Below are 288358 nucleotides of genomic sequence, written 5' to 3'. Positions count from 1 at the left end.
TGGCACTATAGAGTTGGTCCTAGAGAGCCCATAATTGGTCCAGATACTATTCATGGTTATATTTATAAGTGTGCCAAATTTCATTATTTTCCTACTTACGGTTCATAGGGCTGCCATAGATTAATAATAATAATAATAATAATAATAATAATAATAATAATAATAATAATAATAATAATTAATCCATTCCAAAATATCCTGAATTAAGACCAAATGTACCATCCCAGAGAAACCTTAGGACTTTAGAATAGATTAAACTAATGTAAGCATTTCCACAGCCATAACATTTTCATGGTGTTTTTATATAGATTTTCATTATGATCTGTGAAGCTCAGAATCTGTAAGCATTATAAATCCAGATGTTTCTGGGTGGTGGGGGTAGTAATTTGGAAATCATTTTTAATTATGAAAATGCATTTCACAAAACCATGGAAATGTTTGACATTTATGAGGGAAGTTTTCTCCTTTTATACTCAGTGTATATATTATTTAGATGAAGGCTTTTTTGAAAAATCGCATGTGTTACAGGAACTGAAATAATTCAATAAATGTCCTGTTCTCTTCTTTAGCTGTCTGTGTTAGATTTAATTTTGTGTTATGATGCTACTTCAGGATACAGTTGCCATAATGTTAATACATATACAGACACCGTGGACCATTTTTGAAGGTTTTTGTTTTATGCACATGTCATATCCAAACAATACCAGAACAACCAACTAATAAATTTAATTAAATATGATTTTGGGACAGGGACAACTATCTTTTTTTAAATTTCACATCATTGTGGGGCGACTGTAACAGTCACACAATAAATGTTAATATGACATTTCAATTTAAAACATAATATGGTATAGCAGGTGATCTGAAGGCCAACTAAAACATGTGTTAAGGTACATATGGTATTTCACAGGTAATAACTTTCTCAAACATTATGAGTTGGAAGATGAGTTGGATGAAATGTATCCTCATGTAAAAACCTTTAATTTAACAAATCCAGCATGATTATAGTGGGCACCATTTTGCTACATATTTAAGCACATGACACTGAATCCCTAAAACATGCAGCATCTTAGAGGGCTTGTTTTGGGAGAAAAAAAAATCAATACCATGTCTCCTCGGGTTAAGACGATGCTGTAAAAAATCTGTGATCAATGTGTACAAAATTAGAGTGATTCTGGGTTTTAACCAAGAAGCTATGACAGACAAATAAATCTGAAAACTCCAGCATGGTGTTCCTGGTGGAAAAGTAATGGGGATTGGAATGCTCCTTCAGAGTAGAAATAAAGAATATATGCACTGTAATGGATCTGTACATTTACATATTTCCTGCTCAGTTGATTTATTGAAAACACATTCAGTCAGATCCGACTAAAAGGTGCTTGATAATAGTGGATACGGTATATTATACAGTATGTCTAACTTGTTTGCTGTGCTTCAAACCAACAAACAGTTGAATCTCTAATGCTGCAAACATCTATGATTTCATTAAATGTCCTTATGCATAGATGATGGCAGTATTTTTAGGTACAGCTACTGGCTTGGGTTCGAGGCTACATGCTTGTTTCTGGTTCTTTTAAAACACTATTTATCGTAAGTAAAAGTCAACCATGGCACATGATAGTTAGCGAGATGGATGCATGGATGGACTTCATTGATCCCTGATAGGAAATTTTGAAAAAAAAAATTATATATTTTTATGAAATGTAGCATAGAGCATTTAATAATACATTGTTTTATATTATACCACAGGGCTGCTGAATGCTCAAATCTGATTGGTCAGAAGGTGTTGATTCATTTTCTGTAAGAGCACTGATGATAGTGAATCCGCAAGGAATATATTAATGCCCTCCTTGTAATACATGATCATTTCTATAGTAACTGCTTATACAGGGACGTATCATGGATGCTCCTCTTAATATGATTAAAATGTATGTAACATTGATATGGCAAAGTTTTCTGAGAGGACATGTTTTTAGCATTTTAGCAATTTAGATTTTAGCATTCAAGCTTTTTGCTTTTTTCAGTAGCATGACAAGCATAATTTTTTTTGTATGTGTTATTAACTTCGGGATAATTAACACTGATGGGTGTTATAATGGATAATTTATTGGAAAAGAATCATCTTCAACAGAAGACAGAAATCACACTACAACACAGTTGATTATTATTTTTCCTATAAAAGCATGGAACATTGTGTTTTATTCTGTACATATGTACTGTTAAGCTTTTAAACCTTGGTGGTTTGGAGCTTGCCATTGTATTTCAGGAAATGTTAAGTGCGCCCTTTTTAGTACCAGCATGACCATATGATTAGTGTCATGAAAAGTGAAAACTAAATGCAATCCTAAGCAATCTTTAGCCTGTAGGCTAAAAATTGGGAATTTTTAGCCCATATCCAGTTGAATAATAAGGGTTCTTTTATTACATTTATCACATCAGCGTTGGCTTGCCCTGGGCAACATTATTCCACAGTGCTGAAATAGGATGTGTTCAAATTATGTGAAGTAATTGAGAGACAGAACTCTATGAGTTTGTGGGAGACCTTAGAGACAGTTATATACACACATTAATGAACATCACAGTGCTATTTGGTGAAAAGATTCAAAATCTCAAGTCACATGACATTTTAATTTAGCTGAATCAATAAAATACAGACAATAAATTTGTCATTTCCTAGTAATAGAAACAATGCCACAACAATACCAAACTAACATTCTTATAGTATGAAGCTTGCTGGATTTCCTGTTTGAAATCATTACAACCTTATGGACTGAATGATCCATTTGATTCTGCCTGTTTTAATGAACACATTATTTATCTATTTTGATGTGTATTACACTCGTCCTATAATCTCAACTGATTGAGTTGTGGATAGTAATAATGAAGGTTGTGGGGTTTTTTTTATTAGATTGTGTCCTTTTGATTAATTATACCAACTATGGAGCGATTATCATCAGTCAAGCTAACTGGTCATGTGATGGTGCCTTAGTACTTAAGATTATGGTTTGTAGGATTTTTTTCTCTTCATGCATTGATGATGGTCTAACCAACTGAAAATGTTTTATATTTTTGTAACTTTATATCCTATTAAATTTAGTTCTGCTCCGTTATTTTAGAGTTTTCAAGTCACACTGTGCCCAGTTGCTCAGAGCCGGAGAGAGTTTCTGTAGATAGACAGAAGCACAGCAGGGGCATTTAATAGGACTATAATTAACGTTGTTTGCAACATTTCACTGTGACTTTCTCATCTGGTTTAAACACCAGCTTCTATCTGAATCTTCCCTGAAATCCGTGGAGCAATCTCTATACTGGTAAAATAAATGTAATGTAGTGTGAAAGCAACATAAATGAGCCTTTGGTACAAAAAAAAGGCTTGTCTACTATCCGCTGTTTGGTTTTGGGCTGTTACAAATGTAATATATTAGCCATAATTCTGCTAAACTTAAACACACAAAAAAGCAAGAAATTTGAGAACGTTTAATGACACATTAGCATTCAAACCTTTAATGAGTCCCTTGAACAAATATTTTTTCAATAAACATGTCTCATTCACAACCTCAAAAATCCGTTACATATAGGTCCAAGCCCATTATAGTACAAGAACATCCCATAATTTACTCTTTGGTTAATCCATTCCATGTTTAGACTACAAGGCTTTCATTAAAAAGTTATATATTTACAGTGTTTACTCTCTTTTTGCTTGTCGTCTTGTGGCTTTCGGAGAAATGTTCTTTTTTCCACTTGTCCCTCTAAAGCTATAATTTTGTAAGATCAACTCTGTCCTCTTCTAACAGAATGAAGAATCCCCCAACGGCAGGCTCACTTATGCCAGATGTTCATCCCCTCCACGGCTGGATGCTCGCCTTCTCTCCCACAGACCAGCCCTGAGAAAACAACGAAGAAATAATTCTGAGTGAAGACTAGGGTATAAATCAGAGATCTAGTTTAACAGGTGTTTAAATAAAATATAGTATGAAACATGAGCAAGCGAAAAGTGTTTTGGTTACATTTTATATTTTCCCAAGAGAAGCCAAACTTTGTGAACAGAAGAAAGTATCAGTCTGTCCTCATTGTTAGCTGTAGGTAGTTGGACACCAAAAAACATGATGTAATTCAACATAAAATATGATACAGTAAGATTATTTTTCTTTCATTATTTTGTTTTATTTTTTACAAACATATAATAGCACTGAATGGCATTTTCTCTGACATTTTCGTCCAATGACATTTCATCAAGCATTATTTACGGTCTTTGGGCTGTATTCACATTCAGAGTTAAGTGAAACAGAGTGAGAAATTTAAACAGGAATTGCGAAATTCAGAACTGAGACACAACTACAGACTTTGGAAGTTAAATGAAAGTTATGCATGAAAAATAGTCTAATTCTACCCACACATTCCTGGTCTGTGCAGTCACTTGCTACACCAAACAGCAGATGTAGTGTTTATCAGCCCTGCCTAACCTTCTCACTGTTCCACTGTACCTCTAGTTCATTGTGCAAAAATTATGATGTGCTGAATCAAGTACTATTTTATAAGCTGCTAGATAATGAGGGTGCTTAATGGGGTGATTTGTAGTGATTAATGTGTTCATTACAACAAGAATTATTCATGCAGCAAACTATAGTAGCAATAAACTGTACATCCTATTACATGTTTATTTAAGTGCTTGCCAAGTTTTCATCTATATGCAGTGCCCTCCAATAATATTGGCACCCTTGGTAAATACGAGCAAAGAGGATCTTTTGTTTAAAAAAAAAATTCACAAAAATACTGTGCTCTCATGGATATCAAACTATTGCAAACACAACACAAGTTTATAACAAATCTTATTGGTATGCAACAATTACTGGCACCCTTTTAGTCAGTACTTTGTGCTACCTTCCTTTGCCAAGATACAGTAACAGCTTTGAGTCTTCTCCTATAATGCCTGATGAGGTTGGAGAATACAAGGGATCTGAGACCATTCCTCCATATAGAATCTCTCCAGATCCTTCAAATTAAGAGGTCCACGCTGGTAGACTCTCCTCTTCAGTTCATCCCACAGGTTTTCTATGGGTTTCAAGTCAGGGGACTGGGATGGCCATAGCAGAACCTTGATTTTGTGGTCAGTAAACCATTTTTGTGTTGATTTTGATGTATGTTTTGGATCATTGTCCTGATGGAAGATCCAACCACAGCCCATTTTAAGCTTTCTGCCAGAGGCAATCAGGTTTTCATTTAATATCTGTTGATATTTGATAGAGTGCATGATGCCATGTATCCTAACAAAATGTCCTCTGTTTAACCGTGGGCATGAGGTACTTTTCCATATGGCTACCTCTCTGTGTGTGCCAAAACTACCTCTGGTATTTATTGCCAAAAAGCTCTATTTTGGTTTCATCTGACCATAGAACACGATCCCATTTGAAGTTCTAGTAGTGTCTGGCAAACTGAAGACGGCTGAGTTTGTTTTTGGATGAAAGTAGAGGCTTTTTTCTTGAAACCCTTCCAAACAACTTGTGGGGATGTAGCTGACTTCGGATTGTAGTTTTGGAGACTTTCTGGCCCCAAGACGCAACTAACTTCTGCAATTCTCCAGCTGTGATCCTTGGAGATTTTTTTGGCCACTCACACCATCCTCCTCACAGTGTGTTGAGACAATATAGACACGTGTCCAATTCCAGGTTGATTCATAACATTTCCAGTTGACTGGAACTTCTTAATTAATGCCTTGATGGTGGAAATGGGCAATTTCAATGCTTGTGCTATTCAATGACCAAGGGAATTTGACCTACGTGTTACCTCATATTTATACCCCTGTGAAACAGGTTGACCAATTTCCTATTCCAAGTCAGGTGTACTAAAAATGTAAAATATCAATGGGAATATACTTCAAATATATTTTTCTCATATGAATTTATACGGGTGGCAATAATTGTTGCACACCTATATTTAACAAAGATCTTTTTTTATAAACCTGTGAGGTGTTTGCAATTGTTTGATATCCATGAGAGCAGACATTTTTTGTGATTTTTTTTAACAAAAGATCAAAAGGTTAAACAATAAAGACAATTTTTCACAGTGTTTGTTGCTTATATTTCCAAGGGTGCCAATATTAGTGGAGGGCACTGTATTATCTAATTTTTGTATCCTTCTTTTTATTTGTTATATTGTTTTGAATACATTTGACAGCAAAGAAAAAAAATGCAGCCTGACTCTTATTTCATATTTTTTTATTGACGTATTTTCTATCCCCATTTTTTTTTTTTTTACAGGTAAGAGCTTGTGTTTAGACTATTGAACATCCCCATCTCAGATACCTCTACTCAAGAAAAATCTCACTAATCTGGCATTTCAGAGGTGTGAACTGCATGCGGGTATTTTTTTAAATAATATCCAATTCAGTTCAGTTTTATTTGTATAGCACTTTTAACAATGGACATTGTCCCAAAGCAGCTTTACAGAAATATATCAAATACGAACACGTATATGTTCAATAATATGAACACGTTTATAACATCCACCATATACAGTTCAACACTAAGCCACAAGAGGCTATCTTATAATATATTTTCGAAAATGTTATTCTGAAATTTAAATTTTTCTTCCACTCATTACCTGTGTTTATGCACACCTGTTGTGTGTTCCAGCTGATTCATCTCCCTATATAAGTTCTGTGTTTTGTCCCCTTTCTGTTGTTGTTGTGAATAGTCTGTTGTTACCGGTAATTGTATGCATGGTCCTAGTTCTTCATTTCCTCAGTTTATGACTCTTGCTATGGCTTTGTTTGATTTGGTTTCTATTTTGTTTGATAGCAGGCATTTGCATTCACCTCCAAATAGTTTTGTCAGGTTGTCAGTCTTTGCCGCCTGACAAACTGCGTAAACCAACTCTGAATACGCGGAACTTTACAAACTCTATTGACAAACTCTAAATATGGCCCACTGTAAATTAATTCAATGATCAACAGCAAACTTTACACTAATCAGAACCTCATGGTTTTTAAAATCATTTTACAGCCATTCCATACATTTACTTTCATTTTATATTTAATCATGATTACAGACCCAACACAAAAAGGTTTGTTTTTTTGATACAGAGAAATTAAACTCTGATTGGTAAAAAGATAATAGATATAATCAGCACTCTTTTGTCGTGATAGAAATTGTATTTTTCTGTCTGGATATCAACGTCTCTGATCTTCCTGAAAGGTACTGCAGGCATGCAATGGTTTGGATTGGTTTCATGGAGAGGTTGAGAGAGTCATTGAGAGTGAAGTAAAATCACAGCCAGCTTGTGAGAATGTGAAGATTGGAACAGATGGAGCGAGGCTTCATTACACATCTCACCTACTGAGTTAATATCACTTAACTGAGTTTAGAGAACCTCCTGCCTTGTAAATGTCAATTGAAGGACAAGAGCCATCCTCACACCTACACGTCTCGTCGATTTGCTGCATGTTCGCGAGCTGATGATGGCTTTTATAAGGAAAGAAATCCTAGTGGAAGGGTGAACTATTTTAAGAAAGCCAGATTTAAGCATTTTCAGCATAAAGATAATACTAACGTGCAGTCATTCTTACTTCTAAACAGAACCCATACTCAGCTGAAAGACTGCAGGTAGACTTATCTAATTAAATATTTTTCTCAGATCTTTATAGCTCTTCACGTAAAAAAAAAAAAATAAAATTAGCAGATTGTGGGTGTTATTGAAATGTGTGGTATGTCTATAATTGCTGAGGATTTGCAAAACATGTTATAATCATTTGTTTAATCTTCAACCTTGCAATACCAGACTTTCTCTCTCACACACACACTCTCTCTCTCTCTCTCTCTCTCTCTCTCTCTCTCTCACACACACACACACACACACACACACACACACACACACACACACACAAACACACACACACACACACACACACACACACACACACACACACACACACACACACATACAACAACAAAAAAACAAATAGTAGAGTAAAGTAATAGTGTAGCAAAAGTCAAATGGGATGGCCTGTGCATGATTGTAGTGTATAATGTGCTTGTAAGTATTTTAATAATTATCATTTTCCCCTCAAGGCCATAATATTACCATATAAAATAGCGAGTATACATTCCGCTATTTCTTTCATTTTACCATGTTTAAATTTTGGACCTTCTTCAAATGTCAGCAAATGATTGCTATGAGTTAGCTATATAAGGTTCAGGGCATTCATGCTGGCTGACAGGATATTTATTACAAGGTTCAGTTCTCATCAATCCAGGACATATGAATAAGCAAGAATTTAATGCGAAATTATTCATTTTTGAAGGGTAAATGATTCACTTTTTTGTCAGTTTGTTTTAACAGAGAAAGAAAAACATCTTGTGCACTTAACATCTTGGAACATTCTTTCTTTCTTCCTTCCTTGCTTTTTTTTTTTAATTTATTTTAGCCTCAATGCAATTAGCCTGGGAACACTCAGACCTGGGATCAGTCATGCATGTATCCATTAAACTCTGTAGACCTTACAATAAACTCATGAAATGCTCCGGAGTCTGCCTTTTACAGATGATGGAAGTCTGATTTAGCGAGCAAAGGAGTGGCAATGGTATAAAATTAAGCTTGCATCTTCCTATAGCTTCGACTATTCCGAGTTATTTCCTTTGGAAGAAAATGCATACTATAGCATGTATACACTACAAAAACCCTAATTATTCTCATACTCAGTTTATTCCTATAACATCAATTGTATGCATCTATTACACTAATATGAAACATCTGCAGGTCTGTTAGATGATTCCATCATTAATAAGATACACAAAGTCTGTCTGAGATCACTTTTCACCACTGAAGAACATTCTACGAGGACCACTCTTGCTCTGTAATCTGCAATTATGAGCCTTTAATCCTCAAATATGTGTTGCTCACCACACTGGTGATATGTGAGGCCGCAGAGCTCCAGTGATCTAGGTTGCGGCGAATGCTCTTGTTTTTGCTCTACACAGAAGGCTTCCATTATATCATAATCTATAGCACTATCATCTCCAGACAGCTGTGCTGACAATGGAAAAAGCTTTTTGCTGGTTTTAAGAATGTGTAAATGTCACCCCTATAAAGTTGTGGCACGGTCTGGCTTCAATAATGCAGTACTCTCAGGGTAGCTCTGAGTAGTGTTTTTCAAGGTTTAGCTCAAACTCAAGGTTTAGGTCAAAAACAGTAAAGGAACACTCCACATGTACAAGACTAAATACTAAATATTGTGCAAATAGTAAATAAGTTAAATGAAATAAATGAGGTTATTGTGTGATAAGTTAAGAAGACAGTGTACAGGTAAAGCTAAACAGAATGATGCATACCAGTGATGCAAATGGCAATTAGGTTAAATGCTATAAATAGGAATTGTGGTGCTTGAGATAATCAGTACACAGACAGAGGTAAATAGCATGATGCATGCCATATGATAGAGTAGGTACATACAGTGGACTACAGTAGGTACATACAGTGGACTACAATAAATGTAGATGTGCAAATAGCAATAATATGCAAATGACCGTCTGATATAAATAACTGTAATATGACAGAGAATTGCACTTATAACTAATTGCAGATACTAGTGGTAATGTATGATACAGTGTAGTATGGGGTATGCTGTTATAAGAAAACAATCATTGTATGGTATGATGCAGGTTCACAAACATTTCACAACATTAAATGCAGCTATAAACGGATAAAAAAAAATGCTATTCTTTAATTAATTAAAAAAAACACTTTGTACATATGTTTATCCATTTATAGCTAGGTTTAAGGTTGTGGAATCGCTATAAGCTACAGACAGTTCTTTCTCTTGAAGTTAATAAGAAAAAAACACAACTTCTCATGTTACCCAGAAACCATCTATGTCCTAAGGACTTTCTTGTGGTGGAAAATTACTGACAGTTACAAATTGCTAACACCTGACACTCCTTACAGAAATTTTCACAATACCAATTATTAGACTTTTTCCTCTGTTAAATACATTTATTATTCAATTTATTATTTGTCTAAAATTACACAGTGTGTCCACCATGGAATTTCCTGTGAATTAGCTGTCACTATTGAATTGATAACGTATTAGAATGAGTGCATTAATATAAACCTGTGACTTGCTCTACAGCTGGTACTACTGCCAGAGCTGCTGTTATAGAAAACTAGTCAACACCTTGTTACCAATCAGATTTGAGAACTTAACATCGCTGTGGTATAACGGTTGTTAATATGTTCATATTTGTTATTTTTAAAAAGCTGGATTGGCTTCAAGTTCCAGTGTAGGTGTATGGTCCCTTCAGCCATCAAATCAACAAACTAATTTGGTATTGTGGCATTTAACTTGTGGAATACTATACTAAACCACTGTATACTGACAACTCTTGTCTTGCTTACTGGCATGATCATGATACTTGAAAATATACAATTGAGCATTTAAACATCAAAATGAATAGTTAAAACCAAAAAACATTTTTCATATATTGCGTATTTTTCAGCTATTTACTTTGGAATATACAGTAATTATAGAGGAAAATAGTAGGAAAGGTAGGTGTAGTTACGAGAATAAGGAATATGAGTCTGGACCCATCAATGAATAAGTTCATGGCTAAGAACTGGTACGTTAGTTGTTCTGCTTGTTAGAATTCATAAAAAATTCGAGATGAGTTTCTTTCAATGTTGTTGAAGTGCCTACAGATTTGCAAGATGAATGACTGCCCTGAGTCTATTTACAATTCAGAGAAGTGAAGGACTACCTAGCCATTGTCTCTGCAAGCAATGTTAGTGCTTGGCCCAAATCTCTATGCTTTTGTATTCAGTTCAGACTTCTCACAAAAGATTCTAAATTGCTTTTACTTACAATGAAAATGGTAAAACAGTTTTTTTTTAATCCCATATGTTATATATATATAAAAAAAAAATTAAAAACCAAGTAGATTTTTTTGTCTTATGCCTGTTTCATTTGACAAGCAAAATCATACACTCGTCTCATGAGAAATTTACACATATTCAAACAAACTAAGCTGATGGGGTTGAATTTCGAAGGAATGAACTCATAACAAAAGGTTGTACCTTTTCATTCGGCTTGAGTTATATGAATTGTTATGAGCTGTGAGACCATGTTGGCATGAAGACAGGACAGTTTTTTGCATGTAATATTCCTCAAACGATATTACGGTTCCCATTCACAAGCTCCACTGAAACCTTCAGTGTTGCAGTGAAGTATATGGGGCACAGAAAGGATGAATGTACGTTTCAGATCAATCAGCCAAGCTGCAGTTCAGTCCAAGTTTCCCATCCAATCCTTGCTTTTTTCTCTTTGACGTACGAATCATTTGGCAGAGGAGGTTTCTGGCAGGAGCATATCTGGCTATAATCCCAATATGGTGTTCTGCTCTCTGCCCCAGTCCCCGCTGGGTGGGCAGCACTGCAAGATGTGGCTTACATGATTTATTTTCCTTCTTTCCTACTGAGTCAGCAGGGCAGACCACAGTGTGACCTATATCAGCTATAAACCTAAATCAATGCTAAACTGTTGATGGAAATATAAGCAGGCCAAGAGTGAATGAGTCCACTCAACTTGACTCACAAAACAAATTATTTTTGTTTTTAAACAAAGTCCATAGAACATCAGACAGTAGTGTGTCTTGCACTGTAGAAGTTAGAAATATCTACAGTCACACATCTGTTAAAATGTGCTTATGCAATCAAAATATAAATTTTCCATAGCAGGCATTTCTCTATGATGCTGTTCCTTTTTATGCAACCCTTATTTGACTGTTTTTCCGCAAAGTAAAAATTTCAATTTTTCACCACCACAGAATGTAGGACATTTAAAGTGGGTAAAAATAGTACAAATATGCCATGTCCATGCCCTTACCATAGCCATAATCATTCTTGTTAGTACCAAAATGAAGGTTTGGCCAGCTTTACAAAGTCCAGCTCAGAGACTGTGGTCAACAATAAGCCCCAGTTCTGTTACGGGAAAGGCATTGACTCAGCCAGTGAGGAACATTTTCCAAATTATTTACCCACAGCTTTCATTCTCAGTACAATACTTGCATTATCTACCCATCACACCTGCCAGGTTTGTTCCCCAAATCATTTGGTTCTTCAAAATCATTCAAAATATGTAGTCACTTGGTACTTTGTGCTTCTCTTCTTGACACATGGTTGAAAAATCTGTCGGTCCTAATGCAGTATGATTGTGAACATGGTTCTGTAGCTCATAACTGTAATTGCTTTGCTTTTTTTTAAGTGAAATTTGAGAAAATAGTCTTCCAGTGCTGATTACAGCTTCAGTTAATTATGCATACTCAAGTGTTTTTCTCCCCAATCTAACATTAACATCTATGCATCAATCATCATTAGGAGCAAAAGCCAGAGTTTCTTTTAGATGTTAATTGCACTGAAAACACAACCAGGTCATGTGTTACTATAGTAGAAGAGACATAATTTAGGTTATATTACTTAAATCATTTATCATTCATCCTCATGGTGGTGCAGCAGGTATTGTTGCCGTCTAAAACTCGGGTTACCTTCTGTGCGGAGATTTGCATATGGGGTTCCCCTTATTGTCATGGATTACCTTCCGGTTCTGTGGTTTCCTCCCACCTCCCAAAAACATGCAAAGTGAGTAGATTGGCTGCTCCTTTAAATTGCCCCTAGGAGCGCATTATTATGTGAATGAGCTCACTGCATATCATCCAATGTGTGTCCCTACCTCATGCCCAGTGTACCTGGGATAAGCTCTGGATCCATCACAATGAAGATAGAGGTTACTGAAGATAAAGCTAATCAGTCAGAGGAAGGCACTGACTTGAAATAACCTAAAATAATGATATAAGGTTTTCAGCCATTCATCCATCTGTTTTCCATATCACTTATCCTACACAGGGTCATGGGGGAGCCTGGACCCTATCACAGGGAACTTTGGGCACAAGTCAGGGGACACCCTGGATGGGGTACCAACCCATCACAAGGAACATTACAGACAATTTGGTAATGTCAGCCTACAGCACATCTCAAAGTTTCACCCCAATTTGGTCACCTCTCAATTCCCAACCACAAACCAGCTCTCTCCTATCACACAGCAGCTACAAAATGGGGAGGGTGAAGGTTAACACAAGCTTCCTCCGAGACACATGAAGCCATCCAACCACCTCTTTTGAACTGCTGCTCTTGTTGCAACACAGGGCAGCATACCACACTTGAAGGAAAGTGCTATCTGCTCTGTTCCACATACATGAGCTCACAGCTGCCTACGATTGGCTACTGTCACTCAGACAGGGCGCATAGTTAATTTTGCTCCCTTGGCTCCAATTTTCCAGCATTTTTAAGATGGGTACTCAAATTATTTTCTATATGACACACAACAGCTGTCACCTACCAATAACATTCAACTCATCTAATTGAACAAAGTTTGTGTTCCCCAATATCATCTGAGAAAATCATGTGATATATTATAAGATATTATATCAACGAGGTCAGGGCTCTGTGCAGGCCAATCGAGTTTGTCTGCACACTGTTTTCATGGACCTCGCTTTGTGCTCAGGAGCATTGCCACGTTGGAACATGTTTGGGAGTCATTTTGGTTTCCATAGGAGGAAGGCTGTAGCAAAAATTTGTTACATTAGTCTTCTGCTGGATTTATTTTTGAACAGAAATGTTCTGCATTGTCGTAAATGACATATCGAGATGCATTCATGTTCACACTACACGTCATGTAGCCATATGCATCCCAAATCTCCTTCAAATATGGTTTCAGTTATAGGATCACAACTTAACACCTGTACCGTACTTAGCACTTACCACTTAAGATCCAGTCGCTCAATATGCATGTTAATGCCGGGTGTAAATATAGGGCCTATGTTCAGAGAATGCTACAGCATACATCTTACAACTTTGGGGAGAGAAGAAAGACATTTGTTTTGGGGAGAGAAGAAAGACAGGTGTTTTGATTAGATGTCCATTAAAACCTTTAGCCATATAGTGCATTTCAACAGTTTTCTTTAAAGCAACTTTCTAAGTGAAAAAAATATTTATAAATGATCACTTTAGAAAATACAAGATGAGATTGGTCGAATGTTTTTTTCACCTTTTATCTTCTCACTTTATCTCAGGTAAAATTGTGTGGACTATTTGAGTTAGCATCCTTGAAGAGGGGAAATTTCATAGTTAATGGACTTGTAGTTCCATAGTCAGTGAATCTATACTTTTGGACCAGTTAAATTGGTTCACACAAAGAGAAAGGCAGCTGACATTTCCAAATGGTGCAAATTATTATGCAAAAAATGGTAACAAGGCTTTCTGACACATGCAAAACAGTGATAACCAATTACCTTTACTAGCTATCCTTACAATCCTTACCATCACAGTAAGATTAGACAAAATTAAGGAGCAATAATGAGTTCTCATAACATCTAGACAAATGCTAATGATTTCTAGGTATGCATTTACAACAGCTAGCTAGTTGATCATGCTTGGATGTGATCTGTCTGCAAGTAGCTAATTACCTGCAATTAACTGAACCATAAGAGAACAGGATAGCTAGTTAGATATTCAGATATTAGAATATTGATCCAGCAGTGTTCTTGTTTCTCTATTCTTAAATATACTGAAATTACTGTGTTGATTGGGTTGAGTAATTACACCATGAATGTTCCATAATATCTGAGTCCTACTTCATCCCATTTTTTATTTATCTACTCACTGTAATCATCACTGTGGTACATCTTTTCCATAAAAAAAACATTAACAGATATTTCACAAAATAAGCAAGATAAACAAAATGTTTATGTGTTTCGCAGCAGGCCATTTACAATTAAACCAGATGGACAGATGAAGGTGGTAAGAATCCTCCAGCAGGGTTAGCAGAGCAAAGTTACACCTGTCACTCAGAAATCTTTTTCAACAACTTTGGAAAAGCAAACAGAGGACTGTAATACTTTTGGTTTAATATTACTTGCTGCCATATTATCTTTAAAAGAACTAATCCTGTTTGAATCATGAATACATTCATTCATTAATTCATCTTCATTAAGTGTTTTGTCCTGGGCACACACAGACATAGCATAGCCAATCCACCTATCATTATGTATTTGGCAGGTGGGAGGAAACCAAAGAAATGGCAGAAACCCCACACAGACAGTAACCCAAACTCAGGATTGACCCATGGATTGTGTAGCTGTGAGGCTGTAACATTACCCAATGCACCGCCATGAACCATACAGCCCATGAAATAATGCAATATAGAACTTTAAGATAAACATGCATTGACTTTTGGCTTTCTGGGAACTTAGACTTGAGGTAATGGGACTTTCTCGAAATTACAGCCATGAGCTGAGCTGTTGATATAAAGTTAACCAAATAATGATTAACCTCAGACCAAGTGAGAGCCAAAGCCAGAGATAATTATACTGAATATAAGAGAACAAGGTTATATGTCACATGGAATATTCTGAAATCTTTGATGTACACATGGTGCATATAAAGGTTCTGTAACTCTTATCTCCTGTTATCTCCTGTTGTCCATGCTACTTTTCTTCTTTAGAGTGGTCTTGGATATTTCTCAGAAATGTTCGAACCATGATGAATTGCCTAAACTCCCTTGCTTCACTGCACATGTTCATGTGGTCATTAAATCTATGGACCTGCGAGCATTTGTATAAGTTCAGGAGTTTTTATCTTCACTGTTCTTCAATCAGATATAAGCTATACTATTAACAAAAACTATAAATACAGCAGTAATAATTTTAATAGTATAGTCAGTACTGTAAATCCAAGTATGTTAATCCTACTTGACAAAGAAAACATTTGAACACAGAAGACCTCTCTGGAAGGAGGTATTTGGAAAACATTAAGAAATACAGTATAAGGTTCTATGTTCTAATATGCAGAGAAACTGTTAATCAGGTAAGTGGTTCTGCAAAACATGGAATTGAAACACAAGTCATAGTTTTTTACTGCATCCTCCAAGCCACACTGACTTCAGTGGTCATTTAAAAAGTGAAGGCCAGAGTCTCGCAACCGCAGAAAGAAAAGTCTCAACACTAGGGCCTTAAATGTGACACTAATAGAAAAGAGTAAATGTTGCCAAGGAGCAGTAGTAATGGAGCTCAGTGGGAATGTAAAAACTGAGAAAAGATATGATGTGGATACATGATAATGATTTTATCATAATACTACTACTCATAAATGCAGTACTACCATGTTCTTAAACTTTGTAGGTTTCATTTATTTTTGTTGGAGGCGAAAGCTGGCACAATTGTAATGTTTGTTTTCTTAAAATACAATTATGTCACTTCTTGGAGGGAAAAAACTGTGGGATTCATCCACTCTGGCTGAAGATATTTGTGAAAAACCCATTTTGTGCCAGGTAAATAATAAATTGTATTTTTCTAACATTATATTTTCCTTACATGTTCAAAAATGAAAAACTGTACTGTTTTGTACACTAATCTCTCCAATAACTGGTAGCATCGTTTTCAGAGTTTGTGCTGCTTCTGTTTTCAAGATTGTGAGAAGGCTGTGTAACTGTAACAACAATTATAATTCTTATAACTGTACAGCATCTTGTTTCCAAGGTCTCATTCTTCGTGCTTGTAAGGATTAATTTAAATTGATGCAGAGCATATAAAGTCTCTAACCTTTAATTATAGAATAATGGTTAAACTACTGTATAGTATCCATATACACCTATCAGCCATAACATTAAAACCACCTGGCTATTATTGTGTAGGTCCCCCTTGTGCCACCAAAACAACACTGACCCGTCGAGGCATGGACTCCACTAGACCTCTGAAGGTGTTCTGTGGTATCTGGCACCAAGACGTTAGCAGCAGATCCTTTAAATCCTGTAACTTGCGAGGTGGGACCTCCATGTATCGGATTTCTGAGCAAATCCCACAGATGCTTGATTAGATTGAGATCTGAATATTTTGAAGGTCAAAACCTTGAAGTCTTTGTCATGTCCATCAAACCATTCCTGAACAATTTTTGCAGTGTGGCGGGGTGCATTATCCTGCTGAAAGAGGCCACTGCCATTAGGGAATACCGTTGCCATGAAGGGGTGTACTCGGTCTGCAACAATGTTTAGGTAGGTGGTACGTGTCAAAATAACATCCACAAGAATTCCAGGACCCAAGGTTTCCCAGCAGAACATTGCCCAGAGCATCACACTGCCTCCGCTGGCTTGTCTTTTTTCCATAGTGTATCCTGGTGCCATCTCTTCCCCAGGTAAGCAACAAACACACACGATTTTAATGTTATGGCTAATCAGTGTATACTGTACCACAGTAATCATAGTTACTATGATATAATACAAAAAATAGGCGGGGGGGACACAAACAATGCAATAAAAAGGCAAGAATTATGAACTGTGCAACATCAATAAATTGCAGCACCTCTTTAAATATGTGATTATTCTGCATGTGTGTACATCCAATGATGTTTTGTACTAACTTAAAATTAATTCAAATTAATTAAAAATGCAGGGTTTTTCAAATTAAAATGAGCACATGACCCCAAATGGATAAGTCTTGGCATTTTGTTTTCTCCTCATTGTTTACGATTAAGCACTTAGAACAATATTCAGTAAAAGTTTCAGCATATTTTCATGTACATTTGACTTCTGACTGAGTTAGTCACTCAATGTTACCAAGCAACTAGCAGAGGTACACAGATGGAGAAATTTGCCTATTTTTGTTGCTGAACTCCTACACTAGCAGATCATAATCAAGGGTAGCAAAAAGGAAAAAATAGACTATACTTAAATTTTTTTATTTAAACATGGCTTGTTTGAATGTGACTCTCAGTAACATTTGCAAATAGTCGTAATAGTAGAAAATAGCTGTAACAAAATCTGTCTAAAAAATTATATTTCTCATATGAAGTTGTAAAATAAATAAAAAATAGAAACGAGGACACTGAGTTTCTTTCACAACTCCATTTTTAAATCGAACAGGGTTCTGACTCCTAGTTTGGGAACCCCTGCTGAAAGGAATAACACACTGACAAATAAATGTATGATAGTTTAACACTGATTTTTCCTTATGTACTTGTAAGTCAAGTAAGAATACAGAATTTTTGAGTGGTGTTGCATGTACAGTATTCTCTGATGATGTAGGTACACATGTACTTTACAAAAGAAGCACATGTATGCATTATACATACAGGCATATGCAAGTTGGAAGTATGATATCTGCCATTTAAATCATCATGAATAATTTAGCTCAAACCAAAAAAGTGTTACATTGGTATCAGGTTTCGCCTTCTACTGTACTATAAATCACTCTCTCCCCATTTTGTATGTATAATCACTCAGCCGTACAACCGGATAATGCTTCATTCCTCCTGTGCCATTGAACTCTTCCTCTAATCTCTGTCAGTGTTTTGCTTCACAACTGGACAGTTCCCAACTGAGCAGTGGACAAAAACAACTAAGAGATAAGAGGATTATAAGCCAACATCATGACTCTGTGTCCTCCATTTGCAGAATCCTGCAGCTGGCTCATCTAACACTCTGGAGAGAGGAGCTAGAGAGCGGAACAAGTTGACCAGGATGTGCAACAGACCTTATTCGAGTCATTGTCTCCAGAGGAACCATATTCACAAACCCCAGAAGCAATCAGATAGTATAAGAGTACTGTATATGGATTTCTCATGGCCTCCTCTGCAAAATGTCACATTTGTTTCCGTGGAAAGTGAAGCGGAAACCATAGTGAAGTTACTGCATGAACATTTGATGGAGTGAACTGGTTATAATCAAGGTTTGAACATCAGGTGGCTTGGCTTTATCCCCATCACTCTGTGCAACTTCAGTAATTTAGCTGTCTTCAAAATGACAGATGGATGATAACAGGGAGCTGATGTTGACAATATTAACTCTTACAATATCTCTTTAGACCTCTATGGACCGGATTGGGGGTGGGGGTGGGGGGGGTATGACTGTTCAATAAATAAATAATATATGTGTTTTTATAGTTTTTCTGACAAAAAATAATAAATTTGTTAATAAAAATAAGTTTGTTTGTAATGTACATTGACCTTTGACCTAGGAAAATATCATTTATACTCAATAATGGAACATAACATAGTGTTTTTTAATCAAAAGCAGCATCAGCAGCATCTAACATGAAATTCACTGTCTACTTTTTTAACTCTAAAATTGAGGGGAAAAAAGTTTCTTGAGAGTCAACCAATTCATAGTAAAACAAAACTAAGTTGAAAGAACCCTAAACACTTATAGTAATTCATTGTGAGATTTTAGCCACTTTAACAAAACAAACTGTCATCACTCTAGACTAGAATGTCTAATCTATTCATTTACAATTTTCATTCTAGTATTGACACCAGCATGCCACATCATTCCTCCTTCTGTCAAACTTTTTGACATCTACTTAAAAATACATAAAATGCCTAGATATACTGTATCATATTCGCTGTAAATGAGGTAATGCTAACCTGCACTTATACATATATACACTATTTCTTAATTTTCATTTATGCAAGACACGTTGTTTTTAATCAATTTGGAAGCCAAGGTTTAATTATTACATATGTATTACACATGGAATCAACAGCAATAACATGAATCTGGGCCGCTAACATTTAATCTGTTTTTAAAACAGCTGACAATTTTCTAAGAACCTTACCAATTATCATATATGTATGAGTATTGGATGATGATAGTTAATTTAGATAGTTACAAACTTGCCAGCTAATTATAATTATTGATTGTCTTTTGAGGATTTTGGAATAAATAGCTGTATTAGTTAAGTGTAGAGTGGGAAAAAACAGGTCATATATCAGAATAATTGTTCTCAGTGTAGTAGACCAACTTAAGTTTATATATAGTAGATATTTAACGTCTACACAGCTCTGTTAAAATGGCAGGTTTTGTGATGTAAAAAAAATTAAACAAAGTTAAATCATGTCAGAACCTTTTTCACCTTTATTGTAAAATTGCAACATATAAATATCAAGTGACAAACACCCACATATGTTTTTTGGGGAACAATAAAAATAAAATCTTCCAATACCCAGCTTTCATAAGTGTGCACAACCTTTTATAGTTTGGAATGTGGCAGTGTTCAGAATCAACCCAGCACATTCAAACTCATATTAAACACTAATTAGTATACACCTGTCATCAAATTAAAGTGACTGATCACTCCAAATAATGTACAGCTGTTCCTATAGGATTTTCCTGACATCTTCTTGGTAACATCCAACAGGAAAAGCCATGGGCCACAGAGAGCTTACAAAGCAGGTATAGGATGTCATTGTTAAAAAATGTCAAACAGGAGAACAATCTTTTTTTTAAAAAAAAAAAAAACATGCAATCTCCCAAAACTATGATGAATAATGTGTTATGGTCTGATGAGACCAAAGTATAACTTTTTGGGAATACCAATAGATATGTATGGCACAAAACAGCACATCACCAAAAGAGCATTATCCCCACGGGCAAGCATGGTGATGGCAGCATCATACTTTGGGGCTGTTTTCCTTCAGCTGGAACTAGGGCTTTAATCGGGGTGGAGGGAATAATGAATAGCTCCAAATACCAGTCAATTTTAGCACAAAACCTTAAGGCTTCTGCTAAAACACTTCAGCTGAAAAGGAATTTCACCTTTCAGCATGACAAGGACCCAAAGCAAACCTCCAGATCAACAAAGGAATGGCTTCACCAAAACAAGTTCAAGGTTTTGGAATGGTCTAGCCAGAGTCCAGACCTAAATCCAATCAAAAATCTTTGTGGTGACCTGAACAGGGCTGTGCACAGGAGATGCCCAGCCAATTTGAAAGAGTTAGAATACTTTTACAAGAAATAATGGCAAAATATTGCTAAGTTAAGATGTGCCAAACTGACTGACTCTTACCCAAAAAGATTGAATGCTGTGATAAAATCTAAAGTTGCTTCAACTAAGTTTTAGTTTAGGGGGGTGCACACTTATGCAACCAGATCATTGTACATTTTTCCCCCTAAAATTATTCTTTTTTTTTCACTTTAATTAATAGGTTAAAATTTCACAATAAAGGTGAAAAAAGGTTCTACCTTTGTTTAATTTTTTTTTAATTTACATTACATTTACATTTTAACCAGGGGGTAGAGACTTTTTATATCCACTGTAGTTGGTGCCAGAAAGTTTTTTTGGTTTAATTACAGTGATCAGCTTCTACAACCCCAATTCCAAAAAAGTTGGGATGCTGTGTAAAATGTAAATAAAAACAGAATGCAGTGATTTTGCATATCTCATAAACCCATATGTTAATTAGTTACAGTTACATTTATATAGCGCTTTTCAAGACACTCAAATAGTATGGGGCGATGGCAGCCATAGTACGCCAGAACGCCCACCACACACCAGCTATTATATGTTATTCACAATAGAACATAGAATACATATAAAATGTTTAAAATGTACCATTTTAAGAAAGAAAATAAGGTAATTTTGAATTTGATGGCCGTAACATGTCTCAAAAAAGAGACGAGGGCAAAGTACTGTAAGTGTTACTAAACAAAAACAGCTGGAGGAACATTTTGTAACTAATTAGGTTAATTGGCAGCAGGTCAGTAACATGATTGGGTATAACAAACGTATATTAGAGAGGCAGAGTTTCTCAGAAGTAAAGATGGGATGGAATCTGGATGGAAGTATTTGTTTCTCTAAAAACTGTATATACCTTTCAGCATTGATGGCGTCTTTCCAGATGTGCAAGCTGCCCATTCCATAGGCACTAATGCACTCAAATACCAGGGTATTTGCAGGCTTTTGAACTGAGTGCTGATAAAAAGACAGATGGTCCCTCTCCGCTTTAGTCTTCTTTAGTTTAGAGGACGCAGCATCCATGGTTACCAAAAAGAATGTCAAATTTTGATTCATCTGACCGCAGAACAATTTTCCACTTTGCCTCAGTCCATTTTAAATGAGCTTTGGCCCAGAGAAGACGGCAGCGTTTCAGGATCATTTTCACATATGGCTTCTTCTTTGCGTGATAGAGCTTTAAGCAGCATTTGTGGATGGCACGGTGAACTGTGTTCACAGCAATGAGTTCTGGAGGTGTTTCTGAGCTCACGCAGTGATTTCCATTACAGAATCATTCCTGTTTTTAATGCAGTGCCGCCTGAGGGCCCAAAGATCACGGCCATGCAATATTGATTTTCACCCTTGTCCTTTGCGCACAGAGATTTCTCCAGATTCTCTGATTCTCTTTATGATATTATGTACTGTAGATGATGAGATATTCATAGTCTTCACAATTTTATGGTGAGGAGCATTATTCTGGAATTGTTCCACAAATTGCAGATGCAGTTTTTTCACAGATTGGTGAACCTCTGCCCATCTTTACTTCTGAAAAACTCTGCTTCTCTAAGATACTCATATTATACCCAGTCATGTTACTGACCTGTTGCCAATTAACCTCCAGCTGTTTCTTTTTAGTAACACTTACTTTTCCAGTTGCCCCTATCCCAACTTTTTTTGAGACGTGTTGCAGCCATCAAATTCAAAATGACCTTATTTTTTCCTTAAAATTATACATTTACTCAGTTTAAACATTTGATATGTTTTCTATGTTGTGAATAACACTTGAGTTTATGAGATTTGCAAATCATTGCATTCTGTTTTTATTTACATTTTACGAAGCGTCCCAACTTTTTTGGGATTTAGGTTGTATATGAAGAACAGATGGATGATGGTTTTGTTGTTATCTGGTAACGTGTAATGGCCTATAGGGGAAAAATGAGCTCTCAAGTCTGATTCAATGAGTCTTGTGAAGTGATTTAAGTATAGGGGGAATTCAAAATGAGGCTTGACGATGGAGAGATACTGTAACAGTGGATGGCCTCCAAGATTCTGTGGAAACTGATATGTGGGTGCCAAAAGTTGTGCACTCATCAGTAGGATGTAGGATGGAAAGAAAGAGCAGCAATGAGGTCAGATCTTCTACGGAGTATTTTCTTCCATAGTTCCTTGTTGGTACCCAGTAGTAATGGCACTGGCATTCATGGTAAGATATGAAATCACATATTAAAATATAAGTAAAAGGCTGAGAAAGCCACATATATTTATATAATTCTATCCTACTTTACCTGGCCTAGTGCAATTCTAAATAATTTTCTTCTATAACTGTGTACTATGTAGTCAAAAAGTGCAATTGTTTAACCAGGAAATTCATTATAGTTTTAACATGAAGTCTATTTTGTTGAAGTTATTAACTGTTCACTGATGAAGATGGCAATTGTAGTACTAAAGCTATCACAGCAATTGATAATTCTAAGTGGTACCATCCACAGGGTGATAGCATCCAAACATCCCAGTTCACCAAAACACTCGTGAGCCCATGAACCCTCTAGATCTGCCCATTACCTAAGAAAAAACTATTCACAAAAGGCTTGACTAAACAAATATGTTTTCAACCTAGACTTTAACACTAAGACTGTGTCTGAGTCCCGAACACTAACTTGGAATATGACAAGCTGCAAATTTTTTGTCTAATTGACTTTAAGACAATAAAGAAGAGATGCTAGTGAGGGAAAACTGTTCTTATTAATTTATAAAAGGAACTAACTTGTTGTTTGGATATTCCACAACATTTAATGTTACTTTAAATGGATTTTTAAAACAGTATGGCATGTTGTTCTTTGATTTAAAAAAAAAATAAATTAACTGCCTTGAAAGCATTGCTGTGGTATAAGAGGAATTAAACACCTCTCTTATAAGATTATAACTTTCGGGTCGTAACAGGAACTAATTTTCCTATAAGAGCAAATATTATTATGTTTTATTCATTACTTCAGGTGCTTGTGTGCAAATAGGTCTCCAATAATAAACCAATTTGTTAGAAAAATTCATGCCCAAATTACATTCATACAGTTTGTTCATCTTATTAAATTGCAAATCCTTATTAAATGTCATGGGAGGATTAAAACTGAATTTGAAATACTACAAAGGCAGAAATAATGCAATTTACATTTGTTCAATATGCTGTACTCATTCTAGACTAATCGTTGCTATAAATTCTCCTTGTCGACAGTGAAACATCATTCAGTCATTTGGACAATTTGAAAGTTTCAATTACTGATAATGCTCCTAGTGTGTAATAAAATGTAAACCCTCAGGACCATTTGGCCAGTCCAGCTTTTTTCACTATACACAACTTTCCTATTGTTCTCATTGTAATTACTGTTAGTCAAAGTTGCAGAATATTTAGCTTTAAGATAATGAGTGAATATTCATTTAAGTAGTCAAGGAAAAATAGAATAATCCTTTTTTCTATTGAAAACCTCACTCTTTCAAATTGTGGAGAAATGGATGATGGAGAAAGGGATTTTTATTGTTTTTACATTTTTGATTAACAATAGTGTGGGCAATTTTTTTACACATGATCTTTCTGTAGAACATCTGGAACAATACAAAATTATTTATTTATTAGCATTTAAGAATGCATTGCTAATATATCCTGTACAATATTTCATGGATTCTTAAACTAGACAATCAGGAATTTTCATGCACTTGCATATAATATAATTTATTGCATGTGATATATAGTACTCTGAGGAGACCTACCGCAGTTTTTCTACTGCTTTCTGCTCTTTTCCCTCCAGCTGTACACACTCCTGAACCATGTTTCATAGTCTATTTTTACTCTCACATGGGGTGAACACTTGTACAAGGAATGCCCACAGGAATGCACAACAGCCTCTTATGAAATTACAGGTCAAGTTGAGACCAATTTATCTATCCAGCTGGTGTTATAAGCTTTTCCATCAACTATGCACCTTGGAGGCATTCCAGGACAATAATGTTTATCAGAAATGTAACAGGTGCACTGTTATATGTTCACCTCTAAGTCTTCTGGCTAGGTGTTTTATCCTAGGATTTTTTTTAACCTAGGGACCATGCTCAATCTTTTTTTTTTAGTCACAATATTGTACAGTTGAAGAAGTTCTGAATATAAATTGGTTTCAAGCCCCAAATCAACCTTTTCTGAATGCCAGATATTCTGTAGTTAACTAGAGACATCTAGTGGAACTTTGAACCAAATGCAAATGCTTTGTGACTAAATTCACTTTAAAGACAAGAGTCATTTTAAACTCTTTAAACAATCTAAAACAATTGCATAGACAAACAAACCACAATGTATGCTTCATATTCAATCTAGTTCAAAACTACTACTTTATGAAAATGAACAGATTAGCATACAATTTATTAATTTAACAAGATGGATATGTATGGATTTAGTGTTAAATCATTAATAGGAGTGTTTAAACAAGAAATGTGGTACTTATTAAAATCCTGTAAATTCAGAACAACTTTCATAACCTACTCATGCTTCTGAGTGTGTGTATTTATGCATTAGAAGACTATTACTAATGTAAACCTCATCAGATCAACTTCATATTAATTATATGTTTAACATTATATGTTAAATCATTAACATATAATGTTAATGATTTACTGCACTCCCTATGGTGGTGGGCTACACTTTTGTATATGGATTACCCTGTTAAATTTAAATAGATTTAATGTATTTCAATTACACATACAAGTATAGTAAAAAAGTTTGCAAAACCTAGTGATTTTATATTAATTAAAGAAATATTAGAAATAAAAATGCAAGCCAAGTTAAATCCACAAATTAAGACAAATAAGCATTCAATTAAAAAGAAATGCTGCCATATAAAATTAGGACGAGCTGCATTGGCTCAGCATATACAGTACAGTTCCATTTGTCCTGACATCTTTTAATGCTGTGCAACATTTTATTAAAGCCAGGATTCAGTGTATGATAAGTAACCAATCTGGTATGTATCAAGCTCAGATGCACTGCATACTTCCTAGTGCGCTGTGTGCCAACATCAGGCTTCCTGTAACAGATACACTCCTGCTTTTCCAACATAGCACTGGGAAGGGCATGAGAGATGTCTGGCTGACAGTCGCTGAAAGACTTCGAATTAAAAAAGAAAAAGTTTCCCTGCACAATGTGCTTGGTGTCCACGATCACCTGGGTACAGGAGAGATATTTTTTTCTGTTTTCATGTCAAACCATATTCTTTTCATATCACTTAATTGAACTCTAATTCACCTTTTCTGTAATTCAGCTCCAAATTTTGGCCTTTTCAGCTGCTGTTAAATATTTTTATTGGCATTGACATGTCTCAAAATACCTTTCATATTCTCCTTTTACTTGTCATTTCAGCTCTGTGAGCTTTGTCTTTTATGGAGTCACCAAATGAAAATCATTTACAGGTGATTGGCATTCATCAACATAAGCAATTTCAAAAAGCTTTTGTAAATCCTGGAGAAATGTTCTATTCGGTTTAGCTTACGCACAATTTAACTAAAGGACTGATAAACGAGGCCCAATATGAGTATCACAAGCAATTATTGGTGTTTTGAGCTGAGCTTAATATTTGAAGAAAATATTTTCCTGTAATGTATAACACTAGGGTCTTGAACTTCTTGGCACTCCTCCATAGAAACAAACCATAGGTTGCACAACCATAGGTTGCACATGTGCGTTGAACTCTTCAAGACACCAGGCTCACTGTTGATTTGGATGTGTGTTTGGAGTCAATGTCTTGCTGAAATATAATCTTGATTTCCTAGTGTTGCTGTGATTGACAAGGGAGAGAGTGTATGCTATCCCTTCAACCCTGAGAGCACATCCAGTTTTACTTTCTAGACCTCTGGCCACAGATGACTGCATCATTGTTAGGATTTGAACTTGTTAAAGGGAATTTTATCATTATAAATTTGACTAACAATGAGACATTCAGTAAAATTTTTTCCATGTCTACAAGTCTGTACAGTTGCTACGAGACATCTGGAATAAAGCATAGTTTACACTTGAAAAGTTCTTAATTCCTTAAAATTCAAGAAAGTGCAGACATTATTCTTGTATATATCAACCAGGGATTTTCATGACATATGTATAAATAATGAATGCAATATATTAAACACAGTACGAAGACCCACCACAGTTTTGCCATTATTTTGTTGTCTGCTGCATTTGTCTCCATTACTAAATCATCCGAACACGTCCAAAACACCTGAAGTGAACACTTGTACAAGGAATGTCAACAGTAAAACAAAATAACCTCTATGGAAATAACAGATCTATTGATTAGTTTTCCATACGGTGTAACAGAATTATGCACCGAATTATGCACCTTTATAAGAAATCCAGTTAGTGAGGTGATGTGAAGATAATTGGTAATCATAAACTGGGTTAGATTTAGAGGTCCAGTGCAAAACTACAGAATCAAGATTTGGACAACAAAAATGTTTTAATATAAATTAGTTTCAAATGAGTTGAGGAAAAGTTGAGGAAATGCCTACTCAAAAAAACTAAAACCAATATAGTGTACTGATAAAGTAATTAATAAACTGCCAACTCAAGTATGTGTTTGTTCAATGAATGCAAATAAATGCAAGCAGATTTCCCCTCTATTAAATTCAATTATTAAAAACAATTCTGTAACATGAAATGTGTATTCACACTTTAATTGCATTAAAATCAAGTAAGAGAATGTAATGTTGGTTTCTCATTGCATTTTTATCTGAGTCTGCCCTCTAGTGGCACTACATGATTGACTAGGATTAGTGTTTCCCACTCAATTCCTCACAAACGTCAACCAGTCCATATTTTGCTTCTCTCTCAGATCCAGTAATGATTCATTAATACATCTGCCTTAGGACCTGCAATAGTACCAAAGTAGACCTATGTATTCATAAGCATTAACAAAGATCTGTTGTAAAAATATTGTCCAAATTGATAGACGGATGTGAAAAAAAAGTATTTGGACACCACAAATGACCAACATTAACAATATCATAATATTGGTCATTTGTGGTGTCCAAATACTTTTCCATTCTCTCTATCAATTTGGTCAATTTTTTTTCAACAGATCTTTGTTTATGCTTATGAATACATAGGCCTACTTTTTTGTTCTATTTATACGTGCCATGTCAAAAAACATTATATGTGTAAATTTTTAAGTGGATATAGGACTTAGTGGTTAGCACATTTGCCTTGCACCTCCAGGCTTGGTGGGTTCGATTCCCGCCTCTGTTCTGTGTGTGTGGAGTTTGCATATTCTCCCTGTGCTTCTGGGGTTTCTTCCCCCAGTCCAAAGAGATGCATTGTAGGCTGATTGGCATTTCCAAAGTTGTCTGTAGTGTGTTAGAAGTCATCTTTGAGGACATTATTTCCAAGACGGTGCCTGAGGTGCGTCAACTGACCTTTGCTCTGGGCCAAGACATGGGTGTTCTTAGGAGGGAATACTTTGAGCGATCAGTGCTGACGTTGGTGTACATGGCCAATAAAATAGCTCAGGCCAACACAACACACCAGAAAGATGTCTAGGAAGAGTGCTTTAACAGCCTCTACAAAGCCATAAAACATGAATTAACCATCAGATAGGTTAATCATCATTCCTCACACGTCAGCTCGGCAGAAAAACAGCGTAAACTCTGGTGGCTTATATTAGTGTTTTGCCAATACCAAATACTAAAAATACATTAGTGTGGATTTGAATTATTTATAAATAAATATTAATGAAAAAGCATTATACTTAAACATTTTAATAGTATCATTTCAGGTTGAGAAAATCACATACATACATACATACATACATACAAACAGAACGTTCATATATGTCAAATTTGTTGAAACTAGTATGGATTTAGAACCATGCAATTAGAAATTTGAATTGAAATTCAGTTACAGGTTTTAGTTTCAGATTTTCATGCTTAAGGGTGTACAAATGAATGTTTAAAATGCAAAATGAAATTTTTAAAGCAAATCTAAAATGTGAATTAACAGATGGATTGAATGCTTTTTAGAAATTAAATATATGCATACTTTATTTTGAATTCAGATTTATTAGATTTTAGATTTGAACATGAAATTCTATTTCAGTTCAAAATTCAATTCCAAAATAATAACATTCAAATTCAAATAACATTAAATATTTTCCCATTTTTTTACCATTTAATCGTGGCTAGTATTCTGAATTGTATCAGTGATTGTTGTTTAGTGGATTTGTTGTTTTATTTGTTGTTTTATCTGTACAGCACTTTGGAACAACATGTGTTGTAATTAAATGTGCTTAATAAATAAAGTGAATTGAATTTAAATGAAATTAAAATTTCAAATGTCATGATTCTAACTCTATATTTTACAAGAAATGGTTTGTCTTTTGAATGTGGTTATTTTGCTTTATTAACGCACAATGAATGCAGAAATGCAGTTCATCCTAGCAAAGTTATATTCATATCAATATAATAAAATATAATCATATAAAAATGAAGACCATTGTCACGTTTCGTGACGTAGAGGAAGATAGGACGGATGCAAGCGCAGTTGGAACGGTTTTCTTTATTGAGAAACACAGGCAGGTAAATCCAAAATATGATCCAGAAACATAATCCAAATCATGCAAGAGGTCAGGTGATCGGGAAACAGGCATACACAGGGCTAGGCAGGAATCAAGGTCGTGGTCACGGAAAACAGGGTCGATGAACAAAACGAGAAACATAAACAACAGCGGGGGACTGGTAGCGGAGAAACCAGCGTGAACTAAACTAACGAACCTAAACATGAACTAAGACCAGCTACAGCTACAGCTACAGCTACAGCTACAGCTACAGCTACAGCTACAGCTACAGCTACAGCTACAGCTACAGCTACAGCTACAGCATCTAATCTCTCTATTCTAATATTCCGCATTGAGTGTTGGGAGGCACGCGGTATATATGCCGACATGATCAGCCTTGTAACTGCTAACAGCTGAGGGCAATACATACAAACGTGACACCACAACCAATGACAGGATGGGGAGGAGACATTACAGAAACATAAACAGATGCACGTGTCGAAATGTCACAACTGTCCACATGGGAGAAGCAGGTAAACGCACGCTCACATGCTCCACAGCACGCTGCACAAAGTGGGACTCATGACAACCATCAGGAAAATTGATTCAGTACAAAAGGAATATATCCAAGTCCTAAATAGCTGCCTCAGCTCATTATTGAGATCATTTATCATTTTATAGTGTGACCTCAGATTTCACAGGTTAGCATCCACACAAGTAGATTACAATAATTTATGAAAAATGAAGGCCCAAAAATGGGAGTCCTTATGAATGACTATATTTGGACTGCTACTATGATATGTGTATCATCTTTCCGTATCGTCTCCTTCATTCCAAGTGAAACAGAGCAGCTGGATGTGTCATTCTGTGGTCTGGCTTTATGTGAGGGGCAAAAAGGTATGTATCTAACCCAGGAGTAGGATGCAAGACGAGAACTAATGCCACAGGGAAGGCCATAGACCTCCTCGCTTTCCACAATGTTCTCAGACTCATCTTCATGGACCTTGTTCCACACAGTCATGCCCCGCTCATGCTTTGTTCCTATGAGAGAAATAAAGAAATGATAAGACTGTGACAAGATCAGTATATTTCACTTGATTCTTTATATTCATTTACTACTTTTATTTCTGGAACTTAGAATTCATTAAGCCTGAGGTTTAGCATAAATTAATTCCAGTCAAGCTTAAGAAAATGCTACACATACAATGCGAAACTCACCAGGGATGGTGTTATCAAGAATGAATCCAAAAAATCCTCCAACAAACATGGAAGTTGTTAGAAGAACCTGTAGCACCTGATCCAACTCCACAATACCTGAAACATGGACATTATCATATGGATACAATATTCTAGGACTGTGAATGATTATATTTGTTTTTGTTTTGTTTTATAAAAAAAATATATCTGTTTATATACAGGGTGTGCCAAAATCTCCATACACAGAGGAAATTAACACTTTTTAGAAAAATGTCTTCTTTTTTTCCTTTCAGATAGCCTTTAAGAACGTGGCTGGTTCAGAAAGCTGTCACAAGGTTGTGATGGACTTAATAAGGAAATATGGCAAGCACATCATACAAGATACTGATGCCAAACTTATTAACAAATTCTAAAAGACTCCAAGAAGATCCACTGATGAAAGCACAACCGACGTGGTGCTGGTGTACATAGTCCCCTATGTATGGAGACTTGTGGTACACCCTGTAATTTTGTAAAGAACTCTGACTTTATCTGCCTTCATCATCAGAAAATATGAGGTAATATAATGTCTTCTTTATGTTTTTCTTATGTAATTGCAACAGTGATGAACACACCTGTCTTTACGATATCAGGATTTTTTATTATCCAGTTTGGAATGACAAGCCCCGTAAACATTGAGAAGCCAAAGATAAAGATGTTTCGTGAAGAGTTCATATCCACATACTATAAAGTGATCAACAAAGTTGTTAGTTTTTGTCATTTTCTCAAGTGACTTCTCAAGTGAAATATTGTCCCACCTGTAGATTTGAGACACCGACTGCAGTTATGATTCCAAACATGACTAAAAACATCCCTCCAGTGACAGGTGTCGGGATCGTACTAAAAACAGCTCCAATTTTCCCAAACAATCCCATTATGATCATAATGACCCCACCGGCAACAATTACCATGCGGCTGCCGACCTGCAGGAGAAAAATAAAACATTTTACTCAATCGTTGTCCTCTTTTGCTACATGGCTCAAATGCTGTAGTGGTGTATTTTAAATAATGGAGTGGTCTGAAAAAATGTTAACAGTCTCTCACCTTAGTGATGCCCAGTGCACCTACATTCTCACTATAAGAAGTGGTTCCATTGCCTGTCCCACAGGCCCCAGCCAACAGGCTGCCCAGGCCTTCAATCCCAATCCCCCTGTTGATTGCATGTCTGGGTGGAGGTGGAGCACCACTTAACCTGGCACAAGCATGGTAGTCACCTACTGACTCAATCATGGAGGATATGATTCCTGCCAGGATTCCTAACACCCCTCCCAGACTCACAGTTGGTAAGCCCCACTGGCCTGGAAGTTGAAAGGCACCGGATTAAGAAAAAATACGCTACCTGAAAACATCATAGTGATTGACTTACATAATAAGTATAGTACACTGTAATTCAATTAAATTTGAATGCATTTACCCATTTACTAACTTATCATTGATTAAGAAGTGATCATTAAATAAACATTATATATTTACAGCCCCTATTCTCATTCAATTAGCTTCCCCCTGTTAACATCCATAGCTTCTGTGGTGAATTTATCACCGACTAGTGATTGGCTAGTGTTACTATGACTGACAGTCAATTCATCCTGAGAACATGGCCAAGTTTGCCTCTTAGCAACATGTTGCTAAGCTCATTGTTCCACTCAGGATTGGGAACCCAGAAATTATTCTGATCTTACAAATGTCACAAACAAAACTCACAACAATAAATAGTTAATACTGTATGTCACTTGCTGCCATGTGATAGTCAGCAGTTAATTCTAGTTAGTTAATTCTACTTTAATAAATGAGAGTGTGCTGTTTCTGCTCTGTTGATCAGTGTAGCATTTTAAAAACTAGCTGAAATGGTGGAAGTAACAGAATTCACACTAACATCAAACCTTACTGGTTTTAGCTGTTCTGTGAGCATCATGCCACAAAAAATGGCACTAGAAAAAAGAAAAAAATACACCAATACACCATGTAACATTCATGACTCGTATAAAAAAGCACTGATGAAGCATTGCTCTCTCATTTGTGTGCTCTTTTATAGTACTAGTTTCTATTTATTGTCATGAGTTTTGTTGGTGAAGCTCGGAAAGATCAGCATCATTTTTGGGTTCCCACTCCTAAGTGGACCAACTGAAAAGCATTGACAGAAGTTTAATGTCCCAGGGAGACACCAAGTAAATCATTATCTAACATGTCCATAGACAGAAAAGTAAACAGGTGAAATCATGTTGTAAGGGGTTTTAAAGGTTTTCAACATACTGGTTGAGTACCTGGATATGGAAACCTGAACCAAGGCGCATTCCCCATTACATCTCCTTTAATGTCTGTGCGAGCAAGATACCCATACTGCTTTGGATCAGACGGGAGGACATTATAGATAGTCAAAAGGTAACAGATGAGCCATGAAACAGTGATTCCCAGGAGGACCTGTGGAACAAATCAAGAAAGTCAGTGCTTTATTTACAAGCTTTACTTTAAACACACCATGATGTTCTGGATGAAAGCATTTAGAGGCTTACAGGAAGAATCTGAAAGATGTTTATCTTGGAGATGTGAAACTTTTTGGCCTTGCTGTATGCAGGGAGAGGGATGGCAACGTGGCGGAGATACTGGGAAAACAGAACGATTAAGCATGTCGTCCTGTGGAAGGAAGATTAATGTTATGTCTCTGTGTTACATCACTTCTAGCTATTGCATGTAATCCATTATATATACAGTGAGGGAAAAAAGTATTTGATCCCCTGCTGATTTTGTATGTTTGCCCACTGACAAAGAAATGATCAGTCTATAATTTTAATGGTAGATTTATTTGAACAGTGAGAGACAGAATAACAACAAGAAAATCCAGAAAAACGCATGTCAAAAATTTTATAAATTAATTTGCATTTTAATGAGGGAAATAAGTATTTGACCCCTCTGCAAAACATGACTTAGTACTTGGTTTAAAAACCCTTGTTGGCAATCACAGAGGTCAGACGTTTCTTGTAGTTGGCCACCAGGTTTGCACACATCTCAGGAGGGATTTTGTCCCACTCCTCTTTGCAGATCTTCTCCAAGTCATTAAGGTTTCGAGGCTGACGTTTGGCAACTCGAACCTTCAGCTCTCTCCACAGATTTTTTTATGGGATTTAGGTCTGGAGACTGCCTAGGTCACTCCAGGACCTTAATGTGCTTCTTCTTGAGCCACTCCTTTGTTGCCTTGGCCGTGTGTTTTGGGTCATTGTCATGCTGGAATACCCATCCACGACCCATTTTCAATGCCCTGTCTGAGGGAAGGAGGTTTTCACCCAAGATTTGACGGTACATGGCCCCGTCCATCGTCCCTTTGATGCGGTGAAGTTGTCCTGTCCCCTTAGCAGAAAAAAAACCCCAAAGCATAATGTTTCTACCTCCATGTTTGACGGTGAGGATGGTGTTCCAGGGGTCATAGGCAGCATTCCTCCTCCTCCAAACACGGCGAGTTGAGTTGATGCCAAAGAGCTCCATTTTGGTCTCATCTGACCTCAACACTTTCACCCAGTTGTCCTCTGAATCATTCAGATGTTCACTGGCAAACTTCAGACGGGCATGTATATGTGCTTTCTTGAGCAGCGGACCTTGCGCGCGCTGCAGGATTTCAGTCCTTCACGGCGTAGTGTGTTACCAATTGTTTTCTTGGTGACTATGGTCCCAGCTGCCTTGAGATCATTGACAAGATCCTCCCGTGTAGTTCTGGGCTGATTCCTCACTGTTCTCATGATCAATGCAACTCCACGAGGTGAGATCTTGCATGGAGCCCCAGGCCGAGGGAGATTGACAGTTCTTTTGTGCTTCTTCCATTTGTGAATAATCACACCAACTGTTGTCCCCTTCTCACCAAGCTGCTTGGCAATGGTCTTGTAGCCCATTCCAGACTTGTGTAGGTCTACAATCTTGTCCCTGACATCCTTGGAGAGCTCTTTGGTCTTGGCCATGGTGGAGAGTTTGGAATCTGATTGATTGATTGCTTCTGTGGACAGGTGTCTTTTATATAGGTAACAAGCTGATATTAGGAGCACTCCCTTTAAGAGTGTGCTCCTAATCTCAGCTCGTTACCTGTATAAAAGACACCTGGGAGCCAGAAATCTTTCTGATTGAGAGGGGGTCAAATACTTATTTCCCTCATTAAAATGCAAATTAATTTATAAAATTTTTGACATGCGTTTTTCTGGATTTTTTTGTTGTTATTCTGTCTCTCACTGTTCAAATACAACTACCGTTAAAATTATAGACTGATCATTTCTTTGTCAGTGGGCAAACGTACAAAATCAGCAGGGGATCAAATACTTTTTCCCTCACTGTATATATATATATATATATTTATATATATATATATATATATATATATATATATATATATATATATATATATATATATATAAACCAAAGGTTTGTGGACACCTGACCATCACACCCATATGTGGGTCTTCTCCAATCTATTTTCACAAAGTTGGAAGCACACAATTGTATAGGATGTCTTTGTGTGCTGTAGCATTGCAATTTCCCTTCACTGGAACTAAGGGGTCCAAACCGTACCATGACTATGCACCTGTGTGCAAAGAGAGCTCATGAAGACATAGTTTGCCAAGGTTGGTGTGGAAGAACTTACATGGCCTGAACAAAGCCCTAACTCAACCCCACTGAACACCTTTGAGATTAATTTAAATGCCAACTGCATCCCAGACCTTTTCAACCAACTCCGGTGCCTGACCTCACTAATGCTCTTGTGGCTGAATGAGCACAGATCCCCACAGCCACGCTCCAAAACCTAGTGGAAAGCCTTCCTTGAAGAGTAGAGCAATAATAACATGATAACAACAAAGGTGGACTAAATCTGGAATGGGATGTACTGTACATATGGGTGTGATGGTCAGGTGTACAGAACTAACACAAACCTTTGATCATATAATGTACTGTATATTACATAAATGATCCTGTGTGTTTAAAAATTATATTGATACTCAATACAGTATATAAAAGTAAACTGAACATTGTATTCATGACTCAGTGAAGTGAAGGTGAATAACTTCACTCATTTGCACCCACATGGCTGAGATTCCCCAGTGGCTTCCTGCGTTCATGCCAGCAGAGTCAAACAAAGAAAGGCCAATGAGAGAGATGGTGGGTGCAATTGTCAGAGGACCAATGAACCGCATGAACAGACCAATAAGACCAGAGAATCCCACCAGCACCTGAAACAGGGAGCCCACCATAATGGAACCCTGAATCTGTTAAGACAGGAAAAGAATAAATGCCAGTTGTTCCTATTTCTTTACCAAATATATCAGTTTTAATTAATCTCTCCAATTCATCTGTAACACTCACCACCCGTATGCGACTTTGCCAGACTTCTATGAACTCAGGGGAGGATGTGTTGACCAGGGTGGCATTCTGTGTCCAAGCAGGACAGACCCAATCTGGCATGGACAGCAAGGATGTTGTAGGTGCAAGAAGACTGAATGTCCCACCTTGAAGAATAGGTAACCTATCATTGAGACATGAGAGTTCCACAAAAAAAAAAAAAACACTTTACATTTAAACTCATGTGCATTATTAATACTCATGAGAATTCAAAGATGATTCAAAGATCATTACACATGGTTTTATTGCATGATTTAAAAATAATAAAAAAAAAAAAGTAAGTGCTTTTAATCTCCTACCACAGTCCAAAGTGCAGATCATTATCTAACCAGATACAATGCCTTGCATAAGTATTCCCCCACCTCGTTTTTAGCCTTACATCCTGGAACTGAAATGGACTTAAGTGGATTATATGTCATGAATCTACACAAAATAACCTATAATATTAAAGTGGGGGTAAAAATGAATATAGTTTGCCAAATTATTTACAAATTTAAAAAAAACATAGAAAAACTTTTCAGTTTTCACCCCATTTGTGTGAAACCCCTTTTTAGTTCTGAAACAACCAGTTATCATCAGAAGTCACCTAATTAGTTGAATGGAGTTGTCCTCTGGGCATCTAAATAAATAATAATAAATAATAAAATAACAATAAACCCACATCAATATTATGGGATTATTTTGTATATGTTCATGACAGAAAATCTAATTAAGTCCATTTCAGATCCAAGTTGGAAGATTTTTAGGGCCTGTGGGCACAAATCGGATGTGTATTATGCAGCAGATAGAATTTAAAAGGGTCTTTTAAACCTCAAATTTTCTGAACCTCAGATTTTCTGAGCTAACACAAAAATGTTCCCAAATGAACTGGAACATTTTTACAGCCCAGAATATTTCAATCTAAACTCAGTTCATGCTTTTCTGACTCCCCAACAGAAAAATGCCTGTTACCATAAAAAAGCACACTGGACACTTATACTGATCTTCCCAGTTCAGAAGACTTGACAGACTTGCAGGTGGCGCTAAAAAGATTCTCAAAAGCCTGGCCTTCTCAGGGTAGAAACAAAGGATCACCTATTTTGTCATGCTGTTCTTGACTGAGGCACCCCATAGAAATTCTTGTTCAGTGGTCAGTGTTCAGCAATCAGATCCTCATTCCTCTTATATGGAGATAAGTCCCAACATGAACCAGCCTGTGGAATGTGGATTTAAAGTGTGCTGAACCTAGACATACAATTCTAAATTCCTATGTAATCCTATTAAGTCTTCAGTTTCTGAGCTGATCAGTGTTCCACCACACACATATTTTTACTGCTTGGATTTACTGTAAACCCTAATGTTCCCAAAAACTTATATGTAGAATATGCAAGGAGGATTGACTGTCTAATGGTCTCACTAATTAGCTAATCGAGTACGCAGAAAAATTCAGTTGAGATCACGAGAACAAATTTTTTGTTATGTCGAGATCACAAGAAAATTAAGTCAAGATCACAAGAAAACAACTTGTTATGTCAAGATCACAAGAAAATTAAGTCGTGATCATGAGAAAACAGCAAAGAAAAAAAATGAATAATGCATGGCGCCTTAGGGCTCCTGTAAGAACCAGCTGTGCTAAATGATTGTTCATATTAGTTTATAATGGCTCATGCATCATACAATAATTCGCAATCAGATTTTATGTCATAAACTATTGTGTATGCCACACTGTAAAATCTTTTCATCTTCGCTGTTTATAAACTATTTACACAATGTAATTTGTCATTTCAAAGTTCAAGTTACACACACATCAGATCAAATCCTCAAACCCTAATTAAGCCAAAGACAGCAAAGCCAGAATTTTGACCATTTATATGAAAAAAAATAGATCTTAGTAAAAGGTAAAAGATATTCTCACAGTAAACAAGCTTGCAATCAGAAATCCACCATCTGCTGTAGAAGTAAAAAGAAGAAAGCCTACATCTGATTCATAATGCAGTGAAATTATTATTATTTTTTATCCCAGCTTGTTAAGAGATTTGGGTCAGAGCACAGGGTCACCTATGATTTGGCACCTCGGGAACAGATAGAATTCAGGGCCTTGCTTAAGGGACCAACAGTGGCAGACTGGCAGTACTGGGGTTTGATCCCCAGCCTTCAGGAACCCAGCCTTAACCAATGAGTAACCCCTTAACAAGGTTAACACATTAGTATAGTGGACAGTATACCTACTCATATTTCATTTACAGAAAATAGCTTCTGATTATATGTGTGGCAGCCTTGGAAAGTTTTTATCTGTTAAAATACAGATTTATAAGTTTACAGTGAATAGGAAATGTTTAATCACTTTGATCATCCACATCAATCTATGAAACATTCCTGTGTCATTTTGGTTAAATATATTGATGGTTTCTTTAATTATATATACATGTCCAAATATATTATTGGTTGAAAAACTACATTTTTGAGCCACAGCAACATCTGACAGGGTTTTCACAGACCACCACCTAGGTTCTTTTAAAGATGTTGGTTACCTGACACCCAAGGTGACCTGCAATAAGGTGCATATTCCTGAAACAAAGAAGATGGTGCTGATCAGGTGGCTCTGAGTGAGTCCATCATGCTGCAGACACAGACCCTGAGACAGGATCAGCGGGATGGCAATGATTCCTCCAAATGCAGTCAGAAAGTGCTGTGAGACATAGAGGATCTATTCATCTAGTTTAAAGTTAGCTGTGAGGAATTTACTTTGTTTTAGGACGAAGGACAAATATAACAAATGGACCTAGAGGAAATTGCTTGTGTTGGAGAAAATGGTGTGAACTTAACTTACCTGAATTCCCAGGATTATGCATAAGTACCAAGGTGGTATGTCAGTTACGCAATAAATTAGCTTGTCTCTACTCTCCTCTTCTGATACATCTGCGTCCTGCTCATTAGTCAATCCACAGAAGTTATTTACCATGCCATCACCCTGGAGAGTAAAGATCCCCAGAGAGAGAGAGAGAGAGAGAGAGAGAGAGATTTGTAATTGGAAGTTCAATAACATATTATTGCATGGCTATAGATAGAAAGTGTTTTATAAATGCTCATTAATTTTTGGTAGACTGCTGCAACATTGCTGTAGCTTGATGGCTCCAGAGACTGGTCCAATTTACAATTATTTTATTTATTACATTTTTTGGCTAAGTTATTTTTTTTTTACTATATGGCTATAGTGCAGCCTGGTATGCAGAGTCAATGCACAATTAGCTATTGACAGATTTTGACCACTTTTAACAAATATTGATGATTGTAAGTCAGGCACAGGATCATTAATTCAAATTGCATTTAAGTTTACTCGAAGTAAGGAAAGAAAATCAAGACCAAAAATGGTGCACAGGCATCAGTAAAAAAACAAAGTGAGCAAAGGGAACATTACTGAGTGTTTACCAGAAAGTATGACCACATCACCCCATCTTATCCACATTGCATAGGCTCCCAGTAAAATTTCGCATTGATTATAAAACACTAGCCTACTATTCACATATAAAGCACTGAATGTTCTCGCACCACAGTACCTGAGAGAACTTTTTTGATCTTTTATGATCCGCCACGCCTACTTCGATCAAAAGGTGCAGGCTCTTTGTTGGTACTTTTACACTATCCGTTATCACAAAAGAGAATCCGATGTCACACTTATCGCATCTCTCCAACTTTCCATGTGTCTTTGCTCAAGCCCGGTAATAGTCCAAGAGGGGAAGTGGAGGAGGCCAGTGACCAGTACCCAGCCCATCATCGTGGACAGTGAGGAAGTCTATCAGGTGCGAGATCTCCTGGACTCAAGGCCCCGGGGGAGGTCACTGCAGTATATCATGGACTGAGAGGAGTATGGTCCGGAGGAACGATCCTGGGTCAGTGCTGATGACATCTTTGACTCCATACTCATTGCAGAGTTTCACAGGACCTATCTGCATAGACCGGCCCCTCGACCTCGCGCTGGGCGCTGCCTCGTGTCATGAGCCGCTTGCAGGAGGGGCTCCGTCACAAATCAGGCCTCGGTAGTCCCTTCCGCTCACCTCCAGAGGACACCATTGAGTATTGACTTTTCCTATGGACTCCATTTCCCATAACCACGCACCCGGAACTAATCACCACCACACCTGTTTCTCATCGGACTCTCTATTTAAGACTCATGCACATACAGACTCACTGCGAAGTCTTGTTTTGCCTTATCGAATATTACTGAGCATTTGCCATTTATTTTTGTCCTGCTGCGTTTGTACCTTGAACTGTTTATTCCGCTTGTTGATCCTTCGTTGCCTGCCCTGACCTTTTTCCTGTTTATTTACCACGATTTTGGAATTACCTTTGATGCGCTGTTTACTGGCTACTGAGCTCTGCTTGTTTGCACACTTTTGCTACATTGTTGAATAAAGCCGCACATGGATCCACACTCCGTGGATACTTTATTACAACATACTTCATGAATTTAGATCAACTCTGTGAAGCTCTCCGATACGTTTACATTTATTAATTTATCCAAATCAACTTACAAATGAGGAAATACAAGCAAAAACAATGTCTGTCAGACAGACTTTCCAAACTGTATTCAGAATATCCCTGAAATATATGCATGAGTACATTTTAAGTGTATTTTAAGTCTGTTTAAAATATACAAGAACTTGCAATGTAGAGAAATGTAAAGAAATGTGTTTGAAATTGTGGTGAGTAAAAGGTATAGATAAAGATAAATAACCTGATCTATGTACAGAAATGAAGTAATTGTATTTTGGTACTTCCTTTTCCTTAAAGCTGAGGTGGTTTTAACATACTAGCCATATAATTATTACTTTATTTAAAAGTATATTTGACAGTCTACTTTTTTAAATTTTGCATTGTTTTTGCAAATAGGTGTCACCAAAATGTGTCATTTTCCTACATAGTCTTCTTTTGGTTCAATGCAAGTGTTCCAGTGCTTAACAAGTGTCCAGATTCCTCAATGTTGTTAAATTGCACTTTTAAGGTTTTCATTTAACACACGCTCGTTGTTATCGTCCCATCACATGAAGGCTATTGATCGTGGTCTGTGTGATGGTACTTTCTCCACAACACATTAAGTGTCTTTTAGTACTGAGAGAGAAAGATTATCCAGAATATGTCTTCACTGGGAGTCATGCTCAAGTTCCACCAGTCAAGAGCTGGTTTTAAAGTAAATTATTTCTTATTCTTTTGTTTACTGATCAGTTTTACAAATTAACTCATTGTTATTTTTGTAGCACATTTAAAGACAAAGTGTTGGCCAAAGAGATGCACACTAAAATCCAGGTAATAGGAATCTGGGTAAAGGGGATTGATGTCTCCTCTAGGTATACTCAGTATTTACTATATTCTAAAAAGTTTCAGAACCACATTTTACTGTTACATCTATGAGTAAACAAACCTAGTGTATTTCCTTATGAGTACACTTGGACTTTTATCAAAAGTAAACTGTAAATATACTTTATCTGTTCTTAGTGTATACCTAGTGTGTTCTTCTTTACTTGACACTGTGTGTAACTCTCTCTAAGTATGCTTAGACATGCTAGTATCAAAAGTAACCTGTAAGTATACCTGACACCTAGTGTATTTTTCTCAAAGTATACTAAGACGTGGTTCATGAAAGAAAAACTGCGAATATACTTCACACTAGGTGTATAGTTTCTCGGTATATAGTTTCTAGAATCTAAAGAAACCTGTACATTTACTTGACATCAAGAGTACATCTCTTTATAGTATACTAAAAGTAAGATGTTAATACTTGACAGCTCTATGTTTACTTTGAAATGCTAGAATAAAAAGTTAATTGTAAGTATACTCAATACCAGGTGTATTTCTCTCTAAGTATACTTAGACATGCTAGTATGAAAAGTAAACGGAAGTGTACTTGACACCAGGTGTACTTTTTTCCAGGTATACTTAGACATAGTATACTAAAAGTAAGCTGTTAATACTTGGCAGCAGGTGTGCTTTTCTCTGTGTATACTTTAACATGCTATTACCACAAGTCAACTGTAAGTATACATAACATCAGGCGTATTTCTCTCTAAGTACACTTAGATATGCTAGTATGAAATGGTAACTGTAAGTATACTAAAGAATTTATGTAATTGTTAACATTACTATACTTGGAATTAACCTGCAGATACTGTACTGGTAGTAAGAGAACATCTTACTTATATATATATATATATATGATGTTATATATATGAACATCTTTTATATATATATATATATATATATATATATATATATATATATATATATATATATATATATATATATGTGTGTGTGTGTGTGTGTGTGTGTGTGTGTGTGTGTGTGTGTGTGTGTGTTACAGAGAGCATCTCTGGAAAAGTACAGTATGTTCATCAACTCAGACTACATAAATCACATATACACAACAGTGTGAGATGAATGCAAGACAATAAGTACACAGGACAGAATACACAGGATAACAGATACACGGTGCAGTGACAACAGAACAGTGTTGAGTTGGGAAAGCTATTAAGTCAAACAAAAGCACTTAAGTCAAACAAAAAATATCAGTAGTGTACTTTTTTCTTTATGATTATTCCATTTCTATGTCCAAAGTTCATGTTAGCAGTTGTTGCTCTTGATGCCTGCAGTAGATTCTATGACAATTCCTGTTCTCATAAACTAACTTAAGCATGAGTAAGACAGCAAGAACGTGGAACAGAATTCTTACTATAGTAATGACTCATGCCAATATAGATTGCAACGCTGTTTTTCCTGGCCAAGCAACAAGTCATGAATTCTCAGTCATAAATTCTATCATCTACCAAGCATTCAGAACTAGAAAAATGTGATAGCAACTTGTTCTGACCAAATAAATGTCAATAGGCAAGAATGAGAACTGCCAAGGAATAGCTGATACCCCGTATAAGAGATTTTGGTGATTTATTGGCTTTGTATTGTATAAAGCCCTTTAAAACAGCTTATATATCAGCTCTTAAAGAAGCATTAACGTTAATAACAACTTTACTACTTGTGTTATTGTCAGAAACACATAAGCACTAAATTATACCTACAATTCTGAAGTTTATGCAAAGAGAAATTGCTAATAATAATAATCATCATCGTAATAATAAATCATAATCATAAACAGTACACAGTTCACTATATTACATAAGTTTTTCATAGACCCATACACATGGTGACATTTCATGTAAATTCTTTTGGCATGCACTGTAGAGCAATTACACTTGTTCTCATTAACCAAACATATTAAGCATACTTACATCAAACGAATCGTTGTTCCGGCTCTCCTTTTTTGGACCCATGAGTCTAGTATCCCTAGAACATAGGTCTCAGTAACAAAAGTCCAAAAAATGTGTGATGAGAAAAAGAACAACTGTGAATATGATGAGAAAGAATGAGGAGTGAAAGCAAGAAGGAGAGCAGGAAAGTGTAACAAAGACGTCGTGTCTGCTGCACAGACTGATTAGAAATGAGACCTATCAGATGATCATGTGAACTTATTTGACCAGAGGAAAAAATAAGCAGCTGACTAGAAAACTCATGCCAAACGAGTATATTAGAGTGAGTGAGTGTGTGTGTGTGTGTGTGTGTGTGTGTGTGTGTGTGTGTGTGTGTGTGTGTGTGTGTGTGTGTGTGTGTACCTCTCTCTCTCTCTCTCTCTCTCTCTCTCTCTCTCTCTCTCACACACACACACACACACACACTTTGTGTATTATGATTAACTTTTACTTTAACCACTACCTATACTAAGGTACACTCCTGGGCAAATAAATAAATAAATAAACGTGCCAAGCCGAAAATGGCAATATAAAGCTTTTAATGGTCTTACCAACAAAACATTGGTCAGGAAATTAGCAAGAATTAAACAAATAGTTAAAGTAACTTAGTAGGGGATATGCGTTTTCTTTTGATTTCTTTAAATGTTTAAAAGCCTTGTGGGTAAACTTGTGAACAGCTTTTTATTTATTTATTTATTTTATATATTTTAAAAAATGTTTACTTTATTTTAATTTTGTACACCCAGACATGTGTTAGTTTGAATTTTACAGCAAACATTTGAATCATTATCATGATTTTTACCTTTGCATACAAGCAGACTATATAAGTGAATTTCCCTGTTTCTAGTTTTTCCCCAAAACTGTTCACTACAGCTAAAGTAAACAAGGAAATGGTGGCACAGGAGGTCTCAGGAGTGCATTGGTTTAATTATTGCTAATTTTCTGACCAATGATTTGTTGAATACTGAAAAAAGACCAGGTGATGTTTTTCAAATCTGTCCAAGACTAAGACCAAGACCAAGTACTTGTACTAGGACCACATACAGCAAGAAGTAAGCTTTCTGATTACACAGTACAACTCATGTTCAGCAGTAAAAGACCTGGGTGTGATTATTGACTCCAGTCTTTCATTTTACACTCATGTAGATAATATTACTAGGATAGCCTTCTTTCATCTCAGAAATATTGCTTAGATAAGAAATATAATGTCACTACACGATGCAGAAAAATGAGTTAATGCCTTACTGTCTGGATGTTCCATTAGGAGCATAAACAAGCTCCAGTTAGTCCAGAATGCAGCTGCAAGAGTCCTTACTAGAACCAGAAAGTATGACCTCATCACCCCTATCTTATCCACACTGCATTGGTTCCCAGTAAAAATTCACATTGATTATAAATCTCTACTATTGACCTATAAAGGACTGAATGGTCTTGCGATACACTACCTGAGTAAACTTTTGGTCTTTTATAATCTGCCACACCTACTTCGATCAAAAGGTCCAGGCTATTTGTTGGTACCTTGAATAGTGAAGGCTACAGCAGAGGGAAGAGCTTTCTCTTACAAAGCCCCACAGTTATGGAATATCTTGCAATTAGTGTTCGGGACTGTTTAAGTCCAGGCTGAAAACATATTTGTTTACTCAAGCTCACACAGAATAGAATTCCTTTTATGCAAAGTACAGTACACAGTCTTATCCATTACGGGACAGTAAACATTTATAACAATCTCTCCCTCTCTTAACCTCCCTCTCCCACTCTCCTTCTGTTGCGCCACACATGATTTTATGGAGATGCCAGTGATCCTGACCCTTTCTGCTTTCTGGACCTGCCTGATCCCCATCCTGATGCCCTACCTCTGGTTGGAGCTCTCATCGTCTGGAGGCTACATTCTGCTACTGAGGACGACCCCGAGCAGTGCAGCCTGGAGATTGCTGAGGATGGTGCCACTTGAAATAATGTGAATGGTCATATTATGATCCTTTAAATGTCTATATGCATGTATACGATGATGTATACTTACCTGTTTGTAGAAGGTTGATGTGCTGATACTTACCCGTACCTGATACCTACCTTTTTTAATGGTATGTTCCAAGTGGGCGGAGCCTTTGCTTTATAGGACTGTCTCTCCCAATGATTGCTGAGAGTTCCATTCTGAGATGTGAAAGTGTAATGCTATTTCGAGTTTATTATCGTGAACCACTGAGTAGGAGGAAAACCAGCCAAGAGCTGTGTCTACTTTCATGTGAAAAAATAAGCACACCCATGGAAATTGTTGGCTTTTTTGACATATGTGGACAATCAAACATTTGATCATCTTTGAAATAGTGCCTATTAATAAAGTTGATATACTTAAACAAAACCACAAGGTAAATTAGCTTTTGTAATCATTTATTTAACAGAAATATCAATAGATGTCATATTCTTCTGTGGAAAAAGTATGTAAACCCTTGGCCTCAAAAGATAGTATTGCCTCCTTTAGCAGAAATAACTTCTTGTAGGTGTTTTGCATAATTGTCCATCAGTCTCTGACATTGGCTTGCTGGAATTTTTGACCTCTCTTCCGTGCAATATTCTTTCAGTTGCAAGATGTTTGAGCATTTTCTTGCATGTACTGCCCGTTTCAAATCCCCCCAGAACATTTCAAGGGGACTCAAATCCAGGCTTTGACTAGGCCCTTCCATAACCCTCCAGTTCTTGTTTTTGCGCCATTCCTTAATGGATTTGCTAGTGTGCTTAGGATCATTATCCTGGTGAAAGATCCACTTTCAGTTCAGCTGCAATTGCGGCTGAACCATCATTCTTGTGAAGAGAGCCTTCACCAACACACCTCACCACATAGTGTTTTAAAACAGATTGGATAATGAAATATGCAAATTACGCAACAAACAACATGGAGAACAATATTCAGATAGAAAAAACAAAGACTGAAAGCAATCAGGTGTTTATTGTCTGTTTGCTAAAAAGCTAAAGGTAACTAACTAGTTCGCTTTGGTGTTGCCCAAAAGGATAGCGAGTAAGAGCGTGAGTAAACAACACAACACACTGATAGATAAGAGCAGATCAGAGATTTTTGCTCCGTAATGAGCTCTGATTTTGCAGAATGAGTACAGTTAAAATGTCATTTCACCTATCAAGTCAAAAGATCAGAGTGAAATGCATATAATAGTAAACAAAGCAAGCTAGCTGGCTAATGTTATAATTCTAGTTAAAGGCAAGATGTTTTCGTCTTCCAAAACAGTCTAGTGCACAGTAATCGTAACAGTCATGCTGATAACTTCAAGCAATAAAGGTTATATTCTCAATACTTGTAATACTGAGGAGATGACAATAACTTATTTCAGATAATTCCATCTTCTGAGTGTCAAATCACCAAGCTGCATCACAAGCCGTATACAAGCACAGTAGTACGTCAGAATACCAATGGTGTTCTGGGACACAACCTTGAATTCTTCTAAAATGTGTATTGACTTCCTGGTCTATTAGATTAATTAATGTTGGAGAAGGACCTAGAATAACCCACTTTACCAAAACATTGAAAAACACAAGTAGCTTGAAATACCTCAGTTACCTATGCCTGAGCAGAGGTTCTCCAGGAGCATATATAAAGAATCATACTGTAACATGATAGGCATTTATTATATAGGCTGTTTAAGTATTGTAGGTTTAATATCAATTTAAGCGCCAACACATCAGTCTTATGAAATGCCTATTGGTCTTAGTTTTCAGTATGGTATGCTGTTGCTCGGACTGTAGTATTTCTCAATGCATATTATGTTGACAAATGAAATGTCTGTTTGCTTGCTCTGGTTTAGTCAGACCCCAGCATGAGCTCTAATCACATGACAGTCATCCAGCAACCTGATTCAAACTTAAATCGAAGCATCCAGTTTTGTGCTACTTTTAGAACACTTATGTGCTGTTCTCCATCCACATTTGTGCACTTCAGCTACAAGGGCTTCCACATAACAAAGAATGAATCAATGCTGATATAATATAAATATGGCCAAGCAGAAATTCCCCTGTTTTTTCTACTCCTGTTCTCTATAAAACATCTCAGTACTCCTCATTACCAGACACAGTGAATGAATGCAGTGGTGAATTTCTATTTACTAAGATTTGAACACACACACACACACACACACACACACACACACACACACACACACACACACACACACACACACATACATACACACACAGCATTTCTTCAGCTTCGAAAGAAACAGATACAGAAGTAAAAGTTACGTATCCCAGAAACAGAATATAATCGAACATGAATACTTGTTCAGATTGAACAGATTATGTGTTCTGAACAGTTACAAATGCAGACACAAATAGGGAATGCACTATAAGTTGCGACCAAATGTGTGCATTGGGACTGGAATCCCATTAGACACATCAAAAGAGGTGTGGGTGTTAGCAGGCATTCAGATATGAAGCACAAAATAGTAAGTTTAATAAAAATAGTAATAGTTTATTAACAGTAGCTATGTTCTTTAGAACTGCCTGGTCAGTGTCAAGGTGGTATAAATTAGACTGCTAGTTTGCTTACATTTTGGATAGACATGGATAGACAAATAGACATGTACAAAAATAAAACAGTAATAGCAAAAATAATAATAATAAGAAGTGTGTGTGAGATTTAAGTGTAAGTGTAAGTGTAAGTACTGTTAGTGTGCGCACTTGTCTGCCCTTTTCTAGTGTTTCCAGTGTCATATTAGTGGGGTTCATACTTAATTTAAAATACTTCATCCATGTCCGGTTTAAACCTGAATACATAGTGGCATTGTGTTATACACCTATACAACAGTATCTCAATTCCCCTTTTTCTCTTTTCCCAGGTAAAAGATCAGTAAAAATGGCTTGAGGGTACCACTCCAGTGTCAAGGACAGATCAAGTTTAGTACCCTGTTTAATGAAAGTGTATTATACCAGGAACCACCACTAGATGGACACCCATACCAACTATAAAATATAATATAACATAATCTAATGTAATACCAATAATTGGGCCAGTTCTTTACATTTTTCCAACTTAGTTAAGTCTAAGCTTTCTTGCCATGAATAAAACAAAAATACCAAACCATGATACATTTCTTAAATCCCAACTTACTTAAAACCACTTATAATGACCATTTATAATGATTTATAATAATAAAGTTTGGTAGTTGGTAATTTGGGACATCTAGTGGTTTAGACCGTTACATTCATCCTCAGTGACATTTAAAACTTTATACTTGTACTTCATACTTGTGCATGAAATCAACTGCAGAAATTTCAATAGCAGGACTTCTCCAACTTTATCAACATATTCTAATATTGTATGAACACAGCAGATTAAGTAAATAGGACTATATTTTAAGATGGTGGCCTAATTAACATTCTGTAATCCATTTCGTACAGCAATAACAACAATTGCAATGTTTAGGGAAAAAAGCAATATTCTCATAACCAATATTTTCTAAAATTCAGTCTGAACAGATTGATTAAAAATCACAGTCAAAACATAAATATAATCCTCAGAGCCAAAAGTACATTGATATAACATTGTTATATCAGCCATAACATTAAAACCACCTGCCTAATATTGTGTAGGTCCCCTTTGTGCCACCAAAACAGTTCTGACCTGTCGAGGCATGGACTCCACAAGACCTCTAAAGGTGTGCTGTGGTATACGGCACCAAGACATTAGCAGGAGATCCTTTAAGTCCTGTAAGTTGCGAGGTGGCACCTCTATGGATCAGATTTGTTTGCTCAGCACATCCCACAGATGTTCGATCGGACTAAGATCTGGGGAATTTGGAGGCCAATGCAACTCCTTGAACTCTTTGACAAGTTCCTCAAACCATTCCTTAACAATTTTTGCAACATTTCTGCTGAAAGAGGCCACTGACATTAGGGAATACCATTGCCATGAAGGGGTGTACTTGGTCTGCACTAATGTTTAGGTAGATGGTATGTGTCAAAGTAACATCCACATGAATGCCAGAACCCAAGATTTCCCAGCTGAACATTGCCGAGAGCATCAGACTACCTCCGCTGGCTTGCCTTCTTTCCATAGTGCATCCTGGTGCCATCTCTTCCCTAGGTTCGCCCAGCCATCCACATGTTGTAAAACAAAATCTAATTCATCAGATCAGGCCACCTTCTTCCACTGCTCCATGGTCCAGTTCTGATGCTCAAGTGTCCAATGTAGGCGTTTTCAGTGGTGGACCGGGGTCAGCATGGGCACTCTGACCCAAACGCAGCAAGCTGCGATGCATTGAATTCAGACACCTTTCTTTCATAGCCAGAATTAACTTGTTCAGCAATTTGTAGTACAGTAGCTCTTCTGTGGGATCAGACCAGACCGGCTAGTCTTCACTCCCCACATGCATCAATGAGTCTTGTGTGCCCATGACCCTGTCCCTGATTCACCGGTTGTCCTTTCTCTGGACAACTTTTGGTGGGTATTAACCACTGCATACAGGGAACACTCCACAAGACCTGCCATTTTGGAGATACTCTGACCCGTTAGTCTAGCCATCACAATTTGTCCCTTGTCAAAGTCGCTCAGATCCTTACGCTTGCCCATTTTACCTGCTTCCAACACATCAACGTTGAGGACTGACTGTTCACTTGCTGCTTAATATATCCCACCCCTTAACAGGTGTCAGTATCATGAGATAATCAGTGTTATTCACTTCACCTCTCAGTTGTTTTAATGTTATGGCTGGTCGGTGTATACTGTTTTTTTTTCACTTGCTACCTATCCAACAGCCTTCTGATAACTGAGAAATAATTAGATGGTCTAGCTATAGTTGTTTTTTTTTTTTTTGTTTTTTTTTTTGTTTTTTTTATAATGGTTCTTTTGCTTTTGTTTTTTGTCTGTTTGTTTGATTGATCGATCTACAATGCCTGTGTGCAACGAAGCTGATAAAGTGACACACGTCAAGCTGATGATGACGTCACGTGTCGGGGGTTAAACGCTCCCTTCCTCTTGTACGTTGCATAGAAACACAGTGTACATCCCTGTTCATATTAGAGTGGGCAACAACCCAGTAGACAAGCATTAGATATAATTTTTGAACAAATAAAAAACGTCAAGGACAAATCGAGTCCAAACGTTACCAGTGTTTCTTTAGCACTGGGAGGTAGGGGCGCGTGCGCGGCGCGAGCCGCAGTGGCGTTCTCCACCCGGTGCGGCTCGTGGTGCACTGAGAGGAGGAAGAGGAGGAGGAGCAGGAGGAGGAGGAGGAGGAGCAGGAGGAGTGGTTCACTTCCCAGCTGAACTGGCTGTCTGGATTTTGCACAACAAGGAGGCTGACAGAGTACGATGGCGGCTGGAGGAGGATGTGCGGACAGCGTGGATGAGTACCGGGCCGAGGTGGAGCGGCTGAGCCGCGAGCTCGCTGAAGCGAACCGGGAGAAGATCCGCGCGGCGGAGTGCGGCCTCGCTGTGCTCGAGGAGAACCAGAGTCTGAAACAGCAGTGCACCGAGCTGGAGACTGAGCAGGAGACGCTCAGAAGAGAGCTGGAGCAGCTGCAGGAGGTAATGCACCAACACACATCACATCACAGCACTGTTTCTGATCATGCAGGTATGAAGAGATTCTCTCCCTGTGTCTCTCTCTCTGTGTGTGTCTCGCTCTCTCCAAGTATCAATTTCAAATACTTTATTGGCATGATTGTTTACATACAATATGAGGAGAAAAAATATCCTAATAATTACACACACATACATGTGTATATATATATGTATATGTGTGTGTATATATATATATATATATATATATATATATATATATATATATATATATATATTAGTCTGTGATTTAAAAGTTTTGAAATAATGTTTAGTAAAGAGGTTATTGAAGTATGAGTATTATACTGTATTTTGCTATATATAGTTTAGGTGGCTTCCACTTTGGCTCCATGTCATTGATTTAAGCTGTCAAGGTAAGCATTTTCTTCAGAAGTCTTAGGTCTGATTGGATGCACTCCAGCACACCGAGTTACTGCTCCATCTGTCTGGAATTGTATCTTCTCTTAATGCTTCTATATAAGAAACTTTTAGTTGGATTTGATCTAAATATTAGTATTATTACTGGTCTCTTTTTCTTGTCTTATTCTGATATTTGATCTTACTGCAGTTTATAGAATTCATGTCAAGTAAGTGTTTGGTGATGCGTTTTGAGTTCTATTTGGCTTTATGTCTTAAGTCTTCTGTTAGACACCTGATCATCCAAGATCTCAGACGCAGGAAGAAATAGTCCTATTGATCTCAACTTTCTTGTGTATATCATGAGCGTACTGATGTGAATCACAGAACCTGTGAGGACAGCTAAGAGTTTTTTGTTTGAATAATGGGTCACATGGGGGCATGGTGGATTAGTGGCTAGGGGTTCGAATCCCGCCTCTGCCCTGTGTGTGCAGAGCTTCCTTTGTGCTCTCGTGAAGGGTACTCTCGTTTCCTTCTCCAATCCAAAGACATGCGTTGTAGGCTGATTGGCATTTCCAAATTGTCTGTAGTGTGTAAATGTGTGTGTCTTGCGACTGGTTGGCACCCTGTGTCCTGAGTTCCCTGGGATATGCTCCAGGCTCCCCCACAACCCTGTGTAGAATAAGCGGTATGGAAAATGAAGTTTTTACAGCTAGGGATCATATACTAGGCATTAGTGGCTAGGCCTGTCACACTCATCATTATAGAAAAAGCATGGTGATACACCAGGTTTATGTTTTTGTGTTAATATGTGGCAGGTATTGTCTCACAGCACAAGGATTTTGCTAACATTAATAATAGCTGGTCCTGGGAATGAGAAACATGTGAAAGAAAAAAAGCACTGGCAGCTGGACGTTATCCAAATTTTGGCTCAATGTAAATGATTTACAAAAAACAAAAATGTAATTATGGAATACACTGTGCATGAATTAAAAAATGTCAAATTGCCAAATTCCAAAGAGAGCATCTTAGTTACATGTAGTGTGTAGCTGCACAACAATAAATGCCATTTTTGTGATTGGCATGTCATTTTATTGTATAAAGCTAATTTCTGGCAATTTCTATCTCAGAAAAATGCTTTACACATTAAATTGCTCTCCATTGTCTTAATCGCAGCTCAGGCCCAATCCTCTGACATCTAATGTACATACAGTACTGTGTATGCACATACATATTACAAGCCCAAGGCATTTGTTTTAAAACAATTAAGTCCCTAAAGTCACCAGATTTCTTACCATTCAGGCTTCAAACCATTTTGTTCTATGTTAATAAAGAATGTACTGACCTCTGCCTCTTTGGGGGGAAAAAACGTTGGCCTCGGGAAAAAAATTAATATTAACTGAATTTAAGCTAATACTGACTAATGTGCCATACTTTGTTATAGTATGTATAAGATTTTAATCCCTTCCACTGCATTTACATAAATTATACAATTTAAGGATACACTGGCAGCTTTCAAGACCATATATTTTGGGTTTTTATTTTTAATATGAACCTTTTAAATGATCTAATTTGTTTTTAAAGAATTTATTGTTAAAATGTTTAGTAAATTGAGTAATATTAGAAATGACAATGAGAAATCTAAACAGAAGGGGAACATTTTTATCGCTCTAATTAGTCACTTGTAGCATGCCACCTATTTATGTTTTGTGATTACTTCTAGCACTGTCTGAGTCTTTTTATTGTCCTTTATTTTTTATGTATAGGCTTATCGCATTTACCCTCCAAGTATCCTCCAACTGTCTTTAACAGACAGAGTCTCATTAAGAACTGGGAGTGATCCAGCTTGTAGCTTTGTTATCATTATGTTTGGTCTGTGACTATATGCTGAAACTATAATAAAACATAAACTCCAGGTATTGAAAACCTTTTGATTGGCATATGGATGCACAGTATTTCTAATGGAGTGAAGATTATTAAAGAAGTCTCCAGGTTGTGGGTCTTTGTGTCAGTAATTGCTTTTATTCCCTACGATGGTTCTTGGTACTAGATCAGGAGAATCAGCCCTAAAGGCTTGCATGGCTTTAATTAACTGCTGACTTCACACCCAGACTGTGTTCAGCAACCATGCTAACTAAAAAAAAGCATCTCTATAGCACTGTAATGGGTTTTGCTTTCACTGAACGTCAGGTGGAGTAATTATTTCATAAGGAATTTCATGAGAATGTGAGGTTTGCTTATCTGCTGCTTGCTGAAAAGTGTGTCTGTGTCTGTGTGTGTGTGTCTGTGTGTGTGTCTGTGTGTGTGTCTGTGTGTGTGTCTGTGTGTGTGTCTGTGTGTGTGTCTGTGTGTGTGTCTGTGTGTGTGTCTGTGTGTGTGTGTCTCTGTGTGTGCGGGCAAACCATTAGATAATATCTGTTCTGTCTGTTCTGAGGAGCTGGAGTGTGTGTAACTGAACTTGTCCTGAGGTGATGTTTCTCCTCTATCTATTCTCTCCATCTTTCATGTTTTAAATGAAGCTTCAGCAGTACATTTAATAAAAATCCTAAATCTCTTTTTCCTGATAAATGAAGTGTTAGGAGTAGTTTCTATCAGCTGTCTATTATTTCCAATAGCAAAAAAACACTCAAATGGATTTATATAGTATACTGTAGTTTCTATAGTAACAACTTACAGGTGGATTTGTATAGCAGATGATACTGCACATTAGGGATGTCACGAGAACCGATACTTCGGTACCAAGTCGGTATCAGCATTCTTAAAACGTGACGGTACTTGTTTTTCTGCATTAACATGAGTACCGATGGTAATAAAGGTACCGTGGTTGCAATTCTTCCGGAACTGAAGGGGGCAGCAAATACGCGCAAGTGTTTTAGTCGGTCCACAAGTGGTGAAGAAGAAGAAGAAGAAGAACGCCTATAGGCACACGGGAAACACTACAGAAGAGTAGCTTAGCTTAACAAGTTTAGCTCCGCCCCGACTCGTTGAGAGGAAAAGAGAGGAAAGCTAGTAACCGATGCTATCATTCATTTCAAACAAAGCAAGGAAACACCTGGAATTTGGCGAAGCACCTGAAAGACGGTCCTATATTATGTTTGTTTGAGGCAGCTGGCATTGTTACTGTGAAACCAGCTAACGTTATGATGCTCTATGTAATGTTTGCGATAGCCTGTTATTTGTTAACGATGCTAACACATTGCAGTGTTATAAACTACCTCCTAATGGGCCGCCATGCATCGCCATCAGCCCATGTCCTGTCAGCTAAATGTAGCCTAATATCGTATATCGAGTATCGTGTACTATCGTATATCGGTATCGACTACTAGATTTTTGGTATCGTGACATTCCTACTGCACATACAGTGCCCTCCACTAATATTGGCATCCACTGTACATGGATTCCAAATTATGTGTGTAGGTGTTGATATGAGCTTGTCTGTGAGATGTTTATTTAGCATTTTTGGAAGGAGTCTCCAGTGTCAGCACTTTGTAGCAGTCAGAGGTAAAACTATAACTTTAGGTTCCCTTCCATGGAAAAGTCTTCAGGAAGGAAGGCTTTGTGCTTTACTGTTTCTTGGTAACATGACAGGCTGAATTTCTTTTTGTCTTATTAACTTCAAGAGACAAAATATAGATGCTGGTGTAGTGAACTATATATTGCTGTGAAAAATGAAGAAATAACAGGAACTAACTTGATGCGTGAACATCCCACACCATTAAATGTAAGTGAAAACAGGTAAAGGTGTATGTTGTTCATTGTTGGCAAATTGTGGGGGCATGATGCTTTAGTGGTTAGCATGTTTGCTTCACAACTCTGGGGTTGTGGGGTTCGATTTCCCGCCTCTGCCCTGAGTGTTCGGAGTTTGTATGTTTTCTCTGTGCTTTAGGGGTTTCCAAAGACATGCGTTGTAGGTTGATTGGCATCTCTAAATTGACCGTAGTGTGTGAATGTGTGCAGTTGTGCTCTGCCTTGTGCCCCGAGATGAATGGATGGATGGCAAATGGCGAATGGTGAAATATCAAACCAAGGGTGACGCATACTTGAGCAAAACAAGAATTAAAAACACCTGCATTGGGTGAAAGAATGAGAAAGTTAAGATACCTTACAACCATTTCGTCCCACTTTCACATCAGTAGGGGTCTTGAGGAACCAGAGTTTCAAAGTTTAATCTGTCCAGGCTGAGGGTGTGTAAACCATGGTCATGCCCTTACAGCCTCCTTTCACTCACCCTTTTCAGCTGAATGGCATGCTATTGATTCCTAACTACAATGCTGACTGATGTTTATGTTATAGGTGCCATTGTTCACTAGAGCTACACATGCTGTATTTATTCAATAACAATGTACTCTCTGTGAACTCATAGAAATTGCTAAACATTTACTTACTTTCTCTCAAACATTTACAGAGAAGAGGGCTAGCATAACACATGATACAGTGAAGATTTTAGCATGTCCTGTGGTAACATTCGCTCTGATTCGGGTTTGTTTAAGAATGACCTCTCTGTTCATCTCTGTATGCAGGGACAGATTTGGGCTGCAAGTCCTTTGTAATGTCTTAAAAAGGTTTTTCTATGTTTGCTGTGGCAAAACAAAAATTGGGACATAGAAAGGGAGCCGCGCTGTCGCTCCCGCAGGCATGTGTATTGATTTCTGGCCTACTTGATCTGTAAAGACTGCAATCTCCAATGCAGCAGTGTGTGCTCTCTCAGTGCTTTCTTTGTAACGGAGTACCCATGAATTCGGTTACCTTTCTTTTCAGGATACTAATAGTACTTAGTCCATACAGGATTTCATGATCTTTCGTGATTGTTGGGGCCAAAAATGTTTGATTTTGCTGCTGCTTTTTAAAAAATTTGCGATGCAATTTGCGTAGATTTTTGTACTTTTTTTGCGGAAAACTACTTGAATGGGCAAAATTGCAATTGCATGAAATTGTTTTGCACAGTCTTTCACAGTGATATTTGTTGGTAAATGAGTACTTTTAGCCGTATTCATGCTCATCGCACATGAATCGAGGAGGGCTTTGGCTGAATGTACGATGTGATTACATCAAATGGTGCTTTGTGATTGGCCCAAATCTGCACTAATTTTGAAAAATTAAATATTGGAATATTGTTGAGTTTTCCTGATTTTGTGGTCATTTCTGCGATTGTAAAATCCTTGAGGGATTTACAATAGTAATATCTGATAATGATCTCATCAAGTACAATGGAAAGCCTAAGAAATTTGGTTTGATTGCCAATGCTGTGGAAAAGATAAATGATCATGTTTAATGTAGACATCAACATCTCATGTATAACCTCCGGAAAACTCCTCTTACATTCACCCATACCATTTTATGATGAAAAACTGAACCAAGTACTCAACTGTGGTACAGATTTGGATTAATAGTTCTATATTTGCATAAATGGCTTGACCATACCTATAAGCACCGTAAATGGATGTTAAGGAGGTGTGAGATGTCCGGCATTTCACAAACAGAGGATGAACTTCATTATATGTACACATACAGACAAGTATCTCCAATAATTCCTTTTGTTTTATTCTCTTCCTTTATTTCCAGCTCTGGAATACTATCTCTTAATGGTCAACACAGTAGTTGTGATTATGTCGCTACATGTGGACAGTGCTGAGCGTTTGATGTGGCTAAAAATTGGCTGATGTAAATGCTGTACTTAATCGAAAACTCAGAAGCACTCATCACCACCATATGATTTCACTTAATCCTTTCAGTAGAGAAAGTGAAGTGTGGTGGGCGTAGTCAGCGATGTGGCCTCTGTGGCAATGCCAATGCTGGTTTAATGCTCTGTGATGGTGGTTGGAGCTCATTTAAAAAAAATAAATTAAAAAAATAAAAAAGACTTGTTAAGACTATTGTATTTGTGATGTAGGAAGTTGGACCACACACACACAAACACACACGCATTCCAAGCCCAACAGATGTACAAGGTATTTCTGAAAACCCTCTGCTCTCTTAACTGGGGGTAATGTGCACACACACACACACTCACTCACACTCACACAGACAAAGCACATACTGTAAAAGTGTGTCGAGTGGCTGAAAGCACTGTCATCAAGCCACACTGTACAGTTCATACTCGTCTATCTCTGTCTCTTTAGTGTAATGAGTGTAAATGAGCCATTTGCAGCCTTACAGCGTCTTTGTGTGGTTGGCCTACTAATAGCATCATCAACCCAATTCTTTTCTATTATATTACTGTCATTTATTCATCACGTACACAAAGGTGCACACAAACACATTTACATTTCATGTAGGTTTATTGCCTGTTGTTCTGTTATAGTGCGTTTTTACAGTTAGATTGCTCACCTTCTCTTGTTCCTACAGAGCAAGAATTTTAATCAGACCACACCCTGAACTTGCAGGCCTCCTGAGAGTCTGAATAAGCGAAACCCCTCCTCAGTCAATCCCACACGTTACTGTACACAAATAGTTTCTGGGAACATGTGAAATAACAATAGCAGGAAGTCTATTCACATATGGCCCACCAAGTTTATTTGCCTTGTATGGCAGCATCAATATACTGTCAGTAGTAGGAGTGAATGTGTACGGTATATGTATAGAACAGAGCCTTTCGATAGTCTGATAGGTTGATATTTATATATATTTTTTTTAATAAAATTTGTTATATTGGTCCAAATTTCTGCTGTTATTAATATCTTACACACAGAGCAAAAGACACACTTGCTTTGAAACCACTGAAATAAAACCATTCAAATCTCTTTGGGTTTAGGTAAGGCATTACAATAAGGTTCTCAGGTTAATATGAACAAAACATGAACCTGAGCATGAAGGCACTATAAGGAAAAAAAAAAAAAAAAAAATTTTTTTTTAAAAATACCCAATGCCTGTATTTTTTAATAATAAACCAAATCAATCAATGCATGAATAAACCAATGTTCATACCATCAGTGAGTAAAGTTAAGCTCGCAACTAACCAACTAACCAATTACCAACATTCCGAACTGAGCCTAAGTAGAGGTGTGTGTTTTACTTTGCTGTAGGCTGGGTGCTCCCACTGGGCTCTGTGATGCATTTACTGCTTTCATTCATTCATCATCAGTAACTACTTTATCCTGGTCAGTGTCACAGAGGTTTAATAAATAATTTGTTGAAATTTTGACGAATAGAATCAGTTAATTGCATCAGAAAATATTGCAAGGTTTGAAAAGTAATAATGTTTATAGTGGGGAAAAAATGTCCTTCGAACTGTCCTGTGTACACCTCCAGACTCAAGAGCAAGGCCTTGGCACTGACAAAATCTTTCTGGTTTAGTGGTTAGCATGTTTGTCTTACACATCCAGGGTTGGGGGTTTGATTCCCACCTCCACCCTGTGTGTGCAGAGTTTGCATGCTCTCCCTGTGCTTCAGGGGTTTCCTCCACGTACTCCAGTTTCCTCCCCCAGTCCAAAGACGTGGATTGTAGGCTGATTGGCATCTCAAAATTGCCCATAGTGTGTATATGGGTGTGTGAGTGTGTGTGCAGTTGTGCCCTGCAGTGCGTTGGCACCCCATCCAGGGTGTCTCCCACCTTGTGCCCAAAGTCCCTGGGGATAGGCTCCAGGCTTCCCATGACCCTGTGAAGGATAAGCGGTACAGAAAATGGATGGATGGGTGGAAATCTTATAGGTTATGGCTCCACTGTTTCTTGGCACTTTATTAGCAAAAGCTTGGCAAAAATAATTAATCTGATTGTGAACATTGTGTACCATAAACATATTTTTAAGTATCATGATATTTCTGGCTTATTGTCCACGTCTACTTCTGTGTAAAACAAAGTGTGTGTCTAAGGGTTAGGAAGGAATGCACCATTTGTGATGCTCCACTGAACATTGTCTCTGTCCCATAATGCTTTGTGTCCTGTGGGGTTTTATTCACATAATTACTTTGTTTGCTTGCTGTGTGTTTCTGCATCTTCATCCATTTCCTGTTTCTATTTTTTGCCTGTTCGTGAATAGACCAGCAGGCCTTAGCATGAGGTCTGTCAGAAATTTGCACATGATGTACCTGTGAAAGATGTACTGAATGAAACAGGTGATTCTGGGAAACTATCCATGACATCCTGCTTCTTTTCCAAAATAAGTGTTTTATGGGGCGAATGTGAATGGCTTTAACAAGAAGTGATAAAACAGAGACGTGTTCCTGAGTGGCGTTTATGAATTAGATCCAGACAAGCACCAAATACGGTATGCGTGAGTGCACAGGATATGGGCTTTCTGCAGTGGGAGGTGTTATATAAACACTGCGTCACTCCCCCCCTGCTCTCTCTCGCTCTTTCTCCCTCTCTCTCTGTGTTCAGGCTATATTTATTTTTTATTTTATAGCCATATGCACCATGCAATTAAATCAGCAATAAGGAGATTAAGAGTTGTATCTGGATTGACTATTCAGGACATTATTCTTTTTGACTGGACAGAAATACAGGAATGTGGCATGAACTAGTGTTGTCTGAAGTCAGTGAGCAGAAAATTAATGTGCTCGTATCCCTCCCTCTCTCCCTCTCGCTCTCTCTCTCTCTCTCTCTCTCTCTCTCTTTCTTACTCTGTTTGTTCAATTCTTTCTATATCTGTACCTCTTTCTGTCTGTGTGTGTTTCTCTCTGTTGGTCTCTCTTACTTTCTCTGTCTCTATCTCCCTTACTCCCTCCATCTCGCAACTGTATTTACCTCTTTCTCTCTTCATTTCTCCCCCTCTCCCTCTCTCTATTTACCTCTTTCTCTCTATGTCTCTAATGTTATGTCTATATATTAGAAGTTTAATGTGTGTATGTGTATATGTATTTGATGTGTGTGTGTGTGTGTGTGTGTGTGTGTGTGTGTGTGTGTGTGTGTGTGTGTGTATATATAACATATATAGTTCTACCGGTTATATATGTCTTTATAAAATCAAAGTCGTTATTTCTTTATCTTTCCTTTCTTTATCCTGCCGACAGCTACACACATACATACTAAAAACCTTATCTCTAGTCCAACGTTATGACTTTTTCCAGCTTTCACAGGGAAAGGACACAGCTTACTTGTGGCAGATTTTGGGGCTTGTATTAGTTGGCAGCTGTATGCTACTTTGCACACACACACACACACACACACACACACACACACACACACACACACACACACACACACACACCTGTCACCACTGTCTGGAACAAAATGCTGCAAGCACCAATTCAATCTGCTGCCGTCCACTACCACCACCACCACCACCACCACCCCCTATGGCTCCATATATTTCACTTTCATGGTCTTTCTCCTTCTATATCTCTATAGCTCTCACTCTCTGTTATTTCCTCTCCTCTTAGACATACAAGAAGGCAAAATGAAGGACATACAGTATAACACATTTATCATAATTTATTATTAGGTTCTACAAAGGATTACAGACTGAACTTTATATTGATTTGAACACACAGGCACACGCATGTACACACACCTAATTTGCGATTCCCCAGATGTTGCAATAAGTTCTCAGGTTTCAGTCTCTCTCCGTGGTGCTGAAGTCTGCCATCTGTCTCATGCTCTAGGTTCATGTTCTTGTACAATTTGATTTTATTTATGTTATTTAAGCATTTTATATTATTAAGATTACTGATTTGTTGATGAAGAAAGATTGGTGAAGGCTTAAAAGCTAGTGTTTATGGCATTTTAGGTCTATATCTACAAAGGATGGGTTTTTACTACAGCACAATCAACCGATGTGGTAGACTAATATATAATTAATGCTTATATATATATATATATATATATATATATATATATATATAAACACTAATATATAATATCCCTCCTTACTCCTTCCCAAAATAAAGAATGCCGTGATTTGACAAAGCTTATCACACGCATCACAAAATGGAAGCATGCACACATCATTCTTTTTACAGTCATAATAACAGAAGAAGCCGTATGTATGGCTGGAAAAGTCCCAGCTCGTTGCTGCATTGACCTAACAACTGACAGCTTGTGTGCCTGAAGGAGAAATGCTAATGAAATTCTCCATGGCCGACACCATAAAATCAGTGTATAATAAGGCTGCATAAATAATCCTATTAATATAGAAGTCACCATAATCTAAAAAGAAAATTGGTGAGTATACCAACTGGTCTAGAATCAGGATTTTTTTGTGTATTTGTGTGTAATCACACATTATACTGATACATAAAGCTATTTATTATTCAATATGGAAACATTGTGTGGTCTTTAAAACAAGTGACTCAATCTGCCTCTTCAGATTATGACAAAAGAAAAACAAGAAGTGTGGTATTGTTAACTAAATTCAGCTAATCAGATGATTGAATGTTGCATAGTTTTTATTGACTGTGATGTGGTTCTGTTGTTTTGCTGGCAAACTAATTATTTTGCGTTTTCACCCAATCCTATACTCAGGAGTGGAATTTTAGTAAAACATTATGAAAGTTAGTTATAAAGGACATATAACTCTCAGATTGGAAGTCCTGTGAATGTATATATATTTAAAAAATGTAAAACATAAGTAACATTGTTATAGTTCCCTTAATAATAAGGAAATGATTCCAGACAAATTATGCATGGTATAACCTTCAGTTTGCTAATGAAAGTGATGAAGTTTATACAGTAATGAAAGTGTATTTTATGTAGTATGAAGTGCTGGACTGAGATGTGGTGTCACACCCTTCTCAATATAGCAGTAAGCAGATGGAGAAAGTGGGCTTTAAGTACACAATACTTTCACAAAACCATCTGCCTCCTGCATTAGCCATCCAAAATCCAGTCTACATACACCATTACTGATCCCAACCATCTCTCTCTCTCTCTCTCGCGCTCTCTCTCTCTCTCTCTCTCTCTCTCTCTCTCTCTCTCTCTCTCTCTCTCTCTCTCTCTCTCTCTCTCTCTCTCTCTCTGTGTGAGCCCCAGTTGCATTTGGAGCCCCCGAGAGTCCATCTGGGAGGCAAAGGTCCCTCAGCCAGCTACAGGCGCATTGACTTTCCCCTCACAATACGTGATTATTCATGCTGGAACTGAATTAATCTAAGCTTTTGTATCCACTTGCCTTTCACCACCCTCCCTTATAATCAGCCCATCCCTAGGGTACAGGAACTAAAGTGAGGCACAAAGCTAACCTGCTTTGTTACTGTTGTAGACCCCAACCATCCAACCCCCCACCCCGCTTGGTTGCGGTACTTTGTGTTCACTTTGTGTAAATAATGTTAAAGTTAAAATTTATTTAGGCATAATTAACACATGGACAGTTGGTGCTTACATATTTGATCACTAGGTTGTTTTTCTAATGAAATTATGCCTTAAAGAATTAAGCATTTTACACTATCGTATCGCGTTATTTAACAAGTTAACACATATCACATTTTTCTTAAATGTCATGGAGCCCTAAACATTATATAGAGTTTATGCAGAATGCTGTAAAAAAAAAAAAAATTTATTAAAACATAAGTTAAAAACCTCCAGTGAGCAGCAGTTTTGTGGGAGGAAACGCCTTGTTGATGTGAGAGGTCAAAGGAGAATGGACAGACTGGTTGAGCTTACAGGAAGGCTACTGTAATACAAATAAACACTCATTACAACCATGGTGAGCAGAAAAGCATATCAGAATGCATAATGCAACCATGGCGGGGCGGGGGGTACAACAGCAGAACACCACATCGGATACTGCTTCTGTCAGCCAAGATAAGAAATCTGAGGCTGCAGGGAAGACAAGCTTATCAAAACTGAGCAGTTGAAGATTGTAAAAAAAAAGTCACCTGGTCACACATTAAGTCACACATTAAGTATTAAGCATCGTACAGTACAGTTGATTATTTAAAATACTATCATGCTAGAAACCGTAGGAATGTGTAAATGTATATTATTGACTTTTGGTCTCATCTTTATGAACATGCAGCAGAGGGAAATCTCATTAAATCACAGAAGAACATGACTGTGGCTGCATAATTAAAAATGTTTAGAACTTCTCCCATTCTGTGTTATCATTCAGTTAGTTTATCTGTGTTGTATTAAAAGCAATCTTACAGTCTGCCTGTCCCTCTGCTATCCTCACTGCTTTTTGTTGGTTATGCCAGCGACAGTGTGACCAATTAGCACTTGGCATCTGCCAACTATCTTTGAAGGAAGCTGCCATTGCTTCACAGATGTGTGAAAATACACTCTGGGGAAAAAAAAAAATTCATACGTGCAACTCTGCATTTTGAGCCAATGAATGTGAATTATTAATACAAACAGTGAGACTGCAGTAGAGCCAAGTGGATTTCATACACACTTTAGTAGTTTTCTTACAATATAAACATAATAGTGTTAAGTCGTGAGAAATTGCTCATATAAAGCATGAAGTGCTGCAGAGCAAATGTAGGTGATGATAAATGATCTGTCCACCAGAAGACTTCAGCATAGTCAGTAGTGCTTATCCCACACACTGTCTGCTTCTGCACACTCACAAATATTCATCTAATAACAGCTGATAAAATGGTGCAGAGAGAAGGCGGTTCCGTTCGACCGCAGCAAATTAACAAATCGTATAGAAAAAAATCACCAGTTACCTTATTACTAATGTATTGTAGTGAAAAAACATGGGTCATAGGACAACATTGCAGTTATATGTGCTGGTGAGGTATTAAAGCTTCCATACTGTCAGATAAATGACTGAAGAGAAACTTCACAGCTCTACAGTTTGATCCTGAGCTCGGTTACTGTCTGTGAATAGTTTTGTTGTACAGTATGTGTTCTCTGTTGACAATCTTGGTTTCCTCCAGCTTTCCTCTCACCCAATAAAAACAGGTAGGTAGGTGAAGTGTGAATCAGTCAGGATGTACATTGGATTATGAAGTAATTTTCTGATTTTCCCTCTAATGAAAGCAGGCAGAAACTTGTAGAAGAGGAATAGTTTTATTGAAGCTTCATTTACATTCACAAGTGTTGTACCGTCAGTGTTCAGTCTTCAACTAGGTGTTGTACCGTCAATGTTCAGTCCTCTACTAGGTGTTGTACCGTCAATGTTCAGTCCTCTACTAAGTGTTGTACCGGCAATGTTCAGTCCTCTACTAGGTGTTGTACTGTCAGTGTTCAGTCCTCTACTAGGCGTTGCAACGTCAGTGTTCAGTCCTCTACTAGGTGTTGCAACATCAGTGTTCAGTCCTCTATTAGGTGTTGCACCGTCAGTGTTCAGTCCTCAACAACTCTCCCTACATACAAAAACATTATTATGTTTTTAAATTATTATGTTTTTAATTAAAATTAGAATGTCCCTCTTTTCCTATTTGAATGCTGAAAGTTGAAGACAGTCCCTGTTGTGAAATATCCTTCTCCATCTTTTTTTTTGAGATACTGACAGCATTGACAGATGAGACCATATTCGACTGACCCTTAAACCACTAACCAGCATTATTTTAATGTTTATTTTAGTGTTCACATGGTATCATAAAGGCATGTCCAGGCTGGTTGGTTGTGTTTTGCTGATTTGCTTACTTGCTTTAACTGAGGTATGCCTTATTACAGTTTGGACAATAAAGAAAACGTATGGTATTTCAGGCATACTGCTGAATCTGCCTTGAACTTTACTCCTGCCTGCTGTTGTTCTTTCTTTACAATATTTCCTTATCCTAGTGATTTTGATTTATTTGTTCCAGATCTGCATGATTTACAGTTTTTACCCCATGCATACATAGGACTCTGTAAAATTGATGATCTCAAAAATTGAAAAATATTCGCATCTCAGTGTCATGGTAGAAATCGGATGATGGCGGTATGTGCAGTGTAGGACTAATGTGGTCCGTGCCCTGTCAGCAGCTGTTCAGTCATGGAGCTGCTCTCATAATGCATCGATTTATTTTTTTTGTGTGCCCTTCATGACATATCTTTCCCTCCATTTTCCAAGTAAGCAAGCCATTGATTTTCTTGTTGGATGGGAGCCTACTGTAGGATCTCCATTTATCTTCAGTATATAATAGCTCCAGAGAAAACTAGGAAAATATACTATAGATGGCAGAAACATTTGGTCTTAATATTGAACCTCAGTGGTTTGTAGTTATGATAATTGTAGTTTTACCTTTTTCAGTGATAAATTATGTGAAATTAGTGTCTAAAACATGTAAACTAAGACTTTAGTGGTCTGCATCATGCGACTGAGAAACAGGAAACCGTACAGTCATTTGTCCTGAAGATTTTCCCATGCCAGAAATATTACTGAATGTTACAAAGAGCTTATGACCAAAGCTACTTCCATAAATGTTAAATAAATATCTCTTTATAGAGAACGTCACCTTCCAGCTATCCATTTTCTGTACGGCTTATCCTACACAGGGTCGAGGGGGAGCCTTGAGCCTATCCCAGGGGAATGAGGGAACAAGGCAGGGGATACCATGGACCAGGGTGCAAACCTCAGGGCACAATCGCACACACCCTCACACACTACGTACAATTTAGAAATGCCAATCAGCTTATAACACATGTCTTTGGACCGGGGGAGGAGACCGCACACAGGGAGGTGGCAGACATCGAACCCCCAACCCCAGAGATGCAAGGCACACACTAATTCACCATGCCCCCGAACTTCACCATATCAACGCTTTTCATTTTTATATAACACGTTTTTTTAAAACTATTTTTTAGTTAATTACTCCGAGCAGCCACCATACGAGTCGCTGTTACTGCTGACATAAAAACATTAGAATGAGTACATTAATATAAACCTATAATTTTTCAATTAGAGCCTGAACTCCAGTCAGAGCTGCTGTTATAGAAAATTTATCATCACATTCTGACCAATCAGATTTGAGAATCCAACAGCGCAGTGGTGTAATAAAGATTCGATCTGTTCTATTCTAAAAGATATATATATATATATATATATATATATATATATATATATATATATATATATATATATATATATATATATACACTGCTGTTTTCTGAACTGAACACCCTCTCTTTATGTCCTGATCCTGAACTTCTAGCTTCTAATGTATCTTGCAAAGGTTTGTTTATAGTAGGTGTTGTTTTCCAATCAAGGCAGGATGCTTCAATCATGATGTATTGGATCTAAGCAGTAGGGAAAACCTGTGTCAGGAGAATTGGAACAGTGTTTTTATTGAACAGAGCAAGGTGCTGAAATATTATCTCATTTACCTTCCAGTGTACCTGCAGCAGTCAGGCCTCTGTGAAGGTGAGGAGAACGTAGGACGTGTCTTCATGCTGAAAAGTTCATCAACTTTCTTAACTAATGCACTGGAATTGAAGATTGAATTCTTCTACCTCATAACCCCATAACATGGGCATAATCTCCAGAAACATAATATAAATTTACATAACTGCGTTTTGCGTCGAGATCCCAGTCTTGGTGACTAATCTCCATCTCTTTGGTTTCTGCAGGCATTTGGGCAGGCGTACTCTAACCAGCGTAAAGTGGCAGAGCATGGTGAGACGAATGAGGAGACACTTCTGCAGGAGTCCGCCTCCAAAGAGGCATACTACAAGAATCGCCTGCTAGAGTTGCAGACGGAGCTCGACCTGAGTCGCTCAGTGGCTTCTAACACACAGGCGGAGAACGAACGGCTTAACATGCTGCTCCAGGACTTAAGAGAGGTCGGTTTACATTGGAATGATCCTAAAATGGAGATAATTCTGCAGGGTTTTTTGTGGTTTATAATGAACCTAAATTATGTCCATGTACTGTACATCCAATCAGATTTGCAATTTGCTGACAACTTTTATTCAGCACAACTTGACCCTTGCTCAAGGACCCAACAGTAGCAACCTGGTAATGCTGGGGTTTGAACTCACAACTTGAACTTACAGCTTTTAGGTCAGGGCATTATTTCACTTCAGCAGGTCTTGACCAGGGTCATCCAGAGTGTGTGCATGTGTGTGTTATTGTGTTTGTGTCAGCAGTCATCACAGGCCAGGGGTGGTGTCCGGGTCAGAGACTGTCGCCATGAACTATTGTAGAGGGAAAATCCGTTACTGAGCTGGGGAATAAGGGGAATGTCCTGAGGTCGGCATAAAGACACACTACACACAAATATACACACAGAGCCTCTCTAGTCCCATAAGAGTCCTATAAGATCAGTCAGATGCTATTTTCCACTGGACACGCAAAACTTTATCACAGGTTTTGCCACATACAGTGGTGTGCGAAAGTCTTAGGCACCCTATTCTTTTTAGTACAAGCTTTGTTATAGATTTTTATTTTATGACTTCTACATTATCGAGTCAGTACGAAAACATTTTAGATTCCAAAACATTAGTTTTCCAGCACCAAATGAAATGTTACAGAAAAATCTTTGTATGTCAGTAAAGAAACCAGTGGTAAGAGACACTTTCAAACAAAAAACACAATGAAGGCTGATGGGTTTTGCTGCAAAATAAGAAGCAAGTGCGACGGTCAAAGTCTCCAGAAGAACTGTGGCTGGTTCTGCAAGATGCTCAATAAAACTTACAGCTCATTTCCTTATAACACTGCACAAATTCTACCTGAGAGTACTTTTTTGTTTTTAAAGCAAAGGGTCATCACATCAAGTATGGCATTTGTTTCATTTATTACTGTTTACTGCTCTTTATAGTGTTTTGTTTTTTTTATGTAGAAACATTTAATTTCATTATTTTTTGAAGGCATCTTTGCTCTACAGCATTTCTTTGCATGTGCCTAAGACTTTTACACAGTACTGTATCTTAAAAAATGGATGTATAAAACTGACAAAAATCACTGTTAACGTAGTTCTGATATGTGTGTCTATAGATTTTACACTGAGAATACATCAGTTGGAATATGCCTGTGCTTGGAATATTGTTTCCAAGATGGTGGCGCGGTAGCACACAACAGCCACTTTGGGTCCAGATGTTACACCTAGCCTGTGGTGCATGTTACACCTAGCCTACAGCAATTGGGATTTTTATTATTATTATTATTATTATTATTTAAATATTTTTTTTATATACAGTTTACAGTGTATTTATTGTCCTGTTCTGTGTATTTATTGTCTTGCACTCGTCTCACACTGTTGTGTATTTGCACTTTATGCAGTCCTCTGTACTGTTCTGTGTTGCACCATGGTCCTGAAGAAACGACATTTCGTTCCATGCTATATAGAGGAATGACAGTAAAAACTTACTTGACTTGACTTGACTTGATTTGTGGATAATGATGCTCAGATCAGCACCATGTCTTAGTTTTAGGGCACATAGAAATGCTGTAGAGCAAAGATGCCTTCAAAATTATTGAAATTAAATGCTTTTAAATTTGAAAAAAATCTATAAAGAGCAGTAAACAGTAATAAATGAAACAAAGTCAATATTTGATTACAGTTTACTTAAAAAATGTGTAGTCTCAGGTAGAATTAGTGCAGTTTTATTAGGAAATGAGCTGTAAGTTTCATTGAGTATCTTGCAGAACCTGCCACGGTTCTTCTGGAGACGTTGTCTGTCGCACTTGCTTCTTATTTTTGCAGCAAAATCCAGCAGCCTTCATTGTGTTTTTTTTTTGTTTGTTTGTTTGAAAAGTGCTCTCTCACGTAACATGCTGCTTTCTTTACTGACATACAAGCATTTTTCTGTAACATTTAATTTTGTGCTGGAAAACTGTTTGGGAATCAAAAATGTACTGACTGTTTTTGTACTGACTCGATAACACAGAAGTCACAAAATAAAAATGTATAACAAAGTTTGTACTGAAGGAATAGTGTGCCCCAGACTTTCACAGTACTGTTTGTTTTTATTTCCTGGTACTGCTGAATTATGTCTCATGCTGGTTTTTTACTACGATGCAGAGGTGTGTTTTATCCCAACATTCTGGGCTGTGTCACTTTCTGGGTCAGATCCAGCATCACACTGCTGCACTGCTGCTGAACCCTGGGTGTGTGTGTCTGTGTGTTTGTGTGTGTGTAGCAGTGATTAGCAGTGTCACAATAGTCTCCTACTGGGTGATAATCATTCACTAATCCTCTGGACTTTACATCCAGGTCATTTGTAGTTGAGAACACAGCCATGCTGTGAATACACACTGATTCAACACATCCTCTGCGAATGCTGAGTTGTACACACTAATCAATAACGCCGCTCACCTTTTCAAGGTCACCTTTGAGGACCTAATATAACAGCCTAATATAACATTTTGTATTATTGAAAAGCTTCAAATGGCTTTAGCGTACTGTAAAGCGAAGATTACTATAGAGAGTTATTGTACAGTTCATCTAGAAAAGATGCTATTAGTATAGATTACTGAGAAATATTTATTAGCATAATATAAAGTATTGTAAGTCTGAAAACCAGAGGCTCTTTCTGAGGAGCTGGTAGAGTAACAGTAGAGAACAGGGATAAGGGCATCTCTCAGCTGAGCACAAATGGCTGCAGTGTGTTTAAAATAGAGAAAGATTCACTTCACTGTGTCTCTACAAGACCTGGCCAGACACACACACACACACACACACACACACAAACACACAGTTTCTGAATCAGCACTTCTGTGAGCACCTTCACTCAGCACTGGGATTTCACTCTGTATGTTTGCACAGGTCAGCAGTATTTGGAAATGTGGGAATATTTTCAGAGAGCGATGGTCTCCAAGTGTCTAAAATAGAGATGGCACCGATCCGATTCCCGAGCCGATACCAGCAAAAAAAATTTGATGTACAGTGAGGGAAAAAAAAGTATTTGATCCCCTGCTGATTTTGTACGTTTGCCCACTGACAAAGAAATGATCATTCTATAATTTTAATGGTAGATTTATTTGAACAGTGAGAGACAGAATAACAACAAGAAAATCCAGAAAAACGCATGTCAAAAATGTTATAAATTGATTTGCATTTTAATGAGGGAAATAAGTATTTGACCCCTCTGCAAAACATGACTTAGTACTTGGTGGCAAAACCCGTGTTAGCAATCACAGAGGTCAGACCACCAGGTTTAGGTGTAGTTGGCCACCAGGTTTGCACACATCTCGGGATTTTGTCCCACTCCTCTTTGCAGATCTTCTCCAAGTCATTAAGGTTTCGAGGCTGACATTTGGCAACTCGAACCTTCAGCTCCCTCCACAGATTTTCTATGGGATTAAGGTCTGGAGACTGGCTAGGCCACTCCAGGACCTTAATGTGCTTCTTCTTGAGCCACTCCTTTGTTGCCTTGGCCGTGTGTTTTGAGTCATTGTCATGCTGGAATACCCATCCACGACCCATTTTCAATGCCCTGTCTGAGGGAAGGAGGTTCTCACCCAAGATTTGACGGTACATGGCCCCGTCCATCGTCCCTTTGATGCGGTGAAGTTGTCCTGTCCCCTTAGCAGAAAAACACCCCCAAAGCATAATGTCTCCACCTCCATGTTTGACAGTGGAGATGGTGTTCTTGGGGTCCTAGGCAGCATTCCTCCTCCTCCAAACACGGCGAGTTGAGTTGATGCCAAAGAGCTCCATTTTGGTCTCATCTGACCACAACACTTTCACCCAGTTGTCCTCTGAATCATTCAGATGTTCACTGGCAAACTTCAGACGGGCATGTACATGTGCTTTCTTGAGCAGGGGGACCTTGCGCGCGCTGCAGGATTTCAGTCCTTCACGGCGTAGTGTGTTACCCATTGTTTTCTTGGTGACTATGGTCCCAGCTGCCTTGAGATCATTGACAAGATCCTCCCGTGTAGTTCTGGGCTGATTCCTCACTGTTCTCATGATCATTGCAACTCCACGAGGTGAGATCTTGCATGGAGCCCCAGGCCGAGGGAGATTGACAGTTCTTTTGTGTTTCTTCCATTTGTGAATAATCGCACCAACTGTTGTCACCTTCTCACCAAGCTGCTTGGCAATGGTCTTGTAGCCCATTCCAGACTTGTGTAGGTCTACAATCTTGTCCCTGACATCCTTGGAGAGCTCTGTGGTCTTGGCCATGGTGGAGAGTTTGGAATCTGATTGATTGATTGCTTCTGTGGACAGGTGTCTTTTATATAGGTAACAAGCCCTTGAAGAGTGTGCTCCTAATCTCAGCTCGTTACCTGTATAAAAGACACCTGGGAGCCAGAAATCTTTCTGATTGAGAGGGGGTCAAATACTTATTTCCCTCATTAAAATGCAAATGTCTGTCTCTCACTGTTCAAATAAATCTACCATTAAAATTATAGACTGATCATTTCTTTGTCAGTGGGCAAACATACGAAATCAGCAGGGGATCAAATACTTTTTTCCTGTATCTTTTTTTCTCACTGTATCAGATATCCAAGAAAAAGAACAAATTCAGTCCAAAAAGATCCAATTCTGTTAAGAATATACAAATCCCCAGTGTACACCCAGAATGTTGATTTAACACTTCATTTGTGTCTAATTGGACATGTACAGTATAAATACTGTAGGGTATTAATTCAACATTGGGGATTTTTCCTGTGTAGTCTGAAATATCAAAGAATTGCTTATAGTACAACAACATAAAGCAGGTTAAAGGTCATGTGATAACAACACTAGCCACATGGCATAGCATTAACAACAGCAAAACAATCCATGAGCTATTCAGCAAAGTAAATGTGTGGGAGTTACCATCATGTCAGTGTAGAAATAATTTCAATAAGGGAAGTTTCTTCTGAAAAAAATGTGTGTATGTATATGTGTGTATGTATATGTGTGTATGTGTATATATATATATATATATATATATATATATATATATATATATATATATATATATATATATATATATATATATATATATATAAAATGTGTGTGTGTGTGTGTGTGTGTGTGTGTGTGTGTGTGTGTGTGTGTGCATTATAAAATATGGCTTGTTGTTTTTTGTTTTGTTTTTTTTTGGGGGGGGGGGGTATTTACAGTATGTATTTTTCCCTGTTTTATAAGTGAAATGCTTTAGTTACAAAATTGTTTTTAAAGCTTAGTAGTCTATAAAGGAAAAAAATATCCGATGGGTATCAATATCAGCTGATGGAAAATGGGGTTGCATAAAAAGAAGCATTTATCAACATGAGCATGAAGTAATAAGAATAGTATTTTCTGTCTATATTAACATGCATGGCTTTGTAACTCACTAAAGAAGGGACAGGTGATGTTATAATAATTAATGTGAGCATTTGGGGGGGGTTGTTTGTTTTTAAAGATTGCTTGCTCAAGCATAAACATTTCATTTTGAATTTTGAGTTTAACATAATCCTATTCCAAGCGTTGTAACAGCAGTCCTGCTCTGAGATTTTAATTGGCACTGCAAGAATTTTGTTGTTGGCTGTCTTTGGTCACAAAGGCACTAAATTGAACATGTCTCATTATGCGTTCTAAGACTGATCTCAACTAGGAAGTGTATACTTAAGAGCATTGCACAAGGATTTCTAAAGGGGTTCTACATTGAATCTTTTCTAACAAGGAAAGCAAACTCAAGAACCCATTATGGTGCTACATTGAACACAATCTCTAGACTCTGAGCAAAGTTTTATTTATGATATTCTTTCAGCATACCAAAGGTATGGTAATGGTTTTACCCCAAGGGCGCCTTTATCTTCCTAGTGCCCGGTCATACTCTGCATACTCTACATCTGGAGAGTTCTTTGTTCTATTTTCTGTATGTGGAGCTCAGTGAGGGAGATAATGCAGACATCAGTGTTTCCTTACAAGTAGAGCAATTTATTACCCAGCATCCACATTAGCAGAAGCATGGACAGATTGAGAACACGACCGTACACCATAAAGGAAGAGTAATGAAGCATTATAAAGGTGTTAAAGGGGTTGTGTGACAATGATCGTGTGTACAGTGTTTCCTGTATGTGGTATTGGGGGGGAAATAAACGTACAGGTTTAATAAACTGGTTTAGGAGCCATTGCTCTAGAGTGATCTTGAGTAGAGCTTCTGTTGACTGCTTCGCTAGCAAAAAATATGCGATTTTACTGTGATGTAGTGATGAATAATTTCTATGTAATTGATGTTTTGACCTGTATTCCATCCTCTGTTTCTATGTTTACTGCAACAGAGATGGAAAGAAGCGCCGTTTTCTTTTCCCTCTTGTTAGTTACAGAATAACAAGATGTTTTTTCATCTCTAGCCGTTTCACTGTTTTGTTGCAGAGTAACGAGATGCTGGAGCTGCAGAAGGCCAGGATGAGAGAAGAGATTAAGGAGTATAAATTCAGAGAAGCCAGATTGCTGCAGGACTACACTGAGCTGGAGGAGGAGAACATCACACTACAGAAACTCGTGTCCACACTCAAGCAGAACCAGGTGAACGCACACAAACAGTCACTCACACACTTGTTGAACACTGTTGAATCCTGTTTTTTATGATAACTATTAAAGCCTTAATGTGAACACTTATCTGACTGAATGAACATTTACACAGATAAACTTGTACTTGCTACCCAATAACTCTAAGACAAATAGCTTAATTGAGGAATAATTACACTGCATACAGTGTATAACAGCATATAACATATAACAGCAGCTCTGACAGTAGTGCCAGCTGTAAGATGAATAACAGGTTTATATTATCGCACTCATTCATTATTTACTATATTTCTATAGTAACAATTAACACAGATAGCTGTATGATGGATGTGTTGCATAAATTTATTTATTTTATTTTTTTTTAAAGTGTAATTATGTATATGGTGAGGTTTTCTGTGAGGAGATGTATTTTGTATTTCTGAAAAGAGTCTCCAGGGTCCGTGCTTTGTAACAGAATATGTCAGAGCTTAAATCTTTCACATGGAGGGCTTTGCAGTTTCTCTGCAACATGACAAGATGCTTTTTTTTTTTTTTTTGTCTTATTAACTTTAAGAAAAAAAGAGGGCCTGGTGAGGGAACGACTGTTTATTGCTGCTGTAATGTAAGTGATAACAGGTACTAACTTTTTTGTGGACATTCCACAACATTAAATGTAACTATAGATGGATAAAAAAGTATGGTGTGTAAGAGCAGAGGCCGGGAACCTTTTCAGATGGCAGAGTCATAAAAGCCAAAAGTTTTTTTTGTTTTCATTACAGAGCCGGAGAAACATTTTTTTGACGTTTTTATAGATGTCTCCTTATTATTCTAATTATTATTTTTACTGTTATTGCATAGTTTTAAAAAGTGGTAATGTAATTAAGGTCATTTCACATTTTCCGTGTTCTTGAACGAACAGCCTGCAGTTCACCTAATAGGCCTGTGGGTGGCACTTGGACTTCATTTAACCAACTATGATAGTTTTATCAAATGGTAAATCAATACAAGATGCAGTACATAAGTAAGAGTAAATTGAACGCTACTTACCATTAATGCGACTTCTAAATATGCAAATTCGTCTGTCTGTTCGAACTGGAAAGAACAATACTCGTCTTGTCACCTTTGTTAATAAATTAAAAACCAACTGGCTGTGTAGTTTTCAACTGATTTATGAATTAGACCAGGAAATTACCACTCTGTTGCACATTGTCCAATGAAATTTGAGATTGTTGTGCCACATCACGACTGGTTGGTGTCTACATGAAGTACGGGCATCAATTATGAATTGTGTAATATTTTCAAACATATACTACATAGAGTTTTAATTGAATCGACACTAGCTTCCGTGATTCGTGATTGTTATTTATTTATTTATTTATTTATTTATTTATTTTTCAGCCATTCACTGAAATCACTGAAAGAGCCATATATGGCTCGTCATAGGTTCCCGACTTGCGTAAGAGGAATAAAACACTTATATGATATGCTTCAGCTTCATGGTGGTAATGGCCTCTCTGTCATTACACCACCCCGTCATTATTATTTATTATTTATAGGATTATTTACCTATGACAGCACTCTTCATCATGTTTTAATCCTTACATAAAGACAACTTCTTCTGTTCACAGGTGGAGTATGAGGGTTTAAAACACGAAATCAAAGTTCTGGAGGAAGAAACAGTTCTGCTAAATAGCCAATTAGATGACGCGTTGCGTTTAAAGGACATCTCTGAGGGACAGTTAGAAGAGGCGCTGGATGCTCTGAAGATTGAACGAGAACAGAAGAACAGCCTAAGGAAGGAGCTAGCCCACCACCTCAGCCTGTCTGACAGTGTGTATGGAACCAGCACACAGATCCCCATCTCTGTTGTAGAGGGATTAAAGTTTGCAGAGGAGCCAACCACCAATGCCACCTTGGCCTCCGGATCTAATCCCAATAATGAGGACAGTAACAGGTGTAACGGCTGTAATGGCCATGGGCCGAAAATGAACAGTGACTACCACCGGCCGGGTGGGAGGAAAGAATTGCTGAACCCTGTGTCTGATCTGTTCAGTGAACTCAACCTGTCTGAAATCCAGAAATTGAAACAGCAACTCTTACAGGTCAGTCACAAGTATAAGCTGGATCCTATATCATTTATATATAAATGTGATATATATATATATATATATATATATATATATATATATATATATATATATATATATATATATATATATATATACATATACATATACATATATATATATACATATATTTGTGTGTTTGTGTGTGTATAAGGACATTTAACCATAAGCATAATTCATGCTGAGAATGCCAACCACTTTTTAAAATTCTACACATTTTTGTGCACATTTCATTTTTAAATCTCTAGTCTGCAGAAAATCTTTCATATATTAAATGATAGATATTATTAAGATTTTGAGGAAAGGTTACCCTGAACATTATGGCCCAAGCATGTCTGCAATGAATCATATTTTCACCACAATCATAATATTTGCTTTCATTTATTAATTACACCTGTCATTTTGGTAATCTAAGATAAAATAAGCTTTGGTCATTTCTTACTATTAAACTGGCACAATGCTCTGGCAGTGCTGTGCATTGTTTATAGGTTTATAGGGGTTTCTTTCTAAGCTTATACACTTATAGGGATGCTAGGTAATCAGGTTTATTGATTGTTACAAGCATATTTGGAAATCCTTAACACTGGTTTTTGTTAGAGCCAAGTTCAATAGATACACTCATTGAGCACTTTATTAGGAACACTATACTAAGTGATTTCAATGCTTCATGGCATGGATTCCACAAGATGTTGGAAACCTTCCTTTGAGATTCTGGTCCATGTTGACATGATTGCATCATGCAATTCCTGCAGATTTTTCAGGTGCAGTTTCATGCTGCGAATCTCCTGTTCTACCACATCCCAAAGGTGTTCTACAGGATTCAGTCCGGTGACTGGGATGGCCGCTGAAGAACACTGTCATGTTCATGAAGCCATTTTGAGATGACTTTTGCTATGTTGCATGGTGTATTATCATCATGCTGGAAGTAGTCGTTCGAAGACGGGTAAATTGTGGTGATGAAAGGATGCACATGGACAGCAACAATACTCCAATAGTTTGTGGCATTCACGCAATAATTATTTGGTAGTAACAGACCCAAAATGTGCCAGGGAAACATTTCCCACACATTACACCACCTCCACCAGCCTGGACTGTTGACACAAGGCAGGTTGTGTCCATGGATTCATGCTGTTGCTGCCAAATTCTGACCCTACTATCTGTGTGCATCAGCAGAAATTTGAGATTCATTAGAACTGTCCAGTTTTGGTGAGCCTGTGCCCACTGCAGCCTCAGCTTACAGTTACAGAAATACACTGAGATCATGTTTTTCCTCTTTCTGATGGATGATGTGAACATTTCCCAAAGCTACTGGCCTGTATCTGCATGATTTTATTCAGTTCACTGCTGCCACACGATTGGCTGATTGGATAATTGCACGAATGAGTAGGTGTACAGGTGTTCCAAATAAAGTGTTTGGTGAGTGTATGTACTAACACACTATTAAGACACATGTGACTATTCACATTAATCTGGGATAAGTTCTTTTTTTCCTATGTGGAAATATGTCCTATATAGGTTAAATGTGTGCTATATTATTGTACTTAATCTTACATTTGGAAGGTGTGTGGGGGGAAAAGGGAGTTTATTTAACATTTATAACAGACATTCAATTAATGTCTTGGCTTGATTCAAAGATTTCTACATTTAAAGGATTATGGATTTATAATGCTCAGTACAAAGTAAAATGCAGTTTCATTTAGTTATGATTATATTGTTGTGCAGCCATAAGCTCATGCATTCACCTCATTTAAAGTCTTAACCTAGCTACCCTGACTATTCACAATCGATCCAAATTACCCACGTTTAATCAATAGAGTATTTAGAGTGAGAACTGGGTCTTTATAGACCATCTATGTTAATGAGCAGTTATTGACTACAACCTGAGCTTTTTATTTTGAAAAGAAGGCCTGCTTCTAACAGGAACCTCTCATATGAACACACAGCATCATCTGAAGCATTACCTTTCCTATCAGTAACTCAGTAAACTTCCGATATGATTCTAGACAGCATAGCCTATGGAAAATGCCTTATTAGGAAAGAAGATAAGACAAGAAGTAAAGAAAGACTTTTGCCAAGACTGATGACATGGTTACAGTAGCTTCAATTTCTAAGCAGTGTGGTTATACTTCAGTGGGATTTGATTTGAAGGTCGATTGTCTTGAATCCAGATACAGTATCATGACTCATGTGGAGTGGATTTAGTAGGATTATGATTTATGGGAAGTGTAGCTGTGACTATACTTGACTCATAACAGAACCATTAGTGATGATTCTCCAGATTTAGATTAAGATATCTTACTCGTTTCCAGGGACAGTTTTCATTTCTATTATAAAATCCTATGACTTGGATTGTGTTTTTTGTGTGAGTTTTTAATGTTTTGTTGGTATGGAGAAAAAATAGAAAATAAGTGAGGTATTTGTATAATGACAGCAGGTTTATTTAGTGCCATCAGGATATAGAAGACCTATATTACAGTGTAATATCGTCAGATCCATCTGTCAGTGCTTATATGTACAAGCCATGAGGTCATCTTACACAGACTGTGTGTGCACGCGTGCGCTTGTGTCATTGGCATGTTCATTGGGAAACAGTAGGGGACAGGAATAGAAACTCTACCTCTACTCCAACACAAATCTTTTGCACACAGAGCTACATATTAGTACTGCAGCTGTGACAAGCCTGACATATCCTATGTATAATAGGATCCCATTGTAGTGTCAGTATAACTACAGTGCCCTCCACTAATATTGACACCCTTGGTGAATATTAACAAAGAAGGCTGTGAAAAATTGTCTTTATTGTTTAACCTTTTGATCTGTTGTTAAAAAAATTCTGAAAACTACTCGGCTCTCATGGATATCATACAATTGCAAACACAACACCGGTTTATGAAAAAAAAAATCCTGTTCTTAGTCAGATAGGTGTACTATAAAAGTGTAAAATATCAATTGGAATATACTTCAAATATATTATTCGCATATGAATTGATAGGGGTGCCAATAATTGTGGTAGATGTATATTTAACATTTTTTTCATAAACCTGTGTTGTGTTTGCAGTTGTTTGATATCCATGAGAGCAGAGTATTTTTGTTGTGTTGTTGTTGTTGTTGTTGTTTTTAACAAAAGATCAAAAGGTTAAAAAATAAAGACAATTTTTCACAGCCTTCTTTGCTCATATTTACCAAGGGTGCCACTATAGGAGGGCACTGTACATTGCCTACTTTGAAATCATTTAATTTATGTAGTATTCGTTATTAAATGCACAACAAATATAAGAGTAACCTGGCATTACATACATATAGTCAGTCACATTCTTATTGCATAAATGCTTGACTGTTTTTTAATTTATTTATTTATTTTTACTCATTTTAAAATAATTTTTTTTGTAATGGTAAAATACTTTGTAATGGAATGATGTACACTAATTTTGAACAGTGTTTTCAATCAAAGCCACAATATTACTTGAATATATTAATACTTTGTTGCTTTTTAGCAACCATTAACACATTTGACACTCGACTGGGAAACTGATCTTTCGCAATAGAGTCCTCCCTTTAAAAAAAAAAAAAAAAATGTCATTGATATAGTGACACTTTCTGGAAGTAGGTAGGTGTATTTAACATTTATGGAAGGAGCCTTCAGCATCAGTGCTTTGTAACGGTCAGTAAGTTTTCCACCATGGGAGAGACTTTAGCCTCTGGTTAATCCTTAACATGACAAGCTGTAGGTTTTCATCTCAAATACAGTGTAAGACTAGTAGGAAAGAATGTAGTATGTCATTGTCTTCAATAGGATGGTGTGGCTCTGGTTACTAAAACAGCGAAAGGGAAATACCTCAACAAATAGAGGATATACTGTATATTGTATATACAGTATATCTCATATTACTCAAGAATTTCCACTATGCAGGGGTTCTTCTACTAATTTCATATGTATAATCCCTTCCACTAGGTGGAGCGTGAAAATGCCACCCTACTGACTAACCTGCAGGAGTCTCAGACCCAGCTACAACACACGCAAGGAGCTCTAACAGAGCAACACAAGCGTGTGAATTGCCTTACAGCACGTGTCAATGCTATGAAACGTCTGTGCAGTGACAAGCAGCTGGATGCTGAGGAGACCGAGAAAGGGGATACTCCTTTGAATGGCTGCCGTGAGTATGACGTCGACATTAATGGCATTGAGATCCTGGAATGTAAGTACAAGGTGGCTGTTACAGAGGTCATCGACCTGAAAGCAGAGTTGAAAGCCTTGAAGGAAAAGTACAATCAGTCTGTGGAGAGCCAATCAGAAGAGCGCAGCGAAAGTGAGGGGAAAGTGCAAGCACTTTATGATCATGTGACATCATTGGAGAGAGAGTGTCGTGAGAGCCGTGAGCGAATCACCAGCCTAGAGGCCGAGCTCCGATGCACATCATCCATGTCCAGTGAGAGTCAAGCTATGCTGAATGCTGCTCAGGATGAGCTAGTTACCTTCAGCGAAGAACTTGCCCAGCTTTATCATCATGTCTGCTTGTGCAACAACGAAACACCCAATCGTGTCATGCTGGACTACTACCGCCAGAGTCGTGTTACACGTAGCGGCAGTCTTAAAGGTACTGATGACCCACGTGCATTGCTGTCACCACGCCTTGCCCGTCGACTTGCTGCTGCCAACTCGTCAGATCCTTCTCGGAGCCCTCATGACTCACCCTTGAAGGAAGCATTGGGTGAAGGTGGTAAAGCAGAGACAGTGAGTCCCAATAGAACCCCATTTGGCTCCCCGGTCCACAGTGCCTCACCAGCTGCTTCACCCTTACCAGATGCAAACGGAGATCTTCGCAAAGAGCCTTTGAATATTTACAACTTGAATGCCATTATTCGGGACCAGATCAAGCACCTACAGAGAGCTGTGGATCGCTCACTGCAACTGTCCAGACAGAGGGCTGCTGCTCGGGAGCTGGCACCGATCTTTGACAAGGACAAGGAGACCTGCATGGAGGAGATCCTGAAGATGAAGTCCCTCTTGAGCACGAAGAGGGAACAGATAGCCACTTTAAGGCTTGTACTTAAAGCCAACAAACAGGTATGAAGAGTCCTTTTTTATAATGTAAATTGGTATTTTTCCTGTAAAAAGAAGGCCCCAGTGGGCATCTTGACAAAGTTGTCAATAGGATGTATAAGTTGTATATCAACGCATTTATAATCATTCCATTTATCAAAAATTCAGTTATTAGTCTACTCTGATATATGATACCAAATATTCCGTTGTAAATTTAATCAGTTTCATAGCTATTAAATAGTCAGATTGGTCTCATAATTGCACATTTTAAAGAATTTGTATGAAATGTTGTGTGTATGAGATGTGTGGTTAGGGGTCAATGCTTTCTTTACAATTTAATTCATAACAAAATGGTCCACTCTTTAGAATTCTTAAAGTAATTCAAGGTACATTACTTGCATTAAATGATTTTGTATGTGTTACAGCCTTTTAACATATTCTTAAGGTAGAACTTTCTACATCAGAATTTATTTATCCAGCTAGCTTGCCAAAAATCTTGGCTAGTTATAGCTAGATAGATAGAGAAAAAATGCTAGCTTTTAATAATGCTAGCTAGCCAGTGAAAGTACTGGTGTTTTATCAGTGTAGGTTTAACACAAAACTTAACCAGTTAGTATTGAGATTCAAAGGACTAATCTTACATTTTCACTTACAATGCCACAAGTCAAAATTAAGCAATTTCTAGACAAATCTCCTGTCATCAAACACAACAAGCTATTCATGTACAGCAGTTCAAAACAGTTTAAAAAGCGTTCCAGGTGAATACATTTCAAGCCTAAACATAGCTAGTCTATGAAATTTTTTTAAACATTTGGTGCCTCCTATTGGTAAGAGAAAAATAAGAAGGCTGAAGTGACACCTGAGCCTACGACAAAGGTCTCTTTTCAGATGGCAGAGCCATGAAAGGCAAAAAACAGATTTATTTTTTCTTTAAAGAGGAAAGTTATTATTATTATTATTATTATTTTTTTACATTTTTATATGCTTCTTCTTATAGTTTTAGTTATTATCTTTACTATTATTGCATAGTTATAAAATGGTAATGTAATTAAGGCCATTTCACATTTTGCATGTTCTTGACCGAACAGCCTGCACTTCACCTAATAGGCCTGTAGGTGGCACTTGGACTTCATTTAACCAACTATGATTGTTTTATCAAATGGTAAATCAATACAAGATGCAGTATGTAAGTAAGAGTAAATTGAACACTACTTACCATTAATGTGACTTCCAAATATGTATATTCGTCGGTCTGTTCGGATTGGAAAGAACGATATTTGTTTTGTTTTTTCTTTTAGCTATTTCACTTTTGTTAAAATCTGAAAACGGACTGGCTGTGTAGTTTTCAACCGATTTATGAATTAGAAAGGGGAAATTACCACTCTGATCCACACTGTCCAGTGAAATTTGAGCTTGTGCCACATCACGATTAGTTGGAGTCTAAATGACAAACGGGCATCAATTATAAATTATGTAATATTTTAAAATATGTAAAGTATTAATTGAATCAACACCCTAGCTTTCGTGATAAGTAATTGCTTTTATTCATTTATTCCTCCTTCAAGCCATTGGCAATTACTGAAAGAGCCATATATGGTTCGCGAGCCATAGGTTCCCAACCCCTGGTCTAGAAGAAGATATGTTTTTCCATTTTTTATTTTTTTTTACCAATTTGTTACATATAAAATATAGAATGTTTCCTAGATGCTCTCCAGGTTACAGTACATCTCTTTTCATTGCAAAAACAAAAATCTTTATAGTCTTGTGTGACATTTTTTTCCAGACTGCAGAAGTAGCCTTGGCTAACCTGAAGAGCAAGTATGAAAATGAAAAGACTATTGTGACAGAGACAATGATGAAGCTGAGGAATGAGCTAAAGGCTCTGAAAGAGGATGCAGCCACCTTTTCCTCTCTGAGGGCGATGTTTGCCACCAGGTACATTCATTTTGGAGTCCTCGGGCATTCATTCTAATAGGTGTATTGACCATTTTGAACTATTTTAAACTATTTTCTCCCTATTTCTCTCTCTCTGCAGGTGCGATGAGTATGTTACTCAGCTGGATGAGATGCAGAGGCAGCTGGCAGCAGCAGAAGATGAGAAAAAGACTCTTAATTCCCTGCTCCGCATGGCCATCCAGCAGAAGCTGGCTCTCACACAGCGCTTGGAAGACCTGGAGTGTGATCATGAGCAGTCACATCGTGGCCGTGTAGTAAAGATGCCCAAAATCAAAACCATTCCTCCGAAGGTAAGTTGCAAAACTATGCTTACTACACTGTACTAGCCATACTATACCATTAGCCTACTTATTTCAAAACAATATGGCCATCATTGCAATATAGAACTCAATCACAGTTCTCAGACTTACCTGTAGGTACTACAGTAGAGAACAATATATATATATAGTTTGTTTGTTAAATATAGGTGTGCAACAATTACTGGCACCCTTTTAGTCAGTACTTTGTGCTATCTCCCTTTGCCAAGATAACAGCTCTGTGTCTTCTCCTATAATGTCTGACGAGGTTGGAGAATATATGGCAAGGGATCTGAGGCCATTCCTCCATACAGAATCTCTCCAGATCCTTCAGATTTCAAGTGTTTATTTTGATGTATGTTTTGGAACATTGTCCTGCTGGAAGATCCAACCACGGCCCATTTTCAGCTTTCTGCCAGAGGCAGTCAGGTTTTCATTTAATATCTGTTGATATTTGAGAGTCCATGATGCCATGTATCCTAATAAAATGTCCAGGTCCTCTGGCAGAAAAACAGACAAAACATTAAAGACCCACCACCATATTTAACCGTGGGCATGAGGTACTTTTCCATATGGCTAGCTCTCTGTGTGTGCCAAAACCACCTCTGGTGTTTATTGCCAAAAAGCTCTAATTTGGTTTCATGTGACCATAGAACCCAATCCCATTTGAAGTTCCAGTAATGTCTGTCAAACTGAACACACTTGAGTTTGTTTTTGGATGAGAGAAGAGACTTTTTTCTTGAAACCCTTCTAAACACCTTGTGGTAATGTAGGTGACTTTGGATTGTAGTTTTGAAGACATTCTGACCCCAAGATGCAACTAACTTCTGTGATTCTTGGAGATTTTTTTTACCACTCAAACCATCCTCTTCACAATGCATTCAGACAATATAGACACATGTCCAATTCCAGGTTGATTCATAACATTTTTAGATATATTAGAATCATTATTATTTATTAGAATCATGTTATTTCATTATTTCAAGGTAGAGTGCAGTTATAGTGGGCTGGGACAGGCTGTTTTCTAAGTGCTCTAGAAAGGTTTTATTAATATTTATAGGTTTTAATTTATTTATTTGATGCTTAACCCATGTTTAAAATATCTTTTACCTTTCATATACATATGTATGAATGTAATATCAATGGGACATTCATGGAATCACACACATAAGCAATAGCAAAGGCTCCATCTAGTGGTCATTTACCATAAGGGCAGTCTCTTTTAATGTTGGTATACATTCCTGAACAAGCTGCTCGTCCACCTTCAGTTGTCCATCCACTCTTGATTTTAATTACCTACTTAGCTTAATGTCTAACTGCTTCTTCAACTAAAGCATAGATCTAAATATTTTTGCCTTAAATGGCCACTGCCTATAATTAACAATGCAGTCAGACTCATCTGTGCTATTTAGGGATGTAGCATATGGAAATGCAGTGTGTGTATTATGCAGACTCAGGACATGCCCTCACATATGCTCTGTACTATCCATTAGCTTTGTCCCAACAGACTGTGGAGTATAGTCTGTTGTATAGGATACATCATTTATCATAATGCACAAGGGCTATGGGCCAAAACACATTTGATGAGAGTTCTGGTCAGTGATGCCTCTCAGGGATTCTACATTAGATCAGCATGATTAAGATCGACCCTGTACTCAGACAGATCATCCGATAGGGTGATTTGTCTGAGATGTTTGAAATTGCTGCTGTTTGTGGACACGTATGGGTCCATATACATTTTTGATTTCCCGCTTGATGAAACACACATGAAAAGGACAGTGTTTGTTTATTCCCTTGTTCACCTGAAATGAATATTTGTTATTATATTATTCTATAAGTTTGCAGATTGTGTATAGCTTGGGTTATGTCATAGTGCCGCAGTATCGCCCATTTTGCCGTAAGGTGCCTGAATCATGGAGTTGTGTATTTAAGGTGGAAACCAGCCTGCTGTTATTCTGTGTGGCAACTTTGTGGTCTATTTAACAGCAAACAGAAAGGAGACCATTACCATTAAACAACATGATGCCTCAAACCTTCTGAAAACATATCTGACTCATTCTGTTAAAAAAAAAAAAAGAAGAAGAAGAAGAAAAAGCTGCTTTTAGACAAACCTGTTCAGACCTGCACTAGGATTAGCTGCTTGCTGTGCTAGGAATCAGTTCTTTTATACAGTTAATAAAAGTACTAATATAGTTGAATCCTGCCTCCCAAATGAATTACTGCTACAGGATATATATATATATATATATATATATATATATATATATATATGTATGTATGTATGTATATGTATGTATATATGTACGTGTGTGTGTGTGTGTGTGTTTGTTATATCTTACAACATGCTATAATTTACAGTTATTATTTAAGTTATCTTCATTATTATTATTATTATTATTATTATTACTGTTCTTATTCTTGTCTTTATTAGTAGTAGTAGTTATGAAATGCATCTATCTATCTGTCTGTCTGTCTATCTATCTATCTTTCTATTGCATTAAACAGCTAATCATGACAGTAGGGGCTGTAATAGAATCCTTGGCACAAGCTCATCATGTTTCTTTGTTGTATGTATATTCTTTGTACGACTGTCTTTCTGTACTACCATCAAAACTCTTGATTTTTTAATAATCACCACATCTTAAATTCTGCAAACTCCTGCTTTTTTCTTCATCCGTAAACTTTTGTCCATTGATCGAACATTACAATATTTGTTTATCAGTTATTCACTAATCATTGAGTTGAACTAATCAAAGCTGAACTATAATCTACACATGAGAGTCAAGAGAGTACAGTCATGTGTGTGTGTGTGTGTGTGTGAGAGAGAGAGAGAGAGAGCGAAAGAGTGATTTAGGTCTTCTGTTAACTCCACTGTCACTTTTTTTCCTATGTTGTTCTATTTTTCACTCATATATGTCACTCCTGCTGTGTGTTAGTGTGTCCTAGTGTGCATGTGTGTGTCACTAACCCTGACTGTCACTCCTGTATATCTGTCTAATTTATCAGTCTCTTGTAGATTGTCAGCAGTCTGCTGCATCAGTATCGCCACGCTCCCGACAAGTGAGGAGTGGGAGAGTATTCACAGCTCGCAGGTAACCTGCCCTACAGAGGAAGTACTTCCCTCTGTTTAGTTACCGAGCAGAGCAGACATTCTAGATGCTTTGTACCACATGAGCTCAAGAATATTTTTAGCACACTATTCGACAAAGTCATAATTGAGCAAGCTCATTTCACATTTCCTTCAGTGCTTCGGGTACGTACGCTCAGAGCCCTTGAGTTTATATTTGCTTTGGCATGGGCTCGGGGTGACCGGATTACAAAACGTTATAATCTGACTATCTCTCTGAGCACTATAGAGCCCTTAGTTAATATACAACAGGTTCAGAGTGATAGCATGGCTTTATCATCATGCACATACAAAACACCCTTCGTTTAGTGCAATATATTAAAATGACTAATTCTCAAAGCTGCTTGCCTTTGTCTTGGTGTCATTTGTTTTATACCAGTTTGTCAGTGTAATTATATACCTGTGTGCATTGTATGTCTTAGATATTTTTAAAAATTTTCTGCAGCATTTTTTTTTAACTGTATATAACACGTAGGTAGTTTTAAGAATGTACCATTCTATAATTTACAAAAAAAAAATCATCATTTTCTTTTTTTTTTCTTCCTTTTTTCATGGTTGTAGTGCTAATATTGTGATAACACTTCGAGAAGATGAGCTACAAGAAGCCACCTCCAGACTTCCCTGTGACCCTTTCACATGTCTGTCACATCGCTCCAATATACCGGGTCCTTAGCCTATTCCACTGGCCCCTCCCATCCCACAATTTCCCGTGGCCCTGCCTACTTCCAGAGGAACTAACCAGGGGACATGCTTTTTAAACATCCGTTCAGGTGCTCCTCTTTCTGCGTGACCTCAAATGGACTCGCCCTGTTTTAACCCACGTTGGTGAGCCAAGACTATGGTGCACTACTTTGCTGTCATTGGATACAAATTAACACATCTTACTTTGGAAAGAGAGAGAGTGAATATTAATGCCTGGAATGGACTTTTTAGTCATTTATTTATCTATTTATTTATGTTTATTAAGTTCTATTTCTATTTATTTGCAATCTTATGTGACTGGAATTCATTTTCATGTGAAACTGAAAGGTGCTGTGGATTTTTAGAATATCAGCAACTGAGTAAGAAAAATATTGCTTTTTATCCGAAACATAAAAACATGTTTAAAAGCTTCAAAGAGGTTTGGTAAAATAAATTGATGTTTAGCAATAATTAAAATTTCTAAAATTTGTGATTAATGGCCATGGGATAAATGAGTGGATAGGAAAAGTCCTTGGCTTCCAAATTGTTTGGGGTTTTTTTGTTTGTTTGTTTGTTTGTTTTAACAAACCAAGAAAGTGTTATTTGGCAATAAGATTTGCTTGACGTATTGAATAGACCAGAACAAGTTGAATCTAAGTAATAACTGTCTGTAAATGTAATTTTCCAACATGTGGTTGAGAAACATTTGGTTTTAACCTGTGTGAAACCTTCTGCTACACTGGAAGTGTTTCTATTACAGTGATAATATTATGATGCTATGCATAGGATGTATTCTATTAATTTATATTCATTTTTTTTGCAATGCATTATTATAAAGATTATATTTTATACTTGATTTATCTCTTTTTTTCTTTTTTTGTTATTTTTTTTTTTACAGTTGATGTGAGCAAGGTAGGTAAGATTGTTTGAATGTGAGTGATACTGTAAAAGTTAAAGAGCAGATAGTGAGTTTGGTCTGATCCTGCTGTGCTGAAACTTTCAACATTGTAACACCCCAAAATATACAACAATTGAAATCTTTTGCATCAAATTTTCACTAATAAGGTGATTATGGATGTAATGTCTCTTCTCGCTCACTCTTCTCCCTTTCTCCCACCTGTGACTTAAGCACAAACACATTAATAATCTCAATAATTATTTGGTCGTATTATATCGTCAAACATACCAGCAGGACAATTTCAGATACTTTTCTGATTTAAGATGCTAATAAAATTGTAAAGAAATTGTTAAACTACTAAATTAAATCTCTACTCATTCAGTATGTAAGTATCTTTTGAGAAAGTGGAACAAAGTTGAGTTTCTCTAATGACACTAACAAAAGAGGTAATCTGATGAATGATCTTATTGTGACGCCTGTTTCAGTCTTCCTGGTACTTTTGGTACCATATCTTTTAGTTTACATGGAAGGGCTTTTGATTGTTCTATATGAGATGATTGTGTTCGGTTTGAAATTTTGTGGTTGCTTGATGTGAACAATGGTCTAAAAAGGAAATGAAGTGATATACACTGAACTGGACAATCACCCTCTTTGTTACCGGTGAAAGCATACACAGTAAAATCCCTAGTGTTAATAAACGCCCAAATCAACACTGGGGATTTTGCTGTGTAGTTGTTACAGCAGGACATAATGATACACTGCTTTTTGTGTCTATGTATTCAGTTGTGATAAAGTCATGATTTATGTATTTGTTCATGAAATAAACTCTGAACTCAAGATTCAGTTCTGCATGTTGTCAACGGCTAATAAAAAAATTAGGTGTGGCCCTCCATGAGACACACAGCAGACTGCATTTTGTTGAAAAGTATAAGATTGAAGACTGATTTTTAAGGAGTACAATGATTGAATAAGGACTGCAATATATCACCTCTGGAATGATATTGTTAAAAGTTCATCATCTTCAGTAACCGTTTTAACCTGGTCAGGGTTGTGGTGAATCCTGAGTCAATCCTGGGAACACTGGGCACGAGGCAGGAATACACCATAGATGGAACACCAGTTTATCACAGGACAATATGCACACATTCAACTACTGATCATTTTAGAATAGCCAAACTGCATACTGGCATGTTTTTGGTAGATGGAAAGAAACCAGAGAACCCATAATTTGCAAATAGTAATTATTCAACTCAAGAACTTAAATAAGCAATTGTGTTATAGGTCTAAACAACCCTGCTTTAAAAACAATAGAAACCATCACAGAAATTCTAATGGTTTCCACTACAAATCATCAGCTAACCATTACCATTATAGGTCCCTAATTGTATCCACTAGACATAACACACCACCAATGGAAGGCAATAACTTGTCAGTAGAGACCATTACAGTTTCCATTAAAACAAATATAACCAGTATAACCATTAAAACCATTGTTTTTTCAGCAGGGACTGCAAAACCTAATTCTGTGATAAACATTGATGTTGCACCTGAGATTTTATGACTCACTGTTACAGGCAAATACAACATGACTTTTAAGGGACATATTTATTTAAAAAAAAAGAAAAAGTGTGTGTGTGTTATATTACATCCCACACCATACTATATGTTTGTGTACCGGCGATAGATAAAGTGTGGATGCCTAAAATTCATAGACACCATCTTCACCAACTGGCAGGATATTTTCTGGCTTACTTATTTCCTGATTAAATTGATCAATAAATGTTTCAACTTTTCTAATTGCCTTACTGTTGTGTTATTTTCTTTTAAAAATAAATAAATAAATAAATAACTGTCTATGATGTAGCACATGATGGTAGCTGGTAAAGATGATAAATGATCCAGCTTGACCAGGTCAAGACCCCAGGTGTTTTGTTAACTGCTAGCTGTTCAGAAAAAGCTGGATGTGTGAGTTTCATTTAAAGCTGGAGTAGAAAAGACATAATATGTATGTCTTCTTTGTAAAGGAGATAAGTTTCATGTCATAAGCCTTGAAATAGGCGGCTGCGTTTATTTATTTATTTTTATTTTTTGCTGTTGTTGTTGTTTGTGCTAAGCTGAACAATGCTGCCTTTCAGGTTACAGTCTGAGGGGTCTCTTTAACAGCACATTTGGGATTTTTTTTTGTCGTGTGGCCTTTCTTGAGACAGTCAAACTTCAGTGTTACTTCGGGGTAAGACAAAGGAAAAATATATAAAACTCGTTTTTTTCTTCTGCTTCAGTTTGTGTTTGTAGTTCTACCTCCAACTGAACACCAACAACAAAACCAGTTAAAATTCCGTTAACCAATCATGCAGTTTAATAATATCCTCACACTGAGTACACCCAGACTACTTTGCCTCATTATTTCAGGGTGAAGCAAGTGAATTTGAATGACATATTTCTGTACAAGTCTTTTTTTTCTGCCTTTTTTTTTTGTCATTAAACGCCTTTCTCAGACAAAAACTTGAAGTAAACTATACGAAGCATTTCCATCAGATAAGATGCCTTTGATATGCTCGTGCTTTTGTGAAGCAGTCACGAGGAAACCGTTTTCTATTGGCCACTCCGAGCGAGAGAAAACATCGCGACCAATCGTTGCGTTAGGGACAGTCCGGTGGGCGGGGCTTTGTAGCGGTTAAGGTGATCTCCGCGGTAACCGGATGAACTGTTTGAAGGCGTCAAACTGCGGCGTGGAGTTTGGACTCGATTTAGGGTAAATGTAGCAATCACTGCGCAGTGGTGGGGAAATGAACTAGGAAGAAGACAGAGGAAGTAAGAATTTATGTCTGTTACTTTCGAGATCCGAACTCTTGTAGCGAGGATCAAGTTTTTCAATGTTGGATCGGTCTAAGGAAGAAATGGGAGACTTCAGGAGAACCGCCTTCAGGAGGAAACCAAGGAGTGGAGGACCGGATGAACATCCTGATGAAGAGACAGGTGAGCCCAGTTGGATTTATAAAGTCCTGGTGGAACACTGGGATTATTTAACACCCTGCTGAACTGGATTGGAGGATTACAGTCAGTGATCACCTTTTGAGTATTTACAGTGTAAAAATAGACACAGGTCAGATATGTGCTAAGACCTGACATTACACCTGGACACACCTGTGATCATGTGTCTGATTTTGCAAGCATGGAATATCCTCTAGGATTTTCTTTTGGCTCCAGTTGTATACAGTGGAATTTGTTTCTTTCTCTTTTTTTAGTTCAGCTTTGCAGGCAAGTCCATACTGGTTATGAGTTACTCATGAGTTCTGAACACTCCTGCAAATATATCAGATTGCAGTTGCACTTCTACGCTTTGCGTTTTGTAATCGAAGATGCACTGATGAACCCTTGGTGTGACTTTGTGGATGCAATGTTTTAAACAACACACTGTTGTTTTAAATGTGTTGGATGATGTGATTTATCAAAAAAAAAAAAAAAAAAAAAGTACTGAAACATCTGGAACACCTGAAATCCACGAAGACCCTGATCGTAAACAACAGATCTTTTTTTTAAAAAATTATTATTTATTGTATTTAACACTGATTTATTACAGACATGGTACTCAAAGTGGGGTTCCTGAAAGCAGAGCCAGGACAATCTATGATTGTTGTACACTGTGGTGGAAATTGTGGTACAACCAACAGTTATGAGAGTTATGTTTATTACTTTAACCTTTTGCTATTGACTTGAAATGAGCAGGTTGAATTAAAATTGAAATCAACAGCCAACTCAAAAGCAAGCATGCTTATGAATAAGGCATACGTTTAACTAGCCTAAAATGTGATCTGTAAGTGAAAAGTTTAAAAAATAAAAAGCTCTCTGCACACGTTTACATAACGTGCCAAATATAGTTGGATTATGTTTAAGAATAAATCTTTATTTGTACATCATTCAGTCATTTTCTCTTCTAAGAGTTACGTAACATGGTCCATGGCTGCAAAAATTCACGTATAAATATACGGCAACCTATGCAATCATTTTTGCAAAGGCTGTCACATGGTATGATAACAAACTTTACACGTGCTTTATTCCGCTCCTTCTTGTACTTCTTGAATTGACCAAGATTATGTGTCACTCAAACCTGTACATTGCTGGCACTGACTGAAAACTGAAAGTTTAGTTCCAAAACCTGCACTTGTATGTAGGAATTGAGGGACAAGTAAGTGCTTGTAGGATAATATTTATTTATAATATATCAGTGACAATACAGAATTAACTCTAGCTCACTCCTAGAGCACTTTGCCTGCAGCTAGGCATGTTGATGATTATTATATCAGCAATTTAGGGTAATTTCTTGACTGTTGAGGATATGTATGTGGAGCTCATGCCATGTCAGCAACTTAACTTGTGCTCATGATTTTTGCACCTTAGTTTGAATCTAGACTTTGCAGGAAATTATTTTTAATTACTGTATATTAGTGTATGTTGGTGGTGGAGAATAGTGTTTGAGTATTGTTTTACTAATTTCCACTTCTTATCATCTTGGAATCAAGTATAAAGATTTTAAGTCTAATCTTAGGCTGAAAGGAATGAATATGAATTTCTGTGCATTTTGATTAGCGTTCACGCTAGTTTCTGGTACAATGGTGCAGCAAATAGCGTTGCAGGGTCCCAGTAATGTGGGTTACTATCCGCGTGGAGTTTTTCACGTTCTCACTGTGTCCATGTGGGCTTCCTCCAGGTTCTCAGGGTTCCTCCAACCATCCAAAGCTGGTTGTCGGTTTGGTACTCTAAATTGTTTCAAGGTGGGTCCTGTTTCCGTGCAATTGACTGGTGTCCCATTCAAGATGTAGTCCTGCCTCATGCCCAGCGTTCCAGGTATAGGGTCCGGATCCCTGACTAGGATAAAGTGGTTACTGAAGATACATGTATTAATATTTGTGCAGGTGAGTTGTGTGTGCATCACTGTTCTGTTTCATAATGAAGAATGGGATGAGGAATTAGTACTTTCTAAATCTGTGTGCTTGCTGGTTTCAGTCAGAGCTTTGTTTTAGCTTTAGGGCTTCCGACACTGTGTAGTGTTTAGGATAAATATTTGATCATAAAACATATGTCTCTCATATGTAAATAGAACAAGTCCCTAGTCATGAAGGTTCAAGGAGTGTATTTCTGAATAGTGTGACTCTTTAGCATGCACATGTTTGGTCATTTTCTGTTGCTGTTGCCGTTTTGTCGTTAATATTTCAGTGTGGAGTGTGTATTGGCTGTAACACATTGCTAATCACTGAAGTTTAAAACTTTATTGTTGAAATTAAAGCAGCTCAGACTGATTTGAAAAATAAATAAATAAAAAAGTGCAACAATTTTATCCTAATAAAACTTGCGACACATGCGAGTGAATGCCTAACCTGGGATGTTTTGTGTTTGTGATCATGACATTCTCAACAAAAAAGCAATTGAGTTTAAAGAATAGTCATGCAGTGTTGAACAGGATTCTTCTCCTAAGCCTCAGACAATGGAGTCAATTGTGCTACTCAACTCAAGAAGCAGCAAGTATTTCTGGGATTGTTGGCTAGCATGAATTAGGACTTGTTAGTGTTATCGCCTTGGCTTTACTGCCCAAGGCACTGACACTTGTCCTCTGGGGACACGCTTGCTGTTTGTAATGGACTGTAGTCTTCAAAGTGGGCTTTACTATAGGAGTGGATTTGGAAAAAATAAAATCTAGATTTGTAAGATCATAATCCATGTGGAGGCCAAAATACTCAAGGTAAGAGAGCAGTGGTGAAACTGGCAGTGGTGTTATACAGTATAACGGTTCTATTTTATTGTGGGAAAAAGTAAAGGAATGCACTATTCCAGTCTAACTACAGCAGTGTTTATTATTGTTCTTCTGAAAGTTATCTCTTGTTCAGGATCTCATAATAGACATTAAGACAATCTAGATCTAAATGACTATGTATGGTCAAGAGCAATTTGCTAAATATGCTGCTAAGTGAAAGTATTTTCTCTCCGATGTGAGTGAAGGAGGTAGTACTGGCGTGTGGCCACATGCCATGGCTTGTGGTAAATATGTCTTCAGAGATGGTGTAAGACCCAAGCAGTTCACCCACAGCAGCTACATTTGTTGGAAAGGGTTTTGATTTGACTCTTAACTCCAGAAGATGGCGCTGCAAGTCTCGACATTGCTTTTTCAGATCACTGTCCGTTCTGCATGAAGTGCGTTGAGTTCCAACCAAACATATGTTTACTTCCTGAGTTCAGCAGCTGTCGTGCTCATTCTCTGTCTGTTCTCATGTCCCATTTCACTAAATGTGGAAGCTTGAATTGGGCAAATGAACATAAGAAAATGTAACAAACATCATGACACATGCAATCGAATAAGATTATTACTTGTCATGTTGTTGTAGATGCTTGCATGTCAACCCGTTTAATGTTGTTGTGGCTGAATTCAGCCAAATGTGATGTGGGTTTTGACAACATTGTGGGTTTCTGTCTATAACATACTTTGATGCCTTGACTTTATAAAACCATGTGTGTGTATAATATATATATATAATATATATATATATATATATTTTTTTTTTTTGTTTTTGTAACCAAAATGATGTGTAATGTTTTTTTGTTTATTTTACAATAATGCCTAGGCTATCTGCAAAGATCATATTGGGTAAGAAGCCAGTTTAACAACTGCACCAGTAAAAACAGTCAGTCTGCCTAAAGATGTCTAAAACTTTGTTAACTCCTTGTGATTTCTTCACACAGTGAATGTTACAGTTTGATCAAGCTGTTTGATACTTACATGCCACCACACTTTTAGTAGCCAGGTCTAACATCCAGTGCTAGCTAGTACAGTAAACTTTATGACCAGTAGACAAAATCCATTAATGTACAATGGCACTGTTAAAAATCTTACCTAACTGCAGTGTTTGACATGCTTTGTTTATTACTTGTATTCGATATTCAGATAATACAACTGTGTTCTAAGTTGGACATTTCTTACAGGCCACCTTATAAGGTTATGTTTAGTCATTTTGCTTTCAGTTGGATTTTTTTTTTATTTGGGAAAAACCCATGGCAAGGCCACTCGGCGATGATGCACATCCTTTCTGAGCAGGATGCAAATATTCTGACTCCCAGTGCTTAATGTATTCCTTTGAAGAAACTCCTGCGAGGAGTTTAGATATCGAGTCCTGGATGGGGGCCTGGAGATGACATAATGAGAAAGGGGAGTGAAGGGAGTAGAGAATTATGCTAAATGAAGCAGAAGGTGTTGAAAGATAACTGGTAGATGAAATAGGAACCGATGTGTGACCATAAGAATTATTTTCTTTGCATATCCCAACTCATTAGGAAGCTGGGGTCAGAGATGATGCAGCGCCCCTGGAGCAGATGGGGTTTAGGGCCTCGCTCAAGGGCGCAATAATGGCAGCTTGGAGATGCTAGGGCTTGAACCCGCATCCTTCTGATCATTACCCCGGAGCCTTAACCATGGAGTCGCCACCCCCTCGAGGTGTCTATTAGTGGTTACGTTCAATGATATGTAATTGAGTGATTACAAGAGAAAATAAAGTCAAGCAACTTGAGAGGGAGAAAAACTGAAAAGGGTCATATAGTTATAAATGTATTATGTTTTATGATGTACACTGATCGGCCATTACATTAAAACCTTTAATCGTAACATTAAAAACATTAAAACAGGGTCCTGGGCACCCAAGGCTCATTGATGTGTGTGGGAAGCGAAGGCTAGCCTGTGTCATCCAATCCCACAGTACAAATTGCTTAAAAACTTAATGCTGACTGTGATAGAAAGGTGTCAGAACACACAGTGCATCACAGCTTGCTGTGTATCGGGCTGCGTAGCAGCAGACTAGTCAGAATGCCCATGCTGATCCCCGTCCACTGCCGAAAGCGCCTACAATGGGCATGTGAGCATCAGAAACGGACCATGGAGTAATGGAAGAAGGTGGCCTGGTCTGATAAATCATGTTTTCTTTTACATCATGTGGACAGCTGGGTGTGTGTGTTGCTTACCTGGGGAAAGATGGCACCAGGATGCACTATGAGAAGAAGGCAAACCAGCGGCATGTTTTCTGGGAAACTTTGTGTCCTGGTATTTATGTGGATGTTACTCAGACACGTACCACCTACCTAAACATTGTTGCAGACCGAGTACACCCCTTCATGGCAACAGTATTGCCTAATGGCAGTGGCCTCTTTCAGCAGGATAATGCACCCTGCCACACTGCAAAAATTGTTCGGAATTGGTTTGAGGAACATGACACAGAGTTCAAGGTGTTGACTTGGCCTCCAAATTCCATAGATCTCAATCGAGCATCTGTGGCATGCGCTGGACAAATAAGTCCGATCCATGGAGGGCCCACTTCCCACAGGACCAGCTGCTAATGTCTTGATGCCAGATACACCTTCAGAGGTCTTGTGGAGTCCATGCCTCGATGATTCATGGCTGTTTTGACTGCACAAGGGGGACGTCTACAATTTTAGGCAGGTGGTTTTAATGTTATGGCCTATTTCGTGTATATTTGTGTGACCGTATGTTGGATTGTCACCGTGGCTGAATTCTGGGGGGAATAAAGCCAAAAAATGGGGTTCTGAATTGCTTCAATTTGGGCTTTCTGCCTATAACATAACAATTGATGACCTCGAAAACCATAAATATATTTCACCAAAACAATCCAGAGGTGTTTTTATTTACATTTTAATCTAGCATAGGCCAATTCCTGCAAAGATTACATTAGTTAAGGAGTTTATCAAATGCAGAGCTAAAAATGTCTTCCTTACACATTAAACATTACGATTTGGTTTGATTTCCTTTCACATTAAACATTACGATTTGATCAAGTTGTTTCAATAGCTTCATGTGCTAGTGAGTAGAACATGAGCCTAATCAATACAGTTTGTATTAAGATACCAGCTGTCAAATTGTCCATGATGTCCCTCCATTTGTCCTTTTTCACGTTTAAGGATATCCTAACTTTAAAATGATACAAGTTTGCTTCTGGTTGAGATACATGCACAAGAGAATGAACAACGTTCTAGTTCAGAAAAGTCTTTAGTTTTCAGAACTTGTCAGAACGAGAAGAAAGGCCATCGCACATTTACGCTCATTTACACCATACATATTATACTGTCCAATCCTCCTGGGTGTTTTCTCATTCCCAGCTCCCACCCACTAGTTCATTTGTCTTCCTGATTCTAATCTATAAGAAAGTCTGACCCCTCACACTTCCTGCCCAAAGTGCCCTCAGCCTGTGAGTGATATGGACAAAACCTATGGAAGGAATTGTGTGTGAGTGTGTGTGTGTGTGTGTGTGTGTGTGTGTGTGTGTATATGTGTGTTTGCGTAATGTTTAATATATATATATATATATATATATATATATATTACATACATACATACATACATAATCCATCTGTTAATATTCAACAAATTTATTAGCACACCTAAATTCAGTGAGCAGGTAATGCCAGAGAAAGCTTATAACAGTGTAGCTGAGTCACTTACCAGTTCTTCCTCTGCCTCTTCCTGGGGGGAGACCTGGCTCAGTGTGGAGCTGTTTGTCTAACACTGCAATCAGATGGGGTTTCCTGGCTTTTCTTTTCTCTGTAGGTTATGCGTGAAGCTTGAACACCATGGTAATCTGTGTCACTACTGCACAGTCCACACTATGGCCAAGATACTCGTATGCAGGACAGCTTAGCTAGAAACATGTCTCAGAGTTACATTACCAATTTTCCCAATGTACAGGATGGTCTCATTTGAGAGTGTGAACAATGTGAGCCTTTTGGTGAATGAGTGAAGAATCAGTTCAAGAGCAGAAGAAATCCAGCATCGCTTCCTGGGACAAAGAGGAAATGTCACTCTAACAAAGGTTTTTGACAGGATTGCTTGGATTTGATGTTCTTGTCTTGTCCCTTCCTCACTTCTGTACTGTGAGCCTGTGGATCACTTGGAATAATTTTTCGTGTCACTTTAAAGGTAAACGAGCTAGAGACGGGAAAGTGCTGAGGAAGTGGCGCTATGCTGGATATTTTTGGTCCCTATTCATCAACAGGAAGACGAGCTTCAGATCTGCCCTCTCAGCTACTTTCTCCCCCTGTGTTGTCCTTTTCTCTGTCCCTCAGCGTTGTGGTTTTCTCTGTCTTTTCATCGATGGTTCTGCTGATGGCCAGTGGTGGATTGCCTGGGCTCTAGTCTCAAGATGTCTCATCTGTGCAGGACTGCCTCTGGTAGGTGATGATGGCCGACACCGTAACTATGATAGTGGCTTTTACTTTGAACTGCAGGAGGAGCAGAACTTTGATCACCACTCACATATTGGAATATTGACACAAAGAGGCAGGCATCCAAACAAAGTCGGCCACTTGTTCCATCGTTATAGCAACCTAGACGTTCTGCTAGAAATAAACACATAATGGGCAGTGGATTGAGAAAAATGAGACGTCGTCAGAAGTATTGGTTTTGTCGGAATAAAGGTAAAGAGTTGTTTCTGTCACTGCTGTTAAAATGTCATGACTCGGGTCATAATTTGACTGATTAAATACACTGATTCCAGATTTGTGAAACTCAGAAACAAGTTAAGTTCCCATTTACAAACCAACAATGATGTTTATTCTCACCTTGCTCATTCAAATATAAATTTCTGTCTGATTAGTCTTAATTGGTTTATTCTACACGGATTTAAGTGGAAAATGAATGTTTTAGTCTAATAGAGCCAGCAGTTCTCGGACAGCGGTTCTGACTGTAAGAGTTCTACTAATGCTCTTGTTCTAATACACTATATGGCCAAAAAGTATGGGGACACGTGACCGTCATATCCATACAATGGGTCTTTCCCAAACTGCTGCCACAAAGTTGGAAGCACACAATTGTCTAGAATGTTCTTGTGTACAGTGGCAATTTCCCTTCACTGGAACTAAGATGACCAAACTCCTCTATGCACAAAGCAAGCTCCATGAAGACATGGTTTCACAAGGTTGGAGTGGAAGAACTTGCACAGAACCCTGACCTCAACGCCAATGAAAACCTTTGGGATGAAGTGGAACACCGATTACACTCCTGGCCTCCTCACCAGACACCCGTGCCTAATCGCACTAATGTTCTCTTGCCTGAATGGGCAAATCTCCACAGCCATGCTCTAAAATCTAGTGGAAAGCCTTCCCAGAATAGTGGAGGGTATTATAACAGCAAAGGGGGGCTAACTCCATATTAATGGCCATGGTTTTGGAATAGTATATTCAAGAACGGAGGGGTGTGATGGCCAGGTGTCCACAAACTTTTGTCCATACAGTGTACATGATCATTTCTATAGTAACAACTTACTCAGAGACTTACTCTGTATAGTGGATGCTCCACATAAACAGATTTTTTTAAAAAGTGTGTAATTGTTAATATGGTGAAGTTTTCTGTAAGGAGTGTTTTATAACAGTCAGTGGTAAGACCGTACCTTTGGGTTTTCCAGATGGAGGGCTGTGTGTGTGTGTGTGTGTGTGTGTGTGTGTGTGTGTGTGTGTGTGTGTGTGTGTGTGTGTGTGTGTGTGTGTGTGTGTGTGTGTGTGTGTGTGTGTGTGTGTGTCCCAGGTGAGCAGCAGTTTCTGAAACACTCAAACCAGCCCATCTGGTACCAACAACCATGTCACAGTTAAAGTCACAGAGATCACCCCCCCACCCCCACCACAATTTCTCATGTTTAATGTGAACATTATCTGATACTCTTGACCTGTATCTGCATGATTTTATTCATTGTGATGCTGCCACATGATTGGCTGATTTGTATAACTGCATAAATGAGCAGGTGTATAGGTGTTCCTATTCAAGTGGACGGTGAGTGTATGTTAAATTCTTGACGTAGGCCGCAACAATATTTACTGAGCCACTGTCCCAAAATGATAAGGAACACATTATTATAGTCTGGGTCTCGAGAGACTCGTGAAAATCTTGTGCAGCAGCAGCTTTTTGCAGAAAAAGGTGTCATGAAGTTTTCATTTCATTGTCTGCATTATGCATAGAAAGCCTTAGTGATCATAAGACTTGTTCATAGTATAGTCTTTTAATGCCACTTATATTTAAGAGTGTGTACTGTAAGCACTCCAGCGCCAGTCTATAGCCTAGTAGTGAACCACTCCACTTACAGTTCAGGAAGGAAAAGGCAGGTCCTTTATTCCAGCACACTCCCTATCCATCTACATCTATTGTTTGAATATATCATCAGAAAATGTAGCCCAACCCTTTCAGTCAAATGCCACGATTGAGGCTGTGTTTAATTAATGACACTTATTGCACATGGCTCAGTTTTGTTTACTGTGGTGTGATAAAAGTAGATAGTAAATGTTTGAGTGTGTCTTACAGTAAGAGGGTGAAGACTTGGAAGGACACTGTGTTTCAGAATCATCTGGTTATGGCACACTAAGACAAGACTGTAACAAAATAAACATAATCAAACCAAATATAAAACGAAGTTTAACCAGTCAGGGGGAAGAGAAAAGCATTCTCTCTCTCTCTCTCTCTCTCTCTCTCTCCCTCTCTGAGATAAACACTGATTTTTCCTTTTACTAATACACCGATCAGTCATAACATTAAAACCATGGACAGGTGAAGTGAATAACATTGATTATCTCATTACAGTAGCACCTATCAAGGAGTGGTGTGTGTGTATATAGGGCAGTGCTCAGTCCTCAAAGCTGTTGTCTTGGAAGTGGGGGAAACGACAAGCTACTGATCGGAGCGACTTTGACAAGGGCCAAATTGTGATGGCTAGACGACTGGGTCAGAGCATCTCCAAAACTCCAGGTCATCTGGGGTGTTCCCATTATGCAGTGGTTAGTACCTACAAAAAGTGGTCCATGGAAAAGAGAGCTAGTGAACCAGCGGCAGGGTCTCCTTGATGTACGTGAGGAGTGAAGGCTAGCCCGTCTGGTCTGATCTTACAGAAGAGCTACTGTAGTACAAATTGCTGAAAAAGTCCATGGTGGCTATGATGTCCAAATACACAGTGCATTGCAGCTTCCTGCATATGGGGCTGTGTTGGCGCAGACCGGTCAGAGTGCCCATGCTGACCCCTGTCCACCTCCGAAAGTGCCTACAATGGGAACATGGGCATCAGAACTGAACCATGGAGTAATGGAAGAATGTGGCCTGGTCTGATGATGATTATTACATTACTCATTTTGATCTCAGTATCTACTAGTACCAAAAACATGTACTCAACAACACAAGCACACACACACACACACACACACACACACACACACACTTCCTCCCTCTCTCTCTCTCTCTCTCTCTCTCTCTGCATTCCAACACTTTCTCCTTTAGATGTACTTGCAGAGTAATTACAGAATTATGGAGTTGTTTACATGTAAAGGAAAAGGATCGTTTAGAAAACACAAAGAAATGCAGGTGTGGCTGTTTTAGTCCTGTGTGAGTATGTGGTTATATGTGTCAGCATTTGTTATAGCCAAGCAATTAGGCAGAAGCACCAACAGAGGGCAGAGACGCTCTGACTGATGTATGACTCAGGCTTTAGTCAGAGATGTAGTTTCTTTTCTCCTGCACTTCACTCACACTCATCATCCCATAGGAATTTCAGTCTAACGGAGCTGCTCGGGTACCATACACATAAAACTTCAGACATTTGGTTTGCCTCTGGTTGTTTTTGAGAATATGGTGAGGTATTTGAGTGCTTCCTTTTTATGTGTATTTATGCAGGCAGTTATAGAATTATTGGCACCCTTCGAGCGAACGAGTCAAAATGATTGTATAAACTAAATGTAACCCACGTTTATTCTAAATACTCAAGCAGTTAAGGGAGAATAGTCACCTTTCCTTCCACAAATTATTCTCATATACAGAGCTGTGTTATCTTAAATAATGCAGGGGAAAGTATTGGCACCTCCTAATTAAGATTTCAAATTGCGATGACCGCTTGAGTCTCGAGATTTGAGCTGTGTTGTGCACACGGCTGCTACACGAGCAAGGTTGTTCATGTAGTCATCTGTTTACCTTGTGTATCCAGAGGATTAAAAGCTATATCCACTAGGGGGCAGGGTAGGGTTAAACCATCACTTGCTAGCACCAGAATATTTTCCTTGACTACTAATTCTGATTTTGCATGTCAACAATGAACATGGCAACAGCAGAGGAGGCTCTTTTACACGCCAACTGTTCTGCCATAGAGACATCATGCAAATGTGTGTAACTGCGGACTAGCTTCTCGTCATAACTTTCCACCTCTGTTATTGTGTGTCAGTCTGGCACTGATGTGATTATTACATCATAACGTTGGTATTGCACCACATGGACTTGTAGCTTTCATTTCTGAGCATGTGCACCAGCAACCACAAGATAATGTGCCGTTATGCTCTCCAAGGGAGGCTATTGAAAACTATTCAAAATTGTACTAAAAAAAAAACTAAAAATTTTTTCTTCAGTATTCTTGCAGTAAAAAAAATATTGTGGTTGAAAAAAATGTTGTTTTAAAATGAAACTCTGTAGCATACCTATATGTAGGGCTGCAACTAATGATATTTTCATAATCAATTAATTAGCCGATTATTTCTTAGATTAATCTGATTTTTTTTATTTCAAAAAAAAACTTTTGTACCTTTTTTTTTGTTTGTTTATTTAAAATAAAATACCATCCAAAAACTGTTACAAATATAAACTTCTATAATAAATATATATATATATATATATATATATATATATATATATATATATATATATATATATATATATATATTTCTTATATATGTATTAGTTTATGTACATTTTTTTCATTTAGTACTGCCCTTCACAAGCTACATAAGGTATTTATGTTTCCACCAAGTCAAAATAATAACAGTTTTCACCGATCATCCTGTTCATTACAGAGAAAGGTGAATACTTTATTGTAGTGCTGGCATCAGCGCTGTTCTTTTCCACTTGCTTTGTGTATTGATTTCGACTCGGCTATGTTGGCTGTCCATGGGGAATCATTTCTGCCCTCTGGTCCTCTCACACACACAGATCTGACTGACTGACTTTGTGTGTGTGTGTGTGCACGCACGCGTGTGTGTGCGCGTGTGCGTGTGTGTGTGTGTGTTTGTATGGCTGCTTTCTGAAGTTGAGGTGAGGTGCCAGGATGATTCTTGACAAAATGAATCACCTTTATGTATGCCTTTGGGTGTGTGCGTGTCTTCCTGCAAAAGTAAACACACAGTTAATGTTCATGTGGAACTGAAACGCACTCTGTCAAATTAACCCTTAGAAGGCACTATCTTACATTACCTAAAAAGGCTACTTACGTTCTGACAGCACGTTGGATTTATTTTTGCCTGAATGGCTTTAATTACAGGTTTCCAGCTCAGTTGGTTGTGTTATGACGGTGGATGGAAGCCTGATTGTGGTTGGTGTTGTAAAGGGGGAGGACGTCTGTGAATTTAGTGTAAAAGCTGATAGTCTTTATTCCAATAACAGCAGTAACGAAGCAGATGTGAACAGCACCTTGTATTCAGACTCAACCCACATCTTAAATTTCGACAATATTTATCTTTATCTAGAATTGATACCCTTATATCTTTATAAATATTTGGTATCCTTTTGGCTGAGATGGTCCTTTTTAATCTTGTCTAATGTGATTCGCGTACTTTCCTGATGTCAGAGTGAATGTGAGGCCAGACATAATGACCTGTCTGATGATTTGGACAACAGCTTATCTACCTCTTGCTGTGGGATTCCTTCTGTATGGGTCTTGAACATATTCACACATCTTGGATGTTTAAATAGTCTGTGTAGTCACTTTCATGTAGTCTTGGACTGGTTCTCACACCCCAGGCCCTGGTCACAAGCTTCCATTACTTGTTATCTAAGCGTAGCCTTGCAATGTAGAAGCTGACTTATGGGAATGGACGCCGATCCATCATTGTCTGAGGCCTGATCTGATTTGTGGAGTGAAAATTACTCCAAATGCCAGGTGCTGACCGCAATCATAAAGCCACTAGATCCATGTGAAGGAAGCTTGTGATGAAACGGAGCTGGGGTTAGTTTCTAGCTGCTACGAAGTTGGCATGTGACAAGTGTGTCCAGCTGCAGTGGGGCCCCCTGAGGGTCATGTGTGTGTGTGTGTGTGTGTGTGTGTGTGTGCGTGTGTGCGTATGTATGAGTGTGTGTAGCCTAAGTGACTATCGCTATGAAAAGAACAGGTCAGTGAATCACAGAAAAGATTCATCGCAGTCTTTAAAGCTTTTGTAAGCAATTTAATTGAGATCACTTTAGCTAAATTGTTTCTTTCTCTCTCTCTCTCTCTCTCTCTCTCTCTCTCTCTCTCTCTCTCTCTCTCTCTCTCTCTCTCTCTCTCTCTCTCTCTCTCTCTCTGAGTGAGCTGAGTGTGTGTTGGTGTGTGGCCATGAGTAGAGCAAAGCCAAAACCAAGCATAAAGCTGCATCGTTATTTGTTCCCAAAACTGTTTGTCACTGTTTTGACTACCATACCAAGGGCATTTTGTTTTTTTTTAAATATTTTTAGGCAAAACCAAAAACAATTCTACATCAGGAAGTTCTTCAAGAAGACTTGCCCTGAATTTACTGCGAGTATGTGCACCAGCAGCCCATACAAAGCTAGGTTAAACGTAAACAAGAAGCAATGCATCATCTTGTTGAGCTGATTGACGTAATTGAGGTTTCTTCAGAACGTGATCTTAGAGAATGCTTATGTTTGACCAGAACATTTCAGAGTGCAATGGAAAAGGGAGCAGTAAGAAACGAGTTGGACTGAATCAGCAGGAACATCAGTTTGGCTTTTCATTGTGGGGAGACCTAAGAGATACGAAGACCTCGTTAACAGATACTGTGTTTGCTCCGATGCTCATCCCTAAATGTAACATGGCGTATATGACTGTCAGAAGCAACATGTTCACCAGCGTTTGTAGTAAGTCTTTTTCTTGGACATAGCTGGTGTGAGTGAATAATTTATTCTATATTAATTCCTACTACCTTGTACATATATTGTCCTACATGTAGTTGACACCACTGGATGTTGAACCACAGAAAAAAGTAGCCAACAAAACAAAGGCGAATGAAATGCACTAAAAGTACAGCTGAGTACCTTTAACTGAAAACTTTTCCAAAAGTTATGCTTGGCAAAACCACCATGAGCCAACAGAAATGCTTCCGGGAACCTTGTCATAAATTTTGCAAGTCTCTGGAGCTGTACTGGACTGATGAACACCATTCTTTCAAAGATATTCACCCTCAATGGGTGTTTTGATGTTGGTGGTAGAGAACACTGTCTAGCACAGGTGTGTCCGGTCTTATCTGAAAAGATCTGAAAAGCCGGTGTGGGTGCAGGTTTTCATTCTAACCAAGCACGAGCCACACCTGATTCCACCTGTTTAATCATTTGAGCTTGGCTTTCAATAGACTCTGATGTGGCTTCTCCTTGGTTGGAATAAAACTGGGGGAGGAAACCAGATTACCCGGAGTAAACCTCAGAGGCATGGGGAGAACATGCAGACTCCACAGGGCGGAGCCAGGGTTTTGGAGCCAGGGTTTCTGGAGGTGCGAGGCTAACCACTATGCTACTGTGCCCCCACACGTGGATCCAAATATTGTTCTTTATTCTGGGGCAGGCATAAAATATTAACTGGGTGCCGATAATTCTGAAACAAAGAAAAAATTTGAATACTTCTTTTTTTTTTTTTTTAATTGCGTGACCAAAAATATATAGTATACTTTAATCACTTATTGTTGTTTTTTTTACTTAGTGTTATTCTTTTTTTATATATATACTACACTTTGCTCATTTTCTTAATGCCAGTAATTCACTGTAGGTATCTAGGTTGTAAGAACAGCTTTGTGTTTATTTTTGTCTTTTTGTGCTAATATGCTGAACATTTTCAACTTCTAATTAAGAGATGATTACACACTGTTCAGATCTTGTGCAGGCCTTTAATCTGTGGCATTGCATAAATATATGATGTGGCTTAATAATACAGCGTTTGGGATTTTCACTGAGGGCTTTGGGTTAAACCATGCAAGCATGAGAATTGTGTAGGTGGCCACTTTAGGTTGCCTCTTGCTGCTACGTCATTTTCTAACCCTCCCCCACAAATCCCTCATTCATCTGCATCCCCCATCCCTCCGTCTCTCTCGGTCCCCACCCTGCTGGCGTGTGTCACATGGCCTGGGAATACACTCCACTTGAATGAGAGGGGTTGATTTGTATGCTGTATTTGATGATGGACACAGTGAACAGTTAGCACATGGACAAGGTCGTAAACAGGCTTCTGAATGGCGCTATCGGCATTCTCTCTACCTCTCTCTACCCCCCCCCCCCCCCCCTCTCTTTCTGCTCACAGCACCCACCTCTTTCTCTTTCTGCTGGCAGATGATATCCTCTGGTTTCCTCCCAGTTTGCTGGTCCTCCGACGAACAGCATAATAGACCTGATTGTCCATGCGACACACACACACACACACACACCCATATGCTGGCACCCAAAGAATGAGGGATTGACGCAAGGACAGAGCGACAGCCGTTTCCCTGCCATATGTTTTCTCTCCGCTGGAATGTGATTATATTCATGGGTTACAGAGAGAGATTGAGAAGTGTCTCAGGGTGAAGAGGGGGAAACGAGGAGGACAGAGAGGCTAGGAAGAGCGAGTGAGTAAGTGTGTGTGTGAGAGAGAGAGAGAGAGAGAGAGAGAGAGAGACCGCAAGAGAAGGGGGAAGGAAGCAAGGAGGATGCACTGAGTGAGAGAAGCGAGAATGAGAGGGATAGATCGCAGTGATGCTTTTCATCCACGCGTGACTCTTTGGATAAGAACAGCAGCTCCCGGGCTTTGAAGAAACTATCACACCCACAGCTGTCATACAGATTAAAAAAGGACTCGTGTAAGGTCAGTGCTTTTTTTTGTTTGTTTGTTTTTTCCTTTTTCTCCCCCTTGGGCTCCATTCAGCAGGGCTGTGGCTGGGGGGCTGGGGCCACCAATGCACATCACTCAGGATTCCTCTAATTATCTCCAGTCCTTCTAATTAACCCTGATTTGATCAAGACTGATAAAACGTCTCTGGTTTGTGGTGTTCTCATTATGGAAATGGAGCTGTTTGACTGAAAATAAATGGAGGCATGAAAATGGAGAGGCACTGTCACCTATGGGTTTTAAATGAATAATGTTGGGCTCTTGATCGGTGGTTTTGGTGAAGGATTTTGTGTGATTCAGTCTGTGTATGTGGGAGAGAGAGATTGGTTGGCACCATGTTGCCATTAAATTAAAGTTCCAGTAAAGAGGAGCATAAGGGGAAATAGCTCATTAAAGTGCAAAACCGCACACTCTGTAGTACAGGCTTTAACTGTGTGGACTGACATTGTGCCTCTAACGGTTAATTGTGTAGGAAATAATTACACGTTTTTCATAGACATGTAACTCATAGTTTAGCATCTTTTTTTTTCTTCATTTCTCTCTTTGAGTCATTTTTTTAAATCAGGGTTTTTGTTGCAAGCATTAGATTATCCAAGATTAAGGATAATCCACGTTTAGCCCAGCTCCTGGGTCACAGTTCTGTCCATTTAATGAAGCGTTCAATGTGTCCTAAAATAGACCCGATTAACTATTAACGTTGCACTCGTATACTAACTTTTCAGTGACTCGGCAAAAGCAAATAAACCTTAGTTTAGTAATTTAGTCTGGAGAAAGTCTGGTGGCCTTACTTAGAAATGTAAGAGGAAGCGCTGAAGTTTAGTTCAATAAAGTGACTGGGAGAAAAGGCTCGGATGTACTTTTAATATTGTGATCAATCAGTTATATTAGAACTGCGCATGGTATTTAATTTAACCCACGCTTGTTAGTTTCTGCGCCAATCCAGCACACTCACATTTTCTTTACTTGCAATATTCCCCCAAAATAAGACAATATGTCATCTAAACAGCAACCCTTAACATGATTTAGTTCCATTCATTCAACATTATTGAATGAGTAATTAAACAAAGGTCCCTGATTTGGGTCCATCTTCAACGCCACTAAAAACCAAAGGTCTGATTTTATTGTTTTTTTTTTTTTTGTATTGTAGTATACCTGCAATGCGTAATTGTCTCTGGAAAATAAAGATAAAAAACAAGACCGCTAAGTATTTTGTATGTGTTAAGTAATTAAATGCATCCCATGCCAACAGTTTAATGGTGTTCTACTGAGAGGGCTGTGTGTACAGTGAATACTGTTATAACACTAACAGACTCTTGTTTCATTTTCCCTTCTTCTCTGTGTTTATTTTCATGGGCATGAGGAATGCGTTAATCCGATACTATTGGTATCGATGCCAGGATTGACCTGAATGCTTTAGCAGTATTTGCTTGGATCTGATCCACTGACATATTTTATTCTGTGAACATGTGTTGACTGGCGCAACACTGATGTTCTTCATGAACAGAGGATACCCAAACAGTCTTAAAGTCCAGAACCTTCACACCTGCAACATTTCATATAACTTTGCATCAATAGGCCTCATAGGCGTCATATGCATCCTTTCATCCATTTTCCATACCGCTTATCCTGCACAGGGTCATGGGGGAGCCTGGAGCCTATCCCAGGGAACTTTGGGCATGAGGCGAGGGACATCCTGGATGGGGTGCCAACCCACCGCAGGGCAAAATCACACACACACACACACACACACACACACACACACATTCAATATATAAGATCATATTATTTGGGAGATATGAAGATATGAAAGAAGAAGTCAGCTTGCATGAGGAAAAGTGAAACTTTTAAAAGGGAAGCACATTTGGAGAACAAATCCTGTTGTCAATAAGCCCCACACCCTGCCTGCATAAGTTATATTTTCAAGTGCTTGATGGCACTCTTGGCCTGAACAACTTCCCTTTTCAACAATCCTGTCCTCACTGCATTCTGGAAATGCACGTCTTCACCCACTGTTGGAAGTCGAAATGCAGCTCATGTCAGTGGTATTTTGCAGGGTCCTAAGAGGGTCCAGTTACTGTGATTCTAGGACCAGTAAAAATGGTTTATTAGAACTCATGAAATCAGAGTGAGCGATTCAGCCGTAGGTACAAGGCCGCAAATGATCACAGCATGATTTCGTGTGTGATTTATAGCTTTTATTCAACAGCTCTATTAACAAGAATATAGAGTAACTAACATTTCACACACAATATGGTCAAATAATTTGTTTAGTTTTGCTACGCCAGCGAAAATACTGTAGTTCCCAAAGAACCCACAGATGGATGCATTGCGTTTTGCATGTTTCCATGTAACACACAGACTGACTGACCGTGCGAATTGGAATTTTATGTAGTGAACACGGACATACAGAGTGATGCACATAGTAAAACATACCAGTGCTAATCAACCAATAAAAATTGGTACTGAATGAAAACATAACACTCAAAATATAATATTGCTGAACTTGATTACAAAATAAACAGTTCTGACTACATCATGAAAACATACTGTACTTTTGTTTAAATAAAATAAATATTAATCTATTTTAACGATTAATATATATTAGATATACATCCAAACAGAACCAAAAAGTAACACACCAAATAACAAATAAAAATATAGACATCCAAAATGGGGGAAAAAAACCCACCAAATAACACAACAAAATTTGTCAGCAATGGTTTTTATTTCACCTCTAGAGGCCGCTCTCGTTCCGTTTAGTGACAGCGGACCCTTTTCAGCCACTCCCGCAACGGACACAACCGGGAACAACTATCCCCGTGGATTTATTTATTTATTTATTTTATTTTTTTTTTAATCGGTCGACCTCTAATATTTTTCACACAGTTATATGAATATGCCACGTGTAAATGAATGTGTAGGTGGATTTTACCATTCAAAACCTAAATAAATAAAACAATACAAAATTAAAGAAAGCTGCTATATTCTAATGAGATGGGTGAGGTGTCGGAGAGCTATTTTAGTCTAGTGTGTGGCTTTACTCTGAGCATCATGAATCATTTCAGAGATTCCAGACGTATCATTGGGTAATCGGCTGAACCAGAGTCTTATATAATCCAACAAATGGAAATAATATTTTGTCAAAATAATCCACCCATTTTTAACAATGTCACATCAAAGTTCAATGTGTTTTAATATACTGCAATCTGTTGTTAAGTGGAAGTCATATTTGCAACTGCTTGCATGCAAAACTGACACTTTATGGAGGTGGTGGCATTCTGTACAAGCAGTTCTTCTCTCTCACACTCAAACTGTGTGCTGGGTATGAGCCAGAAGTGTACACGCAGAGTCAAAATGATTTTCATGATTTAAAGGTAAGCGATCTTTTAATAATGGTTAAAACATAACAGAGTCAGTGTGGTGTTGGAGCTCAGCCTGGATTTCTGTTGAGTCTGGAATTAAAAGCACTGACTCAGGCTCTGCATGAAAAGCTAAATGAACGCTGTGAGACCGAGAGAACGCTAGTGTGTGTTCTCAACATCCAGGGTACTGAGAGTTCTGATTATTATTTAGCAAGGAATGTATCGAAAGAAAATTATGCTTATCATTATTATTATTATTAGCAGTATAAACCATGTTAATGGTGAAGAGACTCATAAAACTGTTTACATGCCTGAGGGATCCTCCTGATGTGTGTGTGTGCGTGTGTGTGCATAGGTTTGAAGATCTTATTTCACTTTGTTCACTTTGGCACATGGTGGCTTAGTGGTTAGCATGTTCGCCTCACACCTCCAGGGTGGCCCTGTGTGTGCGGAGTTTGCATGCGGGGGTTTCCTCCGGGTACTCCAGTTTCCTCCCCCAGTCCAAAGACATGCATGGTAGGCTGATTGGCATGTACAAAAGTGTCTGTAGTGTATGAATGGGTGTGTGAATGTGTGTGAGTGTGCCCTGCGATGGATTGGCACCCCGTCCAGGGTGTACCTCGCCTTGTGCCCGATGCTCCCTGGGATAGGCTCCAGGTTTCCCCATGACCCTGAAAAGGATAAAGCTTTTCCTTTTCAGGAAAATGTAAGTGATTTTTTTTTGAGCTTGAACTTTTAAGCTTAGCATTTTTTTTGTTTGTTTGTTTTTGTTTTTTTCAAAGAAATAAATATCAGATGGGTATGGATATTGGCTGATATTCAGTTTTTCAGTATCAGTACTGGTATCTAAAAAGAAAACGTGATATCATGATGCCATCTTTACATTTACAGTAATATTAACGTATTTCTTTATTTGTGAATACATATTGCTAATTGGTTCTGTTGCAATATGTGTGTGCAAACTGACACGATACACAGTATACAGGCATTTAAAAATCATAAATGCAAGCTCCTGGGTGCTAGCCGAGACCCACGCTTTGTCTGCCTAGAAACCTAATTACAAAGGTTATAAAGTGCTGACTAATATAATTGAACTAATGTGTTGTGAGCTAGTTAATACAGCATTAATACAGACTAAGGGAAGGAAGTGAGTGAGTGAGTGAGTACAGGGCGACTTGACACTGTAGTCCTTATCCTCCCCTGATAATGTCCTTGATGTAATATAATGTGATTGGGCCCTCGACAAAAAGCCAGGAAGTGTTTGGCTAACATTTTGACTGCAGATATTTGTGTTCTGTCTTCACATCACACACAAAAAGATGTTATTCAAGTGTGTCCAGGATCTGTGTGTCTAATACGAGGTGACTGCATGTAGTGGGCTGATGTGAAGTGTTTGCACCGCGTTGTGTTTGCACAGTTTTGTCAGTTTCCACATAAAAAAAAAATCTACATTTGTCCAAAATGCTGTGAAAGAAGAAAGCATCAGCTAGTATTACAACATGAGAAAACACTAGTGCACTGTTTCTAACCTGCTGGACTCTAAAATGGCTTATTCGACTATTTGACTGCTTGGAGTATCACCAGTCAATAACTAAAACTATTTATTGGGAAGAGTGACATTACTCCAGAGAGTATGAAGCAGATCTGACATGGTCAATCTGGAACACTTTTTGTTTTTTGTTTTTAAACAGGTGATTTGAGGTGGATTTACACTTGGGTCAAAAAGTGTATTTTGGTGCCAGTGTGTCTGGCACCAACAACCATGCCACAGTTAAAGTCACAAAGATCACACTTTTCCCTCACTCTGATGTTTAATGTGAACATTAACTGAACCTCTTGACCTGTATCTTCATGATTTTATGCATTGTGCTGCTGCCCCATGATTGGCTGATTGGATAACTGCATGAATGTGCAGTTGTACAGGTGTTCCTAATAAAGTGGACGATGAGTGTACACACAGGCACAGACTTGCCAAGCATTCAGAGTCGGTTACTTTAGTTCACTATAATTAGTTTTTTGACTCATTGTGTTTTTATTATAGGTGTGGCATTTTTGGAGGGATATAATATATCTGTAATAATCTGACATTATAAAATGTCGCTCTGTAATCTGTAAACTACTTCAATTGATGGATTTTTAAACATTTGGCCCTTTATTTTTAAAAGTCAACGTAAATAAGATTGTTTTGAACCTCAAAAATAATTACTGTGTTTTTGGAAATAATAATAATTTGTAGTTCCTTAACTGTTCATTAATGAAAGTTCAATAATAATCATTTTATTCTGTAATAATCAATAGTAATCAATAGGATTCTGCATTATTGATGCAGAATAATGTAGAATGGTCTCCTGTGATTGAGAGTCAGCAATAACCTTTCTTCCCTTGTGACATCAGCACTGGGAGGAGAAAGATACAGAATAAAGTGGTAAACACACACACACACACACACAAGCTTCAACACTTCAGCACAGAAAAGCAGTGTAGCTGCACTGTGGAGTGTGTCAGTGTATGTTGTAAAGCTTTTGCAAGATACACAAAACTTCCTCAGGTCACTAGAGCTGACTCGTTTTGATGGCTAAGCCACTAAGGAGGTACCTCAGAACTGAAAGAAGGTTACATTGGACAGAAAACGGAGCAGGTAGTTCACTCTCTCTGTATGTGTTACATTCAGCTTTCTGTAGTTACACAGTAACTCGTAAGCAGAAGTTTGATTGTTTGCTGAAGTACTGTGTGCAGAAGTGTCATGTTAGTGTAGTCATGTTGTTTAAATGATGTTTAAGGTTGATGTCATGCTTAAATCTAATACATGCATGTAAAGTGTAATATACACCTGTACTGATGCTCATTGATGGAATTATCTAATCAGCAAATCATGTGGCAGGTCAAGACGTTCAGTTAATGTTCACATCAAACATCAGAATAAAGGGGGAGGCATTCATGTGATCTCCGTGACTTTGGCCGTGTTATGGTTGTCGATGCCACAGTTTCTAACCTGCTGGACTCTAAAATGGCTTCTTCCACTATTTGACTGTTTTAGAGTATCACCAATAGCTAAACTCAATAAACAAAAAAGTCAATAACTAAACAAACTGTTTATTCGGAAGAGTGACATTATTCCAGAAAGTATGAAGCAAATCTGACATTGTCAATCAGGAATGCTTTAAAGAAAAAAAGAAGGTGATTTGGGGTGGATTTACACTAAGATCAAAAAGCGTATTTCAGTACATGTAATAATAGATGTAGTAAAGCAATATAATTGCTAAGGCTAAAATGTGTTGGCTAATATAGTTGAACTAATATTTTTGGTGACCAAAACAAAAGTTGAAATGTAACACAACTCTGCTATATAATTACTTATAAAACATATCATTCTTGGCACTGGAATTCTTTTGACAGAATTTTGACTAATGATTCAGTTTATGTATCAGTCAAGTGGTGCTCTCTTCTGAAGCATGTAAGAGGTGCTAGGTCTTCCTTGCACCATATGTTCATGGCTAGTGGATGCTGTTGGCACTGAAACAGTGTTCTCTTCAGTGGTCTCTGAGCAATACTGTTTATAAAACGTATACAATTACTAGTGTGCCATTTTTCTTTTCATTGCGCGCTACTGTGCGCGTCATTACTGATATTTTGTTGTACAAAATAAAAGGAACATATTTTAGGCGTTTATTTTCTTTTGCTTCTGTTGTCATGAGAATAAACAGAAAACTCTGCTATTAGGCTGCAACATACATTTCCTGTAAATGGCCTATAGTGTGAAAATGAGTAGACATGCAAGACCACTGTACAAAACTGCAAACCTAAACGTGTTGGGTTTCTTTTTGTTGTCAGGTTTTGTATGCAGAAGAGAGAGAAAAAAAGAAAGAAAGAAAGAAAGAAACAAACAAACAAACAAACAAAAGTTCTGTACCGTACATCCTGTTCCTGTCCACAAATGCTCACACATGAACTAGTCAGAAAGAAAGACAAAGAGCATGCACACAAACCCACCTAAAGCCATGACATGCTGCTGAGTTGGATGTTGGGCTAGCCTGCACTTTTTATCTTCTTGGTGCATGATCGAACGAACGAACGAACGAACAAAACAAAGAATGGACGAGTGAAATGAAAGAGAAAAAGAGTGAAAGATAGAAAATGACAGAAACAAAGTTCAGCAACCTTCATCCCATGCCTGTACACATGTACTTACACAAGAAAAAGATAGAAATGAGAAACAGATAGAAAGAAGAAAAGAAACACATGCACACTGTGACATGGTTGTTGATGCCAGGTGGGCTGGTTTGAGTATGTCAGAAACTGCTGATCTCCTGAGATTTTCACACACAACAGTCTGAACGTTTTTAGTTTTTCGCACCATTCTCGTGTAAACTTTAGTGTGTGCGGAGGATCTGCAGGCTGAAACACCTTGTTGATGAGGGAGATCAGAGGAGAATGACCAGACTGGTAGGAGCTGACAGGAAGTTTATAGTAAATCAAAAAAGTACTCTTTACAACCGTGGTGAGCAGAAAAGCATCTCAGAATGCACAACACATCAAACCTTGAGGTGGATGAGCTACAACAGCAGAAGGTTCCATTAGGAACCTTAGGAACATTAGGTTCCACTCCTTCAACCAAGAACAGGACTCTGAGGCTAACATAGACACACACTCACCCAAACTGGACAGTTGAAGACTGGATAAAGGTGTTTTGTTTGTTTGTTTGTTTTTTTTAATTATTGTTTTTTTCTCTCTCTCTCTCTTCTAATCTTCATCTGACCAGTTTCTTTGACTTTGTGCCCATATATGATACTTCAATATTCAATATTTTGTGCATGCTGAGATGCTTTCCTGCTCACCACAGTTATAAAGAGTGATTATATGAGTTACTATATACTTCCTGGCAGTTCAAACCGAATTGGCCATTTTCCTCTGACCTTTCTTATCAACAAGGCGTTTCCACCCACAGAACTGTCACTCAATCACTGTTTTTTGTTTTTGCTTATCCCAGAAGATCAGCAGTTTCTGAAATACTCAAACCACCCCCCATAACAGTTACATTACATCATCTAAGGAAATATATTATATGGCCACCTGACCAAAAAAAACAATATAATGGTCTTCCACAAACTGCCACAGAGTTTGAAGCATATAATGGTTAATTGGATATAAGTTTTCCCACTGGGTCCCGAGTCTGTAGCTGGATTTTAATCTGTAAACCTCTTTAATTGATGGATCTTTAACCATTCGGGCCTTTATTTTTCAAATTCAACGTAAATGAAATTGTTTTGAACCTCGAACATAATTACTGTGTTGTTGGAAATAATAATAGTAATAGTAATAATTTGTAGTCCATTAACTGCTCAGTAATGATGGGTGAATAATAATCATTTGCAGTGCATTATTGATGCAGAATAATGTAGAATGGTCTCCTGCGATTGAGAGTCAGCAATAACCTTGCTTCCCTTGTGCCAACAGCACTGGGAGGAGAAAGATACAGAATAAAGTGGTAAACACACACACACACACACACACACACACACACACACACACACACACACACACAAGCTTCAACACTTCAGCACAGAAAAGCAGTGTAGCTGCACTGTGGAGTGTATCAGTGTATGTTGTAAAGCTTTTTCAAGATACACACAACTTCCTCACGTCACTAGAGCTGAGTCGTTTCGATGGATAAGCCACTAAGAAGGTACCTCAGAACGGAAAGCAAGTTACACTGGACAGAAAACGGAGCTCAGTCTCTTTGTATGTGCTACATCCAGCTTTCTGTAGTTACACAGTAACTCGTAAGCAGAAGTTTGATTGTTTGCTGAAGTACTGTGTGCAGAAGTGTGTCTGATATAGTCATGTTGTTTAAATGACGTTTAAGGTTGAGTTCTTGCTTAAATCTAATACATGCATGTAAAGTATAATATACACCTGTACTCATACTCATTGATGGAATTATCTAATCAGCAACTCATGTGGCAGCAGCACAGTGCATTAAACCATGCAGATACAGGTCAAGACAGGTCATCTAGTGGCACGTGTTGTTGTTGTTGTTTGTTTTTTTTTATCTATAAGTTATCTGCATGTTTGATGGACCATTTCTGTTGTTGCAATAAATAATTTAGTGACGATTAAAAATAAAATGGAGAAATTATATATCACATGTCTAGAACTTTCAAGATTAGTAAGAACACGTTTCACTTCTGACCACCGGCGATATATTTTTGTTTTCAACAATACATTGTTCTCATAACCACAGCATGTACATATGCTCCACCACAGGTTTTCTGCTGCCCACACTCAAGCGTTAGACGTTAAACAGCTAAACCACACGATACTGAGCACTAACACTATGATGTTCATGTCACTGACTTTGTCATATCTCAGTCAGTTTTAACAGAACATATCTTAGTCAGTTTTAACAGAACAGTGTCAACAACAACAACAACGTTTTCTCACTAATTTCCCTCCAGTACCTCTTCGTCCCCAGCTTCCATGGAAATGCATATCAATGGTAACCGTGTCACTGCCCCAGTGTGACACAGTGTTGAAGTTATCTTTGAGTCATGAGCTGAAACATATGAAGCTACACCCAGACAGTGGCTCTCATTTTATCATTCCTTCATTGTTGGTATCCTCTTTATCCTGGTCAGTGTCGCCGTGGATACCAAGCCTTTCCTGGGAACACTGGGTGGGATGTCGGTCCACCGCATGACCTCATACACATACATTCACACCTACAGGCAATTTGCATGCATTTCTCATTCATCTCCATTTATTTAGGTTTGTGAGATCACATAGCTTAGAAATGTTTGTTGTTGTTGATGTTTTTAAATTCCGTTCTGTGTACATGTGTGTGTAAACACCAGACAGACCACAGATGGTGGATTAGTCTCACAGATGAGGAACCATGCATGTGCACGCACACACACACACCCTTTGTTTAAAGACTCATTCTGCTAATAAAAGTCTGATTTACAGGTAGATTTTTCCCCTTGAGTACATTGTAGAGGTGTATGTGTGTGTGTGTGTGTGTGTGTGCATATGCTTGTCTATCCCCACAAGGACAGGAATATCAGTCAGCTTTGACCTTGTGGCTGGTCCCCAGTCATTTAATTCAAAAACTACCTGTAAAGCATTTCGGCGATGTACTCATGCAAGCTCTCTAGGTCATGGACTAAGAATATCCTCGAGCTAAACCCTGTCAGTGAAGGAAACTATAGCGTGGCGGTGGGGGGAATACACAAAAAGAGCTGAAAGGTTTCTTTTTGCTTACTGAGGTTTAGGTGTAGATAGAGAATTAAATAGCTACATGTATAGTTATGTAACTAGAAGGTCTGTAGAATTGTCTGTAACTTACAATGGTGTGTGTGTGTGTGTGTGTGTGTGTGTGTGTGTGTGTGTGTGTGTGTGTGTGTTTTCAATATTCCTTGTCTCTAATCCTTTATATACACATTCATTTAATATGAGGGTGGGATAGCTCTAAAGCCAGACTGTCCCAGATATCACAGCGAATTTAATTAGTGATAGAAAATCTCTGGAGAGCTCTTAGTTCCACAAAATTCTGGATTAGCTTTGCTGTGCACCCAACTTTATTATTGTGCAGGCTTACACATAATCTGTCACATAATCGGGCAGTACACATACTTATCTGTGTACTTATCACCTCTCTCTCTCTCTCTCTCTGTCTTTGTCTATGTGTATTTTTGTCTTTAACCCCCCCGCCCCATAACAGTTACATTACATCATCCAAGGAAATACATTTCTATGGCCACCTGACCAAGACACCCATATAAGGGTTTTCCACAAACTGCCACAAAGTTTGAAGCATATAATGTTTAATTGGGTAGTTTATTGGATATTTGATATAATTGGATACAAGTTCTCCATTGGGTCTTGCGTCTGCCCCATGGTCTCTGTCCAATGGTACATACCTGACACAGCTCTAGAGGGAGTCGACAATGAGGCACTACTTACTCCTACCAGTTCGGAGGACCAGCAGCTCCACTCTCAAGCTCCTCAATTTATCACCAAGAGTAAGCTCAGCAACCCTGCAGTGGAAATTTAATTTCCAACACATTTGCTAGTGACCTTATTCTTTTGGTCAGTACCCACAGCTTGTGACCATATGTGATAAGGGATAAGGAAAATTCATCTGAGCTCCTGCTTCACCACCACAGTCTGCTACAGTGACCGTCATACTGCTGCTGACTGCTGACCCAATCTATTTGTCAATGTCACACTCTTTTTCCATCACTTTTGAATAGATACCATGGTATTAAAAATTTCTCCATGAGCACCTGCTCCACATTCTCCAAGAATACTCTTTGCTGAATTGCTATTTGGTGCATACAGACACTGTTTTCCTTCATAGGTGAGTTGCCTCAGTTTTGTAAGTGTTTGTTTGTATGTTGGTGGTCTAACAGAGACGTTTATTGTAGCTGCTGTTGTGAATGCATCTTGAAACGGTTTTGATCAATCGAATCACAAGAATCTTAGCTTTCCAAAGATATATCGTATGAGTACCTGCATACACAGAGAGGCTACATACACATTGAACATAGCATAGTTTTGCACATATTAACTCGACGGAACTAAACACGAAAAATCTAATTGAATCACGAGGTCCGAAGAGATTCCTGGTCATATTTCCTGTCTTTACCCAGGTTTACTGCTCCATAAGCAGAAGAAGTGCTAAAAGCTCCTCAACTCTGACTTTTTTCATGTGTGTGTGTGTGGGTTTGTTTGTCCTTGTATGTCTCGATTTTAACCAACTGCACCATGAAGTAACCATCAAATTGTGATTTACTGAAGTTCCTTATTTTATTTTATGTTCTGAGGTTTACAGATTAATCATTCTTAAGCAGTAAATCAGATTAAATGTCTGTTACAGAAAAAGCTGGCAAGGCGAGCTGTTTCCCATCCAAATCTCTTGATGAAGAGGAGGCTTGTGTTGGGGTGAAGATTGCTGAGGCACAAGGTAAACTTCTAATGCTTCTGTCTCTCTTGCTTTTCTCCTTTCTTATTAAAACCTCTCCATGTAGTCTTTATAACAAAGCATTTTCAAAATGTTGAAAATGAAATACTTAATTTTGTTTCAGAAAAAATCTTCATCCATGAACAAACCATCCAAATGTAATAATGATAATGAGTCTTTATTAATCACATATACATTAGAGCATAGTGAAATTCTTTTCTTCACATACCCCAGCATGTCAGGAAGCTGAGTTCAGAGTGCAGAGTCAGCCATGAGGGTTAAGGGTCTTGCTCAAGGGCCCAACAGTGGCAGCTTGGCAGTGCTGGGGCATGAACCCCTGACCTTCCGATCAGTAACCCAGAGCCTTACCCGCCAAGCCACCACTGCCAACCTTTACACATTTTGCATAAAAGCTCTGCATTTTAACATCAGCGAACACTGCTATGTGTTATCACTCAAAATTATGCTAAAGGAGTATTCTTTTTTTTTCTCCACGCCAACTTCGTCTCTTTTTGTGCTGTGAGTTTGAATGGCTTATAACGTGCATTTGGACACAACACGAGCCAGATTCAATTTGGTTTTACATTAGCATGATCTCAAACATTTTTGTGGATGGAGGTTTACAGCATTTCACCTGATCGGTAATGAGAAGTGAATTTAAAATACTGTTGCTAACTAAACGGAGGTTTTTCCGCCAAAATAAAACACATTAAAGTGAATGAAGTGAGATATATATTACTATTTTGTTATTACTATTTGTACCCCGAAATAAAAAAGTATTATTATTATTATTAGTAGTAGTAGTAGTAGTAGTAGTAGTATTAGTGTTAGTATTAAGTATTATTCAATGCAGTAGTATTACAAAATAGCAAAGGTTTTTCTTTTATATTTTCTTCTTTACAAAAATTTCTGTATATTTATAACACTACTCGTTACATCTCCCTGGCATTAAATTACAACAAAACTGGTAAACACTGCTGCGAGGGGGTTTCTAATACAGCTGCTGAGGGAGTGATGGTAAATTTGACATCTTTTACTCTTCTGACTGCCGTAATCCATCTCTCTATATTTTTTGCCTCTCTTGGAAAGTCATGGAAAGGAAATACCGGATTTTTTTTCTTTTACTGTTGGAGCAGATGATAATATAAAAATGATATTTAAACCCAGTTTACTTTAAACCCAGAAATGGAAGTATATGCATGAACACAATCCATTATAGCTGATGCATCGTGTAGCATGATTGAAGTGACATTCAGGTCTTAGAATTTTTTGGAAATATGAATATGGTATTAAAAAGTATTAAATATGACGTGCAGATACCTGCAGATTTCCTGTATACAAGGGGGGCCTCACGCTGAAAAAGATTTAGAACCGCTACCCAACACTAAACCTTAATACTAAATGTGTTGTACTATAGATAGCAGCTCATTTATGTACTTCAACTTGACAAGTGCAATAATTGTTTGTCTAGTATTTTGATCTTGCATCATAGCCCATGACACACACACACACACACACACACACACACACACACACACGCTCTATAGAGTGGTCACACGCTCACCGAATGCATTCTGACATGTGACGCACATATTTTCTTTATAGTCTTGCACTGGATGTGAACTTCCTCTGTCCAATGGCTCTGTGTTTCTCAGATAAAGATAAAGAATATTATCTAGTTTAGATGGGGGGGGGGCATTTCATGCCCCTCGACTAGTAATTGCTACTTGAAAACTCGGGATGGTCACCTCAATTTCAGCACGTGATGTCAAATCAACATGGGTGCTCATAGCAACAGCAGTAAACAAAGTAGCACTTCATTACTTTAAATGAGTTTTTGTGTGTGTGTGTGTGTGTGTGTATGTATATATGTGTGTGTGTATATATATATATATATATATATATATATATATATATATATATATATATATATATAAGTATAAATAAATATAAGTATTTGCTTTACAATCACCATACAGATGTATTTGCTTGTTAAATCTTTAACATCTGTACAGTTTACTGTTTTGGAGATACTCTGACCCAGTCCTCTAGCCATCACAATTTGGCCCTTGTCAAAGTCGCTCAGATCCGTACACTTGCCCATTTTTCCTGTTCTCAACACAACAACTTCGAGAACTGACTGCACTTGCTGCCTAATATATCCCACCCCTTGACAGGTGCCAGTGTAACCAGATAATCAATGTTATTCACTTCACCTATCAATTGTTTTAACGTTCTGGCTGATTGGCGTAATTACTAGTACATTCATGTGTACAAATATTACAGTGTAATATCCGTCAGCCAATCAGAATAAACAGATGTGACGTATTTGATAATAACTGAGCAATATATAAATTGTCAGTATTCTGTATGTTTTATATATTTTCTTCAATAATTCCTCATTTATTAAATAATTCATTATTTTACTTCTGTTTTATTTTGCTCCCTCATCCTGTAACTCGCACTGGTGTCTTATAGAGAACTAAAGGCTGTTTCTGTGTTATGAGTAGTAGATCACTTCCTTGTTCTCAGTCATACTGAAAAGGCAAGTGCAGAATGGGCTACACGCAGAAGCACATGCATGGACCATTTCAATTCTGTTTATGGCATTTTATACAACTTTATGATGTTGAACTCAACGGCAGGTTTTGTGATATTTGTGGTTCAGAAGTTTTAAGGTTTTAGCAGTATACGTGGATATCTACTTCTCTATTTGTAGGACTATCACTAATAATAAGAACTTAATGAAGGAAATGATAGATAGACGTGCATATGTAAGTGTTGGCACTCTGTGTTAATTATAGATCTCGGGTTTCCTGAGCAGTAGGAAGATGTGTTATCAACGTCACTGACATACCATTTAATGCATGTTTTTTTTTCAAATGGAAGTTAGATGCCATGTACATATTTTGATGTTTTGCTGTTGTGGATACTGTTGATATGGTGAGTTTGGTGAAATGTTTGAAATAGAATTTCCTAGACAGTCCTACTGTGTGTTTTCTCCAAACAAACCGCAGATAATCTTAACCATGGTCAGACAATTTGGTCGTAAGTGTTATTCTGGGATGTTTGAGCGGCTAGAGCTGAGCGGACGTGGGGGTTTTACTGTTAGCCTCTTGTAGGCAATCAAAATGAGGATGGAACGCAAAAGGTCCCACCTGTTGAAATTAGATTAAAGCAAATCAGATCAGCAGAAAGAGCGTCAGGAATTCGGTAAACAGCTTAGTGACAGTTATTTGCTTGTGCGTTTCCCTATGTTTTCAAAAAAACAAAATTTAAGGGCCTGAAACAAGTGACGCATTTAGACACATTAAAAGATTTTGAGTTTCTACAAAAGACCTCTTTAATAAACAACAAAAATCTATAAAATGTAGCAAAACAACAAAGGCTAATGTCATCTGTAGCCACTGTTTTTGAAAAGATGAAAAAACTGTACAATCAACAGTACTGAGAGCATATGTGCACTACCACTCTGTGTCTGTGAATGGGTGGATGGATGGTTGGTAGGTAGGTAGTTACAGTGCCCTCCACTAATATTGGCACCTTTGGTAAACATGAGCAAAGAAGGCTGTGAAAAATTGTCTTTATTGTTTAACCTTTTGCTCTTTTGTTTAAAAAAAAAATCACAAAATATATATTTATCCATGTTCTTGGATGACAGGAGTGGAACCAGTCTTGTGCTCTTGTATCCATCGACTTCAATGTTCGACATGCTGTGCATTCTCGAGATGCTTTTCTGCTCACCACAATTGTAAAGAGTAATACTTTGAGTTACAGTAGCTTTCCTGTCAGCTGGAAACAGTCTGGCCATTCTCCTCTGACCTCTCTTGAATCAGGCATTTCTGCCCACAGTACTGTCAGTCCCTGGATGTTTTGTGTTTTTCATACAGTTCTTTTTAAACTAGAGACTGCTGTGAGTAAAAATCCCAGGAGATCAGCAGTTTCTAAAATACTCAAACTATCCCATCTGACACCAACAACAATGCCATGGTCAGATTCACGAATACATTTTTCCCCCCATTCTGATGTTTATGTGAACTTTAACTGAAGCTCTAGACCTCTTTCTGCATGATGTTATGCATTGTGCTGCTGCCACATGATTGATTGGCTGATTCGATAAATTGCATGAATGTGTTCCTAATAAAGTGGCTTCTGTTGGTTTGTATTAACATGAGTTACCTACTTCATATGATCGCAACATCAAAGGCTTTGCTACTTACCATATTATATGGGTTTATTGGCCTTATTACAGTCTATTGTTCCTCTGTCTGAAATCTTTAAATAACAAACATTTCACAACAGATCATGTGTTTTCTGAGTGATATTTCTGAACATATTTTCCCGTCAGTTCTAAACTGTTTGATGAAATATGATGAATCTAGACACGTGTGCATTTAATAATTCCTGATATAAGTAGCGTTGGCTGCTTTTATAGATATGATCAACTATCAGCTAATGTGTGTGTGTGTGTGTGTGTGTGTGTGTTTTTTTTTCTCCTGAAACCAATGGCAACCATAATCAATATGTTGACATTGTCGCAACTGTGTGGATTTTCCCAGCTGTGGTTTTATTAACCTGTTCGACCTGACCTGTTGAATAAATAACTAGCAACATGAACATTACGAGGCTCCACAAACATAATTGTTGCAAATCACACAACTCACAGAAGGGAGGAGCTTTCAGTTTGTGGCCTTTTTTGCTCTACTTCTTCAGTCAGAGTGTGGTGTACACAAGGACATGAAGGCTTGTGTGACTGTACTGTTCTCCAGAGCTCTATTTTTGGATCATATCATTATCTGCTCAAAGGTGAGTTTCATTTGACCCCTGTGTTGTTTGCATGTTCTCTTTATCTGATAATATCACTGAGGGAGTTGAAAGGAGTGCTGAAGTCTTGGTGTAAACTGTACACAAGCCTGCAATGCATTTTAATAGGAATTGCAGGACCGGGGGTATTTTTGTGTAATTACAATGCTCCTCTGATGATTATATGATTTCTGTAGGATTTAAAAAATAATAATAATAATTATATTGTGTTTGAATGACACCTTCATGCCTTGAGCTGATGAGTCATTCTTCATTTTAAGAATGCAAATAACCGGGTGCGTGTGAGAACTGACCGAAAGAAAACGTTAGTTTCAGCATGTGATTTTGTTTGGAAGCCAAACTTGCTCCTGTCTATTTTGTCTTTTTTGTCTAGCTCAAACTATCTCTGGTCTCACTGCGTGTTTAGATATCTGGCTGTTCATCAGTGTATAGCCGCTACAGTTCCTCGTTGCCTTTGACTCTAAAACCATCGTTTCTTACTTGCAAGATTTGTTGACTTCATCTGACAGTTCCGCATTCAGTTCAGTCGTTGTGGTTATTTCCTTTTTCACAAAGATTGAGTAGGTGATGTGATCTTTCCCACACATGTTTGGTGTTGAGGTGTTACTTTCATTCCACTTGCTCTAGTGAAAGATGCTTCCATGTAGCACAGCAATCAAGAGTAAACGTTTCCTCATAGATGATTCCAGCAAAAGGAAAACCCCCAAATTCTTGTTACAGTGTAACAGTGGCACCAGCAAATAATGTTTCACAGGTGATAGTATAGATGTATTTCCTGATGAATGAGTGTTGGTATTTCATCCAGGAAATGCTGGCCTCAATTAATTTTCTTCCTGGTGCAGATGGATGTTCACGTCCAACACCAAGGCAACCTTGACCATGTTTTCACAACCCTGAATGTTTCATATTATAAGACTATTAATGGTGTTTGATGGCTGTCTGGTTGCCCTTCTCAAACCAGCATGCAAAAGAGATGGCATGATAGCACGACAGCCAATGAGATGAAGAGTTTCAGCGTGAGAAGTACACCTCATGACATGACCGTAGCAATGGGGAATAACAACAGTTCATGCAGAATGAAACCAAGCTACATCCGTTTTTTTTCCCTTTTCACTGTTCCTCCAAGCATGTTTCACCTGCACATTCCCAACCTGAGGAAACGCAGGAGTGGGTTGCTATGGCAACACAGTGAGATGCAGGGCCATGCTGTGGAGTTTACGCCCGTAGACACACACGCACATGCTCCCTCATCGAACTATGCGAGTGTTGGACTCCTATCACACAGATGAATGAGGAAGTATGCTAGTGGAAATACTTGGGGTTGTAAAGATTATTTGCTCGAATAGTTCATGAAAACGTTTGTCATCAGTGAAGAGGTCTGGTTGATGAGTTTTTGTCTTGATGGACAGTCACTGATTCTGTGTTGCAGAACAGACGGTGTTTATGGTGTGAGCAAATAGAAGGCGTTTATGGTATAAGTAGCTATGCATCACTTCCAAATCATAAGAGGAAGTATTTTTTCAGCTGTGAAACTAGCACTTGACTGCATATGGCCTCGGCACTCTGTAAACGTGTTATAGAAAATGTATTTCTCATAAAGTGGTGCGCACAATTAATTAGCAGTGGCTGTAATACTAATCATAATCTCGGTATTGGCCTGCACTTGTCATTTGACAGAAATGCATGACCCATTCCCAATTGCTGTTGAATGATCGGAAGGTGTTGGTTAATTTTCTACAACAGCACGGCTCGGACAGTGTTTCTGGCTGCAAGGTTTATGCAGGATGCGCCACATCATTTGAGGATGGAGGCGGTTATTTAAAGCGCACGTATTATGGTTTTTAAACGTGCCTAATTTTGTTTTAAAGGTCTCATACAATAGATTTACATGCATCCAAGGTCAAAACACACTTCAACATGCTCATAATTTAAACTGCAGCGTTAAGTTTTTCCCCCAGTGTCTAAAATGATTCGTTCAATGATCCGTTCTAAAGGATTCATTCTAAACTCCTCCTTTCAGAGAGCATACTGTGCTCTGATTGGTCAGATGTCCCAGTCTGTTGTGATTGGTCTACCACTGTCAGCATGTGTCGAAAAGGAAATTCCCACTACCATAACGAGTTTCAGCTCTGCCTGTTCACGAGCAGAGAGTGAAGACCAGAGGCGGTTTTTTTGTTACAAACCTACGTAGGTTAGTACAGGAAGTAAGTCTGGAATTACTTTCGACTCGTTTCAGCTGTTCAGAATCGGTTCCTTCTTTTGGGAGTCAATAACCCCGTTTGTCGTTTTTGACGTTTTTTACATTCACAAACAGCTCTATAACACACTACATGAAAGGTAATATTTGAAAAAAGACATAATAGGTGCACTTTAACATTCATGGAAGTAGTCTCCAGTACTAGTGCTGTGGAACAGTCAGAGGTAAAGCTCTTCCTTTAATTTTCCAGATGTGTTTGCATTTTGCAGTTTATTATTAATCAGTTCCTCCAGGATTTCACGATTATGCGATTGCAGAAATGAACACAAAATCAAGCAAGCTCCACAATATTCAGTTGCAGTTCTTCAAGATTACTGCAGATTTGGGCCAAGACGCATCATGTGACGGGACGTCATCCAAAGCCCTCGTCGATTCACGTGTGTCGAACAGCTTAACTCACTATTGAAAGACAATTCAACAATTTTGCCAATTCAAATAGTTTTCGGCAGCGAAACCAAGCATGGTTTGGCCACAACAATCTCAAAAAATGCTCCAAAACCCTGTACGAATGATTAATATGACGAGCTGCAATTGTTTGTCTTATCAACTTTGAGAAAAAGAGGTCAAGGGAACAGCTGTTTAGCTTTTCAAATCTAAGTGATGACAGAAACAAACTTATAATGAGTCTTTATTTGTCATGTATACATTACAGCACAGTGAAATTCTTTTCTTCACATACCCCAGCATGTCAGGAGGCTGGGGTCAGAGCACCGGGTACAGCCATGATACAGCGCCCCTGGAGCAAAGAGGTTTAAGGGTCTTGCTCAAGTGGCAGCTGAGCAGTGCTGGGGCTTGAACCCCCGACCTTCCGATCAGTAACCCAGAGCTTTAACCACTAAGCCATTACGGCCCCTCTTGTATAAAGCTTGTATAAAAGGACAAAAAAGTATGCTGTGTTATTTTCATTTAAAAGTGTGTGTTTGTTGTCAGACTATGGTATAAGCTTCGCCTCAGGGCCGTGTCGTACCACCTCGCTGTCAGGGTTTTAAAATTTTTATTTATTTATTTATTTATTTATTTTAACCCTGTAACAGTTTCATTACTTATCTTTTGCGATGTTTCATTGTTTGTTTGTCTAATAAATAAAATCCCGCTTGAAACTGAAAGAATCAATCTGTCAGTAAAGTGTCATTCATTACCCTATACCCCAATCTCGTAATGTGTTTGCAGCAGACTCGACACCATCTGTCATGCTATGGGGAAGTAAAAAAAGTTTGAGAATGCAATAGAACCGTGTTTTTGTGCTGGGTAAACAGTGTGCACATGTTTTCTTTCTAGAAATCTCTATGGCATAGAGATGAGTTTACTATGTATTGATTTTCCTAGTACATGCTAACACAGATACAAACCCAGTTGATTATCAAATACTGAGATTAGCCTCAGTGCGTAATCATATTTTTTTCCATTAGACCCAAATACACATGAGCCAGTTTTAGCATGAAGCGTGGGACATCTGTATTTTTTTTGTGTGTGTGTGAGAAAAGCAGCAATAAAAATAGCTCTGTGACTATCTGCTATTTTCCATTAACTATTCCGAGATTAGAAAGATACAAGCTATTTACATTCTTTAGTTCACTGGTTTCCCAACCCAGTCCTTAGAGCCCTAAATTCGGTCCACATTTTTTTTTTTTACCTCTCCCAAGTCTCTGTACAATAATATACCACCATGTTGACTGCAAAACCAAGGACTGGCTTGGAAAACATTGCAAAAACTGTACCCTTTTCATGAGAATCACAAGATTCGTTCCACCATGATCTTAGGCTCAGTGAGTGATTTTAAAATAAAATCAAAAGGGTAATGGACCCAACAGAAATATAAGGAAGCAGCAACGTCTTCACATGAGCATGGATTTATCAAATGACTGTCAGTTTATATACAGAGAGGAACACAGTAGCGAACACCATGCCTGCTTTGACGGAGTCAGTTTCAGATCGTCTTGTCAGATGTGAGAAGTCTAGCAAGTGTGATGATTGACAGGATTTCAGATTTGAGTCACAACTAGTTTCAGGGTCACTTTTCAGATGATCATGACGCATATCAAAAGCATGCTTTAACAATAGAAATTCGTCCGCTTCCAATGATGCATGAAAAACCAGTCGGATCATATGATATGAAATTTGTATGAATCTGCTGGATTTCGTTCAGTTTCGTACGAACAAGTTTGTAAGAAAGGATACAAATGATAAACACGATAAACCTCAACTATAACCAAGACCAGTAAGGTCAAGACACTAAGAACATTCTCACGCCATTCGTACAGAATAAAGTGGTCAAGAATCAGCACACTATTACTGAAGAATGGTGTGGAACCTGTTTGTGTTTGTCACATTTTCTTCGCTGGTACATGTCTGAACATACGCAATTTAAAAAAAAGCCATGGCACATTTCGTGATCACGCCGTCTGTCTTTCATCAGAAATACTGAAGACTAAATTAACTAAAAGGAAATCTTCAGCAAAGTTTAATCTCTTAAGCAGTTATTAGCTAGCTGGTTTATGTTCTGTGAAAAGGATTTGGACGAAACAAAGTGGCAGTTTAGAATGATTCACTGTAGTTGATTCTTGGGGTGTCCTGTTTCAGAATAAGCTATTAGACTCCATAATCATTTGCACAGACAAATTCCACTAAAGAAGAACTTCCTGGGAATATTAATAACAACAACAATAACAACTCTTCACCAAGAATCATCAGAATAAAAATGTAGCGTAGCTAAAAAGTAGGTATGAGATGAGATATCTTACCCCTGTAAGATATGATGATGGATCGTTCTTAAGGTCCATATTGGAGCACTTGTTATGATTTCCACTAAGAATCAGAATATTTTAGGCTTTGTCTGGAAACTGCTTTGTCTTGGACTTAAATGGATCTTTAAACCTCAAACATGCATCCATGTCTACATAGAACAGGTTTTGAGAGGTTTTGAAATTGCCATTTCAGTGCCAGGATTTGAACCCTATTGAAATCCTGTGGTAAGAATTGAAGAGGTAATTTGACATACACAAACCTGAGTGTATATAAATGATCTTATGTTCCGTTCATCGTTCTCTTTAATCTCTAGAATCCGTCCATCCATTTTCCATACCATGTATCCTACACAGGGTCACGGGGAGCCTGGAGCCTATCCCAGGGTACATGGGGCACAAGGAAGGGGACACCCTGAACAGGGTGCCAGCCCATCGCATAGCACAATCACACATACAAACATTGGCTTTTCCAAATCGTCCATAGTGTCAATCAGCCTACAATGCATGTCTATGGACATGCACGGAGTACCCCGGGGAGACCCCCAAAGCACAGGGAGAACAGGCATGCTCCTGTGCACACAGGGCGGAAGCAAGATTCGAGCCCAACCCCGGAGGTGTGAGGCAAACATGCTGTCTATTGCTACGTTACGTCCATTACTTTTAAACCTTTTTTTGTTTCGTTTTTCTTTTGTTTTGTTTTTTTGCATAAATGAATTCATCAGTTAAATGTTTTTGAATGTTATGTTAAAATTATTTATACCACAGTGGCTGTTGAATTCTCAAATCTGATTGGTCAAAATGTGGTTTTTTTTTCTATAACAGCAGCTCTGACTGTAGTTACAGCTATGACTGACAATTTGAGTGTACTTGTTCTAAAACATTGATTCCATAGTAACAGTTCATTTATAGGGACTTGTTAAGATTAAGAACACATACTTATACTTATTTATATAATATCTCTGGAAGGAGTCTCCAGTGTCAGAGCTTTGTAACAGTCAGAGGTAAAGTTATCAATTTTAAAAAGGTTTCAAACATGGCAAAGGTTTTTAGACAGAGGACTTGTTTTCTTGTGCTTTTTCGGTAACATAAGCTGTGTTCTATTATCTTATGTGTTTTACTGGAGAGGGAATGGACAAAAAGTATAATGTGTCATTCTTTAATTAATAAAAATTGTAATTGGCAAATTGCTGTTGCATAAGTGCAAGAATTGTTGGTATGGGAAAATAGTCACACCACCCAGTCTGTTCTTTTTCTATAACAAAATGCCTGGTCATGTTTTATTCCTTACAGATCAAAATATCGGTCATTTGCATGTTCTTTGTTTAAAATGTAATTGATTGTTTACCACCATCATGAAGAATGTCAGGTGCCTAGTGTTGACTGCGATTCATACGGATATGAGTAAATCTGATAACTACTTCTCACCACCCATGTTGTTGCTGTCCCATTGAGTTTGTCTCATGAGCCTGCCGATAGTAAAAATAAATAAATAATACAATTCTCCACTACCCAACCCCTTTCTGTCTGTCTCTCAGATCTTGGCAGTAGGTCTGCAGATCGAGCCAGTCGCAATGAGAAGCCACGTCAGGGAAGCAGAGCAAGCAACAGAAGCTCCTCAGGAGTAAATGGAAAAGGTTCAAGACGCCAGCTTCCTCGGCATATCAAACCACAAGGTAAAAATGCACATGCACGCGCACACACACACACACACACACACACACACACACACACAGGTGTTGTCTTTAATCATTAAGCAAGCCACGAACGACCTGCACACACTGTATGCTATACCGCACTATTTTTTTAGTTCATGTGTAGAAAGTTCAGATCTTTATCTGAAACATGAGATCAGATAAAAAGCATTATGTAAATGCATTATATATATTATAATTTTTTTTATATATATATATATATATATATATATATATATATATATATATATATATGTGTATGTATGTATATATAAAAAAAAACCACACACATATATATATATATATATATATATATATATATATATATATATATATATATATATATATATATATATATGTGTATATATATATATATATGTGTGTGTGTGTGTGTATGTGTGTGTGTGGTTTTTTCTTATTATTAATTATATAAATAGAATAATAAAAAAAAAATCCATGTTTCAATAAATTTTATACACAAGAGACAATATACTGAAAATGCAAGACTAGAGGCCCTGGGAATATAGTAATCTTGTGTCAATAAGTAAATAAAATTTAAAAAATTAAAAAAAAAATTAAGTGTTTTATTTAGATATTTCATACCTGGACGTTTTAGCATTCACTATATTATTTGGTTATTTCTTCTTCACTGAACAACGAATATACCAGTAGTTAGACACTGTTAATTCACTTTCTTTTGTGCTTGAATGGAAAATGGAACATTTTCAGAGCTGCACAGTTCAAGCAGCTACATCACATTGGCCACAGGGGTGATTTTAAATAATCAAAATTCAAAATGAAACAACTGTGGCTAAACTAGAAGCCAACCCTGCAGTGATGAGCCATAAGAACCACCTTTCAAAGAGACAACTGTTTCCTGTAATGTGGGTATGGGTGAGGTGTGTGGGTGTTTAGTGTACTGTATCATGCTTCATCTTTCTACCAAGGGATACTGATTAGAGTTTAGTGTATAGAGGAAGGAACTTGGCCAATAGTTGCTGCAAGCCTTTTATAATTGACCGCTTGGTGTGCGAGAAGGCGGGTTAAAGCAATACAAGTATGCCGTACGAGACCATAAGCACATCATAATGAAACTAAAGCCGATTCCCGGACAGTTTCTCAAATTTAGAAATCCGGACACATTTTTAAGGTCTGGTCACCCAAAGTACAGTCATGTATTCTGAAAACATTGCATGTAGAATGGTTTCCTAACTAAGGCTCATTACTAGGCACTATTTAAGAGCTTATTACTAGACACTTAATGCAGTCATTAAAGTGGCCAATTAGTCATGCCATTGCCTTGATTGTTAAAAAGCTTTGAATCTCGTACCAAGCAGGGCGAGACAGTGTCCTTGAACTGTTTGGTGATTGTTAAAGCATGAACAGATATTGTGTTTGAACAGTGTTACCTCCTCAGAGATCAAATAGGAAGTGGTCACCCTTTTTTTTTTCTAGTTCACAGACCAGCGACCAAGTTTAAGTAGAGTTTAAAATGCACAGGATGAGTGCGGATAAGAGCTCAGATAAGATAAGTGACTGCGGCTCTGTTTCTCACATTCCTGGCTGCTAAGGATAATAGAATATGACATAACAGTAATGTGTCGGATAGCATTTTGGGATTAGAGGTACTTTTTAATCCCGTTTTGAGTTATAGTGGTGTCAATGATCTGTTTATTTCTCTGGTCCTGCACTATAGTGCCTCCTAAGCCAGCACACCTCCAGACTCCGGTGACCGAGCTGTGTAAGCCGCTGGGCAGGAGCTCACCCTTTAGCTCCAAAATGGAGGAGGGAGGAGGAGGAGGAAAAGGCAGAGTGTCTGACCTCATCAGCCGCTTTGAGGAAAACAGGTACACACGCAAGAGCTAGCCAATAGGAGGGCTACAGGCTTTTCTGCTTGGTGCTTTCTTCCTGGTCTCTTTGCTGCTTCTTGAACGCTACAGAAATGCAGTCAGATGACTGATAAGTAAAATAATTAAGCGCTCGATGTTAAAGCGAATCACTTTGTATTACTTGGCAGTTGCGTTCTCACATCCTCTAGTAGTGTAGTAGTTCTCAAAGACTCTAAACCAGTGAGAGTGTGATTTTTGTATTTTGTTCCAGGTGGTAGAACTCGCAACCCACCATTATCAAAGTTATTATACACTCACCAGCCACTTTAGCAGGAACACTTATGCACCTGCTCCTTCATCCAGTCAGACACTCATGCGACAGCAGAATGTTATTGGCTGATTTTGGATAATTGGTTGAATGAATGAATGAATGAATAAATAAATAAATAAATAAATAAATAAAAAAACAGGCTGGTGATGTTCCTAATAAAGTGGCCAGTGGGTTTATTTATTGTTAAGTTCTTATAGTTAGTACCCTGTTTGTCTGGTCACTTGAAGTGTATGGGTGGATTCAAACCTCACTAACTTGATCTCTAAAAAGTAGGTCTATAATTAATGACAACTTGGATGTAATGCCCTCCGTCATTGAAGATCTGTGGTGCCAATTAATAGCATTTTTTATTTATTATCCACTTTTTTTATATATATAATTCAATATTTATTTATTTATTTTATTTTTTTAACGAGTTTTTAAAATCTTTTTTCATTATTATACATGTTTAAACATATGTGTTCTAGGGATCCATGGAATATATTTGAGAGTTTTCAGGATAGTCCCTGGCTGCAAAACGTTGAGATTCCCTGTGCTAGTGATGTTGGTATGCATCCTTTGTTCACAGAGGCACAGTGGCTTAGTGGGTCGCACTTTTACCTCGCACTTCCGATGCTGGGGGTTCGAATCCCGCCTCCACCCTGTGTGCACGGAGTTTGCCTGTTCTCCTCATGCTCTGAGGGTTCCTCCATGTACTCCCCCAGTCCACAGACATGCGTTGTAGGCTGATTGGCATTTCCAAATTGTCTGTAGTGTGTGAAGGTGTGTGCAGTTGTTCCGTGCCATGGGTCCAGGGTGCCCCCCCCCCCCGTCTTGTGCCCTCAGTTCCTTGGGATAGGCTCCAGGCTTCCGCAACCCTTCGTACAGAACATGGATGGATGATATTTGTTCATCCCCTTCACTTGGCTCAAAAGCTGTCCATGCTGACATTTCAGCCATTTGAAGATAATTATATCACCGCTGTATGCTGTCCGAATTCTATAGACTTATGAGCTGATGACAGAACACATAAACCTTTCATTCAGGCTCATGTTCCATGCCTGGAATCTTTTTTTTTTTTTTTGACTATTTTGAGTATGTCATTTGTTTATTGCTTCTTTGCTTCTTCAACAGCTTGGACACTTTTTCAATTGGATACAAATGAGTATTAATTCAGTGCTGTCAAAAATCGAGCACGTTAAATGACCAGCCATATCGTCTCTATTTAGTCCGTTTGGGCACAAACATTTTCAAACGGTATCAAGCCTTCAACTAATTCAACACTACCTGAATGTCACCATTTAGGAAGAGCCACCCACTGTTGTAACGCGTCCTTAATTGTGTAACAAACAATGAAGCACAGAGTGAAAAAGATTTACCGTCAGTTTCAAGGTTGTACAGGAAGACTTGATCAAAAAGTAGAAGTTGGGTGACTTTCAGTTGCTGGAAATGGTTTCTCAACAGTGGCGTTACGAAGAAAAGAGATGGGATTTCGAATGAGCAGGACGAGAGTCCTCTAGAATTACTAAGATTAGATTTATATTATGAAGCCTAAACACTGGTAAGAATATATTTTCACTATTCTATTTTATATGCTGGGGCTTACACAGACACATTTTAGTGAGGTTAGACTGCACCCTACTGGTGGAATTCAGCAAATTACACTTACACATCATTTAAATGTTGCTTTTACATTTACAGAAGCAGATTGACTCATGAATAATATTACATGTTGGTACATATTACATGTCGGTACAGGCTGGTATTGAATGTTACATATGTGTGTGAGAAATAGACTCAGACTATGAAAGTCTTATGACGGTATGGAAAAACAAGCGTATATCTGTGTACTAAGTGAACATTAATAATGTGGTTTAAAGCAGGGGTTAGGGGTCAGTGAAGCATAGACAAGAGGTCTGGGATTTTCTTTTTCAACCCATCAGCAAAGTTTTTACATTAAGTACTGAGTTATGTTGTTTTTGTTTGTTTGTTTGTTTGATGTTTTTATAGTTAGAGTCTGAACTTCGACAAGCAGGTATATAAATAATGTCAACATGGATCTTTAATGTTTTCTGTCAGTGGAAAGTTCAGGAACAAAACACTAATATGGTTTGGTGCTAATAAATTACTAAGATATTATACACTTTTACCCTATGATAATATTTATTTAAAAAAAAAATTTTTTTTTAAAAAGCTTTTAGATTATGTTCATATTGGGTGTGAGAAAATCATTTTACAAGTAAAGGGGTCACTGACTGAAAAATGTTTCAGAACCCTAGGTTTTTAAGTAGCTAAGCTCTTTCTTTCCGTCCTCATTTTTACCTAATGTTCAAATGAAAACGAACTCCTCCGTTATTAAAGTCTTCGCTACAGATTATATTCTCAGAGCTGGGCACTGGCTGAAGTTGCAGTCTCTTATGGAATTATCTTCCACCCACAACAAGCCATAGATGCTGATATCTACTCTATAAATACGCACACGTACATCCTGTTTGTGTCTCAGGTCTAATGACGTCATCTTTTTTCATTTTGTGTGGGTGTCGAGCTCTTTGTTGCGTCACTTGAGTCAAGTTCCTGTGGCGGGCCATGAGGCAGACAATGCAAATGTGTTGTATTAATGGTGTTCAGAGTTCCCAGCTGATGGCTGTTATAAGCAGCGATTAAGAGTTTGCGGATCCTGATTAGAAGATGCCGGTAAAGCAGGCGCCATTTCAACTAATTTAACCGGTTCAAGATCTTAAATAGCAATAGAATCATTCATTTGCTTTGTTCGATAATTATTAAATTTGTAGATTTGTATTAGTAGATGAAAGCTTATATTATTGCATGTTATACATCAGTGCTGTTGGATTCTCAAAGCGGATTGGTCAGAATGTCGGTTCAGCTGCACAGCAAATGACTGATTTATATCAATTCATTTACATATGCTAACGTTTCTATAGTAACAGCTAACTGACCCTGACTTGTATGGTAGATGTTTCTCACAATCTAAAGAAACAAAGAAAAACATGTAACTGTTGATGCAGTGAAACGTTCTGTTAGGAGATGTTTATGTTTATGTAAGGAGTTTTTCCACCATGGGAGAGTCTTCACACCCGAGGATTTTGCACTTCCTGGTTTCTCAGTAGCATGACAAGCTGTGTTTTTGTGTAATTAAAAAAAAAAACGAGAGAGAGAGGGGCTGGTAAGAGAATGACTGTTCTGTGAACATTAGACAATGTTAAACGTAACTGAATAAAAGTATGACATGCCTTTAATTAATAAGTTACAAATCGTAATTGGCAGATGGGTGTGGTATAAAAGGCATGAAACACTTGGAAAATAATTGGGGTGGAAACTGCACATGCTGTTCGAGGATTATTTCCTATAACGGCATGTTCTAATACAGTATGGAGTAAAAACTGGTCTGTATCATCTCACCTTTTTGACCCAGAATTTCGTGTGTCCTGGTGTGGTGTACTGCACCAACCACAGCACCCTCAGGTCCTGCCATCCACCCTGTACAGGAAAGGGCTGTCTGCAGGTGGGCCGCAGTCTGGGAAGCAGCTGGAGGGCCTGCAGGATGTGTTTGTGTGGGGTGTGTGTTTAAACACTGAGTACTCAGTGTTTCTGCTGTTCTGGCCCTGTTATTTTTTTTATTTTTTATTTTTTGTATGTGTGTGAAAAGTCTATGGAAAGCAGAATCTAATTTAGATTATGTCTTCACTTTTTTTGTTTTCCACCTGCACCTGAACCTATAGGTAGAGTTTTTAACAACGTATACAAAATGTAGTATCACTCTGTCAAAGAGGGTGTGTGCGTGTGTAATCTTGGCACGTGCTCTGAAATAGGGCAGCAGGCTATCTCTCGGGACTCGGCGCGGCCGTACCTCTGCAACCTATCTTCTCTTCCTTTGCCTGTTCCTCCCATCCTCCTCTTCCCTTTTTTTTTTTTGTTTTTTTTTTTACCTCCCCTGACCTGCATGCTCTCACATCCTCCGATAACACTGAAACTTGCATGCGCAGTTTCTCGCACACACACACACACACACACACACACACACACACACACACACACACACACACATTGTACTGCCCTACATGATAGAGGAAGTTTGTGCAGCTAGAGTGGAGTATTTTTAACTCACATTTTCACACATGCTCCCTCTCGCTTTCTCGCCAGCTCTCAAATTCTGAAGACAGTTACTGGAGCTCTGTTTACAGAAGAGGTGTTTTACTGATTAGCAAAAAAGAGATTGACCTACCTACTGTACCCTGTCTCTGTCTTTTACACCCAGAAACACAGACAGGAGGGACGGCTCTCCTCAGAAACACTCAGGCAAACCTGCTAAGTGCAGTCCGGTACACAAGAGCTGCCAGATAGCGACGGATACTAAAGAACAGACTCAGGACGGCAGCACCAGTCATGACCTCATGCCCTCTACCAATGGAGTGTTAGGTCAGATGGACAGAAACGGTGATGACAGCGGAGCTGTGAAACCAGACAGCGAATCGCTGCTGAATGGAGACATGGTGGAGCAAAGTTTGGACGGGGAAGCAGACGCATCTCAGGGTGTCATCGAGATGCCTGAGAAAGACGATGAGAGCAGAAGAAGCGAGACCGAGAATGATGGCAGTACGGATGATGGGGGTATGGAACACAAGGTATGCCATGGGTTACCTTACATTAGACATGTTTAACTTGGACACCTTTTATTTGTCATATTTTTAATATATGACTATATGAGAGTGAGAGAGAGAGCTGTGGGTTGTTTTTCAGTAACGCACCGGAGCAGAGAGTGACTCGTTCGTTTGAAACATCCTGCCCACTGGTGCTGTGTGATCTCCCCAGAGTTGCCAAGCTGGTGCTAACTATGGAGCCTCTGTCAGAAAGAGACAGTCAGCTTCCTCTAGAGAAGCTTATTTACCTCGTGCAATGCTTCCGAGCAATGCGGTAGTTTTGTGATTTGCTAATCTCTCTGATACCATTTAAAATTTCCTGCTCTATGTACTGTATGTTGTGAATAATCGAGCACCCGTGTTGTAGCAATATTGTCTAAATGTTTCTGTCTGATTTGATTAGATTGGAATAAGAAGAATACAGCTCTGAGATAACTGACGTTCTCAGTAGATCTGTATAAAACTCATAAATTACGCATGAGCTCTGTTTATGAATCAGTCACAGTCTGATATAATGATTACCGGAAGATGACAACTAACTTAGCTAACGTTAATGATGAACAAATTATAGTTTAGGGGTGGTTCATGAGTGATTTTGGAAAAAAGGAATAGAGAAGATTACTCTGATGAAATCGGTGTCAAACAGATAGAGAGAAAAGAAGAACTATGCTGACTTGGAGCGAAGATTAGGAATCAATCAGTCTAAAAAATGGGTATGGAGCATTCCCTAATAATGTTTTCATGCATATTTACAGATCCGGGCATTTCTAATGAGGGTAATGGTGTAGAGATGTTTCTAGGTCTCCTGGGAAATCAAAAGTGCTATGAAGCATGTTATTTTACGTATATTATTTTAATGTTTTGCAGGAATGTTATCATTATTATATTGCTGAGTTCTAGAGTATTCAGTGTTCTGTGAAGGCTACATGAATGTAACTTATCTACTTGTTTATCGCTAGCAAGGTGCTCAAGACCCTCCTTCAGGTTTCTTTGAAGCCTAGTCTTTCTACATTTCTCTACCTCTTTTTATCTACACTATACGGCCAAAAGTATACGGACACCTGACCATCACTTCACAAAGTCGGAAGCACAAAATTGTTTACAATGTCCGTGTGTGCTGTAGAATTAAGATTCCCCTTCACTGGATCTAAGAGGCCCAAACCTGTTCCAACATGAAGTACACAAAATGAGGTCCATGAAGACATGGTTTGCCAAGGTTGGTGTTGAAGAACTCGAGTGGCCTGCACAGATTCCTGACCTCAACCCCACTGAACACCTTTGGGATGAACTGGAATACTGACTGCACACAGGGCCTACTCACTTGACATCAGTGCCTGACCTCAATAATGCTCTTGTGGCTAAATGAACTCAAATCACATTTACAGCACAGCAAAACATAATCTAGTGGAAAGCCTTCCCAGAAGAGTGGAGGTTATTATAACAGCAAAGTGGGGGCCAACTCTGTGTACATGGTTTTGAAATGGGTTCATTTAGGTGTAATAATCAGGAGTCTACATACTTTTGGCGATATAGTTTATCTCTCTTTATCTCTCTGTCACCATTAGCCCCTCCTTTAAGGTATATACTTGTTTCCTCTTTACCACACTCTCATTTCCTGTCTGTATGTTTTTAATTCCACATTGTGTCCCATATACCTCCTGCACGTACACTCTCGGTTTAAAAAAAAAGGGGTACTAAACTATATCTTTCTTTGTGCTTGGGTTGTTCTCCTCAAGCATACTTTTTGTACTTTTAGTATATACAGTATACCTTAAAATGAATACAATATTCAGGATTGTTTACAGAAAGCTTACCAGATATCTGGTTGAGATTGGAGCTGTGAGATGGAGTGGGGTCCTACGGAATACAAAAAAAAAAAAAAAAAAAAAAAGGTTTTTACTTTCATGTGGGCGAGCTGTTATATATGAAGCTTGTGGGTGTGAAGAGGTCTGAGGCAGCACTGCGTGATGTTCATTCATCCATCCTTAGTACCTACCTGCTCTGGGTCACAATGGTTTAAATTAGACTACTAGTTTGTATGTATTCTGGGAATTAAAACCATATCAATTATCTCTGATAGCATTTTGAATCTGTGTTGCTGCTCTATGTATGCTGTGAATATTCTAGCGCCAGTGATATAGCAGTAATGTTTATATGCTTAATGGTTGCTGTGATTTAATTTAGATTACTCGTTTTGTCTAAATCCCTTAGACCAGTGGTCACCAATCCTCTTCCTTGAGATCTACCTTCCTGCTATTTTCATCTTCAACCAAAATCCAACACACCTGTTTTAGTTGATCAAGAACTTCTTAAGGCGATAATTGGATGGTCAGGTGGGCACGATTATGGTTGGAGCTAAAGTCTTCAGGAAGGTAGATCTTCAGGAACAGGGTTGGTGACCACTGCTGTAGCTGAGACAATATTGTAGGCAGGCACAAATCATAATAATAAAAAATAATCAGATACATAATTCAGTTAATACATTAACTTGAGTAATGTAGCTGACGTTGAAGAACAGTCAGAGCCTGAATTCACAGACCATGCTGACAATGCTGCCATTTTCTAATTGTGTTTTGCCAATGTTTTCTATTGTCTCCAGGGGCATAGTGGTAGGGTTCATTTTTAATTTACCCCCACCCCACTGACACTTGGAGCAGCACCGTGCTTTGTCTTTCTACACCAGGAAGTTCCCTCTACAGCCTTTAGCTAGCAACAATGGCTCTCTGTGTGTGTGTGTGTGTGGTATAGGAACCACTGGAGTAAAGTCACAGGGTATTGTGTGAGTGGTGGAGAATGAACTTTGGCTTTGACCTTTGGAGTCCAGTTTCCCATTCAGCTGTGACATCCTTAGCACGCAGAATATTCACAGCCGTACGTCTTGTTTAATAGACATCCTGAAGGTTGGAATTCAGCTTGCACTGTACACCTTTTGTGTGTTCCTGTCCTCAAGGCTTTATAATTATCTAATCATATGACTTAGACCCAAACTGTGTACTATAAAGGCATACCAGGATGGGAGTTGGGAAACAGCTGCTAAGGCCAATTCCAAGGCTTGAGAATGTATTACGAGCTGATAAGGAAATGAGTGCAAGTCAGTCATTGTGGATTCTGATTCGTCTAACTTTCTAGACTGGTCCATCTCTTCAGGCTACACTCTCTGTAGGCGCCAAAGTATTTTTCCTCAGCCAGTAAGATTTAGAAAGACTAGTGCATGCTGTAGTCATAGTATACAGAGGTGAAGCTGGCATGCGTTTTGTTTATATGTCGCAAGTAGGGTTTTTTTACCCCCTCGTGGTGTTCAATAAGAGAACAAAAAACTCTGTTGACCGTAAGCCTACTGAGAACTGTCTGACAGATGCAGTACTAAGGTTTCGAATTGAGCTATCACTTCCTACTACTTCTCGCCGTAGAAGTCAACTGTACTGTTACTGGTTCCATCCATAAGAATTCAGTAGCCTACAGTATTTCAGGCTATGTTGTACCAAGTTGTAATAAGAGCTGCTTTGCCACACTCTCAAACCGTTTAACTAAGAGAGACTATTCTATAGGTCTAGATTTTGATTGATCTCCTTTGCTGTTTTAGGAGACCAACGAACAGAAGCTGTACAAAATCGCAAATGAGCTTCTGCAGACAGAGAAGGCCTACGTTGCAAGACTAAATTTATTACAGGTAAGTGTAGCTGCATGTTGTGTGCGAAAAAATCAAATGTTTCAAAACTGCAAAAAAAATAATGATAATAAAATGAAATATGAATCAGTTCGATGGCAGTTAGGATATTTCTGAAGTGTTTTTCATATTTTATTTGTTTTATCTCAGCAAAATTAGATCAAATTAAATGAGATTAACATTTTAAATTCAGCTGATTGAGTCACTGAGTATAGCAGATAAATTGGGGGGAAACAGCTAAGGCTTACTATGAGCTATATTACTTGGATGATGTATATTTACGTGAGGAAAGTTCTCTGTAGTCTGTATATGCAGCATCTCCAACCAAAATCAATCTAACACACCTGTTTTAGTCGATCAAAACCTGAAAAAAATCCAGGGGTAAAAAATGTGGATTGAAGAAGCAGATCTCCTTTTTTTCTGTTTGCTGTCAACTGTGATCCAACGTAATGTAAAAGCAAGAGACAGTTTAAAAAAGGAACACGTTTGTAGTCGTATCTAAATGTAAAATTGGGCAAATGTGCCCGATTTCTGTATTATGACGAGAACTTTTTTGATGAATTTTACCATGATTATCCAATGTCGGCCTGGAAGGATATGGAATTCAGACATCTTGGCATGCAGAAAACTATTATAAAACTTATAAACTCCTCCTTGGCCCTGTTGTGCAGGTGTTTTATGACACGCTGATGGAGGAGGCAGGAAAAGGCACGTTCCCTTTGGAAGTGGTGAAGAACATCTTCTCCAATATCTCCTCCATCAATACCTTCCACAGCCAGTTTCTGCTGCCAGACCTGGAGAAACGCATGGGCGAATGGTGAGAGAGTAAAGACCAACCAGCTTGATCCTTGAACTCGATTAACTGTAAACCTTTTGGAATTAAGTGTACTCTTATATGTCCTAAAATCTTCATTTTATGATAAATAATTATGGTACATTTCATGTTTAATTATGATTGATGGGAAAATTACATGAGAATCTAGTGCAGTATCCTTTGTTTGCAGTGACTTGTGAATAAGTAGACATGTTACCTGTCTGCTGATCACTTCCTTCAGTGGTTAGGGAGTCATCTGCCAGAACCTGTTTCAATTCCTTTGTATTTTGGGATGTCTTGCTACAGATCTCACCAGTATGCAAGTGTAATTTCCTCTGAAGACACTAGAATGACTCCCTGTCTCAGTATAGATACGTTCTGATATGCTTTCAGTGTCTATTATTCTATGCCATGCTTTGGCCTCTTTGGATTTTGATTTACGAGTGTTTTGTCCCGGTCTTCACAGGGAGACGACGCCTCGAATCGGGGACATTCTGCAGAAGCTTACACCCTTTCTAAAGATGTATGCAGAATACGTGAGGAACTTTGATAAAGCCATGGAGCTGTTGAAACAGTGGACAGACCGCTCGCCTCAGTTTAAGGCCATTATTCAAGACATCCAAGTGAGTGCATTTTCTGTTTTTTTGCTAATTCTAGTTTAAAACTAGAATGGTTTTTACAAACTTTGACCTCTCACAAGTTGTTTTATAGCTTGCTTTTCGTGCGGTTGTTGTCCTGAGTACAGAAACAGGAAGTGTGTGGGAGTCTGACGCTGCAGCATCACATGCTGGAACCAGTACAGAGAGTACCAAGATACGAGATGCTACTCAAAGACTACCTGAAGAAGCTTCCTCAGGATCACGTGGACCGGCGGGACGCTGAGAGTAAGTCTTCCTCTGACGCTTTGTACTCATCCCAGTCAAGTCTGGTAGTAGCAATTCAGTAGTCTTTGCTTATCATGTGCATCAATGTGTTCACCCTGCTCTCCAAATGAACAGCAAAACATCTTTAAATAATATAAGACAGAGCTCCTGAGTGGTGGAACAAAAACAAACTCACCCTGTCGTTGGGAGATGACAGGTTTGGGAGCCAAGGGAGCAAAATTGGCCGGGCTCTCTGGGTGGATGTAATGGCATACTCTCTCTCCCAGTCAGTCAGTCACTGTGACACTAGCCAATCATGGGCATCTGTGAGCTCGTGTATGCAGAAGACGGCAGTAATTCATGCTCCTTTTGACCCATGAATTACTGCATCAATGCGGTGTGGCATGGAGGCAGTCAGCCTGTGGCACTGTTGAGGTGATATGGAAGCCCAGGTTGACAATACCAGGTCAGGCGAGTTGGCTGCATTTATGTGCATTTGATGTCATGTGCCATTGACTGGGAAAAAACGCTAGTGTTCCATATCAGACGATACTACCCTTCTAAACTTCATACACTAGACGGTAGAGTACATAGTGCATCGTATAAGTGTATAGTACGTCATTTGGGACACAACTTTGGTCTGTACTCTCTGAAGCGTGTTTTCGGAACAGAAGTAACCTCGTGTCTTGCGTAGACCAACTGATCGATAGAGATTTTTTGAAGACGGATTTCATAATAGATTATTATTCATTTTATCGATTAGTTGTTGCAGCTCTACATAGAACACTGGAAAAAATGGACATCTTACCAAGTTAGTCTGTATACAGGTTTTGTTTGTTTTTTTGTGATTGTTGCGGCCAAAAATGCTTGAATTTGCTTTGGGGGTTTTCTTTTAAATTGTGATGCAATTTGTAGAGTTTTTTGTGCTTTTTTTTTTTTGCAGAAAACTACTTGAGTTGGTGAAATTTCAATTGCACAAAATTGTTGTGCACGATCTTTCACAGTGATGTTTGTTGGTAAATAAGACCTTTTAGCTGTACTCATGTTTGACACGGGACTCAAAGAGGGCTTTGACTGAATGCGCATCTTGGCCCAAATCTGCTTTGCTTGATTTTTTGTTAATCCTGGAGGGAATGCCAAGTGAAAATATCTTAATGTAGTCACATTAATGTAATATTTCCTATTGTAAGATTACAATAAACCAAATATAAGATTATTAAACCTATTTCGAGACATTTTTGTTCATTTTAAGCTTTACATTTTTCTTATTCTATGGGCAGATAGGTCTAGAATAATCTTACATTTATAATAATTACTTTAATAATCTTACATTTTTGGTTTATGGCAATCTTATAATAGAAAATACTAGATAAATTTGACTATATTTAATATACTTTCATTTGCTAAGTGAATTGTCTTCGTAGTCAGTCCAAATGATCAATTTTGGCCTGGCCTGTTCTGACATAACAATATTGATAACTTCAGAAAAATCAGCTGTGAGCATTTACATGCGAGTCAAATGGCCAGATATCAGATATGTTTCGGATTTAGAGCTTCATTTGACTGTGGCTCATGTTGATGTAAAAAAGAAAAAGAAAAGAACCGAGCTGTTTACATGTACGCAACACAATTTTATCTGTGTCAGAAGGGGAAAATGGACTTGTTTAAGAATGTAAATGAAGTGAAAATGTCACGTGATCTCTGACATATAAAATCCTTCGTCTTATTTTAGAGTCGTTAGAGATTATCGCCACAGCAGCCACACACTCGAACACTGCAATTCGCAAATCTGTAAGTACTGTTGTTTTCCTCTTCTCGCTTTTTTCTCCACTTCACTGTAATCAAATTAGAGCACAGTTAAACTCTATTAATCTCTGATGACCCCTTTTTATCACTTTAGTATTGACTGTGTAAAGATTTGATGGGAATTATCCTGAACGAGTGTTAATGTCAACTCTCATGCTTCATGTCATTCGTCACAGGAGAATCTAAAGAAACTGCTGGAGATTTATGAGATGCTGGGGGAGGAAGAGGACATTGTGAATGCCTCCAATGAGTTTATAAAGGAGGGCCACATTCTCAAACTGGCAGCCAGGAACACTTCAGCTATGGACCGATACCTCTTTCTGGTGAGTAGCTCTAGTTGCTAGTTCTATTTTCCCTGTATACATTTACAATATGCAGTATTTATACTTAAACAGTGTTCAGAGCAGGGTAACAATTTGATATTATTTTAAAGAATTTCGAATTGTACCACTAGTTTTATTTAGCTTAACGACGTACATGTGTTCCAGGTTTTAATTTGGGGTCAGTGTTTATTAAAGTTGCTTGATGTAAGATTTTGGATATTCGCCCCCTCTGGTAGAAAAATGTTACTGCAAACCACTTGTGGGACACCTTTGCATAATGGAGGTTTTTCTGTGTCATTCTTGCCGGCGTGGATTAATCACATGGGTGGAAGTGCATGCATTTAGAGACCACATTATGTAGTCTTCCTAAATAGTAATGACACCAATAGTGTACTGGTAGAATATTTAGCACAGTGGTATGTGGCTAAAGTGTTGGCAACCCAATGTAAATAAATCCTGCTGTTTCCTCAATATTTTTCACTCTCTCACTACTGTTTGCTGTGTTTACGCTCTTTCTTTTTCTCCTCTGATTAGCTGCCGCCTCTCATGTAGTCAGGCTTCTTTCATGCCTAAATTATAATGTAAAATATGTAAAGATTTGCTGCTAATTCTGAAATAAAACCCCTGACACAACACTTTTTTTTTTATCTCCTCTGTCTCAATAATCATGGTTTATTTCATTTTTAATAATAAAAAAAAAAAAATAGTAGTAACGTTGCTTTAATTTTTGTAGTAGAGTAAAAACTCTAGTCTCTATAATTAAGAGAGAATTCTGTTGGTATTATTCAGGATAAGACGGTGTCAGTCATGTTGCCCGTCGCTTCAGAAAAAGCCCCGGCTCCTCCACTAGCATTCAAGCCTTTAGGCTTTGCAGGGGGTAGCTAGCTGAACCTAGCTTTTTTCCTTTTTTTTTTTTTTTTGGCAAAGTTGTTAATTATACCTTAAATGAAATTGAATCTCTTTACCCTGTCTCCAGTTCAACCACATGCTGCTCTACTGCGTTCCCAAGTTCAGCCTGGTGGGCCAAAAGTTTACGGTGCGCACACGAATCGGCATCGATGGGATGAAGGTGACCGAGACATACAATGAGGATTACCCTCATACGTTCCAGGTGTCTGGGAAGGAGCGTACCCTCGAGCTGCAGGCCAGGTAAATGTCAGTTTTGTTGTGTATCAGTCACAGGCAGAGACAGTAGAGGTAAACATTATCATGCAACACGACAGATGAAATGTACGTAGTGCTTCTAGTTATAGCTAATTTGTTGCCCCTGTCCCTGGTTAGGCTTTTATGACAGGGACTGATCATCTACAGTATAAAGCGCACACTATATGGTGGTGGACAAATGTATCACATTTATGCGGTCTCAAGGGGCAAATCCTGATGATCCCACAGGCATCCGTGACAGGGAGTCCAAGAGAGAAAAAGGGAAGGAGGGGTGATGTAATTCTCTCTTTCTCTCTCTCTCTCGCTCTCTCTCGCTCTCTCCCTCTCCTGTTGATCACATTTGATCATTGGCATTTGTGAGCTCACGCATGCGGAAGTGGGCGGATAGCACTTTCCTCCGAGTGTGTTACGCCGCCCCCTGATGTTGCACGAGCAGCAGTTCAAAAAGATGCGGTCAGCTGGCTTCACATGCCTCGGAGGAAGCACGTGATAGCCTTAACCCTCTGTGGTTGGTAGCCGTCATGTGATAGAGAAGAAATGGCTGATGGGTGGGAATTGGGCATGACTAAATTAGGGAGGGGGAAAAATTTTTGACTTTATTTTAAATGGTAAATGTCTGCACTTATACAGCACTTTTTTAACCTTAATGGTTCCAAAGCGCTTTACACTGTGTCTCATTCACCCATTCACACACACACACACACTCACACACCAATGGTAGCAGAGCTGCCATGCAAGGCGCTAACTTTCCATTTTTATGTGTCTAACATTTTTAGGGCTGCAACTAACAATTATTTTCATAAATATGTTGGCTCCCCCGTGCCACGCGCAGACCAACTAATCATTAATGAGATTCGTTGACATCGATTTTCATAATCGATTATTATCGAATTTATTTCGATTTATTTTATATCGTGTTTTTTTTTTTAATTATTATTTATTTGAATTCATCCCAACTCTTGTTTGTTTCCTCACTCCAGCACCGAACAAGATAAAGAGGACTGGATAAAGGTAAAAAGTGTGACTTTAGCTTGTACTGCTTTCGTTTATCACGAGGAGGTTCCTCTGACAGCAGTGTTGTGTGAATTTTAGGCATTCCAAGCAACAATAGAGATCTTTCACCAAAAGAATGAGACATTTAAAATGGCTGCTAAAGAAGTGGAGGAAGTATCAGAAGTGTCGGTGAGTATCTATTTTTGAATCTGCCAGTATTGGTTCGGTTCGCACATTAGCTGTTGGTTGATATATTTGACGACTGATTTTTGATGTGTGTATGCGTTCGCCTGTCAGATAACAGACCTGGGGAAACGAGCACCACGCTGGATCCGAGACAACGAGGTGACCATGTGTATGAAGTGTAGGGAACCTTTCAACGCTCTCACACGCAGGAGGCATCACTGTCGAGCTTGTGGTTATGTAAGTGACACAATACAATGTTTTGCTCCTAATATAGCCTCAGGTTGTTTATTATTGCTCAGTGCATTTAGGAGCAAGTGACCCGCTCTTTCTGATGTTTTTTCTTTTTTTCACCCATCAGGTGGTATGCTGGAAGTGTTCAGACAATAAGGCTCCTCTGGAGTATGATGGCAATAAGATGAATAAAGTGTGTCGAGACTGTTACTGCATTTTGAAAGGCCATACAGACAGCGAGGAGAAGGAGGGCAAGAAGAAAGGCATTCTGGAGGTGAGGAGATTTATATTAAATCACCTCTTGTAATATGGACAGATATCACTATTATTTTTTATACTTGCATGAAATGGCTGGGTCTACTTTTAATCCCTGAGGACGAGTCCTTTAAAGCAGCAGATTGTCATTTTTAGGTTCTTCTGCTGTACAAGATCAAATTACAACTGCACTTCCATTCAATTCAAGTTTATTTCTATAGCACTTTTAACAATAGTCATTGTTACAAAGAAGCTGGATGTAGGTTTAGATCCCGAATGAGCAAGCTAGGGGTAACAATGCTGAGGAAAAACTCCTTGAGATGGCAAGAGGAAGAAATCTTGAGAGGAACAAGACCCAAAAGGAAACCCGTCGTCTTCTGTGTGACACCCAACAGTGGCCTTACAAATCATTACTATTTTACAATTGCGTGCTGCACAGTCAAACAGTACTGTTGTATAAGCATCATAGCCTTTATGATTAAAACTGTTTAAAAAATATGTTCCTGTAAGTTTTTTTTTTTAAGCAAAAGGAGAGCTAGAGCTCTGTTCCAGCTGGGAGTGGAGCTTCTATCCAGGCCAGAAAAATGCAAACAGAAGTCTTAAACAAAGCAACTAGCTGGAGCTGACTTTCCCAAAAGCATTATGAAATGCTAGAGGGCACATCACACTGAACACTGCCTCTACTCCATCCATCCATACAGTCTACAGCTAATGTTTAAGTGTTTCTAGGTCTAGATTCATCTTGCAAGTCATCATAAAGATACCTTGGGAAAATATTTTATCAGAACAAGTTTCCCCAAAAGCATTATGAAATGGTAGAGGGTGCATCACACTCTTTCTACTCCATCCATCCATTTTCTACACCGATTATCCTACACAGGGCCACAGGGGAGCCTGGAACCTATCCCAGGGAACTTGGGGAGCACCCTGTACCATCAGGGTACCAAACCATCCTGGGACACAAATTCACACGTTCAGACACCTGTTCACACACTACGGACAATTTGGAAATGCCAATGTCTTCGAACTGGTGGAGGAAACTGGAGTACTGTGAGGAAACCCCTGAAGCATGCCTTGTATTTTACACAAACACACATTAATAACAGCCTACAGTTAATGTTTGAGTGTTTCTATATCTAGAATCATCATGCAAGTCAACATAAAGATACCTTAACAAAATGGTTATTCATAAAAATAATGCATCAGAACCAGTTTCCCCAAAAGCATTATAAAGTTAAGGTGTTGACACAGGGTGGAGGTGTGAGTCGAACGTGCTAACCACTAAGCCACTGTGCCCTCCTACTCTCTCTGTGTTTATTTATGATGCCTTGCATGATGATTCTAGAACTAGAAACACATAAACATTAGCTGTTTTGTTATTAATGTGTGTTTGTGTAAAATAATTAGAGCACTAGGATTACTGTGGAGTGCAGAACGCTGTCACACTGTGGAGATGATGGCATGAAAATCTGTTTCAGTGAAGGTTACAGAGAGTGAAGTACTGCTTTGTTCCCTCATCAGAGGTGTTTGCTATGTGTAAAGGTGTATGTATTCTCAGTGAAAGCCACAACGGCTTTTACTGTTCTGCACCCCCCACCCCCCCGTTTTAGTTTCAGCTAACGTCGCCCTGCAGTCTTACACGGGAAGTGTGTGACTCGTATATCGCTTTAAATAATTGTGTTTAACCTGCTCGCTCTCTCTCTCTCTCTCTCTCTCTCTCTCTCTCTCTCTCTCTCTCTCTCTCTTTTCATGTCAGATCGAAGCAGCACAGTTCTCAGGCAGTAGTATAATGTGTGGCTTCCTGCAGTACTGTGATAAGAATAAACCCTGGCAGAAAGTCTGGTGTGTTATTCCTCAGAAAGAGGCTTTAGTGCTCTATCTGTATGGAGCACCGCAGGTGAGTGGAACAAGGCTACAGTGTATCATCACCTAGTCACTTTACAAAACAATCTTCAGTGTCGACTGCTTCTTGACCCAACAATTTGGTCATAGGTTTTAAGGCAAATCTCCCTTGTGACACATGGTATAGGAAGCACTTCTGCTTCTGCTTTAGACGGCAATAACAGTCAATCAGGATTTAGTTTAAACCTATTTTTGCAGTTTAAACTAAGCATTGCGTTTTCAACTGAAAAATGCCTGCATATCATTGTAATATTCTTAATAACACAGTATGTTTATGGTTATAAATGCTACTTGCTATACTTTATTACTCGGTTACTGTTATTAATGCGGATGAAGTTAACATAGTCATTTATTCCACGGTGCTGTTGAATTCTCAGATTTGATTGGTCAGAAGGTGTGGATTAGTTCTGACAGTAGCCCTAGATGCAAGGTTTATGTTAATGCCTTGTTGTAAATCGTTATAATTTCTGTAGTAAATGTTTAAACGGGCTTGTATGCCGGATGTTCCACGTGAAAGGTTTTTGTGTTGTTGTTTTTTTTTTAATGCGTGTAACTGTTAATATGGTGAGGTTTTCTGTGAGGAGATATCTGTTTAGTATGTTTAGAGACTCCAGTGTCAGCACTTTATTCAAAGGTTACTGTTCCTTTAAGTTTTCTGGTTGGAGGAAAGACAAGCCTTTTCTTTGTTTTATTAACTCTGAGAGAGGCTGGCGAGAGAACAACCGTTATAACACAAGTGAAAACAGGAACTACTGTAACTTGTTCTGCAAATGTTCCCCAGCATTAAAAGTTGCGGTGTAAGATTGACTAAAACACTTCGGGAAGTAGTGTTATTGGGAAGATTTGCAACCTCTGGGTTGGTAACAGTAGCTCCGCTTCACATCAAGCTGCATCACACCACTCTGTCGTTGTTTACTTTCCTATACGAGCATGCACCTTGTGGGGTTTGTTTGTTTTTCCTTACTTACAAAGAGAGTTTATAATAATAAATTGACCACACAATAAAAATGATACAAAGCAAGAGTACAACTGTTTGTGTTGTCGTCGTCCCCTTTGGTTTTTGAATAAAGGAAGGAAATTATACCTCTGTTTTACTGTTTGTCCGAGGCTAAAAAGACTGAAGTGAAATTTCATCCATCCAAACAATACAGTAAAATGAACAGAAAATGCAGGGTGTCCAAAAGTCTCTACACTTTTTTAGCAATATGGAACTTTACAAATCCTCTATGTGATTGCCATTTTTTTGTAAACACACGCTGAGTCATCTCTCCCAACTTTGGCTCCCAGTTTGGCAACAATGTCTGTCAGGTGTGATGTTTGCCATGTTTCCTGTCCATTGTCCATTGTCCATCGCAACCTTGCGACAGCGTCCCGATTCAGCCATGAGAATGATTTTCAATTCGTTCTTCTTTTGTCAAAGGCATTTTTAAAGGCTATCTGGGAAAAAAAAAATTATATATTACAGTACAAATGAAGTATGAAAAATTTTGGAAGACATTTTGCTAAAAAGTGTTCATTTCCCCCTATGTATGCAGACTTTTGGGAAACCCTGTAGTTTGAAAAGAACATATGAAAGAAAACCCAAGATTTCTCCTAAACCCATCTGACGTGATTTAAAGAAGGAAACCTATAACATCTGGTGCAGTTATATCAGATGTGTCAAGAAGAATTAGGCTTTTTTGAGATATTTTGAGAACATTTGTTGGAGGGACAGAAAAGCATACGTCTTCATTTTCTCCTAAAACTTTTCTACTCAACTGGATGGCCATTTATACTGTGTATATAATCATCTTTTTTCGCGTCTCATGTCTTTATGCAGGACGTTAAGGCTCAGTCCACCATCCCGCTGCTGGGTTACTCTGTAGACGACGCTTCACGACCCACCGATCCTCCAGCCAGTTTCCGTCTGTCCCAGTCAAAGTCTGTCCACAGTTTCGCTGCTGAGAGCGAGGAACTGAAGCAGCGTTGGCTCAAAGTGATCCGAGTGTGTGTGACGGGCGAAGTGCCCGCAAGCCCGCCACATACAGACATCCACGCTGCGGAGTGCAGCCGGCAGCCGAGCACAGAGAGCCTCTAAGAGGAGAAATAGAGCACACTGTTGGTGCCAAAGACACAAGGGAGACAGGAGAGGATCCCAGAGACTACACACAGACAAAGCTCATGTCAATCACTCGATGTGGCCGAGCGATATTACGGCCATGCTGGATTTAATTTGTGAGCAAAAACAAAACAAAAAAAAACACCAAAAAACATTGAGGCTCTCCCTCTAAAGCTGCTCTGAAACACAGCAGTCCAAAGAGATGGTGCACACAAGTGCTTTGAAACCAAACTGGTGCTCTAGGATGGTTGGTAAAATGATCAAATATGTATGAATACTCTGATTTCCAAACATCCACATCATGCATCTCAATCTCAGCCTCTGCTCTACATTTTAGTGTAGGCAGTGCTGTTACTCTAGTGTGGTATAATAATTTACGCATTGTGTATATATTGTTGCATTCCGTCTGTATGTATGGATATGCCCTCACTGTCTCTTTTATAAAGAAGTGAAGTCTCTTTTCGATGCTGAAGAGAAGTCTGAGTTTAAATTCAGGCTGCCTCAGTACCCTAAGAAGAACGACTGTTGTTCTTTCTAGGATTTTTTTTTTACCACCATATGGACCACAAATCACATTTAGTTACCCCTCGCAATAAACACGGATCACTTCGCTGCACCTGGAGAACAGCAGGAGTCGTGATGCCACATTTACTAACCAGCGTCTATAACCTCATTCCATCCCAGCACATCAGTGGAAGAATCACTCGGGCTAAAACGTTCTCCGTACAGACTGCAGGAAATGTGCGATGAGAGTCGTGCACCCACGTAAGCAAAGGACATGGCAATAACAGTAACATGTTACATAAGCTGGGTAAATCCATCCTTTATAATCGACTGTCTACTGAGTGGTCTCAAACTATAGTTTTACCCAAGCTGATGCATGTGTTGCCTTCAGTTTTAGAAAGAAAGAAACATTCTAAATATCTATGATAATTAAAGGATTAAAGGAATACTCCAGTGTTTATGAACCTAAGCTATCTGTAACATAAGTTATCATAAATAATAATGTAGACACTTTACCCTGTACAGAGAAATTGAAGTTTAAGGGCAGTTGTTGAAACCTGTTGAACGCTATGTATACGCACCAGACACACACACACACACACACACAATTATGAAATCTGTTCACTCCGAGTTACTCAACCAGGTATAGTGTCCTAAGAGCGTTGTTACCATGTCAAACACCATCTTGTATTCTTTCCAAACATCTTCCTGCATGTTAAAACTAGGCTATGTGTAATTAATTTACACGAATGCCTGATTCTACAAATTTAAAAAGAATTTAATCCACTATAGTATACACTGTTGACCATGATAAGCAACAGTGTCTAAATTGCTCATATGAAAGTCAATTTTAGTATTCACTAATGATATTGATTCTAAAATTGTTCTGGATACACCGGGACTTTTTATATATATTTTCATCCAATGTTTGATAGTTCTTTCAGTTACTCATGCTTTGTCGCAGGTTTTAAGGTATAACTTTTATTTTATAACGTTTGCCTACGGGGTCGGTGGTTCGATTCGCACCTCTGCCCTGTGTGTGCGGAGTTTGCATGTTCTCCCTGTGCTTTGAGGGTTTCCTCTGAGTATTCCGGTTTCCTCCACCAGTCCAAAGACGTGAGTTGTAGGCTGATTGGTGTTTTCCAAATTGTCTGTAGTGTGCGAATGTGTGTGCGATTGTGCCCTGCATGGGCTGGCACCCCATCCGGCCTGTCCCCCTTGTGCCCGAGTTCCCTGGAATAGTCTCCAGGCTCCTCGTGACCCCGTGTAGGAAAAGCAGTACGGAAAATAGATGGATTGAAACGATTTCTATCCCTGAAAGCAAAAGCTTAGAGCTTAATTGACAAATACTTCAACTGAAGAATCTGTGAAAGTCTTCTATAAAAATCTGTTTCGGATTAAACATTTATAACCTTGCCTTAACAACTGCCCTTAGACCTTCAACACGTATCCCAGTACTGAGTAGTCAAATTATACACTGAAGTATTCCTTTAAAATCCACAAGCACAGATAATTTCCTTTCTTTTTCAATGTTGGCTGTGTTTGTATGTCTGCTCTGCCTTTAGAAACATGCTATCGAGCCGGCCAGTGGGAAGTGTGTTTTAACGCTACTGATCAGTGTCTTAAATAAGACTTCCTGTACAATCAAGAACAAATAGACCCACGAGCTGGGAGAGACATGTAAATGTTTTATGAAATACTGTAATTAATGTTATTATTTAAGAGTAATTTATAATTGGTGTGCATGATTTTGAAGAAAAGTAGCACAATGAACGGTTTCTTCTTCTTCCGCCAACCCTCCACACACACTCTTCTTCAGTTTTATTGTCCATGTACCAAGCGCTTGGTATGCAGAATCCCATCATGAACTTGGTCCTATCTCTTTTTCCTTCCAGTCAGTCTAGTATTATTGACAGCTGTATGAGGAAATAGTGTTTTATCAACAGTGTATCGTACCTATGATATTCATTCAGAACTTTTAGTGTTATGCACAGAGACAAATCCTGAATCCAAACTGCAGGTTGCATATACAGTATAATGTAGTGTTTCAGCTATGTAGAGGTCATGCGTAATGCACAATTCATCACCAGTGAAACCAGGCAGGCTTGCACTTTTGTAGCCGAGACTTCACCATGTTGTGTTCTTGCAGGAAACCTTGAGTCCTCACGCCTCACTTTTAAACATTCAGTCTGGTTTGATCTAAATATCTATTGATCTGATCTCAGATTAATGAAATCTAAGAGCAACTAGAAAATGAGAAACTGAAAAAAATGGCCAACATTCATTTAAGAGAATCGAACATAGCTTTTGCACTGAATATTAAATTCCAAGTAACAAATTGATCCATAGTTAATCAGATGAATATCATTTAACAGAGAAAGATTTCCCACATCAATTAGACTCTTTCACCCCAAGATGAGTGACCTATGCGTTACTATCGATGAATAAATTAATAAACATTTTAATGGATTACATGAATATAATAATTCGAGTATAATAAAGTTATAAACAAGGCCATGCGTGCATGCACCTGCTATTCCTTTCTGAAAGTAGGCCTCTGGTTTATTCTCATTTTCCTGTCAGCACTAGTTACAACACACACTGACCTTAAGAGTTGGTACACCTAGTTTTATACATCTGTGTTTATTTCCTTCTCCGAATCTGAAATGCACTTTACCATCGTCTATAAAGTGTACATTGTAAAAAAAAATAATAATAATAAAATGTAATTAAATGAAGAGGATTATTAACTGGTTGTACTGTAAAGGTTTTAATATTCACAAAGATTTTTTTTGTTGTTGTAGTTTGGTTACTTTAGATGTTGTGTTTGTGCTCTTACAGCAGATTTTCTTGCTTTTTTTACACCTAAATTCACCTTAACAGCACCACTGGTCCTGTGTGGAGAGAGGAAACGTGACCCTGGACTAGGATGGGCTGCAAACCAACTCTGTAACTGTAAGGAAGAAAGTGAAATGCCGCATAGATTTCCTGAGAAATTCATAGTTCCTTAGATTTCCAAATTGTCCGTAGTGTGTGAATGTGAATATGCAATGTGATGGGTTGGCACATTGTCCAGGGTGTTCCCCGCCTTGTGACCAAAAAGTTCCCTGGGATAGGCTCCAGGATCCCCCATGACCCTGTGTAGGGTAAGCGCTACAGAAGATGGATGGATGGATGTACCAAGGTCTAAAATGTTCTATATTGTGTGTGTGTGTATCCCATAGTAAATAGTTTTAGAGCTTCAAACGAAATACAACAAAGACAACCTGAGTAAACACACAATACAGTTTTTTATTTACTTATTACTGAAGCAAAAAAAAAGTTTTCCAACACCCATCACCCATGTGAAAAAACTAATTGCCCCCTTAAACATAAAATCTGGTTGTGCCACTTTTAGCCACCTGCAGCCATAGCTGCAACCAAACGCTTCTGATAACTGGAGATCAGTCTTTCACTTACAGGTGCAGCTAAAAAAAATTATTATAGTGGAAAAGTTCATTTTTTCCACCGTAATTTAATTCAGAGTGGAACTTTTTTATATTCTAGTTTCATTACACATAAAGGGAAATATTTCAAGTGCTTTTTTGTTTGTTTGTTTTAATCTTGATAATTACGGCTCATCAAGAACAGAAAGCTGAGGCTGCAGTGGGCAGACTCACCCAAACTGGACAGCTGAAGCCTGTACCCATGATAGCCTGAGATTCCTGTTCTTTACAGGAGAAGTGTTAAACAATCTAGCACACAACAAAGGACTTCATCTGGGGGAAAAGTGGAAGGTTTTAAAATGGCTAAGTCAGTTACTAGACCTTAACCACATTGAGACGTATTTCTCCGCCTGAAGAGGAAACCTCCCTTCCCCGAAACAATCAACAACTGAAAGAGGCTGCGGTAAAAGCCTGTAAAAGCATCACAAAAGAAGAAACCAACAGTTTGGTGAGGTCACTGAGTCACAGGCTTAATGCAGTTTTGCAAGCAAAGGATATGCAACCAAATATTAAGTGTTATTTACTTTAAGACTATCTGTTCCAATACTTTTGTTCAATTAAAAGTTGGGTGATCTGTTGCCAAAAGTACCATGTTCTAAATTAGATTGGATCCATTTCTGTGTAAATTGGCAGACAAAACGCTCCTGTAAACTTGTGCACTCATTCTGCTGCTACTATCATGAATCACATCAATAAAGATTAGTAAAATCTTTATTGATTTTACCCAGTAAAATCTCGCATTAATTATAAAATACTCTTATTAACCTATAAAGCACTAAATGGTCTCGCGCCACAATATCTAAGCGACCTTTTGGTTTTCTATGATCCGCCACGCCTACTTAGATCAAAAGATGCAGGCTATCTGACGGTACCTCGAATAGTGAAGGCTACAGCAGGGGGAAGAGCTTTCTCTTATAGAGCCCCACAGTTATGGAACAGTCTTCCTATTAGTGTTCGGGACTCAGACACAGTCTCAGTGTTTAAGTCTAAGCTTAAAACGTATTTGTTTACTCAAGCCTACCCTGACTAGATTCTGTTCTACTTTCTCCCTCTCTCCTTTCGCCGAGCCCCACACGAATTTATGGAGATACTAGAGATCCAGATCCTTTCTGCCTCTGGATGGAGCTCAAATCTTCTTTAATTCCAGACTGCTGGGACTACGGCTGCTCTTAACGCCATACAGACTTCATATAAATCCATAATGAACTTTTTCACAATATCTGCTGTTACCCAGATGAGGACGGGTTCCCTTCTGAGTCGGGTTCCTCTCAAGGTTTCTTCCTCTTAAAACATCTTAGGGAGTTTTTCCTTGCCACCGTCGCCACTCAGTGGCTTGCTCAGTTGGGATAAATTCACACCTTTAATATCTGTATACCGTGCTGATATTTCTGTAAAGCTGCTTTGAGACAATGTCTATTGTAAAAAGCGCTATACAAATAAAATTGAATTGAATTGAATTAGTGAGCCATGCAAGCCCACACTATGACACTACCTCCACCATGTTTCACAGATGAGCTCATATGTTTTGGATCATGACCAGATCCTTTCTTTCCCCACATTTTGATCTTTCATTTCTCCACATTTCCATCACTTTGGTAGAGGTTAATCTTGGTTTCAGGATTTTTGTGGCTCATCTCTGTATTTCTATGTGAATTCCAATCTGGCTTTGTGATTCTTACTGCTGATGAGTGGTTTACATCTTATGGTATGGCCTCTACACGTAAATACCAGGAACTGAAAGCTGAAATTCTGATCTACCATCTCATTCATGTTTTGATCTCAAACCAAATGTCTTCAGCATATAGCAAAAACAAAACAATTGGCCTTGCTGTTCCAATACTTTCAGAAGGGATGGTATCAGCAATCAGACCCATGAAACTACACTGGTGCTGCATCATCACAAATGGAGGCTAATGAAGTTATTTAGTCATTTTATTTATTTTATACTCATTAGAAAATCGTAATAGCCAAAGACAGTCAAAAAACATGGAAAATTCTATGACAGCATTTCATAAACAAAGCAGAATCATGGTATACAAGTCAGATTTAAATTACAGCACAGAAGTGTTTGCTACTCTTTCTCTGAGAGCTGGTGTGTTTAGTTCTTCCGGTGGTACACACTACTGAAACTGTTCAGGCAGGGTGTGTCTAGCTCTTGGTGTGGCGCACCAGGCCACGGATCCTGCGTGTCAGAGCCTGGATGAAGGTGTGGCGGGAGTGGCTTTTGCTGTAGAGCCCTTCGACCTCCAGCAGCTTCCTCTGTAAGTGCTCGGTGAAGCTGCTCGCCACATCGCTCTGCAACTGCACACACAAACACACAACGGTTAGTACAAACTATATTCTGTACAACATGCACTGAGGGAATGGTGGAGAGGTTTGTACCTGCTCCAGATCCTGCTGGCTGACCCTGGACAGGCCCAGACCTGCAACACCAACATCTACATCCAGAAAAAAAAAAAAAAGAGAAACGTAATTAGTGAAGATGTGTTAACCCAACGTTTAATTTAAGTACACTTTTTTTTTTCATTACAGACTTTATCCAGATTATATCCTCAATTAACTGTTTAATCTGTGCTGGGTGAGGCTAGTCTGCAGATTTGTAAGGGCACTTAGTAGCACAAATATAATTCAAGCGTGCAAGGGATGTGCGCTCCAATTGCTTGCTTTCTGATGAAATTTCACTGCTTCAATGAAAGTAAACACTGGGTATAGGCAGGTATCCCAAAATTTGAATAATGATTGTTAAGACATTTCAGATGTCGTTTCAATAAGACTGAATTTGCAGTTTGTTTATACGACAGCGCCGCTGAATTCTCAAATCTGTCCGGTCAGAAAGTGTGGATTTATATATAAATAAAAGCAGCACTGACAATAAAGATAAAGGCAAGTCAGAGGTCAATATTAATGTGCTTGTTCTAATATATGGTGTCTATAGTAACAGTTACTATTGTACTATTTCTATAGTAACAAGACTACTTCCTATCCTCCACCCACTTCTAGATTGTATTTACATTCTCATATTGATATTTCTGAGATTGAAACATCAATAGAAGGTAGCACACCTGCTCCCAATGCATTTAATAACTCTGAGTTTTGTCCGAGTGACACCATATTGTGATTGAAAATTTCTTGTGCATCTAATTAAAACAGATTCAATCATATTTAAAAGGGAAGAAATAAAAAAAAAAGGGTAAAATTTCAGACAAATGAAATTGTATTAATGACCCACAGGGAACATGAGGGTATTTGTGAAACACTGAGTTCTGCATCTTCCATGTCAGGTAATGTGTGATCTCTAATCATTAGTGTGCTCTCTAACTGAACTCTATTTCTTTTCAGTCACAATAACACTACAGAGAAGTATGTGATGCTTAGTCTAGACTTGAACTCTACGGTTTTAAAATGCATGTAGTGTATGCAAGACATCAGCTGTAGGTAGAAAGTGCAGCTTCACCTCTGTATCCTGGCAGAAGTGAGTCTTTGGGGTTACTGGGTGTGCAATAGAGAAGGTAGTACTCCAGGTGGCGCCAGATCACAAACAGGCAAGTCTCAATGATGTCTTGAAAACGTAACGTCAAGAAAAGACAGCACCCAAGTGATACAGTTCAAACTAATGCAACACTTTACATTAGAAGGATAGTGTAAAAGGATACATGAGCAGAGCGCCAGTAGCTTGGCACGGTTATTGACGAGCTGAACAAGACGCCGTTTGGCCAGCACGCTCCTTTGCACTGACGGGATCTTCTCCACTGCACCTGATCCGGACACCAGGCCCTGGCACAACTGCACGCAGATAGACAAAATACTTTAAATAATGTTTTCATTAGTAGGTTGAAGATCTTACTGTCAGCTGTATGGAAGCAAAAAAAAATTATATATATATATATATATATATATATATATATATATATATATATATATATATATATATATATATATATTTCAATGTTAAAACACTGAAATCTTAATAAGGAGTTCAAACAATTGAATTATTGGGGGGGGGGGGGGGGGGCTTAAATGCTATTATTAAGAATTCAGTGGCTTTTTGTGATTTAAACAGTCAGAATCTTAGACCTGATACAACAGGTTAGTTTGTAGTCTACCTCTTTGAGCTCTTCTGGAGCAAGTTGCTCGAGCCTCTCCAGCTTGCTTAAGCTCTGTCTGTGGCTGTCGTGGTATCTAAAGAAGTCTGTGGTGCTGTTCTTCAGCAGGAGCAGGACAAGGCCCAGGCTGGGCACCCGAGACACAGATGGCACCGCCACGTCTGAGCCACAAAGAGGAACAAAGTTCACAGGACAAGTTTAGGGGAAGATCGCAAAAGTAGACGTGTACACAGTGTGTATGAAATATGGGACGGACAGCTGACCTGTTGGTTCGCTGGCTGAAGGGCTGAAGAGGCAGACGGTAAACTGAGCCTCGGCTGAGCTTTGCAGGAGCAGCGTCTGACAGTATTCCATGATGTTCGCACAGATCTAACCAAACAGAGACACAGTGAGACATGAGCAATGTGTATGGGAAGGTACACGCTCATATAAGTAGGTAGCTGTGTCCTCATACCTGCTGCATGGCGAGTTCCATCCCCTCTCTTTTGTCCGCTGGTTCACCAGGGGCAACACTCTCTTCCATCTGCTTCAGGTAGCGAGCGCGGTCAGTTCCAGCCAGGCGCACAAGCAGAGACAAGCACTGGCGCTGAGAGCGACATAAAGAGATATCAGATTTCCATTTAACCTGGTTTTTATACAAATGGAACATAAAGCAGTAGCTAGTTAGTTAGTTATATTTATATAGTGCTTTTCTAGACATTCAAAGCACTTTACATAGTATGGGGGGAATCTCCTCAACCACCACTAGTGTGTAGCATTCACCTGAATGATGTGACGGCAGCCATGGCGTGCCAGAACGCCCACCACACACCAGATATTAGTGGAGAGGAGAGTGATGTTGCCAATTCAGAGATGGGGATTATTAGGGGGCCATGATAGAGATGGACCAATCGGGGAATTTCGGCAGGACATTGGGGTTATAGCCCTACTCTTTACGATTAGTGTCCTGGGATTTTTAGTGACCACAGAGAGTCAGGACCTCAGTTTAACATCTCCTCTGAAAGACGCAGATGTAACACAAATAAAACTAGGTCCAAAAGCCAATTTCCTTGGATGAGAAAAGATATCTAAAAAATAAAAGTCTGTCACTTGCGCTGAGTTCATCTGAATTTTACAACCCTCAGACACATGAGTAAATAGAAAACAGGAGAGCGAGCTGTGGTCTTATTCTTTGAACAAGTACAACTCAACGCCAACGGTGTCCACAGGGATGCCTCCGCCTCCACCACCACCAAGTCTAGTCCTACTTGTTATTAATTTGTATAGCCTGAAAATATACTACAAACAGGGAGGAAGCTATTGAAGAAAAACTAATTCCGGCCTTAGACCATGCTGTGACCTTGACCCTGTTTGGATCAATCCCAAAATCTAAATCAGTTCATTTGCGTAGACTGACTGGCACAGCCTTTTCATTGCTTACTGATTATCTTGCTGCTGCATAATCTTTGCATGATGTGTAACTGTGATAACGAGCAACTAATGAAAGCACAGCTTGAACATTTGCTTTTAGCTCTCTTTCTTACTCAATATTTGAATCTAGTAACCTAGCCCTATCAAAGAAACTGAAGCAGTCAGTGTCAGTCAAGTGTCAGTCAAGGGCTTTTTAAATCTGTACCTGGAATCTGCCAATGTGTCCCTGGAACTCCAGCATGGCTGCACTGTTGACCTCTTGCCCAAAATCCAGGGCCCCTGAGTCATGAACACATGGGGTTATTTCACATTGTCCTTATATGGGCATTAACATTAGTAATGCATTTTTTTGAGGTGTTGAGTACCTGGGAGGGCAGTTTTACTGATGATGCCCGTGAGCAGAGACAGCTCCTGTAATGACCCCATGCTCACATCCTGACTATGCAGGACTGACTGAATGGTGTCCGAGTACACAATCAGCCAGTGGAGCACCTGGAGACACACACACACACAAAACAATTACACACCAGCCAGTGTGGACCATATGCACAGCTGTGCATGAGTAAGAACTGTACCTGTGCTGCCCCCTGCTGGTGGTGTGTAGTAGTAGATGTGAGGATGACCTGCAGGAGTCGGAGGGTAGGCAGCAGGATCTGTCTATATCGCTCCAGAGGACTGGGGATGAACCCTGATGGGTCTCTCTGTCCAAATACTCTACACAGATATATAGAGATGGTGGAAAAGCTACACGTACTGACAGACATGCATAATCTCAAAAATACACCACTCATCACAGGTTAACTTAAATAAAGAAATGTATTAAATATTACCACATTCACATGAAGTACGTTACAATCCGTAACTGCAATGAATACGATTTATGAAGAATAACAAATGGGTACAAATAAAAGATTTCTACACCGACAAAAGTCTATCTTGTCTTTCTGTATAAAATAGTTATGAAATGTGTATCTAAGATGCATCATGAAATTTATAGAGAAGACAGCAAGCATCTGTATAACATCTGTAAATGACATCTCCAGTCTTTGTCTCCTGATCCCCCTTCTCACCTGAGTGAGTCGTTCTCAGGCAGCATGTGGAAAACCTGGCACTCGACCAGCTGAGCCACCAGACCACAGCACAACAACTCCACAGCTCCCTGTGCTGTCTTAGCCACACGGGTCAGCAGCGCCTGCATATACACACACACACACACACACACACACACACACACACACACACACACACACACACACACACACACACACACACACGGCATCAGAAACACAATGTATGTATTTTAACCTGCCATATGACAGGAAAAGCATTAGAGTATTCTCTCACCATCTTGGACTCATAGATGTATAAAGGTTTGAGCAGAGGTGGTTGGGGTATCAGCAGGGTTTGCAGTGCGGCATCGTCCTGCCTCAGGCTCTCCACCAAAACGCGCAGGTAGCCGCTGTTACACAGGTAGACCAGCCACTGGCTCTGTCTGTCTATAGACAACACCCTGTCCAGCACAGCCAGAGCCAGCATCTAAGATGGACAGAAAGCATTGCATCATTGATATAGCACACTTAAATACAAGAATTAGGAAAGCAGTCACATGAACAAGATCACGTTGCTTTATCAAAAACGTCCGATAATGTCTGGTCAATAACAAATATTTTTGAATATTAGAATGTGTGTAATTGCTGATATAGGTGAAGTTTTCTACGAGGCATTTATTTAACATTTTGGAAGGGGTCTCCAGTGTCAGAGCGTTGTAACAATCAGACGTTAAGCTACAAGTTTTCCAAACAAGTTTTGGACACTATACTGTAAAAACAGCACCGTCTTTCGGATGAGATGTTAAACCGAGGTCCTGACTCTCTGTGATCATTTAAAACCCCGGCTCACTTGTCGTAAAAGAGTAGGGGTATAACCCCAGTGACCTGGCAAAATTCCCCCCATTGGCCCTTCTCCATCATGGCCCCCTAATATTCTCCATCTCAAAAATTGGCTACATCACTCTCTCCTCTCCACTTAATAGCTGATGTGTGGTGGGCGTTCTGGCGCAATATGGCTGCCGTCACATCATTCAGGTGGATGCTAAGCACTAGTGGTGGTTGAGGAGATTTCCCCCCATATTACATAAAGCGCTTTGAGTGTCTAGAAAAAAAACTAACTTTTCTTGGATTCTCGGAAGTTCCACAACATTAACGTAACTAGTAACAAGTAAATGGTTAAAATCTACAATGCATCATTTTTCAATAAATAAAAAATTGTTCTTATACAAATTGTATACAAGGGGAATAAACCAATTTTGGGATGTGCTATTATGGGGGAAAAAAATAAACATCAGTGTGGTGTAAACACATCACACCACCCTGTCCTTTATTATTTATCTATAAGAGCCTGTCCTGTTGTCGTTTATTCCTTACGTAGTTCCATTTCCAGAACGATGTTTACAGCAACATTTCCATACACATTTAGCATTTTATCAAAATGATCTTAGTCAAAGCTTACCATCCAGTAGTTTTGAAAACAATCCTTAAAGAATTAAAATAGCAAAATAAGACAGGCAGGTGTCGAAACATCCATTCTTAATCCTTTCTGCATTAGGCCTAAGGACAGACGACAACTCTGGAGTTTAAAAGGAAACTAGAATTTGGCTCTTACCCTGCCTATTTCATGGCCGTCACAGGCGTCTCTGCACACCACCTCCATCAGAGCAGTGCCGTAGCTCTCTATGATGGATAGGTTCTCTCTCTGCAGCTTAGAGAAACCATCCTCTGGTGCGGTTAACCGCTCCCACATAGACGCTCCTGCAAATGACAAATTACGTTATAAATTCTTTAATAATAATTTTTTTAAAAAAGACTTTCTAATCCCAGTTTGTGTCAGGGTTGCAAAATATCACTGAACAGTCCCGTGCACGTGGTATACCTGTTTGCAAGGTGTCTGGCTCCTCAGGTTTCTGTGCAATTTGCAGGTAATAGAGAAGCGAGCCATACAGATGAGCACGCAGACGCTGGAATCCTCCACCTAGAATAGCATATACATACATACATACATACATACATACATATAAATACCTTATATTAACTTCAGTCCATCAGTTATGATTTAGCAACTTAGAAATCAATAACAAAGTCCAAACAGCCTCCTTCTAAAAGATGTTTACACACCTGTGCATAGAATAAAGTCCAGCAGCTTCCTCAGAATAAGGTGAAGGGCCGAGTTAGCGATAGAGGCGAACCCTGAAGAAGAACCACCCTCCAGTCCAGCCCCTTGCTGCTGCTCGGACAGCACTGATTGGCTGAGGTGAGCCGTCAAGGTGAACACTGCCCCAGCAACGATTGGCATCAATTCAACAGCAGCATCCTCTGACAAAACCTGAAAGGGAAGATGAGAGCCCGGATGTGAAATAAATATATTTATAGAAACCCATCACAGAATATAAACCTCAACAGAAAGGTGTAAAAGACATTAAGCAGTACTTTGTCGTGCAAGTCGAGGAGCAGGTCTCTGATAATGAGTTGTCTCTGATCAGCTGGGATGAGTTCAGCGGGGCATGCAGTGAGGATGGTCTCCACGAGACTTCTCCAGCTCTGCAGAGCATGGCGCTTGGCACTCAGGCTGCGTCGCACACGGTTCCTTTCCACCACCTGTTGCAGGATGGAGTTCACCTCCTGTCACAGAAGGAGAGAGCACTGTATTTAAAATGCCAAACTGTGTATATTACTTATTAATACATCCCCATGCCATACACAAAAAAATACTTTCAGTATGCCAAAGATGACATACTAATGTTAAATATCCAAGTAATGTAACCAACAAGTTATCTCCGTATTCTAAAGAGTGAGTATCATTTTCAAAATAAAAAAAAAACGTGCTGAAGAAATGAACAGCAGCGGCAACATAAACACTAACCTCCAGCAGCAAAGGCCGCTGACCGATAGCAGCCATCCCCTGCAGAGCGTTGATTTCTGCAACCAAGACTCTGTGCAGCAACTGACACAAAGAAAAGCAAAAAAACTGAAATCTAAATCTACAAGCAGTTTGGCTTTCTAAAGGAAGAACATGGGAAATTGCACACAGACAGAACACGCATAGCTGTATAGCACTGTGCTAACACACACCTTGACGTTGCAAATGGTGTGTCCTTGCTCGTTGACATGTTCGCAGTTGGAGATGACCTGTTCAATCTGAGCACGCTCAAAAAAGTCTAGCTGCAGCTGCTCAGGCACCTCCTGACTGAAGTTTATAGCATCCAAAACACTCAGTAGCTTCCTTCGCACTGAAACGCAAGATTACAGCGGCGTTATTTTTGCTCGGACACCTCAAAGTGAAGACTGTGTGTTTACGTGAGCCGAGGCTTTAACCCACCTTTAGAGACCGTGTCAAAATGCAGGAATCCACTAACAGACCTGCTCTCATCCTCCATACCCATCTCTCCATCTGTAATAGGTCAAAAGAAATAAAAGCATCAGTGGCTGTTTCAAGCAATATCTATAACCAAGTGTTGACAGGTTGTTTTAAATGAAAGCCTGAATTTGTCACAGATACAGTGTCCTCCACTAATATTGGCACCCTTGGTAAATATGTTTTTATTATTATTGTTTAACCTTTTGATTATAAAAAATAAAAATAAAAAAATCACAGAAATATTCTGCTCTCATGGATATCAAACAATTGCAAACAACACAAGTTTATCCCAAAAAATATCTTTGTTAAATATAGGTGTGCAACAATTATTGGCACCCCTTTAGTCAATTCTTTGTGCTACCTCCCTTTGCCAAGATTCTCCTGTAATTCCTGATGAGGTTGGAGAATACATGGCAAGGGATCTGAGACCATTCCTTCATACAGAATCTCTCCAGATCCTTCAAATGTCGAGGTCCACGCTGGTGGACTCTCCTCTTCAGTTCACCCCACAGGTTTTCTATCAGGTTTAAGTCATTGGACTGAGATGGCCATGGCAGAGCCTTGATTTTGTGGCCAGTAAACTATTTTTATGTTGATGTATGTTTTGGATCATTGTCCTGCTGGAAGATCCAACCACGGCCCATTTTAAGCTTTCTGGCAGAGGCAATCAGGTTTTTATTTAATATCTGTTGATACTTGATAGAGTCCATGATGCCATGTATCCTAACAAAATGTCCAGGTCCTCTGGCAGAAAAACAGCCCCAAAACATTAAAGAGCCACCACCATATTTAACCGTGGGCATGAGGTACTTTTCCATATGGCTACCTCTCTGTGTGCGCCAAAACCACCTCTGGTGTTTCTTGCAAAAAGCTCTATTTTGGTTTCGTCTGACACTAGAACCCGATCCCATTTGAAGTTCCAGTAGTGTCTGGCAAACTGAAGACGCTCAAGCTTGTTTTTGGATGAGAGTACAGGCTTTTATCTGGTGAGCTAAAGTCATTTCAAGTCCTGCTCAAAGCCAGAAGCCTAGTAGTAACTAGCATAAAATAAATACGTATTTGGCTGGGGCATACAGGTTTTGTCTGTTAACTATCTATCTTTATCGACATGGTTAGTAGCACTTGTAAATACCAAATACGCCATCTACCACTTATCTCTGATTTCAGATTTTGCAATCACAGAAACCAATGCAAAAGCAAGTAATTGTCACAATATTCTGAGAAGCTTGCAATTTTTCAAAATTACCGCAATTTTTCACAGATTTGGGCCAAGAAAAAATCAAGCATTTTTCACCGCAACAATCCCGAAAACCTCTGTGAAATCCTGTACAGACTGACTTAGTACTACTGAAAAGGCATCGATGCTTTGTACAAATCTACTGTATTGTTCTCTCCTGCAGTGGGGTCATCGGTATGAAGCTGATTTGGAGTGTTCCATTTGCGCTCACGTTATACCTGCATGCTGCATGTGTGGCTGGTCATCTAAGAGAAGATTGAGAAGCCTTTGAGTATGCGAGCGCTGACGGTTCAACGAGGTCACTCTGAGCTCTATAGCCGAAGTCTTCATAAGCCAGGACATCTGGTTAAGTGCAGCAATCTCGTTCCCTGCAACATCAGGAGGAAGGTTGAAACAAAGAACCAATCGATGAAGAAAGAAGAGCGAGTTACTTGTGACTGGCGGCACCAACCTGCTATGACAAAGGGTAAGTGCTTCAGGTGAGAGAACAGGAAGTCCTGACTGGTCCTCAGGTAGCGCATAGTTGGCCCAGAGGTGTCTGCACATGCACACAGCTGGTAGATGACCTAGAGAGTACAGAGCATGCTTATTTTAGTAGAATAAGCTATACACACACACACACACACACACACACACACACACACACACACTCACAACAGTAGCTACAACAGCACTGACACATATCTGTCATCAGTTAAGTTCCTTTTTTGGCCTTTTCTTAGTTTTAAACTTCTGTTTTGTAATCTGTTTTGTCACATCACTGCTATAATACATTGTTGTAGTATGAAAAGGCTCATTATAAATAAAATACAAGTCATTATTATAAAAGTTGGTACCTGGTAGCAGAGTTCAGCCAAGTGTGGGGCTTGCTGAGTAAGTACAGGTCCAGAACGTCTCTCGCTGCCCCTCTGCAACAAACTTAGTATTGCATGCAGGCAACTACGTGGGCAACCGAGAACCCCTAAAGTTAACCAGACAAAAAGTAAATGCTAACCTTCTCATCTTCATCAATTTTAACATATGCAAGACAACATGTCGAAAATGAACAGCGAACTTGTACACTGCACAAACTGACCTGGGTCCTGTAAATTAGTTGACGAGACAGGTTTCTTGACCTCGTAGCCTAACAAATAGAGGCCCAAGTTAGGACCGTTTAGCTCCAGAGACGTGATCAGTAGGTTCAGGATGTGGATCTGTGTCTCGTGACGGATTCTGGCCACACGCTTCTCAGGGTCAGAGTCTGATTTATACAAAGAGATAAAGTGGAGGAGGATTTTCTCAGACTTAGATAAACACAGTAAAGAGGTGTGATTCACGGTTTATTAACTACAGAAAATAGCCATTTTTAAGGTAGACCCACCATCTGTCTTTTCCACACCCTCCTGGGCCTCATCGTTGTCCAGGCACTCCACAAATCCAGCCATCAGCTTCTCACTTATTGCCTGTTCACAATACAACAAACCAGCTTTTAGAGTAGACTCACAACACTACACTGACATGAGTGAGTGAATATGCATTTCCGTTTTGCGAATTTCTATTCTATAGAACCGCCAGATGTTGCGACTGAATGGAAATATGAGCAAATGCAAAGCAGTGAGCAGAGGAGCAGGTCTCTCACCTGGTCATGGGTGAAGTCTCCAACAAGTCTGGACTGGATGTTGGAGTAGCGTGCAATATGTCTCAGGATCTTAGCGCTCAGAAACGCGGCATCAGGGTTGGAACTGCTGTGGTACAGATACCTGTAGTACGAAGCGACAGTTAGATTCAGATTATGCAAACGACATATCTAAAAACATTCATAGAATTAGATACTAGTTAGAATTCTGAATTTCATGACCACACTACTACTTACATTGTAAACTGTATATCATCTATTCTTAATATGTGTCACTTTTTAATGCTTTAGAAAGATCTGGCATCAACCAAAAACACTGAGTGTGTTGCGCTTTTCAACTTAATTGTACAGCTCATGCAGTGATTTTATGTAGAATATTTGCACCCCCATTAAATGAATTCCTGGATACACCACTGCAGTACAGTGAAATTCTTCCCTTCACATGTCCGATCTAGTTAAAAAGCTGGGGTCTGAGCACAGGATCAGCCATGATATGGTTCCCTTTGAGCAGAGAGTATTAACGATGGCAGCGTGTCAGTGCAGAAATTCTGATCAGAGCCTTAACCATGAAGCCATGGTCTCTGTGCTGTACATTTTATACAATCAATACACTCTTGCTAACAGAATATTGATAGAAATATTGTATATTTTCAACACGGAAATATCAAAGTGCTATTCAACATATGTATATGAGCGTGATAAGAAACAACACACACCTGGCTATGTTGATGATGTGGTCAGCGCGTTTGCTTTGGACATTGACACCCTGCAATAACTGCTCTAGTGGAGAAACCAGCATTGAGGCCTGGCTCTCTCTAAGCAGATCCATGAACAGCACCTCTTTCTGCAGGGCCAGATCCAGCAGACTCAAGCAGTGCAGCACTGCTGACTCCAACTGCTTCTTACCTACACAATCACCAACATCATCATGACCACAACACTTTTAGCTCAGCAATGACCAACATAGTAAAATGTTAAATGTTAAATTACTGAGAAGAGGAAATTCACTTATTATTAGTGATAAACTGACCAGGAAAGGGAGCGTAGGTGTCAAGCTGACGAACTCCCTCCTCCAAGAGGCTGAGGCAGAGGGATAGGGTGGGAGAGTCATTGAGCAGGTGGAACATGAGGTTGTGTCCCGGGGGCTTATGGGCTGGAACCTGCTTGCCTTGTAGCTCCACAGTCTCCTGCAGGAAGTCAGCGGGCTGAGGCTCGTAGTTCTGTAGAAGCTTGTGAAACACCTCCAACACTGCCTCTGCCACCTCCCACTGGAGACAGGGAAACAGGAATTTATGGGAAACTTATGAGAGGTAAAGTAAAACAAGGTGGTGTGGTCATGCCCACCGCACAGTACCTTCTCAGCTGGGCGACGGTAAGCTCGTGTTGGAAAAGGAAGGAAAATAGAGTCTCTCAGGAAAGTGAGGTAGGGCTGGAATCCTGGTGCACGCAGCCCCGCCCCGAGGTTAACAGGAAGTGCACTCTCCACCAGAGTGCTGATCAACTGACAGAAGGCCCGGGTCAGAGGGTACTCCTCACAACTCGACTCGATCTCGTTCAGCTCCACCTGTAGAGGAGGACACGCAACTGGTATCATTCACAACACCTTTTTCCTCTTTAGTATTCAGGACAGGTTCATAAATGTATATATTATTTTATATACACACACTAACGCTCAAAAGTTTGGAGACACTTGACAGAAATATTTCTCATGATCTTAAAAACCTTTTGATCTGATGGTGTACAATTAAATGTTTGAAATCGGTGTTGTAGACAAAAATATAATCATGCCAACATATTCATTTCTTTCATTAAAACCAACATTTTATTTACAAAAAAATTTTTTTTTTTAGTGGAGTGAAATATTCTGAAAAGCAGCCAATAAGTCCAGCATAGGTGGGAACTCCTTTAATACTGTTTAAAAAGTATCTCAGGGAGATTCCTCAAGAACTCGGGTGAGAAAATGCCAAGAATGCATTTCTGGAAATTCTACACAAAATGGGTGTCTACTTTGAAGATGCTAAAATATTAATTTATTTTGGAGTTTTTGTCACAATATCATTCCCATAGTCCCATGTGTGTTACTCCAGAGTTTTGATGACTATTATTCTTCTAAAATGTGGGGGAAAAATTTTTAAATAAAGAATGATTGTGTCTAAACTCTTGACCGGTAGTGTATGTGTGCATAATCCTAAATATCTATCCACTAAAATGTCAAGTTAATGGAGTCACATAGAACACATAAACATGAAGTTCATCCTCAAGGAGTTCATCTAATGCACCTTGGTTAGGGATGCTCAGATCAGGATTTTTGCAGCAGATACCGATTAATGATTTCTTGTCATCATGATCGGCCGATACCGATCCCGACTGTTCAAGCTTTATATAAGTGATATGAAAGCTTTCTGTTGACCGTCACTGTTAACCGTTCTTTTTCCCCCAATAATACCACAGATGTTGCCTTGGTTATATTATTTACAGTAATGCTGTAGATTGTTGTTTTCATTGATAATCAAATAAATAAGCACAACAAATATTCCTTTTACAGTTGACATTTTAATAGTCCTTTAAAAAATACACAGCAAAGGGTGAATTTTTCATTGTTTCTTGAAACCTCGTAATAATTCCACACTGGTGATGACATGACTGCAGCACTAAAGTTTAACGTTATGTTGTGATTTACGACCTCAAATTGCGAACGGTTCGTGATATCGGCCAACTTTAAAGACTGATTCACAGAATGTGATTATCGGCCGATCAATCAGAGCATCCCTACTCTTGGTTTTAGAACTATTATAATTATTATAAGTCATAATACATTATAATATATAATTATAAACGTAATAACTTTTATAAAACAAGGCGTAATGCTACTTTATACTCTGCTAATCAGCTGTGGTTGTGTATGCCAAGGAAATTACCTACTTTAGATATAATGTATATATACACACACACGTTATAAACAAAGTGTCGCAGTGTCAGCTCACCTCTATGCCTGCAGCTTGTCTTTGTCCAGGATCTTTTACTGTCTGCAGGATCTGACAGAAACATGACATTTGGTGCATTATCAGTCACATATACCAGGTCTATGGCCATGTTGGACAAATTCCTCAATCAAGGTTCTGTATATTATTAGCAAAGTGGCTCAGAACATAAAGTGTGTACATACACAGTGTATGTGCACTTACCTGTGTGTATTCCAGAGATTGCCAGAGGGAGGCAGCAATCTCCGGAGACTTGCCGAAGGCAGCGAGGGCATGCAGAAGATGGGCTTTTAGTGCCGGTTGCACACTGCACTGAAGTAAACCAAGCATAACCACCACGGGAGTCCACTGAGGGTGCTCACACAGAGCTAGACGTGCATTCTCACACTGACACGCACACCCACACCCACACAAATAACAATGCCAATAAAATAACATGATCACAAACACGCCTGTAGCAGACATATGCATAACTAACGTCAGTGGATTGCTGCACCATGAGTTTATAACTTTAGCAAATATGTTTGTGTGTATGGGTATGTTTGGACATCTTGTTTGAAGGATTAAAAATTATTTCCCTCTGGTGATTGGAGTTACGGTTAGATTTAGGTGCAGCACCACATTAATTAGCTACAGTAATTATTAGGTCAGTGGGAGGTCCTCACAAGTATACTAAAGTGTGTGTGTGTGGGGGGGGGGGGGGGGGGACATATATGTATGTGTTACCCAGGTTGTGATGGTGGTGAGCAGTTGGAGGAAAGCAGTCAGGCCCTCTAGCTCTCTCTGAGTGATGCCTCTGATGGGTGGATGGCGATACTGGGTGAAGTCTGCATTGGGAACGTCCCGTCTCAGGTTCTCATGATACAGCATGAGGGAATGGAACAAGTGCTCCCACGACACTGGGCATCCTGATACACCACCCTGCAATTTCTCTCCTGAAAAAAAAACCACACACACTCATGTTACTTTTGACAATTTAACATCGTATACGCAGATGCATTCCTAAATAAAGGGGCAAGAGCACGCGTTCCTTCTCACCCTGCATTCAGACTAGCAAGCAACAAAAGTGATCAATTTTCTATGCAAGCTCACATCACCTAGCCAAGAGTCTAGCAAGCAGCAAGCATCACATCCCTCAACAGAGGGATAAGTGAGATTTGAAACTATATTTCCTCAATTCTATGTAAATTAGCACAGGTATAAATTTGATATGCTCCAATAAATGCCCAGATCGAACTTCTGCAACAAATATCAAATCCTACATCCAATTTCTCTACTCTCCTCAGTTCCTACCATTGTTCAGTTCCAACTAAATGTTTTTTTTAAGCACAAAAAACAGAACACCACCCTGTAAGCACAGTTTGAACTATAATCCTTTTTTGATAGATTGATAAAACAGTAACACAATGCTTTGTAGAAAACTGTACATTAGCTCTATGGTTACAACCATTTCTAATAGCCCAGTGCTGTTGAACTCTTGATTCTGATTGGTCAGTATGTGTTACATTGTACAGTATCTGACAGTAGCTCTAGCTGCAAGGCAAATCACATATTTGTATAATTCTTTCTCTGATCTTGTTCTAAAATCATTTCTATAGTAACAGCTTACATAGGGACTCCTATGGTGGACATTACAAATAAACAGATTTAAAAATGTCCATATTTATTTAAGCGGTGAAGTTCTCTGTGAAGAGATTATTCCTCATTTTTTGGAAAGTGTCTCCAGTGTCAAAGTTTTTGTACAAATCAGAGTTAAAGCTGTAATTAGGTTTTCAATCACAGGAAAGTTCCCAGGGCTGAGGATTTGATGTTGTGGGTTCTCTGTAATATGACGAGATGCATGGTGTGTTTTACTTTAATAAATAATTGTTAGTGTTGTCCAGGATGAAATGCTAAGAGAAATAAAACACTTCAAGCTGTTGAAGTGTATAAACAATAACTCATAACTCATCATACCACCTCATTGTTGATTATTTTCCTAAATAATCCTAAATCCTTATTTTCCTAAATTAACAGCACGCTGTTCTTAACTGATAACAGTCTCTACACACGCACTAGAGACAATCGAGGAGCGCGTAGCATGCTAAAGTGAGCGCAAGTTTACTAAATCAGCTAAATGTATAGCAACCGAAACCTCGAGATGGCCCGATGACTAAGTTACACGCTTCTACACTGGTTATGCCACTGGAATGACTTTGAGCACCACCACTGGCATGGATTCATGCACATTATGGAACTGCAGTGATGTTTACCGTGCGGAGCTCCGTTGGACTTCAGCAGACTGAAGCAGTAGTGAGAACACTGTGGCCCGTTGGCAAGCCCCTTCAACATACGCAAGTAGGGGATATACAAAGTGCCGGGCAGCAGGTCTCCCATCTGGCGTACAAACTTGGAGAGAACCACCTGTGCAGCAACACACACATTTGGTGGTCACATTTTGTAAAATCAAAACTACTCCTTTCAGTATCATTTCACAATAACGGAGTACAACAAACTGGTTAGAACACTTGCTAAAAAAAAAAAGAAAAGAACAAAACACAAAAATGGACGCACACATACACACCTGTTTGTGAGGAGGCCGCTGTAGGGCCACACCAAGAAAGGACCCTGTAAGTGACGTGTGCTGCAAAGATTCTGACGGACACCAGAACTCCACACCTAGCTCCAACCCAAATGAGTCCTTACTGTAGAACTCGCCAATCTGGCAAATGCACAAACGCACACTCTTATTTAGGCAACACAGCACAGTACTGAGCAAGCATCAAACATAATACCGCTCATCATACCAGTATCATGAGGTGCTCCAGGTCTTTCCGCAGAGAAGATGGAGGCTCGCTGCCCATCTGCATTGCCATGTGGATCAGTCGAGAATCTTCATCAGCACGGTTACGCAACTGCTTCACCTGAACACAGCCATTTTACACCTTCTCTCTATTTATACATGCTTTATGAGAGGGACATTCACACATACACGCTGTAAGGTGTAAACCTTTCACTCGAGTGCAAACCTTCATGGGCATGAGAGCTAGGAAGTCGGTGATAAGGGCGTGAAGTCGCCGAGTGTAGAACTCCTCCTCGCAGAAGCCTTCACTTGCCAGAACGCCCTCTGTCAGGAAGAGGAAGACTCCTCCCAAAACCGCCTGATCAGCCAGTGCTTCATCGGCCTCGGTGAACTCTACAAGTGCTGAGGAGGTAACAGAAACAATTCCTCAGTTTGTAACACTGATAACAATAGTGAAAAAATCTTCACTGGAAAACATAGGGATGCGGGATATATCCAAAATTTACATCACTATATATATATATATATATATATATATATATATATATATATATATATATATATATACACACACACACACACACGGTCAAAAGTTTAGACACACTCATTCTTTATTTTTATTCACATTTTATATAAATGTATAAAAAATGAAAATGTGTATGTAATGTAAATGCATTCTTTTTTAATTAAACATAATCTAAAAAAAATAATTAAAACGCTAAACTCTAAAGTTATAGACCAGTTTTAGATATTTAAGGCATCATATTTTCTTGTTATTATAAACGGCAATGAAACAAACCTGCAATTTTACCATTAAATGGTATCTTTATGGTAGATGCCAATGAGCAATTAAGGTACTTAATTACAAGAGTGCACATGTAGCTTAAAGAACTTAATATCAGATTAAGGCTAGGTCCACATTAATCCGGATAAATTTGAAAATTCTCTACGTCTTGGCCTTCCATCACACCGAGACGGCGTTTACGTCCAGTAAAAAATACTGAGCTTTTCAAAAACACTCATCATCTCTCAAATGATGCAGGCCAAAGCTTCTTGCGGTTTTACGCATGTGCGGTATAGGGATGTGAGCGTTTTCAGATGTTTCATTGCGCACGAGCAATTTTTGGAAAACGTTTTGAAAACGCCAGTGTAGACTGAGAGCATTTTAAAAACTAAAATACCGTTTTCGGCTCTATCCAGACCAACGTGGACGTAGCCTCAGCCGCATTGCTGTACATGCAGCAGTTCAGTTGATTTACGGCTATGACATATGCTCCCTACGTAGTTACGCGTAAAATTATATTTAACAAACATTTCTACCACTACGACATGTTCCCCGGTATAGAATCCACTGCTTGTTATCGCTGTTTAATTTGTTCGGTGATGTCCTGCAATTTGTTTTGAAATGTGTTTACATGCCTGCACCCTGAGGGAGCTGTGACACCGCTCGGAGTGAGAGCGCCCACGCCAGCCTCACAAGCGCCTGCAACCCGGGAAGCTTCCACGTCACGTCCGCCACCACCCGACTGTGTACCCCTGACACATACTTCCTGTCTGTCACAAGGGGGAGGGCCTGGAGCAAGTCTAATACAAACACACACATGCACAGTATTAATTGGCTTTCAAACTTGCCAATCATATGCAGATTTCACACACTGTCAGGTACAAAGCCTCTAGTCAAGTAAAAGTTTCACAAATGACATGTGATGCACATATACCGTCTCGGTCTTCAGTGCCTTGCTCCAGAAAACTGACATCAAAGCAGTAGAGCAACGCCATTACCAACGCAAGGTTCACACTATCCAACGAGCCATCAGCTTCTGCAGTTACTGTCTCTAGATGGCCAATAAGAGCAAGTGTATCATCTTTACAAAGGGGTGACTGACATGTCCATGCAAACAGACACTCGGCCAGAGACCGGCGACACTCTCTGACGAGATCGGACACCTACAGAGGACAAAGATGCCATGGTTACACTCTTAAACTGGAACTTCTATTACTTCTATAGCCTTCTATTACTTCCTTAATCAAAAACACAGCATCATTCGGAAAAGATATGTAGTAATTCATCAACATCTGACATAATGTAAGGAACGACATTAAGCTTCTCACCTCCTTTCTGTGTTTCTCATTGCCAAGGCCTCGCTCCTTCTGCAGCTTCTCAAACTCACGGGTCACGCTGACTTCCGACACGAGGTTTAGAATTTGCTTGGTCAAACCGTGACTCATCAGCTCATCTGTGAAGCGCGTGGTCAGATTGACCAAATCCGCACTACGGAGAGAGATGGAGAAAGACCAGAGACATAAAGACATGTTTTAAATTTTAAATATCAGAAACAAACAGGAAGCTAAGAAGAACATCATGCCAAAAAAAACACCGTACCTAAGGTCAAGAGTGAAAGTTTTGCCATGACGTGACTGGATGAGCGAGCGGAGAGAGTTGGCCAGGCAGCGTTTGCCATCCCAGTAGAGTAGAACAGCCACCAGGCCCCTCGTCAATCCAGGAAAATGAGGCTGCTGGTGCTCTCCTTTAAAAACAGAGCATTGATGGTCAGAAAACTCACCACACAAGCTGTCAATCATTCATTATACATACAGACATCTTTTTATTCTATACAATACTTTTTCTGCTGAGATCGCCTGTAGTTAATGTTACATTCTGTGATTGTTCAGTGGAAACTGCCTGGTGTGCATGTTTGTTTAGAACTTCCACTGCATGTGTGTGTGTGTGTGTGTGTGTGAGTGAGTGAGTGTTAGGCCTGTCACGACAATTACCTCATCAACTGATCATACGATACATGGCCATGACATCGATCATTTTTGTTCACCTCATTCCTTGTTCTTTCACAAGGCGTACTTGCATTATTATGGCGTTATATTATCATTATATCAGTGGCATAAAATGGTCTTAAAATGACAATAATGTTTAGTGCAAATTATTCCATTATTATATAACAAACGTTATTGTTATTGTGACATTGTTAGTGTGTGTGTTTACCAGCAAGCAGCAGCTCTAGTGCAGCAAGCTCTCCCAGGTCAAAAAGGTCACTCAGGATGAAGGCCTCTGTGAGGAGCTGCTCAGGTAGAAGCCGTGCACCTTGTTGGCCTTGAATGGCAATCCCCTCTGTGCTGGCTTTCCTCACCTTCTCTCTCTGCTCCGCACTCTTTGGCTATTTAGAAAAATACAACCACATTACTAAGGAGGCATAACAACATAATCTCCATATAAAGACGGAAACACTAACACTTCAATAACATTTCTGAAATTTACAGTTACATTAACTTCACACTGATATCTAGGAACAAATTTAAACTCTAGTGGTGGAATGATAACGGAAATATAATATCATAATAACAATTAAAGAGTTATAAAATCAACTTTGATAAATGGTCAACTAAGTCAGGAATAAAACTTATGAAAAATAACCAATGACAGGGTGGTGTGATGCCCCAGAGTTGAATATTTTCCTAATAATAAATACAGCATTTCCCATTTTATTCTTCTTCATACCACCACAATTACTCATTTTGATTTGCCTGACAAAAATGTTCTTTTAATCTGATTTAAAATTAGATTTACTCTTCTGGAAGCACCACAAAACAAGTTCATTCCTGTTATCACACACGTTATAGCAGCTATAAACAGTCAAAGCATCTTTGTTCTCCCTCTTTTCTATTGTATTCTTCTAATGTACCCATGAGGTATTTAAAGCAGATTAAACGTGACTCAGAGTTTAACAACAACAGGTCTACTCGATTGAAATAGTCAGGAATTTTTCAGGAGTACTCACTGGGTTTTTAAACAGGGACAGAAAGTAGGGCTTGTGTTTCTTTAACTGCACATCCAGAAGATGAACACTTTCAGGTTGTCTCCTCCACACCGCCCCCTCAACAATTTCCCACAACTCTTTCAGAGGCCCCCACAGACTGGCTCCTTCATAAAAAGAAATTAATTCATTAATTAACACTTATTAAAACTTGTAGCAACTTTGTGAAATCACAGACATCGAGTGACAAGGACACGGCTATGGCTGTGCGACGCTTTAAGGCAATTTGTATCCTGCATGCATGTGCAAGATCGGTGTGTTCTCAGACTAGATAACACACATGGACATAAAAGCAGCACTGGACTGGATCAGAAAATGTGGCAAAACCAATCAGGGACCATCAGGTTCAGGAGGATTTCAGAGTGGTGACAAATGTGCAGCATCATCCCAAACGAATAATTATTACATTATGTTTTGTATCTGCCCCAAATGGCATTAACATTTGACCGAGGCCCCCCTTTTGCAGGATGTCTTTAAAACACATTAAAAATACAGACTTCTGAATATATCCCCCCCCCCTTTTATTTATTTATTAATAATTACATCTTTACATTACATTAGGAATTGATTGTGTGTGTGGTTGTCTGAGAGTGAGAATTTATTTTTCACACCAAATTGTTGAGGCTCCCCGGGCGCCCCCTGGCGGCCCCCACTTTGAAAACCACTGGTAAAGGGAAAGTTCAGACAAACTTCCACTAATGTTAGAGGAACGTTCTCCGAGCCATCACAGGTTACTACAATATTGATCAGAGGTTCAAATAATTTAAAGCTTACCAAAACATTAGGAGAATGTTCTCCAAATTATTCCTTAATTACCACAAGATTATTCAGTTATGGGAACATTAGGAGAACGTTCTCAAAAAAAGGCTTCGCTCTCAGAAAGTTTTGTGAATCAAAAACGAACGTTTCCAGAACTTTCAGGGAACCAGTGCTTGTTATCTGGGTAGCGGCATCTCACTACACATTTACCCTCAGTGTTGCACATCACTGTTGTTCTTACTGTTCAAGATCTGAGTGAATATTTTAACTCCAATATGTGGACAGCTAATTCTGCTCGATGATATGAATGAGCGTGACTCTGAGACCGGTCCCTCGGGCTGGGTCCCAAATCACACACCGCCTCGGCATGTCGAAAGTGTGGAAGTTTACCAGTTTACCTACTCAACTAGCATGCGAATACTAGCAAACTACCATACCAAAACACATACGCACAGCACACACGTCTGGAGTTATCAAAAGCTAATTATCTTACAACCATTCCGTCTCTTCCTCTAAACACATAGAGACAGTGCACATAGTTTCTAAACTAATTAAACACTTGGGTCTGCTCGCCGCTGCTAACAAGCAACTAGCTTCCCAATGCTAATGCTAATGCACATCCAGTATAGAACGAACAAGAGAAACTTTCGGCATCAAGTCAGTCCATTCAGTTACATAAAAGTAACCTTAGTTTCATTTTAAACACCCGAATTAAAATACACAACGAATAATTCAATAATATAACACGTTTTTGTCGGTTACCTGAATTTACCGCCATCTGAGCTGCCATGTCTGATTTGTGATCAATCCATCTAGAGGCGCCCGAATTAATGCCGGAGTAAAAATTATACCATTTAGTTTCGGTTTGATTTAATTAGCGGATTATGCTATTTTAATTCTGTCGTTTTGTAGTTTATTAAATTCTATATTTTAATCAATAATATTGTGGAGGAAATTGTTCGTGTTTTGATACAGATTTTCTTTCAGGCGATCAACACAACTGTCAAAATCCACTGTGGATTTGGAGGGGAATTTTGTAATCATATTCAAATGGCGTTTTGAGAACAGTATTAGTAACGGTTTTTAAAAACTCATTTTGGCCAGTTCACAACCAAACCTTAAAGGCACGGTATTTGGCATGCGTTAAATCGATTATAATAAATCTGCCAGTAAAATAGTTAAAGTACATTTTTAATATGCAAACAGTTAACTTCACGCAGGTCAAGTCAGGTCCACATAGACCGTTGCTATGATACGTTAACGCGTCCGCCATATTGATTGGGGCAAGACTGCCTTATAAAGAAATACAATTAAACGGAGGAGCTGTGGGTTTTCAGGTTAAATAAAAGAAAAAACGTCGACGTCGAATAACATGAGGTAATGTTTACATGTCTACAGCAGCGCATTGCGGATTTACTGCAAAAAGAAGTGTGAATTTCGAACCGCAAACTATCTACTCCGGTTTAAAAGCACAATAATGTTTACATTTCTCAACCGATTTCAATGGTATATGATCCACATGGAGTACAAAAAAAAATCCGTCTGCAGTTACTTACAATCTCGGCAGATAGACTTGGAAAATGATTCAGTCATAAGGAATAAATCGTCACGCATATATTTGTGCATATAATTGTGGAGACGTCCCTTATGTCATGTAATTTAATGAACATTTCATTGTGGAAATGGCTTTTTTTTTGTATAATAATAATAATTTTGTGCCTTTTTGCGGAAAACTACTCGAATTGGCGAAATTGTTTTGTACGGTCTTTCGCAGTGATGTTTGTAAATTAGACCTTTTAACTGGACTCATGTTCGACGAACGTGACTCGAATAGGGCTTTGACTGAATGCGCGTTTTGATGACGTCACATGACGCAGCTTGGCCCAAATCTGCGGTAATTTTGAATATTAGGGAGTTTGCTTGATTTACCGTTATTCATTTCTGCAATCCTGGAGGGACTGATAAACATTTCTCCTCAACAATGAGTCATTCAGGTATCTAAAGTCATTTATAAAAAAGTTGCCATCTACTTTATCATTTCATCATTTAATATTGTAAAGTGTCCTTGAGCTCTGGAAAGGTGCTGTATAAATTAAACATATCCATCCATCCATCTTCTATACCGCTTTATCCTTTTCAGGGTCACGGGGAACCTGGAGCCTATCCCAGGGAGCATCGGGCACAGGGAGGGGTACACCCTGGACAGGGTGCCAATCCATCGCAGGGCACACAATCACATACACATTCACACATCCATTCATACACTACGGACACTTTGGACATGCCAATCAGTCTACCATGCATGTCTTTGGACTGGGGGAGGAAACCGGAGTAAAATTAAACATATTATTATTATTATTATTATTATTATTAGATGGCACAATAATTGCTATGGTGATGTAAGGCTCCAAATCAGAGAGTGGTCTGTTGTTGATTTTAGCTCATAAAACATGATCATCAAATTCAGTTATACAATAATACTGTATGTAATGTAATATAAATGTATTTCGTGACACTTGGTAAGTGTATTTGTTGAAATAAACTAACAAGTTTAAAAAAATAGCTTGTACTATTGAAGGTTGATACCTCATTTATTGAAATTTGTTAGTATATTTCAGTTTCCTCTAATACTAGAAACACATATGTACTATATATTTATATCTTAGTGAAGTTAGTCAGACACCAAAAAGTACTTGTTCACACAATTCTGGCCAGATTTTGGCCAGTTGAGAGGAATGAAAAGGAAATAGAATGGAATAAACAATAAATGAACAATTTTTTTTATATATATATATATAACTTTTTTAAAAAATATATATATATATATATATATATATACAGCTACAAGCAGTCAGTCTATATAGCTGTATATCACAGGGGGTTTGCTTAGAGCTGTAATTATCTAGTATCACTACTGGTCCAATGTCAGCAGAAACTAGATAACTAGAGATCTTTTATCTTTTAGATACACTGAGGGAAATAAGTATTAGACACATCAACATTTTTTGGAAACCCTCAATTGGTTTTAGAGGGGAAAAAAAAAAATCAGGGTGCTAGAATGGCCCAGTGAATCACCTGACTTGAATCCAATTGAACAAGCTTTAAAGGCAATATGTTTAGAAGAATGGGCCAAAATTACACCCGAATATTGCGGCTGATTAATTTGTTCATACAGGAAGCATCTTGAAGCGGTCATTATAAACAAAGACTTCTCCACTAAGTATTAAATAAATTTCAGTTAGCATGTTCAATACTTTTTCCTGTGTCATTCCACTTTATTACACAAAACTTTATTTATGGACTTTAATGTTGTGAATTCTTTATATTTCCAGATTTCTTGAGTTAATACTGATGTCTGGTGAAAATTTCATGTGAATAGCCTCATTGGAAATATATTTACTGAAAAAAAATGTTGATGTGTCCAATACATATTTCCCCTACTGTATTTATTTATTTTATTGAAAACTTAATCATGTTATTAAATTTCTTTCTTTGTATAAATGAGTTGTACTGGAATTAGTTTTTTATTATTTTTTTTTTACTTGGGCTTTGAACACAGCGATGTGATTTGAAGTGATGTGCTTCAATTAAATATTGCTCATTTTAAAGCTTAATAGTGAAAATATATTGAAAAACCAGCCAATACCCAAGGTTTCAGTATCGCTATCGCAAAAGAAAAAGTGGTATTTCTGGGCTGTGAATCGTCAGTCAACAGTGCTGAAGGATCACAATATGCTAATCTTGTTGGGTTTTTTTCCACCTACTCTTTTGCTAAACTCTCATAACTAAGTGTACAGTCTTACAGCTCATCTTCTGATATTATTCAAATCTGTATAATATTTAAATCTGTAAAATCAAAAGTGTTAACATATGAATTTGAGTCTCATCAGTCAAAATAACATGACAAAATAATATTTATTAAAAGAGGGTTTACAATTTAAAGACAGCATTACCGGTTCATTATTGGCTCAAATCTACATAAATCTAAGAGTCCTCAATACTGAACTAACAAATAAATGCATTGTTTCTAGAGGTTCTCACACTCAATAACTGCTATTCAGTTGTGGAAAACATACAAAGTGCTTTAACACAGCACTCTGTAACATACTGAACAAATATGTAAAAAAAAAAAACAAAAAAAAAAATCCTGAGACACATCAACCTAGATCTACTATTGCTTAAAAGAGATGAGTGCACAAAATATGGGAAATAAAACGGCAAAAAAGCAAGCTCTGTACATCACACAACAAATATTTGAACGCTGTACTGACAAGAATTCAAAATTGAAACTGTGATTTTTTTTATTTTTGATTTGATCATTAACCAGAACGTTCTCAGAAGACCCGCTCTCCATCCAAAACCAACCAAACAAATCTCATTATTTTGGCTTACAAGAGTCCATCCAGTGTCCCATTTTAAACATGTGGAGATAAAAAATAATTTAAAAATTCTTTGAGTGGTTTTTGTTTTTCACAAAAAAAAGCGAGGCAAAGAAAGAGAAACCAATGGAAAGAGACTGTGTATTTTCTGTTCATCTTGCCATGCAAGTTCACCAAACGCTGGCAGCCAGTGAAAACAAGGCTGCTTCGTCATGTCTGAGTGTGTGTGTGTGTTTTTTTTCTTTCAACCTCTTTGTTAGTTGCAGGTGTTCAGCATAAAGAGGTTAAGTGAATACTGGTCGTGTCTGCAAGCAGGCAATAGGAACCAAATGTGGTCACTTATTTCACAGGAACACAGGGAGCAAGAACACCAGGAAACCCCCATAAGCTGCAGTCCAGTTGCCATGTCATCATGTGCCATGGACCTTTCCCAAATCTATCCCAATGTGTCTAAGTGGTTCGCTCCTGCTCTTCCACCTCCTGTTTGGTTCTTCTTAGATTGCTTTTCATTTTGACAAATTCCGGCGTGTTCTCCTGCTCCTCATCCATCTTCTGTTGCTCCAGCTCCAACTAGAGACAAAGAGACAGAAAGGCTTTTCAGTCTGTACATATGCATGCCCTATTTTACCTTTTGCTATCTTGGTGCGTGTGTGTACGCGTACTAGGTGTAATGCATTGCTAATTTGTCTATCTGTTTAGTGCTCCACACATTTGTATCTGCATTCAGATTTAAATCCAAAGTGGCCTAAAATTGGAAAATTGCCTACAAACAGAAACACAGAGAACTCATAGAACCTGTGAATTCTGGCCCGGACAGTTCCTCAACCTCAGCTACTTCACTCAGGTTCATAACTGATCTCAACTAGAGTGTGAGGGACTGTTTTTCTTATCCCACTCATCCAATCTTTTTTGTTTGTTTGTTCCTGCATGATTTTTATTTATTTTCTTTATTTTAATTAAATAACTAATTTAGTTGGTTCTAGCTTCCAAAATATAAACAAACCAGTATCCTAATTTAAACCAATGTGCATTTAAGGACCACTGTACATTCATGTTAACTGTCATGGTTGTTGTTTGTCCAGTGAGCTTCTTACTCGTGAACAGCATTGCATGAAAGTAAAAACTTCCCACTCATGTTCCTTTTTTTGTTCCAGCCAGTGGGATCTAGTGTTAATTAGATGCCCTTTCCGGCAATCTTTCTTCAAAAACTAATAGTGCACCTCTGATTTGTATCTAGTTGTATTCATTTGGAACATATTATCTGTTCAATCTGACTAATGTTTTTGTATTCGATATGTCCTTCTGGTACCTGTTCAAGTTTCTGCTGTCTCTTCATGAGCTCGATCTCCAGGTCAGTCTGCTTCTTATGAGCTTCTTGCTCTGCCAGTTGAGCCTTCAGAACTTGATCTCTCTTCCTCTTCTCCATCACTTTCTGTAACTCAGGCTTGTTCTGTGGAGCCAGACCCCTAAGACACAAAAATGCATAATAAGAAAACACACTTCTAGGGAAGCATAATCCTACTTATGGAAAATACTGTTGCAGAGTATTAGACCAAATGAGACACATTTTTACTGTCCATGGTTAAAAATTGTTTTAAAAAAAAGTGATTTTGGATAACATCAGCATGTGTATGCACAAGAAATAATGATGAAAAGAGTGAGAATATCAGGCCACAACTGACATCAAGCAATGCCTGACACAGTTCTCCATGTGCCATCATGGTAAGCCCTGTCCCCAGATCAGGGAAAGTTACATAATCTGATGTTATGATCTTATATAATGTAAGAATTCTTCACATATACACACACACACACACACACACACACACACACACACCACACAATGGAAACTATAGTGTAACCAGTGTCAAACTAAACCTAATTAAATGATTGCATAGCTTTACTGCACCTAAATACTCCTAAATCCAAAAAAAGTTATGTCTCCTGTTCCAGTGTCTCAATTTTTTTCCAGTGTCTTCCAAATGGCACAACAGAAAAGAGGTCATGAGTTCAAATCTTGATGCCACAGCGCCATCCGTAGCCCATGGCCATGCATGATTAGGCCTGCTCTCTGGGAGAGATGGCCACTACATTTACATTTACGAGCTCATGTACATGGAAAAAGTCAGTCAGCGTGTGTTCAGTTGCCTTCTGACACTGCATATGAGAAACAGTCTGAAAAGATGTGGTGGGAGAGCCGCATAAGTCTCAGAGGAAGAGGGAGTGTGTGATGAGCATCGCCCTCACACTTTCTGCTTGTGCGACAGGAAGAACTTACTGTGTGAAAGTCCGAATAAACCTTTTGGATGAAATTGGGGTTAAATCTTCACTACTGTCTTATGATGGGTATGCAGTTTGCTCTGGGTTGGCAAGGCATATAAAAGCCATTGTGCTCAAGAATGGTCTGACTGAAACAAATCTTCAACATCTGGAAAGAAAGAAAGAAAATCGAAGGAAGGCAAAAAAGGCCAGAGAATGATAACGGATGACGGAAATGAGATGTGCTGCATGACAGGGGGTCTGTTTAAAAGCACCCTTGACACTCACTACAAACCTGATGGGAATAAACAGTCACAATCTGCCTTTTTTATCCAAAATTTACTTTAGACTGAATGCATGACAAAGTTGATTAGTACTCCTAAGCAGATTCAAAAAGTGAGCAATTTGGCAAAGCAGCTACATTTACATAAACTAAAGTAGAATGTGACTATTAATAGTAACTACTAATTATATTAGAAGAACATTATGAGGGCAATGAACATCACAACAATACAGCAATAACCTGTTGATGAAGCTATAAAGTGAACTATAAAGTTTCTTATAAACATCCCAAGTGACCTTTGCTCCAACTGATAATTTCTTATTGCCAAACCATCCATGCGGAACGGTCCATTTATGGGACATACTACGTTTCAGACATATCAGTATACGTAATAATGGCTGGTAATGATAATTAATAGAAAGCTTAATAGTGTGTTTCGAATGCCATACTATACACTATATACTTATACTATGCACTATACACTCTGCCATCTAATGTATGAATTTTAGAAGGGTAGTATCGTCTCAAATGGCACACTTTGGGTATTGTTCAAAACAGAAGTACATGCTGTTTACTGGTCGTGGACAAATCGAGTCAAACGCTCGTAATGCAATGGCACTAGCATTAGCGAAATAGCCAAACAGTTAACAAAAAATAATTGATACATTTTAATGTTTATGTTAATGTTTAATGTTAAGATGTCAATGATTCCTTTTATGCCCAACAAGACCTCAGTCACGGAGGCGCAATCGTCTCCGCAGGCGAATTCTGCTTGCACACTTTAAAATCAATATAGTAAGTTGTTTTTGTGGCTATGGCTGCTGGCAATGTAAACAGCATTTTTTTTCGTTCAGCATCTGAGCCCGATATATCCCCTCCCCATCCACTATGTAAGGAATGCGGCGACTGTTAAGTGCATGAAGTGTCCATCATTCCACACGTCGTTGTTTCTGTTGAATGAGTGCATCATCCGGGAACTTAAAGTTGTACTTTGGTTTTTGGGGTTTTCGTGAGCTGAACCCAAAAAGCAATAAAAAAAGCACACAGAATCCGGTCATTGACTTCTATAATCCATAACTAACCTTGTAATCGCAGAGTCACTAGCTAGAAGCAGCCACTATGACAAGTATGAGAGAAGTTTAAAGCACTTCCCAGGTTTAACTGGCTACCAATTCACACAGCACAGACTGAAAGACTAGAATACCCTCTCAGACAGACTCCACTTTCCATGATTTGCTCTGACTGCACAAATCTGAGAGATGAACTAAAATCCAACACAATAAAAGGCAGAGGACAAACACTTTATTACATAAACTCCTCCAGCTCGCACCGACCCGCTGTTATGTAATCCATGACATTGTAGTCTGCCTCCATCACGCTCTGCTCTTCACATTCTGCTCTGCCTGCTGAAACGATTATGTGACCACTTTAATCTTTAATATGCATACAAACACTTCTAAGTGATGAAGACGAAGGAGGGGGAAGAGACCGTGGGAGAGTGTGAGAGATGGAAGGAAAGGCGGAAGGAGGGCATAAAAACAAGAGTGATGTGAGGGATGATGCTGTACTCCTGCTTATGTAACTGTTCATCTCTGCTCATCCCTACGCTTGGCATGCATCACTGCTGGAACTAAGCCCAATCCAGACAGTGTAAATCTGCTATACTTTCAGCCATCTCACACACACACACACACACACACACACACACACACACACACAAACCAATACAATGCAATTCTACCAGTGATCATTTCTACTAACCATCAGCAGTGATGACAGTTAAATAGTTTAGATCTGTAGTAGACATGATTTATGTAATAACAATCCTCAACCACTCAAGTGAAAAGCAAGGACAAGGACGGGGAACTAATTTGGCATGGTTGTACATCTTCAGCTGTACTTCCTTAAAGCTATAAAACATATAATGTGTACCCAGGTGTGTATGTTCATCGAGAGAAGAGCAAATAACCATCAAGCAAGAGAAAGCGAGACAGAGACGGACATTACTGGCTTCATCTTAACATTTTTCCCCTCATTCCTGTCTGCTTGGAGACAGACAGCACGGTACGAAATGACCCGCCAGGAAAATGTTTTACATCAGAAATTGGCAGCTCTAACAATTTAAGGCTGTTTTTTCCACCTCTGGAGTGTACAGACACATTGAACCACATAAAAGCTGAACCCTGAGGCATGCTCCTGTATCCTATTGTCTGTTATACCACAGTGCTGTTGAATTCTTGAATCTGATTGGTCAGAAGGTGTTGATTAATTTACTTTAACAGCAGCTCAGTAGTGGTTCACAGGTTTATATTAAGATGCTTGTTCTGATATGTTCAATCATTTCTATAGCAACTCGTTCGCAGAGACTTGTACGATGAGCACTCCACCTAATCTATGACCAGTAAAGAATTGATTTAAAAACAAGCTGTTATTTAACAAAGAAAGCCACAAAATACGATGAAGTTTTCTGTGAGAAGATAGTTGTTTAATATTCATGGAAGGAGTCTCCTGTTTCAGTAGTTTGTAACCAACAGTAAGTTTTCTGCCATGGGAAAGTTTCTCTGGAACATGACAAACTGCTTTTTTCTTTCTCTCTTTTTTTTTTTAACCTTATTTCAGACACTTCAAGACAGAAAAAGATAAGATAAAATAAGATGGAGAAATTAGGGGGAAAAAGAGAGACTGCTGAGAAAATGACTGTTTATAGATATAATGGAACCGATAACAGGAACCATGGATAAAAAGAAAGACCTGTCATTAATTAATGTTTAAACTGTAATCATTGGCAAATGGCTGTGGTAAAACACTTCAGGACATGCTGTTACAGGAAAATAATAAATCTTTTTAAAAACACCACTCACCAATCCGTCTTGGATAATTTTCCTATAACAGCATGCTCTGCCATATTTGACTCCTTACTTAAACTCTGGTCAGGTGAAAGGCAAGTTTCAGTGGAGGTCATAAGATAGAGCAGTACAGCATGAGGAAAGTAAATATGATCAGGCTTCCTGCTCAGTAAATAACAGATCATGTGATGTGCTCTACAACACCATGCTGATGATAAGCTAGAATTAGTAGGTGGTGGTAGATATGAATCCTAATGCCAAGCAGAAAAGAAAGAAAGAAATCTAATTGAGATGAAGAAGATAGAGGAGACTTCTTGGAGGCTCACCTCTTCTGATTCATAAGGAGTTCTCGGTGGAGATCTTGGTGGTTCCTGGAAGTCTTCACTGGGTTGATGAGTTTCTTGGGCTGAATGAGCTCATCGCAGTCTCCATCCATGTAGTCCGGCTCTGCCATGATGGTCCGCACGCGAGGCAACAATCTTGTTGGCAACTCGGATTGGTCCAGACCTAAAACAAAGACAGAGAGAGAAACAGAAACGGGTCAGGTCTCAGATTTGGGTTCGTTGACCATAAAGTGACGCCCAAATGCCACCCTCAGAAAAGAAAAGAAAAATTAAATATAAATACTTGTGACAGCAATATGTTCATGGATGTGTCTTATGTATCTTTTCTAAAGTAAGAACATTAAAGCCCATAAAATTGGACCTTAAGGATCACTGATGTACTTTTGAGCATATATTTATACCCGAGAACAAAATGTACCTGTACAGTACTTTTATCCCTGACAGTGAAGGGAACTTTAAATAAAAAACATGAGAAGTCACCATCATTTTTATAACTAATATACATACATGCCAAATGTAAAAACAACAACAACAACAACAACAACAACAACAAATGAACAAAACCCCCATAAACTCAGACATATACTATTCCTTATGATATGTAAACCTCCCCTCAATCACACTCTCAAACAGCAACCGTTAAAAAACTTAACTGGTCTTCATTTACAATGATTTTTTTCCCCTAACTAACACCACACCCTTAATGTTACCACCCCAGTGACAAGCTGGTGTAACTTGAGAGAGAACTGATGTGCTAATCTTAGGTATGTGGACTGCATAATTCTTATTAAAAAAACTAAACAAACAAAAAAACCAGGAGCTGACACTAATCACAATCATTTAGAAAAACATGCATAAAAGCATATAATAATTAACAGAGTAGGCTGTTGTTGCTTCCTTCTCTGCCAATCAAATATTGTTATAGAAGTCAAAGCGGCTCAGTGACAGAAATAAATCAGAATCCTCAGAATTCCCCCATGAAATTTATTGCCTTATAAACAAGCTGAGGAGGGAACCGGAAAACGCATCCTGTTTACTTGGCTGTCATATCTACGAGTATATTACATTTAGTTATCACATAAATTACAACCCTGCAACACCACAGCTTCTGAATGAAAGGTAAATAATGGTATTGTTTATCTGGGAAGGTGCGTGTGTTGTACCTTTAATTAGCTCTTGGAATAAAGACTTAAATACAAAATCAGTGTCATTAAATTATTGTCAAAGATACACCAATTCATGTTTTCAAGTAAAAACATACATACTAAAAGTATATCCTAAAATTCAATTAATGGTACTAATCCATCTACTATCAAAAGTACAGTTTGGTATCTTTATTTCTGAGAGTCTACGATGAAACTTCTATGAAGAAAGTTGAGACAGAATGGAAGAACATGTGGATGATCTTCAGGAACAGTATTTCCCCCAAAGAAAATGGCTTAGTTCCATTAAACACATTAAATCTCGTATGAAACCGTACTGGAGATCTCACCTGGCAGGAGCGGGAACTCGGAGTACCTGAACACGGTGTCCATGTCGGATTAACGTAAAGCAGATGTTCAGAGTAAGGAGGTGAAGACTGAGCAGAGTTTCGATAAAGAGCAAAGCGATACACAGCGGCTCGCATTTGATGTTGTACTGGAGTGAAGAACTGCACTTATGAGTGTTTTATGATCAGCCCAACCCTGGTCGAGAATCCGTGATCCTGTAGGAGTGGGCACACGGGGGTTGCCAGATTGCACATATTTCACCCAGTCAGTTTACAATTTATTATGCGAACGAATAACCGGTGTTTCTTATTAAATTAAAGCCTCGTCCAGCTACAGATGGATGTTAATCGACAACATAAGGTGTTCGTTTTGCAGTATACTTTTTAAGTAATTGCATTTCCCGTCATTTAATAATAAAACCAATTGTGTGATATGGTGCACAATCTGGAAGCAGAGATGAAACCTTATCAAACTGTCCTATATTATAGAGCATTTATAGAGCTCTGTAAAACAATACCGCAATTATTTTTGTTCCACAGTTCTGCTCATAAATGTACATATTCCTGACAGAACCTGCAAAACGTTAATCATTAAAAAAAGAGGGATCATTAAAATTGCATTTAGTTTTTTATTTAGTTCTGCCCTGAATAAGCTATTTCACATGAGATGTTTACATATAGTACACAAGACTCAATAATAACTGAATTTACACAAATGAACCAGTTTGTTTTTTTTCCAGCAGCATTGTTTAAAGACCCCCCCCCCCCCCCCCCCCCCATTTACTGCTGCCCTTCAGAAACTACATAAGATATTATTTTGAAACACATAGATAACAGTTTACACCGATCACAGTTTTGAACAGTTTACATATGTAAAGTTATCAAGCATATGTAAACTTTTGAACTGGTTCATTTGTGTAAATTCAGTTATTATTGTGTCTTGTGGACTATATGTAAACATCTGTTTATGTGAAATAGCTTATTCAGGACAGGACTAAATAAAAACCTAAATGAAATTTTTATGATCCCTCTTATTCGAAAAAAAATATATGAACATTTTGCAGATTCTGCAAGGGGTACGTAAATTTTCCTCGCCGAAGAACCAAAAAGTCCAGGAGGTGGAGTCGGACCCATGCCAAATAAATAATGAGCTGGGATCAAGGGTGTTGGGGTGGACGCAGGAAACCATGAAAGTGTGCAGGTCGGTGCAGCTGGAGCCCGTGACTAAAGTGCAGCTCTGGTAAATTGTAATTGCCAAGATACAGTACCAATGCTACAAGATACAAGATACAGTACCAATGCTACAGTAATGGCGGGTCATGGGCTTAAACTCGATTTGCATTTCCCTAAAGAACTTTAACCTGATTTATTGTTTAGCATTATGGAAGGGTAGTTTTCAGTACTTTTTGTTTTGTGTAAGCTTTGAAAGCCTGGGGTTATTGTGGTATTAAATGTTTTGATATATAAACTTCTTCAGCATAGGTTTCCTAGTTCAACCCGTTTTGTGTTTCTCGGTTATATACGCACTATGGTTATTGCTTGGTGAGTGAATGTAATGTCACTCTACAGCCACTAGATGGTGCAAACTGACAACAAAACCAGTCTAACAATCCTGTTGGAACTGTATATGTACACAGGTGGGAACTATTCCAAAAGAGATCCAAATTAGACTGCTTTTAATATGAAATTACTGCATTTTCACAAACCTGGAATGGATAAGATGTAAAATACTGCATGCTGTTCACATTTCTCATGCATCACATGACCTCCAGCTTTTAAATTTAAGACCATGAATTATTCATAAGAACAAAACAAACAAAATTTTATTATATATATATATATATATATATATATTGTGTGTGTGTGGGTGTGTGTGTGTGTGTGTATATATGTGTGTGTGTGTGTGTGAGAAAGCTAAGGCTGGACTACTTCCTTCACTCGGATTGCTGAATTAAGGTTGTTTATCATATCCACAGGTCTACTATGTAACTAATCTCCTCAAGTGATATACAAATGCCCCATTATCAATTTATGGGAACCGAAACTTGCATTATTCAAAATAACCATACAACATATCTCTTCCGTTTGATCTAAAGCATTTCAACCACATATTAACACCTCTAACTGACTCACTGAGACGGCAATCATGAGTACAGAACATAAACTTCTCTAGGTTGATGTTAGGTAACAAACGTAAACACAATCAATATGAATGGTCAGCCACTACCACCACCACTGATAATACTAATAACAAAAACCCTGCCTGCCTCAAACCAATGCTTGAATTGTTCGTACAGAAGAACACCAGTGCTCTACAGAGCAGTGTGACTTCCCCTGTGTGGAACCGTGTCTTCAGAAATTATAGACATTTATCCCTTTTAAGATCAAGGGTGCGTGTATGTGGGGGGGGTGACTTTGTGTGTAAAGGAAATGCTTGTTAAACAGTCTACTTAGTCATTAATTAAGTAGACTTGAAGGTGTCGAGGAGGCATATGTTTATCAGTGCCTAGCCTGCTTTCATGTTGTTCAAAACCTTAAAAACACACACACACACACACACACACACACACACATCCCCACCCTTGCCACTTCCTATTGGTTCTGTGGGTGAGCTGGTCCTGAGCATGTGGAAAAGCAAATCACACAAATGTGTATTGAAGTTCATTGAGCAGAACTGTTTCTGTTCATCCACAGCAGAATTTGCACAAAGATAAGACATTTTGTCAACCGGTATCTGAAAACAAACTGAATCGATTAGGTCCATTGTGCTATAGTACATAGCTATCCAACAACTTGATCAAACTGTGACATTTACTATGTGAGGAAAACTTACTTCGCTAGCAGGGTTTTCGACACCTTTAGACAGACCTTTAGTTTTCACCACAGTATTTCTAAAAACTGCCTGCTTGTTCAATGTCACCTTTGTAAGAAGATAGCATAGGCAAATATTAAAACGTTAAAGTGTCAAAGTATACTGCTTAGAAAAACAAAAACAAACCAAAATAAAAAATAAAAAATAAAAAAACCCTTTTTTGGCCATGGCAAAATTCAGCCACAGTGACACTGGGTTTTCCCCAGACCATATTATTGCATGAGAGTATAAAATTATATATACATAAGTTGAAAATAGTTTCACATGCTTTGGATTTACTGAGGGTCGCAACCTCTCCGACTGACTCTTATAATGTCTCGATATGAATGATGCGCATGACATCTGAGCCAAAGTCACATGGGCTTCAGCTAGAGTGCACGTTTGCTCAAGTGTCTCAAGTGAATTATGTTTCATCATCACCACACATTTGGATTTTATGACACAATATCAACACCCAAACTAGAGACCTGTAACACGGGGCCATTCATCAGTTACAGCCTCCTCTATTACCATGTACTAATGCTAATGAGCACATATGTGTCACTGTGAGTAACCAAGAGGTCCCTAAAACAGAACACAGATGTACTAAAAAACGCCTGAATGAGTCGTTCGTGTTGGAGCCGGTTCAGCAGTGAGGATTAAAAATGAAAGCATCAGACAGAGTAGAGAGGATGGCCATGTCTTTGTCCGACTGTGCCGAGGTTCTCGGTGGGACCTGAAGTGAAAGAGCAATGAAGGGAGGAAAAAGGAGCAGCTGGCAGTCTATTACACCATCTGACCCTCTGCCTTTCTTGTGGAGTATGCTTTAGACTCGGCAGGAGGCCAAATTTACCCCGTCACTCTCCTTCAAACCCCCTTTAACTGGCTGCATGCTGCTACTGCATCACTCTCAGTTGTCATTCTAAACATGGCCACCAGTTTCTTCTTCAGACTTAAATTTTATTATACCCAGCAACAGACCTTTTTTTAACACCATCAATTCCACCGCAAGCCCCACACACACCCCAAATGTATAATTTCCCCTCCATCCTCTCACAGCCCTGCCCTGACTGTAATCCCTACTCCATATTGTTCTTTTCTTTCACACATTGCTCCTTTCATTCAAACAGATTACAATTTTACGAGTCCAATAAGTGTTCTCAGTTACAGCAATAGTAAAAATATAATAAAGTACATATTTGTGTATTCTATTCACCATTTTCAGCCATTTGGTAAATGCTCTGCTGACCTCCAACAACTCTGTCTACAAACATTCCAGAATAAATCTGCTTTGGATTGTGTTGATGTAAGTGCTACAGTTTTAAAATGCGAAACCTCGTCAACAAGCGACTGTAAAATACACGGTTTCTCTGGAAATTAATCTGCATTTGGATCTGAATCAGACCCAATTGCTGTAGTTTATTTATTTATTTGTTTAGATTTTACAATCCACAAAGTCAATAACTTCCCATAGAAATGGCAGTGTCAATGAACCAGTAAAGAAGAGAGAGAGAGGGAGAGAGAGAGGGAGAGAGAGAGAGGGAGATGTCTCACACATTACAGTATAACAGAACATTCCAGACATTATTCAAATTCAGATGCTTATTTAATAAGGCTAATTCAAACGTCTATTTGGTATTGGCAATAGTTTTTGGTGTTTTGGAGGAAATGGTTTAACTTTGTAACAGGTGCCACCGCCTGTTTTGCATCCCCTGCTGTCAAATGCCACCCCTCGCGTGTCAGAGATGACGAAAAGCTGTGAAAGCAGTTAGTCATACGCAAAGCTTTTTTCCCCCCACAACATGTGCTCATGTGATTCACAGTGTGTACTTAGAGGAAGACAGAAAACAGTTCATGAACCGGTGTATAGTATGTACAATATTATGCTCATTACCTATGAATCATCTTTATGAAACAACACACGATATTTGGAACATACGATAATTAGAAGAGAGCATCACTTTTTTAATTAGATTCAAATTCATGATTGCTTTCACAGGCATGCAAGGGGAGGCGTTTAACGGCTGAAAATGCAATATGGTCACAACAGCTGTTAGAAGGGTTACACCAAATTCGCAATTTCCTCCAAAACACCAAAAAGTCCCACCCATAGTGTCTGACTGACAGACATTGTTGACAGGGAAAATGCAAATGCAAAAAGGGATTGCATTTGTGTTTTATTTCTGAGTTTGAGGATTGTGCGTGTGTGGATGAGAAAGTGCCAACACAAATATAAGGATGGCTATTGTTTTTTTTTTTTTTTTTGTTTAAAAATTAATTAATTAAAAAAAAAATGTAAGATGGCAGCATCACACCAGTTTAAACATTGATTTTGGTAGCCGTTTCCCGTTGTTGTAAATATATGTCTTGCAATCAAATATGAATCGTCTTCAATCATAAACTCACACATAGTTAAAGCAATTGCAAATACACGCATGAATTAGCATTTTCTAATTAGCATAGGAATTTGAATAAAATCCAGATTATGCTGCCATACTACAGCTTTTTAAAGGTCCTAACCGTCTTGGCAGATCTCAGGGAATATGTTCTGCCAAATCAACCATGCACTCATATTCAAAACAAGGAAGTTTGCCTACAGACAAAAAAAAAAAAAAGTTTCAGAATGTTTTAATAATCAAAACAAACCACTTTTTAAAGAACAGCCCTTTAGAACTCACCAGAAAATTGCTTCATATCCCCCGAAAAAGACAGAGAACAACGAAAAAAAACCCTCATAGAGGTGCGAGCCCACCTGAGCATTTGTACAGTTTCTGATTCTTTACAGAGGCGCACTACTGAGCACTTGAAGCAGGTCCGCTTGACACATTGTGTAGTGAATTTGAAAAACAGTCAAATAAAATGATGAATAAGTTGAATCAGTTGGACTTATCTCGGACTGAAAAATAGCAGTACCAACATGCTGTCAGAATGCTTAGAAAGTAGTTTCAAAAACAGTCAAAGCCTTCTACACTAAAAACCATCATTCAGACATGTGAATCTGATTCTCTACATGCTCTAATTAACACTGTACATGTTTCTGCATCCCTTGGCACTGCGAGTTCAAATTGATGTGCCTGTTAGTAAAATCCAAACCACCTGATCTCAAAGAACGAGGTCAAACTCGAGGCTCATCGGTTAGTGTGTATCAGGAGAACACGTAGGTGGTTTGTGTTTGTGTGAAATCTATACGGCGGTACTGATGTAGTACTAAGTATCAGCACTGGAGGGAAGGGGTTACTGGCTATAAAACTGGCATCAATTCAATCCAATTTTATTTGTATAGCGCTTTTTACAACGGTCATTGTCTCAAAGCGGCTTTACAGAAAATATATAAACAGGATACAGATTTTAAGTGTGTGGATTAATCCCAATTGAGCAAGCCGGTGGCGACAGTGGCAAGGAAAAAACTCCCCAAGATGTTAAGAAGAAGAAACCTTGAGAGGATCCGGAGTCATCTAGGTAACAACGGTTAGAGTGAAAGTAAAGGAAAGTTCATTATGGCTTTTATATGAAGTCTGCTTGTTGAACTAGTCCACTGTTCAAAGGAGTGCAAAACAGTATCAGATTAGAGATTTTCTTATTTGAACCTATACCCGGTATTTCATGCGGTGAACGTATGTGGTGCAGCAATTCAGATCTTGCACTGAACGGACACAACGTCATCATGCAATAACATAAATTGCCAATCCAAATAAGTGGATGCATCTCAATCAATACAAAAAAAAAAAAAAAAAAAATCCACTAGATGGCCTACATTCCTGTTTGAAGTACCAGGACAGAAACGCATGGGATTAAATGAACAAATTTATATGACATGTAATGTCAGAAAGATATCGGTCCTGCCGGTTGTTGATAAATGCCAGTGGTGATGTTTTACAAAGCGAGTATGTAGTCATGTTGCTGGAAATTGAGTCATCAGTGTCCCGATGTGTACTGAGCCAAGGTCCTTACCATTGCCTGAACTCATGTACACGATATACTACAGATTCACAACCTAGGGAGCTGATCGAGATGCACCTAGTGTCCGGTATTTGCTGAAAACCAGATGTCTACATTACTCAGAACTCAGCAGTGACATTAAACAACATCCAATGTCCAGCGGTATTCTTTTTTAATCTGTTGACGGGGAAGTCAAAAGATACATCAAAAGAGTTACTGCATTTGCTCGTACGCTGCTCCTGTAGGCCTTGATAATTAGTTTTCTAGTTGACCTAAATGCGTTGCATTAGAAGAAGCAAATGTACAAAACATTGCGTGTAATTCATTGGAACCTATTGCAAAAAATGAGTTGTTGTATGCATGACTTTGGCATTTAAGACACTTCCTCTCTAAACTTCCTCAAAACTATTGTAATGTGTGTATGCATGCGATATTTTGCTTGGAAACAGTGCTTACTGTACTGAAATATGACATGTTTACTCCCTTAGGAAAAAAATAATCATCAGGTGACTTATAAGATCATGACTTTTGCTATTTGATAACACATGACACACAGCATGCTGGATGTAAACCAGTGGTTTCCAATTCCACATCACACCAGAAGTTATTTCCCTAGGATGGGATTGTGAACCACTGGTCTATATTCTGTCCTGTGTGTTTTTATCAGCTGGTCATCATATTTCATAATCTAATAAATCCTCTGAAATATTTCTCACAATACACTGATCAATGTAGGCAATTATAGTTACTTTTCTACCATGGTGCTGTTGAATTTGTGATTCTGAGTAGTCAGAAGGTGTTGATTCTTTTTTTTTTTTGGTCACAATACATTACAGTTCAGTAAAATGCTTTTCAGAGTCAGCGACGATACGGTGCCGTTAGAGCAGACATGATTAAGGGCCTTGCTCAAGGGCCCAAAAGTGGTGCTACGGCTTGACCACCGCCGGCCTTCTGATAAGTAACCCAGACCCTTTAACCACCGAGTCACCTGCACAGACTCGTCCATATCATTTAAAATTCAAATCTGCTTTCATTTAAAGAAAATACATTATAGCCGCTCTTGTGAAGATTTAAACAGCCAGCTGTTTATTTAACATTTATAGGAGGAGTCTCAGTGTCAGCACTTTTAACAATCAAAGGTACAGTAAGGTTGTAATTTTAAGTTTTCAGAGCAGAGGACTTTATGCTTAATGGTTTATTATAATGTAATGATAGCAGGAAATAACTTGTTCTGTGGATGCTTTGCAACATTACATATAAATATAGATGAATAAAAAGTATAGCGTCATTCTTTAATACATAAAAATGAGCCGTTATAACTCTTGTGGCATAAGAGGAGTAACACACACACACACACACACACACACACACACACACACACACACACACACACACACACACTCTGGACTGATAAGTTTGTATCTGGTCCGAATCATAGTATCCTGTCACTGATGATTTGCCTACAATGGCACATAACAAAAGGTTTTATTAATGATTTAAATAAAGTTGTTAAAATAGCTACCACCATATTTGACTAGCACTACCACACACCCACACACTCACATACACTGTTGCCTAAACAATCATAAGCGCAAACACACACATACAGATTCATGTTTCAGAAGAAATGCTAAAAGAAATGGGGACTGGTGTCTTAAATGGTGTAAAAATGTGTCTGAGCAGATTGAGAATACTGGAACTTTGCGTTAAAACAACTGAATTAAAACACAGCTTGCACTGTACTACACTTATGAAATCTAAGCACCGATCAGTAAGTGCTACGTTTACTGTAGTGTTCAAACTTTTCTTTAACTGTAAGCTTGTGTTCCTGTGTCCACAATGGTGTCTTGCTGTAGATTTCCTCCAAAGAGCAAAGTGCAGTATACAGTAGGTACTCAACCATTTATCCACCATCAGAATCCATTATGGGATTTCATAAGCACACTAGGTATTCCCCACCATGCATTCGTACATGATTACAAATTGCCGGGACACTCAAAAATAGTGCACTATACAGAAAACAGAAAAACGGTAAACAGTGCACTATAAAGAACACAGGGTGTGATTTGTCACGTAGCACGAATTGCTACCATAGCAGTGCGTCACTCCCTACGCCATAACATGTTACAACCTGCAACTCTATGGAGACCTGGTGTCTCAATGGAGCACATAAAGATCCTGAGTGAGGAAACAAAAATAGGAAGGAAATACGGCAACATATCTCCAGTGCCTGTTTAAATATAGGGTGCCCCAGAAGTCTCCATACACAGGGGGATATTAACCCTTTTTAACAATTTTTCATTCTTATTTTATATTATATAGCCTTTAAGAATGCCTTTAACAAAAGAAGAGCGTACTGAAATCATTCGTGGATTTTAATAGGAAACATGGCAAGCACTGTTGCCAAACTTGTCGATAAATTCAAAAAGACTTTGCGGACCGACCGAGAAGCAGACGTCCACAATCATCCACTGACGAAGACACAATCGACGTGGTGCAGGCGTACATAGTCCCCTATGTACGGACACTTTTGGAACACCCTGTAGAGTAAACTATGCAGAGAAGGCAGAGTATTCCAGACAGGTTGGGTTTTGTTGTTGTTATTTAAATTTAAGATTAAAGGGAAGATAAAACTTTCAGCCAGGACAGAATGATAAGATGTTACCTGTCCTGTCTTGCCCATAGACCAAACACAGCAAGTAAGGATCACCTCACCCACTACAAAACATATATTTTGGCCCACACAAATCTATTATCACAAACAAAAGGCCTGACATTAACAGGCTCTCTATAAATATTAACACTCATGATCACACCCAGGACTTTTCTGCTGTGTAATGTCTTAACAAAAACTATTACTGTAACTAAAAAAGCAAACCACTCCCCCTGCTTCTGTGACTTGCCTTCACTCGAATTCTGATCTGGCTGTTTTTCCAAATCGAGCAAATGCCAGAGGGATACAGATTACGACAGACGAGGAATTTCCGATACATGATCCTGCTTGTTGAAATATTTGCGCTTTATCTACTTGTATATGTGAAGATCCTGTCTCTATATATACTTGGTCCATGTTGCATCATGATTCTGGGGGGCAGGGCATTTCTTCTACCGTATACACATATTGCAAGAGGGATAAAAAAAATTATTTAACTTGAATATAACCCAAGTCAACACTGATTACAATAAACATTCTACAGCAACTGGTCTTTCATTAGGACCTGCATTTGGACCAGATGCCTGCAGAGGTTCAAAAGAAAATGACATCAAAAGTTTCTTTAAACTCATTAAAATGCAATATCTATCCATGTATATATGTGTGTGTGTGCACGCGTGTGTATGTATGTTTGTGGTCTGCCAACACAGCAATGACTGAATAGAGTGAATAGACTGATGACAACATAATTTACGTCACAATGCAGGAATGTGATGAACCTGCAGAGGCTCTTTATTGTCCTGCTGCACTCAGAGGAGCTCAAACAGCAGCCTGAGTAGTGCAAACAAAGGCGCACACACACACACACACACCATTGCATCACTGCTTGTTGAGGGGTAATTATTTCTTCTTGGACTTAAATCCAATTATTCAGTACCTGTGTGGTTCTATATACAGTATAACTATATATTGCAATCATGTAGCTGATGTAGACCTGTCCACCTGACATTTGGGGACATATGGCTTAATGGCCTGTACCACTGTGTTCAGAGCACTATACGACTATATCAACGTGAGGCCAGTGGATATAGCAACTGTTCCAAAAGGGTCAGGTGTGTGTGTGTGTGTGTGTGTGTGTAACAGCTGTGTGCTGTAGAACAAAGGTTGCAGTATAGCAGACCTATAGATTCTTTTCAGCTGTGGCAGGCACCTGTTACGTCAAAAATGAGAGTTGTGCATGCATGCGTCTGTGTGTGAATGAGAGAGAGAGAAGAAAAAAAAAAGAAAGGAGGGATGAGAGCAGAGAAAGTAGCTTTTGGGACGTCAAATAGATGGAATGCTTATACACAACAGTATGTCGTTTTGTATTATACTCAGTTAGGGAAATATTGAGGAAATAAATATAAAATAAAACGTTTTTCATAACACATTATTATACAGCTCTTTCAATATACTATACATAGCAGTTGATTTGTATAATGGTGGGGTAATCACTAGTTTTACCGTGGCACCAAAGCTGTCTGACCATAATCCACCTTCTATACCGCTTATCCTTCAGGGTCACGGGGAACCTGGAGCCTAAACCACTGAGCATAAGGCACAAGGCGGGGTACACCCTGGACAGGGTGCCAGTCCATCGCAGGGCACACTCACATACTCATTCACACACCCATTCATACACTACTGACACTTTGGACGTGTCAATCAGCCTACCATTTCATGTGTTCCAGCTAGGACTGCACAATTAAACGAATATTGATCTGGATTACGATTTTGACTGCCCACGATTACATGAACATGATCAACTGCGATACTGACTTTAAAGTTCGTCCTCCGCTCACAGAAAATTCCTCTGTGCATCAAATAAAGCTCTTCCTAAACTTATAGCCAGTCACCATAGAGTGGCGCAGGGATGACTTCGTGGTGTATGCCAAAACCCGGAAACGGATTAGCATTTTAGCGCTCAAGCTGCCAGCTTCACTTCGTGCTCCAGCGCTTGCACAAGGGATATCATGACACGGACATGTCGCTAAATGTTGCCGGGGACATTAAACGTAATCACGCCGAACAGGAAAAAAAAACTCTGCAGACAAACTGGTTCAAGTGTGCTGTGCACAATTCAAAAAACACGTGGATGAATATTCATCCACAGAGTAAATCCGTATTATGGAAAATGTTTTAAATCAAGTTTGGAAACGTTATCGGAAGCTCGGCGATGGTGACGAAGTCGAGCGACCGTGGTGTAGTTCGTTTATCGCATACAGTTAGCTGTTTATTTCTGCCGATTGTATTTAAGTTTCAAACTTCATAAAAGTTGTGTTCATTTGTGAAAATGATCTTGATGGACAAAACATGTTAGTGTTGTAAACTTTTGTTGGTCACAGAACTTATTTTTCTGCAATAGTACAAAAGTCTATGTGAAAATCCTATTGGGTTTTTGTCGAGGGAACTGGTGTGATGCTAACATCCGGGTTCCGGTACAAAATGACATGCGCCACTCTACTGGGTGACTTGGCTGCGTCTCTCCTCCTGTAAACACTTATTTCCTATTCTGCATATGCCTGAATTGTTTTCATTGAAAATTTTTGAGACGACACCTGTTCTGCATATTTGTGTTGTTGTGAAGGATTCTATTCAGGGGTTGAATCATTTGGAGACTGGAGAAGTCATTACAAGTTGCATTTTCAGTTGAATTTTGGGAAACCACTTGAAGCATTCGTTGTGTTGAACTATTTCAATTGCTTTTGTTTCATTTGTTCCTTTCAAACAGCTGAAAGTCAGTCAATTTTGACAATAAACCTGATTTCCAATGGGGGTTGAATCATTTTGATTGCAGCTGTAAATGTACAATGCTTTGCCATGTTGGTTTGACACAAAGACAGGGTCTAAAGTGACATGCTCTGCTGTGTGTCTCTCATTAATAAAATTTGAGACATTAAATGACAAATGGATAAAGACCATAAAAGGGGTCTAAAGGAGTAATGACACTTTTACAAGGTAGCGATATTCGTCCATTTTTGTGATCGTGGTGTTTTTATAAGAGGAGAGGATCTGAGGTTCTCTGTTGTGTCCGAGTGGACAGATAACAGTAATTGTCTCTCATTGGCTCTCTAGCAGAATAAGAAGGATTAGTGGAGACCCTGAAAACACACATGCATAAGTGTGTGCACACGCTCACATAGACACTCACTCACATAGACACACTTTAAAAACAACAACTGTTCTCGTTATCCAGACTGTGAGACTAAGCCATCCAGACTGCTGATCTGGCACTGTCCATCAATACAGGCAGGTGGCACGTCATCTCTTTCACACAGAGTATTCTAATGGACTACTTCTTTTTATACATACGTTTTCAAATGTAACCTTAAAATTTTAGAATGAACAAAAATAGCATTAAAGGCGTAAAAACCTACACCGTTACAGTTATAGATGCTTTGCTTCAGTAATTTCGTGTCTGCGTCCTCCTCCAGTATGTATTTATTTTTAGGCCTGGACATTAAACTCCATCAGTACTTTCTCCATGAGCTTGGGAGGAAGAAAAAAAGAAAAGGAAAACACTAGAGTAATATTTCTGCCTATTTCAAAGCTATGAGCTGAATTTAAAAAAAAAAAAAAAAAAAAAAACAATGTGCACCACAAATCTCAAGGTGGATCAATTACTCTGTGGACTCCACAACACCCCCCCCCCTCCCCCGCCCACACACACACACACACACACACACTTACTTCACATTACAGCAACTTATATACACAGGAGATGTGTCTAATGGCTCAAACGCATAATGATCACTAGCATTACATAAACCACTCCATCTCCACAACCATAACATCCTGGTGTTTTACTTAAGTTCACTTGCATTTCATCCAGCTGTGTAGCTCAGAGGTTTATTTTTTATTTTTTTGGTGAAGAGGAAATCTGCATTGTGTCTCTGCGAATGCAGGCCAAATTCAAACGCTCTTGCATCATTCTGTATTAGCCTATATTAAACATCCCACCCGTGGTGATACAGACAGTGCATGAGCTCCTCCCCCTCCTCCATATTTCTCTCTGCCTCCAATCCCTCACAGCTGTGGGATAGTGGGCACGGGCCGGTGTTTCTTTGTTTGCGGAAGAACAAAACAACAAAGCTATGCTTTGGATGGAAATGACGATGTCAGTTCAATACTGTATTTAAGAACATTTCTAGCGGTTTTACAATTTCATAATATAGCCATCTTTTTCCACACATATCTTTGTGTAGTCATTATGTGAATGCTGACCTGAAGACCAGATTAATGTGTCTCGCTGTGTTAAAGATGTATATGGCTGAAGAATCACATGACTGCAAGCTAAGGCTTGTTAAACATTTATACCACACTATAAGACCAGACGAGATGTGTTGTTGCAGGAAAATAATCAACGATGTTGTGGTGTGATGAGATCAACCCCAAAGTTCTTTATTTTCCGATTAACCCCATGGTTGTTGAATGTTTTGAAGACTCAGAGAATGCATTACTCACTGGAGTTATAATGACAATTCTTGACCTGACTAATGAGTCAATTTAGGCCTAATGAATCAATTAAAATTCTCAGACTTCACAATTATACATATATATTATATTTTTCTTTTAAGTTAATCAAATATAACATAACTGAGCATTAACATTTGCAAAAATTGTTATTGTGATCACGTCTCTGCGTTTCAAAAATCAACAAAATACATCATTTGGACAGGGGTGCCCAAACTTTCGCATGCAACCATATCAGAGCATGCACATTAATAATAATAAACATCTTTTGTGTGCACGTCTATAGCCTACAGTATCACTGTTCTGAATAGGGCATTTATAAACACTCTCGCTTACGCCGTCTGCTTTCTAATGCAATCATCCAATCAAAGCACAGGGCTGAGAGTGGAACAACACAACTCCACCGCATGTCAAAATCCAGTCCCTGGATGCTGAGGTCACTGTAGAAATCCATGGCAACTAGAAACAAAGGATGTAAACAAGCAACTCGTGCTTTCGAGTTGAGGAATACAGAACACAGACGCATGCTGAGTCGTGACTTACTGCCTAAGAAAAGTGTGATGCACCAGCAGAGAGATTTTAACTACGCCATGTTACTTTCTCAGAAGATTACAGTGAAAGAGATAAGTAAGAACATGGTGGCAGAATTAACACTTAGAACCACCAGAGGAAGCAGGAAACCGCCAAACATAGGGAGGCATCAAAGTTCAGCTTGGCTACAGAGGAAGCGCATGTGGCATCAGTGTGAACTGCAGATCAAGACTTATATAGTGGTGTTTAAACGTTCACTTCCAAACATTCATTTTGAATTTCTTTTATTGTAGTTCAGTATATACAGCACACCATCTACATTCAACTAGAAATGTATTGGCACCCTGTGTACAATGTGCCATGAATAGCTGACCATAAAAGATGATTAAAGCATATAATGAAGCTTTGTTTTCCTCCCCAAATAATGAATTTACCTAACCAATCATTAAAAAAAAAAAATTTTTTGTTTTCGACTAATAATATTTTGTGGCACCTCCCCTGTAATGTCCCCCGTCTCTCCAAGTAATTTCAATCGAGGTTGAAGATATTGTAAAGCAGTGGTCACCAACCCTGGTCCTGGAGATCTACCTTACTGAAGACTATCGGTATGTCTCACCCAGCTCTCTAGTTCAGTAAGCAGTGCACTGATCAGGGAGTTCACTGTTTTAACGGCTGTCTCGATCACAAAATCCTTCCAGTACATGGGAACATTTACAGCCAAAAAATAATAATAAAAAATCCCACAATGCACCGCAAAAACCAGGAGGTATCCATGCTCACTGTGTTCCCTTAGCGAAAATGACGTCATGAACGCTTGACAAGGACGCAAGATCGCACAAGAATGCATATTGAAACGGCCATACCGTTTAGCGCCAACCATAATTGTGACCGTCTAATCGTTGCCTTAAGAAGTTCTTGATCAACTAAAACAGGTGTGTTAGATTTTGGTTGGAGATGAAACCTGCAGGAAGGTAGGCCTGAAGAAAGGAATGGTGACCACTGTTGTAGAGGCTCTGAATCCACTCCTCCATGCTGAACATTTCAAGCTCCTTTATATTAATAGATTGGTGTAAAATGTGGACTGTCCTCCTCATCTCACACCACAGATTTTAAATAGAGTTCATATCAGGAGACTGAAATGGCCGCTGCAAAACATTGATTTTGTGTTCCAACAACCAGTTGTGTTGACTTGAAACAACTGAGAGAGGGACAGGTAGAACTGAGAGAGGGACAGACAGACAGACAGACAGGGACAGACAGAGAAAGAGAGAGAAAGACAGAGAGGGACAGATAGACAGACAGTGAGAGAGACAGACAGACAGCACGAGAGAAGGACAGAGAGAGAGGGAGAGAGAGAGACAGACAGCACGAGAGAAGGACAGAGAGAGAGAGAAGGCCAGACAGACAGAGGGAGTGAGAGATGGAAAGAGTATGAGACAGACACAGTATGAGAGAAACAGACACAGTATGAGAAAGTTAATATGAATTAATATTAAAATATGAATTAATGCTTGAGGTTATTATTTTGGCCAATAGGAGTCAAGAGCAGTAAAAAAAAAAATAAAAAAAAAAAAAAATTATTGTAGAACAATTTTACAAATGCAGACAATGTGTTCTGGGAAGTAGTTTATTCTCTTCAATCTTGATGAGATTAAAAAAGAAACAACTTTCCAACTGCTGTATGTACTTAGTAGATAAATCTAGTCAGCGTGTACATGCAGATCTGTACTCGAGACTTGAATGCGCAGTATGGGCAGAATGCAGTGTGGACCACAGTAGCCTGCTGACTCATGGGAATGTTTGTGTTGAGCGCTATCAGAGAATAAAGCAGGGATTCCAGCTATCAGAGTCACAGCTGCACAACCAATTACACCAATGATTGAGAATCACTGCATCAAGATCATTCTCACTGTTCTTTGGTGTCTAACAGAGGTAGCTTTATTAGTGATACTTTGCTTAGTCATAACAGATTTCTGAGTAGTCATGACACCTGTTTCAGAGTGAGTCACACACTGTGACAATCATCAAACAGGACAGTCGGACAAACAGCTGCTTCAGAATTCATTCGTTCTTCTTCAGTAACCGCTTTATCCTGATCAGGGCTGTGGTGGATTCAGAGCCTATACACACCAAGGGGCAATTTTAGCTTAGCCAAACATTTGGTTTTTGGGGGGAAACTGGAGAACCTAGAGGAAACCCAGGCGGACATGGTGAAAACATGCAAATGCCATCAACTAGGGAACCATGGAGCTGTGGGGAGGCAACACCACAAAACAAAAATTGATCCATATGGGTAAAAAATGATGTGTTGCTGGGGTAAACCCCTGTGTAACTGCTAGGATATCTTCATACTTGATGCCAGATTGGTGTCAAGATGCACTTGAGAGTGTATAGAGATGACTGTTCAGTCCTCTCACCATTGCTCACATTACTGCACAGGAAAGAAAAGGACATGGCCGCGCTTTCGTATTCACGTTCTCACTTTCTTCTTTTTCCATCATTTCTCTCGTCCTCACGGGGTTGTGTACAAAGACAGAAAGAAAACTAGGAAGCAACAGAGGAAGAAAGAGGGAGCTACACAGAGGGTTGGGGGGGGTGGGGGGTGGAGGAAAACTAGTTCAAAGATCACAAAACAGATGTAAGGCATTTGACAAAATACTCCCCAAATAGCAAACACATGTGGTCAGGATCTACCCCTCCCGGCCCTCCAAGTCCCCACTAAACTGAGGAAGTCACTCCGGTACACACAGCTCGCTGTCACTGGAGTTCGACTACAAACATTTATCACTGTCTGATCGTGGCATAGGTGTAAGATTTGAGCAACTTGGGTGTATAAATAGTTTCTTTCACAACACGGTTCTGACTGTTGACTCAGTCACTTCTGAGAAAAACAAAAGGAACTTATAATCTGATGTCTACATAGAGTTGTGTGAGCACAGAATAAGAAAAAGTGCTTCAAAAGACTAGAAGTGTGAAGAAATGGAAAATATGACCACACACTCGCACTGCAGAGTACATGACATGTGGTCTGATTCACTGTATCTCTCTCTCTCTCTCAGGTTCTTCTGAACTAAAACTAAAGCAGGCATGTAATTTAGTCCACACATCTGTCTTTACTATACATTGTGCTGCTAGTCTATCACTTACAGATCCACTTATATACCTAATAAACTGGCAGATCATTGCATTATGAGGTGTGCTACAGAAAACTAACGTCAGTGTATCTTGATGGTGTTTTGTTATCAGTTTAGTAATGCAAATGAGTGATTTAACGAATGCAACGCTTTGAACAACACATAGACGTCTAGTACAGTTGAACCTGCAGTTTACTAACAAAAGCAAACGCTATGAATGACTTCAACCAGCAACGCACGCGGACTTACAGGGTTTTTTAGCCGTTTTTTTTTTTTTTTTTTTTTTTTTTTGTGGGATTGGTTTTTTAGTGAAACTATTGTTCCAGTTCCAACCTAATCACCTAGATTTCAATTTCCTTCACTCCTCGTTGTCAGAGCAGAAAGTTACAGTGTGATATTTAAAAACAAAAAAAAATTAGGCGAGCTTTCCTTTCAGCAGAAACGACATCAAACACCCGCGTGCCACACAACAACATAATAGATGCGCGTGCTGTTAAAACCTTTAAGACACGTACCTTAATGTTTTGTTTAGGTTTTCTTTACTTTAAAGCACACTTTTCTGTCGAAGGAACTCAGCTGGGCGGTAGAAGAAGCCGCATGGGTCTGTTTCTTTCGGGCACTTGTCTCCGTTTAGGTGTGTCTTCCTATGTGTCCTGAAACAGTTGAGTAGTAAAGCCCCATAGAGAATGTAAACGCATATTTAGGGCGGGGAGGCGGGGGGATGAGAGCCAGCGCGTGAGTCATAATAAAGACTCCGCCCACTTCTTTCAGAGCAAGGGGAGCCCCGTGCGTAAGCGGGCGTGGCGCAGACGCGGTGGGCGGGGTCTTTACGGGTCCAGCACACACACAAAAGGCTACATCTGAAACAGCACGTCGTATTACAGGATGTGGAAAACGGTAACACCAAAACTTAATTTGTTTTAAAACCGCATATTATGATAATAAATATGTGTATGAATGGTTTGTTGGTTGAACAATAACTTCCTGCCTCTGTTTTATTAATCACTTCTTCAGCGATTCTCAATAATCCCCTCCCCCTCTCCATCCCTGCCCTACTCAGCGGTATATATAATCCGATGACTTCTCTCCTTCTTCTTCTTCATCTGTGACTATTCATTCTGTGTGGCACGTGATGGCCGAGTTGAACAGGCTACAGATGAAGATGTGTCAGGCACAGACGAAATTTCCCGTAAACATCAGAGTCAGAGTGAGAAAGTGAGTGTATGTGTGTGTGTGTGTGTGTGTGTGTGTGTGAGAGAGAGAGAGAGAGAGAGAGAGAGAGAGGGTGAGATAGAGTGAGAAAGAAGACAGAGAGGGGGTCAGATAGACAGAGAGAGGGGGAGAGAGAGATAGAGTGAGAGAGAAGACAGACAGAGAGAGGGAGAAAGGGACAGATAGACAAAGAGAGGGGAGAGAGACAGAGAGAGGGGGACAGATAGAGAGAGGGGGAGAGAGGGACAGATAGACAGAGAGAGGGGAGAGAGACAGAGAGGGACAGATAGACAGAGCAAGGGGGAGAGAGGGACAGATAGACAGAGCAAGGGGGAGAGAGGGACAGATAGACAGAGAGAGGGGGAGAGAGAGAAGACAGAGAGAGGGACAGAGAGAGGGGGAGAGAGGGACAGAGACAGAGAGGAGGGGAGAGACAGTAAGAGGGACAGATAGACACAGATAGACAGTGAGAGGGAGAGAGAGACAGATAGACAGACACAGATAGACAGTGAGAGAGAGGGACAGATAGACAGACACACACAGATAGACAGTGAGCGAGAGAGAGAGAGAGAGAGGGACAGATACATAAACAGTTCCTCAGGCATTTGCATCCTACTGTGTATTAATATCATGCTCATGCTATGCCTTACAGGAATGCTCCAGTGTTTTGTTTATTAACTTACTGCATCTGTAGTATGTGGATGACCAAGTACAACAGAAGTCTAATGGCAGTTTTTGGGACATTCAATGTAACATTTGTATCTTTCATGAACACTTCAGTCAGAGGCAAGGTGAGAGGTTTTGGGGGACCCTTTAATTAAGAAATGAAGAAAGTGAAGGCATTGGTGTGGGATGTGTTTAAAAATTGCACAAACTAAATTTAATAGTAAAACCATTTTTACTCATTTACAGTAACCCCTTTATCCTGGTCAGGGTTATGATCACAGAAACACTTGGCATAGGGCACCATGCACACATACATTCACAAGAAAAGGCAATTTAGGTGGGAGGAAACCAGACACCCAGGGGCAGGAGGAAATCCTAACCCTAACCCTAACCCAGCAGGAAACCTGTTTTCATGATTCTTAGAGAAATTGTTCCAAGAATGCTTGAAGGCCAACACAGAGAGAATGAGGAGGAGGTTCTTCCCACACGCCGTTCGGGCCCTCAACCAGGACAGCACCAACAACTAGAGCCCGGGCTTGCTACACAGCACCCACACCACCTCCAATCCTTCAATACATCTTCTATTCATGTATCTCACATAGGACCACTTCATCCTGTATTTATATCCCGTATTATAAATATGTAGTATATATGCAGACAATTTCAAGACAACTACCTCAACTTAATGTTGCACAGCATTACATTTCACTAATAATTGCATATATCAGTACTTTATAACAATTATCGTCAGACTGTTGCTGCTACCCATCTTTATAATCCTACGCTATATTTTTAAAATAGTTTCTAAATATACTTTTTATATACTTTTCCTTTTACTAACTGTATACAAGTAAATTAATTTAATTTAAATTCTATTTTATGTTACAGACAATTGCAAAAAGCACTGCACTTCGTACTGTGTATGGTTGTGTGTGTGTGTGTGTGTGTGTGTTGCAAATAAAATTAGAATTTTAAAGTACATATCGTTAAAAAAAATTTTCCACTTTTTTTTCCTACTTTTAATCTGGGTCTTTTTGACCTGAAAAGAACTGAAAGGTTAAAAACACCACCCTCAATAGTTTCAGAATGAGCTGGCCCACATAATTCTGTCATGCATACAGTAACGTAATGGGACAATAGGGAACATTATAAAATTATTTAACTCCAGAGGGGTGACTCATAGTTGTAACAGCCACAGAGGTTCATCAGTAACAGAGCCCCAACCCAGCAGGAAACAGATGTGGGCTGTTTCAGGAGGAGTGAGGAGGGTCTAGTTGTGAGAGCTGACGAGAATGAGGGGACCCCAGAGATTCTGACGGGAAATTCAAGGCAAAGCCTGCTTCTCGAGCATTTACATTAAAAAAAAGTTTAAATTAGAGATGTAAAGGCAAGAGACACACAGTGATGTTCGATGAGGAAGTCACGGAACTACAGACTAGCATTGGAATGACAATAGCATCACCCATCTATTTCATCATTTCACTTTTGTCACAACTTTCCATCAGAGGGAAATTCACATTTCTGTTATTTGTACCAGCTGTCCTCAGTGTTGAAAAGGAGGTTTATCCTCATTGTAACAGTGAGTATGTGGGTTCCCATACAGAAAGTGCTGCAGGTTTGTTTTCCCTTAAGCAGGAACTTACAGTTCTCTTTAACTATAGCAATGTATTTGACTTCCTGTTTTATAGTTCTCTTAGTATAATGTTTTTATGTTTGTATGTTATTATTCAGCAGCAAAATTGCTCACTTTCTGTCCCTCCATCAAGCAAGAATCAAGAATCAATCTTCTAATTCTTGTATTTGTATTAACTACAGGACAAAATCAGATACTGTAATTGTCAGTGTAGGCTCAAAGTTTATTTTAGAGAGTAATGCATTATGAATAATTATACCACAACACCGCTGAATTCTCAAATCTCACTGCTCAGAAGATACTGATTCATTTTCTATAACTGTCATTTAATGGAGAGGTTTATATTAATGCACTCGGTCTAAAACAATATTGTTTCTACAGGGTTTCCCCATGTCTAGATACATAGTTGAAATTAACACGTTTTCGTAAAATGTCTTCCAAATTTTTTCATACTTTGTTTATATTAGCCTTTAAGAACGCCTCTGACAAAAGAAGAACTCATTGAAATCATTCTCATGGCTGGATCAGGAAGTTGTCGCAAGGTTGCGATGGACGTGATCAGGAAACATGGTGAGCACATCACACACTACACTGCTGCCAAACTTATTAATAAAGTCAAAAAGACTGGAAGTGGACCGAGAAGTGGACGTCCACAAGCATCCACTGATGAAAGCTGATGAGCTGATGTGGTATGGTGTAAATAGTCCCCTATGTACGGAGAATTTTGGGACACCCTGTATAGTAACAGTTAATTAACAGGGATTTGTTTGGCTGACTTTAGGGTGCTTTGGGGATCATAACCAGCATGTGGTTACACTGTATTGAAATTAGAATTTCAGATACCAGAAAAAGGACATCGGTGGTGCTACTGATTAATCCTGAAACTTTTAAAATGCGCCAAACCCCTGCAAATATACAGTACCACAAGCAATTATGCAAGGTCAATTTAGATATTTAATGTATTGTAAATGCCAAAGGTTATGTAGAACAAAAATAAAACCATGTAGAGTTAGCACTCAAGCTAAATAGCACTAATGTTATTATCTTCAAGTTTTACATAGGTGTGGTAGCCTATTATTATCTGTTGGAAACCAACAGAACTTTGCTTTATGCTTCACTGATCATGTGTGTACTGTATGCTAATCATTTCTGAAACATTTGTATGCTTTATAAGGAGGGGGAGGGTATTTGACACTGGTGAGCCGATGATACACACATGACTGTTGCTTGCAGCTTTTTAGCTATACATCAATGGGGACCAGTGCAGATAAACACTAATCTGAAGTACAACACAATGCCTTTATCCTGCACTTTAGACCAACCACACACATTAAAAAATTTACATGTACATGAGCTAATGCAAATGCAAACCCAAGATTCTGATTTACATGAAGACAAAAACCAGCTGGCTGACCCAGGGGCATTTTCATCCAATGTCAAATAATCAATGATGAATCAATACTCATTTATTTTCTGACCAGAATGTATAGGTCCACTACTGAAAACAGCCATGAATGATATGTGTTTAATGTCTCTTTATTAGCAATGCTAAATGAGCTCATGACTAGCTAAAAAAGACCTTTCGATCACAGCTAAACCCTGAGTAAGAGCCCGAGCTTTCCATTATTCTCTGTCTGACAAGCCCTGCACCCCCAACCACACTGTGCCAATACGTACATCAGGGTTCATAGAAAAGAGTAGAGGAGAGGAGAAGAAAGAGGCCAGTGTAAAAAAACAAAAGCCAGTGCTTTACTGTAAAAGCCCGTATTGAGAAATGTGTCAGGCATCAGCCATATCATGAAATGACCACACCATGACCTCTTATCTTATTTCATCACCTTTGTATTAATCACACAGTTGCATCTGTAAAAAAAAAAAAAAGAAAAAAGAAAAAAAAAGGAACTAGACTTTTTGCTAAAGCACATATCAAGCCAGTTCACAAACCTACAGACATGCCCCAAGATACCAAAAATCACCACCTTCCAGCTAGCAACACAAAATAATCCAAGTTTAAATCTAAAAAAACAACAACAACATAACACCCAAATTCTGGTACACAGCCATTTAAGTTCCATTTATAAGTATAATATCTGGAGTATTACGGTACGTACAACACCAAAATATTATTGTTGATATTATAGTACTCATTATACTTTAGTAACTGCTTTGTTCTGGGTAGGGTACCTCGAGGCACTGAATGGGCACCATGCACACACACACACACACACACACATACACACACACACACACACACACACATACTGTACATTTCCACCCAGAGGCAATTTAGCATAGTCAGCTCACACTGGGATGTTTCTGGCAAGTGGGAAGAAACTGTGGAACCCAGAGGAAACCCATGAGGAAACTCCACACAGACAGTAACACGAGTTAGGATCAAACCAGGGACCCTGGAGCTGTGAAGGAGTGATGCTGCCCACTGTGTCACCGTGACTCATTAATGGAAAATGTAAATATGTTCATAAAAGTCAGCATTTGTTTTGGTACAGAATGTTTGATCAAACTGTAATCTTCCCATTTACAGTTACAGGACATTACATTACACGACTCAGCATATACAGTAACTGTAATATTCTGAATCCTATAAGTCTATTCAGAACCATAATTCTGCAAGTTTGCACAATCAGGGTTTGGTTCTGAAGGTCACTTGTGTAAAATCCCTACTCTCATTCAACTCCACAATTTCACAACAGGTTTTTATAACTTAAAGTATAAATAAATGAATGAATAAATGAATAAATAAATAATAAAACCCAGTGTGATTGGATAAATGATTAAGGTCTGGCCAGTCCAATAAGATCAACATCCAACATGGCAGTTTTCCATTTGCCTTCATTTTAAAACCCATAAACTGGTCCTCAATCATGAGGGTATTTTACAGTGTTGTAAATAAAATAAAAAAAGTTGTCTGAGCCAGTTCCCTCAGGGTGGATTCATAATTAATGAAAATGTTTACAACAAGAGCGCAGTCGTTGTACATACATGCAGTGTATCTTACTCACCATTCAGACTACCCAGATCTCCATTACGTTCACTTTGGCAGCTCACATTTCATACTTAGCAATCATTTCCAAACCAAAATATTTGAATTGTTTTATTGTTCATTTGAAGCAAAATGTTTGGAGGAAGGTGAGTATTATGCACTGAAATTTATACCACCTCTCCGCCTATCTATCTATCTTTCTCTCTCTCTCAATATAGAAAATCAGCTATTACAGTTACAATATGTCCTTTGCTTTAAAAATGTCATTTCTCTTAAAGGAGCCATATGTCATTTTTAGAGCCCTCTGCTGCTTGTCAGGTGAATTGCCACGAAAACATCTCCAAATTACCCAACTCCTCTGTTCACAATGAGCTTTCAGAGAAAAGAGGCAGAGCTGATCAGACCTTGTTCCTGCCAGGGCTTAGAGACATTTCTGGGCCAGAAAAATGTCACCAGAAACCTGAAATGAAAAAAACTAGCTACATCCATTACATTGTGTTTTGTTGAATTGTATATTAATAATATAATCACTAAGAAAAGCTTCGTAATTATAATCTTGAAACACATTAAAACACATAACTATGCGATCAGCCTGAGATCATGTTCTGAGAGCTGAGCTGACCCTGTTCTGTCTGTATATGACAGCAGATGACGTAGCTCATTAAGGTAAATAGCGTAGTGTTTATATTGAATGGGTTGGTCTGTGTGCTTAAAGATGGCACTCAGTCTTAAATCAGTGTTGGGTCTAGGCTGTAACTGTCTCTGCCTCTGCTGTGAAATACACTGACACAGAGCTTCCTTCTCAGGACATGCCGAGCACTTAGGCTAATGGAGCCAAGTGAAATGAATGGAGAAACTGATGCAGAGAGCCTCTGCACACGAGGAGATGCAGAGGTGATGTAATAGCGTTGTTGTTTTTTTTCTTTTAGAATATAAATAGCAATCACTCAGGCCTGATTGCAGTTATTAAAGTATGCAGAGATGTTGAGGAAACATGGGGCGGGGGAGGTCAACACTAAACTCTACACTGGAAAAAATACAGGAAATCATGGTAAAAGTGTCAAACTGACCACACACATTCCTAGAGATGCCCTGTTTCTCTGGGGTTACCAGGATAGCCAGTAAACATACAGTGAGTGCATCATATGTGACGCAGTAAAGGACAGCTGATGTGCACAGAACAATGGAGAGCTGACCGACAAAATGACCACTGAGCGCTATTAATATGCTGAATCAGCCTGACCTTCATCTCAAAACAGGATTTCCACACTCACATACACAATATACACTCAAATTCAGTGTTTTAGCCTTAACAACAGGGGCACCGAGTACAACTGAGCAGGCAGGGCTAATAATCTACCTCTAGAGCTGGATTATTTGCTGTTAACAAATGTTTTAAAGTATATTATTTTGGATTTTTGTGGCACCAACTTCAACAGAGCCCCCAGTGGTTGTAAGAAAAATACGCAGAGTGGTAAGAAGTGACACCGGTAATGCTCCACTAGCTTCCTGCCATGTTTCCTCCAAATACCAAACATGGTAAAGAGGAAAGTTATAACCGTTACATTCAAAGCAAAATCTTACAGTTCTGTTTTCTGTCCTTTAGTGCAATTTGTACTTTGACCAATGTTGATACTGGGGCTGATTTCTTTCTAGCCCACTGTACACTGTAAATTAATCAGTGTCCATTGTGTCTCATCCATTACATTGTGATATGGTGAATCATATATCAGTAATATAATCACACAAAAAAAGCTTTGTAATTATAATCACACTTGAAACATATTAAAACATAGCATAGTGTACCTTAATCGACACTGATGTGTCTGTACTAAATGACAGCAAACACTGGGGCTGATTTCTTTCTAGCCCACTGTAGATTAAACAGCGTCCATTGTGTCAGATGATTAAACAAAGTGAAATGCCACCTAGATTTGATCTCCTTTTGGGCTGATTTGACAATACAGTAGTTAGTATAATGATAAACAATGTGGATTATTTACTCTATCATCCTTCTTTCCCTAAAATAGTATTGGAGGAAAAACTAAAAGACTAATATAATAATGAATAATAGGAGAATAATCTGCAAACACTGGCCAATCTGTGTACAAATTGCACAAAAGGATAGAAAACAGAACTGTATGATTAGTACGTTTTGGATTGAATGTAAAGGTTACCAGGGCCATAACCACTACAGACACTGAGGGAGACACGTCCCCTACAATAATCAGATATGGCCTAATTGTCCACTCCTACTATTTGATATTTTTTGATGCTGCTCTGCTGCACTCAATTATGCACAGATACATATGTTGTTAGGATGACAAAAGTAAAAAAAAATAAATAATACATTTAGGCTGGTCTGCCTCGGCGGTCTATCAGTGCTCGTCAGTGTCAAAATGTCTGAAACGGTCAATCAAATCAAAGAGGGCAGAAGCCACGTGACGCTTCAGTTTTAATGGTGAAATAGTGCGAGGTAAAACGTAAGCTAAGTAGCTAAAGTTTAATATTTGTCAACTGTTTTATGACAGAAACGTTAAACGACCGACAGTAATATCCAGGGATGCAAACATTTACATGATTCATGTAACGTAACGTTTTATTGTCAAGGTGACAAGACAAGAAACATTAACGGAGCTGTTTTCAGTATATTAGGCAGAAGATGGACAATGAATGTGTGCATACTGTGAATGAATGTAATGAACATGGTTACCTGGCTTTACTGCTAGCCTTTCAGTAAATTCACTTTTCTAAGAAAATGATTCATATAACTCAAAGTGAGAGAGTTATCATCCTCAGGCTAGATCATTGTAGAACATGTGGATTTGACTCAAGTGTGTTTTTAGGTTGCTCAAAAAGTTAAAGGGATAGTTCACCTAAAAATGAAAATTCTGTTATGTCAATCCAAACCCAAATACTGTTATTTTTCATGTTAGATCCCCCACCATCTTTTCCACCGTATTACATCTCTATTCCATAACATGGCAGAAGATCATGAGCTTTAGAGGTGCACTCTAAAGGTGCCACAAAAACTATACTCCAAGTATGAGAGCTTATATGAGAGCTTTGTGTCTGTATAGCTGTGTAAACATTCTTCAAAATTCTCCTTTTGTGTTACACTGAACACAGCATACACGTTTGGAACAACTTGAGGGTGAGTAAATAATTTAGTGTATTACACAAAATCATGTTGTTTTACAGAGACATTATGACAATATTGAAAAGACAATAATGAAAAGGCAATCAATTGATATTCTTTTTTTCTATGGGACAGCAGAAAGAAAGGGTAAACTGACAGGAACAGGGAAAAGGTTAGCAGTATATACTATATACACAATGGAATTATTGTCATTCATATTTGGTCTGCTCTACTGTTTGGAACATATTATTCACTATATCTAATAATAAGATGAAAGAGACTGAGTCAATCTGAAATATAATAAACCATCTAATCTAACTTGTTTTTGTATTGTAATACACACTGACCTTACTGTAGTTATTTTGGTCCTAAATATAAAGGTCTTGCATTGTATATATAAATAATCTTTATATATGTCCAATGTTCAGGATGGGGTTACAGCCTTGAAGGTCTTTAAAGGAAATATTGCATGAGCTAGTAGACTATTACATGCATGAAACACTTCTAAACAATTAGAAATCACATATGCATTGCTCAGCTAATAGCTTGTCAAGCTATTAATATATATTAGATTTAAGCCCTCACATCTAAATGGTGCACTTATATAACGCTTTTATCCAAAGCACTTTACACTGTGTCTCATTCACCCATTCACACACACACCAATGGTAGCAGAGCTGCCATGCAAGGCACTAACTTGCCATCGGGAGCAACTTGGGGTTCAGTGTCTTGCCCAAGGACACTTTGGCATATGGAGACTTGAAGGCCAGGAATCGAACCGCCAACCCTACGATTAGTGGAGAACCCACTCTACCAACTGAGCCACATCTTATATCTAATATAATCTCCTATCTAACATCTAATATCATGACCTGCCATCACTAAACAACACAAGGAGAACATCTCTGCAGAAATAATTCTTTAAAGGTAATGGCTAAAGGCCCAGTTAATGCATATAAATGAAGTGGGATTAGACTGCAGAGCTGGGCTCTCTAATTGGTTACAGAGCAGCCAGTCACAAGACCTGTTTTCACTGTGTATCTGGGGAAGTGGCTTTGGACAATAATCAGATCAGCTACTACTCTGGTCAATTCCACAACCTGCATGCTTGCAGAAGTTCTCTTCAGCCTTATAGATTTAATGGCCTACTTTCAAAACAAATGAATTAGCACTGAGGGTCAAGCTTTGACCTTTTACTTCAGGTAATATTTCATTCTAAATGCAGGCATATGATATTGTCTGGGCTTTTCCTCTTTTTCTGTGTCATTCTGTGTCTGTCTAAAATGTAGGCTAACTACATGAAATGACAGAACGACATTGTTAAAGGCAGTGATGACATTTCAGATATTTCCATTAGAAAGAGATACTGTAGCTAGACATAGTGCCCTCCACTAATATTGGCACCCTTGGTAAGTATGAGCAAAGAAGGCTATGAAAAATCATCTTTATTGTTTAACCTTTTGATCTTTTGAGCCCACCGGCATGGAGCTCGAAATTGGAAAGATCTGGAGAGATTCTATATGGAGGAGTGGTCTCAGATCCCTTGCTATAATTTCTCCAACCTCATCAGGCAATAAACAATAAAGACAATTTTTCACAGCCTTCTTTGCTCATATTTATCAAGGGTGCCAATATTAGTGGAGGGCACTGTAGATAGATAGATAGATAGATAGATAGATAGATAGATAGATAGACATTATTCAGAATGAACAGATAATGGCTACAAATACAGGCAAAAATAGAGGGTGCATTATTTGGTTTTTGAACGCTTGTCAGAAAGGACATCTGGTTGAGTGTAGAGACGAGTATGACCTAATAACTTGTCCACCCTTTTCATTCACAACTCTCTGCAATCTTTTCATATCCTCTGAACGACACCCCTCACAATATGTTCCTCTTGAAACATCAGTTGCTGGATTTAAAACATGCCCTGCTTCAAGATCAGATCAAGAGACCAAGATGGTCATAACCAAACCTCATTCCAGTTGAGTTTGCATTATGTATTGCGTAGTTGTCTTGTTACAGAATACACCCACGTTTCATTTGGGGAAAATTGTGAAGTATGTGGAACTTTTTGTCATTCAAAATCCATGGATGGAAACTTTTGCCTCCACTTTTAAACAGGTATTATAATATTCCAGTAGAAGAGAGCAGGGCACAACCTAATGTGGGACACGTTCTAACAGACTTTATTTAGTAGTTTCCATGTACACTGGCATGTTGTGTTGAAACTTCCTGTCTTTAATGGTTGCCATACCCAACAATGTGTGTAAAAAAAATTGCACTAAAATTCAAACAACTTTGGAAGATATCAAGGGAAGATCATTTTATCACAGCATAAGTCAAATTTCACACAGATGTTAATTTAAAAACAAGGCAAATTTAGTATCATGTTAATATTTAATCTCAAATATAATCCTACATAGTCCCTAAATGTTTATATAGCCTGCAGAATTGAATAGTCAGGTCCGAATCTCAGTTGCACACTGGGAGCACGTTGTAATGCTGTGTTAAATATTGCCCCGCTATTACAATAAACAGCAGCATGAGAAACAGGCCAAGGAAGACAGTGTAGCTGTGGGTGTTATCTCTTTGCCTTCATTTCCTTCTCGTCTTTCCGTTTAAATAATGAAAAAAGTATATGTTTTATTCATAAAACAAGACCAAATATTTGTACTAGGCGTTTGTAAAATTAATATGAAAAAAGTTGAGAAAACAAAAATTGTTAGGTTGTGCACAACTCTCCTCTATTAGCTGAAACAGGATATTTTAATAAACATAAAGTAAATAAGCAGATTTTAGGTATACTTTATGGCCAAAAAGTATGTGGACACGACCATCATGTGAGTACCTGAAGTCTGAAACACACAATTGTCACGAATTTCTTTGTATGCTGGAACTTTTAGATTTCCCTTCACTGCAACAAGGAGGCCCAAACATCATGACAATGCCCCTGTGCTCAAAGTGAGGCCCGTGAAGACTCCAAGGTTGGAGAGACCTGTACAGAGCCCCACTGAACACCTTTGGGAGGAAATGTACATTTAAGTAAACCAGCAGTTATTCACATATGCAGCCTTGCAAGTGTTTGAAGTGTTTTTCAACCTAATCCTTATCTCCTTCATCTGTAGCATATGTGTGGTTACCACACCTACTATATGCGTAATTACCACAGGCGAGAATTTCGACGTTTCCTTGTGCTAACAAAAGAACGGAAAACCTACTTCATCAGAAGTCAGATATAATGCAAGTGGAAGAGTTGAGTACACATTTAAAAGTACTCAACTTCGTAACCCAACTGTATAAAAGGTTAGTTCTAGCACAACATAGTCAGAGATGTGTTGGGGGGGGTGAGGTTTAGGTGTAGTACATCATTAATTAGCTGAATTATCCACACAAGGATAGTAAGACAAATGTGTGTATGTGTGTTTGCCTAAATCCTGTAGTTTATTCAAATGCAAAATCACTCACAAACACAACAGCCAAGCTTGTTACAAAGTGCATTTGCATTATTGACTGATGTGCTGACTGATCGACAGTGTAGCAGAGCAGATTTGGTTTAACACACAGTCACATGCTCCGTGCTTTATCTCTCAGGGCTTTCCACTGAACTGGAAAATGTTCCAAAACATGTACCTAACAAAAGTAATAAATCTAGCCCTGCAGGTCCATCCGGGGCTAGAAAGATTACAAAAGAGACAGCCAGAGAGATGGTGATTAGTACACCGTGTTCCTAAAATCCTATAATCCGAAAGTTTCCTCTTGTTTATCAGGACTGGACAACTGTAGCACATGAATGACAATAAGATATACTAAATCCACTATTATCCTCGAGATAACCCACTTTCTGACAGCATGAGCTTATATTTTCCACTGACACTACACAACTACTGCTCTTTTTCTCCTTAGAGTGTGTGTGTGTGTGTGTGTGTGTAGGAAAAGGAAGAGAGGAAATCTATGTTTTTTTTCTTTCTTGATAACTGTCCAGCCTCTGGCCATGGAATTTTCTCCAGCTAATGAGAATGTGTGTGTCCGTGTATATATATGTGTCCTTGTGTGTGTGTATGTGTGCGTTTCTTCTGTACCTGATAACGGTCCATCCTCTGTCTCTATATAATCTTTGCAGTCTGCATGCACTTCCTGGAGAGGACACGCCTGTTCCTGGTACAGAGTAAGGAAATAACACAATCTGTCAATCTGTCAGATGTTATACACACACACACACACATCTCACCTTGTGGTTTAAAAGGTTAAACAAGTAGCATAGCCAATGATTATACGAAATATTCCAAAGATCACTGAGCACTTAGATATCAGAAGATCTAACAGTAAAGTGATCCATTTGGACAATTGTGGCCTAATAGTAGAACTGACATCTCTTTCACTGCTGTAAAAATCATTTTGCCAACTAAGCGCTCCTTTGAGAAAGCTGTTGGGACTAAGTGGAACAAAGGATAACACTTTCCTTTTTCCGAAAAAGCAACTGTCGTCTTTTACCAGAATCACAAATAACATGATAATAATAACATGCCTCTAAATGTGGAAGGGCATGGTCCAAACGGACCAGTTTTATGTGGAAAGAGAAATGCTGATGGAAGGGGTTCACTTCCAAACATAGGTTTTCTGTATTCTAAAAAGACATGGATCACAAAAAAAGGAGGATGGAATAGCCTACTCATTCTGTAAAACGTTAGTGGAAAACATTATTTTAGCATGCTCTGTTCTTGCTCTATATTTGGTGACTCAAATGATAGTCTTTTTTTCAAGTAGTGTTAAGAGAAGAGTAATATTAGTCTCTTGCAGGCCTCTTTCCTCCAAGCAGTCTCACACTACAGTGGGGATTATAGCCTTTTACATTAGCATAATCTTTCCTGGCCACCTAAACTAAAGCTGTTCAGTTGAGGCTGTAGTCAGGGCTTGAACTGATGAGAATATAAGAGGATGGCTTGGTCACCCTCTTTTTTTAATCCCCCTTTGTTAAGATGTCTATCATTCACATTTTAATTAAATTGGACGTATCAGTGGTTCATCCCAAACCTAGAATTTACAACTATGGCAAAGCAATATATCCATATACAGCAATCAAAATGATTCAACCCCCATTGCAAATCAGGTTTATTGTCAAAATTTACAGACTTTCAGCTGTTTTCAATAAACAAATCAAACTAAAGCAATTGAAATAGTCAAGTGGTTTCCCCAAATGCAACTTATAATAATTTCTCCAATATTACATATCTGTGAGTGGCAAAAGTATGTGAACCTTTGCATTCAGTATCTGGTGTGACCCTCTTGTGCAGCTAAACATTTCTGGTAACTGTTGATCAGTCCTGCACATCAGCTTGGTAGAATGTTAGCCCGGTCCTCAGAACAGAACAGCTTTAACTCTGGGATGTTGGTGGGTTTCCTCAATGAACTCCTTGCTTCAGGTCCTTCCACAACATTTCTGTAGGATTAAGGTCAGGACTGACTTGGCCATTCCAAAACATTAACTTTATTCTTCTTTAACCGTTCTTTGGTAGAACAACTTGTGTGCTTAGGGTCATTGTCTTGCTGCATGACCCACTTTCTCTTGAGATTTAGTTGGACAGATGTCTTGACATTTTCCTTTAGAATTTGCTGGAATAATTCAAAATTCATTGTTCCATCAATGATGGCATGTCACCCTGGCCCAGATGCAGCAAAATAAGCTCAAACCATGATACTACCACCGTCATGTTTCACAGACGGGATAAGATTCTTATGCTGGAATGCAGTGTTTCCCCTTTCTCCAAACATAACACTTCACATTTAAACCAAAAAGTTCCATTTTGGTCTCATCTGTCCACAAAACATTTTTTCAATAGCCTTCTGGCTTGTCCATGTGATCTTTAGCAAACTGCAGCTTTGTCATGCATGCCATAGTTGTTCAGTGTTCTCCTGATGGTGGACTCATGAACATTAACATTATCCAATATGAGAGAGGCCTTTAGTTGCTTAAAAGGTACCCTGGCTCCTTTGTGATCTCGCGGAAAATGACACGTCTTGCTGTTGGAGTGATCTTTGTTGGTCGACCACTCCTGTACAGGGTAACAATGGTTTTAAATTTCCTCCGTTTGTACACAATCTGTCTGGCGGTGGATTGGTAAAGTTCAAACACTTTAGAGATGGTTTTGTGCCCTTTTCCAACCTGATGAGCATCAACAACTCTTTCTGAGGTCCTCAGAAATCTCCTTTGTTCATGCCATATTACACTTCCACAGACATGTGTTGTGAAGATCTGATAGATCCGTGTTAAACATGGTGCTCACTCACACCCAGTTGTCATCTCATTGATTGAAAACGCCTGAATCTAATTTCACCTTCAATTTAACTGCTAATCCTAGAGCTTCACATACAATATCGGATCATTTTACTCAATAAATAAATGTCCAAGTATGATATTTTTGTCTTATTTTAATTGGGTTCTCTTGAAAATCTGATGATGTTTTAGGTCATACTTATGGAGATATATAGAAAATGCTTAAGGGTTCACAAACTTTCAAGCACCACTGTAATTTAAGAATATGGCTCCAGAAGTTACTCATGCTCCCAAAGGAATGAAGGCATAAGATGCTAAATCAGCACCAGGGTAAGACAGGTGGGTTCACCGCCATTGAACCAAACCATTCCCTTCAATTTATTATGTGTCTGTGTAAAGTTGGGAACGCTGGGCTAGACAGTGAGTCCCCTGAAATCATGGGTTAGTCAGCTATAGCCTGGACTAAACAACTTTAGTGTGAGGGTTCAGCAATGATCCAAATAAAATAGGAAAAAAATAATATGCTGCATTAAACCTCTTGGTTTAAGTGACTAGACAGAGACACTATTAAGCACTATTATTTACTCTAGCATACCAAATATAATCAACCTTACCTGTGGTGATCTGATGATAGATGGTCGTGGTATATGTGGGAACTTTGTATTTTGAACTGGACTCTCCTCTCGAGGTGTTTCTTCCGCTGAGAACCCCTCTGAACTGGGAGAGGAGTGCAGGATGTCCCGCTGAACCGGTGCTGACTCTTTGGACCCAGTTCCATTGGATTTGGTGTGTTGTGAGATACAGCTGACTGCAGGCTGGTGTTGGGGTTCTGTGAGATTGGCTGCTTGAGGCTGGGTAAGGACGATAGCACTGGTGCTGGCATTTGGCGGAGTTCTGCAGGGTTCAGAGCCCAGATGGGGAGCAGGCTCAGGTGAAACATCTGCAGGAGCTCCAAAACAATACTGGAGTGAGGAGCACGGGAGCCCGTGCATCACAGCACCGGATTACAGCTTGTCTATAATGTAAAAACAGCAAAAATGAAATCCATGTGTTTTTAATAAAAAGTATGATGAGCGCTGGAGAAAGATCAATTCCAGAAATGTGCCAGAGCTTGATGATGAATCCAGTTCATTCTTTAAGATCCACAGATGTAAATCCAGTAGGGTTTGTTCACGTTCTGTCTTGAGGAACTGGTTTTTTCAATGGAGGATCCTGATAAAATATCAAAATGCTGTTTCGCCAAATTTCACAAATGCTTCCCACCTTCAATGATGCTGATAAGGTGAATTCCAAAGGCCTGAAGTATATTGGGTCTTATAATCCTCTTGTCTCATTGGTTTTATTGAGGAGCATGTCCATATACAACTCCAAAATGACTCCTGGTTGCGTTTCCCACTTTGGCAAGTGTCTGTGACTGGTGACAGACCTCATCTGCATGCCTTTAAAGGTTTAAAATATGAACCAAACGGTTTACACGATGGACCAAACTGCCTCTGAGGCTTAAACTTTCTTGCTACTCTCCATCTCTACCATCGTCTTTTCACCGCTGCTGTCTAAGAGCTGGTTTGGGAGCAGCTAGAGAGTGATATGAGCATGGGAGCATCCAGTTACGTGAACAGGTAGTGCCCCTGCCAAGACTGGGCTGCATTGTCCCTCGGTCGGTGCGTCTCAGTGACTGTGGGGTTGGTGAGGTGTCATGTGTCTGGGCCGCAGTAAGTGATAGCCCCCCGTGTAAAGTCTAGCCATGCCAGGCAGGAAGATAGTGGCGAGGCATTATTGGAGTCATTGAGTGACAAACTATAAAGACAAAATCAGCAAGCTGAAAAATAAAACAGGGTCAAGTGATCTTGAGTTACTGAGAGTGAAATATTCATGTGTGTAGATAGTGAGCGTTAATAGTGTAAGGCTAATTCGCTGCAGCTCCTGCATATTTTATATGAGAACAGATAATAGGCTAAGTTAATAGGTTTAGAAGGGAACTTTATTGAGTTAAATCAACAATTTCAGTGGTTGCAGGTTTGAAATGATCGATGCATTTATCAACTGAAAAATTCACAGATCGGGAAAAAATTTTCTCCAGTGTTTGACCGATGTAAATGTTAGTATTTATTCATCACTACACAATGTACAAATTAGACAGTAGAGAACTAATGAAACTTTGATGAACTCTTTTGTCTGACGATGTAAACAGGACTTTGGTTTCCACTCTAGAAAGAGTGCATGGAAACATGAGCTGAGCGCTATGAATGTACTCTACTGGATCATAGATATGAATAACTCTCTCGTGTGGAACATGTATTGTGAATTGGAGCAAAAATAATTAGCGTATTACTAGCACACTCTGCATTGTTTTCTTTAGCTAAATGCATTACTAATATGATACTCACCAGACAAAGAATTGTTGCAACAGGACTCAGGGTTCAGATGAAGGATGCTTGTGGTTTAAAATAGCCAAATTACTGCCAAACTACCCTAGCTACACTACACACTACTAAGGGAAAGTTGACTAAAGAAAAACTGGTGTAAATTGCCCTTCAGAAGCTACATAAGATATATAAGATAGAATAATAATAATTTACACCGATTGCCCCTGGCTCTTAATGTATCGTGTTGCCTTCTTGAGCATCAGTCAATGTTTTCACCTTTTGTAATAGTCGTGTACGAGTCCCTCGGTCGTCCTCAGTGTGAAAAGATGGATCTGAAAATCATATAGCCGCTGTTGGAAACGGGTCAAATATGTAGAAGATGCTGGAAAAGCAAAGAATGTGCAGGACCTGGAGGATTTTTCTGAAGAACAATGGGCAGTTTAACTGCTCAGGACAAACAAGGGACTCATGAAGAACTATCACAAAACATAAACACAGTCGTTGATCATCAAGGTGACGACACACAGTATTAAGAATCAAGCGTATGTAAACTTCTGAACTGGTTCATTTGTGTAAATTCAGTTATTATTGCGTCTTGTGGACTGTATGTAAACATCTGTTTATGTGAAATAGTTTATTCAGGGCAGGACTAAATAAAAAACTACATGCAATTTTAATGATCCCTCTTTTTTTTTTCTTTTAAATGATTAACATTTGCAGATTCCGCAAGGCGTATGTAAATTTATGACTTCAAACTTCAACTGTGTCTATGTTGATAATTCACTGCTTCATCAGATTAATTCAACACGTGATGTGCAAGCAACTACAGCGGCGCTTGTAAGTTTGTGAACCCTTTAGACTTTTCTAATATATCTGCATAAATTTGATGCAGAAATGTCGAACATTCTAAAGGGTTCTCAAACTGTCAAGCACTGCTTTATATACAATAGTTGATACATTAAAAAAAAAGAAAAGAAAAAAAAAAGTTCACCCGGTTATGTAAAAAGGAATAAGGCTGCGTCGCATTTTGTCGCCTGACAGATAATGAAACATGCCTCCCAAACACTTCATACAACAGTATCTCGAACACAATTTAGTCAAGCAACTCCAATAAAACCACTCAAATTAACACATGATTTGAAATGAAACATTTTATTTAAATAAGGAATCTTAATTACCGATAATTGAACTAAACAATTCAACAAAAATACAAGGCAGAAAACCTCAACAAATAAAACAATTCAGAAACATAAACCTTTTTTTTTTTTTTTTTTAATATAAACTGACCAATCAAAACAGTACTTCAGTTTCGCCACTGTAACACAGGATTTGTACAAGTTTTGAAAAAAAGTAAGAACACACAACCGAGCACAAAACCGATCAAAATAAGAGGTGACGGTTAGTACCACAGACTGTGATCGTCTCAGACTCGACACTGCTGAATACAGTACTCTGCTATACACGTATTTCAAATACAACAAAAGGCGAAATGTATTGCAAGTGTATCAATGACAGCTCGATGAAAAAACAACAACAGAAAATCTGAATAATAAATATATCGTGATGGAATATACTGCTAGTTTTGCAAAACAACTTCACTGGAAGGTTGTTTCAAGCACTGCATTAGTTCAAATAAAAATCATTAACACTAATCAGAACTTCAATACTTTGGTCCTCAAAGCAAATGACCTTTGCATTTTGTTCTATTTGGAATCAATATCGCTCGACTACGACTTACAGGACACGTCTTATATTATGAAATACTATTTAGTTACTGCCAGTGCACGAAGTGAAAACTGAACATGATTCAGCATCTTTTAGCTCTGAGCAGTCGGTTTCAGTAAAACTAAATAAACACGTAAACAGCAGAGCTAAAAAAAAAAAAAAAACTAAAAAAAAATGAAGCAGAAAGAATGTTAAATGTTAAAGTGTGTATTGTTGTGACTTAGTCACTCAGAATTAAGGTCTCTAGTAACAAGCAAAATCAAAAAGTCAAAATAAAGAAGTACTTCAATCACATATAACTACAGTCCTGTATTCCGGATGTGTTTTTATTTTTTATTATAAGAGGTGCTGTAACTTATATTGCGAAGTGACATACAGATGGAGACGAATTAAAGGTTAAAAAAAAGAAAAGAAAAAAAGGTGGCTCTGTTATGCTGTAAGGGGGCATTTATTTTTGGCTGTACTCGTCCCCTTAGAGGGAAGAGTCTCTTCCAATTTGACTCCGCCCTCATTCACAGATCAGTCACAAGATCTCACTGAATGGTTGATGGGGATGGAAATGATGGAAATCATATCCTACGGCCATTATAGTGTCAATGGTGATGAATTGTGATGTCACCAAAACACCGGCTGAAGGGAAAAGATCTATTCAGTACAGCTCCAGAGACTTGTACAATCACACGAAGGTGCATGGACGCTGCTACAAAGGCTTGTGTGGCCCAACGGTTTGTCCATTTGATAGAGATTTATGGCTGATAAGCATTTGCACTCGATTGCTGCCGACACACTAGCTTGCTTGCACACAAAACACAGAGTCGTGATGGCAAGCTAAAATCACCGAAGCAAAATGAATCCGGTTCGGATCTGGTGATTTTAGTTTGCAGCTTGCCACAACCACTGTTCGTCTTTGCAGGCGATGCAATACTATCAGTGTCAGGCCTCATGGTGGTTTCAGATCAGATCCACTGCTGAATGACGGCACAGATCAAGCAGGTAAACACTGGACACGAATTGTCGACATCATGCCTGCAAAGTTTTGCAAACTTGACAAGATAATAGTATAACTATAGTAGTGAAAACGGAAAAATAATATAATAATGCAATTTTAACATGCATGGTAGAAACATTATACGACATGAAAGTGTGTGGAATATTAGTGCAAGCTGTACAGCAAAAGCAGAGACGGATCTTATACTCTGCGAAAACGAACTGTCTCAAGGATATTATAATCGTGGGGTTTGTAGTTTGGTTAATCGATCTCTCACCTATATGCAATTTAAACATTCAGAAGTCCATGCATATATTTCTGAGATTTGTATGGACAAAGAGTTCTTTTCCTATACAGCAGAAGGCAATGTGTGGTTTATGAAAACAAACAAACAAACAAAACAAAACAAAAAAAACAACAACACAGAAGCACCATAGCAGGATAATGGAGAAAAGCAGAAGATTATTAGAAGAAAAAAAAAAAAAACTATTACTACTGCTACTTCAAATCTTCAAAAATAGTGCACAGTAAAGCAACAGCTGCTGGTAAAAAAGAACAAAGAGCAAACCGTACGCTTTTCAGTGATGAAAGTCCACCCGAGCAAATGCTTCGTGAAAGATTGTGAAAGATTATTTGCATTATAATGCAAAGGTAGTAAGAGAGAGAGAGAGAGAGAGAGAGAAAAAAACAGTATTCCACACACAGACACCACTTCTGACAGCAAAGGTCTTAAGGAATGTGTGGCGGTGAGGTTTTGGCTTTCGTCTCCCCAGTCATTGCAAAGACAGTTAATTGCTACCACAAATTCTGGGTTGCCATGACACCTCCGTTAAGTAAGGTAAACACTTTCAGTGTAAAAACAATTAAACGATTTAAAAAAAAAAAGAAAAAAAAAGGATTGAATCAGTATTGAATCAAAGGACAGTGTTGTTCATCAATCTCAATACAGTGCGTGTTTGTCCGTCTGTGCTAAAAAGGGGCCAGGATGTGAATATTAAAGGGTCTAAGTGATTTTCACTCAGATACAATGCTTAGCACTGACATCAGGTAAAGCTTTGGCTGCCAGTGAAGTAGTCATGTTCACAAGGTTCCTCTTTTTTTTCTAGCACACTTCTTCTTTGGGCTTCCTACTCAAAAACCACTTCCATAGGAAGTACAGTGCAGTATTGCTGGCGGAGTGTCAGGAGGAAGCAGGTCTCAGCTGTGGTAGCCCGTGGGGGCCGCTTGCTTCTGGGAAAGGCGCATCAGCTCCTCGCGGATGGCTTTGATGAGCGAGGCAGAGGAATGGCTCGGGGGAACGGAGTCCTCAGGAGGAGCAGACGGAGAGAAGCCCAGGCCCACTGTGTCCAGGTGGGCAGGGGGGGCGGACGGCTCTCTCATTCCGCTCCTGGGGCTCTGGAACACAGACACGAGGGGGTAGTCGAAAGAGTTGAGAACCTGGACAATGGATGCAATGAGACCGCGAGGAAGTGGGGAAAAAAAACAAGAAGAAAAAGGTCAGCAGGAGATCAGACTTCCTGAGAGAACAAGAAAGCAGGGAGAGCAAAAAAGAAAAGGAGAAAGTGAATACGGTATGGAAAGCTCACACTTACAGGATCTCTGTTCACAGGTCTGAAGTCCTCTTCATGATAAGGCCCCCAGTTTAAGGCACCGGGTTGCCTGCCTTCATTCACACGACCTGACAAATTCACCTGTGTCATGTGGTGTAACTGAGCACCTACACACACACAAACACAAAATTGTACCATTATAACCGTATAATTATAAAGACATTTATACCATATTATTCTCATCTGATTGTGCTCCACACAAGTCCCTGTGAAGAATCTGTTACTATAGAAATGATAATGTATTAGAGAAAGCACTCTCTGTCTGAGCTGTCTCAAAAAACCAGAGTACCAGGAGGAAACCCCTGAAGCATGGGGAGAAAGTGCAAACTCCGTGCACACAGGGCAGAGACGGGAATCAAAACCCCAACCCCAGAGGTGCGATGCAAATGTGCTAACCGCTAAGCCACCGTGCCCCCATACTAAGACTGATAATAAATGAATTTAAAAATGTGTTGCTATTTAACAAAGAAGTGTACCCCGCCTAGTGCCCGATGCTCCCTGGGATAGGCTCCAGGTTCCCCGTGACCGTGAAAAGGAGTAAGCGGTAGAAGATGGATGGATAGATGGATATTTAACAAATAAAATCTTATAATGTTAGAGAAAAAAAATGATTTGTGAAAACATTTTTGAAAATATGATAATTTGGGGTTTCAGTATCACAATAATGGAATAAGGGATGATATTGGAATCATAAAGCTGCTCAACACTTTTACTCTAGTGAAGTCAAGTGGCTTTATTGTCATTTCAACCATATACAGCTGGTACAGTACACAGTGAAGTGAAACAACGTCCCTCCAGAACCACGGTGCTACAGGAAACAACACACTAACCACATGAGACACAGAACTAAATAAGACTAATGTGTACGTGCAAACGTGTGCTAACAATACAAGACCGTACTGTACTACTAAAACAGGACAAGAGGCACAGGAAGTGACAGTGTAGCACAGAGCAGTTCACAGTTCTAGTGTGGAAGTGTCCGATATAACCGGTAGTGCAAAAGATAAGCGCCAAAGAGCAACGATATAATTTTAAAATGGCGTAAATATAAACCTAACACGCTATGCCTTAGTCTTCAGCAGATAAGCTTCAGCAGAAAAGTTTCTATTGATCACATTCTTTTGTACACTTCCAGTCAAAAGTTTAGTCACACTCATTCTTTCTTTCTTTATTTATTTATCCTCACCCGATTCCTTTGCATTTTCTCAACCGATTTCTTGAGGGATCCCCGAGATGCTTTTTAAACAGTATTAAAGGAGTTCCCACCTACACTGGATACTTACTGGCTGCTTTTTGGAATATTTCGCTCCGAGTCATCCATTAAAAATGTTTTTTTTTTTTTTTGTAAATAACACGTTCATTTTGTAATGAAAGAAATGAATATGTTGGTATGTTATATTTTTGTCTACGACACTGACTTCAAACATTTAATCATACACCTTCAGATCAAAAGGTTTTTAAGATCATGAGAATCATTTCAGTCGAGTGTCCCCAAACTTTTGACCGGTAGTGTATATCAGAATGTGATTCTTGTTGTATGACTACTGCCCACACTGCACGAATCCATCTCTTGATGTGATTATGGAAATCACACTACGAAGGTGTTCACACTGTATGGCACCTTACAACGCAGGTGTGCACGCTGCATATCGACTGAAAGTTAAAAGTCATCAGTGAGGACCTCAATCTGAAATGCTGATAAGCAGGCAGCAGCCAAAGCAAAGAATACAGACACGGAGGAGACACTGCTGTTCAATCTTTCTGTTCAATCATCGCTGCTTACATACTAATTTTTACATTGGATTCAACCTCAAGGTGGTCATTTGCTGAGTGCAGCTTTCAGCAGGTGAACATATTTACCATACCACATTGATTATAACAAAGGCTTTAACTGACTGTAATAACTAGGCTTCTGATAAGTGTGTCAGATCGTGACACTTCAGGCTAAATGATCGCTGATTACAATGTCTGACATCAGGAATTCACTGTGACCCCCAGCAGTTTGGTGGAATGCATCCAGGGTTACAACCTGTTCACCCTCTCGACCTTTGTAAGTCACATCATTGGCTTTTTCATCCAATTCACACGCGATTTAGAAACAATAAATGAAACTGTCAGAGCGGCAATTTCAAAAAAACGTTGTAACGTGTAAGCCTGGCTTAAATGTCCGACTTTGTTGTTTCGGAAATTCAGATACATAGAGTGGAAATGATTTTGCAAAGTTTCTGTTTTCCTCATTTGAAAGCCAGAAGTGATGATAAAATGATGATGAAATGTTCAACTGTGATTTTCTCAATTTTCATTTAATAAGGAAAACAACGGGTTACTAAAAACAGAAGTCATTAATTACGTGGGGTTTCATTTCCAAATTTGCTCTACTAAATACGCTCTAGTTACAGGTCCTACGTTCTATGTGAAGCATGTACCTGTTGTGCCCCCTACTGGCCGAGGCCTAGCAGAAGAAGGCGGTTCATCAATATAGCCCCCTCTGCTGTTGTAGAGTCCCTCAGACTGCATCTGCTCTCCGCTGACTCCTTCTCCTTGAGGGTAACCACATCCCAAACCCGGCCTGCAACAGTCAGTGAGTGCAGAATGTCTGTGTGATTTATGTACAACACTGGATTCAAGCTGTAGACAGACCACTCTCTGGCATACGGAAATCCATTCAGAAAGCTCTTAGTGATTGGAGTTCAGTGTGGTGTTCCATCAGGTACGTTATGTTATGACTGTTGAACTTTTCAGTGCTGTGGTGCTTAAGGACTGGAGTTTACCAAGCTCTGGGGTAGAAAAAATATTACTATTATTTCTTTTAAAGGGGTCATGATATGAGAAATCACATTTTCATTGATCTTTTGACATACAAGAGGTCACTGTATCAATAGCATGTCCTGCAGAGTTTCATAGTCTAATATCTCCTCGGTACAAAAAGAGCATTTATTTAACCAAGCTCCAAAAAACGGCTCGTTTGGATGTGGCAGGATCTGTGATGTCACACGGGCAAATACATTTGCATATGACTGCCCCTACAACAAGACATCGACACCTACTTTTATATCATCGCACCGTTGGCTCCGCCCACTGGTGCTCAGTCGCTGAAAACAGTTCCACATGCCTTATGGCAGGGGGCATTGATAATTAATTCACAGGCAAAGATGTTAGCCAATCATAGCAGTGGGTGGTTACACTGAAGTCTTAAAGCAAAAGGTCATAACCTGCAAAATTTTGTGTGTTTTTTGTGTAAAAAAAAACTTTACTAATATTATAATTAAACCTCAGGGAAGATAATAATAGTAATTAAAAAAAACATGTCGTAACCCCTTTCTTGATTTCAGATGTGTCATGCAAAATAAAGCACCAAGATCTTCATTTGCATGCCGACTTTCCATTTCAACATGAAACTTACGCAGATACACACACACTGTTTAATATTTTAGCTCACCTGTGCATTAAGCCTTGTACTGTCGAAGGTGGCAGGCCTAAGTCGGAATATCTCTGAAAATGAAGACACACATACACAATTAGACATTTAAAAACACTCTTCTTGTCCAGTTATAGCAAGATGTAAATGGTAAATGGCGCACTTATATAGCGCTTTTATCCAGAGCACTTTACACTGTGTCTCATTCACCCATTCACACACACACTCACACACTAATGGTAGCAGAGCTGCCATGCAAGGTGCTAACTTGCCATCGGGGGCAACTTGGGGTTCAGTGTCTTGACCAAGGACACTTCGGTATGTGTAGTCCGGGAATCGAAATGCCAACCCTATGATTGGTGGACAACCCGCTCTACCACCTGAGCCACAGCCACCCCGATGTGACATGTGATTGGTTGCATCATTGCAAAATGACATATTTAAAGAGAATGAGGTCGACAGGAAGTGGACTTGGCTGCTCCACCTCACAATTCCACCATTTTCCCTACCCACTGGCTAGACCAACTCGACTCCTTGTGGGTTTGTGTTCTAGATCATTATCTACTAGGTAATGAAATACTTTCGCTAAATCATCCTACATGTATAGAGTGAGCATTTATAATTATTTTGTCTTTATGTTACACATGCTTCCAGGACTGTGTGAAGGAACTGTTCTGATCACATGACCTCATTCGACTGAGGTTAATCAGCTTTAGTCATTTATGCTTGGCTCACACAGAGCTGTAACAAAAAAAACAGGATGTAATAAAGATCAAGCATTAACCTAATTCAAATAAAAGCACTGTTAGCACTCCTTTCACTTCAGAGGCCAATTTATCTAGTGCGGTTACAGGCAAAAAATAAATTGCCCCCCTTTTCCAGCCAAAGGAATACTAATCACTAATGCTGCATTCAGATTGAGGTTGCAGGTTGTAATTTCCCACCTCCAACCAGTAAACACCACAGAAAACTTCAAATTTCAACTCGACAACTTGTCAAGTTCTTTCCCCTTTTATGGAGCGACTTCATATTCAGCATGGCATTCATATTCAGTGCTCCTTCTCTACTCTATATTTGTATACAACAGTATTAGCTTTAGATCAATTTAATGTACAGGCACAGCACTTGGTTAAATCTATAACATGTGACCATTTAGCTGTACTCACGTTGGACGCACCTAAATCGCTTTGACCAAACAAGTGTTGCGATGACGTCACATGACGCGTCTCGGATCAAATCTGCAGTAATTTTGAAAAATTCATGACATCCTCGAAATATTGCGGAGTTTGCTTGCTTTTGATTTTCGCTAAATCCTGGAGGGACTGACACTAATCGCTGTTTTAGAAGGTAATCATCAACGTTAAGGGTTATCACTCATATAACTATTGTTAGCTGGTTAGCTTGTCGCTAACACTACTCAGTACTATTGTCTGCTCTAGTACTGCAATTTCAGTCTGAAATATTGCACAAATGTTTGAAGTTCATTACAATAGTACAGTACCAGTAGCCAGTCAGGCCTCCAACTGTAAAAGTGCAGTTAAAGAAGCTTTATGTGCTCTAACAGAGCAAAGCATAGACACGCTTTCATTGAGGTGTCCATATTTTTCCCACTACACGTGTCGAAGGTGGGAAATGACATCAGGGCACCTGAAAATGACTTCTTACGAATGCAGCATGACTGCCACATCTGTAGTGAACATCTGTTTAAGTCTAAGGGCAGTTGTTGGGGCATTTAGAAACATTTATAACATGGAGAATTTTTGTCTACAGAATGAATTCTTGAGTTAAAGATATCTGTAAACTGAGCTCTAAATCTATATAATTAGTTTAAAAGATGCTGAACCCCTTGTTCATACCCAAAGTTTATCTGATGTAATTAAAGTTCTGAAAAAAAAGATAATCTTGGTAAAAAGAACAGAAAATCTTTGTCTCTCATGTCAGTTTGTCATTGTTAAAAGTATATCTTACCCCAGAGAAGGGGCTGAGCGCAGGGTATGAAGGCCCACAGGGTCGTGGGCCACGTGACGGAGGGCTGGAAAGAGCTGTGTGTTCACTCCTGACACCCAACCCAGGCAGTGTGATGCCCGCATTGGCGGCCTGTGAAGAGGGGGACACCAGGGCAAAAGCATCATCAAGCAGCGAGTGCATTTGCTGCCGGGCCTCCTCTATAGATGGCTGAGGGGGCAGGTAGGGTGGAGGAGGGGCGGTGTGGCCTGCTGGGGGCGACACCGAGCTCAGAAAGACATCATCAGTCGGGGATGGACTTTGAGCTTCGGGGCCCTGGTCAGGATCCGACTGAAAAGAAAAAGTCAAGTTCTTTTGTATATTCAGACTAAATGGCTTATATAATTGTCAGCATCATTAACTAATGCTCATACCACATATGCTACATTGTTGACTCCTGGGTATTTCTTGTATGTGCCGTCACTGTCATTAGTGATAAGTCTGTCTCTGTCTGCGTCTGTCAGATCTCCATTCATCTGCTGCTTTTTTCTCTGCTTGGGAGAACGCTTTTCTCTGCCACTGACACACACAGTTACACTGAATGAGTCGACATGTATTGAACGAAGTAAACAAATACAACACACCCTTCCTCTTCCTAACCTTTTCCTGGGCTCGGTGTAGAGGGGGGGCACGCGGCTATCCGGGTCCAGGATCTTATCAATCTGCATCTGAGCCTTCTGGTAGATGCGGTCCTGCTCTTTTGCATCCCCCAGGCTGTCCATGAGATCATCCATGGCGGGGAAGTCATAGTGGCCCTTCCTCTTAGCCCTGAGACGGATCTTATTGCGATGGTGCTCAATCTCAGACTTTTGCCTCAGAGCAACCTGGATCTGTGTAGAGAAGAGAACAGAGCCAAGAGAGCGAGAAAGAGAGAGAGCTGTAACTGTTTACAATTCCGGCGAAGAATTTCCTGTTGTGCAATATCATGATTTTTACTAGGCAACTAATTTCTACCATACTGAAGAACAATCTAATTTACAAAAGGTTACCCTCAGCACATAAACATATACTTGCGCCAAATAATTGTTAAGATATATCATTTTGTCTTATTAAAAGTGAAAACTATAATATAATTCACATTTCTGGTACAATTCCAGCTTTAAACTTATGATTCTGATTTATATTTATTTGACTGATTCATGGAAATGTCAGTATTCACAGGGTCTTTCTTAAAATTGATCCAAGATGGCCGACTCCAGAACGTTAGTGTTCAGCTACACAGTCATGTTCTGCTCATTTTTCAGATTACAGTCATAATGTGTCCTAATCCATAAAGGAAATTCTGTGTGACATTACTTAACCGGATTTGATTTGTATGATGTATTTACAGGAATGTATTTATTAAAAAAACATTTTGGTAAGACAATTGTTTAGCACGGTCTTTCGCAGTGTTGGTTAATGTGACCTTTTAGCTGTACTCATGCTCGATTATGTGAATCGGAGAGGGCGTTGGCTGAATGTGCGTTGCGATGTCGTCTAATGAAGCGTCTTGGCCCAAATCTGCGGAAAATCTGCGGTAATTTTGAAAAATTGTAATCTCCTCCAAATATTGTGGAGTTGTATATATAAGGACTGTATAGTGGACACTAAATATATCTTGACTGATCGGCTACATTCTGGGTGGAAGATCGCGTAAACTTGATTTTTCGCCCCATGTCTTCCTTTACGAGTGACAGAATAGCTCTGAAATACTCCACAGCTGGGTGATAATTGGTGTTAGTGTACCTCCTTGTTCATCTTGGTGTTGACAGCAGCCTTGGTATCGGTTGCAGGGCAGGGTAAGGGCAGAGCAGGCATGGGCTGCATGGCAATCAGCTGGATCTTGCTGGAGAAGCGCTTGTTGGCGCCATCCGATGAGCGGGACATCCGGTCCACGTGCTCAAAAATGGAGGCTGATGATACCTGCTCATCTGCACCATTCAGTGGAGGAGGACCTACAGAGAGCAAAGCGTCATACTAATAGTGTCATATCTACAGTGGTAGATAATTAAATAAAGGACGTTTACAATGTGCGCATACTGATTTTCCACTTCATCATTTCAGCCATTCAAAAATACTGCTCTGGCACTGAGGTACAGTATAAATGTGACAATATAAAACCATTATGTCATTTTGTCTCTCATCTTTCCAGTCCAGCAGGGGGCGGTGTTTGCTGCAACTTTATGCATACTGACTTTCATTCATAGAAAAACATTTGGTAATCTGGTATATAGGTTGAGGGGATGATTCATAAACATGAACAAGCAGTTATGAGACAGAGAGGTCAGTATGCAGTGTTCATGACCTAAAATTCAACTAAATAAGGAATAAATAATGTTTCTAGTTCTATAACTACAATTGCATGCCTAAATGAGATTTCAGAGAAAATCCATCTTGTGAAATAACAGAGGATTAATAAAAAGACTACTGAAAGATGAATAAAAAAAAGGAGACGCTCACACAGGTCCACTAGCTCTACATAATAGAACAGAGATGCTCTTACCAATCTTATTTCTCCCTGAGAGCCACAACAAATGAATTTTGTGAAAAGTGAGATACAAAGACAGCATTACGTCGCTTTCATTACATGAGCCATTCCTAATACAGATTCGGAGGTGAGTAAAAGTGTGAGACAGAGAGAACAGTAAAGACAACTAAGAGTAACACGTGTTAAGGCTGATTCGGTCAGCTTTCAGGCATTAGGAGAAGCAGGAGAGCTTGATCAGCTCATTCCTCAACATTGAGCCTGGATTAACTAGCACTGGCTGACTGGAAAAGGGGGGAAGGGGGACGTGTGACATGAGATGGTTCGAGCAAGAACTCATGAAAGATTAACATCTTCCTCATTTAAGCATTCTTTAAACAACACAGACCAAGAAATGGACACAGAAAAAAGAAAGACGTCCACAATGTCACACCAATCGCATACCTGACTAATATTTCTTTGCTCTCATTTCTCACAAAGAAGATGATGTGTCTTCTCATTTTGCCACATATACAGCACATAATCATGACTCTGTTATAGAGCTACACTAGCATGAGAAGTGGAACAGTTTTCTTGCCGTTTAATCCGTTCGGGGCCATCTTACGAGGTTGCTTGGGATCGCTGGACAGTCTCGGGTTTGCCTTCGGAGACTCCCTCTCACTGAATGGCTCGCTTCCCAACGAATCACCGTCGGAAGGAGAGATCCTGACAAAACATAACCCATAGCAAGGAATTCATTTAGAGTCAGAGCATGGACAAATTAACCTTTAACAGAGATTCATAAACGTTTCATAATGTGAACTGAGAATCGTCTTCATGTATATGTTCAAAGATTTAAGTGGCTGCTAGGCCTATAATTATTACTGAATTCTGGCTGATGTTTAATGGGTAAACATGCAATTGTGATGAACAATTTCATTCAATTTTATGCCAAGTTTATTAAATAAGCATAACAATTCTGAAATAATACATATGCATACACCTTACGAAGAGCAGCCGTTTACCAACACTGATCATAATAGATAAAATTGTACTTGTACACTGTAAAATGATGATGATGATGATAATAATACTAATTTTACTGAAATGTCCAAACAGGTTACTGGACAATAAACAGTGTACTATAAAAATAAATAAGGATGATTCTTAAGTCTTTCTACGTAGTGTTAAAACTCCACTAATATTGTTACGTTTGATCAGAAAACATCTCAGAGCCTTTGAGAATAATGACTAAATATTAATTTAATTGAGAATTAATGTCTACTGACTATACAGCTGCAATCAAAATGATTCAATCCCCATTGCAAATCAGGTTTATTGTCAACATTTACAGACTTTCAGATGTTTGCAATGAACAAATCAAACAAAAGCAATTGAAATAGTTCAACACAACGAATGCTTCAAGTGGTTTCCCCAAATTCAACTGAAACTGCAACTTTATAATGACTTCTCCAGTCTCAAAATTATTCAACGAATAGAATCCCTCACAACAACACAAATATGCAAAACAGGTGTCGTCTCAAGCACACCTGATGCAGCTAATCAAGGGCTTCATTGGTTGCACCAGGAGTGCTTGAGCTGGAACACATGAAACACCTGAACTGGCTAGGGGTAGAAAAAGGAATCTATCAATGGCTGCAAAAAGATTTCTGAGAAGGCAGGTTATGAAAAACCCTTGAGTGACTGCAAAAGATCTGCAGCAAGACCTGGTGGCAACAGGCACTGAGGTTTCAGTGAGCACAGTAAGGCACTAGTACTAATTGCAAAAGATTTCCATGCCAGAACTCCAAGACGTACACCACTACTAAAATCCGTATAAATGGAACTTTTCTGCACGATGGATCAGCGGCATATCAGGAGAAAGAAGAACGAAGAAAGAACACTCTGTCCACTGTCAAGCATGGTGGTGGCTTGGTGATGCTCTGGAGCTGCTTTGTATCCTCTGGCACTGGAAACCTGCTGTGTGTGGAAGGCAAGATGGATTCATTGTAGTATCAGGAAATCCTAGGAGAAAATGTCATGCTGTCTGTGAGGAAGCTGAAGTTTGGGCGTCATTGGACCTTCCAACAGGATAATGATCCCAGTCATACCTCAAATTCCACCAAGGCTTGGTTGCAGAAGTCCTGGAAGATTCTACAGGGCCATCACAGTCAACTGACTTGAACCCCATAGAAAATCTCTGGTGGGATTTGAAGAAGGCGGTTGCAGCACGAAAACCCAAGAATATTACTGAACTGGAGGCTGTTGCTCATGAGGAATGGGCTAAGATTCCTCAGGAACGCTGCCAGAAACTGGTGTCTGGCTATACATCTCGTTTGCAGCAGGTCATAACAGCAAAAGGGTGCTCTACTAAGTTCTAAAGATGCTTGCCATGAAGGGGTTGAATAATTTTGAAACTGGAGAAGTCATTATAAGTTGCAGTTTCAGTTGAATTTTGGGAAACCGCTTGAAGCATTCGTTGTGTTGAACTACTTCAATTGCTTTTGTTTGATTTGTTCATTGCAAACATCTGAAAGTCTGTAAATTTTGACAATAAACCTGATTTGCAATGGGGGTTGAATCATTTTGATTGCAACTGTAGCATAATAAAACAGTACTGCATTAATCACTGCTCTGATAAGACAGCTTGCATCTTCATCCTACCACGTTTGACACACAGCACTATGTAGACCAAATGTTTTAAAAGGAGATATATGGAGATACTGATGTTTCTAACACAGCTTACGAATGCTCCCTTAGTAAAGAATGCTCCCTTTTGGTCAACTCTGAACCTTAGGATTCATTATTTAACTACAATATAGAAAAATACATCAAATAAAACATAGGGAAATACCAAACTTAGGTATTCATTTGGCCAAATCATCCCAATCTGAGAATTTTGATTTTGTTCTACTTCTATTCCTTCATAATGTACGTTGCGGCACTTGATGAGAATCATGTTTGTCAGTTATCTGTGATTTGCAATGTCAGATGATCTGTGCGGTAAGTGAACAGACCTAGTCCCTTGCCTCATGCCATTACTCTGATGCATGAGCTATTGATCTGTGGGCTAGATACAGTAGAAAACGCTTTTAAAAAGACCTTTATTGATTTACGGAAACGTCATTATTGATGCGAGCTCTTTCTTAAAATTGATGAACATGTGCTATTTTAATATGAGTATCGTCCCTTATGAAGAAGGGAGGTATCTGATTGTCCCATAGACCACGCTGTCAAATTACAGCATTCCACTATCAGAGCACTTCAGTGGAGTTGCTTACTGTCCCCTCCTGTGCTGGCTGTTACGGGAGGCCTTAGTGGAGGAGCCTTTGGATTTGGGTGTGGACGCTTCTGTGTTCTCGTTGGCACTCGGCTCTTTAGCTGGCGCTGGGGCTGGTAAAGGTTCTTGGATCACCCTGAGGTCATCCTTACTGTGCTGGCCCAAGTGTAGCTTGGCAAAGTCAAAGCCCTTCACACTGGGAGTCTGCAGCTGGGGAGACAGAGGGAGGGAAAAATTTATGTGCATGGATGGAAATAACAGAGAACTGCAGAGACGTAAAGGTGGAGAGAAAGAGACTATGGGGCCTGAGAGGGCTGGGAAAAACAGAAAAGCAACAAAAACTAGTCAGGCTCTGAAACAAAATCTCGTCAGGCTCTGATCTACGGATTGTTACGAGGTGGGTCTGTATGACAAAGAATCCTGATTGCAGAATTACACATTCATAGACTTAAACTATGAATGTTGAATGAGTGGTGCTTGAAAAGAGAGCAGAATTGTGGTGTAAGACTGAGTATTGGCTGGAGGCAGAGCAGACGGACAGAATTGAGTGAGTTGGTCTGTCTGCTTGCCTATCTGTGGTTGGATAAAGGACCAGATGAGCACAACAAGCGTGGCTCTTAACAATGTAGCTTAATGTCAATAGCACGCTATCTCTAGAGACAGACAGAGAATTGTAAAACCCATCCGTAACAAGTGGGGAAGATTAAGGATTACAAAAGAAATTCTTTTGTTTATATACGACATATATATTAGCTAGAATATTAGCTGGTGCTCTTTTCAGACAATGAGAGTCACTGACTAACTAGCTTTATAAAAAATTTGCTAAACCGTAATTCATTTGGAAATGTGTGCAGTTCTCAATTTTGAGTGTAAATACGGCTGTTTATAAATCGGACCAAACCTGAATACAATTTAAAAATGTCTCTTCCCCAATGTGTCGTATCTGAAAACGGCGACTGAATGGAGGACGGTGTTACCACGTAGAACGCTCTAATGAATAGGGATTAACAAAGAAGCATTCATATACATCTGGTGTTCTGAGTCATTTTCCAATTATTGCTTATCAAATTTATTACAAGGAGCTTGCCAGCTACAGGGCACACAGCTAGCACTGACTGGAGCAGCTTAGTGAATTACAGCTCTTGTACCTCTGCTATTTCCACTCCTTCTTTCAACTTTTCCTTGATCGCTTTTTTCGGCTCGTCTTCCTTTACCGCTTCCTCTTCCTCCTCTTTCATACATTCTTGTTTCTTACTGCTTGTGGCAGTAGAGATAGGCTTCTGATTTGCCATTTGGAGGGGGAAACAAAACAAAACATGACACACTGTAGGTTCGGGTATTTTTTTCTAATTCCAATTTTACATGGTGTCCGAGCGGACCACTACAACAACGAGAACTAGAGACTCGGGATGACTAAAGGGCTCCTACAAGAACACAAAAACAAAAAAAAACTGTGGGATTAACATTTCACAAAACTCCTCAGCTACCATCTACCTCCTCCTCCTCCTCTTCTTCCTCCTCCTCCTCTTCTTCCTCCTCCTCCTCTTCTTCTTCCCCTTCCTCTTCCTCTTCTTCTTTCTCCTCGTCTTCTTCTTCTTCCTCCTCGTCTTCTTCTTCCTCCTCCTCCTCCTCCTCCCTACTCTCTACTACTAATAGCTTTTTACTCTTGACTGGGGTCATTGATCTCTGGAGTGAGGGTATGGATTTCTGTACTGAAGTGGTGGACTGGATGAGGATTGGAAGTGAAAATAAGGTGAGGTCAATGGAGGTCAATGGCAGAGCCATAAGAAGGGTATGAAAATAAAAGTAGTGGCAATGGACGGCGTTAACACCCATATGAACACAAACTGATGTCAACCTTCCAGCATTCAACTGGATACTTTGTAATGAATAAGAGGTGACATAGTTTTTTTTTTGACTTGGATTACAACAAGGTCAACAAGAGGTCTATCAGCGGTGTAACAGCTACCTTGCAGACACACTAACTAGCAACAAAGCAACTGCTCATGTTCATGTTCATGTATATGTGAGCATGATTTCAGAGCAGTGGCGAATGACAAGGTGACCGGGCTACAAGAGACATTTGAACTGAGATTTTCTTGATTGGATTAGGCATGACACAATAAAGCGACAAATGCAAACCACTGCCTCAAATGTTTACTTGAACCAATCCTGGTTTGCATTTATTGTGTGACACAAAAATAGAAGAAAAAAAACGTATGACTATGGTTTCGTCTTATCCTGTCATTACCTCTCATTAAGTGTGTATCGAAACGTTATAACCGCGGACGCACTTGTGAAAAAATCAAGCGGACGCATTTGTGAGAAAATCTGCACCAACACATTTGTGAGAAAATCGCTTTCTGTTTGTTTGAGAGTCGAGTTTTCCTTTGCGAAGCTGATTGTGTTTGCGAAATGGTATAATTATTTGTTTAGTTTTGGCACAAATTTAACTCCATACTTTAACATCACAGTATTTTAACTCAGATATGACCTCAGAGTCCAGGGAAAAACAGGGATTGGGAATCAATATCACATCAAACTGCATTAGTGGATTGTTCCACCCTTTTGGTATGACTAGTTTTTTTGTTTACAAGCTATAACATTCTTTAAGAGATTCAAGAGATTGCTGTTTTATTGTGGATTTTAGGACTTGTCATGCTTAAAAGTGAATCATAAAAGCAGAAGGGGCTGTATGCTGTATCACAACAAGCTCCAGAGCGATACCACGCAACAGCATATGTATAAAATTTATTTTATTGACAGAGTGGATCCATACAATCTCCCACACAGAGTGGAGTAATGCTTTGACTATGCTTGATCGTTTTACATTTACAGAATCGTTTCAATTCTGGCATTTTTCCTGAGTGCCTATTCTATTGAGCAATTTAAAAATCTACAGGAAGCCATAATGTCATAACGCAGTCGTTTGAACCAATGTATGCAGCTAATGTTACAAGTTGCGGTGTCCTGATTGTTCTCCACAATTGTTCTCCACAATTTTATACATAAGTATATATTTAAATATTAAAAAAGCATATATTGGGGACGCAGGTGGCTTAGTGGTTAGCACATTTGCCTCGCATCTCCGGGGTTTGAATCCCGCCTCCGCCCTGTGTGTGGAGCTTGACGGGTATTCCGGGTTCCTCCCCTAGTCCAAAGACATGTGTTGTAGGTTGACTGACATTTCCAACTTGTCCATAGTGTGTGAATGTGTGTGAAATTGTCTTTAAGGGTATCCCCTGCCTTGTGCCCTGAGTTGCCTGGGATAGCCTACAGGCTTCCTGCAACACTGTGTAGCATAAGCGGTACGGAAAATGGGTGGATGGATAAGCATATAAGTTTTGTCTCCACACAAGAGATTCTTTTTAAAGCTATAATGCGTGCTGTTGTGGTAGTTTATAATACAACAATATTGGGAAAATCAATGGATATCCAAGCTAGCTATTGGATTAAACAACTGTCTAACTCTGCCAAAATTGTGGACTAACCATAACACACTGCGTCATGACATCACATTCCTTAGTCCTAGACACAAAAATGAACTTAGAGATTGGAGTGGCACTGAGAAGGCCAAATCAGTCCCACTGATATGAGATAAGCAGCAAGCTCACAGAGCAGAGACACTCAGGAGCCCACTAGCTGATTAATCGCTATCTGTTTTTTTCAGCAACACAACGGGGCAGACGCGACAGACAACAATGCTAACAATGCAACGGATGCTTTTCCGTTTGTGTGATTTTTCTGTTGCTCCAAACAACATGAGTGAACATTATTAGAGTGGACTTTTCTCTCTTACCTTCTGCCTCTGTTGGACAGTGCTCATGGTGTCTGGCTGGAACTCCAGCTTGTCCGTGCGGCAGAGTTTCCAGTACAGTATGCTTATGATGATCATCACCACCAGTACTGGCACCACCACTCCTACTATAATCCATGTGTTGGTATTCTCTGTCTCAGACGGCAATGATGCCTGCTTCTCCACAGCTGAACACACAACACACAAAAGTGCAAGTATGATTACATTCCTATAAATACAGGCGTCTGCCAAATTCCATGAATATATTACTACTTATGGTACATACTATATGCACCTCCCAGTATCTTGGTCACTTGAGATAAAGCCAAAGACAACACTGCACTGAGCCATGCATTCAGAGATGAACCACATGTATACATGCAAAAATCCCAAACAAACAAAAGATACAAAGAAAAAAACAACAGTGCATGCACGCAGTGATTAAGGGGCCAAGCACTTTCTGGCCCCACCTCTTAGTGACGGCCTAAACGAAATGAAATTAAGCCTACTTAATTTAAAGGTAAAACATCAAGCCGTTAATTAAATATTGGCTCACTTCCTGTTTTTAGCAGCCCTTCCAAGCTGCCAATAAACTCGAAGCTTGTTTGTTAACATCAGGTCATGGTAAACATATGTGCCAAGCTTGTTGTAAATATGTTGTTGAGAAGTGGCCTCACTTCCTGTATGATAACTTCTCTATTAAGTCGTTTTCGCGTTGTGGACGAACCATTATAATGAACCGTTATGTACGAACCATCACGCATATCAAGAATCTGAGAAGCAACTATATTCGGGTTGCTCTTCTGTGCTCTTCTGCGATCCAAATTTTGTGGTGATTGGACGAAATATGTAGGAGGAGATGAAAAGAATCATGATTTGATGTTTAGCAGTTCTAAAGTTATCAGCAGTTTTACTAATATGTGAATGATAGCAAAAATTCTGGGAGTCCCTTAGGCACTGGTCCTTTGCTCATGTATGAAGTTTGGTCTGAACATGTAACACTGTCGCCTCTGGCTTGCTCATTAGCAATCGAAAGATAAATCTACATCTGGATTTCTGTAGGGCTGCTTTGTGATAATGGCCACTGTTAGAAGAACTACACAAATACAACTGAATTTTCTTGTTAAAGCTTGTGAACTAGACCTTTAGCGGCATGGTGTGTTAGATGATACTGATAGACAGAGGGGACAGCATCAGGCCTCCTGATACTCTACTGTTACACAACAGGAAATGCTTCATTAAGTCTAATTATGGCAGATTTTTGCTCTGTAGGTCAAACAGGTATAAATCCGCCAGCACAAACGCTGCCAGGTAAAGAGGCCAAGATCTGAGTAGGAGATGTTTATTAAACCCTTCTCTTTGGTGTTTACGGTGTGGAAAATGTAATTATTTGCTTTGCAGATGCCACAGCCAACTGGCAATGAGTAAAACAGGGTCAGTAAACTATACAGTTATCATCATTTCATTAAAAACAACATCAAAAAAGGCTCCATAAAAGACTGCCTGCAGGGAACACAGAGCATAGCAAAGTAGTGTGTGGTGTTGTTTTGAGGATGATACTTACGCTGCGCCAGAATTCCCTGGATGCGGTATCCCAGCAAGATGGCCGCATGCTGCACATCCAGTCTGTTCAGCAGGTCTGCGGTGGTGACAGCAGGCAGCCTTTCACCGTTAGCACCTTCCACAAAGTAGATCATCTCCAGAGGGTCATCCGGTTCTGGTAGACGAGTGATCTGCACAATCTGAGTCACAGATATATTCATATTAGAGATGCAGCGATATGAAATTTCTCAACCGATATCGATAACCGAATACTCAGAGTGATATCGGCCGATTCAGATACCCGATATCCGTGGTTCTGCCTTTTATGCCTTCCTTTAAATTAATAATAATTAATTCCACAATTCTGAAAGAAATGCAAATTAAAAACTTTATTCTCTCCATTTCAACAAGTTGTTTCACAGTAACTGGTCTCATGAACAGAAAACACATTACTCAAATTAACATGAACACATGAACTAAATTCTGATGATTAAAGTAAGACTTCTGCTCTTATTGAATGTTATTCATTCATATTAACATTGACCGATTTCTAAAAATCGTAGTGATAGTCTCACATTCACTCACCACAAACAAAATCATTTCTACTTCATCATTGAACATCAAACTGGTAATATACATCATAAACTTTTTGATATATTAACATTAAATGGATATGAAATGCACTACTCTACAAATATATTTTTCTGTGTAATATATAGCTTTTTTGTCAACTCATCTTCATTTAAATCTTTCATCATTGTACTGGCCCATTAATTCAGCTCAAGCAGCGCAGCAAAAAAAATAAAATTTAAATTAAAAAAAGAAAAGAAATCAAAGCCGAAACGCTTGCTTCACTGATGCAGTGTCCGGTACGCTCATTCGTTAACATGCACGCCCAAAAACATATACGCACTGCTTTTGCTCTGCTGCAGCATGCGGTGTAAAGTTTTAGCAGTACAGAACTTACAGAGTTTACAAACTACACTTTTGTCGTCATTCCACACAAGAGACATCTTTACACACGGCACGAAATCGCTGTTTTCCCGCCCTCTTTTGATTAACAGGATATAATCGGCCCTGATCATCGGATGTTTTTAAACTATCGGCCGATAGCGTGAAAAATTGCCTTTGTACATCGGTGCATCTTTAATTTATATATAAGTTAAGATTTAAATCTCTCTGCACACACATTATTTATTCAAAAGTAATACACACTAACTCTTATATAAATGATAGCAGACATGTGAATAACGTAAATATAAAACTAAATCTATAATACACATTGTATAACATATAAATACCTGTAAATTGTATAATATAAAGTGCAGGCCTCCTACATATTTATAGGATTTACAGAATTTCAAAATTCTATATTTCTTCCTGACATTTCTCTGGATTCATCAGTCCATGTTGTAATGACCTAATTCCTAAACTGTGACATTACGTAGTGTTGCCTCACCTGTGTTTAGTTTGTCAGTTCTTTCTTTTTCCAAAATGCTTTTCTTCCACTATCCTAATATTTTTGCATTTGGGCGTTAGTTGGCAAGTCCTCTAAGAATGTACAAAGTCTAAAGTTTAAGATTAATCTTAGTTTTAAAATTAAAAGATAAGCACATATGAGACTGGTTGGAACACACTTTGAAACAAGGCAGCATTTAGGTGTAGCTTCCATCCATCCATTTTTTCTACCGGTTATCCTACATGGGGGAGCCTGGAGCCTATCCCAGGGAACTCGGGGAACAGGGCGGGCGACACACTGGTCGGGGCGCCAACTCATCACAGATGAGTGATGCACAATCGCACACCTGCTCACATACTATGGGCAAATTAAAAACACCAAATACCAGTCTATAACATTTGCAAACTCCACACACAAAGGGCGGAGGCGGGATACGAACCCCCATCCCCGGAGGTGGGAGGCAAATGTGCTACACCACTGAGTAATGATTAAAAAATAAAAATAATAAGCTACCATGTTTTTATTTTTAATTTGAAATGATAATATATCCCATAATATTCCATACCTACATAAGAATGGCAAAAGGCATGTCAGGTCAATGCGCTGAAGAGAAAAATCTGGGTTGAACACTAATTTGGGTTATCGGTGTGGAAAAGAACCGCACAAAGCCTCATCTGGTCTCAAACGTCACTAAGTTTGGGTCTACTTGCCATTTATTTCACCTGGCAACTCCACAACTACATGAACAGTCATTTCTAAGCAACACAAATTGCATGAAACACCTTCCAATTTGTGGTATTCACAATCTGTGTCTTATTCACATTTCGCTGATTAGTAACTTAAAGAAAATGTTAACAGGCCTGCAGTATGGATCATCAATATCAACAGCGAGGATGTCTGAGGGTGCAGTGGGGGTTGCTGTGAAACCAGGCCAGTCTTTAATCATGCAGCCAGCTCCGTGCTGTGAAAGCGGACTGCCCCGCTCTTTATGTGTCCCATGAAACAGGGAAAATCTCTCAGCAGAACAGACGTGTGATTCTAGAGTGACTCTGTCTGTGAAGTGTCTTCAATAATTGATCTGCTATCAGCTAACCATCCTCTGAGCGGAGAAAAGGCCCAGTGAGTGGCTCCTCAGTTAAGGGATGAATAGAAGCTGTTGCCATGGATACTGCTTGGCTAAAAAAAAATAAAATGGTGATGAGCCGAGGAGCGCAGGTGGTGACGGGAGACAGAGAGAGTGATCCATTAAGAAGCCAGAAAGGCTCAGGACGTCCATGCAGGAAGAATATAATAATGACGGCGCCCATTTCAGCCGACACACATGCAGTGTGTGTACATATGCATATGTACACACACACACACACACACACACACAGCCCAAAACCTGGATACCACAGATTTCAATATATTGAATATTTGAATGAATTGAATATTTTTTAAAGAACTGAATCTTCTTCTGTTCTAGTCTTTTCTATAAAAAAGACAGTATTTATGGACAATACGGCGAGGGCTCAAGTGGTACTTGGGGGATTTGTGATCTGTTACCTGTACGCTGTTGTTGCCCATACTGGTGGCTCTTTTAAGGCGTCGGCCTGCAGAAAGCCCCTCTCCAAGCAGCAGAGCTAGTCTCCTCTCCATCTTTGCCTGGAAAATTCTACCACTCACATCATTCTCCATCACGCCCAGCAACACTACACAACAACAAACACAAATACATACAGAATGACATGGAAATATTTATGGGTCATATTCAGATGTCGGAGCTACAGACTAAAGCGCTATTCCGAGAATAACACAAACAGCGTGGAGGTTGCTTAAGACCGAGACACACATAACTCTGACCTTGGACTTAAAGGGATAGTTCACCCAAAAATGAAAATTCTGTCATCAGTTACTCACCCTCGTGTCGTTCCAAACTAATAAGACTTTCGATCCTTCTTCGGAGCACGAATGAAGCCATTTTAATTTAATTTCGGTCGCTCCATTTACAGTCCATGTAACCAAAACTTTCAAACTCGAAAAAGTTCATTACGGCATTGTAAAAGTAATCCATGTGACTCCAGCGGTTTAATTCCAATTTTATGAAGCGATACAAATGCTTTGTTTGCGCAAAAAAACTAAAATCAAGTCTGTATACACAAAATATCCTCACTTCCGCGTAGATCTCTGACACGCTTTAATGAGAGAACCACGACGCATGCGTGCTGTGTTGATGCGAGAGCGGACTAAAAACATGCAAGTCCTCCTCTATGTAGGGACAGAAATCTCACGGGTTTCATTAAAAATATCTTCATTTATGTTCCGGAGATGAACGAAAGTCTTATGAGTTTAGAATGACGTGAGGGTGAGTAATTGGTGGCAGAATTGTCATTTTTGGGTGAACTATCCCTTTAAGTCCCATGAAGTCGACTTGTTCTTGCGCGATATCGGCTCGAGTGAGTAGCGGTATTTAAAGTTCAAAGCTGTACCAACACCCAAGCGTGGAATGCAGTTTGAGGGCATTTTTTAAGGATAAACTTGTGAGTTAACTTAAATTGAGCTGTAAGCATAGCAGATGAGCACTTAGTCAGCTTATTCTTCAAACCATGGGCACAATTACTTAAACTAGTGTGTATCCTGCACATACTTCATTTCATGACCTTGATTTTGTATCTCATGGCTTCATGTTTGTGCCTGGCATAAAAAAAACAAACAAACAACAAATTGCAAAATAATAAAATGTGCTGGATCAAGTGCTATTTTATAAGGGTGGATGACATATTGTTAAATTAAAACAAATGAGCAGTGATTAATGTGTTAATTATGATTAGGACTATTCACACAGCAATATATTGGCTACTCAGAGTAAATGAGTAGTATTAGTACACTAACTCTATTAGACTCCTATTAGTTGTGTATTTCAATACACAATATATATCATATATATATATATATAGTGTATATCATAATATTAGTCTTTTTCATTTTCTGCTTTTTCTACTAAACTGCTTCTTGCTTTTATGTTACATCATATTACATTTTGCATCAAAGGAAAAAAACGTGATTTCCTTCTTCAGTCGAAATTTTCTATCCGTGACTTTCTCGGCCTTAAACGGCTCAAAGTGCTTGTCTTTAAAGGCGGTGGTTTAAGACGCTATTGGAAAAACCCGTCTCGGATGCTTTTACTTAAGAACAGTCTGCCAACCATGAAAGCGTAATGGTAACTACATGCAGATAATTTGCGTCATCTGAATGCCGCACCCAGAAAACTGACTTAAGAAGGTGTGTAACCAGAGTCTGAGTACACATGAGAACTTTCCCTGGGTTAAAATGATCACAATTTTCAGACTTAAGTCATCAACTCTGAATATAGCACTTTCTGAGTAGCAATCAATGTGCTCAAATCTGACCAAGCCTCATGACTGGAGCCAAATAAGCTGAGACAAGCTTATTAGCATACATTACCTGTCTTCACCCATGAAGAGCGTAGCAACTGTGTGGTGTTCAGTTCAGGGTAGTGAAATGCTGTTGACGAAAGAAATCATCACCGTCATACTCATACAGTAATCGGTACATTAAATGACTGCAGTTATTGTTAATGTATGATGCTTGCAAATCTGACTCACGTTCTGCAATCTGCTGAACAGGGTATCCCAGGTAGTAGCTAAACTCCACCATACTGAGATGTCTCAAGTGACCGCTGACCTCTGACCCTAGTATGTACCCTTGAGCATCACGTACCACAAAGGTGATGTCCACTGGCCCACGAAGCTGCCTCCGTGTTGGTGCCACAGAGCTCATGGTGATGTTCAAGATCTGAAATAGTTAAAATCATGTGAGTCCACTACGTATGGAAATAAGAGCACATCTGTAATGTTAATGTCAAGCAAAACCTGACAAACATTAATATAATAACTGAATGTGACTCAGACAGAAAGTTTGTCTCAGTGTATGTATAATCATGATTATTCTACATCTGAATTAAACTGGAGATGAGGTATGTACGAGAACATCAGTCAAAGCTCAAGTGCATTCATATGTCAAAACTGAGAGCGGTGTAACAGTCCCAGTCCTCTACGCAGCAAATTTCACTCATTCATTTAGTTGCCTTGACAACTGTGGGGTTGAATAGTGCATGCTCTTCTCCCTAAATCCAATCAAAGTAGCTGGCTGAGAGTGATGTCATTTCAGTGTACGGGAAGCAGAAATTGCTTCCAATCAGCAAGCACAGCAGCAATCAGTGAAAGAAAAACAGCATGTCTGGTGCACCGCTGCTACATGTCAAAACAGCTCCACGATAAAAACCCTACCATAGCTCTGAGATGGATTTAATCATACATCTTGAACTCAAAGCACCAGTGGTCCATTTTCTAAAGAGTATAAAAGCAATTCAAGAGGACTGGAGCTGAGTTACTGGTGTGAAGACACTCAATAGCTTGTAGAAAACCGTCCTAAACAGCTTGCATTGCAGTCTCTAACAGTTATATATCTGTATGACTGTCTTGTCACACCACATAAATTGTGGTGGAAATTGTTGGCTTTTTTGACATATTTGGACAAGTAAACATTCGATGATCTTTGAAACAGTGCCTATTAATAAAGTTGACATACTTGAACAAACCCACAAGGAAAATTAGATTTTTCAATCATTTATTCAACAGAAATATCAATAAATGTGATATTCTTCTGTGGAAAAAGGAAGTACACGCTTGGCATCAGAAGCTAGTATTGCCCCCTTTAGCAGAAATAACTTTTTGTAGATGTTTTGCATAATTGTCCACCAGACTTGCTGGAATGTTTGACCGCTCTTCCATGTAATATTCTTTCAGTTGCGCGATGCTTGAGGGATTTCTTGCATGCAAAAATCCGGGCTTTGACTAGGCTATTCCATAACCCTCCATTTCTTCTTTCTGAGCCATTCCATGGTGGATTTGTTAGTGTGCTTGGGATCATTATCTTGTTGAAATGTCCGCTTTCAGTTCAACTTCAACTTTTGGACAGATGACCTCACATTATCTTCAAGCACTTTTTGATATGATGCAGAATTCATAGTTGAATCAATGAATGCAAGCTGTCCAGTCCCTGAGGCAGTGAAGCAACCCCAAACCATAACATTTTTCAACGTGTTTCACAGTTGGTATGAGGTGCTTCTCCTAAAAAGCTGTCTCTGGTTTGTGCAAACATGTCTGCTGTTACTGTGGCCAAACAACTCTATCTTTGACTAGTCTGTCCAGAGAATTATTCCCAATGGACTGGTCTTTGCATATTTGCACACTGGCAAACTGTATTCGTGTTCTAACGTTCTTTTTATACAGCAAATGTTTTTTCCTGGCACGCCTCCCATGCACGTCAAATTTGTGCCATTTCTTTTTGATTGTAGAAGCATGCACTTTGACACCAACAGTTGCAAGACTTACTAGCAGATGCTGTGATGAAATTTGGGGGTTCCTGGAGACTTCTATTTCCATCAACTAATTGGCAGTCGTTTGAAATCTGTACCATTTGTAGATGATTTTCATTACAGTGGAATGATGAGATCTTTTTAAATCCCTTGCCAGACTCATAGGCATCCACACCCTTTCCCCCCCCCGAAGGCCTTATAGAACTCTTTAGATCTTTTCATAATGACACCACACACCTCAAAGGGAACACCAGACACTAGAGGGGTTTAAATAAGACAAGCTCCACGTGCACTCCCTAAGCAGGTTTGAATCACTAATCAAATGTCAATTTTATGTGTGATTTGTGTATCAACGTTATTATCAAATATCTGTTTCAAAGAGGATCAAATTTTTGCTTGTCCAAATATGTTTAAAAAAATCCCTTATTTATTTATTTATTTATTTATTTTTTACACAAATTAGCTTAGTTACACAAAAACAGCTAGAGATGTACATGTCAAATCAGATTAATGAGAATAGCAAACATGGAAGTGATTCTTACGTGCACGGTAAAGTCAGTAGACTCCTTTAAGCGACGGCGCACCTCGGCGAAAGCGTAAATCAGGCCTCTTTCAATGTGCTCGATGAATGTGCACACATGCATGTCAATGCCAATAGGCACAAACTGAAGCACTACAGAGAAAAAGTACACGATAAGACATCGCATAATAACCTAGTGTATTTTTAGATTTCACATCACTCTACCTCTACCTAATACAGACTTTAGTTATTACAGCAATATAGATATAAACACTTGCATCGAAATGGAACAGTTAAATTGATGTGAATGGGTGATGTGTATATGTCTCTACCAGAATGGATGTGGTACTGTTGGCCTGGTACAGGACTGATAGGGGAAACACTAAGAATGGTGTCAGACGTGTATGTAAACCGTCTCAGAGCGTTCATAACTGATATGGCTGTGTAGACAACAGGACCAGACACAGCCCGAAACACAAAGTCTGGAGGGGATTTCACCACCTACACACACACACACACACACACACACACACACACACACACACACACACACACACACACACACACACAGACCAAATAAAACAATATTCAAATTTAAAGCGAATCCAACATTAACACACACACACACATATATCATCATTTCACCAAACAACTTCCCCATGAGAGATTACTATGAGTGGAAATACAAACATGAACATGTAAGTTGAGCTGTTTTTTTTTTGTTTTGTTTTAAAAAGAACTGCAAGGAAATGAGTATCTGAAGCTCTCTAATCTACAGTATGTGTTTATATTTGGAGAAGGATTTCACTCTATGAAGCCAATCTCTGCATTGTTTGACTATATGATATGAACAGATAGTGAGACAGGAAGAGCTGTGTATTTCCGGATTGACTTCTGAAAGCCAACATGAAGCTTGAGGGCAGTCATGCAACAGTTTGCCAGCTTTTATCATAAAGTACTTATAAATGGTACACACCGATCAGACTCAAAATAAGATTATTGTATTATTATTGTTGTATAACAAATAGATAATACATCAAAAACTTAGTCTAAGTCATTTGGAAATATATTCTATGTCTTAATAATAATAATAATAATAATAATAATAATTCCACACAGAGATGCTAACAATGATAACAAGAAAATCCTAGCAAGGAGAGACAAATACCCTCCCCCCTACCAAAAAAACAAGAACGATCAAAAAACAGAATTACCACAAAAACTTTAGCGAATGTCAATGTCCTGCGTGACTGCTCCTTTATAATGAGTAACTATTCCTTTTTTACGAGACAAAGAAGCCACAGTCCCACCCACTTCTGTTCTATTGGCTCACAGGATTGAGGTTTGTGAATTCACAAGTAAAATCAGCACAAAGCATAAGTAACCACTATCATGACAGCTAATACGGCGCTGTTCTAAATAGCAAGAGAAAATGTTAAAACTACTAGACTATGCTACAGACTATAGAAAAAAAAAGACTCAGACATGTTCAAGAATATTAAAGTTCACCTGCAGTTCAACCGATCGATTGAATTCCGCTTTGAGGATCTCTCCGACTTTTGTTTTGGCGTAACCAGCGGTGGAGCCAAGCGGAAAACCTGCAGGAGATGGGTAAGACATCATTCCAGGAGTCTGCTCTCTTTTCTTCTATGTTCAAACAAGTACTAGTACTACCTTAGCCTCTAATCAAACACTTTATAATTTGTTCAAACTGCAATTACGTATAGTAATTGAAAAATTAACCCTGTAAAAAATAAAGCCGAAATAAAAGAAAAAACTGACTTACCGACTCGCACTAAGTAGGTATCAGGTTTGGTATTGTTGCAGAGGTACTCTCGGACAGTGGTAGTCTGAAGAGTAGAAGTCTGGGTTGTCACTGAAGGGGTTGTAGGCATTGTAAGAGTTGTAGTATTAAACACTTCAGTTGTTGGGCCCGGGGTAGTCACAGTTGTCTCATTATATAATACTGAAGTGGTGGAGACTGCTGGCTTGCTGGTTGTTGTCATTACATCATCGGTAACTTCAGTGAAAGAACTCTCTACTCCTGTGAAACCTTGGTCAGCCATCTCGGTCACAGAAATGGCAGAAGTGCTATTGAGGGTTGACTCAGTAGGCACCTCAGAGGCATTATGTGTCTGGGTGAACACATTACTGATGACTGAAGAAGTAGGGAGTGAGGTCTCTGGCAATGTAGAGTAGACGTTTGTGGACGTCGGAAACATGACATCGGATTCCTCTGAATCAGAGGGTGGGAAAAACAGTGACAGGGAGGTGCTGACAGATTCTGTGCTAATCCAGTTAGCAGTCGTGGCCAGATCCCACAGGGAAGTTGAAAAGTCCATGGAAGGAGTTAACACTGATGAGTACAAAAACGGAAATGTACCATTCATTAGACTAGGTCTTATGTCTGACAAATCCAAGACAGTAGTGTTGGACAAATCAAATCCTGAGATGTCTGTAGAAGATTCTTCAGGCCAGGAGTTGTTGCCCATAGGCTGCAGGTCCTCTCCATACATTACTGTTATCATGTGACTGGGAGGAACAGTGTAGGTGCTGGTAGTGCTTACTGACAGGGAGAGGGAGAAATGTTTGGAAGTGGTCTGGTTGCCCTGTTGTCCTGTCAAGCTGTCATTATTCTTTGTCAGTTGAATGTTGTAGTACTCCAGACTATTCATATCAGGCAGAAGAACATCACTGGGTTCAATGGTAACATCAGGCCAGTTAGAATATGACTCTGAAGTGTCACTGACTATGTTGCTCCGATGTAAGGAGGCACTAGAATGCACTGCTGTAGGATGGATGGCTTGGACACCCAAGTAAACAGTGCTGGAAAATGGCATATGGGTCGGACTGTTGGGAATACTGGTTAGGGTAGGGGTTCTGGAGGTCATTACACTTTGAGAAACTGTCATTTTGCTATTGGTTACTTGGAGAGTACTGGTTGAATTTGGGGTAATACTGAAGGCCATGTTAGGATTCATAGTAAGATGTCTATCAGGAACATTTGTGGAGGTACTGGGAGAGAGGTACCTTGTGGACAAAGGAATCATTACCCTTGTAGGGAAAGATGTATCGTAGGATTCGGAGTTTGAGTCCTCAAAGTCATACATGTCGGAGGGAAAATTGGTGACCAACGAATAGTCATCTCCCTCAGTTCCCATGTAAGACATTGTTTCCAAGTAATCACCAGAACCAGAACCATAGTCCACATCCATAGTGTTGGCTGGGAAGAAGACCTCTGGTGGACCCATAGTTGGTTCTGTGAAAGATGATGTCAAATGATATTTTCCAAAAACAGCATGACTTGGATATAACAGATGAGCATCTAGGGTACCATCATTTTGGATATTTAAGTCATGACTAGGGACTAAATGATTTGAAAGTTCTTCTTGGTTTGCAGATGTAGTGTCACTATTGCTAAATCTTTCTGCTGGTAATTCAGGGGGTGGAAACGGTGGTTCTGCAAAAGAATCCAGCCCAGTTGAAGGCAAATTTGGTGACGTCTGTGAGAGCTGGATGCCTGAATGTACTGCAGGGCCAGAGAGAGGCTCTGGATTAGGGATATAGCTTGGAGGTGGCATGGAAGCTGAGCCATATACAGTGCCGATGGTGTGACTGTAGTAATTCTCTGAGGCTTTGGGTGATTCAGTGTTAGGCAAGATGGGGAATGTCCTATGGATGTCACTGGACTGTCCCCAGGCTTCGAAGGAAGTATACAGTAAGGTGATGGGTGAAGCTGTTTGATGTGGCACTTCCATCAGAGATTGCTTTGTTGTGTTGGAATCCAACAAAGACCGGTCTAAAGAAGACAAAATATAAATAGAAAAGTTATATTAGTGCTTAAAAATAGCACTAATAAAACATACAACTCCAATTCCAAAAAAGTTGGGACGCTGTGTAAAATGTAAATAAAAACAGAATACAATGGTTTGCAAATCTCATAAACCCATATGTTATTCACAATGGAATATAGAAAACATATCAAATGTTTAAACTGAGGAAATATACCATTTTAAGAAAGAAATAAGGTCAATTTGATGGCTGCAGCACGTCTCAAAAAAGTTGGGATGGGGCAAAAAAAAAAAAAGGCTGGAAAAATAACTGTTACTAAAAGAAACTGCTGGAGGAACATTTTGCAACTAATTAGGTTAATTGGCAACAGGTCAGTAACAGGATTGGGTATAAACATAGTATCTTAGAGAGGCAGAGTCTTTCAGAAGCAAAGATGGGATGGAATCTGGATAGAAGCATGTTGCTCTAAAACCTGTATATATCTTTCAGCATTGATGGTGCCTTTCCAACTTTTTTGGAATTGGGGTTGTACACTGGCACAATATTAACTAAACCTAAACCCAAGCAATTTGGTCAATCTGACTTCAGAATTGCCCTTTCTTGGTTTTCACCCCTCAAAGATGATCTACTAGTCAGATGTTTTATTTTGAGACAAAACCAGTTTTGGATTAACATTCTAAATAAGTTCTATAAAATGTGACATCAACAAAAAGCAAAATATGATTTAACTCATAATATCTACTTGTGGAATAATAATGGTGATTTATACTTTGAAGACTATAATTATCTTCACACTGCATCTGGTCCAGTTATCTGCCAAACTATATATTTTCAAAATCATAGATTTTTTTTTTAGTCTCAATAAAGCTGTGTAATTAATTTTATGGATATGTGGATGCAGCACAAATCCCCTTAATAACAAAACTGTATGGGCCTAGTCATTAAAAAGAGTAAGCCTAAGGCTAATAACAGGTAGCAGGCTATAAAAAATTTTAATGAAGAAGTGGAGTGTGGTAAAAAATAAATAGAGGAACATTTGGGATTTAATCTGGGAGTAAAGTATGATACAAAATGGATCAGTTTAAGATTTTTTTCCATGTTCAACCACAACCTTAACCAGTAAAGTATATTGGATCCAACTTTATTTTAGCACTGATAAAAGCAACCAGATTTAGTGCAAAAGCCATTCATAGCATTATCCGTAATTAGTTTTAATTCGTTATTTATATAATAACTACAATGATTACACAGGTCACGATCCCTCACATCTAGTTTCTCGGAAGACACTTGGAAGACAGTCAGAAAACTACGTTTCAATAATTAAAAGTAAGGCTTTGAAACGTAGTTCCTAAGAGCAGTATCGGTTTGCTTGGTTGATATTCTTAAATGTTCTAAAATTTCCATTAGCACAGGCTTTACAACTTATGCAAGGGCATTGGAATAAAGACTGGCAGTGTATTCAGTAGCAGATGTGTGCTAATGAAATAGGCCATTCTGGGGAGGATGCAGAGGAAAGGTGAGGTGCTTTCGTAATGAAGGAGAGAATGGACTCTCCTATTAGAAAGTGGGTGTTAGAGCTTGGCATCTAGGATAGAAGACTGGTGTTGCATAAAAGCACGGGTCATGAATAGTTGCTTTGTTGTAGATTGCAGCAAAATAGTAAGTACCCAATCCATAGTATCCAGATCTATTCCACAGCTGCTGGATGTAAGAGTTTGGAATGGTGCCCTCTCTGGTAGAAAAACGCTATTGCAAGCTACATGTGGAAGAACATTTCGTACTGCTGGTTGTGCTCTAACCTTGTCCACTGTGCGGATTAATCTAATGGACGAAAGAACAATCAATACACATTCAGACAGAATTCAGAACTGTATCCCAAACCACATAATTGACAGACTATTTAGTGTGGTTGTATGCAGTCTGGAACACGGTCCAAACGTTTACAACTCTTAACATATATATAAATATATATATATCCGAGTCCGGGATCGATTACCCCAGCTCTAGTGTTAGCATATCGGCTAAAACGGAGCAATAAATATACAAATTGAGGTGAGCAGACAAGCCAAATGCCTCACTCTTACGCGAAAATAGAGAAATAGAAAACCACACGAACACAATTTCACAACTGGGTAATGATACAAACTCCATAAAGAGGATAAGTCAGTTGACTTTCCATCAAATTGGAGGACAAATAAAATTTTCAGCAAGAATTAAACTAAGCCTCCAGACTCCATTTTCTTCTTAAAGTATTATATTGACTCTCATTCTCTACTCTCACCCTCTTCTCTGATTGGCTGCTGGTTCTTGTGTACTTGGACCTCTTTTGTGCCTGACGTCTGACACACCTGAGCTGACGTATGGTATAGGTGTACTAATTTCCCCCAGTTCTGACCCCCGACCCCTGACACACCAATGACTGAAAATGACTTTTACAGGATTGTCAGGGTGACTCACAGCACACAAGAAACATCGTATTAAACAATGTCTTTTCTCTCTCTCCTGACTCAAATATGCACTGTAGCTTCAAAGTAAATTTGAAGAAGAAAAAAAACCCAAAACAAATTGTACATATACAAAAGTGCAATTGGATTCAGACTGTGAATTAAAAACATCCTAAAAACAGCTCGATTCCATTTTCCAAAATATGACCCGCTGTGAACTGCAACTGCAATCTGTCAGAGATCACTAAACTCCAGATTCAAACCAGACAGCTGTGAGTCAGAAGCAGCCGACATTACTTATGTGTCTGAAGCAATCCTCCCACTTTATTCAGTAATTATTCAGTAATATTTTCAGCTCATTAAGCTATATTTAGAATCTTTCAAAGAAAAAAAAAAAAAAAAAAGCAAGGACTCCAGCGGAACAGTTTAATACGCTGGTCACATTACCAAAAGTAATAAGTAAACATGTCCACACGCACACAGATTCAGCACAGGGAAAATAAGTATATGATTATTTGGATTCCTTTCATTATTTCTAGAATGCTCCAGCAATGCACAGAAGTATCAAAAAAAAAAACACAACATAATCCTGTGCTGTCTTAATAGGGTCAGTATATTCCCTGCTTCGGTCTCTGGAGAGTAAACAGTTCTCTATACTCACTGCCATACTCTGCAGACTGCCAAGTGTTTGAAGTCCCTGAATATGAGCTCCTGAGAAATTCAGACCCTATATCTATAATGATTATTTACAGAGCTCAAAGTAGAGACTGCTGAAGAATTAACAACAGCAATAAAATATTTATTATTTAACTAAAAGATTTTGCATCATTGCTAAGGCTTTTCCATCCTCGTATATAATGGCTTAGTTAATTGGGTAGCACCTTTGCCTTGCACCTCCAGCGTTAGGAGTTCGATTCCCACCTCCTGTGTGCAGAGTTTGCAGGTTCTCCCCATGCTTCTGGGGTTTCCTCTGGGAATTCCGGCTTCTCTAAATTGTCCGTAGTGTGTGTATGATTGTGCCCTGTGATGGGCTGGGACCCCGTCCATGGTGTCCCCTGCCTTGTTCCCTGATTCCCCTGGGATAGGCTCCAGTGTCCCTGTGTAAGATAAGTGCTACAGAATATGGATGGATGGATGGATGGATCAGCGTCAGGGTCCCTGGTTTGATCCCGAGCTCGAGTTACTGTCAGTGCAGTGTTTTGCATAATCTCCTGTGTCTGTGTGGGTTTCCTCCGGGTTCTCTGGTTTCCTCCTACCTCCTAAAAACATGCACGTCGATGCTAAAATCCACCTACGTGGAGATGAGTGCGTGAATGTGTGTTTGTTCTGGCTCTGGACTGCTGCAACCCTGACCGGTGTGAAGTGGTTACTAAACATGAACGATTGCATGTGTTCTAGCAACATACTGGATTTCATATGAGACTTTTTCCGATATCACCCCAACAGAAGAACGTCAAACTTATCAAAGTAAACCAACTGTTTAATTTTACCAAATTGAACCAACTGAAAAAAGAAGCTTATGGTAGGATTCTGGAGCATGGACGGTTGCGATTTTATCTAGGTGAAAACGGGTGACTGTTACAAAGCGGCCCACGTTGCTAACAAGAAAATCTGAGCAGGGAGCAAGAAAAACCGCCCAAATTTGACCACAAAAACCCTAGCATACTGTAGGTCACATAGGAGCTCCATGCTTACAGCAGACTTTGCCTTGTGCTTTTAATGACCAGAGATTATAGTTTCTTGTAGTCCTCCTTGTTTCAGGAGAACCTGGTTCACAAAACTGAGGTTTACGTGTCCATTTAACATCAGTTCAAAGCAAAAGTAACCTCCACCAGGAGCAATGCGTCTTTCGTGTCACGCATCCTTTTCCCTTCTGTGAACCTCTGTGGACACTTGACCTTCTTGTCTAAACTGTTGCTACAAACCTGAAAGCACACAATTGTACAGGATGACTTTGTACGCTGTAGTATGGCAATTTCCCTTCTCTGGAACTAAGAAGCCCAAACCTGTTCCAGCATGACAATGCCCCTGTGCACAAAGCGTGCTCCATGAAGGTTGGAATGGAAGAACTCAACTGGCCTGCATAGAGCTCTGAACTCAACCCCATTGAACAGTCCCACCAGGATTTTGCGATCACAGGAATACTCGGAGGAGATTGCAATTTTTCAAAATTATAAAAGATTTTCCGCAGATTGCGGCCAAGGCATGCCATGCGACGTCATCCCGACGCACGTTCAGCCAAAGCCTTCTTCGAATCAAGTGCCTCGAGCATGAGTACAGCTGAAAGGTCTCATTTAACAAAAGTCACTGCAAAACAATTTTGTGCAATTGCAATTCTGCCAAATCGAGAAGTTTTCCGCAAAAAAGCACAAGAAACTTCGCAAAATTTTGAAAAAAACCGCCACAAAATCAAGCATTTTTGTCCAGAGTGGTAAAAAAAATCCTGACTGAAATCCTGTATGGACTGATTGACTGAAGACCTTTAGGATGAACTGGAATGCTGGCTGCACCCCAGGCCTCCTCGCCTGACATCACTGCCTGATCTCACTCACGCTCTTGTGGCTGAATGAGCAAATCCCTACAGCCACCCTCCAAAATCTAGTGGAAAGCCGTCCCAGAAGAGTGGAGGTTATTATAACACCAAAGGAAGACTAAATCTGGAATGGGATGTTCAACAAGCACGAGTCTGATCGTCAGGTGTCCACAAACGTTTCGGTATATATGTTATTAGTGTTTGGTCTGACTGTTCTCACGGGCGAGGAGTTGAAAATCATAAATGCTATGGCTGAACTCGAAATGTTGGCACCCCTACTTTTATTACAGACTGATCTTCAACTTGAATCCCAAGCCAAATATAAAGTGCTAATGAATCCAGTCCTTTTTACATCTTATGCAGTACTTTTATGTGCAAAATGTGAAATGTGCCTTACATAGAGAATTCAAGGTTACATTGTCTTGGCAAGTGAACTAGCTCTGTGTGGTGCCAGGTTTTAGGACTTACCACAAGGCAAGGATTTATTACAAGTGAAAGCGTGAGGCCGCAATGGCCCTTCACATATAACTGAAGACCCTTGGTGTCTGCTAAATAGTAAAAGACAAGTGTGCTCTGAAGAATCATGCTTTAAACCAGGCATTACCTAATTTCTACAGAGAGGGCCAACTTTAGTGTTAATGAAACAGTATGACCCTGAGCAGTGCCAGACAGATGACGATGTGACAGACTGAAGGCAGAGGAAACATTTACGGATGACTCGCTGTACCACCTGTTCCAGAAACATGACCATGTTACGCATCGGTGCCGTTTCATTGTCATCTCTGTCCTTGAAGAGATAGACCGACATATTGGATTCTCAGATGGTAAGTTACAGTGATAGCATGTCACTGAGGGTGTGTTACACTTGGAGCATAATCATACTGTTAGAGTAGCCACACAAGTATTCAATACACATCAAATATATATTACAAGCCAATATTACATCATTTTGCACAGCAGCAAATCAAATTCATCACTTAAAACTGGTGGCTTTCATCAGTCTGACTTTCCAGGGAGTGGGAACCAGGAGACAGACGGCATCGCAAAAGTATGCAGGAAAAGCTAGTCATGGCAAAATAGTATAACATATGCATAGTTTCCCAAAAGTCTCCATACATATTGGAAAATTAACACTTTTTAGCAAAATGTCTCATACTTATATATATATATATATATATATATATATATATATATATATATATATATATATATATATATATATATGGAATGGAATTACAAACTTCTTTAAGGCACCAAGGCAATCCATGGACGTGTGTCTGGGCTATCAGCTTTTGTCGCTGATGGTTTTTTCTCTTTTTTTCCACCCATTGACGTATGAAAGTCACTTTTATTTGACATGTAGCAACAAACTCCAGTTGATTAATATATTTCCTTGTGGCACAACAGACCACTAGCTCACGTTACACCTTCCCAAATCCGACTACCTGATAAACTACACATACCAACCAAGGCCACATTCTGGCCATCAGGAGGAATGATTTTTAATAGTTGAATAAACTGGCTTGTACAAATCACAAACAAACTTTGCGAGTCATAGGACTGTCACATTTTTCTGTTAATAACCTGTTAATAGAAAAAGACATGGCCAGACTTGAATGATGTTTTGAGCAAAGACAGAATGACGGAGTTCAAAGCCAAAATGTTAAGCAAACTCACTGCTGTTTTGTTGAGGGTGCAAGCATGATATAGATATTATCAGGATAGACTAGGGACTATGGCTACATACTGCAGAATCACAGGAGTAAGCATTCATTTCTCTCTTAGCTAACTAGTTTGTCATATTTTGGGGTTATATTACATCAGCTACCACTTTAGCCTGGTTAATTAGGTTTCTAGGTAAACCGAAACACAACACCGGGGAAGTACACCGCCGCTTCCACTTGTCCTGCGGGCTAATTAATGAATTTATGATCTAACAACACATACAACATACAAAAAGGAGGCCCTGGGAATGAGGCTTGTGTCGAGGCTGAGAGGTCAAATTTTTGTATTCTTTTTACAGTTACATTTATATAGCACTTTAGGTAGTATGGGGGGAATCTCCTCAACCACCACTAGTGTGTAGCATTCACCTGGATGATGTGATGGCAGCCATAGTGCGGCAGAACGCCCACCACACACCAGCTATTAGTGGAGAGGAGAGAGAGATGTAGCCAATTCAGAGATGGGGATTATTAGGGGCCATGATAGAGAAGGGCCAGTGGGAAAATTTCACCAGGACACCGGGGTTATACCACTACTGTTTTACTATAAGTGTCCTGGGATTTTTAATGACCAATGAGAGTCAGGATCTTGGTTTAACATCTCATCTGAATCACGTGCTGTTTCTACAGGATAGTGTCCCCATCACTACACTGGGGCATTAGGATCCACACAGACCACAAGGAGAGCACCCCCTGCTGGCCTCACGAAAACCACTTACATCAGCAAACTTACAGCCCCACAGAAGGTCTCCCATCCATGTATGAGCCAGGCTCAACCCTGCTTAGCTTTAGTGGGACAACAGGCAAGAACTGCAGGTTGATAGGACTCTTACCACGGTTGCTAAATTTTTAGCTCATAATCCATTAAGTGTAAGTGGGTGTGAACAAAATGACAGAAAGGAGACTTGACATGAGATCAACCTCGCATAAATAATGCAGTTCAGCAGACTCAAATGTAATTTACTCCTCCCTGAACTCTTGTCTACCACTGACCCTGATAACTGAATCCAGTAAAAGAAGAATATCTGTCTGAGGGCTTTAATCATCTGCATAACACACAAACTCGACACAAATCCACACAACAGCCATCATCAAAAAGAATCTCAATGGAAATGCGTGCCTTATCCTTTGTAAGGCATACGGCGTGTTATTAACATCAAACACGTTTAAAACTGTCACCGTGTCTTCCTCGAGTGGGAGGATAGAAATAAGAGACAAAATATATTAGCATCATAAATGCAAAACGATGCAATGTTTTCATCTAAATGGACCATGACAACAACCTAACAGGGAAACAAAGGCTCTCATGTCTCAATATTTTATATACGAGATACGAGTCTAATTGTCCAGCGGCAAACAGACTGAGTTATACAGTATAAATATCCCTAGCTTTCATTATTAGGGCTTGGTTACAAAAGTTCACTTAAAAGGAACAGCTGTGAATCACACAAAAGTGAGTCTGTAGCCAAGGTCTACTGCTGGGAAAACTAAGATACCAATTATGGGCCCCCTTTTAATGATGTCATTTCCCTTCATTTGCCAGGCTCCTTCCAGTGAAAGTCTCATTTGATGGTGGTGCTATTCCAGAAAAGCAGGGTGAAACACTCGTTTGCCCACACATGTTTCTGTTTTAGTCACATCCCATCGCGTGACTGCTTTTCTCCCTTACTACAGAGACTCAACTCGCACTCTAATAGAACAATAAAGTGATGTCTGTGCTGACATTCGCTTTATTTCTGAGAGGAGTACATTATTGCAGGCGAGTAGATACACTATATGGCCAATCATTTTTTGGACACCTGACCATCACACCCATATGTGGGCCTTCCACAAACTGTTGCCACAAAGTTGGAAACATAATTGTATGTGATGTCTTTTATGCAGTAGTAGCATTACAAGTTCCCATCACTGGAACTGGGGGGTTGGGGTGTGGGTTGGGGAGGCAAGGTGTCTTAGTGTTTAGTACTGTTGCCTCGCACCTCCAGGGTTGGGGGTTTGATTCCTGCATGTTCTCCCCGTGCTTTGGGGTTTCCTCCAGGTACCCTGGCTTCCTCCACTGTTCTAAAGACGTGTGCTGTAGGCTGATTGGCATTTCCAAACGGTCCATAATGTGTGAAGGGGTGTGTGCGTGAGATTGTGCCCTGTGATGGGTTGGCACCCCGTCCAGGGTGTCCCCCGCCTTGTGCCCCGAGTCCCCTGCGATAGAATCCAGGCTCCCCATGACCCTGTGTAGGATAAGCGGTACAGAAAATGGATGGATGGATAGAACTAAGTCCAAACCTGTTCCTGCATAACAATGCCCCGGTGCACAAAGCGAGCTCCATGAAGACATGATTTGTCAAGTTTGGAGTGGAAGAACTCGAGTGGACTGCACGAAGCCCCAACCTCAACCCCACTGAACACCTTTGGGATGAACTGGAACGCTGACCGCACCCCAGGCCTCCTCTCTCCTCGCTTCATTGTAGCTGAATGGACAAAATCCCCATAGCCATGGTCCAAAATCTAGTGGAAAGCCTTCCCAGACTGGCGGTTATTATAATAGCCAATGGGCACTAAATCTGAAATGGGATGTTCAAAAAGCATGTGCTTTTTGTATAAGCGCATATGTCCACAAACATTTGGCCGTATAGTGTACACGATTAAAGCACATATGTTAAATAAACAAAAAAGCCATACAATCAGCCTGAATTTTTTTTCCCAAAACTTTGTTAGCACATGTCCCTGGTTATACTGTGCATGATGCATCATTATTAATCACTGATAAAACTAAAACGGTCATTGTCATTAATCTTCCACTAAAGTACAGCCATTTTTGCACACATTTCATTTTTGACTTTGTCAATAGACATTTTCAGAACGCTTTAGTAAAAATAAAAAACACTTCAGGACATGCTGTTACAGGAAAAATAATCAACAAAAATGTGTGTGATTATTTTCCTATAACAGCCTGTCGAAATATTTTATTCTTCTTACACCCCAGAAAATTATTTTTTTTAAAAACCCCAACATATTGTAGTTTTTATTCATTTATAGTTACGTTTAATGTTGAAACATCTGTAAAACAAGTTAGTTCTGATTATCACCTACAGTATGTCACAACAGCTATAAAACTGGCATTCCCTCACCAACCTCTTTATTTTTCTCTCTGTTAAAGACAATCAAAATATCTCATGTTACAGAGAAACTGTCCGGCGTAAAGACTTCCCCGTGTTGGAAAACTAGAAGTTACAGCTTTACCTCAAACACTGGAGAATAAATAATAAATAAATGTCTAACAAACACATCCCCATTTAATTTTTTTTAAAAGCCAATTATGTGGAGTGAAGTTGTTACTATAAAAATGATACCTTATTAGAACGAGTGCATTAATAATAAGAGATTTATTTAAAGTTAATTGAAATTAATCAACATCTTCTGACCAATCAAAATCCCCAGACCCAGTTATCTTCAAACATAAACCCAGGAGTCAGTATGTGTATAAGTGGTACAGAAAATGGATGGATGGATGGACTTGGCATTAAAATAACCGTTGAAACAATGTCTGAGAAACAAACACACAAGCTACGGTACATCCAATATACACAGGCAAATAGTTTGTGAAAGGCTTGAAGTCCCAGTGCTGTTGAGTGTAACATGACCGATGGAGTGATTTCCTCTAACACTGAACAACACTTTGCTGTCTGATTAAGTGTTAGGAACAAACGACACTTTCTATGTGGGGTGCACTGAAACTAACCTAACAATGGAGTGTGTGACAGAGTAAAAGAGTTCTGTTATGAGAAACGATATCATGAAGAACGACTGAGAAGCTTCCAGTAATATACTATATGCAGTATGTTAGTCCAGACGTGTAATTGAGTTGTGTAAAAAAACAGACACGTGACTACCATCGGCGCTCACAGAAACCATTACAGCAGACAAGACTGCTATTGATCTGAGCAGGCATGGCTGAGATCATGTCTGCTCCTTATCACGCTGTAAACGCTTCTCCTAGCTGATGAGAGCAGGATGACTGCTAAGAACAGAAAACTGGATGGCGGGAGAGCACAAGAGAGAGAGAGAATCTCCAGATCAGGACTCCACACCATAGTTGGTGTGTTGTGTAATTCACAGGAGGACGCTCAAGATCTGCATGTTTGCCCCACTCCCTCTGCTTTCTTCAAATGACAGGAAGGCTGTGACTGTGACCGTGCCACTCTGCAGGATCTCGGCAGATCCTGTGTCTCTAGTGTACCACAACCCACATCATTTTAACTCAATCTGTAATGAAAGAAAGAAAGAAAGAAATATATATAATATATTTGAAATATATTATATATATATTTCATATATTCATTTCATATATATATATATATATATATATATATATATATATATATATATAATATATGAAAAATTGCAAGCTCCTCCGAATATTGTTGAGTTTGCTTAATTTTGCATTCATTTCTGTGATAAAAAAATTGTGAAATCCTGGAGGCACTGGTACTGTTGATGGGAGCTGGTAGCTCATTGGTGGGCACTGGTAGCTCATTGGTGGGCACTGGTAGCTCATTGGTGGGCACTGGTAGCTCATTGGTGGGCATTGGTAGCTCATTGGTGGGCATTGGTAGCTCATTGGTGGGCACTGGTAGCTTAGTGATTAAGATGTTGGCCTACTGATCAGAAGGTCGTGAGATCAAATCCCAGCCCTGACAATCTGCCACTGCCTTGCCCTTGAGCAACGTCCTTAACTCTCAACTGCTCAGTTGTATAAATGTACAATGGTACAAATACCATAAATGTAAAGTTTATAAAGGATTGCACAATACTTAACAGCTTAATTTGGCTCCTAGAAATGACATGTAAATGATTAAACAATTGTGTTACATGGGGTTTGATTTAGTTAGGTGTAAATGGATTCCTTCTAGTGAAATTGATGTAGTTTATGTCTCAACCAGTACCCCGTTTAAAACAAAGCCGACAAGTGATGACCGACGTGGAAGTGGATGGATTTCTCTTATTTGTCTGAGCCCTGTGCTTTAAAATAGACCGTGTAACAGCTCAGACATCAGCATGGGCATGGTGTTATCTCGGTGGCCCAGGTCTCGGCTCGCATTGCTCTGCTTTCACCACGTTTGATTACATACTAAAAGAGTCTGCTCTTATCCCTGCAGGCTGCTAGTCTTGTTTACTCTACGGAACAAATAGAAAGGAAACAGAGTTCTTCGGTCAGGAGTCACAGATAAAAACTGGTGACACGTGCTGTATCAGGTCCAAATTTAGACTCCAGCAGGAACACAGTTTATCTGAAATACAGTTGACAGGGCTATGCCAAAATGAGCTGTAAAAAAGCATGATTAAGCAATAGAGTTCAAAACAGATGGAAATGGAACAAACAGCGATCTTAATTAGGCTCTTTTCCCTCTCACATTGCAAGCAGGACCAAAAAACAACAGTCTTTTGTAAGAGTTAGGAATTTAGACATTCAGGATACGAGGTTTTTGTCACGTAAAATTTAGTACTGTATTATTAATCGCCTATTAAATTGACGTACCTTAAGAAACTATTTAAAAACATGAAGAATGGCTAATGTAGGTATCGGGTGTGGAGATCTCTCGTTAACAAAGATTTTTCCATAGAAAACTGGACAGTCTAAATTACTTGCAGATGTCCAAATTACTAGTTATATTTGGCAACAGCCTGACTGTGCATTAAATATTTTCTCGACGGTAGCACTGCAAAACAATTAATAGCCAATGACTCAGGAAGAGCCATGAGATTCGGTTTAATGTGGCTATTACTATCCACATTCAATCTTTTTAAGAAAATATGTGGGGACCATTATTACATTTCCATTTATTCAGCTGACAGATGGTTTTAAGCAACGTGACGTACTATTGAGACATAATACGAGCTGGGATACGCTTGTGGGTTAAAGGCTTTGTGTAAGGGTCTTAAAGTGGTTCTCTTGGAGTCCTGGGCTTAAGAATATTAAAAAAAATAGATACACCTTTAAAGGGATAGTTCAACCAAAAGTGAAAAGTCTGTCATCAGTTTCTCACATTTCATGTCATAACCAAAACTTTCATGCTCCAAAAAGTTCATAAAGGCATTGTAAAAACTTTTTGGAGTTTTGGTTACATGGACCGTAAATGGAGAGACAGAAATCTCCCAGGTTTAATTAAAAATGTCTTCATATGTGTTCCGAAGACGAACGAAAGTCTTATGGGTTTAGAACGACATGAGGGTGAGTAACCGATGACAGCGTTTTCACTTTTGGCTGAACTATCCCTTTAACAACTTGTATATTGATACAACAGTATGATGGTCAGTGGTAAACAGTATGACACTGTTTCTCTAATCTTGAGTATTACATTTATTTAACAAAACCGTCTTGTTTAAATGAGTGTAAACCAGCTTTTAAACCAGAGATGGTATGGAGTAGAGAATATGAACATGGCAGCGTGTAATGCTCAACATGGTGGGGGTATTACGTCCTGTCACTTAGTAAAAAGCCTTGTTAGCTAAGATGTTACCAGAAAACGCCTGCCCTAACAACTGCCCTATTAGCATAGAGTATCTAATACCATGTTATAAGCTTAATAAACTACTAACTTCCCTGATTGTTCATAATTGTCACTGCCATTGCTACTTAGCCAACTGGGTGCAGTAAGCTACCTTACTAAATGCAACTGATACCTGAAGACACCTCTATATCTCATCCTGTTTCAATCATTAATTAGTTTGAGATTGCTATTAAATGCCAATTTAACAGTGCTAGCAATTCAAACCTAAATACTGCTAAATTCTCATGAGAACAATGACGATATAACAAATTAGCATCATAAATGTTATCCTTAAAGAACTGACTAATACAGGCAGCCATTTTTCAGCACAGTGCATTGGATCATCTGAATTCTGGCACAACGAGAAAGCCTCTTCCCCTCACCGACCAACTTTTTGTCAGCAATATAAGCCTTCAGCAGCAAAAGTGAACAGATTCCAACAGCCTTTCTGTCCTTCAATGGCATTTTGTTTGCTTGTGTGGCATTGCAGCTCTGTATTTCGATGGGCCTGGCATACTGATCTGTCCCCAGTGCAGAAGCCAATGAATAATGAATACTCTCACTGTCACTCCGAAGCAGATCGGGTTTCACTTTAAAAGAGACAACATGTGTAATTAGACAGTAAGAACCAGCTCAGCTCCAAAGCCATACACTTGTGGAACAAGGCAGTGCCATTGAGAAGTTAGGAAACTAAGGGTGCTTTCGCATATGTAGTGTTTAGTCTGTTTGAGTCGGAGCATGGTATGTTCTCGTCTTTGGCGCTGTTTGTTTCGGCAGGTGAGAACACACCAAAACGACCAGTCCGTGTGATGTGGTCTTGCTCTGCTGCCAGGCAAACTCTAGCACAATTCGACTGCAGTGAGAAAGTGATCCGTCTCTGAATAACCCGAATGCAGAAAGCGAACCAAACACGCCGTGTATTTTAGGTTGTGGGCAGAATTTTTTTTTTTGTCGATGACTGAGCCGTGAGCTGGAACCTGAGCCAAAGGACAGAACTATAGCTATCCAGAAATGCCATGTGTTCTGGATATTTAGACAGACAAACAAAAATATAAAATAAACTTGTTCTTTGTGCTTGGGTGATTTTTTTTGTGATTTCTTCACGCACTTGGCAAAAATGTGTTTATCTTTTCTATTTCTGTCCAATGAAGAAGGAAAAAAAGTTTGTTTTCAACTATACACAATTTTTGCTTTTTGATTTGAAACAAACTGAAGAATCAATTTTGTTGTGATTCAGACTTCAGGCAAGCGTCTAATAGGCAACTTTCGAGAAAAAGAGTGTTCTCCTCTGAACCAAAATGAAACTCCACCAGTATTTACAGTGCATTGAGAAAGTATTTATCCCCTTGGTGTTTTTCCCGTTTTGTTACATTACAACGTGGAATTAAATAATGGGTTTTTTTGTTGTTTGGGGGGGGGGGGGGGGGTTGGGGGGGGGGGTTGGGGTGAAAATTGTGATAGACACAATTGAGACCGAAAAACCCCAAAAACAAGATCTCTTGAGTGTGCATACTGTAAGTATTACACCCTGCACCCACCAAAATACTTTGTAGAGACACCTTTTGTTGCAATTACAGTTGTAAGCACATCTAGCCACTGGGATTTTTGCCCATTCTTCAAGGCAAAACTGCTCCAGCTCCTTCAAGTTAGATGTATTGTGCTGGTGTACAGCAATCTTCAAGTCATTCCACAGATTCTCAATTGGCCTGAGGTCTGGGCTTTGAATAGTCATTCCAAGACCTTTAAACCACTCCAGTATTGCTTTAGCAGTATGTTTAGGGCAGTGGTTCTCAAACTTTTTTAGTGTGAGGCCCCCCTTGTGTAGGACGCATCCCTTTGTGGCCCACTAGAGTTGTCAAATTTTCACAATTTCACTAGGCTCTTCTGTAGTAACTTTCTCAGCTAAGAGACTACATCCTCTATCTAAAGACTTATCCATTTTAAATAGTCTTAGGTTTTATCAGCGTGTGGCTAACAGAACACTAGTATATCAACATTTTGGTGTTTGGTGTGTGTTTTAGTGTGCTGTGTATAATTGATTTCATTTATTAATATCTCTTATTATGTTCATCACAGTTCAAAGGTTCACAATCCAAACTTACATAAAAGTAAAAAAAAAAAAAAAAAAAAAGGTTTTTAAAATAATTTTTATAGAATTTCTATGCACCCTTCTGGCACCATCCTGAAGTCCCACAGGGGTCAATGGCTCCAGTTTGAGAACCACTGGTTTAAGGTCATTGTCCTGCTGGAAGGTGAACCTCTGTCTAAGTCTCAAATCTGGGGCAGACCGAAACAAGTTTTGTATAATAAAGATTGTCTCTATAACACACACATACACACCCACACACAAAATAAGTTTAGGGCCACATTTAATATGATTCGTTAGTGCTGTATTAGTCCCGAGCTCACTGTGAATCACAGAGAACTGAAATAACCTAAAAAGCTTATAGGAACGTATGTTGTGTCCTCCATTCCCAGGGGAAGTGGACACTTCTGCAGCTCAGTTCCACCACCTCAATGCACTGGACTCTGGGAAATAATCCACACTGCCGCCGTGTCCTAAAGACTCTTCTGGAGTTGGAGCAGGTAACTCTGAGCTCTTCTGCTAAGAAGACTAACTGTCTGTTTCTTTCTTCCTCTTCGTCTAAAAGACAGTTTCGCTTTTAATTAGCAGACAGACAGTGAGGATCTATATATAAGTCTTAATTATACACATTCATGCTTGGATTTTGATTGTGGAAGTTGAACAATCACTGCCAAGACATTTGAATGAAACCTCTGTTACGTTTCTATCATTACATGTGACAGATGTTTTAAATGGCAGTGTAATGAGTTCTGATGGAAGTTAAAACCATCGGTGAGTTAATGATGTGGAGGTCAGCTGTGGAGTAATGCTATAGCACTTTGTTCATTTTTGCTAAATGAAAAACACTCCAAAAATCCTACTACTAGTGAGCTGCTGTGACTTATCAAGGAAATCCTGTAATAGTAATTCACAGTCAGAGCTGTTGGACTCGCTCGCTTCTACACGCCTGCCAGTTTAGATACGCATCAAGTCCGAAAGAAGTACAAAAGATCTGCTCCAAAATTTCTGGCATGACTTAACACAGAGCTTCACATGTCATAACAAAGGCAACATGGCCTTGTCTTTGCACCTGCTAAGGTTAGCCAGCTAGCTCACGACCACACAGAATAATTCACTAACACAGCAATGGGCTCATTCGCCCAATATTCAGTAACTGACAGTCGGTTGAACATACACAACTGAGTATTTGTCCTACTGAGCAGATGACAATAACAGAAGCACATCCTCTGAATTGGGATGTGCTTCAAACACATCCGTATATTACTCTAGTCAACAGTATATTAGTAAACCAATGGTGTCGGTGCTACTAAGGCGTCTGGTTTAGTGTTTAGAATATGATTTGGGATGCAACAGCAGTTTTCTATCAGTGAGAGCAAAATGACAAACTTTTACATCCAGCCTCTTTAAAAAAAAAGAAAAAAAGTATAACTTATACCCTTAGACACATTTACTTGTTCAACCTCATTTGTGTTTCAGATATGAACCTGCTTAAAGGACTAATCCCCAAGTTAATTACAGAGTGATCCTTCAGAAAACTCAGATGAAAATATCTGAAACATAACCGATTAACGAGCATCATCCGAAGACCTTCAGTACTTTTTCAAAAGGCCTGCAATCAGACTAAAACACTTATGAGTTGTGAAATACTGGCGGTATAGGAGTCCATAACCCTTACACAAGCGAATATCTGAATTACATGGTTATTATTTTCCATTGTATATGTAGAACATGCATAATGTTTCTCGTTTTCATCCAATACTTTCGGTCAGCCTTGATTTCAGGCTTTTTTGTTCATTTTAACATATGAGCTGTAATCATGTAAACTATACGGCCAAACGATTGTGGACATCTGACCATCACACCCATATTATGTGCTTATTAAACATCCCATTCCAGATCTAGTCTCCCTTTGCTGTTATAATAACCTCCACTCTTCTGGGAAGGCTTTCCAATAGATTTTGAAGCATGGCTGTGGGGATTTGTGCTCATTCAGCCACAAGAGCATTAGTGAGATCAGGCACTGATGTCGGGCGAAAAAAAAGGCCTGGGGCGTCTGCAGTCTGCATTCCAGTTCATCCCAAATGTGTTCAGTGGGGTTGAGCTCAGGGCTCTGTGAAGGCCATTCGGGTTTTTCCACTCCAACCTTGGCAAACCATGTCTTCACGGAGCTCGCATTGTGCACAGGGGCATTGTCATGCTGGGACAGGTCTGGGCCTCTTATTTCCAGTGAAGGAAATTCTTAATACTACAGTAAGGCTGAGTGATATGACAAAAATATCATATCACAAAACTTGAGGGCATTTCTATGATGTGTATCATGATATATAACTTAGCTAACAAACTGTTTGCAAAACAGTAGAAAATAAACAAAAGAAAAACAATGTTGTCTGATTAACTTGATGATACTTTTCTTTAATGCCTACAAACACAAAGAAGATTAAAAAAAAAAGTCAAATCAACGGCATCCATACAGTACCATTTAATTTATAATTATTAAAAACATAAAAATACATCACCATACCAACAATATCTCAGATATATATATATATATATATATATATATATATATATATATATATGTGTATATATATATATATATATATATATATATGTGTATATATATATATATATATATATATATATATATATATCGCCCAGCAATGTATATTGCTAGGCAATATACATTGATATAATATCGATATCATGGTGTGTATATATATATATATATATATATATATATATATATATATATATATATATATATATATATTCACCATGATATCGATATTATATCAGTGTATATTGCCCAGCCCTTTGCTACAGCATACAAAAGCATCCTATACAAAAAGTGTACTTCCAACTTTGTGGAAAAAGTTTGAAAAAGATTTACATATGGTATGATGGTCAGGTGTCCAGAAACCTTTGGCCACATAGTGGATAAATAGTGGCCATAGTGCATAAAATAAAATAAAAAGGACAGGAATTTCTCTCTGGGAAGTCCTGTCACTAATACAGCATACGCTATTAGTCAGTTTATTATTCAGTTATTCATCTTACAGCGTATACTCAGTAACTCCTCTGAAACTAATAGGAAAGGTTTGTAGTTACATGAGCATGGACTGGGACTTTAGGAAGTGTTTGAATTATTATGTATTTAATAGTAACTGACAGAGGACTCAGAGGTCATGGTGTGCCAAGTTTGTTTCTGAATCTATACAGTACTAAACTACTGCTCATGCATTTTATGGTTTAGAGCCAGGACTATACCATCCTTTGTTGTTACACGTTACTCATTCTGATGGTATTTCTCGGCTAAAAAACAATCTTCTTAAGATCTTTAAGTAGAGAAATGTATCCTTTACGGACTCTACTAACGGAGAACGGTAGTCAGAATGCATTTACATTTGAAGCACTCAACACCAAATATGAAAGGAAGCAGCATAAAGAGTCTTAGTAAGGTGTTGCACCACCACAGCTTCAATGCACCTCATTGTCGATCAACAAGTTTCTGGAAGTGTACTGGTGTGATGAAGACCGTTCTTCCAAAACACATTCTCTCAGTTGGTGTTTTATTGACGGTGGAGAAGAACTCCATCTAACACGGCACCACAAAATCTCCCATACATGTTCAAAAGGGTTTGGATCTGGTGACTGTCAAAGACACAGTATAGGATTTCCATTCAGTTAGCCCTCATGCCCTGTGGAATGGGGGGGTGGGGGTGGGAAGTCATCCTCGAAGAGACCACTCCCATCAGGAGAGAAATATTTCATCATAGTATAAACGTGATCACACAGAACAACTTTGTATTGGTTTGCAATCTGAAGGGACAAGTGAACCCAAACCATGCCAGCAAAAATAAATGCCCCCTGCAGCGTAATCGAGCCACTGGGTTTACCTTTAACTATCTGTAATGCTGTCTAAGTCTGAAGTGAATTCTAAAAATAAATCGAAACTTTTCAGAACTAGTTCAACAAAACAAAACAAAATTTCAAACTACTACCTTTTGAACACAGCAGTAGTATTTTAAGCCTTTTCAAGCTCAGACACGATGGAATAAGGCCACATTTGAAGTTGATAAATTGAACAGTATATAAAGCACACAGATCCTATCTGTGCATCGCACATTTCAGAACTTCACAACAAACGTGGAATCTAACCAGTTTTTTTACATCACTGGGTCTAACCACTGAAGCGCCAATCATGGGACACACTAGCTATGTTTAAACACCAGTTATGTTTAAAATAGCAGTAGTTTAGAGTTCAAATCCCAGGAATGCCAGGCACAGTCAGGCCCTTAAGCAAGGCACTTAACCTTAAACTGTTCAGCTTGAGGCTTCTAGAAAGTCATATGGCACTTTAGGTAATAAATGTAATTACCTCATACTGCGCTCAAATTCTCCATTCTGATTGGTTGGAAGGTATTGATTTAGTATTTATAACTGCAGCTCTGACTTCCCTTTCAGTTGAAATGGCTATCACAGGTTTAAATTAACATGCTTGTTCTAATAGGTTATTGTTTATATATAGTACTAAATAACACAGGGACTTTGTTTGGTGGACGCTTCGCATCACCAAATTAAAAAATGTTTAACTGTTCATAAGGTTTTTTTTTTGTTTGTTTTTTTATGAGGAGATGTTTATATACATTTTTAGAAGGAGTCTCCAGTGCTGGCACTTTGTAACACTCAGAGGCCAATCAGCATACAATGCATGTCTTTGGACTGGGGGAGGATGCAAACTCCACACATGCAGGGCGGAGACGGGAATCAAACCCCCAACCCCGAGGTACGAGGCAAATGTGCTAACCACTAAGACACTGTGTCCCCAAGCCCCAGCTCCTATAGCCTGTCTTTGCAAAATCCTGCATGTGTTGTACTCTAATTATGAGCTGCTTTCCCTTGTTTTACAACCCCAATTCCAAAAAAGTTGGGATGCTGTGTGAAATGTCAATAAAAACTGAATGCAATGGTTTGCAAATCTCATAAACCCAGATGTTATTCACAATAGAACATAGAAAACATATCAAATGTTTAAACTGAGTAAACGTACCATTTTAAGAAAAAAATAAGGTCATTTTGAATTTAATGGCTGCAACACGTCTCAAAAAAGTTGGGACAGGGGCAACAAAAGGCTGGAAAAGTAAGTGTTACTAAAAGGAAACAGCTGGAGGAACATTTTGTAACAAAGGTTAATTGACAACAGGTCAGTAACATGATTGGGTATAAAAAGTGTATCTTAGAAAGGCAGAGTCTCTCAGAAGAAGATGGGATGGAATCTGGATGGAAGCATTTGTTTCTCTAAAACCTAGGGTTTTATATGGGTCTATGAGATTTGCAAATCATTGCATTCAGTTTTTATTTACCTTTTGCACGGCGTCCCAACTTTTTTGGAATTGGGGTTGTAGTTTCCAACTTTCTAGTTTATGGATTTGACCTAGTTAGTCTGTGTTTTGACCTTGGATTGGCATTGAATCTCTAACCCTTGCTGTGGATTCTGACAAGTGTTTTGCAGGTGCAAAACCTCAAGTGTAAAGATCTGTCAAAAACCTGGATGCAATATCTGGCAACTACCGCATGAGATGACAACCGTTCCAACCTGTTAAGGGAGGAGGAGTGCTGTATAGGAGACAGCAACTGCAATCGTTCAGTCAACACAGAGCACACCACAAGCTGAATGGCGTCTTTAAACTGTGGCCAATAACAAATTCATCCATAAAAGTTCAGTCAGTCACTTAATAAAAGAACAGAGAGGCAGATATATGGCATCGAATCTGATATGCTTTGAAAGTCAGAGCAGATGGCTTGTCTTATCCTGCCAAACTCTTCTCAACTTAATAAAACATCACTATTACCAGTGTATATCATTTAATCATGACAAACAGTCATTGTTTTGAAGAGCTATAACATTTGCATTAACTTAAAAATTAGATTAAAACAATTAGGAAGATTCACAGAGCTCATATGAGCATAAAGTACCCATAATCCAAAAACTTCAATAGGAAGGAGAAAATTTTATTATGACACAAAAACAATTTCCACTGCGAAAGCAACAAGATCTGCACTTAGAGTGTACTTAGGCACAGTTCATAATTATCATCATGAGGTTATTAATATTAAAGACACCCCCTACCCTCTAAACAGTGAGCATGACACTGAGAATAAAGCTGTGCACTGTTATCCATAGATGAAGTCTCTGTAAAAGACCAAATACCAAGATCTGAAGCTTTAAGGAAAAATCCACCCTGAACAACTCTGGATATTAATCTTTATAATTAACACACGAGTTTCCATTACGTCTGAGATTTACTTTGTAATGCCGTTCGACTACCTGCTAATAATGGCGCCTGTAGGACTTAACCCTTGCTTCATCTCTAAACAAAGAGCTCGATGCGGCAGCACTTTAGTCCTTTAGGCTGTCCATTTCTCTGACCCACTCTCTGCTGTAACTCAGCACAACTTATTTGAACCTTGAGTCCAGCATTTTTGAGGTATCTAAAATTTATATGTTTAAAATGACATTAAAGGAAAACAGGAAAATGGTGAGTGAGAAAGAAAGCTCTTGTGATTTTAGAGGCTAAGTGAAACCTGACCATTGTTTAAAGGTGCAATAGTTGAGTTCTTTGTATTTATTTCTTATGTACAAATAACCTGGAAAACATGTAGAATATGGTTTAAAAAAAAAAAAGGTTTATGCAATAACCTCAGCACAAGTTTATGAAGTGGCTGAGAAAACCTGTTTGGAAAACTGACTTCTAGGTCTATATTGCTTGTTTGTGTTTGAATAGGCCTCCTGATTGCCACAGACACTCTACGGGCCCCTGCAGATCTGGGGGGGGTGGAGCTTGAAGAACATGGGTGGGAAAGAGGTGGTGGTGAATGTAACTTTGAGAACATGGGTAGGAATGGTGTTGGAGATTCCAGAACATGGGTGGGAAAGGGGTGGTGATGAATGTAACTTCGAGAACATGGGTAAGAATGGTTTAGGAGATTCCAGAACATGGGTGGGAATGGGGGTGGAGCTTTGTGAAAATTGGTGGGAATGGCAGTGGAGCTTCGAGAACATTGGTGGGAATGGCAGTGGAGCTTCAAGAACATTGGTGGGAATGGGGTGGAGCTTTGAGATTTTGGGGGGGAATGGGGTGGAGCTTCAAGAACATGGTGGGAATGGGGTGGGGCTTCGAGAACATTGGTGGGGAATGGGGTGGAGCTTCGAGAACATTGGTTGGAATGGGGGTCAAATGGCAAATGGCGCACTTCTATAGCGCTTTAATCCAAAGCGCTTTATACTGTGTCTCATTCACCCATTCACACACACACACTCACACACCAATGGTAGCAGAGCTGCCATGCAAGATGCTAACTTGCCATCGGGAGCAACTTGGGGTTCAGTGTCTTGCCCAAGGACACTTCGGCATATGGAGTCACGTGGGCCGAGAATCGAACCGCCAACCCTACGATTAGTGTACTACCACCTGAGCCACAGCCGCCCCCAAGGGGCGGTCAAGGGGGGGTCAAGGTGGAAAAATTATTTAAACCTCAACACACTTATTTAACAATCTGAAACCTAATCTTTAGGGGGGAATAATCTTACCTAAGGCACCTTTCAATGTAGTGTCCTATTAAATGCATTGTAACTGGGTTAGCAAGGTCCCACGTGACGTCATTGCAGCACATAACCCCTAACTTCTCCCAGGAATAATGCAAATACAGCACCAACCAACAAATTAGCACCAGAATCTCTAACCACATCCCAAATCTTTTAGATTAAGCATATTAAATGTGTTTCTGGTGGAGTGTTCCTTTAACATCCTTGCTGCTTTAGCTTCTAAACCTTGTTTCAGTGCAAAGCTCCCACAATCATCGTCTTCATGCAACTTACCTTGAGCTGGGAGGTATGAGGTCGCCATGGAGACCAGCGTTATCAAGCACAGAGAGACAACGCGCCATCCTCGGCTTTGCGCCGTCAGAGCAGCTGCACGCGTCACAGCCTCCATTCAGACAAACTCATGTTTTTGGCCGAGGCGATTGGAGAAGAACCGGTCCGCACCGTGGACGAGAAAAATCTGCAAATTAAAATTAGGGATGGATAACACACACACATACACACACGTACACTGCAATGCAATGCAATGCAATTCATGCCTCAATAATCCGCACGAGCGTGCGTTAGAGGAGAATTCTTCGTGCGCGTGCTCATTTTGGGACTCGTAGGTGTGCGCGAGAGCAGAGCAGCGCGCTTTCTTTGTTTCTTTAGCACGCGCTCGTGCAGGAGAAAAAGAAAACCGCCTTGTTTTTAATCCAAACAGAGGTTTGATTAAAATAGAAATCCCATAGTGTCAATTATGAAGTAGAAACCTGAGCTAATGTGATGATATCCCGCTACTAAGCGCTAAGTTACTACCCAGGTACAGCTCAGGAGGATTAGGTGTTTAATATTTTATTAATCACTGTATGACCGATTAAAAAAAACATTAATTAGCTCTGAGCCGTTCTTCTCACTCGTGGATAATTTGGTGTGCCACTATGTAAGAAAGCTGGTTTTCTAGCTGTATTTGTGGCAAAACGAACAATAACAAACCCGGGTTTCCCATTACCAAAGGCTACTTTCCCAAAAGTGCTAAAGAGACTCTGACAGCAATAACGGTGTCCTGTTGTAGTGGCATTTAATGCTAGCTAAACTAGCTAACTGTCCGTCGCCGTTGGTACTAGTCAATATTTATTTATTTATTTATTTATTAAGTTCTGCGTTTATTCTTGCTAGCTCACATTAATTACATGCATGCTAGCTAAGCTTTGTGCAAAACGAAATATTTTCGCTAACTGCCACACATTTATCTCTGGAGCCTTTGCTAACATTGAGGCACACGACCCTTACCTTACAAGGCGCTTAGTTTATTAAATATCCGCTCGAGTCGACGGGTTTCATACTCGATTGCAAATCAGGTGCGGATCTAAGAAAAGTTTTTCTCCCATGACATCTTGACAACGGGATATTTTTCATGGATAGGTGCCTGATTCCTCTCGACTGATAGAGCATCCTTCCCTCCTCCAATAGAGCCACTCGTACTCGGCACTACAGTGTCCCGCCCCTCCTCTGTACTTATTTGGGCATGTAGTCCGAGGAGCTCGATCGATATTGGCTGTGAGAGCTGTCCATCAGTAACGGGGTTAGGTTGACTCGCCCATTGGCGTCTGTGGTTTCACGGCAACGCTGACTGTAGTCTATAGTTTGTCGGACGGGATAAAACTAAAGAGCTAAATTAGTCTTGTAGGGTGTTAAAATGCCTAAACAAGGGATTAGATAAATGAATAGAGAAATATACATTTCCTAAGTTAATAATGAAGACAATTATTTCTAACATTGTGTCATTTTTAATACATGGGAAAATACATGAATCGAAAGTATAGTCATTGATAATATATTGGCTCACATCGCCCCCTTTTGGTGATAAAGGAAAGGACAATTATATATTATAGGTTAATAAAAGGGCATTTTAATTCATCCACTGTATGATGAAATGTATTGCATAAAATTCGTTTCATGTATTTTATTCATGCTTAGAAGATGTGCTCATTTTAAGCATAGATATAGGTAGGAAAGTGCAACATTGCTCAGATATTTTCCATACTTGAACAGGACAACACACCATTCTTTCATTTATTCATTCGTTCATTCATTCATCCTTCAGCATCCTGGTCAGGGTCACAGTGAGTTTGGAGCCTATCCCAGAAACACTTAGCACACCCTGAATGGGATGAATGGGATCGCAAGGCACCAGGCACAATCTCATTCACACCTAGGGGCAATTTGTCCTGCTCATGGCCCCCAAATGGTCGGTAAGACCATTGTTCAAACTGCTGAATTCGCTAACGGTCAAAACACAGTCAACTTGTTCTCGTGCAGATCTGCTGTCCCTAATGGACGTAGAGATTTGACACCCCCAGCCAGCTCACCTGTATCTGTGGGTTTTGTCCCACTGAATAAATCACAAACTGAGGAATATAATCTAGCATTCCAAGAAACACTCCAGAATGCAAGAGCTCCTAGTCCATGTGCCTTACAGTATATACCCTTACGTGGATGTTGTTTCTTAAATTACATGAAGCTCATTATCTAGATCCGGTGTGTTGCACAATTCCCGAAATACTAACTTTCTTTAGGGACTGCTAGAGCGGTGGTGATGTGATGACTATTGCGTCACACCAGAGCACAGTGGATGGGATCTCTCTGGGGGCTCAATAACTTATTACAATGGTTAAACCTGGAATTTTTGCCCAAGATCATATTGTAAATCAATTGACCTTGCAGTGTTCCATGAAGGGAAGCCTGCAGAGCATTTATTGTTGTGCTCAGTACAAGCATTATGGTACAATTTAGGCCAGACAGCACTCACCCATTCCCTAGACCAACTGTATATCTGTGATGGAGAAAGCAGGCTTCCTTATGTAACCAGAGACTGGCCCACTGAGTGGTGGACATCATCAATGTTCATCATGTAGCCTAGTTCTGAGATCTTCTTGGGCCATCTTGCATGCACAGCATGTTTAAAATGTATACACAGATTTTCAATGATGCTTAAGTCAGCGGACTGTGTGGACCATTCCAAAAGCTTCAGTTGCTTTTCTTGAAGTAGTTCATGGTGTACTTTGAGGTATGTTTCTATCATTGTCCTGTTGTAGAAGCTTGTATCTTTTTAAGGTGTTCTTTTCGTCAAATGCTGCTTCTTTTTTTCTCCAAACATATGTTTGGTAATTGTGACCAAGGAGTTCCTTTTTTTTCATCATCAGTCCACAGAACTTGTTTCCGAAATGTCTCTGGCTTATCTAGATGTTGTTTTGAATATTTCAGAAATTGACTTATGTGATGAGGTCACAGATACGGTTTCCTTCTGATGACTCTTCCATGCAGATCATGTTTGTGTAAAACAGTGCACCACCACTTCTGTGACAGCTAAACCTTCCTGCAGGTCCTTAGTGTTATCTGGGGGATTTGGTTTGCGTAAACGGCCAGCATAAGGCAGTTCTATCTAAAGGTGTTCTTGGTCATTTTATATATACAGCTTTCCCCTGCTTTGTAAGCATCAATTAGCTTCATTTTCAAATCTTCAGACAGCTGCTCAGAGGAGGCCACGGTTGTTGCGTGTTAGCACAAGGTTTGAAAAGTCAGAGAACGTATTACACTCTGGAACTGTCCTCATCTGAGAACTCCTAATGTCAATTCTTGACCTGAGTAATGAGTCCCAATGACTCAATTAAGACCTAATGAGTTAGTTAAGTTCTGAGACTTTACATTCGGAAGGGTGTCCAAACTTTTGTATATGCAACAATTCCTTTTTTTTTTTTTTTTTTTTTTTTTTAAATCAAATCTAAAATACTTGTGCAATAACATTTTCAGAAAAAGAAAAAAATGTTTTTAATACTTTTCACTTAAAAGATCAAAAAAATATTACATTTGTTGAGGGATGCCCAAAATTTGAGCACCGTGTGACTTTACCTACAGTGAAACATACAGTTGTTATTACAATCTCTGCAGAAACAGTGTTCAGTCCAGGAATCAGTCCAATTTGAGAAATTGGAGAAATGTCATTTCTCAATCTTTATGTTATGTTATGTAAATGTCAGTCTTTAGTTATGTTGCTTTCCAGGTGAATGAAGTGTTATTGTGTTTGTCTGTTATCTAGCAGTAAGGATAATTAAATGAATGAAAAGTAGTATTTATAATAACTTATTGACCACAAGCGACATGTAAAACTGCTGCAGGCGTAGTTTGCCCCTCTTTGATCTGCTACTAAAACATGAATGTGTTAAAACATTACTCATTGGTCGCACTTACAGCTTAGTCTTTTGTTGTTTAACAGAGTAATGAGCAAGCATGTAACATGCAGCAGCCATCTAACAGCATGGTGAGAATTGAGTGACTGGAACTAAATGCGGTGTAAATTCCTACATCAGCGTGTTTCGAAGTGTTATATTCCTTAAAAAGTTGAGACATGTATATATGAGAATGCTTTGATTAATGAAGTCACAAATTATGGTCTTCTCTTGGTAATAACACATGTATTAAGCTAACTAAATTACCCATGAACATTGTCCAACTGTTATAAAACACAAAAAGCAGATAAGAGACATCAAACTAAAGCAAATAAATAAATAAAAATGATCATGAGATGAGGAGATTAATGCTGTGACAGTTTAATGTAAATCCAAGACAAAGTGTGATTACATTTCTACACATATACAATATGCATATGTGAGCATACAAATTCTCATTAATAACTCGATTCACCTTGGAGACCGAAAAAATGATCAAAAGTAACAGTGAATAACAAGCTATAACATAGTTCACCACAATGCGAGCCCCTTCTCACCCTACAGTTAGTAAATAGAACAATTAAAATAACTATATTCTTCTATAACCCAGATGTTTGTTAAAATCCTCCATAAATTTACACTGCTATCGTTAGTTGTCGAAGCCTAATAAAAACTCGCTCAATTTTTCTACAACGAAAATTAAGAGAAGCACACAACATCTTTAATGGTAACACAAGCGCTTAGTTAGCAAGTACTCGACTTTTTGGAGTTAAATCGTTCTTCTTCTTATCATTATTATATTCATTTTTAACATTCTATAAAGCCAGTAAAATATCCATTCTCATAACATACTTAATAATATTAGTCTAAGGTACAGGGTACACATAGCGCTACGTTAACAGATTGAAATAATGAGACTTCACACTTCTTCAAATCCCCAATAAAGAAAGCTAAATAAACAAAAGAAGACGTTAACAAAGAAACATACTTGAAAATACTGCAGCACACAATAGCTTTGACAACAACTAATAAGATACACCATTGAGAAACCCTACAGCAATAGACACACACACAAAAAAAAAAAAGACACCAAAAAATCAGGGTCAGGGTCCGATGCTTTCTTAGGTCTTGAGATATTATAGAAAAATATTTAGTTTACATTTGACTTGTTTCTTGTTGCTGTGCAAGTAGAAAAAAGTTCATGTCATACATGGCTGCACAAATGGCTACAGTGCATCACAGCTACATAATGGATTACTGTGGTGATGAATTGTCGTTTTGTCAGGTTGGATCTGACAGATTTGTGTCTGATCGAGTGTGTCTGTAGCACCGTCTGCACGGAGAATAGGATATACTGTAGCTAGTACGCCTTTACCTTTACATTAGTGAAGTAATACAAGACCCTTTTAGAGCTGTTTAGATAGTCAGGTTTAAGTCCATGATGGTTTTACCTGACTGATAATCTGACCAAGGTTACAAATTAAACTCCATACTTAGACCTCTGCCAGGGGTTTTAAATATCATTAACTGGTTTTTATTTAGATTTTTTTTGGTTCTAAAAAGTATTGAGAATGGCCATTTCTATATTTTGGCCTCTTAGCCATAGATGAATGACTTCATTAAACCTGTGACCATTCTGTTTTAACCCACGCCATGAAAAAAAACAAACACCACAAACACCACATTTTCAAACACTTAACAAAAGGGCTTTAAGTTTGTTGAAGTGCTGTCACTGTGTCACCAAAACAGCTCCGATGTTTTATCAGCTCCGATGTTGCGCAACAGTGTGTGCTTCAGAAAGCTTTCTTATACTGATTTAGATTATTTAGGGTAATAAACAACATTCTCTCTTGTCAGGAAATTAAAACGCTTCATAGAGTTACCTAGGAGGACATCTGGCGCTGGAAATTTCTTTTAAACTGAAGGAGACCATAAGACTGTTACAGATTGCATTACCATGGATAAAAACAACGCAAAAAAAAAAAAAGTTTCACAAAAAAAAAAAAAAAAATTAAATATAAGAATTTTGACCATTGCTTAAAGCTTTGAGTTCATAGTTTGGAAGGCAGTGTTTGGACATGTGGATGAATTTCCAGGAGGTGATCGTGTAAAGAAAATCATAGTTAAAAAGACTTTTTGTTTGAAATTTTGAAATTGTTACATCACATATAAAAGGTGTTTAGTTTTCAGACATAGCACATTTTGGTAACAGTAAGGTCACTGGATCTGTACTGCAACCTGTATCAAAAAAAAAAAAATTGCAGTTACTACTTTGTAGAGCTAACAGGGCTTTACAGCTCATCTCATTCAGTTTAAATGTGATAGGCTAAACAAAATGAAATTTCAAAAAAAACAAACGACACATTACTTTGAATAATACATTTTTGTGGATGTTAATGGTAATCAAGTTGCTCTAGTGAGACATATTGCATCCTTTTTTTAAAAGAAAATTTACATTTACAGTAAAAAGATGGCACTGTTTATATCAACTAATAGTTATAGTTATAGTTATATCTCTCTCTATATATAGAGATAGATAGAGAGATAGATATGAGATGTTTAGTCTCACATTGTACATTCATTTTGTGCTAGTGACCGTTACTGGTATTTTATTCAGGTCACTATGGAGTACTGCTTTATTTTTGTTAATCGATTCACATACTCACTTCATCACATTAGTAAAGCTGAAGAACTTGTAACTAAAATGTATAAGATGAGTAAGTGGCCTTACTTTCTTATACCTGTAGAAATCAAATGATTTGTACAATGGGATTCAAACAAAAGCACTGAGCAGCTTGTGACAGCATGCACAGTTAGCTTACTTGTGATTTTGAACAAATTATGTATAATTATTGTATATGCTGTGGTCTCGAATTTTTCTAATATCGATCTGATTGTTCTTTCTCTGTCCGTCACCTCCGTTACTTCGATGGACAATTCTCTGCATCATCAACACACTGAATTTCTTTGGTGGGAAGAATGACAACGAGTCCCCGTGTGGTAAGACGGGCCAGTCTACATGAGGTAAGACAGAACCGGAGACTATAGACGGTGCAGTGAGACAGGACAAGGCTTTCTAATATGGAATGTTAGATGTATTTCTAATAACACAGGAACCTCTCCGTCTCAGTGTCCTGGGGCCAGTGAGCTCGTATGGCGCTTAAACAAGCTGAATACAACTTAAAAATCAATAGACGTCCTGACATCCTACATCATTCAGATACGAATGAACAAAAGATCAGATAAGCTGATGAATGAAAAATGAAAGGTTTCACAACCAAAATCAACACTGTTGACTACTAGATGCCCCTAAGAATACTTATCATTATTACAACACC

The 288358-nt window shown here is 38.9% G+C and overlaps 7 protein-coding genes across 18 annotated transcripts in view; 2 read left to right on the top strand and 5 right to left on the bottom strand.

Annotated features, from left to right (window-relative positions):
- Nucleotides 1-29364: 29364 nt before the first annotated feature.
- slc23a4 (solute carrier family 23 member 4) lies at nt 29365-43554 on the bottom strand. Its single transcript, XM_017466781.3, has 12 exons — nt 43243-43554; nt 38796-38936; nt 38497-38654; nt 35951-36110; nt 35672-35853; nt 33127-33247; nt 32878-33034; nt 31661-31914; nt 31375-31539; nt 31192-31300; nt 30599-30694; nt 29365-30421 (listed from the first exon to the last, which is right to left on the bottom strand). Exons 1-12 carry the CDS (start codon nt 43282-43284, stop codon nt 30156-30158), a joined length of 1851 nt encoding a protein of 616 aa, XP_017322270.3. The 5' UTR covers nt 43285-43554; the 3' UTR covers nt 29365-30155.
- Nucleotides 43555-50508: 6954 nt separating this feature from the next.
- bicd1a (bicaudal D homolog 1a) lies at nt 50509-88319 on the top strand. 2 transcript variants are annotated; one of them, XM_017465166.3, is made up of 9 exons: nt 50509-50791; nt 66552-66764; nt 73217-73369; nt 74980-75453; nt 79430-80542; nt 82302-82453; nt 82554-82764; nt 85787-85862; nt 86459-88319. In XM_017465166.3, exons 1-8 carry the CDS (start codon nt 50576-50578, stop codon nt 85832-85834), a joined length of 2580 nt encoding a protein of 859 aa, XP_017320655.3. In that variant the 5' UTR covers nt 50509-50575; the 3' UTR covers nt 85835-85862; nt 86459-88319. The 2 variants fall into 2 exon arrangements, with proteins under 2 accessions (XP_017320655.3, XP_047008709.2); XM_047152753.2 differs by having other exon boundaries at nt 85777-85862.
- Nucleotides 88320-90158: 1839 nt separating this feature from the next.
- fgd4a (FYVE, RhoGEF and PH domain containing 4a) lies at nt 90159-154550 on the top strand. 6 transcript variants are annotated; one of them, XM_017466164.3, is made up of 18 exons: nt 90159-90452; nt 118598-118684; nt 130042-130179; nt 131894-132044; nt 136613-136979; nt 140578-140664; nt 141333-141478; nt 141942-142098; nt 142221-142359; nt 144071-144129; nt 144321-144467; nt 145444-145616; nt 146612-146642; nt 146724-146813; nt 146922-147047; nt 147169-147315; nt 149053-149193; nt 151018-154550. In XM_017466164.3, the coding sequence occupies exons 1-18, from the start codon at nt 90350-90352 to the stop codon at nt 151273-151275; spliced, it is 2547 nt and encodes an 848-aa protein (XP_017321653.1). In that variant the 5' UTR covers nt 90159-90349; the 3' UTR covers nt 151276-154550. The 6 variants fall into 6 exon arrangements, with proteins under 6 accessions (XP_017321653.1, XP_017321656.1, XP_017321655.1 ...); XM_017466167.3 differs by lacking the exon at nt 90159-90452 and adding an exon at nt 97113-97694; XM_017466166.3 differs by lacking the exon at nt 90159-90452 and adding an exon at nt 97724-97940.
- Nucleotides 154551-157199: 2649 nt separating this feature from the next.
- nup205 (nucleoporin 205) lies at nt 157200-179263 on the bottom strand. The gene is made up of 42 exons (XM_053677896.1): nt 179172-179263; nt 177615-177757; nt 176822-176993; nt 176207-176351; nt 175936-176095; nt 175542-175770; nt 175243-175407; nt 174050-174225; nt 173828-173944; nt 173605-173742; nt 173294-173444; nt 171768-171976; nt 171246-171428; nt 171045-171095; nt 169415-169624; nt 169091-169328; nt 168777-168966; nt 168064-168184; nt 167806-167887; nt 167521-167685; nt 167282-167406; nt 166897-167011; nt 166664-166813; nt 165170-165241; nt 164923-165080; nt 164714-164794; nt 164281-164472; nt 163969-164176; nt 163727-163825; nt 163460-163605; nt 162143-162334; nt 161869-161990; nt 161374-161512; nt 161164-161290; nt 161004-161077; nt 159843-159974; nt 159652-159757; nt 159389-159549; nt 158939-159068; nt 158740-158844; nt 157668-157723; nt 157200-157586 (listed from the first exon to the last, which is right to left on the bottom strand). The coding sequence occupies exons 1-42, from the start codon at nt 179197-179199 to the stop codon at nt 157434-157436; spliced, it is 5916 nt and encodes a 1971-aa protein (XP_053533871.1). The 5' UTR covers nt 179200-179263; the 3' UTR covers nt 157200-157433.
- A 3042-nt stretch (nt 179264-182305) lies between these two features.
- On the bottom strand, nt 182306-208296 carry fam107b (family with sequence similarity 107 member B). Of its 2 annotated transcripts, none has more exons than XM_017466608.3 (4): nt 208145-208296; nt 188503-188683; nt 184098-184254; nt 182306-183358 (listed from the first exon to the last, which is right to left on the bottom strand). In XM_017466608.3, exons 2-4 carry the CDS (start codon nt 188628-188630, stop codon nt 183239-183241), a joined length of 405 nt encoding a protein of 134 aa, XP_017322097.1. In that variant the 5' UTR covers nt 188631-188683; nt 208145-208296; the 3' UTR covers nt 182306-183238. The 2 variants fall into 2 exon arrangements, with proteins under 2 accessions (XP_017322097.1, XP_017322096.1); XM_017466607.2 differs by lacking the exon at nt 208145-208296 and adding an exon at nt 190013-190163.
- An 18757-nt stretch (nt 208297-227053) lies between these two features.
- On the bottom strand, nt 227054-282290 carry si:ch211-1e14.1 (UPF0606 protein KIAA1549). 3 transcript variants are annotated; one of them, XM_053677892.1, is made up of 22 exons: nt 282085-282290; nt 281089-281272; nt 255872-257884; nt 255595-255683; nt 254418-254586; nt 254108-254238; nt 251791-251980; nt 251630-251689; nt 249731-249876; nt 246749-246926; nt 245188-245372; nt 242537-242668; nt 241390-241598; nt 238707-238834; nt 237391-237599; nt 236266-236495; nt 236040-236184; nt 235630-235956; nt 233683-233735; nt 232670-232812; nt 230226-230350; nt 227054-230070 (listed from the first exon to the last, which is right to left on the bottom strand). In XM_053677892.1, exons 2-22 carry the CDS (start codon nt 281201-281203, stop codon nt 229831-229833), a joined length of 5217 nt encoding a protein of 1738 aa, XP_053533867.1. In that variant the 5' UTR covers nt 281204-281272; nt 282085-282290; the 3' UTR covers nt 227054-229830. The 3 variants fall into 3 exon arrangements, with proteins under 3 accessions (XP_053533867.1, XP_047008705.2, XP_053533870.1); XM_047152749.2 differs by having other exon boundaries at nt 227054-230028; XM_053677895.1 differs by lacking the exon at nt 242537-242668.
- Nucleotides 282291-285385: 3095 nt separating this feature from the next.
- Nucleotides 285386-288358, bottom strand: part of hipk2 (homeodomain interacting protein kinase 2) — a 97860-nt gene continuing 94887 nt past the window's right edge. For all 3 annotated transcript variants that reach the window (XM_053677891.1, XM_047154811.2, XM_047154812.2), the window contains exon 15: nt 285386-288358. This exon is cut by the window's right edge and continues 2843 nt beyond it. The gene's annotated coding sequence lies outside the window, so the exon portion shown is untranslated.

Source organism: Ictalurus punctatus, chromosome 4 (assembly GCF_001660625.3).
Source record: "Ictalurus punctatus breed USDA103 chromosome 4, Coco_2.0, whole genome shotgun sequence".
Lineage (NCBI taxonomy): Eukaryota > Metazoa > Chordata > Actinopteri > Siluriformes > Ictaluridae > Ictalurus > Ictalurus punctatus.
Note: the sequence above shows the minus strand (reverse complement) of the source record. Positions and strands in the feature narration are given on the sequence as shown.

Excerpts from the sequence above, each read along its gene's own strand:
- si:ch211-1e14.1 (XM_053677892.1), bottom strand. The coding sequence starts at position 281,203 with ATGGAGGCTGTGACGCGTGCAGCTGCTCTGACGGCGCAAAGCCGAGGA. Across the intron at positions 255,684-255,871 it reads TACCTACTTAGTGCGAGTCG|GTTTTCCGCTTGGCTCCACC; the intron begins GTAAGTCAGTTT and ends CATCTCCTGCAG. Across the intron at positions 242,669-245,187 it reads CTGTCCAACAGAGGCAGAAG|AAGCCTATCTCTACTGCCAC; the intron begins GTAAGAGAGAAA and ends ATGGCAAATCAG.
- fgd4a (XM_017466164.3), top strand. The coding sequence starts at position 90,350 with ATGTTGGATCGGTCTAAGGAAGAAATGGGAGACTTCAGGAGAACCGCC. Across the intron at positions 90,453-118,597 it reads ACATCCTGATGAAGAGACAG|AAAAAGCTGGCAAGGCGAGC; the intron begins GTGAGCCCAGTT and ends TGTCTGTTACAG. Across the intron at positions 144,468-145,443 it reads TGGACCGATACCTCTTTCTG|TTCAACCACATGCTGCTCTA; the intron begins GTGAGTAGCTCT and ends CCCTGTCTCCAG.
- fam107b (XM_017466607.2), bottom strand. The coding sequence starts at position 190,055 with ATGGACACCGTGTTCAGGTACTCCGAGTTCCCGCTCCTGCCAG. Across the intron at positions 184,255-188,502 it reads CTCCTTATGAATCAGAAGAG|GGGTCTGGCTCCACAGAACA; the intron begins GTGAGCCTCCAA and ends TTTGTGTCTTAG. Across the intron at positions 183,359-184,097 it reads GACAGCAGAAACTTGAACAG|TTGGAGCTGGAGCAACAGAA; the intron begins GTACCAGAAGGA and ends CTTTGTCTCTAG.
- nup205 (XM_053677896.1), bottom strand. The coding sequence starts at position 179,199 with ATGGCAGCTCAGATGGCGGTAAATTCAG. Across the intron at positions 166,814-166,896 it reads CTTACCCTTTGTCATAGCAG|GGAACGAGATTGCTGCACTT; the intron begins GTTGGTGCCGCC and ends CTGATGTTGCAG. Across the intron at positions 165,081-165,169 it reads TTTTGACACGGTCTCTAAAG|TGCGAAGGAAGCTACTGAGT; the intron begins GTGGGTTAAAGC and ends CTTGCGTTTCAG.
- slc23a4 (XM_017466781.3), bottom strand. The coding sequence starts at position 43,284 with ATGGGTCCAAAAAAGGAGAGCCGGAACAACGATTCGTTTGAT. Across the intron at positions 33,248-35,671 it reads CACTGGGGAATCTCAGCCAT|GACGACATGCTTAATCGTTC; the intron begins GTGGGTGCAAAT and ends TTCCTTCCACAG. Across the intron at positions 31,540-31,660 it reads GTGCACTGGGCATCACTAAG|GTCGGCAGCCGCATGGTAAT; the intron begins GTGAGAGACTGT and ends TTTCTCCTGCAG.
- bicd1a (XM_047152753.2), top strand. The coding sequence starts at position 50,576 with ATGGCGGCTGGAGGAGGATGTGCGGACAGCGTGGATGAGTACCGGGCC. Across the intron at positions 66,765-73,216 it reads TGCTCCAGGACTTAAGAGAG|AGTAACGAGATGCTGGAGCT; the intron begins GTCGGTTTACAT and ends GTTTTGTTGCAG. Across the intron at positions 80,543-82,301 it reads TACTTAAAGCCAACAAACAG|ACTGCAGAAGTAGCCTTGGC; the intron begins GTATGAAGAGTC and ends ATTTTTTTCCAG.